Source organism: Ursus arctos, unplaced genomic scaffold (assembly GCF_023065955.2).
Source record: "Ursus arctos isolate Adak ecotype North America unplaced genomic scaffold, UrsArc2.0 scaffold_2, whole genome shotgun sequence".
Classification (NCBI taxonomy): Eukaryota; Metazoa; Chordata; class Mammalia; order Carnivora; family Ursidae; genus Ursus; species Ursus arctos.
Genome location: NW_026622874.1, coordinates 20,049,545 through 20,337,902, shown reverse-complemented (window position 1 = coordinate 20,337,902; position 288,358 = coordinate 20,049,545). Strand labels below are relative to the sequence as shown.

The window sequence follows — 288,358 nt, the reverse complement described above, 5'->3', positions numbered from 1 at the left end:
GTTAAGATATGGAATGTTACCATCCCCTTAGAAACTTTCCTCATGCCTCTTCCCAGTTAATTTCCACCTCCCACCCTTAGAAGCATCCATTATTCTGATACTTTTCTCCCACAGTTTAGTTTCCCTATTGTCTAAATGGAATTAAACTATGTGCTCTTCTGTATATGACTTTTTTACCCTGAGCATGTTTTGGAGATTCACTCATGTTGTCACATGTATTAATTTCTTCTTTTTTATTACTTTGAGGTTTCCATTATAGGAATATACCAAATTTCTTTAACCATTCTCCTATCAATGCACATCTGCATATTTCCAATTTAGGGACATTATTATTGAGTCAACTATAAAACATTCTTACACAAATCTAGTTAAGGGCATATGTTGTCATTTCTCTTGGCTTTTGTTAATTTTTTTTAAATAATTTTTTTTAAGATTTTATTTATTCATATGAGAGAGAGAGCACAAGTGGGGGAGGGGGGAGAGGCAGAGGGAGAGGAACAAGCAGACTCCCCGACGTGGGGCTCGATCCCAGTACCTGGAGATCATGACCTGAGCTGAGGCACCCAGGCACCCCAGGTTTTGTCAATTTTTATAAATATTCCATTACCACTTGAAAAAGTCATGTTTTATATATATTCTTGTTCTTTAGTCACATTAGATAGTATCTACATATCTTCAGCCTATCATAGATTGGTCAAGTGGTATTGGTTGAATTATACCCCCTATCAAAGGTGTTGACGTTCTGAGTTCCAGTACCTGTGTATTTGACCTTATTTGGAAATCAGATTTTGCAGATGGTGAAGTTAAGAAAAGGCTCTAAATCCAGAATGACTGTCTCCTTACCAAAGAGGGAAATTTAGACACAGAGATTGAGACACAGGGAAAATGCCATTTGAACATTGGAGGTATACTACTACAAGCAAAGAACACCAAAAGATTTCTGGCAAACCACCAGAAATTAGGAGAGAGGCATGGAACAGATTCACCCTTATAGCTAGCTTTAAGGAACAAGCTACTGACACCAGATTTTAGACTTTTAGTCTCTAGAATTCTTAGATGATACATTTCTCTTGTTTAAGTCACTCAGGTTGTGGTGTTTTGTTACAGCAGTCCTAGAAAACTAATACAGTAAGGCAAGTCAAACCTTCTTAACGTTAGGGCGCCTGGGTGGCGCAGTCGTTAAGCGTCTGCCTTCCGCTCAGGGCGTGATCCCAGCGTTCTGGGATCAAGCCCTGTGTCAGGCTCCAGCCCTGTGTCAGGCTCCTCTGCTGGGATCCTGCTTCTTCCTCTCCCACTCCCCCTGCTTGTGTTCCCTCTCTTGATGGCTGTCTCTCTCTCTCAAATAAATAAATAAAATCTTTTAAAAAAAATTCTTAACATGATTTCCTATGTATTGATCCTTGCATTAAATTTATTTTAATTTTGCTCTATAACTTTCAACACTATTTATTTCATGTATAAAGTTTCAAAACAAATGAATCTTCATTTTTACTTGGACTTTGTTATAATGAAGTTTTCTTTCTCTCATTTAATGCTTTCTGTCTTGTATTCAGTTTTGATTGATATTAATACCTTGACCAATTCTTTCTTTTTCTTTGCATTTGCCCACCATGTCACTCTGGTTCTCTTACTTTTAGTCTTCCTTAATTGCTCTTGTAAAAAATATGTGTTTTACATACTTCAAATAGATAGGTTTTGTTCTTATGATCTACCTGAATTTTATACCTCTCACTTAACTTTTAGCTAACAAATGTACTTATCACTGAGAAATTTTGAAATCTCTTTCCAAAATGCTCTTGATCCCACATGACATTTTACAGTTCAGGGAATCTAGGATTCTGTGCATATGTTACTATTACCTGGTAGAGAATTCATTGTCTAATTTGAGAAGTATAATCTGGAGCCTGGCTTTCTATTTTAGTTGGTACCTCTTAGGACCCCCAAATTCCTTTGTTTACAAAAGTTTCACATGCCTCATTAGCCATAAAACATTTTGGAAATTAAATATATGGATATACATATTTAAAGTAATAAAAGAGGCATATATTATGCAAGATGGAGTAAAATAACGTATCAAGTTTGCACGTTTTTGAGACCTCATGATACTTCATCTCTCAGCAGTACAGGTTGCTGTTGATCTTTTTCTCTTTTATTATTTTTTAGATTTACTTATTTATTTGAGAGAGAGAACACATGCACACGCATGTGCTCGCAGTGGTGGTGGGGGGTGCGGAGGGAGATGGAGAGAGAGGGAGAGAGAGAATCTCAAGCAGATTCCCCTCTGAGCGCAGAGTCTGACACGGGCTTGATGTCAGGACACTGGGATCATGACCTGAGCCAAAATCAAGAGTCAGACATTTAACCGACGAAGCCATCCAGGAACTCCCATCTTTTATTCTTTCAAATTGCCCTTTTGAAACGTGGCTTCTCTCCTCCTTCTGGGTTCCTCCTCATTCATCTATTTAAATTCATCCCCCCTTGTCCTAATTTGTACTTCCTCCAAACGTGATCCTACACCCTCCTTTCCCCCTCCTTTGTTCACTCCCTACGCTCAAATATTTACAAATCTCTCAAATATTTACATCTTTGAATCAGACTTCTCTGAGCTCCCAACTTGAATATCTGAAGGCGTACTGATTTCCCTTGAATGTTATGATGCCACCTCCAACTTGGTGTATCCCAAATGGGACTCATGCTTTAGACCTCCTCTGCCCTCTCCCTATCATCAAATCTGCCTGTCTTTGTTCCCCTTGTGAGTGAATTATAGTGTGATCCATCTAGCTAGAAAAGCCTCCTTTTATGATTTTACTTCCTAAATATCTTTTGTGTTTGTGTAATTTTTGTTCGAAATCCACCATCACTATTCTGGCTCAAGGCATAATTTCCTCTCACTTATACCTTCCTTTTGTCTCCTTTGTTTATGTTCCCTTATGCAACCAGAATGATCATTTTCAAATACAAATTTGACAGTTCATCTCCTTAAAACTCTTCAATGTTTGTAGATGGTCTTAGGGTAAGGAAAGAATTCTTCACATAGCTTACAGGTTTGCATAACCTGGTCTCACCTGCTTCCCACATCAGCTTCCTCTCTGTTACTCACACTCACCTTTTTTTAGTTTTTAGTTAGAAATGAGCATTTACACAGACTCTTCTTTTTGGCTGGCATATTATTCCTACCCCTCTTAACTGGTGAATTTTATTGATCCTTTAGATCTCATTTAGTGCCACTTTCTCAGGTAAATCTTCCAATTATAACCGCTTATATTTGTTGGCATTCTCCAAGAAAACAGAACCAGTAGGACACATAGGCCCTCACTGGATTAAATACTCCCACACTGGGGAGAGCCATCTGCTTTACTCCATGCACCAATTCAAAATCCAATCTCTTCCAGAAACAACTTCATATCATACACAGTAATTGTATTTAATTGAATATCTGAGCATCCTGTGGCCCAGTCAAGTTGACACATGAAATTCACCATCATACCCTTCATGTACTCTATACCTTTTCTTTATGGAACTACAAAGTTGGATTTTAACATGTATTTGTATGATTATTTGAGTAAGAACCATCCCTCCACCTAGACTGGAAGCTTCATAAGGAGGACCTTGATGGTTTTAGTCATCGTTATATTCTTAATATAATATGTATACTCCATCTAATGATGACATAAATAATTGAATGAATGATAAATGACTATGCTATTCTAGATAAGTGAGTTCTATCCACGTAGACATTAAACTATCATGTTCAAATTTAACATCAGAAATATCTCATTGTAAGTTACACTTTCTACAAAAATTGGTGAATACTCTGCAACATGAAGTATATGTAAATTACTACACATTTTTGTGATTGTGTGGGTAAGCTGTCTCTGCCTATAAGATATGATTTTATTGAAAAGGGTTAAGTTGTTGAAGCTTCTACTTGAAAATTACATCTATACTAAATATCATTAGAAGAGATGATTCACTTCAGGCAGATGATCTATATTCAGAAGACCAATCTTGAGAAATAAGTAAACAACCATGGTCCTTAAAAAGAAAATCTAACGATTTACACAATGCTGTATATTTCCACTCTATTCACCTCATGTGGCATTAATCAGAATCAACAATTTTATGGTTCAAAAGTACGTCATTGTTATAATCACATTAACTTTTGAGAGCAGTTTCAGCGACAACATGTGTTATAACTGCAGCCAACATGAATATGTAGAAACATGATATGTGGAGTGAAAATATGTAGACAGACTTAAGTTCTAGTTTTGGCTTCACTATTTATAAATTCACGAAGTGTCAGTTTACTTTAATTTGGGAAAAATAATTTCTATCTCATTGTGTTGCTGTGATAAATTCCTGTCAAGTACTTGGTCTGGTTTCTGTCTTATAGGAGCTATTTAATTCTCTATCTTCTAGCAACATTTCAATGCCAAAACAAGAATAAAAAGACAAGTTTATATTCTCTGAATTAATCAAGGATTTCCAAGTCTGGCTGTTCATCACAATCACCTAAGAAGTCTTGTAAAAAGACAGATTCCCAGGCTCTATCTATGGAGATTCAGGTCCTACAGGTTTGGGTTGGGGCCCAGAGATCTATGGTCTTCCAAAGCTCTCCTGCAGATTCTGATGATGAGCCAGACTTTCCACCTCTGCTGGGGTATTTAGCTCTTTTTACAACTGCCATTTAGTAATTGATGAGCCAGGTACCTTACTACTCACAATAATTCCATGAAATTTCTGTGATACAGAAAAGTTGAATAATTTGTCCAAGGTCCCAGAACTGGCAAGTCTAGGAGATAGGATGTGCATCAAGTGTTGATAAAGTTCAAAGCTCATTTTCTTTACTATACTATGTATCATCTTCTCTCTCACTCATTTAAAAACATATTCTTGAGGCACCTGGGTGGCTTAGCCTGTTAAGCATCTGCCTTCAGCTCAGGTCATGATCCCAGGGGCCTGGGATTGAGCCCCACATCTGGTCCCTGCTCATCGGTGAGCCTGCTTCACCCTCTGCCCCTCCCCCTGCACGTGCTCCCTCTCCCTCTCTTTCTCCCTGTCTCTCAAATAAATAAATAAAATCTTAAAAAAAATAAAAACATATTTTGGTAACTTGCTCAAGTTCTGTACCATGTGTAGGTTCTAGGATGATGTCTGAGAAGCTGCTGTTCGCTGGGAACATGAGGCAGCCTTTAGGGACTAAGTAGTACCAGACTCTGGGCAGAAGACCAGGAATGAGTCTCACTCCTGACACTCTAGCTTTGTGGCTTTAGGCAAATCTATTAAGTTGTCTGAGTCTTAGCTTCCTCAGTTGTAAACATAGATAATATATGAGATTACAAAATTTCTCATGAACTTTATTGTGATCATGAGGGATATAATATGAAAGGACACATGAACATAAGGTATATTATTATATGGGTTTGTAAATCTTGCAAAATATATACATGGCTCCCTTCCATTAGCTTGGGAATTAAGGACTAAAGCATTACCATTAAGATAAACTATATGTGCAAAGCAATATGGCTCCTTATTTACATTTTCATTTATTCAGGCATTTTTCTAATATAAAAAGTGTGTGTGTATGTGAGAGAGAGAGAGAGAGAGAGTGCAAATATGTATATGTGTGTGTTTTAATTAGTTGCTGGCAGTTTTAATTCTTTTAATTTCCTCATCAGTAAACATTTCCTAGGACTTTAGAAATAGGCTGGTTAAATGAACATTTAAATACATTTTTACAAATCATCGTATATAATTTATTTTCAGAGAGTTAAATACAAACTTATGGGTGTCCAGGGGTCTTTCTTAAACGTGAAGTGATAACAAAATTCCTGTTGTGCACAAAACTAGTGACAGATGGGGAATGCTTGTGTTCTGGGAATACTAGTTTTGCCCCTGAAATAAACGGAAGCACATCCTTTCTAGATAAAGAATGAGGAAGGAAGTTAACTGGGCGGAGAGGGGGTAACTACACATTTTACATTAGTCGGTGGCAAATATTTAGTAGTAAGTTTATAAGGAATAAAGAGAAGCAAGCCCTTGACTAAAGTTGCCACCGTTTGTGACGTGCTAGAGGTTAGCAGTCATAGATGGTTTTGATTTTTCAGAGGCTTCTTGAAGGCTTCAGGAGTGAAGTCATCTGGTAACCTTAAGCTGTATTAAAGTGTTAAACTAGTATTGTAATTTTTTTTTCAATCGATGGGTATAAGCAATAGAGATTCAAACTTTTGAGCCAGTTACCACCTTCCCTAAGAATCTAACAGCTTTATGTAAAAATTTAGAATGACTGAAACCTTTTGAGAAACTTGGAAATATGATCCTTAATATTTATCTGATTCAGCTGATAGGCACCAATTTCCTGTGATCTAGTGTCTCCTCTTTAGACAACATAATGCAGTAAGCCAGCTGCTTTTCCTTCAAGTATGATCGTTCTAATGGTACATTAATCACAAGATAAAATCATACGTAAAAGTACAATTAATCAGAAATGATGAAACAGAGAGGAAGAGGCTGATAAGGGGAATAAGAGAAAATTTTCTTCATATACTAGAATGCTGATAGATCATTGTTGAAAGATATAACCTCATAATACTGAATAGTAAAGCTGAATATGGACATTTGTCCTGTTATGGTTTAATTTTATATTGAATAAATTATGACAGACTAAAATATTTAGTCTTTCATAATATGTATCAAATGTACTAATCTGGTTTCTAACTTCTTAGAGTTTTCTATGTCTAAGAAAATATATCTTCCTTAAGATTTCTTAGGTGATAGTAATAAAATTAACTTTAAAAATAGCTATTTTCACTGTGTATGAAGTTTAGAATGAGTTTTATTGCAGCGTATGTTAATTATGTGGCAGGGAGACACTGTGCTTATTCTATAAGTATTAATACAAAGTTCAATTTCTTTTTTAAAGATTTTATTTATTTATTTGACAGAGAGAGAGGCAGTGAGAGAGGGAACACAAGCAGGGGGAGTGGGAGAAGGAGAAGCAGGCTTCCCACTGACCAAGGAGCCCGATGCAGGGCTCGATCCCAGGACCCTGGGATCATGACCTGAGCCGAAGGCAGATGCTTAACAACTGAACCACACAGGCACCCCCAAAGTTCAATTTTCAAGCAAGGTATGGTGCCCAAAATATATGGTATCAGAACACAGATTTTCAGGAAAAGAGCAACACAGTTTTAGACACCAGGTCCTAATGCATGAGGAGTGAATAATGAGAGGGAATTCTAAGGCATACTATATCTGAAAACCTTGGCTGCCTGGCAAATTTTTAGTGCAGGAAAATCAGAAAGCAGTAATTTCTAATATATTATTTCCTCCACAAGACTTTGAAGACATTTTTAAGTTAACCTTTATAGTATCTGAATTACTTATTACAAGTAAATACCGAGCATATATTTATTGTATGAATGAATAATAAAGTAGCCCCAACATTGGGAGATGTAGATCCTGGACAGTTATTGCTGTTCGTTGTTTATTCATTATTAAGTAACCACAGTGTGTCAGACACTCCTCTAAGTGTTGGGGATATATCAATGTAATGATATATATGAAATATCATTAAGTGGGGTGCTTGGGTAGCTCAGTCAGTTAAGCATCGGACTCTTGGTTTCAGCTCAGCTCACGATCTTGGGGTCCTGCGATGGAGCCCTGTGCTGGTCTCCACTCTCAGTGGAGAGACTGCTTGAGATTTTCTCCCTCTCCCTTTGCCCTTCCCTCTGCCCTCCCTCTGTGCATTTGTACACACATGCTCTCTCTCTCAAATAAATAAATAAATCTTTTTTTAAAAAAAAAGAAATATTATTAGGATCTCCAGGATGGGATGAATGTCCCTTCATCGTAGGTGCAAATTCATGACAAGAAATTTGGGGAGTGGGTGAAAGCCTGATTTTGAGCATGTCAAGGTGAGAGCAGCTTAGGCTAACATTTTTTGAGAGTGGATCTACTAAGGGACGTAGGAAAATCAAGCCTTCCAGCCTTTTGTATTATACACAAGAACATAACTGATAACTAAGGATTACTATCAATAATAAACAAAGAATTCCTAAATATCAAAAAGAAAAAAATTAACAGCTCAGTAAACATATGGACAAACAGACATTTCACAGAAAGAGTACAAATGATTAATAAATATATGAAAATCTCCATCTCTTATTAGGTATATGCAAATTATAAACCCAATGCTATTCCATTTATACCCATCAGATTGTCAAAAATTTAAGTCAGTGTCTTGAAGGCAAAGAGAGCCCATTTCTCTAATTTTGGTAAAAAACTACTGCAACGTTGAAAGACAACAAATCTTATGCTTGAAAGTCTTATGCTTGAAACAGTTTTGAAAACATCCTGTTTCTGAGACATTATTCGCAAGACTGTTTTTGTCACAAAAACAAAATATAGGTGTGTTTTATGTTTATTTTCACTGCTTTATCCTTAGCATTTGATACAGTCCTTACACATATTGAGAGCTCAATAAATCTTTGTTGAATTATAATTAACAAAAATTAGCTTCAAATGAGAGAAGCCCAACTTTACAGATTTTGAATGAGAATGCATTGTCCCTGTGAAGAGGTTCTTAATGAAACTGTGTTTTTCCATTCTTATTTGAACATGGTAAGAACTTGGAAAGTGGAAAATTCCAAATCCTCAGAGACCATTTTTTTTTACGAATTATTTGATTAATAAAAATGTGTGCTTTTAATGATCTCAAAGATTTATTGCTACCAATATGCTCTAGCAGTTCTTTCATTATAAATAGTGGAGGGAAAATTTAAAGCTTAGCTTCACACAGTGATTGTGGAAAGAAAATGGTTTTAAGGAAGCTCTACAAAATCTTTCCCTTCTGCAATATTTTAATTTATTCAGTCTCTTATGGTGGGACTCAACACTTAATTATATCTCACTTCCTTGCCTCCGCCAGTAAGTCCTGTGTAATTTTCTTTAACTTCTCTGTGCAAGGTAAGACTCCTGTGACCTTTAAGGTCTCTACAAAGGCTAGGAATTGGCTTATCATCAAGGTTGTGCTGGTGGGAGGAAGCTTGTTTACTGTGTGGATCTAACTAGGATTTTTTAAAAGCCAGGTACAATACCATTGCAGCAATCAAAGATGTCCCAAATCATAACCTAAATAAGAGAATTTTATTGATAATGTACCCCATTCCTTCTCAGTACTCCTCTTCTGGCTTTCTACTCCGTTTCAGATCATTTTTATTTTGAAGCCATTGGCCAAGCATTTGAGGGATTTTTCTTTCCTAACTTTTCTTTAAAGTTAAAAAAAAAAAACTCTGTAATGAAAATCTTACTGGAATCAAAATGTAAATTTCCAGTTTATTATTGGTCTATGATACATCCATGATGCATTTATATGACATCACTCAGTGCCCTTTTCCCCTACTCCCAACTAATCCCAATCTATTCATCCTTTAAAGTTCAATTTCAAATGTCACATTCTTCTGAAATACCTGTTTCCTTTTGCTTTCTGTTCTCTTGTTTCTCCTCTGCCATTTTGTCAGATGGCTTCCTTCTTGTCACCGACCCATCAGCTGTCATTGGATTGTTAACCTCAGAAGGGCAGATGCCATACCTTGTTCGCTGTTCAATACCAGATGCACCTTGACATTCAAAATAAGCTCCCAAAATATTGAATGAATGAATAAGTTAATGAATTAGGCACATTAAGTCTTTATTGTCTGAAGAGGTTTTTCTTTGGTATGCTCTCTTTCCAGATACGTACACAGCATGCCCTTTATTTCTACTAGGCCCTATAATGTATACCTATTGGAAAAACAATTCTGCCAAAATTGAAAGGTAAAACTTATGCTCCAGCCCAATATGTTTATTGAATGAATGAATGGATGGTGAACCAATCAATAAAGCCATTTCCTAGATATTTATGAATCCTTTTTAATTTCTTCTGCACTCTGCTTATATTTCTGTTACTCAGTTATAAGCAAATGATGTTGGGTTGAGCATGGTCTGCTCCTAGTACAATGAAAATCGTGAATTTGTTGTGGTAGATAACAAGTATTAATGAATGTTCTGACCTTCAGGGAGAGCTCAGAGAAACATAAGCCTCTGCTAGGTCTAAAGCTTTTGGTGGGGGTAGTAAAGGAATTGTAAAGAAAATTCCCCAAATCTTCTCTTACACTTCTGTGTCGTGTAATTCTTGTGGATTTGTAGGCAGCCTATGGGTAGGTTTCTATTCAGAGTAACCACTTCTGTTCTTGGAAAACTCAGAAGGGACTAGTAGAGCCCAAGAGAAATACTGATTAGATTTGAGGTAGTCCAGGCTAACTGGAACAAAACTACATTAGAGTAGAATGAGATTGGGACTGGAACCCAAGCCTTCAGCTAAAAATTAAGAATAAAATACGTTTTGTTGCTCTTTATTGTATTGTCCTTGCATTTCTAACTGTGGTATCATTCACTTACACAAATAGCTAGTCAAGTTTTAGTGAATTTGGGGCACGTGGGTGGTTCAGTTGGTTAAGCATCTGCCTTCAGCTCAGGTCATGATCTCAGGGTCCTGGGAAAGAGTCCCACATCAGGCTCCCTGCTCAGCTGGGAGCCTGCTTCTCCCTCTCCCTGTCCTAAGTCATGCACTCTTCTCTCTCTCTCTCTCTTTCAAATAAATTTTAAAAAATCTTAAAAAAAAAAAAGAATTAGTGGATTCGTCCTTAATTACCTCTCTCAGGAGATACACCTAATAGTAGGGCATCTCGGTACATTTTTTAGATTAAGGAGTGATATGATGAAAACAGCATGCTACAAAGATTAGTTGTGTAGCAGTGTTCAGGGACAATTGAACGAAGATGATACTGGAACTGCGAAATTAACCAAGAAGTGGTTGCAGAATGTGGTAATGAGCAATCAAACCAATGAGTTCATGGGAATGGAAATGAAAAGTAAATAAAATGGGGCACCATGATTGCATGAACACAGGAAATAAAGACAAAGACAAATACTATTTACTCCATTTGTCCATTATGCAACAGACTATATTGTAGGCAGAAAATTCACTTTTGGCTTAAGGAAAAGTTTGAAGAAGTTTCGAAATATGTGTTATTTCTTAGTCAAATAAAACACATTTTCTTAATTTACCATGTTTCTTAATTTTACATTCTTTCCATATTTATGTCTTAATTCTTTTATCCAACTTTAAGATAGAAATACATACTAATCTAATATGAATTTTCAACCAACTATTAGTGTAGCTTTACAAAGCTGCAAGCAATATATCAGAAAATATGAATGAACTACCTAGAATAGGAACTGGCATAGAGTAAGTGTACAGTAGTAGTCTTTTTTTTTAAGATTTTATTTATTTATTTGACAGAGAGACAGAGAGAGAGGGAACACAAGCAGGGGGAGGGGCAGAGGGAGAAGCAGGCTTCCCGCTGAGCAGGGAGCCCGATGTAGGGGCTTGATCCCAGGACCCTGGGATCATGACCTGAGCTGAAGGCAGACGGTTAATGACTGAGCCATCCAGGCGCCCCCGGACAGTAGTAATCTATAAATGTTAATTCTCCTCATTCATTATGCCTGTAACAGGCACTATTAAATTGGGACTTGATATGTCTACATTTGGGCTAAGACTTCAAGCAATAGGAGTCAACTAATCCCAAATTCCAAAATGAGAAGTTGACTTCTTTTGCCAGACTTCAAAGAAGATGGTATCAAGTAGGTTTGTTTTTCTGAGTTCCTCACCCCCATTCAGATATAAAATGGTGAAAAGTGAAGTGGCTTGGAGTTGCTGGAAATTGAGGGTTTCTCTGAGAACTATTGTGCTATGAGGCCCACCCATGCCAAGGGATAAATGGAAGTTCCTTCCCCTCACTTTAAACACAGTAAGAGAGAATTTGTGAAGATAATTTAAAGAGCTTTCTGTGGATCTTTCGGGTAAAGGGCCATAGAGACTTATCTTTGATTCATTCATGAAAAAAAGGAAGTTCCTAGGATAGAAGCTGGCTAGTACCCTCCATGGCAAAGGAGCTGAGGGGTGTTTGGAAGTGTATGCTCCTGAGAGGGTCAAAGAGTAATGGGTTTTTTTAGAGATCAGATGTGGAATGTGAAATAGGAATTTTAGCCTGGAATTGTTTTGAAAAAGATCTCCCTGCAGCTGCCTTCTTATAAGGAGCCTGGCAACCTCAGCAGAAAATCCTAAAGTAATCTTTTGGATGCAGAAGGGGGTCATACATTATTAGCTGAAGAGTGTTGCCTGAATCAAGGTGCAAGTCCCACTAAAGTGCTCAAGAAGAAAAGAGATCATTTTTAACTCTGGCATCAGACAGACAAAACCAATATCCATCCAATTATATTGGTGTCAGTCTACTGAAACATTTACTACCTCTTACTTCTGGTATCTGTCCACCCCTTCTTCAACCCTGGAGGAATCAGAGGCAACCTAGTGAATGGAAGACGGAAAATGAAAATCCTAGGTGAGATTTCCACTTCCAGTAATGGTGGGACTAGGAAACCAAATCAATCTTCTCACTGACAGCAGTGAGAAAGCATGGTGAAAATATTGTTAAATGATCTGCTTAATAACATGAGAAAGCTGACAAGGCATTGAAGATGTATAGGGGCCAATGTTTGGGAGAAGAAAAAAGCACATAGAGATAAGTCCAGAATTGGGAGCTGCCCTTTTCTTAGAGTTGTCTTCCAATTCCAGAGGAGGCAGCTGAGAGGATAAGAAGATGAAAAATAGATTTGGACAGTCTCTCAGGAAGAGCTAGATCCAGATAGATAGATAGACACATAGAAGACTAGATATATTGATATATATGCCAGCAGAACTTTAAATGGATAGTTCAAGCAGATTCCATAATTTATATGGAAACACAAAAAGCCTAGAATAAGCAAAAAAAGCTTGAAGGAAAACAAAGTTGAGAACTAATATGACCATATTTTCAGACTTACTATAAAGTGATTAGTTTTGGTTTACACATGAAAAAATAGATCAATGAAGCAAAGCAAAGTCCAGAAATAGTCACACGTATACCATCATTGACTTTTTTACAAAATGCCAACATAATTCAATAAATAATGCTAAAGCAACTGAATGCCCTTATGGAACCTCATACCACACATCCTAGACCTAAATGTGAGGGTTAAACCCATGAAGCTCTTGATAAAAACAGAATGTCTTTTTTGACAATAGGATAGAGAAGATTTCTTGTCAGAAGAATTATCCCAGTTCTGAAGACAGAGGTGTAGACAAAATTAAAGCAAAGAAAAGGATAAATGTGGGGTAAATCCAAACGGAAAATGACTGCATGAAACAGCAATGACGACAACAATGAAATGGTTGGTAATGTATAATATATGAGTCAAAATATAACATAATAGTAGCACATAAGCTAAGAGAGGAGCAAATGGAGTTAAGGATTCAGATTTTTTAACATTAATCTTTAATGATATAAGGCTAACTCTAGTTTACCATTGAAACAAAATAAGAGTGTGTAATGTCAAGCTGATAGTGGGGAAAGAAATGAATAATTTTTAAAAATTCATTGTAAAAGAAGACAAGTAGAGAGAAAAAATATATAAAAGAGACTAGACAAGTATAAAACTAGTTTTTAAAAAGGCAGATTTAACACACGTATATCCATAATTACATTAAATGTGAATCCAATTAAAAGACTGAATGTCAGATTGGATAAAAATACAAAACCTAACTATATACTACGCACAGTACAAACACGATACAAATACAGACACAAAGATACAGAAATATTGGAAGTAAAAGGATGAATAAACTACAAAAAGCCAAAAAGGTCATGATAGCTGTAGTAGTAAATTAAGCTGACTCTAACGCAAAAATTTACCGTAGTTGAAGAGGATCAGTTCATCATGATATAAGGCTCCATTCATTAGGGAGATAGAGTAACTCTAAGTTTGAATGCATGTCACAACGTAACTTTAAAACGTATAAAGCAATTGGGGCACCTGGGTGGCTCAGTCCATTTAGTGCCCAACTCTTGATTTCAGCTCAGGTCATGATCTCCAGGTCCTGAGATAGAGTCCCCACTTGTAGTGCCATGCTCCCTGCTCCATGGCAAGTCTGCTTCTCTCCTTCCCCCTCTGCCCCTCCCCCTACAAGTGTGCACTCTGAAATAAATTAATTTAAAAAAACTGTATAAAGCAAAAATTTATGGGGGCATAAGGAGAAATCGGCAAATACACAATTATAGTAAGAGACTTTAACATACCTGTATTAATAATCAAAAGAAGTGGACAAAACTGTAGAAATGATATCAAAGATTTGAACAACGTGATCAAGAAACTCTAATTGACATAGGTAGAACACAGTACCTAACAGTTGTAGAATATATATATTTTTTCTGGTACAGAAAGAACATTTGCAAAAATTGATAGTATCTGGGACCATTAAACAAATTTTCAGGACTAAAATTATTTAGAGAATATTCTCTGAGCACAGTGCAAGTTAAGTCAGAAATCAGTAGCACAAAGATAACCAGAAACACCGGGTAGAGAAAGAGGAAGAAGGGAACCAGCCCCGTCTTCCCTTTTCCTTTCCTACTTTCTGACAGGCTCTTAACCTGAGACCAGGCAAAAGTGAGGGAAGGAACCCGTGCAAACTTTAAATGCTTCTGGCATTTAATTCTGGACATGTTAATTACGAAAACAAAACTATTTTAGATAGCAGAAATGACCCTCATGTTTACACAAAAATAAAGAGAGGCATTGTCGTACCAGCTAGATTTCAACTAATGGGGTAGAGCAAAGGATAGAACAATACATAAAGCAAAAATGGGACAAATAGGGAAAAATGAAATGCTATTTCTTTAACTCAGCACCATTTGAAACCCTCTTGTCCCAACTAACAGCTACATTTTGGCTCTCTATAGCTTTACCAAAAAATATGCTAAATGGGGGGGAAAAAAAGTAAGCAAGATACTTTATATTCCCAGTACCAACAATTTACAGCACTTTGCAAGTAGCCATTTGATTGTTGGGGTTTAATGCTGTAATTGTGGCATTTGGTAATAAATAAACAAAATGAGATAACAAGCCACACTGAGATTTTAGCAAACCCAACTTTAACTCAGACAACAGTATAGTTAAGCGGGTAGTGGTTGAAAGTTGGACTCTTGAGGCAGACTGCCTGTGTTCAGTTCCTGGTTCTGTCACTCACTACATGTGTGACTCAGCAAATTTCTTAACCTTTCTGTATCTCAGTTTCTTAATTTAAAATGAGATAATAGGGCTGCCTGGGTGGCTCCATCGATTAAGTGCCTGCCTTCTGCTCAGACATGATTCAAGGGTCCTGGGACTCAGCCCTTCATCGGGCTCCCTACTCAATGGGGAGCCCACTTCTCCCTCTCCCCTTGCTCGTGTCCTCTCTCTCTGTCGCTCTCTGTCAAATAAATAAATAAAATCTTTTTTAAAAATTAAATAAATAAAATATAATAAAAAGTAAAATGAGATAATAGCAGTAGAATTTGGTTGGGGATTTTAAATAATTCATGGAAAACACTGGCACATGCCGAGCATTCAGTAATTAGTTATTATTAGTATTTGTTACTATATCACCTTGAGGAAATCCCTCTATATCAATTTGGATAGCTCTAAGTCATTATTTTCAATGGCTGCATAATAGACCATTGTATGGATGTACCGTTGTGTGGAACATCCTCTCTTGATGGAAATATTCAGTTATTTGCAGTAAAAAAACGCACTGATCATGAAATGAGTTGCTATGACTCACATACTGCATCACTGAGACGAGTCCTATCATGTAGTTATTACAATGATTTAGAATAATTTTAGTATGAATGTATTCCTGGCAAGAAGAAGGAGACTGATGATAGCCCCTCCCAACCACACCTTCAGCAGCATCTCTTGGGTGATTAGTGACAGTCCCTGTACAATCGTCTACTGCTTTGTAGAATGAAAAGTGGGGGAGGGGTGACAGGTTTATAATTAGCCAATAATGCAGCTGGATATCTTTAAGGCCAAGACACTGTTTACAAAGTGGGAAAATAAAGTTTTTGGCATGAAACCTTACTTATTTTCCTTGATTGAATTTGAAGTCTTTTCTTTCCATTATTATTCATTTTCTCTTGCCTAGACTCAAAATTCTATTACTTAGTATTCAGATAATCAATTCTGCAGCTTAAACCTGTCTTCGAAATCTTCTATCTTAGGTCTTGCCCTTGCCAACCTGGATCACTTTGTCTTTTCCCAGCATGCTCTTTCCTAATTTGGGATATCCCTTCATCGACCTCAGCAGCAGCAAGCTCAAGGGCCAGCTTCTTCAAAGCTTTTTGATCCCTGCTTCATTCTCAGTAGAGATCTCCCTTCTTGCTGACTTTTGTTTTACAATAAATCTCTCTCATGAATTCTTGTATACTCTATTTGGGTTTTGTGGCAATGTGGTTGCATGTGATTGTTTCTGTTAAATTACAAGCTTGTTGAAAACAAAGCATCTCTTACCTTTTAAATTGGATTAGCATAATGTCTTGCACATATTTTTTTCTCGGTAATGTTTAATCAAATGAATGAGCTAAAAATGTAAAATAGTTACACTTTCAGATAAATAAATAAGAACGTAGCTAGGAGGACATCATCACCCTGCCTAATTGACTGTTAATTCATGGCTAATTAGCCATGCTTACTGGTAACTCAGAAAATGTAAATGGTTATTTGAATTTCAGACATACAAAAAAAATCATTCAAATTAATTAACTTAGAAAATAAGACATCAAAATAAATGTATTTGATTTAGATGAATTAATTGAAATACCTTCCTTTAAATTTAAAAGAGTAAAAAAAGAAAATCTTCCAGGAATAGGTTAGAATATTAAGACAATGTGTAGTTGTCTTTAATCTCTTCTGAGAGCATTCTTCTATTGCTTTCTTTGTTGCATATTTTAACTGTTTATTAGACATCTTATATATAAGAGATTTGCCTCAATGTGCACAATTCCCAATGGCTTATACATTTCTTTTTTAAAAAAGAATGTGGGGCACCTGGGTGACTCAGTCGGTTAAGTGACTGCCTTTGGCTCAGGTCATGATCTCAGGGTCCTGGGATCGAGCTCAACATCTGGCTCTCTGCTCAGTGGGGAGCCTGCTGCTCCCTCTCCCTCTGCCCCTCCCTCTGCTTGTGTTCTCTTGTTCTCTCTCTGTCAAATAAATTTTTTAAAATCTTTTTTAAAAAAGGAATGTAAATGTCTTTTGATAAACTATAGGATCATTGAAAGAGGACCACCCTTTTTTTAAAACTGTGTTCTATATTTGCTTTTGTTAAAGTTGCCTTTTATATAAATTTTAAAAGATCAGAAAACTTGGAGAATTTCGGTAACTATACAAGCTCAGAGCAATGAATCTTTTAAGTAGAAATTCACTAAATGGGCACTGTCCAGTTGAAATCATTCACAACTGGATTGTGAGGTACCAGACTGGATCGGGAAGAACTTCGAGACAAAGCTCATATCCCTATTTGTCTGAATTCCCAGTTTCTGGTGTAAAATTGGTGTTCAATGCATGGCTGCTGAATCAACCAGGCATGAGTCAATGAGTAAGTGAATGGATGAACGTTGTGCTTCCTGCCGGCTTCAGAATTGGAAATGACATACGTGTTCGTGGGAGAAAACAATAAGTTTCATCTCCAATTGTGAGAGTCACTTTAAGTCCAGACTAGGTTAGAACCTGTTTCAATTAATTGTCCAATGACTTTTTGTGAAGTATGATGAGGTTTAAATAGGGAGAATTTTTACTTGATGCTCGATCCATCTTTTACTCCATGATCCCTGCTGTTTAGAGGCTATGGCTTCTACTTGTTCATAGTTTGACTTTTGGTCAATGATGATTCAGACGGACACCCTGAGGTGATTCAGAGATATGTGCTGCACCTAGGTGACCTGTCATCTATAGAATACCTCTTCTAGTTCTGACACTGTCCAGTTTTGTCTAGAATGGGAAGCTCACTAAGTCACAGGGGTTATGGCCGCTGGCCAGCAGGAGCTTACTCACTGCACATGTAAAATTTATTCATAAAATTCTAACCTTTATGTGGGAACCCCACAATTGCTTGAAAAATAAGTGGGTGAATAATAGACCTTTCTTCTCTATTCCTTCATGCATGACCCCCCAAAATTATGAAGTCTGTCTTATTTTTACTCTAAAACCATCATTATCACTATCACTCATTGGTTGACATTAGCGACCATCCACTATTTACATAGTCCTGTCTTAGAAACTGACAAAAAGAAATCCTTCCTGTGAGAGGATTCAAATCTAATCAGGAACACGTTGCTCATAATACAAACAAGTGAAAACAGCAATACGTTTATTTTATTAAGTTCTAAAGGAATGTGTCTAAAGAATTATTTGTGATAAGGCAGTCACTGAGATCTTAGGGGCTACATTCCACTAGGATCACTCTTATAACTGCTGTGGGCATTTTTATGAGGGGTCTTAATAGGTTGTCACAATTCTTACTTCTGGGCCATGTCTAGGAAAGGTCCCGCCACCTTGAATTCTGCCATCTGGATGCAAGGGTTATCATTAAATAGGAGCCACTTCAAATTTCTAATATTATACTTACACATTTTTTTTAAGCCTACATATTTTTCGTTTTTTCTCTTTATATCGATGGAAGAGAGAACTACCTGACATTGAGATCCTTCACTTGTACTTAGGTCCCAGTCTCTCCTTCCTTCACTGGCAGCTCGCTTCTCCACCTCCCTTATCCCAGTTCCTTCCCATCAACATTTAGGTATCCTCAAGTCAATTTCTCATCTTTAATAAGAAAATTCCCCTCAACTTTATAGCATCATTTATCTATTGCCCTCTTCTTTCTACTCCACTTTATTTTTTTCTATTTTTTTAAGATTTTATTTATTTATTTAACAGAATGAGAGAGAGAGCATAAGCACAGGCAAGGGGACCAGCAGAAGGAAAGGGAGAATAAGGCTCCCCTCTGAGCAAGGAGCCCGATGTGGGGCTGGATCCCAGGACCCTGGGATCATGACTTAAGCCGAAGACAGATGCTTAACCCAGTGAGCAACCCAGGTGCCCCTCTACTGCACTTTAAAGAATAATTTTATTCTCTTCTCTTCTCAATAAGCATCTCCTGTCCAACATATACTTCTTTTTTTAACAGAATCCCAATTTTTCGCCAAATATGTGGTAACACTGAATTCAAGGAAAGTTATCCCATTTTCTACTACCAGTGATTGATTTAGGAGAGAACACATTACCTAGATCTGCATAATAAGGCAGAAGGAGAACTCTGGTAGAGGGCTATTGGCAAGCCCTCTCCACCCTTGAATGACTTGCTTGAGAAGTGATGCCTAAAGCTGTGATAGTCATCTTAGAAGTAAGAAGGAGAGGCAGTGCAACACAATGGTTGAGAGCAAGAACTCTGGAATCCAGTGTTCGAATTCCAGCTCCTCAGTGTGCTGTCTTATGACTTGGGCAAATTACTTAATCTCTCTGTGCTGATCTTTCCCACCTGTAAACTAGGAATGATGATAATAATTTTAACTACCTGATGCTTAAGTGAGGCTTAAATAAGTTAACTTTTCTGAAACAGGGGGACTGGTAGAGGTTATTTATTAGGTACACCTGAGAACAAAACCCAATAAAGTGAGGAGTAGACAGAGGGAAAACGTCTGGGTTCTGGAGGCCTCATGGAGCCACTGAACTATCTACTTCCAGATAATTTGTCTCAGAGATAATAAATTCCTACTTTTGAAGCTACATTTAGTAAGATATTCTGTTATTTTCAACTAAAAGCATCCTAACTTGTATGTCTCACTCTACTAGTTTTCTTTTATATATATTTTGTTTTTCTTTTGTCCTGTTTGAAGGTGCCACAAGCTTGTCTATCCCTTGGCTTATGAGGGACTTGTAACTGTTCCATTGCTATGCCCACTCCCCAGTCATCAAGTTTTATGGCTTCAATTACTCTATAAGGACTCCCAAATATAAATATATAATACAGATCTCTTGTCTGAGCTCTAAATTCATGTATAAAATGATTATTTTATCTCCATAGATTTATCAGGAGCAACTCAAATTCAACATTTTCAAAACTGTGCTCATTATCTCTCCTCCCATCATCTCCAAAGCAAGTCTTCCATTCATGCTTACTTCCTTGGCAAATGCATCACCACACCCCTGGTGGCCAAAGCCACAAATTTGGGTATTATCCTTAATTCCATGTCTCCTTTACCCATCCATATCCAAATCAACCATTAAGGCTTGTCAAAAAAATTCCCAGCACAGAGACCACTAAAGGGGGCAGAGTGAGCAAAAGAGAGAGACTGGATGGAGATTAGGTCAGGGAAGTAAAGTACAGCCATGTCACAAAGGCCTTCTAGACCTTTGGCTTTCCACTTGATGAAATGGGAAGCCATGGGAAGAAGAGTGGGTTTTAAACAAAGGCATAATATAATCTGCCTTCTTTTTTGATAATAGACTGAAGATTGGCAAGGAAAAAACAGGCAGGCAAATTAAAAGGCTATTAAAATAATGCAGATGAGCAATGAAAGTAGTTTGGGCGAGGGTTTAGATGTTAGTAATAAGTGATTGATTCCATTTTGGACATGTTTTTAAGGAAGAGTCAATATGATTTGTTAACAGATTTATGTGAGATGAAAGAAAATGAGAGGGAGCAAAGATTACATCAAGGTTTTCGTCCTGAGTAGCTGGAAACATGGAGTTATCGTTAACTGAGATTGGGAAAGATTACATGAAGAGCAGATTTGAGGAGGGCGTGTTAGATGTTTATGTTGGAATATGTTGTTTGAGATGTCTATTAGTAATCTACGTGGAGTGTTTGAATAGACTATTCAGTAGACAATTCTGGATTCGGGGCTGGAAATATAAATTTGGAAATCGTTAGCACATAGACAAAATTTAAGATCATGAACTAGATGCATAATTGAGGGATTGAATGTAGAGAAAAGATAAATTGTCTAAGGACTGAGCCCAGGAGTATACCAATATTCCTTAGAGCGTCAAACAAAGGAGACTGGGTAAGGTAAGATAGGAAAGCCAGGAGAATGTGGTATTCTAGAAGCCAAGCAAGGAATGCTGGACAAAGATGTGGAAGTAAACAACTATGTCAAGGTTGCTGAGAGGTCAGATAAGATGAAGATTGACAATTGACCACCAGATTTAGCACCACTGAGGACAACGGTGATCTACTCTAGTTACATTCGACTTACTTACGTATTTATTTTTATTATGTTCAGTTAGCCAACATATAGCACATCATTAGTTTTTGATGTAGTGTTCAACGATTCATTAGTTGCGTATAACATTCTACTGACTTTAATGTCTCATTTAGATTTTTACCTCTTTTGGGAAATCCTCTGTGACCCTGCCAAGCTGAGTTAAGAACCCTTCAATGTGCACCATATCACACCTGTCATTTTATACTTATCCTAAGGTTTTAAAGTTGCCCTTTTACTTATCCATCTTCTCCTCTAAACTACATATGCCTCAAGGGGAAAGACTTGAGTGTGATCACTGTTGTACCTTGCACAGTAACTGGCAAAGAATAAGGATGATATTTGCCAAATAAAATTTAATTGCATTGCCTCTCATTTGTACCAGAAAAGGCCATCCCTGCCAGGTTAAAAAATAAAAGGGTGGATAACAGGGAGTAGCCAGATCTAGTAAGTACCAGTTACTCATCCTTGGATGACAAAGACTAAGGTTTTCACCTCATTTGGTTTACTTCCGATTCGGAGAAGCTTGTTATGACAATCCGAAATGAGCTTCTAATGGAATATTTAGGTGTGCCGGTTACCTGGGGGCAGGAGAACAGCCCAGAGCCAGCTAAGCAAATTAGTGAGCAGCTGTCATTAGTCAGCCATGCCCACCTCAAGGATACCTTATCAATGGATGGATGGCTTGTAATTTTCCTAAAATTTTCATGGAAGAGGGGTTAACTAAGGGAATGAGATGTGCATAGTTCCATTCTGCAATCTACTAGCTGAAAAGTTGGCCAAAGCTTCATTGAAACCAAATGTTTCTGTTGGAATCAAGTATGATGAATTTGTTTCCTTATTATTTCTAGAGATTTATCTATTATTTTTCAAATTTCCCTTTATGTGGAAATATTCCTAAAAATAGGCTGTAGGACTAATATAATAGTGATTAAGTTAGCAATTGCATAATAATGTTATTGATAACCAAGAGATTCAATAGTATTGTAGCAGGTCATTTTGATTTTAAAGAAAGCTAAATGGTATACACTAATAATGAAAACTAGTCTAACTTTAGGTTTTGTTTAGAGGACTTATAGAAGACCGGTTAGGTTAAATTTATTTCTATAGGCAAGAGCAGACTTTAATTTTGCACTTTTATTTTTATTTTTTTTTAAGATTTTATATTTTATTTGTCAGAGAGAGAGAATGTGAGCGCACAAGCAGGGGGAGCGGCAGGCAGAGGCAGAGGAAGCAAGGAGCCTGATGTGGGGCTCCATCCCAGGACCCTGGGATCATGACCTGAGCCAAAGGCAGACGCTTAACGGACTGAGCCACCCAGGTGTCCCTAATTTTGCACTTTTATATAATAAGTGAATTTTTAATGGGCTGCACCTTACTAAGTTACTGTCTTAGAAAAGCATCTTCAGCATACTGAATTCTACATTACATATCTGCCCCATTACACCAATCTCTCTCATATACATAGGAGGTATCTATATATACGACAAGACCTAATATCTATAATATATGTAATATATTATAGTTATATGTAAAATGTAATAATTATATAATATAATACTTTATATATATGACAGATGGTAGATAATTAGGTCTTACCAAGGAATTCCAGGAGCAACACAGAGACCACTGCAGCTGGAGCAGAATGGGGAGACTGGATGAAGTTTTATATATGTATAGACAAATTAAAGTGATAAAACTCTTGCTAGTTTGAGCATAACCATACAGTGTGACATAAATAACAAAATACAAAAGCAAAGTTCTCTAAAAATTCTTAGGAGTGTCTTGTAGAAGAACACGAAGAGTACCTATGAAGTAAGGTGATTCATTTTTAAAAACCAAATGACCAGAAATTGTTTATTTGAATGAATATTGGTCCCTTGACGGAAATAACATCGGTGGCTGTATAGTTTATGCACTCTGTGTTCAACACTTCCAGACCTCTTTGATAATTTTGTGTAGTACAGTATCATTTTAGTAAATTTGTCATATACTAAGGGAATTAATGTTCCAGAAAATACTCATTTGGATGCATTGCAACTAGTGTTAAAAATTCTTTTATCTCTTTATAGTTTTGTAGATTTATTTAAATACCTCTGTAGTGGGGTCCCAGTTTCAGACTACAATCTTTGATCATTTTATTTGCATGAAATTGAGAAACTTTCTGGGCAGAATTCACTTTAGGATCCATACCGCTTACATTGCCCTTCCCTCTTCCCACAACTCCTCTTTCTAGAACTTGTGCTACAGCACAATGAAGTGGAAGAGACAAGGGCAGCAGCCACACACCAAAACACAAACAGACAAACCAAAACGCCAGCGACAACAACGCAAACTCTGACCTTACTATCAGAGTTCAAACCACTCAGCATAAAGTAGCCTCTCCCTACACCCATCCCTGTTCTATCACCTATAGAACCTTTTCCAGACTTTACTCCATCAAAATGATCTCATGTATTTGCTTGTTTGTTATCTCTGTGGTCCTCTTACTTTTCTTTTTCCCCCAAGTACTGTTGCTTTATTAAAACAACAATATTTTCTGAAAATAATGACCTTTTATTGACTGCTCTTTCCTCTGTGTCCAGAATCCTGCTTCATCTACTAAGTGTTCCATAAATATGAGTTGAATGAATGAGGAAATAAATGAAACAAATACTCAAATAATGCTACAGTATTGCTTCTTTCAAAATGCCATTGGCTTCTGCAATAATACTGGAGAGCAATATAATTTTGTAGCCACTTACATAGTAACCTCAAGGATTTTTTTAAATTGAGTATTGATGATTTATTAAACATTTAGTAAAATTTTATTATCTTGAACTGATTGGCCACTTTAAACTCTGTTTTGAAGAAAAGCATGTATTCTTTCACATTTATAACATTTAACAGATATTTTACCAACTTAGTGGCAGATTCTGTGTCAGACATCAGGGATCTGATAATCAAAAGTAATGATCCCCAAAGTCTGGTGATAAAACAAACATGATGAAAGTCTTACAATACAACATGACATCTGCTAAACTAGGCAAACTTCAGTCTTTCTGATCTCATCTTTGTTATTCTTTTCTCTTGCTCACTATACTCTAGCCACATTATCTGAATCACACTCTTCCTATGCCTTAAATGCCCCACAGATTCATGCCGCAGTACCTTTGCACTTTCTTCCAACCCCACATAAGAATGTTCACCTTCCATATTTTCCAGTTGCTGGCTCCATCTCATTACCTAGGTCTTAGCTCAACTGTCAGCTCAAGGAGAACTTCCCTGAAAACCATTCCTTCCACCCTGCCCCCAGCTCTTCTTTGCCACATCATTAAAAAATTTTTCTTTATCTTTAAAAAATAATAAATAATAATTTTATGTTTAAAATTTATTTTTTGTTTGAATATAGTTGTCACACCATGTTACATTAGTTTCAAGAGTACAACTTAGTGATTTGACAAGTTTATGCATTATGCTATGCTCACCACAAATGTGGCTCCCACCTGTCCTATTGCATCGCTATTACAGTATCATTAACTACATGACTTATGTTGTGGCTTCGATTTCCGTGACTTACTTATTCCACAACTGAAAGCCTGTATCTCTCTCTCCCCTTCACCCATTTAAGGATTTTTTTTTTTTAATCAGCTAATACTTACTTTTCTCTACCTCCATTCCCAAATACTTCCCCAATTCCATTTTAAGCACTCCAAGAAAAGCATCTCCAACTTACCTCAACATCTTACATTATTACATAGCTGCGAAATTAAACTAATATCTCAATTTTCTTCCCCTTTCTCTTTCCTCTCTCCCTTCCTGCATTCTAACCTCCTCTTGAATCAATCCGTCTTCTGTAACAGTCAGGAAATTTGTTGTGACAAATGTAATATGGTTATCTAAGAAGTTAATAGGGGAAATTGGATATGTTATATATGGAAATTCCCTTACTATCTTTGTAACTGTTACATACATCTAAAACTATTCTAAAATTTGAAGAAAGATCATGCTAATAAAAACTACTAAATTCGAGCTTTTCGGGCCACCTAGGTGGCTCAGTCAGTTAAGGATCTGCCTTGGGCTCAGGTCATGATACCAAGGTGCTGGGATTGAGCCCCCCCCCCCCCCACCCAAGTCAGGCTCTCTGCTCAGTGGGGATTCTGCTTCTCCCTCTACCCTTCCCCCACTCACGCTTGCACTGTCTCTGTCTCCATCTTTCTCTGAAATAAATAAATAAAATCTTTATAAAAAAATCTATCTTGTTTTCTATAAATTTGCAGAGATATTTGTCAAAATATTACAGCCTTTCTTAACCCTGTTTCTATGGTAATCATAATTTAAAACTGTTTTCTGGTGATATAATAACTAATATAAGAATCTGGTACACATACCTCAGTAAATGTCCATGAATAATCAGCAAATTAAAAAATTCTGCATGGATTGACATTTCTATCATCCCAGGTTTTGCATATTAAGCTGATTGCTGCCCTTTCTCTAGAAACTATGAGAACATTAATAAAATTCTGATTTAATATGCTACTTTAATATCTTTCTGATACTTTGATATGCTAATCCCTAATATGGTTAAGTCAATAAATATATTTATTGACGGAGAGAGAAGGAGAACATTGTTAACTTTCCTTTTTTAAAGATTTTATTTATTTGTTTGACAGAGATAGAGACAGCCAGAGAGAGAGGGAACACAGGCAGGGGGAGTGGGAGAGGAAGAAGCAGGCTCATAGCGGAGGAGCCTGATGTGGGGCTCGATCCCATAACGCCGGGATCACGCCCTGAGCCGAAGGCAGACGCTTTAACCGCTGTGCCACCCAGGTGCCCCTAGCTTTCCTTTTATTCATTTCTCTGTTGTTGGATTTGCTACAAGAACTTGTATACTTTTTCTTTGAAGATTTTATTTATTTATCTGAGAGAGAAAGAAGGCATGAGTGAGCACAAGCAGGAGAAGGGGCAGAGGGAGGGGGAGAAGCAGAATCCCCACTGAGCAGGGAGCTCTATGTGGGGCTCTACGTGGGGAATCACGACCCAAGCCGAAGGCAGACACTCAAACGACTGAGCCACCCAGGTGCCCCCATGAACTTGTATTCTTAATGGAATATTTTAAATTCAAAAAGTAGTAAAGAATGATTACAGAAATATCAATCTGGAAACAATTGACTTATCATTGATGGATATAATACTGTTGATGGACCTTAACTGTAGTTTGTTTTTTAGAGAATTACATAAGGAATAAATACTATAGATGGAAAAAAAGACAATTGCTGAAAACTTACATTTGTGAAGCGCCACCTGTGAATTAACCGAATAGATTTAGATTGTCTTGGGATGGTACAAATTAGTGAGATTTTGAACCTCAGTTTTGGCTTTCGGTCATAAGTAATTTTTTGCTATGATAGCTCTTTTTCATTTATTTTTTTTCCATTAGCAGGAACTTTCAGAGGAACAATTATTTATGGTTTTAAAATTGCTGGCTTGTTACTATTTATATTCATTAACTGCTAAACTCACAGGGAATATGTGCCTCAGGGAACTGGGGTAATGGTCCATGCTAACCAAGTACAGTGATAAAATGTTTGACAAATAAAACTTTCCACTTCTACTTCCCTTGTAGGAAGTTTATTAGCATTTACAACCACCATGATGTTAGGAACCAACACTTATTAGAAACCACTTTGTATAGAAATACTACTGGCTTCATGCCAACTCTTGAGACTGATGGGACCAGTTGGCACTAAAGTACAAATGGACTTTATTCTCATCTACTGGAGTCACCTAGACGTTAATGTAGGAGTGGCTATAGCAGTTACTAGTTCATGAGAGAGCTACGCAGCCAATATTTTCTAAATATTTCAGGGGTGTTTGAAAGTCTTGGTGAAAGACTTTGCTCATCACAAGGTTCTTCAGAAGTGTGGAAGGTGTTGATCATATAATAAAGTGGCCAGGCTTTGATATGAAAGTAAATGGTATTTTGTTGTTGTTGTTATGAAAGAGAAATTAAAACTTGTTACCTTCAAGCATCTATTAAAGCATCTGTTTACATAATAGGTATAAAATTGATTACTATTGAGTTTAGAGATTATGGGTATTTGAGAAAGTCATTATGAATTTCTGAGTCTCCTTTATCTTATCTCTAGTAAATAGGGGAAAACAATAAAATCTCATAGGTCTGGGATGCCTGGGGGGCTCATTTGGTTAAGCACCTACCTTCAGCTCAGGTCATGATCCCAGGGCCCTGGGATGGATTCCCACATCAGGCTCCTTGGTCAGCAGGGAGCCTGCTTCTCCCTCTGCTTATGCTCTCTCTCTGACAAATAAATAAATAAATGAATAAAATCCTTAAGAAAAAAAAAAGAAATTTCATAGGTCACTATAAGGAAAAATTTTTAAAAACAATATATGTTAAAATGCTCTTAAAAATATAAAGCCTACGCTGGGTTTTCTTCATGATATATTATCTAGTAGATCAAGGAGAAGGATGACGAAATTGGTTTTCATCTTTTTTTTTTTAACTACTTTTGCCGCCTAACCCATATGAGTACAATACCAATAAAAAAGATTGCTAAATTGTTTTAATCATGAACAAAACCTCCCATTGTTAGTTTCTTTCAAGAAAACTGAAACAAGTGACTCAGTAGAAACCTCTGTGTTTTCATTATTTTCTTTGGTATATACAAGTTGTGGGTTTGCAAAGACAGCAGGTACTAAATATTTACCTTAATACAAGGCATTTGAATTAGTATTTCCTTTCAAACCGTTCTGCATAATTAGTGCCAAATTAGACTTTTTATTACATATTCATGTCTCCATTTGGATTTCGGAATAAGAACCAAACCCCCTCTTTTGGGTGTGTTTGTGTGTGTCTGTGTCTGTCCATGTGGGTTTGAGTATTTTACAAATACCCCTTTTTTCTTTTTTTGGCAGATTTCTTTTCCAAGCAGATGATCATCAAATACTTCCAGGAATTTGTACTTATCATGATTAAACTAACTTTAAGAACAACATTTACGAATGAAAAACAGGTCTCTTACCGTAAAATTCTTGAAAAATCATAATTTCTTTAGTCCTCATGAGAATTTATAGATTCTATAGAGGTTTATGAAAGCTACCATTTCTGGCATTTATTTAGCAAGAGTTTTAGAGTTAATGCTAATTAACTGTATCATGCAATTATAAATGTCCGAGTTTTTTCCCTCAAGTGCTGAATACTGTCCGTTCATCAGCCACAGACTGACAAAATCCCTGCATTCATTTTGTCTACATTTTGACCATCCAACACAGATAAGGCATGTGCATTTTTCCTGGTTGGGAAAAAAACCTATTTGTTAGATATTTATTTCTAAAAATTTTTTTTTTAAGATTTTATTTATTTATTTAACAGAGATAGAGACAGCCAGCGAGAGAGGGAACACAAGCAGGGGGAGTGGGAGAGGAAGAAGCAGGCTCCCAGCGGAGGAGCCTGATGTGGGGCTCGATCCCAGGACCCCGGGATCACGCCCTGAGCTGAAGGCAGATGCTTAACGACTGCGCCACCCAGGCGCCCCTAGATATTTATTTCTGAACTTGAAAATAGAGAAGAGAAATTTCAAAACATCAGAGTCCTACAAAATATATAGCTGAAATATGTATATAAAATACGGCACTAAAATTGTTCAGGTATTAATAAACATATATCCATAAACTATTAAGTTACCAAGTTCATACTACTCAGCAGCACAGTAATGCTGACTAATAAAAAATCAGCATTTTTAATAAGCATTATGGTATTCTATGATCTGGTCATTAACATCATCAGGTGTTCACATGCCCAAGGTGAGTGCTAATAGGTGCCTCCCAAATTCTTGCTCCACCTTTACTTCTCCTGGGACAATAGGAGTTAAGGGTTAGAAAGAGAGGACAAAAACACAATCTGAATTTTTAATCTCTTTGCCTTGCCCCTTCATAAACTGAAATCAGCCTTTTGATCTTCATTTGACAATTAAGTTGAATTATGCCTTTCGAGGAGCTGGACATCATCAATGTGGTGTTAGACCCAAGCTCTGGTTGAAATCAAAGCTTTTAAACCCAGGAACTGGTTGAGAAAATTAATTGGTTACTACAACACATTGAAAATTTCAACCAATTTATTGATCGCTGAAGTTCTATTGAATAGTATGAGGCGAGTCCGGATCAAGAAACATGATGTTCCAACAAACCCATGTAATTGCCTTTAGTCCCTAGGTTGTGTTAGAATTCAGGCCTAGCACCGTTCTCATCTCTCGCAGGAAGGCAAAGCTATAGAAAATATAAATCCTGCCCTCAAATGCTAGCTTCACAGAGAAAACGTATACATGGATGCAATAAGAAATAATTAAGACTGAAGTCACATATTTCTCTCTTAAGGATAACCAGAATTTAAGAAATTGAAAGATAAATGTGGGAACGCATCAGAAAAAGTTTACTGAAAAAGTTGGAGTTTAAAGGTCTCAAAGAGTGAGTAAATATTAGTCAATGATTCTCAACCCTAGCTGTGCGGTTGAATTGCCTAAGGATCTTTTAAAAAACTACATGGGCCCCACCCTCAAAATGTCTGATTTAACTGGCCGGGGTGTGGCCCAGGAGAGTTTTACAAAGCTCTCAGGTGGTTTTAATGGGCAGGCAGGGTTGAGAACCTTGGAGTAAGACAATGAAGAAGAAAAAAAGGAAGAGGAAAGGAGAAGTTTAAGAACATGTGCCAATCCATTCACCCATTTACTCATTCAATAAAAACATTTATTGAGTGTCTACTCCATGCTAGTCATTGAACTAGGTGGTGGGTCAAAGTAAAATGATTGAGAAATGATGCTTGGAGTTTTCCATCTAGTAAAGAGATTCATGTATAAACGAGTTATTACAATGTACTGTGATACTTCACAGCACATTACAGGACCATGATTATCTTTTGTTTGTTGCTTAGTGCACTGGTTCTCGAACTAGTAGGCAAATCAGAATCGCCTGAGGAGCTTTAAAAGTAATGTTTTCTGGGTCCCACACCCAGAGACTCCGATTTGGTTGGTTTGGTAACCCAAATTTAAAATAAAAACACAAAAACAAAACAAAATACTTCCCTGGGTTATTTCAATACACATTATTGGGTGAGAGGAACTGGCAAGGTAGAAGTAAAAGGTGCATTTGGGAGTCAGGTTAAATCACCAGGCAAAACAAGACTTAGCGAAGCTTTGAATTCAAGGCAGAGGACCTGGAAATCACTTCACCGAAGTTCCAACGACCCAAGGAAAGGGCAATTTGTAGAAGTGTTTTGTGGCAACCAAAGGCAGAATGGAATATGGGATAGAATTCCTGAAGGTGATTTATCATTAGACACAGTAGCCATCGTGCTTAGGATCCCAAGAAAAAAAAAATTTAAGATTTTATTTATTTATTTATTTATTTGATAGAGAGAGCAATCTAGAAGAACAGTGGGAAAGCGACACTTAAGTGACTGAGCCACCCAGATGACCTCCTCCCCCACAAGAAAATGTTTTAATTTACTTTAAAATCAGAAGAAAAAAACTTTTAGGTCAAAGAAAATGTTTTAATATATAATATTAACATATTGGTTTGTTTGTTTTTACTAACATAGTCATAAAGTAAATTTTTTGGTGTTTTTGTTTTGTTTGTTTGTTTGTTTGTTTGGAGGGGGTGGGGAGATTGGGAAGGGAGGCAAAGGTCCTCAAAGATAAAAGTGCTTAGGTCAATGGAAGTCATAATGCAGTCCTGGGTTAAAGGAGAACCTAGTCTCAGCTAATTTTTAATTTCTATGGGATATATGATTTGTACAAACAAGCAAGCATTTGCTTTCCTACTCCTCTAAATTATTTCCATCTTCATTTTGCAGAACCAGAATTTGAGGGCCAAGCCTTTTATCTTATTAGAACGCTTAGTTCCATGCTACAGATCACTGATTGAATGAATCAAAAATTTGGGTTTCAAAGGGCCATATACCTTCAAAAGATACATGGTTTCCCTCTCTCTGGAATGCTTTTACCCCTTTTGTCCAACTGAGGAACCCCTAATTATGCTTCAAAACTTAAGACATTTAAATTCTGTGTGTCATCTTCTCTAGCCTCTCCTGCCACCCAACTAAAATAATCATTATGACTTAGCAATCCATCAATATTCCCTTCATCCACTGGTATTGCATACTCACCATGCACTGACGTTAATTAAGTGTGGGTCAGTATCTTCCAACGTGACCTCAACATCCTGGTTTATTCCCTCCTGTGTTCTCACGCTAGAGTGTCATTCCCAACATACAGTAGGTTCCCCACAATATCTGCCCATTAATGTAGTAGATCAATATATTACTAAATGTCATACTCCACAAATTTGAACCATTCTTTGGAGAAAAGTTAAATAAATGAAGTAAAGTTCTGGATAGCAGCACTGTTTTAATGAAATTAAATTACTTCTTGAGGAATTCACCCTTTCTGTAGGTTAAGATATAGACAAGTAAAAACCTCATGGTTCTTGATAGATCTCAAAGAATTTTTGTGTCTTTATACATTCATAACTGACAGTTCCGAAATATAAAAACCTCAGTAAAAAAACAAAAAAAGCCATCATTTCTTGAACTTTATTTTGAACAAGATTTTGGACATTACAGCATATGCTGCACTTCTCTTTCTGCCAGAATTGGAAGATGTATAAACCCGCATTGGCCACACATCTAAAGAAACTTGAAGAATGTAAACTAATCATTCTAAAATCTATGATAACCTTTTTCATAAACTTTTTTTTAACAGATCCATCTGTTCACATTTAAAATACACTTCCTTTATCTCAAGTATGATCAGACTGAAGATCTGGCTGTCCATTTGTATTTTCCAGGAAGCCCCAAGTTCTAAAGTGCTATTTCAGCTGGGGCACTTGTATAAAACCTGGGTCCATTAAGGAAAGAGGAGTATTTGAATTATTTTTAATCTATGAGCTAGTTATTTTTTATCTAGTCCCCAAAGAGGAAGTATATTCACTGTAAAATGGTCCGCCACACTTGAATCTTAGTATCGATTATGCTAGTTTTGCCTCTCCAGAAAGTATGCTATTGCTTTTGACCATGATAGCTTTGGGTCTAAGATGATCACCCCCAAAGAGTAGTTCCTGAACTGAGATTGAGAAGGAGAATTTGTTCACTTGAGTTGAGAGTTTTACGGGTTGCTCTAGAAAGGTTTGGGGAGGGGAGGGAATAGTAGAAAAATGGAGCAGGCAGAAAGGCAGGATAAGAAAAAGAGATGAAGAAAATAGGGAAGATTTGGATGTCCCCAAAGAACTACACTTGGACACTAAGTGTGGCAGGCATGGGTGTCATCATGGCATTAGAGGAACTTTAGGGTCCAGTGGAAATCTGGTATCACACCAGGTCTGGGTATGAGCATGGCAAGGTTTTTTAGGCATTGCTGGAATGAGGGCTCAAGGGTGTTTTCTTTTTTTTTTTTTTTTTTAAGATTTTATTTATTTATTCGACAGAAATAGAGACAGCCAGCGAGAGAGGGAACACAAGCAGGGGGAGTGGGAGAGGAAGAAGCAGGCTCATAGCGGAGGAGCCTGATGTGGGGCTCGATTCCAGAGCACCGGGATCATGCCCTGAGCCAAAGGCAGACGCTTAACGACTGGGCTACCCAGGCGCCCCTCAAGGGTGTTTTCTGACCTAAACTCCAGAGAAGAGAAAAACAGTCTATGACCACAAGAGGTTCACAGTCTATTGGTAGTGATTGCAGGTAAAAATTATTGTGCAGGATGAGGACTGATTCCAACAGAGGCCGAGAAGAGTAGGGGGCCCGCTGGACTCATCCCCACGGTATTGTGTTATGGAAATTAGGGCATTCTTGAGGTTAAAGGAAATTATTAACCTTCTGTGTAGGGAATGAAACAGACTCAGAGGGGAGACTTAGAGCTAAGTGACCTTGGAGATCATTATGCCAGCCATCTCAGTTTTTAGGTGAAAAAAGCAGCATGGAGCAGTGGTTCAGACATGGGCTCTGGCACTAGAACTACCTGGGTTCGAATTTGATTTCTATCACTTATTATTTAACCTTTGTGTGTCCAGTTTCTTTACTAGTAGAACAGCGGCGATACATAGTGTCTACTTTCTTGCTGTGAGAATTCATTAACACAACTAAAATGCTCAGAACAGCAGCTGGCATGTAATCAGCGCTCAGTAAATGCTAGCTACAAGCATACAGCAGTTGCAGAAACTCGGCGAGGCATTGGCGGTTAGAGACGGACTTACCTCCAGACTTCCAGGCCTTTTCCATTCTGGCCTTGTTGGTGTTTATACATGAGTTAGGTGATAGAACTTTAATGCTGGCTCCTTTTTTTTTTTCCTTTTTGTTTGGTTTGGATGGTCTTTTGGTTACTTGTATAACTTTATCAACTCACTGATTAGAGAAATTAGTCTTTTATTCAAAAGAAAAATCTTTTTCTCTGAAGATTGAAGAAGCTAGTCTATTCGTATCTGTAGCAAAACTGACTGAAGCAACCAACATACTGAGATCCCTGCATGTTGAAAGGCCATGGCTACTAAGCCTTATTTTGGGGACCTCCTAGCAACTGGCAGCGGTAGACCTCCCTGCAAGGGCAGCCTGGGCTCAAAAAACCCTCTGAGCAGAGTCCAGCTCAGAACAGTTGGCCTGTCAGCTCCTACCTGTGGGCTCAGAATCTCCTGCCTTTTAGAAAATGAAATAGTTGAATATTGACTTCAGACCCAGGGCCACACACACACATACGTGCATGCACACACACACACACACACACACACTCCAAAGCACACACATACTCACCCTGACTGACACCTGTGAGCTTAAGTCTATTGGAACTGTCCAATATTTGATATTGGCTGGATATATAATTTATATATATATTTGCTATAATTTGATATTAGCTGGATCCCAGTATAAAAAAAATTGCATAATCGGAGTGAGTAAGGAGAGTTTCAAAAGGGACTGTTTACAAACATGTGGGCCATATTTCAGAAAAGCAAAACATCTGGTGCAGGACTTTGCCTGAAGCTTCCTCCATCTTTAGGCCTGAAGAGAGGGGGAAAGGTTGGAAGGAATTCTGAGGACCAAGGCTGCTCAAGAGAAGCTGTGACCTTTACTAAAGGAACATAGCCATCTTAAGATGCAGAAAGGAAAGCCTAGGATATTGCAGTAGGTTCCCTTTTCTCATGCTCTTCAAATTGTAGATGCAAGGTTGATTCAACATTTGAAAATTAATTAATATAATTCACTAGATTAACAGATTTCTAAAGATTATATGATCATCTCAATAGATGTATAAAGAACATCTGATAAAATCCAACATTCACTCATGATTAAAAAAAAAAAAAACTTCCAGGAAATAGAAAGTGAAATGCCCTATTTAATAAACAGAACCCAGGAAAAACCTACAGCTAACATCATATCTGCTGATGGAAGATTGAATGCTTTTGTTCTAAGATTGGCAACGAACTGTTGGGGAGGATCCTTCTGCCTTTTAGTCTGCTGGACTAAGAACCAAAGTGATATGAGACAGATGAACAGGAGAAAATCAAGTTTAATCTCGTACATATGAGGAATCCACTCAGACATGAAAATCCAGACAGTCACTAACAGGAGGCTCCTATATGACATCATAAGCTAAGGAGAGGTATAGGGGCCTGGTGATACAGAGTGAGGAAGACAATTATCAGGAAGGTGAGAGAAGATGTTTGGAAAACAAAGGTTGGGTAAAGAGGAGTATCTGTTAATAGCTCTCTTCCTGGTATGTGCAGGCAGTTAAGTGGGAGGTAAAGAGATTTTCCTGTATGTGCTGGGTTTTCATTGTTTATTTGTTTTTGTTTTTTTCCAGCCTTTCTTCTGACAGTCTCTAATCTAGATAATTATCCACCTCTGATCTTTGAGTCCTGAATACCTTTCTTAGGCAACATCAGTTGCAAAGAAAACAAAGCTTTTCGTTTTTATCTCGAAATGAGAGGAAAACAGCTTCATTTTTTTATAATAATTTTTTATTATATTATGTTAGTCACCATTCAGTACATCCCTAGTTCTTGATGTAAAGTTCCATGATTCATTACTTGCGTAGAACACCCAGTGCACCATGCAATATGTGCCCTCCTTAATACCCATCACCAGCCTATCCCAATTCCCCACCCCCTCCCTTCTGAAGGCCTCAGTTTGTTTCCCAGAGTCCATGGTCTCTCATGGTTCATTCCCCGTTCTGTTTACCCCCCCTTTCTTCTTCCCTTTCTTCTCCTACCCATCTTCCTAGTTCTTACGTTCCATAGATGAGAGAAATCATATGATAATTGTCTTTCTCTGCTTGAGTTATTTTGCTTAGCATTATCTCCTCCAGTCCCGTCCATGTTGCAGCAAATGTTGAACTCAAAATAATCTTCATGCCAAAGTGGTTCATCTTAGGGTAACCTGCCCTTGGCCCCTACAGTTCCGTCCTCTGAAACTTCCCTGAAGTTTTACCCATTAAAAATTGAGTTGGTAGATTGTTCTGTCTTATTGATTTAGTCTCTTAGCCCCGACAATAGGTCAGTTCAGTTAAAGTCATTTCAGGAGTCAGGAATGTAGGTGTGTTCTCAAAGTTAAGCCTATGATTTAAGTAATCGGGTATTAAATAAGAGGGATTTCTATGGAAACAAAAGAAAAACAATGATTAATAATTGGATCAAATTATAAACCAGTTTCTGAGTTCTGAGAGTAGCCAGTCCAGAAGATTTTTAGATGTCAGGTTCGAAGTGTTTTCAGATACAGTGAGAGTTAGCACTGGCAATCTCGCAGCTTTTCTGTGTTAGAATTCAAATATTTCTGATCTTTTTGAGTGGCTCTTAGACAACGACATTTAGATTATCTATATGTGAGTATTATGGTGATTTCTGTGAAGTTTACATCAAGTTGTTCATATTTTGCTTGGAGGACTTCATGAAAAAGTACAATTTTGGTTCTCAAATGATTCCAAGTCAGAAAGGTGGGAGAAAATTGGAAAATGTGAGTTTGGAGACTTGCACCCAGACACTGGCGAAAACTAGAATAAATGAGGATCTAGTCCAGTTTATAATGAACAATATTAGCATCTATGGGGTGCCTGGGTGGCTCAGTTGATTAAGCGTCTGCCTTTGGTTCAGGTCATGATTCCAGAGTCTTGGGATTGAGTCCTGGATCGGCCTCCCTGCTCAGCAGGGAGTCTGCTTCTCCCTAGCCCTCTGTCCCTCCCCTCCCACTCAGCTCATGCTCGATCTGTCAAATAAATACATAAAATTTAAAAAAAAAAATCTAATATCTGCACAGGTGTGTTATGGAAACATATATTTTTCTCTATATAATCACTCTAATTTCTACAGAAGATAGCTAAATTAATACGAATTTATTTGCAAAGTAAGCCTAGTTTTAAAAATAAGCTGGCCTGATTATTTACATAAGTGCAAGAAGAATAGCAGTTGACCATGCTGGCTCTCTAAAACCTGTTTTGTTGGAAAAATCCTTAACAAAAGGATTAGCAAACTGAATCCAACAATACATTAAAAAATCCTTTACCACAACCAAGTGGGATTTATTCCTGGGATACAAGGGTGGTTCAATATACACAAATCAATCAATGTGATACTGACATCAATAAGAAAAGGGATAATAGCCATATAATCATTTCAGGGACACAGAAGAAGCATTTGACAAAGTATAACATCCATGCATAATAAAAACCCTCAGCAAAGTAGGTTTAGAGGGAACATACCTCAACATAATAAAGGCCATATATGAAAAACCCACATCTAACATCATACTCAATGGTGAGAAACTGAGAGCTTTTCCTCTAAGATCAGGATCCTCATTTCAAAGATGTCCATTCTTACCACTTTTATTCAATATATTGCTGGAAGCCCTAGCCACAGCAATCAGAAAAGAAAAAGAAAAGGCATCCAAATTGGTAAGGAAGAAGTCACACTTTCACTATTTGCAGATGACATGATGCTCTCTATAGAACACCTGAAAAACCACCAAAAAGCTACTAGAACTGATAAACAAATTCAGTAAAGTCACAAGATTCAGAATCAATACACACAAATCTGTTGTATTTCTGTATACTAATGAATTAGCAGAAAGAGAAATTAAGAAAACAATCTTATTTATAATTATACCAAAAATAATAAAATACCTAGGAATAAACTTAACCAAAAAGGTGAAAGACTTGTACTTTGAAAACTATAAAACATTGATGAAAGAAATTGAAGATGACAAAAACAAACGGAAGATATTCCATGCTCATGGATTGAAAGAATAAATACTGTTAAAATGTCCATACTACCCAAAGCAATCTGCAGATTTAATACCATCCCTAGCAAAATATCAATAGCACTTTTCATAGAACTAGAACAAATAATTCTAAAATTTGTATGGAATCACAAAAGACCCCAAATAGCCAAAGCAATCTTGAAAAAGAAGAACAAAACTGAAGGCATCACAATCCCAGATTTCAATATATACTACAAAGCTGTAGTAGTCTAACAGTATGATACTGGCACTAAAAGAGACACATAAATCAATAGAACAGACCACCCAGAAATAAACCCATAATTATAACAAAGGAGGCAAGAATATTCAGTGGGAAAAAGACAGTCTTAGCAAATGGTGCTGGGAAAACTGGACAGCTACATGCCAAAGAAGAAACTGGACCACTTTCTTACACCATACACAAAAATAAACTCAATGGTTTAAAGACCTACATGTGAGACCTGAAACCATAAATATCCTTAAAAAAACATAGGCAGTAGTTTCCTTGACATCAACTGTAGAAACATTTTTCTAGATCTCTCTTCTTTGACAAGGGAAACAAAAGCAAAAATAAACTATTAGGACTACATCAAAATAAAAAGCTTTTGTACAGCAAAGGAAACCATCAGCAAAACAAAAAGACAGTCCACCAAATGGGAGAAAATATTTGCAAAATAATATATCTGATAAGGGTTTAATATCCAAAATATATAAAAAAAACTCATACAACTCGACACCAAAAAAATAAGTAATCCGATTAAAAATGGGTAGAAGACATGAACAGACATTTCTCCAAAGAAGACATACAGATGGTCAATAAACACAAGAAAAGATGCTCAACATCACTAATCATCAGGGAGATGCAAATCAAAATCACAATAAGATATCACCTCACACCTGTCAGAATGGCTAAAATCAAAAACGCAAGACAATAAATGTTGACGAGGATGAGGAGAAAAAGTAACACTTGTGCACTTGACGAGGGAACAGAAGGCAAGCTGAGGACAAAGCAGAAACTGACCCTGCAACCCCCCCCCCACCCCCATGGGATGTATGTGACATTCCTCAGGCACTCCTCCCTGCCCTAAAGGATAAAGAAATAACCTATAGATACCACAGCCCTGCAAGACTTAAGTCTCCCTCAGTTTTACAAATGTCTAGCAGTTTACAAGAATGAAGCATTTCTACCAATAACCTAGCTTCCGGAAGGGAATATAGATACAATTAAATGTCCTTATAATCTGCAGCCTGCAGGAAGTTCCCAGCCATCTTAATGTTAATGCCTTGCTAGAGGGCAAAACCACTTTAACTTGACAATGGCAAGGCCTCTGGTATCTTGTGAGTCTTCTTTAACATGTGAAAGTATTTCCTCAACCTCCCTTTGTCCTTACCTCCCCCAACCCCATGGTATATAATCAGCCACCCCTCACAACCCCGGTGCAGCAGCTCTTTCTGCCCACGGGTCCTGTCCCCATGCTTTAATAAACCACCAGTTTTGCACCAAAGATGCCTCAAGAATTCTTTCTTGGTCGCCGGCTCCGGACTCCACCCCCCTGACCTCATCACACTGTTGGTGAGAATGCAAACTGGTGCAGCCATTCTGGAAAACAGTATGGAGCCTGTTCAAAAAATTAAAAATGAAATTACCGTATGATCTAGTAATTCTACTACTGGGTATTTACCCAAAGAAAATGAAAGCACTAATTTGAAAAGACATAGACACCTTTATGTTTATTGCAGCATTATTTACAATAGGCAAGTACGGAAACAACCCAAGGGTCCATCGGTAGATGAATGGATAAAGGTGTGTGTGTATACACACACACAAACACACACCCCCCTACACACAATGGAATATAACTCAGCCATAATAAAGAATGAAATCTTGTCACTTGCAACAACAAGGATGGAGCTAGAGGGTATAATGCTAAGTGAAACAAGCCAGAGAAAGACAAATACCATATGATTTCATTCATATGTGGACTTTAAGAAACAAAGTAAATGAACAAAGATAAATAAGAGACAAACCAAGAAACAGACTCTTAATTAACTGTAGAGAACAAATTGGTTACTGGAGGGGAGGTGGGTGGGGCGATGGGTGAAATAGGTGAAGGGAATTAAGAGAACGCTTATCTTGATGAGCACTGAGTAATGTATAGAATTGTTGAATCATTATATTGAACACCCGAAACTAATACAACACTGTATGTTAATTATACTTGAATTAGAAAAAGAAATGAAAACAAACCTGTTTTGCTGGAACTTTTCATAAGGAATCTCCAAATTGAACTTTCAGCCTCTCAGATCCAGAAGCCAAACCAAACACTTGCCATCAGACTTCCCCTGCAATACCTGTAGATGTGGGCTAATTCCTCTCTTCTCCAGCTCCCCCAAATATCCTGAGGTTCCTGCACCTGACAAAGTGACCTTCTTTATTCATCTGGTAAGGCTGCTGGCAACTCTGTAAGCAAAGGTATCAGAATGAGCTTTTATTGTTTTTTTCTTCTTTTTCTTTTCCTTTTTTCCTCTGGAATATATTTTCATTGGCTTTATTGGCTCCATAAAGTCAACCTTAGTTCCTTAAAGCTGTCTGGTCATGTGTGAATCTATGCATGTCTTTCTCAAACATGTTGTTTCAGTCAAAGCTTTAGTAATATAACCAATGATTCCAGTTGTGTCCTGTCATAAGGAGAACAAATTCTGATTGGACATGGGCCATTGAACTCACGGGACAAATAAATACATTGCCCTGAATATATAAGCATACTTATGAGTTTTTGAATTCTGAAGGGATTGAGAAAAAGATAACTATTTCATTGGTTTCCGAAGGTATATTTTGTCAAATTGCTGTTAAGTCAGTTAGCTGAAGAGAAAAGATTTCCTTAAATCTGGAAAAACAATACATTTTTAAAGTCAGCAATGTTTCAAATAAAAAGTCATAAAAATGATAATTATCCCTCTCAGTTCATTCAGTCCCATATTATTGGTTCTTTTCTGCTTGAATCCATTTTCACCACTAGTTCAGAAATTCTAACCTAGTTCAGCTTTATGATCTTAAGGTATCAGAAAACTGTACTCAGGAGTTTTTTTGCGTCTCACTGAAGATGAAACAATTCTGCCATCACCTCAGAGTAAAAGGGTAACTTGTAAATGGTAAGACTTAAGAATGACCGTGGTTGAAGATCTGGTCCACATTCATTACAGTGCAACGGATGAGGGAAGTTGATTATTTCTGTGACACACAACACTCCAAGGTAATAACATACCAAGAAATCAGATTTCTAGGGGTTTCATACAATTTTAGAACACTTATTCTAATAACATATCTCTCTGCACAAACATAATCTGAGTGTTTAGCATCCCTTATTTGACACTACTTCCCATGTAACTTAACATACCAAATAAGCCTAATTAGTTTAATTTTTCACAGAAATCTTTGAAACGTTCCAGGGACCTGCTGGAAAATTTCAGTTAGATTGTAGTCAAAAGATTTCATTTTAGAATTTGACTTTTGGAAGTATGCCAAAAATATCCAAAGTATGCCAAAAAAAAATCCAAAGACTTGAACATTTGAAATTAAGTAGGATTAAATAGGATCACAAATCATTACAAAATCACATAAAATACAGTATAATATAAAATAATATAAAACATTTAAGTAGGATTAAATAGGATATTTATTTATTAAATAGGATATTTTGATATTTATTAAATAGGATATTTATAATATATAAATTAATATAAAATATAAAACATTTGATTAGGATTAAATAGGATCACAAATCATTATAAAATAATATTTAATTATTTATTTAACCAAAGTTAAAAAGACGATAAAAGATTTTAAGGGGAAATAAACAAGGCTACATAGTTATGGGCAAACTTTGTCTCTCTCTTTTTTTTTTTTTCCAAGAGAGAAAAGAGAACATATGTCCTCTTGGTTGAGTGTCCCACTCTTGATCTCAGCCCAGGTCTTGATTTCAGGGTCGTAAGAGTCTTAAGCAGGCTCCAGACTTAGTGCACACAGCCTGACGCGGGTCTCAGTCTCACGACCTGGAGACCATGACCTCAGCCAAAATCAAGAGTCAGAGGCTTAACTGACTGAGCCACTCAGGCGCCCCTGGCTCTCCTAACCTTCAGCCTCAGTTTTCTTATGTAATCAAATAATCAAAGACCTGGTAAACATAGGAATTACTTTGGCAAAACACAGAATCTTTATTTTCTAGGCTAATAACTTTAAAGAAAAACTTTGGTTTATAATTTTTTTTATTAAGAGCAGACCCCAATAGTTCAAGAAACCTTTGTCCTGCTATCAAAGAGAAAACAGTATTTAATATTGCATCAGTATATTTTTGATATTAAAACTCATTTACTTGAGTTTATCTGAATCTTAGCCAGCACCAACCACATATAAAACTCCTCTCCAAAGTTTCTTTTTCCATAAAGCTTCTACAACGTTCCTTTTTCCATTCAGATTTTGTCCGAAGTTTTCCCTCTTGAAGTAACCAGTCTCACTTGGGAACAAATCTAGTTTCCTTTCAACAAAAATGTGTTTATTCCTTTGCTTACCCAAACCACACATCTTACTTTCCTTACATACAGAGTTGTTTCCTTTACTTTTTCCAGTAGCCTTAATTACATTTCTTAGAATTCTTAACTCCTAGAAACCTTAATTTCTAGTAAAAACTAAGCAGGAAGCGGTTGTGAGTTGTCTGCTGTACCAGTATTCTTTAGACTGACAAATTTATAAACACAATTCATGTCTAAAAATATGTGCTTTTCCATAGTACAATTTTTAAATAAAGCACAAAACATGCTTACTAACAGACCCAAATTTATCTTTAGTTTTTCTGTAATAAGAAACAATTAGAGGGGAGCCTGGGTGGCTCAGTTTGTTGAGCACCCCACTCTTCATCTCAGTTCAGGTCTTGATCTCAGGATCATGGGTTCAAACTCGGTATTGGGCTCCACGCTGGGCATGGAGCCTACTGAAAGAAAGGAAGAAAAAGAGAAAGAAAGAAAGAAAGAAAGAAAGAAAGAAAGAAAGAAAAGAAAATTAGATAAAAATATTAATGTTTTATTATTTTATCATTTTTAGAAATGATCTAGATTATTTAATGAATTTAACTCATCCTTTAATGAGCAAAACTTTAAAGTTTCAGGTTATGAAACTTTATTTGGAAGTTTATCTACACACCTTTTTATTTTATTTACATCTAATTTACTTGTTTTTAACAATTATATTTAGACCACCCACAAAACTTCGTGAGGCATTAGGCAAAGTCAACCATTCTAAGTTTTTTTCTGATAAATTTTGCAACAAAGATACCTGGAATTTATTTGACTTTTATTAAACACAGGCAGAATAAAAGTCTCATATTTAATGCTGATAACTTTAAAGGCATCTATTTTAATCAAACCAACAACTTTATTTTATTTATTTTTCTGAAGTAGGCTCCATGACCAATGTGGGGCTTAAACTCATGACCTTGAGATCAAGAGTCCCATGCTCTACTGACTGAGCCAGTCAGGTGCTCCTCAAACTAACAACTTTAATTGAACTTTACTAGTGAACATTTTCCCAGATCACATTAACTTAAAAAACATTTGGGTTAGTTTCTAGCTTTCTGAGTTTTAAAAAACTTGCGATAATCAGCCCTTTCATTTTCCCAGTGAATGATTTTGGGGAAGTCTTTTTCATGGGCAATCCCCTGCTGCTGCTTTATCCTTTATCTCTCTCCTCTCTCCGTGGTCAGGGCTCTCTGCCCTCTGCAACACCTGTGATTCTTTTCTCCCCCAAATCATGTCTCCACACCTCCTACCTTCCACAGTGTGGTGTCCTTCCTTCCTCTAGTTGTACAGTTTGTTCTCGCAGTCCTCGGGTCAATTTCCTGTGTGTTTAAAATGATTTGATAATTATCTAGCTGTGTTTGAGGAACGAGGCAATCATAAGGTCCTCTTACTACTCCGCCATCTTAACTCCTCTGTGTAGCTTTCTTTTTTTTTTTTTTTTAAAGATTTTATTTATTTATTCGACAGAGATAGAGACAGCCAGCGAGAGAGGGTACACAAGCAGGGGGAGTGGGAGAGGAAGAAGCAGGCTCACAGTGGAAGAGCCCGATGTGGGGCTCGATCCTGTAACACCAGGATCACGCCCAGAGCCGAAGGCAGACGCTTAACCGCTGTGCCACCCAGGCGCCCCTGTGTAGCTTTCTGAGTGTTAGAACACCTGATCCTTATAAGCACTTGCCTTCATACTAAGTAACGCTCTTTAACAACTTAATTTTAGCAATACCATCCAGAGATATAGACAAAATATCTCACATTTTACAATTTAAATGGACACACATATACAGACAAGATGCAAACAAAAACCTTCTAGCCTTTGTTTTTCTGATATTTGTGGAAAGGACATTAAAGACCTATTTTTTTAAAATACCCCTTTTTCCCTTCCTGATGAAAAAATTTATTCTTGGGTACTTTATTATTTTTGGTACAATTATAAATAGGATTGCTTTCTTAATTTCTCTTTCTGCTACTTCATTAATGTATAGAAATACAACAGATTTGATTTTGAATCCTGTGACTTTACTGAATTTGTTTATCAGTTCCAGAAGTACACCTACACATATATGATCCCATAGGAAAGGAAAACTTTTTCTAACAGATGGTTCTGGATGTCTGTATGGAAAAAACAACAATCAACCTTTAGCTTACCCCTTACACAAAAATTAAATTGAATAAATTCTAGACATAAATGTCAAAGCTGTAACTATGAAATGTAACAATTTCTATATTACTTAAGGATGCTAGAGGCTATAGGAGATAAGCCCTGACATCTCATAGACTTCATGAGTTTGTCTCTTGCTCTTGCAGAGGCTGATCTGCAGTGAGGGTAGGGGTTCTGCTCAACACAATCACTCGCATCCCAAATCTGTTGTGTCCTCTTTCTTCAGTGTGTAGCATCAAGGTCTCTCTGGGCATTGGCATTCTGCTCAATAATGGGGGAAGAATGACATAGGACATCTCTGCCCACATTTCACTACCAGAAACTGAGTCATATGGCAACATGTGACTGCAAAGGTGTCTTAAAAATAAGTCTAACTGTAGATAAAAAAGTTTAGCCATTCTCTATAAAATAATCTCTTGGTCTGGCCCTAAATTAGACATTTGTTATTTAGTGGTGTTCCACCTAAAATGTAGCTATGTAGGATCACGCAGAAGCTAAAGCAAAGTTCGAAAAATGTTATCCTCTGAGATTAAAGTCAGTGAGAATGAAAAGGATGATGAAAGAGCTTTGCTTCCTGCAGGGATGGTTTCAAATATACATTTGAGCCTGGTTTTCTAAATTCAATCAAAGTGAAATCAGGTATCATCAGAAAGATAAAGAATGTGATAAAGATTATACAAAAGACAACGTAACTTAAGTGTATCGTAGTGCATCTCGTGGGTTGATGATTGCTTTCAAAAGGAGATTAAAGAGTAAAAATGTGTCAGGGTTTATATAGTACTAAAAAAAGGCAGTGAGAGGCCAACTATTTCTTGTGAATATGAGTGTTCCAATCACTTAGAAGAAAATGTTTTCTATAGTTAAAAAGGGATGGTTCTCTGCACTTTATCATAATCTGGGGGCAATATTCTTCAGGTCCATTTTGCTGTAACTTTAGTCCCACTAGAATTCTGATTATTAATTTTCATAGATATTTGAACCATGATATACTGAGTCCTACAGTAAGCCAGTTGCTCTTCCACGCTCTTTGAACAAGGTGATTTATTTTTCCAACAACTCTGTTTTCCATTTCACTGATGAAGAAACTGAGTCATACTGATGAAATGACTTGTACAACAGACTATTGGAAACTCAGCTGGCAAGTTGCAGAGTTGGATTTGAGTGTGGGTTTATCTGATGCCCAGACCCTCGATCTCCTCTAATACTCTCCTCTTGTGGGCAATAGATACTGCTATTGGAAAGGGGGAGCTCTGGGATAGTAGAAAGTTATTATCTTCAACGTGAACAGACAGATTTACCCTCTAATTATATATCTCGTATGAGTCTTGATGGTTTTTGTGGTGTACTCTCTGTGGAAGGTTCAGGTGGAAAAAAGAAAATTAAAAACCCTGTATTATGCATTTGTAGTTGGTATGATTTGTAATTGTTAATGATAGGATGCTTAAATGTTTGCCTACTAAATACGAGACATTACTCTTCATTTTGAGTAAGGAACAATCCACAGATAGTTTAATTTTTATGTTGTGGGCTCCCTAGATCTGACATTATGTCGAAAATCACCTGCTGCAAAGGTATTAGGAATCAATCAGTGATCTGGTCTTCAGTATCTTAAGGTGAAATAATTAATTCTATCAGGACCACAAAACACTAGGACAACTTTGAATAAAGCGTACGACATGTACATAAATCTATACTTGCTTTGGTTTTGATCATCTCATCTTACTCATATACAAAATTTCCTATAACCCTAACAAAAGAAATCTCTCTCCCATCCTGATGCTTTCTTGGGGTTGTTCTTGCTGGACCACGTATCAAAATTGGTAGCAGATAATTCTTCATAAACAAATTTCATTACTCCAATATTCAGAAATTTAATGGACAATATGGTCCATTAATGTTCTTTTAAACTATGACTAATACTCTTATGCTGTTTTTACAGAACTCTTACGGTATCTTATTCTGTTTGGATTTGAATATTTGATCAGTGTTGTCTCCCTCTTGCTATGAGATGTGACGTATATCTTGCACATTCTAGGAACTGCTTGAAAATAGACCCTGTATACCAGGGTTTGACATATGTCTCACAATATCCTGTAAAATTATTTGATATGCCAAGAAATATAAGTGGAAGGGTGAAGGCTGAGATATCAGTTAAGTAAATTATTGAAAATTCTGCTCTATTTTATTACTTCCATGTTATAGATTCAAATTTAGAATATCTGTCTGTTAGATCTAGAAACAAAGCCTATTTATTCAACCCGTCTGCCACCAGTAGTCACTGAATTTCCTACTGCTCCAGACTCGTGGTCTAGTGGGGCAACAGAAATATTGTCAAAGGAAATAACTGCAGTGCAGATTGATAACCTTTAATCAGATAATTTTGCTAAAATGACCAATTTTAACCCTTCGCTATTTTTATTCTGTTCTCTCTGCCGAGGGCTTGTGTAGTCAATCATATGTTTGTATTCCTCTTTCGTAAGGTAGGTCACAGGTGGAAAAATTGTGGCACAATATTATACATTCACATTCAATCATATTTAAAACCAATTTAGACTAGCTTGTATATCAAGGAAATTTAGTTATTTATATGATTCCATAGCAACCCAACATTAAGGAAAATATTGAAGTGAGAACCTTGTGCACACAAATAACCTTGCCTCCAAAGTGGAAATCCTACAAAATTCCAGAAACATGAGTTGATATTTTAGTAACTACAACAATGTTATCAAACACAAACATACAAGGCGTTCTTTTCCAAAGTGAGTCTACAAACACTGGGATTTCCTACCTAAGGCTGTTTTCATTGGAGAGAGCTGTAGTAGGGTGAAAAGTTTAAACAGGAGGAAGCAATGCAGAATAGGAGTTTGAAGTCTCAGAATCATATCCCCTGTTTTTCTTTCCTTACTGTGAGTGACTTATTTTATGATTTAGTGACTCATTTGGCCTCTTCATGCCTCAGTTTACAAACCAAACTTATAAGGTCGTACTGCTGCCATTTTGAATTATGCCCTTATTTATTTTTTAGATTCACCCCTGGAGAGTACTAGGATGTAGATTAGTTGTTGTCAGCAAGCTCCATTTATAAGAAATCTTTAGAGGATTTCTTCTGAGAAAGAAGTCTAGAGGATGAGGTGAAAGAAGAAAAAATGGCCAGTTCTCAGGGACTGCTGACATTCAGGGATGTGGCCCCAGAATTCTCTCAGGAGGAGTGGGGATGCCTGCACCACCTTCAGTGGGGATTGTACGGGGATGTGATGTGAGAGCTACAGAAACCTCTTCTTCTTGGGTCTCGTGTCAAAGCCAGACCTGCTTCTCTTTTTGGAGCAAAAGAAGTCTTGGGATGCGAAGAGAAAGGATGTGAAGTACCCAGGTTTTGCAGTCTCTAGGCTGAATTTGGTCACATTCTTTGGAAAAGGAAACAGCCCTGACACGTGGAGAGAAAAAAAGACATTAGCTGCACACCCAGGTGAAGTGACGACCACGATTCTGTCAGGAGTTGAGATCACAAAGTCACAAACCCTTAGTCTCCAAAAAGTGATGAAAGAAGAAAACTCCCAACCAAGGATACTCTACGTGGCATGGTTGTCCTTCAGAATGACGGGAGAGAGTTTCCTGGACAAGCAAAGGCTGAAGGAGTTCATCAAGACTGGCCTGTTAAGAAATGGTGAAGGGACTTCTTCAAGCTGAAATGAAAGGATGCCTTATTAGATTTACACTTTCACACGTTTTCCTGTTACTCACCAGTAAATGAAAATACATAGTGAAATTCACAATACTCAAATGTTGGGCTGGTGCTGGGTAAATCACATAACTCCAGTAAGGAAGTTAAAAGTATTAAAAATAACTATAGCTAAAATAATTTACTAATGGGTACAGAAGGTAAAAATATATAAATTGTGACACCAACACAAAACATGGGTGGCGAGAGTAAAAATGTAAAGTTCTATTATGCACTTAGAGTTGTTTTCTCAGCTTAAAACAGATTAAATAAAATGTCATATTGATATTTTTTAAAAAAAGAAATCCTTAGAAAAGGCAAAACTATGGAGATAGGAGGCACTTTAGTGGTCACCTGGGGCTGGGGTGTGAGTGGAGAGGTACTGCAAAAGAGAAGAAATTTCTGAAGGAAAGGAAGTGTTCTCAGACAGGGTTGTGATGGTTGCACTGCACACCTGCATAAATGAGCTGAAAGCCACTGAACTCTGTACTGACCATGGTATCTAAGTTATACTTCAATAAGAGCTAATTCCCTAGTGACTCCCACTTCCCTTGGAGTAAAGGCAGAGTCTTCACTGTGGCCCCCCAAGGCCTGGCATGAGCTGGCCTCTCCCTGCCTCTCTGCTCTTCTTTTCCCTCACTTCACTTACTCCAACCACATGGACCCCCTCCTGCTTCAGGGCCTTTGCACTGACTGTTCCCTTAACCTCAAACACTCTTCCCCCATGTATCAGTGTGACTCTCTTACACATCCTTCAGGTCCTAGTTCAGGTGTCACTTTCTCAGAGAAGCCTTCCTAGACCACCCTTTCTACCTTGCAACCCCCCTACCCATTGACCTTCACTTCCTATCCTCTTCCTCAACTTTATTTCTTTCTGTGGCACTTATTGCCATCTGACCGCTATTTTCTTATTCATCTTGTTCATAGTTCATCAGCAGCAGGGGTAGGGGTAGGGGTAGGGTGGTGGTAGCAGTGACTAACATGCTGTTCTTGCTTTTGGACCTGCACATCCAATCTCATGTACAATTCCCAGAAACATCGCTTAAGACGTCAGTGAGGGCTGAGAAACCACTGAGACCCTGACAGCTGGGCAGGGGCTAGAAGAATCAAGATGTCACAGCAGAACCTTACCCACTGCTGGCATCTACCATCTGCATCAGGGAATTCCACAGCCTAATCTCTGTTTCAAGATCCCTTCATTCCACAAACACTGAGCTCTTGTTTTACACTTGGCCCTGAGCTGGGTGGTGCTGGGGACACAGTGTGAGGAAGGCTCTGCCCTTCTGGTGCTCCCAGCCTAGTGGGGAAGACAAACTGGTCCCCACACAGTGACAATCCCAAGTGTGCAGAGCTGGAACAGGGGAGCCCAAGGGCTATGGGAGCCCAAAGAGGGTACCTGGCCCAGTCTAAGAGGATCAGAGGAGTTTCTGGGGAAGAGAACTCTGAGATCTACAGCACTACTAAGGATCAACCAAGTTAAGAACGGAGAAAAGGCTGTATGAGGAAAGAGATAGGAAGGTACGTTCCTGGAAATAAAAGAGGTTCAGAGTAGCTGATTCTCCTCTAGTTAGTGGTTCTCAAGCAGGGATGATTTGTGCCCCCAGGGGACATACATTTGGCAATGTCTGGGAACATTTTCGGTTGTCACCACTGGGGAGAGGTATGTACACTATTGATATCTTAGGTGTAGAGGCCAGGGAAGCTACCACACATCCCATGGTACAGAAGCCAGCCCCCACAATGGAGAATTATCCAACTCCAAATGCCAATAGTACCAAAATTGAGAGAAATTTTAGTCTAGTCTGAAGAGTCCAATCAGTCAAGGCCTTGATTTGCTAAAGAATCTGTACTTTATCCTGGAGGCAAAGGATGAGCTTGAAAGGTTTTAAGCAAAGATGAGTGTGTCTAAAAGCTCAGGGCCATCAGGTCAGCCTGACCCCGAGTCTCTCTGACACCCACCACACCCTGCCCCAACACTATGCACACTCAATAGTCAACAGAAACTAGGAGGGGGAAACACCTCTTTCAGCAAGACTGTGAGACCTCCGAAGACAGGGCCAGGCCAGGCCCAGGTTGGGGTGGTGAAAAGATTCAGACTGGGCATGTCGGTTCTATCACACCAATCTCATCCAAGTGTCCTCCCCAGGTGACACTATCTGCCCCTCCTCTTGGCTCCCTCAGTCATTGGCACAGACTTTGCCACCACCCCAATCATCTAGGATTATAACTCTGTTTACACATCAATCTCCTTTTCCACTCCACTGAAGGCAGGGACAAGGCTGGGGCCATCGTTGTGACCCACCCCAGGGCTGTTCCTCTTGGCCAAGCCATCCAGTGACCACTGGAGAAATGAAACCCCAAGGAGAGAAAGAACATGCCCAAAGTCTTGCAGAGAATCAGCTTTATGAAGCAGGACTGTCTGAACTTCCCCGTGCACTTGGCCCCTTCCGCTTAGCTGAGGAGCCAGGGGCTCAGAAGTCATCAGCACTGGATTAATTCCCCCAGAAGACTAGCTCAGGCTCAAAGCATACCCATTCCAGTTTTGACCACCCTGCGTCAGAAATGTCTGGAAACTTCTACATGGGATAGACCTCCAACCTAACCAGGGTGACCTCCTGCAGGCACTTTAGTCTCACTGTTCCTTGACTTCCGTCCATCAGCCTCCACCGCCCGTGCCCTTAACCATGATGATTACCTGAAAACCCCCAGTTAATCATTGCCTACACCTCAGGCACTGCAAGAGAGACTTAAGAATGGTCTTGGAAACTGGAATCTCAGAGTTAAGAACCAGGACCCCTGGGCACAATCTGCGCCCCTCTGGACTACTGTCTTCCAGGCTCAGTAGGTCTCGGGCACGAGTGTGCAGAGGACAGCATGAGCAGCAAGGGCTGGCGGTCAGCACTGTCGGGCCTCCCTGGCTGCCTGGCCCTGCCTGGGCTTAGGATGAAAAGTCTCTCTGGGCAAGGGCCCCCAGTGCACTGGATTCCTCAAAAGGGGACGGGATACGTACCCTGGGAGGCCATGCCCTCTCATCCCTCCCACCCCCAGTAGGGAAGAACCCCACAGGCCCGCTTCTGTCTTGGCACCTGACCAGAGCTACCTCTCTGGCTGCTTCCTGCACCGCCACTGTCTTCTGGACTTTCCAACAGATTACTTTTAATGAATCTGACACCCTCACTGTAACTTGACACATCACAGTGTGGTATGCATTGCTGTTCTAATTTTTCAAATCTCTCAAAATCAGTAGAAAGCCACATGTAAGGCTAAATCTCAGGATAATAACATTAAACATTAACTTTCTTGGTTGGACATTTTTCCATACTATCTACTAAAAACAATCCACATTAAAAATAAAGTTGTTTTGGGGCGCCTGGGTGGCTCAGTCGATTAAGCATCTGCCTTCAGCTTGGGTCATGATTCCAGGGTCCTGGGATCGAGTCCCACATCAGCTCTTTGCTTGGCAGGGAGCCTGCTTCTCCCTCTGCCTGACTTTCCCCCTGCTTGTGCTCTCTCTCTCTCTCTCTCTCTGAAAATAAATAAATAAAATCTTTAAAAAAAAAAGTTTTTTTTTACTAAAATTAAGTTTTTTTACTAAAGTATTTATACTAAAAAAATAAAGTATTTTTACTAAATTTGTTCATTAAAAATGAACTCTAAACTTAGAAGTGACTCCCTGAGTAATAGATTTGGCAATAGACAGCTTTTCAGAAGGTCCCTAGCCAGTGTCCTGGTCTAAAATATGACTTTTCTTTGTTATCTCCTATTAATAAAGCACCTGATAAATCATTCTCATTTGAATCCCACACTGCCCCACAAAAAAATCAGAGTAGACATCATTTTTCTCATCTGAAGAACTGAGAAATTGAGACTATGAAGAAAATGACACATGTTCAATCGAGTCACAATGATGGAGCTGGAAGTGCAATCTAGTCTCCTCACCTTTAGGTGTTAATAAAATAAAATGGATAAGATCTTGAGTTCTGCAGTCAGAAGAAAATGGGATAAGACACTGGTTGTGACATTTACATGCTGGAGGGTACTGAACAAGCTATGTAATCTCTTCATCAGTCATTTTCATTATCTTTAAAACAGGCATAACAATAGTGTCCATGGCAGTATCAGTGGTCTAAGAGTTAAATAATTACCTAAGTAAAGTATTTAACACAGTGCCTGGCTTATAATAAGCACTCAATGTTTGTGAATGTAATTGGCCTTGTCTTTTCTACTTCGTAGAGAGAGCCTCAGTAAAGTGGTAAAAGCTTGGCTTTGGTATGGAACACATGCTACCTGATTTCTGTTTTATCACATGACTTTTATAGGCCTTACTTACCTGTAACCCCTTCTGGCCAGTTTTGTCATATGTAAAGCCTTAAGGAATATTCTGAAGATTAAAGTCCTGACCTACAGAAGGGGACGTTTAATAAATAAATGTTCAATTTCTTTTATTCCACCTTGAAACTTGTGCAAAAAAATTGACTTACTAAGTACTTAGACTTCATACTCTGCATTGGCCTTATGCTTCCATAGGTCATCTTACTGAACAGTGTATCACCAGAGCCCAGCACAGTGCGTGCATCTTAGGCATCCAACGAATACATGTGAACTGTGTCTCATGTAATGGGAGACAGAATTCTCTGCAGCTTAGGATGGCCAGAAGACTTCATGAAGGACATAGGATTTAAGTGGATCTTGAATAATGTTGGGAAAAGATGGTCACTGTATAAGAACTGAGAATGATAGGTGACTTGCTCGTGAGATAAGCAGCCCACAAAACCTAAACTTCAAATATGATGATGATCCTTGTAGAAGTTCTAGAGACATTATCTTTCTTTTCTTTCTTTCTTTTTTTTTAAGATTTATTTATTTAAGAGAGAGACAAAGAGGGGGGTGCTAAGGGGCAGAGAGAGGGAAAGAATCTTAAGCAGACTCCCCCAAGCATGGAGCCTGACATGGGGCTCGATCCCACGACCTTGAGATCATGACCTGAGCTGAAATCAAGAGTTGGATGCTTGTGGTGTCTGGGTGGCTCAGTCAGTTAAGCATCTGCCTTCTGCTCAGGTCATGATCCTAGGGTGCTTGGATAGAGCCCCACATTGAGCCCCAGCCTCTCCCTCTGCCACTCCCCCTGCTTGTGCTCTCTCTCTCTGTCAAATAAATAAATATAATCTTTATTTTAAAAAAAGAGAGAAAGAGTCGGCCACTTAACCTAATGAGCCATCCAGGGGCTTGAAAAACAATATCTTCAAAACTGAAATGGGATATTCAGCATTCCAAGGCAGGAGTGATATCAATCCTAGAAGGAGTACAGGGCAAAGTGGGTACAGCCCGGTAGCTTTGGAATCAGAAGAGACAAGTAGAAGTTATCTTTTCCATCTTTCAAAAGTAGTGGCAGAATGGCTCCTTAGGCTGTGTTCACAATTATGATTTACCAAAATTTCATGAAATCAGTTTCTCCTCCATAGACTTTCCTTTGATTCTGACTTTTCTATTTGATTAGAATCATCCCATTAATGCTAATGAACACTCCACACCTAGTAAAAAGGAGCTCGGGCAACATTGCTGTCTTGGAGCTATGGGTTACAACATCGTCGGGAGGTGAAGTTTTGTTTTACTAATAGGAAAAGATGCCAAGGCATTGGTGCTCCCAGCTGAGATGGGGCAAAAACAGCTGCAGAAAGTTCACTGAGCTTTCTTCTGCAAGGCACCCTTGACTCCGGACGCTCGTACCTCGCTGCTAGAGGAAGGCTGTGCTAGGCAGGAGTTCAAAGTGCTAAGGACGTGGAAACTATGGAAACTGTAGCACCAGAGGTTTTTGAGAGGTATAGGGACACGTGTCTTGGTTTTGAAGTTTCCTTTTGAGGCAAACTGTGTCAGAGGACAATCACCGATTTCTCTGTTGATTCTCGTGTTGAACTAGAACAGACTGAGGTTGGAGGTTCGTGCTCCTTGTTCCCTTTCTGAGTCTCCCGAACACACGCTACTCCATCTGTATCTGTATCTGCTCTTTCTATAGCTTCAATAAACTCTGCTTTCACAAAAAAAAAAAAAAAAAAAAAAACCCAGAATGAAGTAGATCTGAGAACTTCAGATTTCATTTTGACTACTTAAAAGACCTTTAGCTATTCATAAGCTTGTTCGCTTTTGAAGATTTTATTTATTTATTTGAGAGAGAGAGTAAGAGAAAGAGAGATTGAGAGAATGAGTGGGGCAGAGGCAGAGGAAGAAGCAGACTCCCTACTGAGCAGGGAGCCCGACGTGGGACTCGATCCCAGGACCATGGAATCGTGATCTGAGCTGAAGACAGATGCTTAGCTGGCTGAGCCACCCAGGTGCCCAGCTTGTTCACTTCTTTCTTTTGTTTGTGAAACCATTTCATTCCCATTCCCAGTGACCATACTCTGGAGCTTGTCGCCACGTGGAGCTGCTATCCTTAAAGTCTTCAGCTTAGTCATCCTACTCCCTGGCCATGTAGTTAACACCCTCACCATCTGTTCGAGGAAGTCCTGACAACTTGTAATTCCGGGTCCTTTTCCTTTATCTTCACCTATCAGTTTTTTCAGTAACTCACAGCATTCCCCTCCAGCCATGATTCCATGGTTCACATTCTAACCTCTCCTCTCACCAATCATCTAGATTCCAATCTGTTGCCACCACTGCCTCATAAAAAAGCAAACATAGAAGAATCCAGTGTTTCCAGCACTACACCAACAAAGTAAACTTCGACCCAGGGCTTCCCCAGCTTCTCCCTTATTCTTAAAACACCAAAATAGTTAGTCATTAGGGAAAACGTAGTTATCAGATAAAAGCCCTCTCCACATCTGTCTCTCAGTCTAAAGATTCACCTGCTTCCAAACTCACTATTCTCTTATTTCTTCTCTTTTAAAAGAAGTGGTGTTCCTCCTCTTAATTTCCACCTGGGCTCTCTGCCTTTCTATCTCAGCCACTTTCTCAAAGACTTGACCTATTAATGAACCCATCTCCCCCCTATATTCTCAAATCCACATTCTTTCTCCTTTTTCTCCTTCCCAGCAGCATTAAGCTTCCTTAAATCTCTCTTCTCTTAAGAACAACAAAAACGTCCCTTGACCCCACATTGGCCTCCATCTACCATCATCTTCCTTTCCCATGAAGGACACCTCTTCGAATGGGTTATCCACTCTCAGTTCACCACTTCCCAACAACCCCTCACTCTTCATACTTTTCTATATGGTTTCTGCCTTTACAAGTCTATTACAGTAGACTTGTTCACACTAATGATTACAGTGATTTCCTAGAGTTAAATCCAATGAATCATTATTAGTCCTTGTAACTGTAGCACTTAACATCATACTTTCATTCCTTTCTCCCAGAATCTTTCTTTCCTTGGCCCCTGTGATGCCACACTCTTCTTCTTTCTTTTGATTCTTTATTTTTCCTTGCTAATCCCTTCTAATTTTTCTTGCTAGCTTGTCTTCCTTTGTCTATTTCTCAAATGTTGATGTCTCTATGGGCTTGATTCATTCTCAGCCCTCTTCTCTTTGTTACAGACACTCTTGCCAGTCAATCTCATTAAGTTCCACGGTTGAAATTTCTATCCATAGGCTGTTGACTCCCAAATGTATATTTCCACTCTAGTGGCTCTTCTGAGTAACAGATTTATATTTGCATTTCCTTTCGGACTTCCAACGAGTATGTCTGCTTTAGTTTGCAAAGCTATTGCAAACTATTTTGTAGTTGTTATGGTGGCAGTAGAAAGGGACTGTGGAGATCATGGCGCTAGTGTGGTAATCTGTAATTGAGAACATCTGGTATATTAGAGCTTACAAGCTAATGTGCCCTAGTTCAATTGCTATGATGTGAGTTACATACATATTTAAATCTTGATCCCCTACCCCTGGAGGGGGTTAGGTGTGATCTCAGGTGAATTTCTCCAGACATAACAAAATACTGAAGACTGGGTGGTTTAAGCTGTAGAACTTATTTTCTCATAGTTGTGGAGGCTAGCAGTAACGGAGGCTAGAGATCAGAGTGCCAGGTGGGTTGGGTTCTGGTGAGGCCCTCTTGCTGACTTGTGGGCCTCATGTGACAGTGGGCTGGGGTTGGGGGGGAGAGAAAGGTTTTCTTCTTCCTCTTCCTATAAGGCCACAATCCTATCAGATAGGGCCCTACCCTTATGATTTCATTTAAATATCTTCACAAAAGCTCTGTCTCCAGAGACAGTCACGTTGGAGGTTAGAGCTTCTACAGATAAATTATAGGGACATAATTCAGTCCGAGGTTGAACTCATCAACTTCATACTAAAACCAACTCCATTTTCTGTGTTCCCAATTTCAGGGAATAGCACCTGAGACGGTATAATGCACCTGAGTAGTAGTAAAGCACCAGTAGTAAAGGAAACAGGTGCTGGAGCCAATCTTCTTGGGCTCCATTCCACGTTCTAATCTCTCACTAACAATTTGTCCTTGGGCTCCTGCTTTGTCATCTGTAAATGGGTTTATTATATAGTATCTATCTCATAGGAATGTTGTTAGAATGAAATGAGCTGACACAATTCTTGAGACAGTGGCAGGCACATAGATAAGATTATTAAAACAGTGTTTCATAAACATCAGCTATTCCTATTACTATCCACCTAATTGATTAAACCGAATGCCTGCACGTCATCCTTGGTCCTTACCTTTTGCCCTCCTCCGGTTATTTACTTAATTTCCAGGTTCCACAGTTTCTCCATCCCCTTAGCTTTGTTCCCAGGCTGTAACCATAATTCTGCGCTGCGACAATATGTTAACTAGTCTCCCTTGCTGCTTGGTTGACTTCCTTGCAATCTACTCTGTCACCCCATCTAGAATGGTTTTCCAAAGATTTGAATTTCTTCGTGTCTGTTCTATGTCTAAATCCATTCAGTGGCTTCCCAAAATCTTTATAATGGTTTAAAGGCCCTTCGTGATCTTTCCATGCTCACCTTTATATCCTCATTTTCCTCCCTCACCAATTTCCACTCAGTGTGGTAGCCACACCAACCCTTTAAGGCGGTGCTTTCCAAGAAACTTTACTACACAACACACACAAAATCATAATACGTGCATGACACACCAGGATAAATCAACAAGTTTGCTTGTGTTAACGAAAACTCACCTGAGTAAATATGAAGCTCTAATTGCCTTTATGAAGCAATTCATGAATCAGGCAGGATTTCATCTAGAGGGGAGCTCCAAGGAGTTGTAAAATGGAAGGTTTTTGTAGGAAGGAGGTTGGGGCAAGAAAGTTATTAGCCAAAAAAGCCAGGTCACCTTCCCTTAGGGGGAAGAGCAAGGGATCTTATTGGGTGGATTACCTCATCTTCCTTTGGGGAATAGAGAGGGCCCCTATGACAGATTACTTTACTGGTGCTGATCAGAAACTTCCTGACTGCCTGGTTAAGTCATATCTCTGGGGAAGCTTGGAAGGCAATTAGGTTAGGCATTAAGTTCTGGTTTGGTGACTTGGCCCAAGAATGCCATTTTGGGCCTGTGGTTTTCTTTTTAACATTGTGTCTAGGGGCAATCCGCCTAGGATCACACCCAGCCCCCTCCCCCACCAAAGGTAGGGAAATCAAGATTCAAATATATCTGTACCTCTTTCACATTATGGCAATGTAACTAGGGCACATTAGCTTGAAAGCTCCGTCTAATATACCAGATGTTCTCGATTACCAATTACCACACCAGTCCCATGATCTCTACTGCCCATTTCTACAGTCACCATAACCTCTACCAAAGCTCCTCTAAAATGCAAGCCTATCCTTCACACCCCGGTTTATAGATCACTTAGTCTAGAAGATGTCATGTAATTACTCTTCGTGTCCAGGTCAGGTGTTTTTCTTCTGTGTTCCAAATAGCAGCTTGTAACTCCCCGTTGTAGCTGACATAAAATATGCTCCTGGGGAACATTGTGCCTCTATCGATAGTATGATAATAGATAAAGGCCTAGGATCTAGTGGGGGCATAAAGAAATCTGCAGAGAGCTTTTAAGAATCCAGTGTTAATGTAAGGTTAACTCTCAATAGTGCTTAAAAATTCCGAGCAGTGTTGTTACTACCTGTACTTAATTAGGCACATTCTTCGTTGACAAACTTAAACTCTTTTTACATAGTAAACCAACTTCCTTTTTAGCTATTTAGCTAATGCCATTGCCTGCCCTATGTACCAGTATAAACTAGCAAGATAATTGCTTTCTTTTAATAATAAGGAAGATGTCGCTTTGGGTATGTGTGGCTTTTGGCAGCAGCATCAGAGAAAATCTAATTAAATGGTAGGTATTTACCTGTGGGTTCGTTTTGGGGGGAAAGATCTTTAAATGCTCTCAGGCATCAGAATCTCCACATATAAATGGTAATTCCACTAAAACTTCCAGAAACAATGTGTATTAAATGCATGATTAATTTACCCTTTTGGATTCTTGACTCAAGTCTGTTTCCAACTGTGTGAATAATTGAGAATTAACTTGACCTTTTCACATCTCTATTCTTGGAAATAACAATGGTTCCTCTAATTCCACAGTGCTTATTAAAGATAAGGTCAGTTTATTTCACGTGTATACCCTGCTGACATCTTTGGGGCTGGTTATATATACGCAAACATAAACTAATCCCTGTTCTTCCCCTCAGCTAACTTATCTGATTTTGAATTACCACATACTGTTAAGCAAAACTTTTACATAAGAACATAACAGATACGAGAAAAGTGGTTAGGAGTTTTGGGGTTTTCAACAAATCAAAACCATATCATTAAGTGACCTACTCATTACACAAATAATGCAAAGAGAAATTTAGGAAAATTTATTAGGAAAGAAATTAAAGCCAGCTGACTAGTTAACAAAATAGCTTTGAAACCTATTATTATGTTGGTTTGTTTGTTATCCTTAAAAGAAGAGAGGATTGACCACATGGCACTTTGAAGTTCTCCTCCTTTCATCTCCCTTCAGCAGCCTTCTCCATCCACCTCTCCTCCAGTCCACTATACTTGCCTCCCTTTTGACGCTTTCCCCTTTCGTTGCTAACACATTCATAGAACCCAATCGTCAAGTAAAAACAATATCCCTTGGCTCTACTTCCTTCTCTGGCCCCAGCCCATTTCCTTTTTCTCCTCAGCCAACCTTATTTAAATGCCGACATTTCCTTTCTTTGTATATTTCCTCAGCTGCTCTTTACTCTTCCACATTGAAGTCTGCTTTCCGCTTACCTTTCTGCGGAAACTGTGTTCGGTGATGTAACTGATAACCTTTTTACTAGGACCTCAACCTCTGTATGCTCTCAACAGTATTTGATACTACTGACATTTCTTCTCCTTCGCTCCTTTATAGAAAAAAAATTTTTTTAATTTACTTACGAGAGAGAGGGAGAGGGGGGTGGGGGAGAGAGCAAGCACGAGCAGGGGGAGGGGCAGAGGGAGAAGCAGGCTCCCCGCTGAGCGCAGAGCCGCATGCTGGGCTCCATCCCCGGACCCTGGGATCATGACCTGACCCGAAGGCGGACGTTTAACTGACTGAGCCACCCAGGCACCCTTGTCCTTTGCTCTTTTGCTCGTGAAATGGTAAAACCAAGCCAGCATATCTGGGTTCAGGCACGTCCAAGGACAGTGGGATGAACAGCTGCTGGGCAGCACACTGGAGCAGACCTCAGACTTCAGGGTGGGCTGTTGTCCGTGCAGCTGTGGCAGCCACAGCCATCATCTCTTTCTCCAACTGATCTCGAGTTCCCAAACAGCTGAGAAAAAAGAAAGGAGGTCAACCTGCCAGAGGGGAAGGACTTGAGAAAACTGAGCACCTGTGTGTGATTCGTGAGGTCGTTCTCTGTTCTAAGACTAGACCGCAAGCCGAGGGTATGCTCCTGCATCTCTACAATGCCACCAGGCCACAGTAGGAGCCCCCATGGTAGCCATCACAAAATCATGGGCACCATCTAGAAGTTATACTACGTACGGCTGAAAACATCTATCATTTTAAGGGCTCCAGAAGCAGTAATGAAACTAGATCCAGGAAGAGCCTGGAAAAGATTGAAAGAGTATCAGGACTTCGGCAACTCTCAGGTATCCATAATTAACCTTTATCTTGTTTGGTCTCTCTTCAAGAGAACTCTCCCCCCCCCCCCCATCTACATGGTGTTTCCAATCTTAATGTTGCAATAGTGTATACTTGCTTTCCCTCCAGTATGATATCGTTCATAGATAGCTTGGGCATATAAGTATTTTCTTATTTTATCTCATTTTATTTTAATTCCAATATCGTTCATGTTAAGTGTTATATTAGTTTCAGGTGTACAATATAGTGATTCAACAATTCCCTACAACACCCAGCTGCTCATTATAAGTGTACTCCTTAATCCCCATCACCTGTTTCACCCATTCCCCATCCAGCTCCCCCATCAGTTCCCAATAGTTAAGAATCTGTTTCTTGGTTTCTCTCACTCGCTCTTTTTTTTCCTTTGCTCATTTGTTTTATTTCTTAAGTTCCACATATGGTAAGTCCACAATGCCATGAGAAAGGTGGTATAGAGTCCAATTCTGGACCCATGACACTGGGTTCAAACCCCAGCTCTGCCTTTTATTGTCTGTGTGTCCTTAGGCAAGTTACTCAAATTCTCTGTGCTTTAGTTTCCTCATCTGTTTAAAGTTAGCACCATAGAGGGGTGCCTCCGTGGCTGAGTTGGGTGAGCATCTGACTCTTTTTTTTTTTTTTAAGATTTTATTTATTTATTTGACAGAGAGAGAGACAGCCAGCAAGAGAAGGAACACAGCAGGGGGAGTGGGAGAGGGAGAAGCAGGCTCCCAGCGGAGAAGGGAGCCTGATATGGGGCTTGATCCCAGGACTCTGGGATCACGACCTGAGCTGAAGGCAGACGCTTAAGGACTGAGCCACCCAGGCGCCCCGAGCATCTGACTCTTGATCTCAGGGTCATGAGTTGAAGCCCCCTGTTGGACTCCATGTTGGGCATGGAGCCTATTTGAAAATAAAGAACTAAAATTGGGACCATAGAATTGGGGTGTAGAAGAAATAAGCTAATGCTTAGAGAACACCAGTAGAGATGCTGATCAAAAATTGCTCCCTGTTATGGGAGACTCTTCAGATTTTTTCCCAGTGTTGAATACTGAGCATAGTTAAGCCTGACTAATTTTGTTGTTTTCTTCATAGTTGGCAAGTTGATATGTGTGCATGTAAGTAAACCCCAATGTTTCCAAATAAATTTATCATTTTTATTGTTGGAATTTATTAAACTCCAATTAAAGTTATCAAACTTACTCTAAGCAAAGAGAAGCAGCAGAAGGAAACCACTTAATGATTAAACTAGCATTGCACGTGTATCCACTCACCCACTCACTAGGAGGCGAGTCTTGCTTCTAGCAACTGACATTTTCCTCTTCTTGACATTGATATTTTGGTCTTTGGGGAATTGGATACATGTAGGTTCCTGCATCCCAGTTTCATTCAAACTGTTCCAGATCTGGTGGTTTTGTTGCTTTACAATCTCCTCCAGCGTGCCAGGTAGGTGAACAGGTGTCTGTTGCCTTGAGGGATTAAACATAGATGGATAGATGATAGATAGATAGATAGATAGATAGATAGATAGATAGATAGATTTTCAACTCTATTATTGAACTAAGCTATTTATGACATTTAAATGCACTTCCCCTTCCCCCTTTCCCACATAGCTTTCCAACCTAAAATATAAATTTAAAATTTTTATTTGATCCAATGTTACATTTATCTGGAGTACTGGAACCCTATAGAACATGTCTACTTCTGTACAAATGCTACATTGGGGATAGTGATCCTTATGGAGATTTAGGTCAATATAAATTACATTTTAAGTATGTAAATTACTTTTTTTTAGATTTTATTTACTTGAGAGAGAGGGAGAGAGAGAGAGAGCGCCACGAGCAGGGGGAGGGGCAGAGGGAGAAGCAGACTCCCCACTGAAGTGGGGAGCCCAATGCAGGGCTCGAACCCTTGACTCCAGGATTATGACCTGGGAGGAAGGCACACTCTTAACCTACTGAGCCACCCAGGCACCCCTGTAAATTACTTTTGAAACAAAATCTCTTCTATTCTTTTTCTTCCCTCTTTTCCGTCTCTTTTCCCCTCCCTGCTTCCCTCTTCCTCCACTCCAGTCACACTGGCCTCTTTTCTATTCCTGGACTACACCAGACATGCCCCTTAGATGTCTGTTTGGCTAGCTCCCTCCACTCTTAAATCTTCATTCAGATCCTTATGATTAAGTTTACTGGAGATTACCCCAAAGATCACTTTTTGGATCATGCCCCCCCCCCCACATCACACTCTAGATCTCCCTTATCCCACTCAGTTGTATACTATTTTCCCCATAGCAAATTATCTTCTAACATACTAAAAAAAAAAAAAAAAAATCTGTGGTTATTGTGTATCTTTCTCCACTCAAATCCAAGCTTCACAAGAGTGAGGATCTTTGTTTTGCTCACTGCTCTGTCCCAAGCCACAAGAACGGTGTCTGGCACATAGTAACCACTCAAAATACTTGTGGCATAAATCGGTAGAGTAAAGCACGTAAAGAGAAGGCAACGTCCTGTTAGTCTCAGGTCGTGAAAGGCTGTCAGTATGTTCACAAACGAATTGTACGAAATTACTGTGCTTTCTTGTAAAGTACTGAAGTACGTATATGTATCATTATTTTTTTTTTCTATTCTAAAAGAAGTGTCATTTCAGATCAGGGAAGCTAAAATCTGTTATGATGCTGTTACCTTTTTAAAAAATAGATACACAGAGGAACTTTCATCAAATGTATTACATTCTTAGTTATAAAGTAGGTACTATCAAAAGTAAAAAATTATATTTATAAGCCAGGTGAAATTTTTTTTTTTTTAAAGGGTGTTAGGGGTGGAGTCTGGTATTTCTTGTGCCACTTCATTTCTTGGCAACTTGCTCTAACTTTGCGTCTCTGTTGCAGTCTGGGCCTCTCCAGGCAGAGCTGAAACCTTGTAAATGCTCAATGCCGTCCTTCTTGCAGGCAAGTCCAATGATTGGCCTGCACGTCTCCAACTCAGCAGCAAGTCACCCTTTCCACTGGTGTTACTCTTGCCCCTTGCTGCCCGTGCTCCCTCATGGGCTTCGACATACTTGCTGTAAGCCGGCCGCAATGTATTTCCCAATTCTGACAACTTCCCGAGTATTGAAATCACTCTGCGGCCAAGAAGCTGCTTTGTTCTTTCCAGTTCTGCCTGGACTGGTGCCTTTCGTCTGAATCTGACAAAGTAAATACAGTGCATCAGTCTCCCTCCCTGAACGTCCAGGTTGAGTCACCCTGTGGATATCCAGCTCTGTCAGATACTGAAATCACAGCCTTTTCTCCCAGAAATGATGCTGTATTCTGTCCTCCTAATGCTTCCCTTTCAATGGCCTCTGATTTTCTCTTGCCATATATTTCAGTATTATTTTCTGTCTATATAGGTGGACTTCCTGCCTGCTGCCTGCCTCTCCGGTATGTGGGCAGAACGACAGTTCCCAGCCATCCCAAGAACGCTGCATCCCGATACAGTTATCTATACTGTAGCTGGCCACATTGCAAGGTATGAGTCATAAGTATTTAAAAAGTCCGAATAGACTAGATAATTTCCAGTCTTTTTCTGTTCTATCAGTGTTTATTATGTGAATGTGTAAAAATCAGCAGCCAAGCATGGCACAGACTTCTTTATTGAAATGCACAGAGGCTTCGAGCAGGGACTCAGCCAAGCATAAGTATGAACCAGGGACACAAGCACCGTTGTCCTGATTTGAGTGATACACGGAGTCAAACAGCTTCCATCCCCAAGGTTTCTCTTCTTTGAAAACCCTTCATTACGTCATTCAGTATCAGTAGAAACTATAGGTGTTGGAAAATTATTATTGTAATACATGGAAGTTTGAACTAAACATATCTAGGAGAAACCAAGAACTTTGGGCAGCACATTTGGAAAAGCAGAAGGAAATATTTCCTTGTTGAAGAACCAAAGCAATGAAAATGTCTCTGTCTTGGGAGTGGATCCTGCTTTCACAACGTCCAGGGCAGAAATTCTCTTGAGGCCCACTGTTCACTGGGTGGATCCCACCCCTCGGACTTCTGTGTCATCTCTTCTTGCTGGGTGGACGTTGCCGTGGCTAGCCCCTGTACGTAAGTACAGGCAGAGTTTCTGGGAGTCATTTGGGAGTGCAGTGAAGACCTCACCTGACATGTGAGAGGTGTGGACGAGGTGATCCATTGTCATTTCCATTTATGATGATCTCTGATTTAACATATGTGCATCAGTTCATTTAAGGCCCACAGTAGGTGCTTTCGTTCAAGCTTCTTAATGTGTTTTAGAACACAGCACTTTAATATCTATTTTATAATGGCCTTACGAATCCAAAAATATGTTATTTACATTACAGTCTCATAGGAGAATTGCCACAACACACATAACCAAAAATAGAATAGAGGCTACGTGATGACAATGCCTTTACGTGAAGAAGGGATTGCGTGCTAACCAATGTCATTTGGAACATGGAGAGGCAGCCAGAAGTTGGTAGTTAGGTATTTCTTGCTGATGACTTAAGGCTGGTTGCAGCCAGCACTCTGACCTGACCGACTGCATCTTGTCCTGTCTTGCTTTTCATGGTTGTGGATAAACATTCTATCCCAAAGACTTAGAAACCACATAACATGCTGGAAAGCAGGCTGTGCTTTCAAGGTAGAGACAGACACAGTAAGGTCCTACATTTTGGAGCTAGAAAGGAATCTTACAGGTCATTTGATCAAAGTTCCCATTTTTTCAGATACAGAAACTGAGATCCAGAGAAGATGAAGAGTGGCCTAAGAAAGTGTGTAGCCAGCCAGGGACTAGAGGCCTGCTTTCTTCCCTGGAAGCTAGAACTTCTCCCACTCTGCCATTTTTCTTCCCCCATCCTCTGTAAGGATTCATCAGCTGGCTTCACAATTTGGGGAGGCTGAGCTCTGGGATCAGCAGTCGGGAAATTCAGATTTGTAGCCAGGCTGGCGGAGTATAAGCTGCATGGGTTCTAGAGTAAATTCCAGCGCTGCTTATCAGCTGCATGACCTTTGCTAAATAACTCTATCATGTTGGGTTTAGTTTCATCACATATCAACCACAAACACCAGAGAGTTACTATATTATATCCAGCACTGATTACTCAGTGTATCTTTTGGCTCCTTCCCTCCCCTTGTTTCCCTCCAAAGGTTCCATGTCTTTGTTACAGCGTCGAGGGAGGGAGGGAGGGAGGGAGGGAGGGAGGGGAAGGAAGGAAGGAAGGAAGGAAGGAAGGAAGGAAGGAAGGAAGGAAGGAAGGAAGGAAGGAAGGAGGAAGGAGAGAAGGGAGGAAGGAAGGGAGGGAGGGAGGAAGGGAGGGAAGAAAGAAAAGAAGGAAGGAAGGGAGGAAGGGAGGGAAGAAGGAAAAGGAAGGAAGGAAGATAGATTGATTCTCTAAGAATTATGAATACATTATTTTAAATGGTTACCCTTGGGTGTAAATCTAAGGAGAATTACTTATAATAATTATTTAATAATTAATACCCATTGCCATTTTAGGCTAGCAGGGCTGAAAGAAAGTATTTCTGCTTTATCTTTTACTCGAGATTATAGTATTAGTAACCCTGAGTCTATTTACAAAAGGCCACTGGAATGGTGCAATTATTCAGATAAGAAACCAAGATAAAGACTAACTTTTTTCCTAATTCTCTTAACTAGGGCCTTTCTTTTGGAAGACCCTGTTTCTTTCTCAGAAAAAAAAGCAAACATTAAGCAGGTTGAAACTAGTCTTGCCTGCCTCTCACTTGCAAGCACCAAGCAGCGGTTTTAAATTTTCTCACTTTGAAAGGAACTTCCAGAATGCAACCTTTACCTTTTCCTGCCCAGTTTCTGCTTTTTACAAGCCCAACCCACTGCCTGTGCCCTTGAGGCCTTCCTCTCTCTTGCTCAAGGAACTGACCTTTCTGTTTTCATCTTCTTTCTTGTCTTTCACCCATAAACATGTTAATCTTTCAATCTAAAAATAAAATAAAATAAGACCCTGCCTTTTCAGTCACACATACTTTATACATTATCCTTCTCATGTCCTTCACAGCCAATTCAAACAAATGACTTGCTTCTCCCCCTCTGAAGTCCATTATACTCCAACTTCAGCTTCAAATCCTCTACTGAAGCTATTCTGGTTAAAGATACAGGAGACATTACTATTGCCCAAGTCAGTGATTCTCCCCAATCCAAAGATAACTTGGTTTCTCTTTATGCATTTGACGCTGTTCCCTTTTCCTTAATATTTTTAAAAAGCTTTAAAAAAGAAAACAGAAATAGACTCTCATTTTGGAAAATTAGCAAATACAAAGGAGCAAAAAGAAACAGAAATCACAACATTTCATTACCTACGAGAAACTACCAGAAACAGCTGAGTGTGTCTATTTACACCACTAGGTATGCTTGCTATGCACACACACACACACACACACACGCACACGCTGCCCCCCAAGAATATGCTGCTTATTGTATTTGATGCTCTTCTTGTTCATTAATGTGAACTTTGTTCCATGTCAAAAGGCATTTTGTCAATGTTTAGAATTTATTTTTAACTTAACTCAATAACTCTAAGGAATCTTTCCTTTTTTTTTTTTAAGATTTTATTTACTTATTTGAGAGAAAGAGAGAGAGAGTGCATGAGCAGGGGGAGGGGCAAAGGGGGAGGCAGAAGCAGACTTCCCCCTGAGCAGGGAGCCCAATTCGGAGCTCAATCCAGGACCCTGGTCTCATGACCTGAGTAGAAGCAGCCACTTAACCAACTGAGCCACCCAGGCACCTCTCTGAGGAATATTTCTTACAAATATTTTCTAACCAGTTGAGTATTATGCAAACAACAAACAAAATAAAGCACATGTAGCTACATTAACATCACGATAGATACAAATTTAAGCAAAAACATTACTAAGAGATTAAAGAACTTCATTTTATAATGATTACAGTGAAGTTCCTGGTTTAATTCACCAGAAAAACTTAACAATTCTTTATTTGCATGCAAGTGAAATTATAGCCTTAAAATAGTTATAGCAAGCACTTCCAACTCCCAAGACCGGGACGTTTGATTTGGTTCTCCAAAGTTGAAATATTTCCTTCCTCTTTTCCAAATGTGCTCCCCAAAGTTTCCAGGTTTCTCCAAATATGTTTAGTTTAAATGTCCATGTATCACAATAATAATTTCTAACATCTATATTTGCTACTGATATCAAATAATATAATTAAAAATTTTCAAGTCCTTTATTACACCAGCAGAGGTAAATTTCAAAAGTAAGGCTCTTTAATCCGTGTGTGTGTGTGTGTGTGTGTGTGTGCGTGCGCACATGTTTGATTGCTTTTATATTTGTAGTATTTAGAATTTCACCTAAATATGAAATTCACACACACACACACACACACAGGCACCTCTCAAATAAAAGAGAAACAATCTCCTTTTAAAGACATGTGGCAAGATAGCTTTAAGTTCCTTCTTACAGCTCAAAGACCCGTTGCCATCACCCAGAGCTAGAGTTCTTAGTTGCAGAAGTAGGGGTCTTTGTAATACAGGAAAGGAGAAAATCAAAAGAAAAAAAAATAGAAAGTATCATTTTAATGTTACACAAATTCTTTCAGATAATATAATAGAGGTAATGTTTCCCAGCTGATTTTGTGAAGTCTGTATAATCTTGGTATCAAGAGAGCTGGAGACATTGAAAGAAAGAAAGAAAGAAAGAAAGAAAGAAAGAAAGAAAGAAAGAAAGAAAGAAAGGAAGGAAGAAAGGAAGGAAGAAAGGAAGGAAGGAAGGAAGGAAGGAAGGAAGGAAGGAAGGAAGGAAGGAAGGAAGGAAGGAAGAAAGAAAGAAAAAGAAAGAAAGAAAGAAAGAAAGAAAGAAAGAAAGATTATAAATTAATATTCCTTATAAAGGTGCATATAAAAATCCTTAACAAGATATAACAACATAGAAAAAGCATAATACATTGTTGTTTTAACACAAAAGTTCAACAGTGTGATTTAAATATTAAAGAGAAAAGTTATATGATAATTCCAGAGGCCTAGAAAATGCAGTTATCAAATTTAAGCTCCAAATCATGATCAAACACTCTGCAAAACACGAACGGAAGGGAAAATTCCCCGTCTAATGAAAGGCATCTATAAAAATTTGAGAGTTGATATCATTCTTACTAGTGAAACGCTGAATACTCTTCCTCAAAGATACAGAAAAGGCATGGATGTCCACATCTTTAAATAGATTTACTTTTATTTTTTTTAAAGATTTATTTATTTATTTATGTGACAGAGAGACAGCCAGCGAGAGAGGGAACACAAGCAGGGGGAGTGGGAGAGGAAGAAGCAGGCTCCCAGCGGAGCAGGGAGCCTGATGCGGGGCTGGATCTCATGACTCCGGGATCACGCCCTGAGCCAAAGGCAGATGCTTAACAACTGCGCCACCCAGGTGCCCCAATAGATTTACTTTTAAGAAGAGTTTTAGGGGTACAGGAGCATTGAGAGGAAAGTAGAGTTCCCATACATCCCCAGCTCTCACATACACAGCTTCTCCTTAGCAACAAAAGGTGGTACATTTGTTACAATCCGTGAACTTACATGGACGTATCATCATCACCCAAGTCCAAAGTCGACATTAGGGTTCATTCTTGGTATTGTACCTTCTATGGATTGTGACAAAAGTATAATGACATGTATCCATGATCATAGCATTGTCCAGAATAGTTCCATTGCCCTAAAATCCTTTGTGTTCTACCTATTCATCCCTCTCCCCCACACCAACCTCTGGCAGCCACTGGTCCTTTTATTGTTTATATAGTCTTGCTCTTTCCAGAATGTCATGTAGTTGGAATCATAAAGTATGTAGTATCTTCAGATTGGCTTCTTTTACTTAATAATATGCACCTGAGGTTTTTCCATGTCTTTTCATGTTTTGATAGCTTATTTCTTTTTTGCACCAAATAGTATCCATTTCCCTGGAAGTACTACAGTTTATTTACTTATGCATCTACCAACGGATATTTTGGTTGCTTCCAAGTTTTGGCAATAATGAATAAAGCTGCTGTAAACATTCTTGTGCCGATTTTCATGTGGACATAAGTTTTCGATTATTTTGGTAAATACCAAAGAGTGTGATTGCTGGATCATATTCTTTTTTTAACAACCTCCCAAACCATCTTCTGAAGTGGTTGTACCATTTTGCATTTCCACCAGCAATGAATGACAGTTCCTCTTATTCCACATTCTCATAAACATTTGGAGTTAACAGTGTTTTGTATTTTGGCCATTCTAATAGGTATATAGTGCTATCTCATCATTTTAATTTGCAGTTCCCTAATGACATTTGATGTCGAACATCTTTTTATATGCTTATTTTCTATCTGTGTATCTTATTTGGTGAGATGTCTGTTCGAGTCTTTTGCCCATTTTTAAATCAGGTTGTTTATTTTCTTTTTGAGTTTTAAGAGTTCTTTGCATATTTTGGATAACAGTCCTTTATCAGATATGTCCTCTGCAAATATTTTCTCCCAGTCTGTGGCTTATCTCCTCGTTCTCCAATAGGATGTCCACTTTTACAGCTTCTATTCAGAATTGTACTAGAGATCCTATCTAGCACAATACAGCAAGAAAAAGAAATAAGAGGGGGCACCTGGGTGGCTCAGCCAGTTAAGCATCTGACTCTTGGTTTCAGCTCAGGTCATGGTCTCAGGTCCTGAGATCGAGCCCCACCTCGTCAGGCTCCATGTTGTGTGTGTGTGGGGGGTCTGTTGAAGATTCTCTCCCTCATTCTCCCTCTGTCCCTCCCGCCACTCAATTACGCTCTCTCTCTAAAATATATAAATAAATCTAAAAAAAAGACATACAGATAAAAAAGGAAACAATAATACTGCCTTTCTTTGCAGATGACATAATTATAGTTGTAGAAATTCCTAAGTAATCAATATAAAATCTACTAGAACTTATAGGTAAGTTTAGCCATGTTATAGTATTAAAGCCAATTTGCAAAAATAAATTGCGTTTTTATTTCCCCAAATTGGAATATAAAATTAAAAGTAGCATTTATAATAACACCCAAAACATAAAATACTTAGGAATAAATTTAATAGATTTGTGTTAAAACTGTACATTTAAAAATATTAAATATTATGAAAGAAATTAAAGAAGACCTTTACTATGTGGCAAGACATATCATATTTGTGAATTACGACTCAGCATTGTTAAATGTTCTATTGTCCCAAAATTGGGCTATTGATTCTCTGCAATCATAATCCTAGCAGACGTTTTAAAAGTAAAAGTTGACAAGATAATTGTAAAATTTATATAGAAATTCAAAGAACCTAAAGGAGCAAATGATTTTTTTAAGTAAATTTTCCCCCATAAATGGTGCTAGACCAATAGAAATCCATATGGAAAATAAAAAGACCCTGAACTCTACCTCAAGTCATACACAAGTACTGATTTGAGAAGAATAATACACCTAAATTCAAAAACCAAAACTATAAAGTTTCTAGAAGAAAATATAGGAGACTACATTTGCAAGTTTGTGCCGAAATGTTTCTTAGAAATGACACAGAAATAAAGGCAAACTGAAAAAAACAATAAATTGAATGTTAAAATTTAAAACTGCTCATCAAGAGACATTACTAAGAAAATGAATACACAGCCATAGATGGAGAAAAACACTTGTAACACAGAAATTTGAGACTAGGAGTGCTATTCAAAATACAGGAACAATTCCTACATTTCAATAATAAAAAGATAACCAGCCCAATATAAAAATAGATAAAAAACTTGAACGGATACTTCGCAAAAAAGATATATGCACGGCCAACAGGCATATGAAACTGTGCTCAATGTTCTTTATTTCTTTTTTTAAGATTTACTTGTTTATTTGATAGAGAGAGAGCACAAGTGGGAGGCACAGAAGGAGAGGGAGGGAATCTCACGCAGCCTGCACTGAGCTCGGAGCCCGACATGGGGCTCCATCTCACAACCCCGAGATCAGGGCCTGAGTGACAACCAAGAGACAGCGCTTAACCAACTAGACCAGCCAGGCGCCCCTCAGTGTTCTTAATCATTAGAAGAATGCAAATTAAAACTACGATGCAAGATAACTACACAGCTACTAGAAAGGCTGAAATAAAAGTATAATCATATGTTGAAGGTGTAATGCGAAAAGAACTCTCATACATTGTTGGTGGGTGTGTAAAATGTTACATCTGTTTTGTAAAACTTGAAAATTTAATTGTATTTCTACCCTGTAACTCAGTAAGTCCATTTTTAGGTTTTTATTGAAGAGAAATGAAAATATATATAAAAAATAACTTTTACAGGAACGTTCACAAGCAGCTTTACTTATAGTAGACTGAACCTGGAAACAGTCTGGGTTTCCATTAATGGAAGAATAAATAAAAAAAATATACAGTGGAATGACATTCAGCTATAAAATGGAATAAATTACAGATGCATACAACAGCACTATACAGAGTGAAAGGATCCTGACATAAAGAAATACATGTTTAGGGGCGCCTGCGTGGCACAGCGGTTAAGCGTCTGCCTTCGGCTCAGGGCATGATCCCGGCGTTCTGGGATCGAGCCCCACATCAGGCTCCTCCGCTGGGAGCCTGCTTCTTCCTCTCCCACTCCCCCTGCTTGTGTTCCCTCTCTCGCTGGCTGTCTCTCTGTCAAATAAATAAATAAAATCTTTTAAAAAAAAGAAATACATGTTTATATATGAAGTCATAGAACAAGAAAACCTAATTTATGATGGTGATGAAAATCAGAACATAGCTATTTCTGGGTGGGTAGAGACTGACAAAAAGAAGCATAAGGGAATTTTCTGGGCCATAAAAATGCACTATATCTTAATAGGGTATAGGTTATACATTCGTTTGTCAAAACTGATGATACCATACCTTTAGGGTCTATCTACTTAACTGCAGTAAAATCGACTTCCGTAAAATTCTTTTAAATGGCACAAAGCAAATATTGTTGGGAAATTAAAATTCACAATACAAGATACTTAATTTTCTGTAGATACTCTACCAGGGAGGCAGACTGCTATAAAGGCCTCCTCTTGCCCCTCCGCACCCCAAACCCTTCAGGATCTTGTTTTCCTGTTGTCTCATTCAACAGATCTGCGTAGAGTAGAGAATGACAGAGACACACGCCGGAGGTCAAGATATGGTCTACCTTAGTGAGTCAGTGGAAATGTGGGGACCTCCTTCTTTGTGCATGTCCTTCCTGATTCTAATAGTCTACTATTATAAGTTAACCTTGACTCTGACTCAGTACACTTCTATTATATTACAAAATATGATTTCCCAATATGATCCAGGGATTGGTCACTCTGTCTGCTAAGATACATTTCTTCCTGGTCCATAGATTGCTATTCTTTTCTGGGCACAGTGGTCTTTGACATGACATTTTTTCTCCCAGAATCTTAAGATCCTAAGACTAGTGTATAATTTGTGGTGCAGGTTTTTGCAATTCATCCTTGTCACGTTCTCTTTGATTCTGGAGAAATGACCGACAAGCTTTTAGTTTCCTAGGTTACAGTAAAAATTCTACTTTGTGTCCTATTGTGTTTTGCAAGCTATTGTTTACTCATGGGGTGAGCTTGACGAAATAGTACTAATCAGTAACCAGTAGTACCATGAAAACTATGCCTGACGCTAATGGGGTAGAGGAATTCTGAGATGTGCAGTCTAAAACATTTTTCTTCACTTTATGCAGATCTAGCCTATAAGAGAAAATAAAGAATTTGCAAATTTCTTGTTATAATTTCTGAGTCTATGCATTGATGAAAGAGACTTTTTTTTTCTATTAATATGGTAACAAAGTGCTGACAACAATCTCCAGAAGTCACTTCCTGTCTTCAGTGTGCTGCTTAATATTGTTTAGGTTTTGGGTATGTGAGCAAATATTTGGTGACCTGAATTGTTTTGGTTACACAGTGAACAACCAGAGAAGTGATGTGGATTCTAATGCCTACTCATTCGACATCCTGTGAGAATGAAATGTTTGGGGGGGTTCTTGTCTCCTGGCAATTCTTGTACTTATGAGTCTTTGAAGAGAGAGAAAAATACGTCATTGAATAAACTCAGGTGTAGCCAAACTGCAATCACGACCTCTATTAGTGATCTGGCTGTGTAGATTGGATTTGCCTGAAGCTTAATCTCTTGGGATTTATGTGCTTGAGCATTCTGGAACACATTTTCCATTCAAAACTAACTGCAATTATTATTCTTTAATATTTATGTATCTGGGCAGCCCAAGCCTGATGGAACTGACCCCCAGTGTGTTGACAGGGAAGGTTGGGTGAAAGACAAGTAATTCACAGATTTACCATCATCTCACGTATGAAACCTTCTTTGTTCCACTCCTTTCCCCCCAGTCCGTGCCCCCCTTACATTTTGTGCCTGTGATTGGATTTATACTTACTGATACATTATATTTATTTTTTAAACAGTTCATTGAGACATAATTCACATACCATAAAAGTCACTCCTTTAATGGGTACACATGGGTGGATTTTAATATATCCCCAGAGATGTGCGACCCTTGTTACAATCTAATTTTAGAACATTTTAAACACCCCTGAAAGAAAACCCCTATCCATTAGTAATTGGTCTCCATTTTCCCCCCTCACCCCAGCCTTTAGAACCACAGCTAATGTTGGTGTCTATGGATTTGCCTATTCTGGACATTTCTTATAAATGAAACCAAACAATATGTGGTCTTATGTGGTTGGCTTCTTTCATGTAACATAGGTTTTTTAAGATTCGTCCATGTTGTAGCACGTGTCAGCACTGCATTCCTTTTTATGATCAAATAATATTATTTTATTAATATTCTACATTTTGTTTATCCGTTCACCAGCTGATGGACATTTGGGTTGTTTTCCTTTTGACAACCTCGACAAACCTATGCCACGTCACGTCATAGTGCAATTCGCCAATATTAGATCCAAGGATACAGTATTGAAAGCGGCCAGGGCAAAGAAATTTCTCACGTATCAGAATTACGTCAGACCTGTCTACACAGACCTGGAATGAGAGAAAGGGTTGGGGGGCATTTTTAAAGCTCTTTCAGAGAAAAACATGCAGCCAAGGATCCTTTATCCAGCAAGGCTTTCATTCAGAATTGATGGAGAAATAAAGACCTTCCAGAATCGCCAGTCATTGACCATTTTCCTAACCATGAAACCAGCACTACAGGAGATATTAAGGGGGGTTCTATAAAGGTAAAAAGGCCCCAAGAGTGATACAGAACAGAAAGTCACAATTGATAGAAACAAAGACTTTACTGGCAACATGGCATCATTAAAATCATATCTCTCAATAATCAGTCTCAATGTAAATGGCCTAAATGCTCCCATAAATGCCACAGGATTGCAGATTGGATAAAAAGACATGACCCATCCATTTGCTGTCTACAAGAGACTCATTTTGAACCTAAAGATACATTCAGACTGAAAGTAAAGGGATGGAATACCGTCTTTCACGCCAATGGACCTCAAAAGAAAGCTCAAAAGGGTAGCAATTCTCATGTCAGACAGATTGGATTTTAAACTAAAGACTATAGTTAGAGACAAAGAAGGGCACTATATTATTCTTAAAGGATGTATCCCACAAGTGGATATGAGAATTATAAATATATATGCCCCCAACAGGGGAGCAGCAAGATACACAAGCCAACTCTTAACCACAATAAAGAGACATATAGATAAAAATACGTTAATACTAGGGGACCTCAACACTCCACTCTCAGAAATAGACACAACACCCATGCAAAAAATCGACAAAGAAACAAGGGCTTTGAATGCCATACTCGACGAGTTGGACCTCATAGATATATATAGAGAGCACTACACCCCAGAACCAAAGAATACTCATTCTATTCTAATGCCCATGGAACGTTCTCAAGAATAGACCATGTTCTGGGACACAAAACAGATCTCAACCGATACCAAAAGACTGAAATTATTCCCTGCATATTCTCAGACCACAACGCTTTGAAATTGGAACTCAAACACAAGGAAAAATTTGGAAGAAACTCAAACACTTAGAGGCTAAGAACCATCCTGCTCAGGAATGATTCAATAAATCAGGAAATCAAAAATCAATTTAAACAATTTATGGAGACCCAGGAGAATGAAAATACAACAGTCCAAAACCTATGGGATACTGCAAAGGCAGTCCTAAGTGGGAAATACATAGCCATCCAAGCCTCACTCAAAAGAATAGAAAAATCTAAAATGCAGTTTTTATATTCTTACCTCAAGAAGCTGAAACAGCAACAGAGGGACAGACCTAATCCACTCACGAGGAAGCAGTTGACCAAGATTAGAGCAGAAATCAATGAATTAGAAACCAGGAGTACAGTAGAGCAGATCAACAGAACTAGAAGCTGGTTCTTTGAGAGAATCAATAAAATTGACAGACCGCTGCAAGACTTATCCAAAAGAATAGAGAAAGGACCCAAATTAATAAAATTATGAATGAAAAAGGAGAGGTCACAACCAACACCAATGAAATTGGAAGGATTATTAGGAACTTTTATCAACAGCTTTATGCCAATAAATTAAGCAATCTGGAAGAGATGGAGGCCTTCCTGGAAACCTATAAACTACCAAGACTGAAACAGGAAGAAATTGATTTTTTAAACAGGCCAATTAATTATGAAGAGATTGAGTCAGTGATAAACAACCTTCCAAATAACAAAACTCCAGGCCCAGATGGTTTTCCTGGGGAATTCTACCAAACATTCAAAGAAGAAATAATACCTGTTCTCTTAAAGCTATTTCAAAAAATAGAAACAGAAGGAAAGCTACCAAACTCATTCTATGAGGCCAATATTACCTTGATCCCCAAACCAGGCAAAGACCCCATCAAAAAGGAGAATTACAGACCGATTTCCCTAATGAATATGGATGCCAAAATCCTCAACAAGATCCTGGCTAATAGAATCCAAAAGTACATTAAAAGGATTATCCATCATGACCAAGTGTGATTCATCCCTGGGATACAAGGGTGGTTCATTATTTGCAAATCGATTGGGGTCTTAGATTTTATTCAGAAAGAAAAATTCAGAAATCATATGATTCTCTCAATAGATGCAGAAAAAGCATTTGACAAAATACAGCATCCTTTCCTGATTAAAACCCTCAGAGTGTAGGGATAGAGGGTACATTTCCCTTAAGATCAGGAACACGACCAGGATGCCCACTCTCGCCACTATTATTCAACATAGTACTAGAAGTCCTTGCAATAGCAATCAGACAACAAAAAGGGATAAATGGTATCCAAATCGGCAAAGAAGTCAAAATGTCTCTCTTCGCAGATGACATTATACTCTATATGGAAAACCCAAAAGAATCCACTCCCCCACTACTAGAAGTTATAGAGCAATTCAGTAATGTGGCGGGATACAAAATCGATGCTCAGAAATCAGTTGCATTTCTATACACGAATAATGAGACTGAAGAAAGAGAAATTAGGGAATCCATCCCATTTACAATAGCACCAAAAACCATACGTTACCTTGGAATTAACTTAACCAGAGACATAAAGGATCTATATTCTAGAAACTATAAATCACCCTTGAAAGACATTGAGGAAGACACAAAAAGATGGAAAAATATTCCATGCTCATGGATCAGAAGAATTAACATAGTTAAAATGTCCATGCTACCCAGAGCAATCTACACTTTCAATGCTATCCCGATCAAAATACCAATGACATTTTTCAAAGAACTGGAACAAATAGTCCTTAAATTTGTATAGAACCAGAGAAGGCCCTGAATCGCCAAGGAACTGTTGAAAAGGAAAAACAAAGCTGGGGGCATCACAATGCCAGATTTCGAGCTGTACTACAAAGCTGTGATCACAAAGACAGCATGGTACTGGCACAAAAACAGACACACAGACCAATGGAACAGAATAGAGAACCCAGAAATGGACCTTCGGCTTTTTGGGCAACTAATCTTTGATAAAGCAGGAAAAAACATCCGGTGGAAAAAAGACAGTCTCTTCAATAAATGGTGCTGGGAAAATTGGACAGCTACATGCAAAAGAATGAAACTTGACCACTCTCTCACACCATACAGAAAGATAAACTCCAAGTGGACGAAAGACCTCGATGTGAGACAGGAATCCATCAAAATCCTAGAGGGGAACATAGGCAGCAACCTCTACGACAATGGCCAAAGCAACCTTTTTCATGACACATCTCCAAAGGCAAGAGAAACAAAAGATAAAATGAACTTGTGGGACTTCATCCAGATGAAAAGCTTCTGTACAGCCAAGGAAACAGTCAAAAAAACTAAGAGGCAGCCCACGGAATGGGAGAATATATTTGCAAATGATGCTACAGATAAAAGACTGGTATCCAAGATCTACAAAGAACTTCTCAAACTCAATATGCAAGAAACAAATAAACAAATCATAAAATGGGCAGAAGATATGAACAGACACTTTTCCAATGATGACATACAATGGCTAACAGACACATGAAAAAATGTTCAAAATCATTAGCCATCAGGGAAATTCAAATCAAAACCACACTAAGATACCACCTTATGCCAGTTAGAATGGCAAAAATTGACAGGGCAAGAAACAATTGCTGGAGAGGATGTGGAGAAAAGGGATCCCTCCTACACTGTTGGTGGGAATGCAAGTTGGTACAGCCACTCTGGAAAACAGTGTAGAAGTCCCTAAAAAGTTAAAAATTGAGCTACCCTATGACCCAGCCATTGCACTACTGGGTATTTACCCCAAAGATACAGACATAGTGAAGAGAAGGGCCATATGCACCCCAATGTTCATAGCAGCATTGTCCACAATAGCTAAATCATGGAAGGAACCGAGATGCCCTTCAACAGATGACTGGATTAAGAAGCTGTGGTCCATATATACAATGGAATATTACTCAGCTATCAGAAAGAACGAGTTCTCAACATTTGCTACAACATGGACGGCACTGGAGGAGATAATGCTAAGTGAAATAAATCAAGCAGAGAAAGACAATTATCATATGATTTCTCTCATCTATGGAACATAAGAACTAGGATGATCGGTAGGGGAAGAAAGGGATAAAGAAAGGGGGGGTAATCAGAAGGGGGAATGAAGCATGAGAGACTATGGACTCTGAGAAACAAACGGAGGGCTTCAGAGGGGAGGGGGGTGGGGGAATGGGATAGACTGGTGATGGGTAGTAAGGAGGGCACGTATTGCATGGTGCACTGGGTGTTATACACAACTAATGAATTATCGAACTTCACATCAGAAACCAGGGATGTACGTATGGTGACTAACATAATATAATAAAAAAACATTACAAAAAAAAAAAAAAGGGTAACTACCTTCAACATTTTGAGGAACTGCCAAGCTATTCTCCAAAGCCCCTGCCTCATTTGGGGTTTCTACCAGCCGTGCATGAGGTGTGGATTTCTCCACATCCTTGTCCACTCCTGTTATTGTCTGTCATTTTGGTTAGAGCCATCCTACTGGGAGTGAAGTGGTCTGTCATTGTCGTTTTGATTTGCCTTTCCCTAATGACTAAAGATTTTGAGCACCTTTACATGAGCCTCTTGTCCACTTGTCCATCTTCTCTGGAGACATGTTTGTTCAAATCCTTTGCCCATTTTTAAACTGCGTTATTTGACTTTTTGTTATTGAATTCAAATACATACACTGCCACAGAACCATACCATGGAGGAAAAATAAATGCCCCCAAAAGAGGATGCCCTCTTTAGAAAGGGGAACAAATTCCAAATAGCAAAAGTAACTGTAAATATGCTCTGTGTTACTCACTTCCTAGTCTCTATAGCATTGTATCAAATGCCATTCTCTCAGGCTCTCTCTTCCTGAGAAATGATAAAAAGCTACAATAAATTGGTTTAATGACTAGGTATTTGACATCTGATGATAGTGATCTTTCAGTCATCCATCCATTCATCCATCCATCAATTCAGTCATTCACACATTCATTCATTCCACAATACATTGAGAACCCAGTACTTGCTGATTGCTGGGCTGAGTGAAAACAGACATGGTCCCTGCCTCATGAAGCTCATCATGTGGGAGATAGAGTGATCATCTAAGTAGACAAATCAAGTATAGTGATAAGTGAGGGCGCCTGGGTGGCTCAGTCAGTTAAGTGTCTGGCTCTTGATTTCAGCTCAGGTCATGATCTCAGGGTCATGAGATCGAGTCCTATGACAAAGCTTTATGCTGGGCATGGAGCCTGTGGAAAATTCTCTTTCTCTCTCTCCCTCTGGCCCTCCTGCCCCACTCTAAAAAAATAAAAAACAGTGATAAGTGCCATGAAAGACGTAGGGATCTGATCCAATTTGTCAAGTCAGAGTAGGATTTCCTGAGGAAGAGATAATTGGATAATTTAGAGATAAAGCAAAAGTCATTAAGTGAAAGTGCGTGTGAGGGGTGTTTCAGGCAGATGGAACAGTAAATGGAATGCCCCTGCAGTGAGGAGGAGGGTACATTCAGAATTGGAAAGAAGCCAGGAAGTTTAAATAGAGTGAGGAGGCAAGCAGCAGTCAAGGAGGCTGGGGCTGAGGTGATCGGGGGTTTGAGCAGTCAGACCACCATAGGAGCTTCTTCTTTATCTTAAGAGCACTGTTACCTTTGAAGGGTTTTAAGAAGAAAGAGAACACGACAAGACTTATATTTTAGTCAGCTCACACAGTCTCCTGTGTGGGAGAATCAACTGCAGAGAGCAAGGGTTGTACAGGAAAACCAGATCCAGAGGTTACTGTGAAGACCTTGTTATTCGAATTAGGAGTGGTGACAATGGGAGAAAGAGATGTGCATAGATTCAAAGATATTTTAAAGGTGATATCAATGGACCTGATGATGGGCCTCTATCCTTATAAAGGGATAAGATGTCAAGGATGACAATGACGTGTATATGCTATTCACAGAAAGAGGTGACACCAGGAGAACCAGGTATGAGACAAAGGTTATGGTTTTAGGTGTTAGTCATATTGAGTTTGAGGTCTCTTTAAGACATCTAGGTGAAGATGACAGACAGAGAGATGGACGCGTATGTCTAGAGCTTTGAATTTTAGGTAACTTGAAAAGTTAATGAGGAGAAAGACTTTAAGCATACTACATCTCATAAAGAAAAAGAAAAATCTGTTTATTGCAATAGGTAATTATCAATGTTAAATACAAGATTGACTATAATCGTTTACATATAGTGAATTTTCTGGACTTTCCTATAAAAATGAAAGAATTACATAATATCCTGAGTTGGTATCCACCGCCTTCACGAAGCCTGGTCAGACCTGTCCCTCTGCTCAGTCCTTTGTGGCACTGCAGCAAAGAGTTCTCTCAGCTTCTGTTCCACACCTACTAATCCTTTCCTTTTCTGATCACAAGACCTTTTTATGATGCACTTCACAGCGTTAGTTATTCACGAGTTTATACTTGGGTCGGATGTGTTCCTATGTTTTTGTGTTTTTCTACACTTTTTCCTTATGAACTTTTTATAGAGTAGCAAAGGTTATCGTTATTTACTAAAGAAATGGCATCATCACAAATAGATAACAAACCCCTGAGTAAAAAAATTAGAGTTCTTCAAGCAAAGTAAAACAAGCAAACAAAATCCAATAAGTCATGTATCTCAAAAACCTTCATAGTCCCGTTACTGTCAATATGCTCGTGCTAGTCCGCCCACTCCCTAGGCTGTTTGTTTTCTGGTTTCCAAAACATCAGTAAATATTTACTTGTCTTATTCATCTTTGTTAGGTTGTAAATCCCTTGGGAAGAGGAATAGTCCCCTTCAAGCGATTCTTTATCGGCCCAGAGCCCCTGTGGGAGTTTGAACAGGAAATCATTTTAAATGATGACATCTGGATTTGCAAATGGAACTCTTGACAGAGTTCGGCAGTAGGGAATTTTACAAAGCTAGTCTCAGAAGCCAGAATTTTAATTCAAGTAAGAGTCACAAGCAGAGTGTTGTGGGGAACTTCGCTATTTGCTGTTTTGGAAGGAGGCTTTCGTTTTGTTACTGCATACTCTACCTCAGTTTCTACAGGCTTCTTTTGTTTTTGTTGACACAGAAGAACTCACAGGTGCTATGGGAGTGAAGTAATGAATGATCTGGTCTGCGTCATACAAATAAGGGGAGACAAGCTAGACGTGTATGTCGGGTGTCCTCACTCTTAATCCAAAGCTCCTTGCACAGCACCGTGCAGTTGGGTTCGATCGTGAGGAAGAACGTGGTGTAAGGACTAGGGGCTCCGCAAGCATGCGTTAGTTGTAATCTCCACGCAGTGCATCGGGACACCCCACTTACTTCGAATCCTCTCTTCCCCTCTGCCCCTGCCTCTCCCTGCTGCCAGGACTTTTCCCAAACGGCGCTGAAATTTCACCATTAATATTTCATTTCTTTCTGTTAAAGCTTATATTTCCTGATGTGAATACTTCTAGGAATTGTAATTAATAAAATATAATCCCTCAGATACACTTTAGTGAGATTCTGTGAATCAGATAATTTCCTAATAGGCGTGTTTGACCACTAGATGGTAAAAAGGGGTCTACTGGGGTGGTAAGGAGGCCAGATCAGAGAAGGCACCAGAGAAAAAGGAATAAGGAAAAAGAGGCTCCCGGCGACCTCAGGCAAGCTTTATAGCTGATAAAAGCTTCATAGCAAACCAGACGTTTGCTTTCTCATACAGAACACTCCTCATGGGGTGCCTGGGGGGCTCATTCGGTTAAGCGTTTGCCTTCAGCTCAGGTCGTGATCCTAGGGGTCCTGGAATCGAACCCCCCTTCTCTGCTCAGTGGGGAGCCTGCTTCTCCCACTCCGTGCCCCTCTCCCTGCCACTCTGCCTGCTTCTGTGCTCCCTCTTTCTGTCAAATAAATAAATAAATAAGTCTTAAAAAAAAAAAAGCGCTCCTCGCAAGTGTTTTCATCATTTTTTTCACTTATGGATTCCAGTATTCTGGAACCTTCAATTTAAGATCAGTGTCACTGATAACTCAATTGCTAAATAAATGCAGATACACTCTGTGCAAACATTTCTCAATATGACCTTGCAGATAATTCAGGATGAAACATGTTTTGCATTTTAAAAATACAGGACATTTTGAACAGATTGTTTATTATGAGGGGAAATCATAGTCAGAGAACCCGAGTTCTTATCCTTTGTTCTGTTTCCGTAACTGATTTGATAATGGTAGAAATGTCTTCTAAGCTAGGGAGATTTTGTACGTTTGCACCGTGATTTAGCTCCGCTTCCGTGATGTGACAAACACGTTCAATTGTTAGAGAAGAAGGATGAAATAGAATAGAAAGTGGAACAAATTAAAAGTATTAATCTGGAGTCATTAATTATATTACTTTTAAATAACTAAAATAGTGTCAAATGATACCAGTAATTACTGAGCTGGGAAACTCAGTAGTTGCCTAATTCCTTTTCAACACCCAAAGTTTACCGTAGTCATTGGGTAAGTAACACATTTTTGTTTATTCATAGGGCTGTAAGGTTAATGACGCTGTAATTTATAGTATTATAAAGTTACTGCCCTTTTTAAATGATCCTTGAGTGTCTCTGGATCGTTTTATTCTTCTTTTCCTTACTTCTCTTCTCTTCCCTTTCCTTTACCTCTCTCCCTCCTGCCCTCCTTTCCTGAACTAATTTACAATCACCATATAAGTCATTTGTCTACTCATAGACTCTCATTCAGGTTTTCTGCCTACATTTTCCCTTCCCATACCTAGAAAATATTGTTATGTGAAAGATATTAAAATAAAGAGAATTTTTTTTTGTATTCCAGCTTTTTCCTTTATAAAAAAAAAATCACAAATATTCTTATTTGGTGTATCTTCATGTTATGATGCAAGCAAGGATATTATCACCTAATGAGCTTATCATCCTTTAGCATAACCCATACATTTATATGTATTTTATAAATAGTATGTGATTGATGAAGAATATACATATTTTTAATTACAGGACTATTGTGATTGCAGTATTATATAATATTGCATGGTAGGTAGAGCGTAGCAATGTACATCGTCATGCTAGACGGACCTGCCAACCTTTGTCACATATCAAAGCATGACAAAGGCTGTTTCATTGCAATTGGTGCCACTATTAACAAGTTACTGCTTTGAGGACAATTAGACTGGAGGAAAAGTGTAGAAATGCTTTGTGCATATGAGATAGCATTGTTGTGTTGCCCTAATCCTCCTTCATATCCTGGAGCTCTCCTTCATGCTGGTTTTAGGATTGCAGACATCCACATTCCTGATTCACACCCTTGCCTCCAAACTGATCTGTCTGAAAATGTTATCACAGTTATTGTGTTCAGTTAAACCATATATTTTTTTAAAGATTTTATTTATTTACTTGACCGGAGAGAGAGAGAGAGAGTACATGAGCAGAGGGGAGGGGCAGAGGAAGAGGAAGAAGGGGAAACAGACTCCCTGCTGAGCAGAGAGCCCCATGTTCACTGGATCCCAAGACCCTGGGATCATGACCTGAGCTGAAAGCAGATGCTTAACTGACTGAGCCACCTGGGCACCCCTAACCCATATTTTTAAAAACAATATGTCTCATGTTTTTCTGGCTCCCGCCAGACAAGATTTTATTACTCGCTGACGTTTAACTTGTACTTTGTTGACTGATGGTATTTTGATGGGGGTACTAGATGCACAGCTTTAATGTGGCGGACTTGCAACAAGATGTTCTGTCCTACCTTCCTCTGCTTTACAAACCCCTTTCCTCCTCAACTCCGGCTGAAAGCAGACACTATCTGTTTCAGGGTAGGATTAGAAACTGACAGCAAAGAATGAACTCCTAAGATCACAGTTTGCGTTATCTTTGGTCTTTTAGATATTTGGAAAGATATTTGATTTTCGAATTAGTTGCCAGAATACTCCAGACCTTGAAGATTATTGCATTAACTTTATTTCATTATTATTTTAAAATGTATCATTTTCATAAGATGTAAGGTGATTGTCTTAAACTCTACAAAAATCACAAGTATTTAAATATTATAGTATACAAACACATAAGTATGTGTTTACATAGATATGTAATAAATATGTATCAGATACTTGCATCTGAGATAACCAAAGCAAAATTTGGGATAAAAAGAAATACCAGTGTAACATTTTAATATAAAAATTAATATACTATAAAACATTAAAATTATTTATTGGAACTTATTCTTTCGTCGCCTTTCTGGAGTTTGACCAAGCCCACTGTTGAACATCATAAAATACAAAAGAATATAAATAAGTGAGAAAATTTTTGATTAATAATTTCCAAAGTTAAAGTTAATTAAAAACATATCAGTGATCAATGAGGTTGGAGCCACATTGTCAATCAATTTGTTTTCTTCCTTTCACTGTGCTACTCATAGAATAAGAAATTTGGATGGAGAAGTTACTATCGGCAAAACATGGAGACACACACAAGAAGTGCCGAAATCAAGTAACTTCATGACTTTGATTTCAAAATGCCAAAAGATACTGATGACGTCTTTTCTTTTGATTCTTTACTTGGCCTAGTAGACCAAAAGAAAACTTGCGACGTGTTCTAAACTTGCCTTTTAGTGCAATATTTGCTGAAAGATCAGGAGAGACTCCCATCTCTGTATTGAAACTAAGGGAATTTATTTGCTTTTTTAAGGTGACAAAATATTAAAAACATCAAGAAAAAGGGGCGCCTGGGTAGCGCAGTCGTTAAGCGTCTGCCTTCGGCTCAGGGCTTGATCCCGGCTTTCCGGGATCGAGTCCCACATCGGGCTCCTCCGCTGGGAGCCTGCTTCTTCCTCTCCCACTCCCCCTGCTTGTGTTCCCTCTCTCGCTGGCTGTCTCTCTGTCACATAAGTAAATAAAATCTTAAAAAAAAAATTAAGAAAAAGATATCGAGCACCAATATTTTTCACCATGGTCTCTTTTATAATTTACTCCATATAAAATTAAGAATAATTATCAAACATCACCCCCACCGATTCCTTAGCTCCCTGCCTGTGAGGCTGCTTTCTTTGTTGGAAAGGTTCTTTCTTTTCCAACCAGTTGTCACCAGTTGTAACTCCTTTCTCTTTTGGGGTTTCGGCAGGCAGGCTCCTGCTTTTCTCCAATAGAAACATGAGAGTCACCAGTGGCAATGCATAGCTCCTCTTCTTCCATAGGAAAGTAGAATTGAGATAGAGCAAATGGCCAGGACCGTTGTTACTCATCTGCCAGATGGAATTTTCTAATGGTCTTCAGGAATATCTCCCAGTTGAGAAATGTGGAGATTAGATATTCCTAATCCCCAGTGCTGGGGAGTATCTCTTCTGTTGGGTTTTAGCTTCTGTTTACATTGCCTCCAGCTGCCCGCCCCCAAGAGGTTTTCAAAGTAACATTTCTATCTCTCTGTGTGACCTCTCCTCACCCTTAGGGAGAAGCTGCTATTCTGAGTGCCTAACGAGCACTGGTTGGTTCTCGGCAACATTTTTCCGATAAGCGGCAGCCTACTGTTTAAGTCAGGTGTCCTGTATTAGCCATTTATTTGTATTGCTACCACCTGGACCAGCTCCTAACAAGTTTTCATGTGGAAAACTGTAATATTCTGTAAATCAGCAAGGATGATTATTCAGGGACACACAGATCAGGGGTGGGAGTGTTTTGAAATGAGAGCACATTTTTGGATTTCTGTAGTCTGAAGTTCTCCGTGCAGAAGATAGCAGGGGTAGATAGAGAAGAGGAATGAGTTGTCCCAGACAAAACTTCTATGCAGTCTTGGACCTCTTTCAACCCAGGTCTCTTGCATTCTGCTTTTACTCGCCTACAATTACTTCCAAAGAATGGGCTGTCTGTATATTAAACTGGTTACTCTTAGAAGTTAAGAGGATGGTGTGAATGAGGGTTTGTCTTTATTTACTTATTTTCGGGGCTATGTTGGAGTGATGGGAATAGAAAATGTGGTCCCAGTGGGCCTCAGAAGGAAGAGTGGATGCTGTTGAAAAAGGGGATAATGATGAAGGAGAGGTTGGAGATCCTTAAAACAAACATCTGTGCTTCAAATTTGACAATTCTGCTTGTTTTGCTGTTCACTATTGTTTCCTGGAGAAAAGATCAGTTTCTGTCTGGCTCTTTTGTGACATATGGCTTCAACCATAGCATGAAGTCTAAGTAGCAGAACTCGCTGATATCTTGGTGCATTACAAAATGTACTAGAAACTAACAAGCCATGTTTTTTTCAAAATGGTCTGTAAGTTGAAGTACTTGTGAAAGTGCACCAGAGACCCCACTCAGAACAATGCAGCTGCACGCACCGCAATTATTCTGAGTGAGCGAGGCTTTAATATTCAGTATGTGTGTCAGAGGCCTGGGTCTCCGTAACAGGATATTGCAATTTGGTAATTCCCTTGGGGAAAGGGAAATAATCATGTTGTTACTCTTTAACCATGGACAAGCTTTGAAATGATTGAATAGGGTATTCAGAAACCTAATGAACTATGATGTTTCGAGGCAGGACACGGTTATTACGCATTTTCTGAAGGGCATACAAGGTTATTCATACTACTGCCTCTTGGTTACCTACTCCCCTTAACCCCCAAATGTTGTTTTTAACCAGTATCCACATCGAGCACACGTAACAGGGGAAATTTTTAGTGCAATACAAATGCTTTGGAATAACTATGTTCCAGCAATGTGGACATCAATGGCTTACTCTTGGAGCCTTCTCTGACAACATATAATGAATCAACTCACTATTGAAATGTCACCAAGCACCTAATATTTAGACTTCACTGTCTTTCAGGTCTTGTTATCTATGTTAAATAGGTAGAAAATATATATTACTTATGTAGGTCGTATGCATATAGGTGAATGATTGGATGCAGAGTTAGGTTAAACAAACAGAAACCCCACTTTTTCCACATTTAGATTCCTTTCCTTTAGAAACATTGACCTTTACTCAAAAGTTTATGAACTGTCCTAATCTGTCACCTAGATCCAGATTGCCTGACCCACTTGAGGACTAAAATCACCAAGCTGATGAAAACTACTTCCATGGTCATGAATGGGTCAGACCTATGTTTTTTGTGTTTTTAAAGATGTTATTTATTTATTTATTTATTTATTTATTTATTTATTTATTTGTCAGAGAGAGAGACAGAGAGAGAACACAAGCAGGGAGACCAGCAGGCTCCCTGCCGAGCAAGGAGCAAGGAGCAAGACTCGGGACTCAATCCCAGGACCCGGGATCATGACCTGAGCCAATGGCAGATGCTTAACCAACTGAGCCACCCAGGTGTCCTACGTCAGACCCGTGTTTATCTATTAATGCAAAAGACATTATGTAGCGAGTTTACATTCTACAACCTCTTAAACACACGAATTGCTAACATCAATTGAGTTGCAATCATTAGGGAGTCGGTAGTAGGTGAGAACAAGTAGCTAGATCCTAGGTATGACAATGTAGGGCGCTAAGCCCAGCTTCCTGGTTTCCAACAGTATACACGTGGAATGAGAAGAATGTAGGCTTTCCCTCTCTTATTTTCCCCCAAATAGTGTTGGTTTGTTCGTTTGTTTTCCTCCACAGCAGTAGTCCTTCATTCATCAGTGGTTTCTCTTTTCAGGTTTTAAATACCTGGGTCAATGGTCTAGAAGCAGGAGAGTCTCCTTCTGATGTATAATCAGAAGGTCAACAGTAGCCTAAGGCTACATCACAAAACTTGTCATTCACCTCACTTCATCCCATCACCTAGGCATTTTATCATCTCATCCCATCACAAGAAGGGTGAGTACAGTACAATGAGATAATTTGGGAGAGACCACATTCACATAACTTTTATTACAATGTATTGTTATAATTGTGCTATTTTATTATTATTTATCAATAATAGTTCATTTCTTACTGTGCTTCATTTATAAATTAAACTGTATCATAGGCATGTATGTATAAGAAAAACACAGTCTGTAGAGGGCTTGGTACTGTCCACAGTTTCAGGCATCCACTGGGGGTCTTGGAACGTATCCCTCATGAGTAAGTGGGGACTACTGTAATTTTTTCAGGTTTAAAAAAAAAAAAAGTGCAGGGATGTCTGCGTGGCTCAGCCAGTTAAGCGTCTGCCATTGGCTCAGGTCGTGATCCTGGGGTCCTGGGATGGAGCCCCACATCGGACTCCCTGCTCAGCAGGGAGCCTGCTTCTCCCTCTGCCTGCTGCTCCCCCTGCTTGTGCTCTCTCTCTCTCTGACAAATAAATAAATAAAATATTTTTTTTTAATTTTTAAAAGCTAATTAAAAAAAACAAACTGCAAACTGTTTCCTCTTATATTTGTCTCCAGTTAAGCATTTTATTTTTTTTAAAGATTTTATTTATTTATTTATTTATTTGAGAGAGAGAGAGAGACAGCCCAAGCAGGGGGAGTGGCAGGCAGACGGAGAGGGAAAAGCAGGCTCCCCGCAGAGCAGGGAGCCTGATGTGGGGCTCCAGCCCAGGACCCCAGGATCATGACCTGAGCTGAAGGCAAACACTTAACCAACTGAGCCACGCAGGTGCCCCCCAGCTAAGCATTTTATATTTGTTCTTAATTTTGTTTTACAATTAAAATGAAAAAATTTCCTACAGCCTCAGTTTCTCAATCTTACCTCACCACTCCTCTGTTGTCTCCTTGCGCCGGATCGTCTTGGTATCCTCGCCCTGATTGTATGAGCCTTTACCAGCTTTCCATATGTCATGCCAAGATGCAACTGTGGGGTATCAATTGTACTTCTTAGTATGTGATTTGAATTTCATAGAGAAAACGCTGCCTATTGGTTAGTAATATAACCACTTTTCTCAAAGTTCTTGTATCATTACACTCTGCAGTGCTCTTCATTACATGAGTAATTCTATAGTTTTTCCTGAGCTGATTTTTTTGTTTATCTGTTTCTTTGGAAAAGCATGAGAAACTATTCAATCATATTTTTAAATGAGTTGATTTTTCTGATGGTGATAAACAAATAAGGATGTCTGTAAAATGTAAGTTAAGAATTTTTGATATATTTATTACAATATTGTGCTTTATAAGAAATATATAGGGGCACCTGGGTGGCTCAGTTGGTTAAGTGCTTGCCTTCAGCTCAGGTCATGATCTCAGGGTCCTGGGATCAAGCCCCATGTAGGCCTCCCGGCTCAGCAGGGAGTCTGCTTCTCCCTCTCTTTCTGCCCCTCTGCATCCCCCCTTTCTCTCTCTCACTCTCTCTCAAATAAATAATAAAATCTATTAAAAATATAATATATATATATATACACACACATATATATAGTTGGTCTCTCAAATAAACACATAAAATCTATTAAAAATATTATGTATATATATATGTATATAGTTGGTCTGCATCACAGCTCATAGCTCCCCAAACTCTTAGAATTTTCTGAGCAATAAGAGCAGTGGAAGCACCTTTTGTCACAATATTTGGTCTCTTGTCCTTCTTGTCCTCAGTTGCTTCAGAGCCATAAGGGTAAAATGAGTGTCTTGTTATTCATGACAAGTTCTTTCCACCAAAACAGTGTTTATGTTAATGAAGGTGACTTTTGCAAAGCACCTAAGGTTGGAGGCTAGTTGCCAATAGAACCAACTAGAAATGGAGGTTTCGAACTTCTAGTCCTACCTTCTGATTTCTGGGAGGCAAGGGAGGCTGGAGGTTGACTCAATGGCCAATGAGTTAATTAGTCATGCCTACCATAATGAAGCCTCCATTAAAAACCCAAAAGGATGAGATTGGGGTGGAGGGTTTCCATGTTGGGATACCAGAATGCTTCCATATGCCACCATGCTGGGCCCCAAGCTCCATGAGGGCAGAGGCTCCTTTGTTCTAGACCTCAATGTATCTCTTCATCTGGCTGTTGATTTGTATCCTTTAATATCCTTTGAAATAAATCAGTAATCTAATGAATAAATGGGTTTTCCTGAGTTCTGTGAGCAATTTTAGCAAATTAATCAAACCCCAGGAGGGGTTGTTGGAACCTTCAATTTGTAGCTTGTAGGTCTGAAGCACAGGTAACAACTTACTTAGTGTTGGGGGGCAATCTTGTGGGACTGGGTTTTTTACAAGTAGAATCTGATTCTATCTCCAGGAGTTGAATTCTTGGATACCCTGCTAGTGTCCAAGAACTGCTTGTTGGTGTGGGGAAGCCTCCACACACACGTCGGAATTGGGTCCAGGAAACTAATTTATTCATGTGGCAATGTATCCATTTTCTTTTTTTTTTTTTAAAGATTTTATTTTTTTATTTGACAGAGAGAGAGAGAGACAGCCAGAGAGAGAGGGAACACAAGCAGGGGGAGTGGGAGAGGAAGAAGCAGGCTCCCAGCGTAGGAGCCTGATGTGGGGCTCAATCCCAGAAGGCCAGGATCACGCCCTGAGCCCAAAGCAGACACTTAACGACTGAGCCACCCAGGCGCCCCAATGTATCCATTTTCTACACATTTCTAGGAAAGTAGTTCCGAAAATCAAAACAAAAGATTAAAAAAAAATGGAAGGAAATGAAGTAAGAGTTGCAGCCGTCATGGATGAATATCATTTGAATGCTTTGTCCATTGAAACATTTCTTCTGCAACTGCCGGAGTTTACCATTAGAGCAAGAAGTTTGGTGGCCTGACACCCCCTACTGACCTGTGAGAGAATGCTGTGTCCTTACCTTTCAACATTTACCGGCAGGACACATTTCCAGGCCTTTTTCCATCAGTCATGATGATAACCGATGACACATTCTATTCCTTCAGCCCAGAGTACAGTGAAGACTGGTAATCTTAGAAATTGGTTTGAGACCCTTGCACACTCTCATCCTTTGCTTTTAGATTTTATGACACCAAAACTGTCCTGTAAATTAACTAGTTCTAGCCATGAGCATGCTATCTTGGAGTTCTACCATATTGCTAGCTCTGGATAATCCTAAATTATTAAGCCAATTTTATCAGATCAATTTTACAGATATGAAAACTAAGTTTAGTAAACAAGACAGGTAAGATAATATAGTGCTAAGTCTAGGGAAACTAGAGTTTCATTTGTTGGGTTTTGGTTCATTGGTTAGACCATCCAGATTAGTGTGATTGGTGCACACAGATGTCTCCATAATGTCTAAAGGTTTTTTCTATATTCCAATGCCTATAACTTGGTACCAAAGGCCCACTTACTAGCCACTTCCTTGGAGGGAATGTCTAACCCAACAGCTCTTCTAAATAGCTCTTGGCTTAGAATTTGAGTCGGATCTAGATTTTCTTTTAATGGACACAGACCTGAGGTCATTTCGTGCACTTTAAAATTCAGCTTTTAATTCTCTAAAGCCCCCAAAAGTTAGTGGTTTATATAATGCAGTAAACACTTAAAGAAAATAGCAAACGTGGAAGTGGAATTTGATTCTAAGCTTGTATAAGCTTCTTGAAGATAGAAACTAGATCCTCCTAAAATTGCTATACCACTAAATAGGCATAATTTTCTCTAAGACTTTTGGTTAATTCCTTGCCAATTGGAGAAATTAGTGTTAAGAATTGGGGAAATTGGGGTGCCTGGGTGGCTCAGTTAAGCGTCTGCCTTTGGCTCGGGTCATGATCTCGGGGTCCTGGGATCGAACCCCGTGTTGGACTCCCTGCTCAGAGGGGAGTCTGCTTCTCCCTCTCCCTCTGTGCTCTCTCTCTCCCAAGCAAATAGATAAAATCTTTAAAAAAGAAAAAGAATTGGGGAAATCTTATTCTATTTGCAGTCCCATAAAAACGTTGACTTTTTCATAGTCATACTGCCTGTCATTTAAAATACAACACAGTTGACCTTTGAACAACACAGGTTTGAACCATACAGATCCACTTAATATGTGAATTTTTTCAATAAATACAGTGTAGTACTATAAGTGTATTTTCTCTTTCCTATGACTTACCTTGATAACATTTTTTCTCTAGCTTACTTTATTATAAGAATACAGTATGTAATACATATAACTTATAAAATTGGTGTTAATTGACTATTGTTATCATTAAGCCTTCCAGTCAACAGTAGGCTATTAGAGGTTAAGTTTTTGGGGAGTCAAAAGTTATACATGGCCAGAGTTAAAAAGTGCTGCATCCAACCTGCCCCACTTGGCAGGAGTCCCTCCAAAACAGTGCTTGATGTGCTTTATTCTGCAACAGTGGACAGCACCACTCCAAAGTTACTCTTGTACTGCACGCAGAAAGGGCAGGTAACCATACACACAAGTTAGACTACAGCTCCAGCAGTGGGTTGGGGAGCAGACATCTAATCTGACTGCTAGCCCCACCTGCCATCAAAAACCTCACAGGGGGCAGCAAAGAGAAAGAGTCCCGTAGTTCAGGATCACTGCAACCAAAAGACAGACTGCGGACAGACATCTGGTCTGACTGACAGCCCTGCCCATGAAAGCTTCTTAGCAGACAATGCAGGGTGAGCACCCTACAGTTTGGTGCCACCATAGTTCCAGCAAACAGGCTGAAGGTAGGCATCTGGTCTGACCCAAAGTGGCCCCAGAATGGGACAGCACAGGGACCAAAACCTGCCCACAACAGGCAAAGAGGGCCATTGTAGCTGAATGGACTAAAGGCATGTGTGGTTCAGCCACAACAGTAGGGGGCACACAATACACGTAGGGGACACTACTGAAGCTCCAGGTTCTAGTAAACAGGGGACATTGCGCTACAAGGCATTATAGGACCTCTTCTTCATAAGGCCACTACTTCCAAGATCAAGAGACAAAGCTGCCTAACACAGAGAAACAGACATATACAGAGAGTTAGACAAAATGAGGAGACAGAGGAATATGTCCCAAATATGCCCCAAATGAAAGAGCAGGACAAAATCACAGCTAAAGAGCTAAATGAAACTGATATGAGCAATATGTCTGATAGAGAATTCAAAGTAATGGTCATAAAGATACTCACTGTACTTGAGAAAAGAGTGGGGGATCTCAGTAAGACCTTCAGTAAAGAGATAGAAAATATAAAGAAGAACTAATCAGAGATGAAGAACTCGTTAAACAAAATTAAAAATACACAAGAGGGTGGGGCACCTGGGTGGCTCAGTCGGTTAAGCCTCTGACTTTAGCTCAGGTCATGATCTTAGGGTCCTGGGATCGAACCCTGAGTCGGGCTCCCTGCTCAATGGGAAGTCTGCTCTTCCCTCTCCCTCTGTCCCCCTTCCCCCACTCATATTCTCTTTCTCTCTCTCTCTCTCAAATAAACAAATAAAATCTTTAAAAAAAAAAAGAAAGAAAGAAAGTGAAGAGGTAGAGAAACATTTATCACGCAAACAGATGTCAAAAAGAAAGTCAGAGTAGCAATATTTATATCAAACAAACTAGACTTTTTTGTTCTTGTATTGTTTTTGTCCTGTTTCAGTATCAGGGTAGTACTGACCTCATGGAATGATTTCAAATATGTTCCCTCTATTCTATTATTTGTAAGATTTTGATAAAGGTGGTCGTTATTATTATTTTTTTAATGTTTGATAGAATTCGCCAATGAAACCATATGGTCTTGAGCTTTTCTGTGCTGGAAGATTTTTGATTCCTAATTTAACTTCCATTTTTGTTATTGGTCTAAAGAGATTTCTTATTTCTTGGAATCAACATTCATGATCAATCTTGGTAACTTGTGCATTTTTAGGAATTATCTGGTTTTTTTCTAAGTTATCTGATTTGTTAGTGTGTAGTTGTTTAGAGTAATCTGTTATCACACTGTATTTCTGTGGTTATCTATTGTATTGTCTTCTCTTCTGTTTCTCATTTTGGTCGTTGAGTCTTCTCTCTCTTTATTCTCAGTTAATGTAGTTATAGCACTACCAATTTTGTGTATTTTTTTGGAAAAGCTGGTCATTACTTTCAATGTTATGTTATTGTTTTTTCTGGGCTCTATTTTATTTATTTATTGTTTTTCTTTGTTATTTCCTTCCTCTATTAAATTCCAACTATGTTTCTTCTTTTTCTAGTTCCTTGTGATGTAATGTTAAGCTGTTTATTTGAACTTTTTTCTTAATATAAACATTTATAGCATAAATTTCACTCTAACATCTGCTTTTGCTACATCCCATAGGTTTTAGAATATTGTGTTTTTCTTTTCTTTTGCAACATATTTTGATTTGCTGTTTGATTTCTTATTTGGCCCATTGCTTGTGCAGTACGTATTATTTAATATTTATATATTAAGTATTTAATATTTACATTGTAGATTTTTCCAGCTCTGTTTTATTGTTCATTTTTAAAATTTGTAGCACTGTGGTTGGAAAATGTATTTGGCATAATTTCAGTCCTCTTAAACTTGTAACGTGTGTGTGTGTGTGTAATCTTTTTATAATACATATATTATCTTTTTATGTGACTTAACCAGGGGATTCTTCTGTGTGTACTTAAAGAAAATGTGTATTCTATTTTTATTGGATGGAATGTTTTATATATATCTTTTAGAACCATGTATTCCGAAGAATGCATCAAGTAAAAAACGTTCTTGTTTTAAAAAAAATGACTTTAACTGAGGGTACTTATTTAACATAAAACATATCAAAGGGGAGGTGGGTGTGGGGTTGGGTGAAATAGGTGAAGGGGATTAAGAGTACACTTATGATGAGCACTACTTGAGTAATGGATAGAGTTGTTGAATCACTACACTGTACACCTGAAACTAATATAACACTGTATGTTAACTATACTGGAATCAAAATTTAAAAACTTAATAAAAAATAAAGAAGGGTTAATACTTATTCTTTTCAAACTGTTCCAAAAAATGGAAGAGGAATGAAAGCTTCCAAATTTATTCTACAGGACCAGCATTATTCTGATACCGCAACCAGATGAAGACACTACAGAAACAGAGAACTGCAGGCCAATATTCTTGATGAACATAAAGGCAAAATTCCTCAACAATATATTAGCAAACCAAATCCAACAATACATCAAAACAATCATTCACCACGATCAGGTGGGATTTATTACAGGAACGCAAGGGTGGTACAATATTTGCTAATCAATCAATGTGATGCCTCACATTAAAAAAGAAAGCTACACACAGATTTTCAACTATGGGGGGGGGGAGTTAGCACCCCAGCCCCTTCATTGTTTAAGGGTAAACTGTACTTTATTTATTAATTTAGATTTTATTTATTTATTTAAGAGAGAGAGGGAGGTAGTGAGGGAGAGGGAGAGAAAGAGGGAGAAGCAGACTCCCCACTGAGCAGAGAGCCCGATGTGGGACTTGATTCCAAGACCCTGAGATCATGACCTGATCCAAAGGCAGATGCTTAACCAACTGAGCCATCTAGGCGTCCTCAACTGTACTTTCGATCCCAAGTTACTTAGAGCATTTACTCAGCATGTTCTGTTGAAAAGTATCACATTATAGTCTACCTCTTCTTCCACTCTGGCACATTTACATTTCTCATTAAAGTAAAAAAGATGCTAAATTCAGATTTTATTTTATTTATTAATATTTTATTATGTTCAGTTAACCACTGTATAGTACATCATTAGTTTTTGATGTAGTGTTCAGTTATTCATTAGTTGTGTATAACACCCAGTGCTCATCACAACACATGCCCTCCTCAATACCCATCACCCAGCTCCCTATCCCCCTACCCCCTTCCCCTCTGAAACCCTCAGTTAGTTTCCCGGAGTCCATAGTCTCTTATGGTTTATCTCCCTCTCTGATTTCTCCCCCTTCAGTTTTCCCTCCCTTCCCCTAGGGTCCTCCATACTATTCCTTATGTTCCACATATGAGTGAAACCATATGATAATTGTTTTTCTCTGCTTGACTTATTTCACTCAGCATAATCCCCTCTGGTTCCATCCATGTCAATACAAATGGTGGGTATTCATCCTTTCTGTTGGCTGAGTAATATTCCATCATATATATGTACCACAGCTTCTCAATCCATTCAAAAATTAATGAAGCAGGAAATAACAACTATTGGTGAGGATGTGGAGAAAGGGGAACCTTTTTACACTGTTGGTGGGAATGTAAGCTGGTACAGCCACTCTGGAAAACAGTATGGAGGTTCCTCAAGGTGTTAAAAATAGAGCTACCCTACAACCAGCAATTACACTACTAGGTATTTACCCCCAAAATACAGACGTAGTGAAAAGAAGGGGCACATGCACCCCAATGTTCATAGCAGCAATGTCCATAATAGCCAAACTGTGGAAGGAGTTGAGATTCCCTTCAACAGATGAATTCAGATTTTAAATAATTCAGTATTTAGAATAGGATCTGGGACATAGGAAGATACTATAAGCATTAGCTTTAACAGAATGCTCTGGAGCAACAGTAGCTGGAATGTTACACATGGATACCCATGGGTCCCTAAAATCATGTCAGGAGGTCAACAAGACAAAACATACTCATAATAGTACTGAGATATTATTTTATATTATTTATGTAGTCATTACTATAAGTCATTGTACTCTTCACTATTAGTACTAACACTTGTGCTATTGTCATTGAATATTTTACCACCATGCAATCTCAGCTAAAAAAAAAAAAGTCAGTGTCACTAAAGAATGGCCTTTATGAAGTATTGAAACATAGTAATTTTATTAAATCTCAACTCTCAGGTGCCTGGGAGGCTTACTCGGTTAAATGTCTGCCTTTGGCTCAGGTCATGATCCCAGGGACCTGGGATTGAGTCCCACATAAGGGTCTCTGCCCAGCAGGGAGTCTGCTTCTCCCTCTGCCTCTGCCTTTACCCCCTGCTCATGCTCTCTCTCTCTCTCTCTCAAATAAATGAATAAAGTCTTTAAAAAAATAAGTAAATCTCAACTCTTGAGTATATATCTTTTTATTATTTTGCGTGATGCAAAGAGAAGAATACATAAAACACTTCTACACCCTGAAGTATGACAGTGTTGAGAAAAATCACACATGCAATTATTTGAGTTGTGAGTTAAACTATCCAAATTTTCCATGAAATAGCATTTTTAATCGAAAGACCAAATTACAGACAAATTATGGTTATTTAGACTTTAATATTCGACATTTATTTTCTCAAAAATGAATGGAGTGAGCCTGTCACTTCAGGGAAAATAACTGTTTGTTGCCATAGTAGCATTTGAAGTTTCATAGGAAAATTAGGATTTTGGAAAACTTATATCCAGCACCGCAAGCTTGAGAGCTTCCAAATACTTAAAGACTTTTCTAATGAGATTGGTAGTAATAGTAACAAATGCAGTGTTTTATTTTCTATAATGAAATATGTTGGCATTTTAAACTGCATAATCTCAATGAACTTATATTTTCCAAATGACGAACATCCCAAAATCCTGCATGGCTAAAAGATCTGGGTAAGATAGACCAATGGATTTATCTGAAGATGGAAGAATAAGTTTATTGATATTTGGTTTCAGCTTTCACATTTCAGCTCACCTTTAAGAAATTACCACTTGTTATCAATACCATGTTTGGTATCAAAGGTAATTTTTAAGAAGATTATTAAAATACCCCCCTTTTCTAGTAGCATATCTGTGTGTGGTTGGATTTTCTTCATAGACTTGAACTGAAGTGATATATTTCAATAGACTTACTATAGAAGCATTATGAGAATCCAGCTACTTCTCTTCAGCCAGACATTGAAGAAATCTGCAAAAGTGTCCAATAATGTCCCTCTTCTTCCTAAAATTTTTTGGTTGAGAAATGTTATTTTTCATTTAAATATATATTTACATTAATTTATAATGAATTTATTATTACTTAATTTTTAAAAAAGATTTCACCTATTTATTTTAAGAGAGAGAGTGCAGGAGGGGCAGAAGGAGAGGGAGAGAGAATCCCAAGCAGACTCTGCCCTGACTAGAGGCTCAATCTCACAACCCTGAGATCACCACCTGAGCCAAAATCAAGAGTTGGATGCTTAACCAACTGTGCCACCCTGGAGCGCCTATTATTATTATTTAAAAATGAATATATAGATAATTGTTTCAAACATTTCTGTTTTTATTTCAAATGCAGTAGATATCAGTAGCTAAAAGCCATATAATCAAAACTTTCTTGGGCCCTCAATAATTTTTAAGAATGTTAAGGGTTCCTGAGACCAAAAAGTTTAAGAACCACTGGTATAGAATAAATGTCTATTGGGTAGCTCCTTCACACCATATAATCCCTTCAGTCTAAGACTCCAGAAGATAGAATGAGGACTGTAATTCTGTACATAAAATAAACTAGAATAAAGCAATAATGTGGTAACCAGACATGATTCTAGAAATTGCTTTAAGCTAAGGAGAATGGAACACTTTGTTGTGACTAAAGGTGTATGATAATTAATGAATAAAATGTTTTCAAGAAGTTATTTATGAATTGAGAGATTTATGAATTGATTTCAATTGGAAAGTTGTCAAACTGCCATTTACTCTACTTGTCAATACCAGAATAGTTATAATCCTACAAAATGCCCAAGATAATATTCTTATTACCTGTTGATTTAGAGATATTGATAGAGGGATAATAGATTTCAGTAGGTTTTGTTGTTTTTGTTTTTCTTTTAAGATTTTATTTGTGAGAGAGAGAGAGAGCAAGAGCACAAGCAGGGAGAGAGGCAGGCAGAGGGAGAAGCAGGCTCCCCACTGGGCAAGGAGCCCGATGCGGGACTCAAACCCAGGACTCTGGGATCATGACCTGAGCTAAAGGCAGACATTTAACTGACTGAACAACCCAGGCATCCCCTGATTTCAGTAAGTTTGAACTTTTTTTTTAATGTGCTTGAGAACATTCCTATTTCCTCTAGCTTATCATTTCTTAGATTTCTTTCTTCACTCTACAAGCCAGAGTGCCTTCGCTTTAGTCTTTCTGTGCTCTTATTAGAGCCTTTACCCAGGCTTGAAGCCTCAGTGAAGTCTTTGACTCTTTTTTCTACTTTATTTCTAAGCAGCTGCCAAATTGTAATGTCTCTTCTTTTCAGATTTGTTTCACATTTATTCCTTTCTTCTCCATCCGCAGGCCTCCTCTAGCCCCGATGACCATCACCAAAACCTGGGTTTTTAGAGCAGGGTCTTAGATGAACTCTCTGCTGCTAAGTGCATTAAATAACTGACTAAAGCGGTGATTTATTTGATCTTGTCACTTTTGAACATAAAACCCTCCGGAGGCTCTTGATTGCCTATAAAATAGTTCTTCAGCCCAGCATTCAGGGGCATTCGATGCTATTATTTGTCCCCAGACTTTGTATTCAGAACATTTTTCACTACGGCTCATCAAGTGAGGAAGCTTTCCCAATGTCCTACATAAGAATGCCTATTATTGAAACTAGAGCTCTTTTGTAACCCTGCAGACTGGGATGTCCCCTCCCTCTTCCAGTTACAGGTCCCATTGGCCAGGGTCCAAGTCCCAACTTTTCCTTGAAACATTCTTCCCTTTCTTATAAAATTTAGAAATAAAAATATTAATAATACAAGTAGAGTGCTTCCTCTGTGCCTCAAATCCTAATGCTATGTGATATGGGTGACTTGAGGCAGAGAATAATGTACTATTTTTTCATCATTTAGGGGCAGTGTGGAAGCAATAGTCTTTGGCGTTAGAAGATCAGTTTCAAACTCTGGTTAATATCTATTTTACAGGGTCATTATAGGATCAAATAAGGGAATGTCTGTTGAAAATGGCAAAGCTCCATAAAGTTTATTATTACTATTACTCTTACCACTATTATGATTATTGTTATTATTATTGCTATTATTGTTTTTTTTTTCAGGTGTGTATGTATTTTCCTTATTTTTAAAAAGATTTTATTTATTTGAGAGAGAGAGAGAAAGAAAGAGCGGGGAGAGGGACAGAGGAGGAGGGAGAGGGACAAGCAGACTCCAGGCTGAGCACAGAACCCCACTTGGGGCTCGAGCTCATGACCCTGAGATCACAACCTGAGCCAAAACCAAGAGTCAGGGGCTTAACTGACTGAGCCATCCAGGCACCCCTCATGTGTGTATGTATTTTCATGCCCTTAATTAGGATATAAGGTTTTGAAAGGAAAGTGTTGGTCATTCTTTACTTTTTAATTCCCCCTTGTTAACGAAAGATCCGAATATAAGAATGAATGTTTACAAAAAGAGAAGTTAGAAGAGTTGTGGTAACCCACAAATAAATGTTTGTTTTGTTAAGAAAAAAAATATGGAGTGGAAGATTAGCAACACAAAGCTTAACTCTGCTGTTATTGGGGGGTTGTCTCATAGTGACGAGAATAGTCTTACTACTGAAAAATTTCGAACCGCAGGAATTTTTAAAAGATTCCAAGATAAATAATTTATAGCTCCTCAAGGGAGAATGAGGGTAAAATTCTGTAGGGAAGGAATGAACCAAAAGAGTGGAGACTTCAGTATGAATCAACATGAAAAATAAAACTATGATAGAAAATAAGGTTTGCTAAATTCTGGGAAGGTGGCTTACCTCTTACACAAAACAACTTATTACAGAGATTAAAGCTTAAGTCATCTGTATAGTTAAATGGCTAATGTTCAATCAACTGAAGGGTTGGTAGCTTATATCATCGATTATGGTGTTACAAGGAAACCAATGTAAAATTAATAAATTTTCAGTGCTTCCAGAATCATAAGAAATGCTATTAAACTTTTAATAACTACATGCTGACTTGAGTTACTTCATACTATAACTAAAATTAAATCCTGAGCGAGTAAGAATGTTCAAGGTTAGAATAGTTGGTAAGAAGAGGGTCGTAGCACCACACATGTGCATGTATGAGCGAATAGCCTCGTAAACAGAGGGATCAATGAGTATGAGACACTAGGGGGGCGAGTAGGGGATAATGTCCTGCCTGTCTTCTGCTCCCTGCTTTTCTCCAACCTTTATACCTGGACCTACTTGACCCCTATGTGCAGTTCTCAGCTGTGTTTCAGACTCTGGAACCAAATCAAGGGAGACTTAATGAACCCTAGTGAATCGTTTGCAGGCTCGGCCTCAAATAAAAGTGTTATTGATCCCTCTCTGACTTTGAGACTTACCTAGTTCTCACCTTCTGCCTCTTATATGATCAAAGAAAGTCCCTCCTTTGCTTCTTTTGTTCCTAAGCCCTGGTTAATTTGGCATCTATTCAGTAACACACTACTTTTCACCACTTCTCTTTGTCACAAACGTCAATGGCTTCTTCTAAGTCTGGGGCCCTTTTTGACTTCCACACGATACAGGCAAATCAATTTTCTTTTCTTTTTTTTTTTAAGATTTTATTTATGTATTTATTTGAGAGACAGCAAGAGAGAGGGGGAGAGGGAATCAGGCTCCCCGCTGAGCAGGGAGCCTGACACAGGGCTCGATTCCTGGACCCCGGGACCGTGACCTGATCCAAAGGCAGACACCTCACCGACTGAGCCATCCAGGTGCCCTCAATTTTCAAACTATAAACCAGATACATTGAAGAAGCACCTATGATAAATCTAATTTTCTTTCCATTGAGGAAAGAATGGACTTTCCATAGTAACAAGTAAAAGAAAGCTAAGAGTAAAAGAAGTTAACAAGTAGAAGAAGGTTACTTGTTGGTACTGAAGCACAGACCCCACCGACACAGCCATCTGTGCTCGACCCATCAAGCAAGTGCAGTCAGACTTTGTGATGGTTCTGCAGAAGCCAAAGCAGCACGACCAGCATTTCAGGGTCACGTTCTGAGTTGCTGGTGGAGTGAAGGATCTAAATGATGCATCACAACAACCTTTGGAAACATGAGTTTTTTCTTTTGGTCACCAGCAAAGTTTTCTTGAACTATCCTATGCCAAACGATGTGCTGGCTATTAGGGGTTCATAGATGAAGGAGACTGGTTTCTGCCCTGAGGGAGCTCACTGTCCTGGTAGATGAGGAGAGAGGTTGTGATACATTAAAAAAAAAAAAAATTGAGGTGAGAAAATTTGGGATTTGGTGAAATTGAGCCACTCTGAAGAGTCACCACAACAAGCAAATTGTGTCTTGTCAGTAATAATTAGGATACAACTTTATTTGAAATTCCTTACTTTTTATCTCCTGAGGAGAAATCAAGAAACTGTGATGGGAGACACAGTTTTTTTTAAAAAGAGAGGTAAGTGATAACTAGTTTAAAATACTTGGAGTGTAGCAAGGGAAAAACAAATATATATGTTCAGTGATATAAAAAGTTAAAATCAATACTAAAAATTACAACATGGTACAGCTTGAATAAACTAATAAAGGACATGATTACAGGGTGATCTCATTTGAAGGGGATTGGAGAAGACTTTGAGAGTAGTTCTTTAAAAAAAAAAAGATTTATTTATTTGTTTGAAAGAGAGAAACAGAGAGAGTGAGCAGAGGAAGAGGGAGAGAGTAGACTCTGTGCTGAGTGCAGAGCCCAACACAGGGCTTGATCCCAGGACCCTAAGATCATGACTTTAGCTAAAAGCAAGAGTCGGGTGCTTAACTGACTGAGCCACCCAGGCACCCCCTTTAACGGTAGTTTTTAACCAGAATCTGAAGGTAATGATAGAAACTCTTACTCCATAGCTAAGTTTAGGTAATGACTTGTCTCAAGGCACAAAGACAAATATTAGTAAGCTTGGTTGAAGGAGGACAATGAAATGTTGTTGGTCAAGGTAGAGGGTTCAAATTGCCAATTAATAAAATATGAGTTAAGGGTTGGGCTGGGGAAGATAATGGGTGACCTTGAATTACAGACTCATGTGGACACATGTGGATTCATGTGGGTCTATAAGATCATAAGAGTCTAGAACTAGGAATCTGCTGAAAACAGGAATCTAGTGGCTCTGAGAGTTTAGGGAGCAGGAATTTGATCAACTGGCAGAGCAGAGATATTCATTCCTTCATTCATTTACTCATTCATTAATCTAATGTTTATTGACAGCTTACTATGTTCCAAGAAATGTTCTAAGCACTTGGATAAGCCCTGAAACCTTATAAAACTTACATACTCACGGTAGAAGTCAGAAACAAACAGATAAACAAATGAAAATATTGCCCGATAGTAATTGCAATGCAGAAATTAAAGGGAATCATATGGACAAGAGACCGATTGTTCTTTTATATTTGGGGGTGGGGAAGGGATGGTAGTAGGGGAGGGCTCTTTGAAGATGTGACATTTAAACAAAGACCTGAAGTCAAGCAGGAGTCACACGCATATACCCAGGGAAGTGTGGCTGGGATGAGCAGAGTCTGATGGAGCAATTCCCCGCAGACAGACTAAATCCAAAGCCCTGGGAGGCCAATGTGGTCAAGAAGGAGTAGGCAAGAAACAAATGGCTTAAGTAAGCAAGCTGGGTAAGGGCCGATGAGGATCCTATGAGGAAGGATCTCAGGAACTTAAACCACAATTCTGAGGTATGTAGAAGTCGAGAGCTAGCTCAAAGAGGAGGGGTCCAAGGGCTGGCTGTGGGCATGCGTGTGATTCAGTCATGGATAAGCTGAGCAATGTTAGAATTCAGTACAGTTGGGGTGCCTAGGTGGCTCAGTCAGTGAAGCGTCTGACTCTTGATTTTGGCTCAGGTCATGATCTCAAGGTCCTGGGACTGAGCCCAGCACGGGGCTCTGCACTCGGCGTGGAATCTGCTTCTCCCTCTCCCTTTGTTCCTCCCCCACTTACGTTCTCTCCTCTCAAATAAATAAATAAAATCTTAAAAACAACAACAACAACAAAGAATTCAGTACAGCTTGCTGTAAGTAAAGAACCAGAGTTAGCTTGGATCTGACGCAGTGTTTTCTGGTGTAGGACTTTACAATAATAATAACCATAATAATTGATCTAGTGATCTACCACCTACCTGTGACAGCCTTGTTTCCTCTGTGCCTTCATAACTTTTACTCATCTTCGCTTGTTGGTTGAAATCAGATGTCCCATCCTCTTTGACCTAACTCCCAAGTCTTGGTAGAGTTTAGGAGTCCTTACTCGGGGATCCCCAAATACACTATTCCTATTCCAATACAGTCACATTGCTTTATGTTGGTATTTTTATTTCTGCTACTATATGAGGGTTTTTCAGGGTGAGCGATCGTATCTTATTCTTCTTTATATCCCATGTTGCTAATATAGCGTCTGCACCAGGATGTGTTCAGTATACATTTTTTGATTGACTAAATGAATGAAAGAATGAGTAGATGATAACTTATCAAATCCTTTGTGAAATTAGGCAGGGCAAGTATATAAAACAAGAGTAAAGTGTGTGAGTATGTCTGATATACGCCAGGTTCTTTACTTCAACCATATCTGTTAATTCTCCCAGCAAGTCAGTGCGGTGGGGAGTGAAATCATCTATCTTTTAGAGACAAATAAACTACAGTTCAGAATCCATAAAGACCAGCAACAAGGTGATAAACCTAGTGATGGGCAAGGCTGGGAAACGGTGCTGGGTTCTTTCCGGTTTGCCTAGGATCGCAGATTGGATGGTGTTGAACTCACAGGCATGTGTACAAGAAGGAAAATTTCCTGCCAGGGAGCACACAGTTCCTGATTGCTGTGAACTTTTTTGACTCATTAGGGTGAGAGAGAACCATTTACGTTTCTGAGTGGTAGGATAAAATGTATTGTGCTATGATAAACATGGCCTTTGAGATAATTATTCTCACCACTCTGGCTACTCTGTACAGGCTGAATTACAGAAAGACAAGTTAGGAGTTGATTATAGTCCACCAGCTGCGGAGTTGTGAAGAATTACAGTGGTGTGTGCCCCTGGAACTAGAAAAGAAAGAAAAAATGATCTAGGAGAAATTGAGTAGGAAAAAAATGACAGAACTTAAAAAGTCTCACTAGAGGTGAGAGAACAAGGAGAGAGTTCATTCAAGTATAACTAGGGTTTCAAGTCCACAGATCTTAAGAGCATCTGGGAGTTTGGGACGGCACCTAATTTAAGGCATATGCCAAATGCTGCTTAAAATTGATTACACTTTTTAGACATCCTAATAGTCCACCACAAAAATCACGGAGTGGGTGAATGCAGATCAGTACGCAATTCATATCTCAGTTCCTCATCTAGAAACTAGTAAGAGCTTTCTTAGATGATTTTCAGGGTCAATGTCCTCTCTAAATTTACAAAATTCTTGAATTGGAGCAGTTTCTTTCCTTTATATGCCCCCACCTTTTCCTTCCCTCTTCTTATTTCAAAATGACAACCCTGAAAGTGGTCATTATCTGGAAGTACAAATGTGTTTGAAACAAGTGCATAATTAGAAATCTTTCCCAGGTTCTGCACACACAAAGTGCATTTTTTGGTTTGCCAGTCCTGGAAATGTTTGTGACGGCTTCTTGGCTTTTAGTAAGCATTGCTCAGCACAACCACCTGCTTTCTTTCTTTTCTTTTTTAATTGCTTGGGATGGGGCTGTTCTCTATCATGGATTTTTCCATTTGATAAAACTCTTCTTCTGTTTACCTTACTTTCAATCATTTCACTGTAGCACACCCCCAGAAATGGCTAAAAAAACCCTGCCATCATCAATCTTCTAGTTAAAGTATGTTGCAGAGTCTTAAACATTCATTCTAGAATCTCAATATGGGCAGTAGCAGCATGCCATTTTGTGTTAATCATGCCCCAGGATTCACTGCACCTTATTTAAAACAAAAAAAAACAAAAAACAAAAGTTCAACCAGAATTTGAGAAGCATGATTTGGTAGCACAAAGGAGAAATATTATAGGAAAAATACATTATTATCATATATTAAATATATATATATTATAATATATTATATATATTTAAATGTTATCATATATTAAATCCAGAGCAGTGAAGTCTTGGAAATGGGAATATTGATTTGTAAACTGTCTTTTGAAATAATTAAACTGTGTTGTTGAAACTACTGTCCAGAATAAAAAAAGTAACGAGAGGGAAGGACTCAGAAGGCAAAGCAGAGGGAATTCATTAATTTGAAAATATTTATCAAATACCAGTTATTAAGATATGGAGGCCTAAAGTAGGACGTTGGTCATATAGCAGAACATAAAACAGTCCCTGCCTTTCCAGAGCTCACAGCGTAGAGTGCGACGCTATAGGGAATGTAGGTATTGCATAAATGATTAGAAGTTTTAAAATGGAGAACTGCAAGTGAAACAGAAGGAAAAGGAACTTGACTTTGGGCAGAGGAAGGGGGCTATAGTTGGCCTGGTAAGATCTTTTAGGAAAAAGTAATCTTGAAGTTGAAAATTAAAGGTTAGATGGATGTTAGTTAGCAAGGCGGAGATGTCGGGAAAGGAATGGGATGGGATAAGTATGAAGTAATTAGTCAGGTGTTGAGATAGTCTTGGAATTGAAAGAAGTCCATTTCTTCCTTCAGGCACAGATGAGACCTAGTCAAGATATTTTGAGACCATATCAAAGAGAATGGGTAACATCCCAAAGGAAGTAGGGAGCCAAAGAAGATTTGTGCACTGAAGCGATCATGATCATGTTAACCGTTGCTGGAAGGGGAAGAGTGGAAGTGGGAAGTGTGTGTGTGTACATGCAGGCTCACAGAAAATAATGTCTACTTGCTCTAAATCTGGGTGGTGAGGACACGCGCTCTGGGAGATTGCACTAACTGAAGAAAGAGCAAGGAGAAGCTTAGGATAATGGTTTATCACATTATTAGGCAGCCTGGTGAAGTTTTCCTCCTTGATGCTGACCCTTGCTACGAGATGACAAACATTTGTAAGCTGGAAGGGCTTCAAGGGCAAGGCTCCCTAGCCTTTCTGAAAAAGGTTCTAAAAAACCATGGTTCCCAAACTTGAATATCAGGTACAGGAAATCATTCTCTCCTAAAACAAAAACAAAAATAAAACCCAACAAGTCCAATAACCTAAATAAAAATGTGGAATGCCATTTTAACATCATAATGTAAGAAGAATATAATTTCACAGTAAATGGTAAGCCTTCTAATTCCCCTGTAAGGACAGTTAACGTTTTTGTGCATATGATTTTCCTTAGTTTTCTTGTTTGTTCACAAAGCTATAACCTTTTGTCACATCCACAATGTCCCAGAGACTGAATTTTGTAAACCTTAGCTCTACCTATCGCAGAGACATGGATAAAAACTGGTACGGCCGTTACCCATGAACTAATTATATCCAAGGTCATTTAAGAGTTGAAATACACTTTCATTCCACAGCTATGACTTTTAGGATAGACCAGAAGGAGACTTAACCTCTCTTACTGACAAAGCATGATTAGTTGCTTATTCATTGAAGGAGGGCAAATGTTTCTCAGAATATTCCTTTTGCTTGATGGCTACTAGCTTTGTAAATATACCTCTGGAAGAAACAACACATTTCTGATGAGTCATCATGCTTTCATATAAGGATGCTAAAAAGTAACCTCAGAATAGGAATAGAAACTGAAAACCTAATTTAAGACTTCCCTGATTTGAGACAATGTTTTAAGGAGCATACACATGAAATAAATTCACTGCATATATATTAATTCAAATTGAAAATATTTAGAAAGGGATGCCTGGATGGCTCAGTTGGGTAAGCGTCTGCCTTTGGCTCAGGTCATGATCTCAGGGTCCTGGGATCGAGCCCCATGTCAGGGAGCCTGCTTCTCTTTCTCCCTCTGCTCTTCTCCCCGCTTCTCTCTCTTTCACTCTCTCTCTCACTCTCTCAAATAAATAAAATCTTTTAAAAAAAGAAAATATTTAGGAAATAAAGATCCAGTGAGTATCTCTGAAAATGTTTCTATATCATAGACATTATGATTTTAGTTTCACATTTAAGGGGGTGAAGTAATAGGGTGGTAAGAAACACTGATGAGTAATGGCTTCTTTTTCATTTTATTCTTAATTATAATAGGTCCTATGGTGGAAGAGAGCTTAGGTAAGAGGAAAATGTAATTTCTATCTCTATATAAAGCAGGCATAAGAAAGTTTGTGAGTTTAGTCTTAACCGGGAGAGGAGTAACACCAGCACGCCTACTAGCGTACCAAGAAGAGTTTTTCCAAAATAAACAAATGGGAATACATCCAATTAAAAGCTCCACAACAAAAGGAATGAGAAATTTATTTGCAATCACATTATCTGCTAAGGGCTTAATATCCAAAATAAAGAATTCATATAACTTGATAGCAAAAAAAAAAAAATCTAATTAAGAAATAGACCAAGGACCTGAATAGACGAAGAAGGCATGCAAATGGCCAATAGGTGGATGAAAAAGTGCTGAGCGTCACTAATCATTACAGAAATGCAAGTCAGAACCACGAGATGTCACCTCACATTTGTTAGAATGGCTATCGCCAAATAGACACGCAATAACAAATGTTGGCGAGAATGTGAAGAAAAGAGAACCCTTGTGCACTGTTAGTGGGATTATAAAGTGGTCCAGCCACTGTGGAAAACAGCATGGAAGTTCCTGAAAAGAATTAAAAATAGAACTACCAGATGATCCAGTGAATTCTAATTCTGGGTATTTATCTGAAGGAAACAGAAATACCATGTCAAAGAGATATCTGCACTCCCATGTCTGAAGCAACATGATTCACAATAGTCCAGACATAGAAACAACCTAACTTGTCTATCAACAGATGAATGGATAAATGAGTTGTGAGTCATATATATATAAAATGGAATATGGTTCAATTATAAAAAAGGAAACCATGCCATTTGGGACTACATGGATGGAACTTGAGAGCATTATGCTAAGTGAAATAAGTCAGAGAAAGACAAATACTGTATGTTCTCACTTATATGTGAAATCAAAAAAAAAAAAAAAACCAAAAAAAAAACCCCAAGCCCAAATTCATAGAAAGAGAGATCAGATTTATGGTTACCAGAGGCAGGGAGTGAAGGGTGGGGGGAATTGCATGAAAGGGGTCAAAAGGTACAAAATTCCAGCTAGAAGATAAATAAGTACTGGGGATGGAAAGTACAACCTGATGACTGTAGTTAACATTGCTGTATGGTGTATGTGAAAGCTGCTAAGAGAGTAAATCCTAAAAGTTCTCATCATAAGGAAAAAAAAACATTTTAATCTGGTTTGTTTCATATCTGTATGAGGTTACGGATGTTTAACTAAATTTACTGTGGTGATAATTTCACAATTTATGAAAGTCAAGCCGTGATGCTATACACTTAAGCTTATACAGTGCTGCGTGTCCGGTATCGCCCCATAGAACTAGAAAACAAACAAACAAAAAGAAAACAAAAAAGACGTTTCTCCAAAAACTCGAGCTCCTTGCTTCCTTTATGATTCCTTACAGATTTTAGAGTAGAATAAATGCTATTAGCATTAGGAGGTCCTGCTGTGCAAAACAGTCATGTTGGCCAAACTTATTTTAAATTATATATGACAAAAAACCAAACAAACCTGAAAAAAAACCCAAAACCATGGTCTTTAAATTCAGGAAGACTTGAGTTTGGATCTCTGCTCTAACACTTAGTAATTTACATGGGCAATTTAATCATATGCCTTAGTTTCCCATCTATCACGTGTGGATAATACCCTTTTATAGTGCAGCTGAAAATTAAATGAAATTGTGTAAGTATTTTGGGGACCCTCGATAAATGGTTGCTGTTCTCCCACGTTTATTCTTCCAAGCTAGTATCCAGTCTTCCCTGTCTACTTATGTCCCCTTGAAGGAGGATATTTTCCATCCATCTACTTGATTCAGACTGTTTTCCACAAGGAAACATACAAATGCTGTTTCCCACTACTTTTCATATCAAAACTTGCCACCTCAATTCATTGTAAATTTGAGCCAAGATTTAGTTACAAAAATGTTTATCAAAGTTTTGTTTATAATAGTGAAGAAGTTGGAAACAGCATAATATCTTGAAATGTTATCCTTTAATAATAAATTATAGTGTCTCCATACATTGTAATACTATACGACCATTAAAATATCTTATTGGCATGGAAAAATATTTCTTTTTTTTATTTTAATGATTTTTTTATTATATTATGTTAGTCACCATACAGTACATCCCCGGTTTCCGATGTAAGGCTCGATGATTCATTAGTTGTGTATAACACCCAGTGCACCATGCAATACGTGCCCTCCTTACTACCCATCACCAGTCTATCCCATTCCCCCACCCCCCGAAAAATATTTCTAACATGCTTCAATAAGTAAAAATAAAGATTACAAAACAGTTATATTACGAAGGTATTAAAAAATTACATGTACATGTATAGAATAAAAAACAATGATATACACAAAATTTTTAGCCAGTGTTATTTCTAGATGGTGAGATGTGTGATTTTTATTCTCTTTCTTCTATAGAACTAGGTATGGTGGCTAAGACTTCTGTAACACAGGATCTAAGAGGCAACATTTATATTCCTAAGTCAAACTTGAACTGTTCCCAGCCCCTCTCTGGCTAGAAAATTTTATTTCAAGCATTGTTGAAATTTCTTTGCACTTAAAATTGTCTAAGTTTGTGCAGGTGTCCTGTGGATCTTGTAAAGTTCCAGACATTTAAATAGAATCCTCTGATTTTGATATATTCTGATCACCAATGATAAGGCCATGCCCAAGCCTCATCATGCCTTGAAATTTAAGAGCTGTTTTCCTGCCTGGGCACCAAGCTTGAGTCCTGGGAACTCAAGCAGATAGAGTCCAATGTCACCATGGGCACCGTGCATTTTGTAATCCCAAACCTCTTCTTTCTTCTTCTTCGAACGGTTTTTCAAATTTTCATATAGCAAAACTGTTTCCTACTAAGAATAAACTGGTTTTCTTTTTCATGTATTAATTCTTGAAGTAAATGGCAATTTGAAGATTAAATCTTATTAAGTATTCTTAAATACTTAATATGTATCTCCATGTATTACTTATGTATTACTACGTAGTAATAGGTATTACATACTATATAGAAGGCACGAAAGTCCCTAATTCTATTTTATTTTTTTTAAAGATTTTATTTATTTTTGCAAGGGGGGGCGGCGCACAAGCAGGGGGAGTGGTAGGCAGAGGGAGAAGCAGACCCCCTGCTGAGCAGGGAGTCTGATGTAGGACTTGATCCCAGGACTCTGGGATCATGACCTGAGCTGAAGGCAGTTGCTTAACCGCCTGAGCTGCCCAGGCACACAAAAGTCCCTAATTTTAAATGGAATTTCTGAATTATCAATCTTTTTTTAATGCATTTAGCAACTTTTTAAAAAACTGAAGTATAGTTGTCACACAAGGTTGCATTCACCTCAGGTTTACAACATAGTGATATGAAACTCTTTATGTTATGCTCTGCTCGCCACGAGTGTCACTACCATCTGTCACTATACAACACGATTACAGTAGCACTGACAACATTCCCAATGCTGTACCATTTATCCCCGGACTTAGTCATCCCATAACTAGAAGCGCATACCTCCCACTCCTCTTCACCCATTTTGCCCATCTCCCCACCACTCTCCCCTCTGGCAACACCAGTTTATTCTATTTATGGGTCTGTTCTGGGTTTTGTTGTTGTTTATTTATTTATTTTGTTTTTTTAGATTCCACATGTAAGTGAAATTATACAGTATTTGTCTTTTGTCTGACTTCTTTCGCTTAGCATAATGCCCTCTAGGTCCATCCATGTTGTCACAAATGGCAAGATCCCATTCCTTTTTTGCAGCTGAGTAATATTCCATTGTGTAGGTTTATCGCATCTTCTTTATCCATTCATCTATCAGTGGACACTTGGGTTGCTTCCATATCTTATCTATTGTAAATAATGCTGCAATCAACATAGGGGTACATATACCTTTTTTGAGTTAGTGTTTTAATTTTCTTTGGACAAATACACAGTAGTGGAGTTACTAGATTGTTTGAATCATCAATCTTATACAAATTATCTTCTACCCTATAGTCATGTAGCCATTCCCTGAAAGTCTTGCCACCTGCTCTTGATCTAAGAGATGGGGTTACCAATACTCTGTAAATACACAAATCACCTGGATCCCTTCTACCTTGTCTCCATGTTTGCTTCCTCTCATAATTCCCTTTAAGAATTTGGACTTTGCAGGGACATCTGGGTGGCTCACTCAGTTGAGTCTCCGACTTTTGATTTCAGCTTGGGTCATGATCTTAGGATCATGGATTTGAGCCCCACATCGGGCTCTGCACTCAATATGGGGTCTGGTTGTCCCTCTCCCTCAACTCCTTCCCCCCTTAAATAAATAAATAAAATCTTTAAAAAAAAGAATTTGGGCTTTGCAAACATAATTGGGAGGGGAGATGGAGGGAGGTAAGGAATTGAGGTTAGTAATCTTCTCCATGCTTTGTACTGGCTGCTTTAGTAGTCCTACAACTTAAAAAATTCTTTGTCAATGGAACAGAAAGTCATGATTTGGAATGGAGAAGGAAAAAGTACGCACACCCAGGAGAACTAAATACAATAAGATGACATGTACATTTTCAAAATGTTTAACAATGAGCTTGTTACCCATCTAATATGAATTAAAAAAAATAATATAGCAGGAAAGAAAACAAAGCATGTGTATATAAAATCTCCAAACTTTCTCATTTCCTATTTACTTGGGAGCTTTTTCTTTTGAATTCTCAGGTTCAATTAATTTATCTGTGAATAGGCAATGGGAAATGGCTATATTTTGAGGTCAAAGGTTTGGCTTAAACTCTGACTTTGAGGTTCAATCTTGGGTAAATCACCCACTCTCTGAGAGTCCATGGTGTTCTATTCTTCCATTGGAATGATAACAAGGTAGGCTGGGGCAATTCTGTCAGGACCCCAGTTCATCCCAAAAGTCAATTGCAGCTCCCATATGCTGGGAAGACTTTCTTCCTTAAGCACTCATGTCTGCCTCTCTGCGGACTTAGAAGCAAGAGACACATTTTGTAATCCCAAATCTCCTTGTTTCCTAAATTGTTTTTCACAACTTTCAGGTGGCAAAACTGATTCCAACTAGGAATAAACTGATTTGTTCAGATGTAAGTTCATGAGGTAAGCAGCAACTTGAAGATGAAGTCTTAAATCTCAGTGTGACATTATTAAATACATACTATGTAAAAAACATTAAGTCTCTAATTTTGAATGGCATCTCTGAATCATCCATCTTCTACAAATGGTCTTCCCCTACCATGTGGTGTGGTCTGGTTTATTCATGCAGTTGACTTTTGTCAAATTTTTTCAACCCTCCACTTCCATCCTTTCCATCCCGACAGGCCTCCTCTTCTTCAGGGAGTACACCACATCTTCCTGACCCAGTAATCACTCTGGCTTCCCCGTCCCCGCATCACCATCTCTACTCTTCAGTCTGTCCTGCTGTCTTCCAGAATACTAGTTTAACAGTGTGATTCCTCTGCTAAGATCCAGAAGAATCAACATCCATCTGTGACAAAGAATCAACTACCAAAATTAAAACAGGGCAACTAACCACTACCATCTTTGATACCTAGGAAGTTTCTTATTCACTGCACAAAAATGTCTAAATGTCTGAATTTCTCCATTACTAAAGAATTTTTAAAGCCTGACCCCCAATGTACATTTCTAAGTTTACCTCCTACTGTTCTCCCCACAAACTCTCCTCATCTAGAATTGCCTTTGTACTTCTTACCAGTCATGAATGCTGGCCTTTACCTTTTCTACTTAAACGAATAACAATCCATCAAATTCCAATCCTAGTTTCATGCCCCATTTGGATTTTCAGATTTAATTTAGTGCTCCCTTGTCTCACTTTCCTCCCTCTGGCACTTCTTGTTCAAGACACTTTTAATGGTTTTCAGTCATACATATCTTTCATATTTCATGCTTCAATACAGGTTTCTGAACTTGTACGTTTCTCCTACACTCCGTTTTCATGGCTCATTGGCTTATTTTCATCTTTCAAATCTCAGTTGACATGTATCCTCAGAGAGGCCTTTCCTGGACACGTTGAATTTTTTTTTTTAAGTCATTATCCTATTTATTTTGTTCTTTGCCTCCCCTGTCTACTAGGATATAAGCTCCATGAAAATATGAACCTTGTCTACCCAGTTTGTTCTCTCTCTAGTCCCTAACAATATGCTAGGCAGGTGCTAAGTAGGCCAGACTGCAGGGGAATGGCTACGTAAGCCCTTGGTAAAGTTGGATTATGTTTTCAGGTCTTCCCAGGAACCAATCTTATCACAAAAGCAACAAATAAGCTTCTTACTTTCAAAGGATGAAGTGGCTTGGCCAATGGGTTTATCAGTAGTAACCTGTGCTTACTGAATTTAATTTTTGCCTCCCCAAGTAAATTACGGATTTTTAAAAGGATCTTCCAGTATAGATATTTAAAAATCATTGTAAATGAGTGATCAAATGAATGAATCATATTACTAAGTGAATGGATGCTATTTATTAAATATATATGATATCCAAAGAGAATGCTGTGTAAGTGTTGGTAGAACATTCCAAAACAAATAACCATATATAATTTAAACCGTGAATTTATTACCAATATCAGAATGGGTGTTAAGGAAAATAGAAATATCTAGAGAACCAAATGAAAGGGAAATTGTTTTTCTAGAACTACTATTTGGAGTAAAATAGTCATACCCTTTTCTTTCTTTCTATTTTAGTGATAAATCAAAATATTATTTGATATTGCAGTGCTTTCTTTAACTGTAGCAAATTATAAACAAGAATGGACATACAATTGGTTAGGATACTAGTTTTGTGTTTTTTTTTTTTTTTTAATTCAGTTTTTGAACCAGTCTGCTATTTTCAGGACAGTAAAACTATCTCAGTAGGATATTAATTAAGAAATATTTGGGGCACCTGGGTGGCTTAGTTGGTTAAGCATCTGCCTTCAGCTCAGGTCATGATCCCAGGGTCCTGGCATCTAGTCCCACATGGGGCTCCTTGCTTAGTGGGGAGCCTGCTTATCCCTCTCCCTCTGCTGCTCCCCCTGCTTGTGCGCGCTCTCTCTTTCTCTCTCTATCAAATAAATAAATAAATATTTTTAAAAAAAGAAATATTTGTGTGTGTCAGCAATGTTTTCCTCAATGGTCCTATCTATATAAATAAAACAGTTGGATCACTTTGCTAATTTGGAATGGATTTGATTATGATGAGTGTTTTGTTCTTTCATAGCAGTTTTGGGAATTTTGTTGTAGTTGTTGTGAATTATCCTAAATTTCACTTTACCTTAAAAAACAGATTTGGGACAAACTGAGATTAAAGGCTAGATTACATGTAATGAAATTAAATTCTAGTATGTGACCATCTTTGCTAGTTGGGTGAAGATTAAGAGTTACTTGCTTTTCTTTGCTGTGTTTTCAACCAGAGAAAAATGACATATATATACTGGGAATGAAGAAAGACAGATTTTCCAAAGAGAAATTGCTGGGCCTGGCAACATATCTGGACAGTCATATAGCAAAAGTGCTTTTGAAGATGTTTAGTCATTGGTTTTATAGACATAAATACAGGCATGGTGTTACTATCTTAGTCCTCTTATGAAAACACTACTGACATCTATCAGAGCTCAGTTACTGAAGAACTCTGGACACTCACTTAGCAGTAATTCTTTCTACTTAGGATTACCTTCAAAGCAAAGGACACCGGCTCAGATTCTGTCATGGTCATCAGCAGATCTAAATTCCAAGAGTACAAATATTTTAAAAATTCTGTCAGGTGCCGGCAAGTCAGTTTCTGAGCTGTGTCATTGGGCTGGTGCCCATTCTGACAGAATTACTAAAACTAGACCTGCACTTGCTTTACCAAATTTAGAGGGATCTTGGAGACCAGAAAACAACTTGCTAAATTATTTCTGCTGTAGGTAAAATGAATGAGGACAACTCAGCTTTGTCAAAAGTTCCCAAACATGGTTTATCTACAGTCAAAATTTTCTACTGTGTATTAAGTCATATTAATTGTTGACTCTATGACCCATTCCATTTGTACAATATAAATTTGCAATTTGTGATAAAATTTGGGGGATTCCAATTTGATTTTCACTTCTACTTTATTTACAAAAGAAAAAAATATTTTTAAGGTATAGGAATATAAGTTTGTAGGCGGTGGAGAGGACTGCGTAGTATGAGTCTGACAGTAAAATGATCTGACTTGTAGGAAAGTTTTTCTGGGAATGAAATCTAGGATGATTTTTTTTTAGAGTCCTTATTTATTTATTTGAGAGAGAGCAAGAGAGAGCATGAGTGGGGAGGAAAAGGAGAAGCAGGCTCCCCACGAGCAGGGAGCCCAACACAGGGCTTGATTCCAGGACCTTGGGATCATGACCTGAGCCAAAGGCAGATGCTTAACCAACTGAGCCACCAAGACACCCCAAGTCTAGGATGATTTTAAGAGGGGAAAGGAGATGCAAAATGAATCCCATATGATAGTATATGTAATAGCAATACAATAGTATAATTTAATGTTTTCACAGCAAAATGAAAAGGAAAATGTAGATATAAAAATTTTGAATATAGAAACCCAAAGATGAATGAAGGAGTTGGGGTGGGAAAGATAGGCAAGAGAGTAATCATGGCTGATGAGGAAGAGAATAGTGGAAGGTTCTAGCCTCGGCACTTAGAGGTTTCATTTTCTGCCAATGGCTCCACCACCACTGTCAGAGATTTGATTGGCTTGGGACAAAGCTGAAGAGATGGTCAAATAACACTTGCTCTGAGATGGTATGATATACTGGAAAAATTGTGGGGTTTGGAGTTGGACAGACTTGGATTGAAGTCCTGGCTTCACCACTAATTTTCTGTCCTTACGTAATGTTAGGATTCTAAATAACGATAATAATGCCTAATTTCATGATTTAGTGATTAATGATATCGTAAATGTAGTAATAATACAAACTACCTGGTTCCTTATAGACTCTATTTAATGACAAGGATATTACCAGTGCTTTATTTGTTATAGTCCTCTTCCTATATTAAAAAAAAAAAGACGTTAAGAAGGAAAACATTTTGAAGAAGTAATATCTACCTAACATGTTCAATTAGAAAGCAGTAATTAAGAGAAAATTATTGTTTCGACTTTTCAGGTCAAAGTGTTGATGTGAATGTATGGCTGTAGTAAATGTACATGAGAGTACAGGTGATTACTAGTAGATATTTAACTATTAAAATATGGTTCTTATTCATAAATACTCTCTAGATCTGTGCTTTCACCATGACATTTACTTTTTTAAATGCATTATAAATATATCTTTTTTTTTTAAGATTTGAATTATTTATTTATTTATTTATTTATTTATTTATTTATTTTATTTATTTGAAGAGAGAGAGCATGTGAGTGGGGGAGAAGAGCCCAGGGAGAAAGAATCGCAAGCAGACTACCCGCGAGCGCAGAGCCGCACCCCCCCCCCCCCCTGCCTCAGTCTCAAGACTCTGAGATCATGACCTGAGTCTAAACCAAGAATCCAATGTTCAACCAACTGAGCCACCCGGGCGCCCCTCATAAATATATCTTAATTAGAGTTCATTCCACCCCTAATCTCTGAGTAGCTTCGTATTACCAGGAATTTTATAGTGTGGAGAAGGGGAATAGAAAAACTAAACTTTCTCTTCTTTAATAGGGATGAAAATAGCAGCCCCAAGTGCAGTGTTATCTGGATGTCAGGTTTAAGGTGTGTTTGAAAACAAGCTCTCCTACATGAATACGTCAATCTTTAAAAACACTGGTCCATTCTTGTGGCATTTGGATAAATTTAAACAGCACACCTTCTTTATTACAATGATATGGGGTATTTGAATTCGTATTGCCAATTTGTAATTCAACGTGATTTGCTCTTTCCCTCCTTACCTCTAAATATGCATTACGGCCTTTGGTATGTCTTTAGTCTTAAATTTACAAACACTGGGTTAGCAGGTGTTTTGAGTTTGGGGGAGGAAATATTTGAATAGATTAGATTTTTTGATGTGCTCTTATATCGTTCATCTTCAGAATGTACACATCTGATATTTTGGGTTTGTTATAAACTTTGCTTTTTTAAAGACTGCAAAAATGCTCTAGGTTATTCATCTTTTCAATTTTGTTCTTACTTGTTTGGCGGGGGGGTGGGGCGGAGAGGAAGCAGTGACTGCTTAAGGGCAAGACGTGCTTCCACACACAAACGCGCGGACACACCCAGGAGCATCCATGTGATTTACCCCGGTTAATTTCCAGATTATTTTACGCACGTTTTGTGATTTCAGACTGATAAGTAAACATTTACGTTTAAGATACCCGCTTCTTCGAGAACACTGGTTCCCTCCCTTCCTCTTTCATTCCACCTTAAAAACAGCTGCGAAGTCTAAAGGAAACCAGCCCACATTTTAGCCCCTCCTACCAAGGATTAGACTTGAACTTCTGTGTAGTCCGGGCTGAAAAAAGGATCCTGACAGAAAGCTAGAGGCAAAAAGCAGCCAGACGAATCTCATGTAACTCTGGGCACAGTAAGCAAGATATTTACTCTTGCCCCGCTCCCCTCCCCTCATCCTCCTGAGCTTTTAAGTTTGTATCTTCCTTGGCAGGGAGAGAGGACGGAGGCAAACCTGGGATTCTCTCCGCTTGACCAAGTCTGCGTCTCCTCTGCCTTTTGGAAACGAGACACAGGTCAGGGAATTTAATTTCTTTCTAACAAATGCAGCTTGCTTTCCGGGGTCTGAAGGTGCAGGGGAGTGGGGCGATCAGGTGTTTCTCTTACTTAGAGCCCCGAAAGAAAGCGAGCGTTCCTGTGAGGTGGCTCCTGTTAGAGCTCCACGTGATGCCGCCCCGCGGTGACCCATCCCAGACTTGAGCAGCGTGCTGTGTGACAGTCCCAGAGCCTCGTTAGCGATGGAGTTTGTGGGCTCGGCAACGTTTTAATTAAAAAAAAAAAAAAAAAAAAAAAGCATTAGGATTACTTATGCAAAGCATTCCTGGGTTTTTCATATGCTGCGGTGTTGGGCGAAAAGAAAGACAATAGTGAAAAGAGAATTGTACTGGTATGCTGATTCGCCCTGCCCTAAGTTTATTTGATGTGCTGGGAGAACAGAGCTCAAAACTAGATGCTAAGAAAGTAATATGAGCAAGTAATAAAGTGAAGTTTTGAGTGTGGATGCTATTTTGGTCATTTCGTTTTAGTAAAAGAAGTTTCAAAGGGCATTTGGATTTGAAATGAGTGGCTTCACGTATCTAAAGCTCCTAGACTTATATTCATGGTAGCTTTAAAAAGAATGATTTTCATCTCAAAAATTAGAACAAGAAATGCTCTTCACAATGGTTGAGGATGTGAGCATTTATTCAGCTAAGGTGGTTGAAGAGTTTACTAGAGACATCTCATTTGGGTGGGTATGATATTTGCATATATAACCTTTGACTTCAAGGAGAATTTGTGTTTTCTGTTTCTGTTTGTTGCAGAAATTTGGAATCGTAGCCTAAGAGATTATATGCAGGGAACAGTAGTGAAACAAACCCTGATAAGAATTTTTAAATTTTATTCCAGAGGTCCCTAGACCTTGACAGTCAAGTCTGATGTTGGGATAAGAAAGGAGTATTTGCTTCTTTCATTGAGCCGAGGAAGAGTTAAATTTTAAATTAAGCAATAATTGTGAAATGGACAGAGAAGTGTGTATTCTGCATTTGTTCAAAGCAGCTTTACAAACTTCCTGAAAGGGTAGCACACTTCATGAGACAAGAAACTGAGACACATAATTACTAATTTTCCTTTTTCTACTTGTTAAACATGAATGCAAAATATCCCGGTAGTGACTTTCAATGTTAAAAAGATGCGTACTTTGGACGTATTGTTGCATTTGCATTTTGCATTTGTGTTTAATTAGGAAAAGGAAAATTACTAAAAAAATTTCCTGGGACCTGATAAAGTTCATTCTGTAGAGATAATTTGGCCTGTGTTTTTAACCCATCAGTATCTTTCCTGGTGTCACTACTTAGAAAGCAAAATCATGAAACCAAATCATTTGCATATTAAAACATATGTTCCAGGAATAAAAAAGAGGAAGACAGAGTTAGCTGTGGTTCCCTTTCCTCTGTAAGCCTTTTACTTACCTTCAGTTTGTTTCCCTCCTCTTGCTTGCAGACTTCATAGCTTTAGTTATTCTCAACTTTTTCTTAAATCACAAACCCTTTCACAAATCTTATGAAAAATATCAACCCCTCCGCAGAATAATTCATGCATACTGCTCCAACGGGCACGAATTTGGAAACACCATTAGGAAGATCACAAACCCTCCGAAACAATTCATGTCACACCAACATGTCGTACTTTTTAGAACTTGGGAGTTTTCCGCTAATATCAAGTAATGAGCAAATCATTTTGCTTATAAGAACTGTTGAACAGTGAATATTGCAGTGCCCATACTGTCATTTATTCGTTAGTTTTCTGGAACTCTAAGCAATTTGGTGTAATGGAAAAAACTACTTGCCTGAAAACCAAGTGACCTAGATTCTTGACTCAACCCCTATAATAACTAACTGCACAATATTAAGCTTGCCTTTTTCTGTAACATCTGATATTTTTTATTGCTGAATGCAGTAAGTAAAACAAATAGGAAAATAAGATACAAGTTATATTTTATTGGATTAGGGGATGTCTGTATTTCCTGCTTTTATTACAAAATTCCTGATAATATTTCCCAGCAGGATTGTTTTATAATATTCTTGTTATTACAAAGATAATTCCTGCTCACTGTTTAAATTACCTTAGATATAGAAAATCGCAAAGGAAGAAGGGAAAAAATGACCTGTAATCCCCTCAAGGGATAACTGTTTTTAAAATGTCATTCATTCATTCATTCAGTCAACAAATATTTATTGAGTAACTATTATGCATCAGTACAGAGACAAAGAGACACAATTTCACGTATATACATCTGTTTATATTTCTAGACATTTTTCTATACATACACGTATCACATGTAGATATTACAAAACTGTGATTACATTCGTTAAAAGGTAAACTGAGGCATATCAAAAATTTTAAGAGTTTATTTGAATAAAACTCGATTGGAATGGGACAGAGCCAAACGGAAGTGGATAGAAGCGCTTCCCCGGCAGGATCTCCAAGGAGAGACTTTTGTAAAGAAAGAATGGAGTCGACATAACGAAATTATTGTCTATAGTTTAAAGCCTAGTTGGCTGTCTATGATTGGCTGTCCTTACATTTCAATTTTGTAAGTTTAGTTTTCAGACCGGCTTAGATTTTGGTTTGCTTACATAGGCTACTGAGTCACCTTGTCTAATGGCTTCCTTGTTTTCATTAGTTTAACACACTATTCTTTGCTATTTTATAACATGCTTACTCCTCAGTCATGAAATTTTCTGTTAAAACATGATTTTTTATACTCGTGTATAATTTTGTATTCATTCATATCTGAGACAAATATTATTGAGTCCCTACTCTGTGTCAGGTATAGTGCAAGTAATGGCAGTCTATCCGTGAGCAAGTTGGTTCTCATCATGATGTGATTTGTAGTCTGTGGAAATGTTATATTGGCTGGTTATAAACTGTTGGATATTTAGGTGGGTTAGTTTTCTATTATAAATAATGTTTCAAGCTAGGACCCTTTCTATAAGGGTTTGTACTTCCTTTGTATGGATGCTTAAGTCTGCCCAGGCTTTAATAAAAGCTCCACTACTTAAAAGTTGTGAGATCATAAGCCAGTTGTTTATCAAAACATTCTTCTCTCAACTGTAAAATAGGAGTAATAATAATAATAATTGAGTATTTGGAGCGTTCTCAAAAACATTTAACAGAATGTCATGGAATTATTTTTGCCATTTTGCTCTTGAGAAAAATTGTATCCATTTATAAGCCGTAGAGGAGAGTAGAATTTCCCTCCGCTAACACTGTGTAATCACTCAAACAGGACAAACAGCAACAGATCCAGAAACTTAGTCAATTGTTGTATAAAATGGTATCTTGTTTAAATTTACACTTTTTTTGGAAATAAGGTTGGGCAATTTTATAGTGGCCACTCATGTGTCTATGTTTATGAATTGCCTCTTTCGATGTGATTTTTAAATATTTTATTTTTCAGATTTAATTTCTAATATGGTATATATCAGTATAAATAACACATAATCCAAGTCCCTTTAAGGTCCTCAATAATTTTGAAGTGCTTGGGGTCTTACCATCAAAGGCTAAATGTTCAACTGGAAGTAAAAATTCTATAGATACTGCTTTTCTCAATTTTGGAAGATTATTCTTATTTTGCCCGAAACCTGTTCTTTAAAACTGGGTGAGATGCATAGAAAAATTACAGCAAGTCATTTTTGTTCTCATAGACTGTCACAGTCTACAAAATCAGAGACACTGAAGAGGGTTCAGAGAAGAGGGCCGAAACCCTTGGAGAAGGTCCCATAGTTCCAGGAACATCCAGACTGGTGACATGTAGAGAAGACAGATAGGACTAAGGGTTACATGATTCCTCATAAAGGTTTTGTAAGAAAAATAATGTCCGTTTTTGTCAAGAACTGCCTCAGAGGAAATGCATTTAATTATCAGCGTCTCTTCATCTCCTACTCCTTGACAAGTAGGGCAGTGACAGGTGGGGGAACCCAAAGGTTTGTTGGTTCTGGAGCCCTTTCTGAAGAAGACAGAAAATAGAGCAGATCCTGTTCTGATCTTTTGATACCTTCACCTGCCTGAGAAAAAAAGAGATGCTTAGTCCGCCCTTACAACATTCTTTGAAAATACAGTTTATCTCCCCTTTGTACAAATATAAAATAAGCTGAAATAATTGAGGGCTCACATTAAGCAGATTTGGAAGGCTGCACTACCAGTCTAATGACTTATTTAATGAATTCAAATGACTTGAGAGAAAACTCAGCAAGCTGGTAAGTGATTCTTATCCGCGTTTGACAGCCCTGCGTTAGAGAGGAGAGGCTGGACCCAGTTTTTGTGTTTATTCTCTTCTCAGCGCATGCAGTAGTGAAGACCTGATCCCCTTCCTTAATCTTCTTCCCCATTTTCTTGACTTCTGGAGTGTGTAGGGAAATTTAGGCATTTTAGGTAACAGGAGGTTTTGAATTAGAAAGCAAATATCCATCATATGGGTAATTTCATGATCTTATAACACATGAAACTCACATATATATGACTTAGCTTGTCTGGCTTAGGATTTGATTTTACTATTTAATTTACAATTTGTTTTTTGATTACTCAGTTGGAAAACATAACAGCAGGCCAAAAATTAATTTTTCTTTCTTTCTTTCTTTCTTTCTTTCTTTCTTTCTTTCTTTCTTTCTTTCTTTCCTTCTTTCTGATTTTATCTATCTATCTATCTATCTATCTATCATCTATCTATCTATTTGAGAGAGAGAGACCAAGCGAGCACGAGCAGGAGGAGGGACAGAGGCAGAGGGAGAAAAAGGCTCCTCACTGAGCAAGGAGCCCGAAAAGGGGCTCCATCCCAGGACCCTGGGATCATGACCTGAGCCGAAGGCAGATGCCTAACTGACTGAACAACCCAGGTGCCCCCCAAAATACCTTTCCTTTTCATAGTGTTTTGTGGTTTATAAAGAGGTTGCTTAAGAACTTCATTCCCACAATAACCATGTAAGTTAGCAGACCAGGTATTTATATTTTACAGATGTGAAAAGGGAGATATTGAAAAGTGAAAAGGTCTGTTTAATGTCCAAGTCTTAAACAATTTCCGTTCTCATGCATTTTGTATGCTTCCAGTGATTAACTGATTGAGTTGTATTTTCAGTGTTGATGCATGCTATTAAGGCTGTCTGCTTATTCTGATTTTTATTAACATCAGAAAAGTTATAGGGGAAGAACCAGAAAATACACATCCCTATTCCATATTAATTCAATTGTTCTGCTCTCATAACTGGGCTACTGATTAACATAATAGAGGAAGTTGCACAAACATTTAAAAAATGTCTGGAAAAGTAGTGTATGATTTAGAATTTCTTGTCTTGGAACTACGTAGCATTTTATATGGATATACGTCACTTCAAGAAAATAAAAGAGTATGAAGTTTTAGCCAAAAATATAAAATAGACATATTATGAGTTATATAGATACTAATTTTACCAAAGGTTTTACTTCCATTTGGTAGTGGAGCGTTCTTTTAGAATATTCTAAGTATAACCTACGGAGCCTATTGCTCTTTTTCGTTCTTATTAATCCTGGAAGTTGGCCTAAAGTGTTTGTATCAAAATGGTCACTGTGACCTTGGATTATAGCTTCTGCATTTCAGTCAGTAAATTGATACACTTCCAATTTGCTCCACACTTGAATGCCCCCAGCTTTAACACAATGAGCAGGTTGAGTGCAGTACAGAGACAATAAACTGGGATGGTAGACCCCTTATGGAAGGAGGTATTCTTGCTGACTTCTGGATCCTAATTACAGAAGAGATCATGTCTGCCTGGGATAGGCTGGAGGCAGATAGATTAATGGTATCTTTAGTTTTCTTCAGGTTCTCATTTTTAATTTCTTGAAACAAAAGGTAATCCATTTTGTAGACATTTTACATGTATTTGGTTGAATATTATGAAAGTATTGAGAAAAGTAATTTATAGCAATTTTGTAAGAATTTATAGAAAAGCAATTTGGAGAAAAGTGCCTAAAGGGCATGCTCTGTAGACGTCTGCACCTGTAATTAAGATTTCTTAATACCCATCAGCCCCTTGTCATATATACCACAACCCTCAAACACGTATTGAATTCCTTTCCATTCAACCGTCATGAAGAAAAGGCAGATGAATTTAAAATTTGATGCCACGAACTTAGATCTTACAGACATAACACTATAGTATTTCCGTAGTTCATGGCACAGTCTTCTAAATTACTACTTTCAATATATAATGGGAATTCATGTTCAGGTAATGACTTCAAAGTATTGTTAGGTCCTTGATCCTTAGAAGAAGATGCTAGTAACATACTTCAGGAAGATTCCACATAGTAAAAATTCTAATTTAAAGAGGTTTCTCGGTTAGTTAAAAACTTAATTGGACTCTCTTAAGATGGTTACTTATAATCTACTACTTGATACTTTTTTTTTAAGATATTTATTTATTTATTTATTTATTTATTTATTTATTTATTTATTTAGAGAGTGTGTGTGTGAGCAGGGGGAGGGGCGGAGATCGATCCCAAGCTGACTGTGTGCAGAGCCGGACACAGGGCTCAATCCCATGACCCTGATATCATGACCTCAGCTGAAATGAAGAGTCAGAGTCGGAGGCTTAACTGACTGAGCCACCCAGGTGCCCCTACTTGGGTTGGGTTTTTTTTTTGCTTTTGGTTTTTTTGTTTTCGGTTTTGTTTTGTTTTGTTTGTTTGTTTGTTTTGAGGTGATGACCACCCAAATATAAATATGAGGATTTATATTTAAAATACATAGAAGTTCACAATAGTTACATGGGATTTTTTCCTTATCCTCATCAATGATGCCCCTGCTTTTGAAAAGCAAAAAAAAAAAAAAATCCATTTTGTGAGACTCCTTCAGTTTTTGCAAAAATTCTTAGGGTTTAAATTATGTTTTAGAGGGACAGATTGGTTTGGTTGAGTAACAACACCTAATGAACTATTGGCAGAGTGAAAAGAACACTCGTGTAAATTACAATTTTGTGTGAGGAAAAAATACTTTCCAGCTTTTTATTAATATAGTATATAACGTGCCTAGGAACGTAGTAGGAAAAATGTATCTTTTTAATACTTAGAAAAAGAACAGGGATTAAAGGAAACAGTTTAGAAAATCTGTGCTCTTTCACTTAAGAATTTTACCCGTTGGGTTTAAAAAAAAATCCAGATGCTCATATCAACCAGGAATTGTTACTCACTGGGCTAGGTGCATTTATTCCTTCACCAATTCAGGAAGTTTCATTCATACTGACGATTTGCTAGGCGCTGTGCGACCTTTAGGGCATACCTGGGTGAATAAAGCAGGGATGGTTCATTCCCTCGGGGAGGAGAGAGGCAATAATCAAGCAAACAATAAACAGATAATAAAGGAAGCTACCCGGTTTCAACAGTTGGGAATAACCTGGGGAGGGGAAGGATGCAAAGGCTTGGCTGAGATGAACCGTGAGCGGAGCTGGGAGGTGACTGGAGTGAGCTGGGTGTGGCTCAGGCTGGGGGGCGGAGGGGGGGATGCTCCGGGAAGGGCCTTTGTACCCCGAGCCTGCAAAAGCGCCACCGAGGGAGCTGGATGGAAAACCAGGGATTAGGGCAATGTCATGGGTGCAGAGGAGGGAGAGTGGTTCCAGGCAAACCGAGGAGAGAAAAGTGACTTTGTCTGAAAACTCAGAGGTCATTAGTGATCTTGATGAGGAGCGGTTTCAGTGGAGGGCGGGGGACAGAGCGTGAAGGAAGCGGAAGCAGGTGGCAGGTGGATGGGAGGTGAGGACTCTGGGGACGTGCATACAGAGTGAGCAACGGACCCCCAGAGAGATCTGTCGGTAAACTCGAAACATGGAGGCATGGAGGGAAAGGAATATGGAGCAGAGGGACTCTGACAGGCTCGCCAGTCAGGTCATCGAGAAGTTCTTTCGTGCAGAAAAGAAAGGCACGACTATCAGGTACTTGGAGAAGAGAGAGGAATTTTGTGTCCAAAAGAGCCACATGGGCAGGGACAGGTCTCTAATAGGAAGAGGAATTGCCTCCTTTGTGACAGGAGGAGAACCCAAAAGTACAGGGAGTTTGCTGATTTGGTGGTGGGAAGATAAGAAATTTCCCTCTGGGGCTGTTTTCTCAGTGAAGGAGATGAGGTCACCTGCTCAGGAAGGGGGTGGGGGATGGTGAGAGATGGTGAGAGATGAGCGGAGAAGAAAACCATTTTCTGGAATGGGAATGGAAATTCACAGAGAAACTGAGAAAGATGCTGTGTCCCATCCAGGGCGTCTCTGAGTCTTGAGAACATGAACCGAAAATAAAACCAGTCTGCCAGGCTCCGTGGTTGCTCTCCAGCTAAATTCTAGGAGCAAACTCAGAGGAGCGAGAGTGGCTGAGTTCTTCTAGAGTGGGAGTTTTGAAAGCAAGCGAGCAAGCGAGCAAATCTGGAAATGCTTAAGATGAACAACCAATACCCTGAGCAAACACAGGAAACAGAGGCAAAGCACCTAGAACAAAAATGCATAGAGATTCATGAGCTTCTATCTAAGGTCATTATGAACGAGCAGGGAGTGGTTACAAGTTGGCTTGATTTCCAGCATGTAGTCGGCCCGGATTGAGTCCTACTGCTTTCGCTCCTGTTGAATTCATACTGTACCAGTTGCTGGAACCTGCTCCAGGAGCCATCACGCTGGGTTTGTTTTTCTTCTTGTCCTAGTTGCTAGAATTGTTGTTGTCATTTTAAATTTGGATTAACAGTTAGTGTGCCTGCGTTTGTGGGGTGCCTAGCTAAGTCCTGTGTCTGCCTTATATAACCCCCTCTGCTTTCCTCACTGTTTGCTTACTTCTCCAGGCTCCTGGAAGCCATCAGTGCTCCCTCAAGATAATGCTTGATAGGATTGGAACCATTATAGCTCCGTAGTATAAAGATGGCTAAAACATAATAGTAATCGACCATCAGAAAAGAACGTTTTTCTTTTACAGGCTCGCTATTGGGGTGTTCTTTCTTTAACCTGACATAAACCCTTCATTTTGCAACTAAAAGTCATTTCCTTTTCTTTTTCAATCCTTAGAGCTTTGGAGAACAGCTGGTTACTATAATCAAAATGTTTTTTTCAGGAATGAAAATAATATTATTGAATTATTGACTCTTACACTTCTTCAGAGTGTAAAAGAAAATCTTGTTCTTTTTTGATTATTTTTCATAAATCCTCTTTTAAAAAAATATATTTATTTGAGAGAGAGCACAAGCAAGGGAGAGGAGGGGCAGAGGGAGAAGGAGAAGCAGACTCCTTGCTAAGCAGGGAGCCTGATGTAGGACTCCACCCCAGGACCCTGGGATCATGACCTAAGCGGAAGGCAGATGCTTAAACGACTGAGCCACTGAGTCACCTTGTAAATCCTCTTCACATTAGGGGGGTCAGGCACTTCATGAATGGAAGCAGTGAGTCTGTGTGGGTCAAGCAGGGCAGTACGGTGAGGAGGGGAAGCTCCTTGTGGCCAAATGCACTTACGTTTGCTTCTGGCTCCAACCTTTCCCAAATGCACTGCGGGACACTCAAGGTTCTTCCCTATCCTCCTTTCCTGCTATCTCAGTGAGACATGCCATGAATTGGAAAGTTATTCAGTACTTTATTCCTGATTCTGCCCTTATCTCTTGAACTATGGCTTAGATATAGTTATCTATCTTCTTCCTGTCCAAAATGAAGGGACATCTGCAAACTAAGGGGAGAGTCTAGTACTGTTTTCGTTAATGTCCTATTTTTACAAACCCACTGGGGCATTTTATGTCACCAGCAGAACACAACGGAGACATTCTTATAGTTTATTAATGTCCTTGGTACTGTTCTCCAGCTTGTTGATCAAAGGTTGAAAAATGTTAATTTCATATTTGGAAGCAAATGACAGTGTTTCTAATTTATTCCAACCTGTGTTTATTATATGTAACATCTAAATGTTCATGTTAGAATTACACGTTTATTATGGTGGTAGCAGAGGTAGATAGTACAAAAAAGAACTTAGTTTTGTGTCATTTTACCCTTTATTGTGCTGTTAGTTCTTCTGTCTTCAAAAATTTTATATTGAACTTTAAAACTGTATAGATACACTCTGCAGATGTGGGAGGAGAGTGTGCTGCAAGGCTCTAAAGCATACGTAAAATACTGTATAAAGGGTCTACTAGACAGCACGAGCTCCATGTATTTCAATATAATTGGTTTTCTTTGTAACCCAGTGTTTTTATTTCATGAGTTTTATGATGTCATACTGTATCAAGGGGTCCCTCGGCTTTCCCAGACCGCCAGAGTGGTCCAGGGCATAAAAAAGATGAAGACCTCCTGAGGATATTCCTTTCAAGTGCACATTTACACAGCTCTTACTCCTGTAAACAACTGGGTTTCCTGTTTATTTCCAAAGTGAATTGCCATTCACGGTATCCGGAAGCACATTTCTAAAGCTTCTTACCACCTGAGAAAAGAACAGTGAATTTGAACTCCTATTGTGTGTAACAGAATCCAGGACATGTAGAATGTTCATCGCCAGTTTAGTGATTTTAACTTCCCAGTAATGCCTGGGGGGGGGGGGGGGGTACAGCGCCTCTGATCTTCCACCATCCTGCTGTATTTATTTGTCGTCTTTTTCCGCTTTAAAATCATAGTCAGCATCTGTATTTTAACTGCAAGGTCAACCTCACTAGCTTCCTGAAATAGTTATTGGGTTAGCTGAAAAGTAAAACAAACCCAAAATGTTGATAACTTCATTCAGTAATAAAATCGTTCTCATGAAATGTTTAAGTCATTATGACGATTTTCCTGGGGGTTTTCCCTGGCCGGTTTCCTTTAGAAGAAAAGATATAGCTTTCCCTCCTGTGGCAATCTTGAGTACGTCATGAAAAAAAGGCAGCAATTAAGAAGGGAGTGGAACCCTCAACAAAACACAGATACTCCCGGGGGGGGGGGGGGGGGGGGGGGGGCGGGGGGGGGCATTTTTGCAAACTGTCTGGTCTGGAGAGAGAAAGCTGTACAAGTAAATATGCTTCTCAAAACACTCTATTTTTTTCTAGCGTTTTGTGTCACATCATTAGGTATATTTAAAAGTGGTAAAGGCGCCTGGGTGGCTCAGTGGGTTAAGTATATGCCTTCGGCTCAGGTCATGATCACAGGGGCCTGGGATGGAGTCTCACGTCCTGCTCCCTACTCAGTGGGGAGTCTGCTTCTCCCTCTCCCTCAACCCCACCTCCCTGCTCATGCTCTCTCTGTCTCTCAAGTAAATAAATTAAATGTTAAAAAAAAGTGGTAACACCAAGTGCATCATTGTTACCCATTTCTTTTAAGTAAAAGATAGAACATTTTTCTACATTTTCTGAAAATGAACATAATATAGTTAACACTTGTCAATGTGGTATTATTCCATAAACACCTATGTGGGAAGAGGAATTTTTAAAACAGTGTATCTAGTATTTGCAAGTAAATATCTTATAACTATAATTCAAATCTAGGAAAGTGTAAAAGATGAAAATGACTCTTTTAAAGTTTTATTTGACCAAACATCAATTTGATTTTTCATTTCTCTCTAATTTATATCTTGAGTCTACTCTGCACCACTGAACAATAACTTCACAACTTCAAATTTTGGTCAAACTAAAATGTGTATATATATTATATATATTATATATATATATATATATAATATATATAATATAAAATGTGTGTATATATAATATAAAAAATATATATCCTTTTTATTTTGGCTGTATTTCCTTTTTAGCCTGAGTGTGTGAGGGGCAGGGGAGAGGAAGAAGTGTGGTAGGGTATAAAGAGTACCTGGTTGAGACTGAAGGGCGGTGCTCATCTCTTTATCCTGCTGGGTGAACTTGACTAGTGTAAGAGAGGAAAAATTTCTTTCTACCCTTCAAAGTTCCTCCAGCTGGTCTAAGAATTAAATTGGCATGAGGCAGATTAACAGGAGGAAAAACCCAAGTTTGACTATGTGTGCATAGAAGCAACACCTAAAGAAATGACCAAGACAGCCAGTTTTTATACTTTTTAGATAGAGACAATAAGTCTGTAAGGAATTGACAGGACAAAGAAACTTCTTTTAGGTGCTTCAGTTAGTAAGGACTCCTAAACTAATTTGGGCTGGGGTACTAAGTTAGTACCAGTAACAAGGATTGTTCATACAGCCTTTCCAGCTTTGAATTCCCTATCTTTGGTGATGAGGATGTCTCTTTACCTCCTGGTACAGGGAGGGTACTTTTCACATGGGAGATTTATTTCCTGCTTTCTGGAGACAAAGGTGGGAACGGGAGGGTGGGATGTGGGCATCAGCGTGTTCTTTTTGCTTGGCTGTTTCTTAAGTAACTTTTATTTAAACTAATCAACATGCCAGGGCAGCACATTTTGGAGCTGTCTGCCCAGGCCCTGCACTAGGTTTGTTTACCTCTTTAGGCCTCAGCTTATATATTTGCACATGGAAGTTCTGCCTGCGTGGGGGTTATGAATATTTCTTCCAGTTTTGTGAACTTAAAATATGGTGAGAATGGTGGCCTGGTTTTGGCCATCAAGAGGTGAAACAATAGAAAATAATGGCAAATCAGATCGTCAAGGAAAGAAAAGTAAATAACTGGCTCAGGGGTGAAGAGACATTCTTGCTTTGTTTGTAATGCAGCGTGTGAAACTGGGCCAGCCAGTTTCCTAGCCCTTAAAATAGACAGGTTCACCTGGATTAGCACTTCCCAATTGTGAAGGGGTAGAACACGCTGTTACGTATTGTGTTTCAGTTAGTGTGTGTCGGCACGCGCACGCGTGCTCTTCTTAAATGACCAGATGAGGGAGGCTGGTCCATCTAAAAGATGCTGGTCTTTCCTCTTTCTCACATCCACAACTCTAGGTGCACTTCCTATCACATCTGACCTCTCTGGCTGGCTGTGTCCCTTCCTCCTCAAGCACCACTTCTGCCCGTTAACAATCGTGTGCCTCTTTATTTAACTGCTATGTTTAGATTATCGGTGTGTTTTATTTTTTTTAAGATTTTATTTATTTATTTGTCAGAGAGAGAAACAGAGAGCACAAGCAGGGGGAGTAGCAGGCAGAGGGAGAAGCAGGTTCCCCATTGAGCAGGGAGCCCCATGGGGGACTCGATCCCAGGTCCCTGGAATCATGACCTGAGCCAAAGGCAGATGCTTAACCAAATGAGCCACCCAGGCATCCCAATGTCATTGGTGTGTTTTAGACAGAGTTGTGCTCCCCCTGCATTGATAATGTTGAAGCTCTAACCTCCATATCTCAGAATGCGTCTCATTCAGAAATAGGGCCATTAAAGAGGCGATAAAGCTAAAATGATGCCCTTAGGATGGCTCTTAATCCAATCTGACTGCGTTCCTTATGAGAAGAAGAGATTTGGACACACACAGAGACGCCAGGGACGTTTGGGCACAGAGGAAAAATTGTGTGAGGACACAGGGAGAAGGTGGCCATTGGTAAGCCAATGAGAGAGGCCTCAGAAAAAAGCAAACCTGCCAATACATCTGTCTTAGACTTCCAGCCTCTAGAACTGTGAGAAAATAAGTTTCTGTTTGTTTAAGCCACCTACTCTGTGGCATTTCATCACAGTAGTCCCAGAAAACTAATACAAAGTGTCCCTTCCATCATGCCATCTCTCTGCTGAGATGCTCTCATAGGCTGTTGCTTATTGTATAATGTCTCCGAATCTCTACCTGTCCTTCAGGGTCTTTTATAGAGTGGCAGAATGGTCTAGAAAGAAAGAATTTGGTAGGAGGCAGAGGGTCAGAATTCCAGGGTCAGCTCAGCCCCCGTGAACCCAGATGACCTGGGAACGTTTCTTAGTCTTCCTGGAAGGCAGTGTTCTCTTGTAGAGCATGGTGAGGGAGACTGCCCACCTTCGTCTGCAGTGTGAACCTTTCTAAAGGTTACGTTTTGTTTTATTTTAGTCTCTAAAATGGTGCTAATAACCCCTCTCTTGTTATGAAGATGAAATGAGGCAGTGTATATAAATCACTTAGCACAGTATCTGGCCCCTAAGAAATGTTGAATGAATGTGAACTTTAAAATTAAGTAAGCAAATTTGCAATTGCTAAGATATCTTTCAGTTTGTCATCCTACGGTCTATAAATAGGCTTTGCTTCCCCTTGATTATTTCCCAACGCAAGACCTCATCTGTGGTTTTCTCCCCCCTTCACCATACAAATTCCCAAGTTTGTTCATTCATCTTTTCACTTCATAGTAATTGAGTGATCATCTGGGCTCCAACAGGAATACAGGGAGAAGGAGATAGTTGTGCGCAGTGAGGGGAGGCATACTCTGTATAATGGAAATGTCTCGTATAACAGTGTGGTGAGAGATACCAAGAGGAAATACAGGGTTCCTAACCTGGGAGATAAAGAGATGGTTTATGTCAGAGAGTAAGTTTAAGGCAGGACCCTGAAGGACAGGCAGAGACTATCCTGTAGTGAAGCTGTGAGGACCGGGGAATGGCACCAGGGGAGCCTGAGGTCAGGCAGGGCATCTCCAACATGGGTGCGGCTCACCATTCGTGTCCTTTTCCTAGAGGAAGTGTTTCTATTTCCCCTTTCTATACATCGAAGCTTGATCATGAGTTCAAATATCAGCTTAGTTATTTCCCCTTTTCTATCAAGCCTTTTTTTCTATTTGAAACCACCTGACTCTTTTCCTTCTCCGAAACTCTAGTCGATATTCCATATGTACTTGTCTGTGGAAATAACGAACTTTCAATAGTAGAAATTTGAGAGAGAAAGAAGCAGTTCCAGAGACCTAGGAATAAAAACAGCAGAAAAAGTCAATTCAAAAGGAAAAGCATGGACATTAGCCACAGGGACTGGGTGTCTCTCTGTCGGATATAGAAGGCAAGTTCCATACCATTGGGTTCCTGGCTTAGGAAACAGATGTAGTTGATTAATCTGCGTCCTTGTATCTGGTGGCATGCTTTTAGATTTCCTTGGGAATAGGGAAATTCTCTTAACAGGTTTTCCATACTAAACTGAGAATATGGCTTGAGACATTTCTAATACAAAGTAGCTCATTTACCTATCTTCATTCCTGTTGTTTATTTCTCTGTGCCTGTTGATGATAGCCAACTCTTTGCTTAGCGCAAGTTTTTAAAAAGTTGCAGCAAAATGATCCAAGAATTTAAACCTTTAGTCATGCCATTGTGACCATGTATCTATACAAGGATGAAGATGGTGGGAACAATAGTGCACTGCTCTTTTTGCCTTTGGAACCTCTTTCTATCTCCAGCATGATGGAGAAAGCTTTGAGTTTGGAAGCAGACAAGTAAGTGGCTCAGTATTTTTTTATTTTTAAAATTTTAACAGATCAGAAACAGGAGTATTTCTTAATCTCTATTAAAACTCATTGTTGAGGGGCGCCTGGGTGGCTCAGTCAGTTAAGCATCTGCCTTCAGCTCAGGTCATGATCCCAGGGTGCCCCGCGTTGGGCTCCCTGCTCAGCAGGGGGCCTGCTTCTCCCTCTCCCTCTGCCTGCCACTTCCCCGCTTGTGCTCTTTCTGTCTCTGTCAAATAAATAAATAAAATCTTTAAAAAAAAAAAAGAAAATAAAAATAAAACTCATTGAGTATGAAAAAGTACATAGTCTTTATAAGAGGTGCTTAACAAATTTGCCTACTTGAATTTCTTAGAAATTTCCGAAGAGCCAAATAAATCTTAGGAAATTGGAGCAATTTGGAGGAAAAGCACCAGTTTCATAAGTAACAACAATAAAAACAAAATGATAATTTGGTGTATTTATGGCTCACTGTGCTTATTGATTGACAGACATCCTTTCATTTGATCATCCGGCCACCTCTGTGAGATGTGCGGGCCGTTCCCCCCTTGTACAGACAAGGAGACTGAGGATCAGAATCCTACAGTCAGAGAAAGGAGACAAGCTTGAACTTGCACCAGTCTGGCTCCAGCAGGGAAGCCTGCTCCCACTTTTGTGCTGAGCCCCTTCTTACCTTCTCTGCTCTGTTACACAATGAAATGAAAAGAAAGAGAAGAGGATCCTTTGCTTTTCTATCCTTCTTTCCTCCAGGTGCCACAGACCTAGTAATAGCGCCTTGTCTTCCTGTTGTCCTACCGCTCTATGCGGGAAAGAGAACTGACGAAGCACTCCAGTCTGTGCTTCTGGTTCTTGCTCACTCTTTTCCCAGAGAAGCCCGTCTTGCCCTGACAACATGACTAAAAGGGTTTTGGACAGACCACACACTATTAAGCATTCATGGAAAGCCAAAAGTTGCATTGCACAGGCAAGTATGTTAAAAAGCACATCCAAATTTCCCTCTCATTAGTGTTCCAGAAAGTTTTTAATGACAGGGCAGCCAGAAAAAAAAAAAAAGGTAAAGAAAGAAATTAAAGAAAACATGAGTTTTCTGTCTCTCGCTTCAGACTTAAAAGACTGTGTATACTCACCAAGGCTGGTCATTCAGCTTAGTTATAAAAAACAAAACACCCCCCCCCAACTTCTGTTTTATGAGCATTCATGATAGTGGTTGCACAACCTAGTTGCAAGAAGATTTCCAGGACTGAGCCAGTTGTGGGGAAAAAAATATTTTCCCAGTGTTTAATGTGGCTAGCTGCACAGAATGCCTTAATTTCACAAAAACCTAAAATATCTACTACTACTACGAGGGGGAAAAAAGGATGAAAGGATGCCTATTTGTAACTGGAATTCAAAATGCTGTCACTGTCTTAACAATAATGACCAGTAATTTTGCCCTGAAGAAAGCAAACTTTCGACAGTTTTCCCATATGACTGTTTTGTTACTTCTTTAGAACTTAACTTTGGAATGAAAATTGCACATATAAATTAGATCCAGCCACATGTATTGGATTTTTAAGTAACTTTTTAATTTTGAAATAATTTAAGGTAAGAAATTGCAAAAATATCACAGAGTTCCCATATACCCTTTAGCTAGATTTCCCCAGTGTAGCATTTTACATAATCATAGTACGTTACCAAAATCAGGAAACTGACATCACCATGAGGCTATTAACTAAATTACAAATCTTATTTCAATTTCATTGTTCTTTTGTATGTATTAGATTTTTTTTTTTAAAAGATCTTATTTATTCGACAGAGATAGAGACAGCCAGCGAGCAAGAAAGGGAACACAAGCAGGGGGAGTGGGAGAGGAAGAAGCAGGCTCATAGCGGAAGAGCCTGATGTGGGGCTCGATCCCATAACGCCGGGATCACGCCCTGAGCCGAAGGCAGACGCTCAACCACTGTGCCACCCAGGCGCCCCTGTATGTATTAGATTTCATCCAGTCTGACAGCTCCAGCTTTTGATTGGAGTGTTAGGTCCACTCACATTTAATGTTGCTGTAGTCATGGTTGCATTTCCATCTGCCATTTTGCTTTCACTTTTCTCTATGTCTCATTTTGTTGTTGTTCCTGTATTTCCTTGTGTTAAGTAAATAGTTTCCAGTGGACCATTTCAGTTCCTTTGTTGATGTGTTAATTATATTTTTCATTGATTTTTGTAGTGCTTTCTCTCTAGTAATTATTTCTAGATGCACCTTAATTTATTATAATCTACTTTATGCAAATAATAACTTAATTCAAGTCAAATATAGAAACTTTGCTCTACTCTAGTTCCAGTCCTCCTTTATGCAGTTATCATACATATGAAGTCTGTATATGTTATAAGCGCAATAATACAGTGTTGTGACTGCTTTATACATTCAGTGTCCTTTAAAGAAGCTTAGAGAAAAACTACATAGAATATTTTATATCAATTCCCATCTGGTATAGTATCCTTACTCCATTGTAGCCGCATATCTTCCCCCATCTTTTGGACTATTATTTGCATATATATGACATCTTTTTTTTAATTTTTAAAAATGTTTTAAAGATTTTGTGTATTTATTTGTCAGAGAGAAAGACAGGACACAAGCAGGGGAATAGGAGGCAGAGGGAGAAGCAGGCTCTCCATTGAGCAAGGAAGCCAATGCAGGACTCGTTCCCAGGACCCTGGGATCATGACGTGAGCCAAAGGCAGATGCTTAACCGACTGAGCCACCCAGGTGCCCCTGTATATGACATCTGTTAATAAGCCCAACAATACAATTTTATAATTATTATTTTAATGCAATTGACTTCTAAATCAGTAAGAGAAGAAAACAGAGTGCTGTGTTTTCACTATCTTGTCAAATTGTTTATATGATTTACAGGCTCTCAGTTTCTTTGTGTGGATTTGAGTTACTGTCTGGTGCCACTTCTTTCCAACCTAAGTTTTCCTCACTATTTCCGTGAATGCTTCTCTCCCAGCAAAAAATTCAGGCTTTACTGATGTGGGAGTGTCTTTATTTCTCTTCACTTTGTTGGATATAGTATTCTTGGTTAATAGTTTTGTCCTTTCAGCCTTTCGAATATGTCCTCACGCTGCCTTCAAGCCTCCGTTCTGATGAGAGGTCAGATTTTAATTTTATTGTGGTTACCTTAGACACGATGAACCTTTTTCTCTTGCGACTTCCAAGATTTTGTCTCGGAATCTCCACAGATTGACTTTGTTATGTAAAGGTTTGAATCTCTTTGTATTTATCCAACTTGAAATTGGTTGAGCTTTTTGATATGGTTTTAATCAAAATTGGGGAATTTTCAGCCGTTATTTCTTCAAATATTTTTTCTTCTCTTTTTTTCCTCTCTTCTCCGCTGAGATTCCATTTACATTACAGATTAGTATACTTGATGTTGTCCCCCAGGCTTTAAGGCTTTGTTCATTTTTCTTCCTTCTTTTTCTTTTTCTTTCTGTTCGTCAGATTGAAAAATCTCTCTTCGTGCGTCTTTAAATCCGCTGATCTTTCTGAAAGCTTAAATGGGCTGTTGATCCTGTGTAGTCAATATTTCATTTCAATATGTTTTAACACCATAATTTCCACTTGGTTGTTTTTTCTGATGTCTATACCTCTTTACTGCTATGTTACGGTGTCCTACTTTCCTTTCATTCTTTCTGGTTTCCTTCAGTCCCGTGAGCATGTGTATTACAGATGCTGTGAACTATTGGTCTGTTAGGTTCATAATCTGGAGTCCCCAAGAGATAGTTATTATTGGTTGCTTTTTTCCCCTGTGTCTGGCTTATATTTTCCTGGGTCTGTTTGTTTTGTTTCTATTGTTGAAAACTGAACCTTTCAGATTAGATATTGTAGCAACTACACGATCTCATCCTTCCTCCGGGAAGGTTAGTGTTGCTGTTTCTTTTACTGACTTCTTCAGCTTGTTCTATGGAGTCTTCCCCTCCAGTGTTCAGACTCTGACACTCTAATGTGTCAGCTCAGTTTTCACTTTTCCTTTTTATTTTTTAAAGATTTTATTTATTTATTCGACAGAGAGACAGCCAGCGAGAAAGGGAACACAAGCAGGGGGAGTGGGAGAGGAAGAAGCAGGCTCATAGCGGAGGAGCCTGATGTGGGGCTCGATCCCATAACGCCGGGATCACGCCCTGAGCCGAAGGCAGACGCTCAACCGCTGTGCCACCCAGGCGCCCCACTTTTCCTTTTTCTTTTTAAGCCTGGTTTCCTAAGCGCTGCTCCTGGGCCAGCGTAGTTTTGCTCTCGGCCAGCGGTAGCCAAAGGTTTACTTAGACCTCTTGAACAAGTAAATCTACCTTTTGCTGTTTAATCATCGTGTGGCCTGGGGAATACTGGCAAATACAGGGAAATTAGGAGTTCTCCCTGGTTGTTACTTTCTGCATGTGCAAGTCCTCACTTTTAGGGAGTATCTTGCTAAGTCCTCTCTGCTTTCTTCGTAGGAGGTACAGCCTTGTGGGTACACACAGCCTTCCAGGCCAGCAATAAGTGGGCCTGAGCAAGGTGCTCTTTGCTTATCTCCTCCAAATCTTGTTACGAGATTTCCGAATGGTCTGCAGTTTTGTTGCCTGCCCAACCAGCATGGCCTGATGCTAGCATTAAACGTCCCACGTTGTTTGCTACTGTATCTCTGTTGTTTTTGACAACATCTCTGGGCATGGAACTTTCCATGCCTTGTTCCAAATGCAGTTACCTCCTCTCTCCCCCAGACAGAAAGGCAACAGAGCTATAAATCCGCAGGACTGCCCTATCTTCCCAGCTAGAACTTCTGTATACTGAGGAACTGGAGGATGGTAGGAGCAACTTCTTGCTAAAATGTCACAGATTCTCATTGCTCTTACCAAGATTTAATCAGTTTTTTAAAAAAACTGAAGTGTAGTTGATCCACAATGTTACATTAGTTTCAGGCATACAACATAGTGATTCAACAAGCCTGTATGTTATGCGGGGCTCCCCACGAGTGTAGCTACCAGCTGTCACCGTAGAATGCTATTACAATACCATGGACTAGAGATTTACTAGATTTTTAAAAAATAAGGGCTTTTCATGTATTCTGTGTCCTCTGGTTAGTTTCCAGAGCTGTTATTCGTAACTCTGACCAGTTTGATCCGCTTCTTAAAAGTTTCCCAAGTTCCTCATTCTGCCATTTTGGAAGTTGGCACACCTATGTATTAAACTTTAAAGTGAAACTAAAGTGGAGCTTTGGTCAAGGCTCTAAGACGTAAGACCTAAGAGATCAAATACTAAAATAGGTTGTAATACAGCCTGTCCTTTTACGTTTTGAAAACAGCAGGTGGATAAGAACAGTATTTAACTCTAAAATAGCATACTGCCTTCTTCACCGGGATTAAAGCTGAGGAGAGCAGAGATGTGGGGAGGACTCAGAGAGAGTTTTGTGTTGTTTGTTTGTTTGTTTGTTTGTTTGTTTGTTTTGGAGAGAACTGCTTGGAGTAGAATCCTTTAGAATCCTTCCTTTGGTGATGAGATCTGGGAGGGATATACTTCCTAACCCGCAAGCAAGAGAGGGGCCTTTAAAGAGACTACTCAGTGGGGCGCCTGGGTGGTTCAGTCGTTAAGCGTCTGCCTTCAGCTCAGGGCCTGATCCCAGGGTCCTGGGATCGAGCCCCGCATCGGGCTCCTTACTCCGCTGGGAGCCTGCTTCTTCCTCTCCCACTCCCCTGCTTGTGTTCCCTCTCTCGCTGGCTGTCTCTCTCTCTGCCAAATTAATAAATAAAATCTTTAAAAAATAAAAAATAAAAATAAATCAAGAGACTGCTCAGAAAGTTTATCAGAGAGTTTAATGTGTGTCTCCTCTATAGGCTGTGTCTAGTCAGACTTGAGAAACATAAAGGGGCAAAGGTAGCAGAATAGTGAGTTTCGTTTGGCAACCAGTTGCATTCTCAGTCTCTTGAAGAAAGGAAACAGTTATGAGTATTCTCTGTGGACTGAAGAGAACCATGGGAAAGGATCTTAAATCCTATACAGGGGTTTTGCCTGGTAGGATGAATGAACCTCAGAAGAAGACTTGTGGACGTACACCACAGGGTGCGTGGGGGCTTAGAAGAAAGTGCAAGTCTCCAGCTACAATGGAGATGCATTGCTACATGCCAGAAAATACAAGGAAGACATCTTGAAAGCAGAGTATCAGAAGAATTCACAAAAGCATCTATTTATGAGAAAAGGAATCAGCTTTAACATATACCACACCCAGAGATCACAAAGCCTGCTTATGATAGTACAATGATGTAGTAAGTTTTTTGCTCCTGTATCTTTGCCAGCCTTCTCCTGCCGTGAGGGGTTAAAAACCAGAGTTCACGAGTTAGAAGGGTTAGACTGTAGACAGAGGTGGAAAGAAGGCAACGGCCTCATCTTTCTCTATAGGCTGTAGTTTAGGGAGGAGAAAAACTTCAACTCTAAATCAAGTTTAATTTTGGATGAATACATGGGCCTAGCATTTTAATTTCTAAGTATAAATATTTAGAAATTATATATATCAGTTTTTAATAGAAACATTCGGAGGCTGACCAAAGTTTCACCAAGGTAGGAGAAGGCATAGCCTTGAATGGGTATAAAGTGCAAAAGAATCTTGCTCTAAGATTAAATGCCATGAGTTATGTTTTACTATCTATTTACCTTTTAATTTCTAAACCTAATAGACATGGACAAGTAGCTATCATACACGCATTTCCTGCTTTGGGTTTTAATATTGGGGGCGCCTCTATCCGGATCTTGCTGCAGGATACAGTAGTAACAGTGGTGGGGAGTACTTAGGAGTTAGGTGGCGAGCACAGTGATTATGAATGGAGTTGCTGGAAATGAGAAGAGGAAGTAAAGTTGCTGACACCAAACTTAGGGCACCAGCAACACGTTTCCTTTAAACATTTTGAGTACTAATCTCTTCTCTTCTGAAATACCAGTTCTGCTTTTTGTAAAAAAGAGAGAGAGAGAGAGAGAGAGCATTTCACTTTTGCCTCTCCAGACACTGGAATAGTGCTTGACACACAGGAGTTATGCCTTAAATATTTGTTGAATAAATAGAGAGATATGGTAGTTCACACCCCTGAGTGGACAAGAGTATGACACCATTGAAGAAAAGAAAGAAAACAGTGTGGACATAGCATAGAAAGAACAGGGGAGGGTGGGGGGATAAGACAGAGGAAGTTAATGGAAATCATCTCGACGTCATTAGACCACTAATTTCAAACTTCCATTAGTAGGTCATGAAATCAATTTGGTGGGCTGCTATCAGATTTAAATACATGAAATAGAATGAAGTTTAGGATATACCGTTCTTTGTAAAACTGTCAAATCAAATTTACTTCTATATTTTATTTATATATGTGTGTGTATACATTTGTGTATTGTGATATCAAAAGCCTACTTTGGTTTGTCATAAATAGGTATGAAAGCCACATAATAGGTATGGAATAGATAGAAAGATTTCTAACTTTAGAATAAAGGAATAGGAAACCACTGGAAATATTTTTATAGAGGCGTGAGTTTCAAGATTCCTTTCCAACTCTAGACATTAACTATAGAGAGTGTTGTTGCTTTTTTTTTTTTTTTAAGATTTTATTTATTTATTTGACAGAGATAGAGACAGCTAGCAGGAGAGGGAACACAAGCAGGGGGAGTGGGAGAGGAAGAAGCAGGCTCATAGCGGAGGAGCCTGACGTGGGGCTCGATCCCATAACGCCGGGATCACGCCCTGAGCCGAAGGCAGACGCTTAACGACTGCGCCACCCAGGCGCCCCTCCATGTATCTTTTCTGACCACAGCATGGATGAAACTAGAAAACAACCACAAGAAAAAGTCTGAAAAGGCTACAAATACATGGAGGTTAAATAACATGCTACTAAACAATGAATGGCTCAACCAGGAAACAAAAGAAGAAATTCAAAACGTACATGGAAACAAATGAAAATGAAAACACAATGATCCAAAACCTTTGGGATGCAGCAAAAGTGGGTCTAACAACCAATACAGGCCTACCTCAGGAAGCAAGAAAAATCTCAAACAACCTTACGTTGCACCTAAAGAAGCTAGAAAAAGAATGACAAACATTACCTAAAACCAACAGAAAGAAAGACTTAATAAAGATTAGAGCAGAGATAAATGATGTAGAATCTAAAAAAGCAATAGAACAGATCTGTGAAACCAGGAGCTGGTTCTCTGAAAGAATCAATAAAATTGATAAACCTCTAGCCAGACTTATCAAGGAAAAAAAGAGAAAGGAGTCAAATAAATAAGAGAGGAGAAATAGCCAACACCACAGAAATATAAACAATTATAAGAGACGATCATGAGAAACTATATGCCAACAAATTGGACTACCTAGAAGAAGTGGATAAGTTCCTAGAAACATATTAATTACCAAAACTGAACCAGGAAGAAATAGAAAATTTGAAAAGACTGATAACCAGCAAGGAACTGAATCAGTAATCAGAAATCTCCCAGCAAACAAAAGTCTAGGATCAGATGGCTTCAAAGGCAAATTTTACTGAATTTTTTACCAAACTTTTAAAGAAGAGTTAATACCTATTCTCAAACTTTTCCAAAAAATAGAAAAGGAAGGGAAACTTCCAAATTCGTTCTATGAGGCCAACATTATCCTGATACCAAAACCAGATAGATACCACTTTTTTAATACAGGGAAATATCCCTGATGAGCATAGATGCAAAAATCCTCAACAAAACACTAACAACTGAATCCAACAGTACATTAAAAAAATCATTTACCACATCAAGTGGGATTCATTCCTGGGTTGCAACGTGGTTCAATATTCTCAAATCAATCAATGATTGGTCACATCAATAAGAGAAAGGATAAGAACCATATGATCTTTTCAATAGACAAAGAAAATATACTTGACAAAGTACAACATCCATTCATGATAAAAACTCTCAACAAAGTAGGTTTAGAGGGAGCATATCTCAACATAATAAAGTCCATATATGAAAAACCCACAGCTAACATCATCCCTAATGGGGAAAAACTAAGAGGTTTGTTGTTGCTGTTGTTGTTTTTAAGAGCTTTTCCCCAAAAGTCAAGAACAACAGGATGTCCGCTCTCACCAGTTTTATTCAACATAGCACTGGAAGTCCTAGCCTCACCAATCAGACTACAAAAAGAAATGCATCCAAATCAGTAAGGAAGAAGTCAAACTTTCACTATTTGCAGATGACATGATACTTTATATACAAAACCTAAAAGACTCGCCCAACTGCTAGAACTGATAAATGAACTCAGTAAAGTCACAAGATACAAAATCAATGTGTAGAAATCTGTTGCAGTTCTATACACCAATAATGAAGGAGCATAAAGAGAGATCAAGAAATCAATCCCATTTACAATTGCACCAAAAACCATAAGATAGCTAGGAATAAACCTGTCTAAAGAGTTGAAAGGTCTGTACTCTGAAAACAATAAAACACTGATGAAAGGAATTGAAGATGATACAAAGCAATGGAGAGACATTCCATGCTCATGGATTATTAGAAGAACAAATATTCTTAAAATGTCTATGCTACCCAGAACAATCTACACATTTAATGCAATCTTTATCAAAATACCAACAGCATTTTTCACAAAACTAGAACAAACAATTCTAAAATGTATATGGAACCCAAATAGCCAAAGCAACCTTGAAAAAGAAAAGAAGAGCTGAAGGCATCACAATTCCAGACTTCAAGTTTTATTACAAAGCTGTAGTGATCAAAACAGTATGGTACGGGCACAAAACACACACAGACCAATGAAACAGAGTAGAAAACCCACAACTATATGAAATAAACCTACAACTATATGGTCAGTCCTTGACAAAGCAGGAAAGAATATCTCATGGGAAAAGGACAGTTTTTTCAACAAATGGTGTTGGAAAAACTGGACAGCTATATAAAAAAGAATGAAACTGGACCACCTTCTTACACCAGACACAAAAATAAATTCAAAATGGATTAAGGACCTAAATGTGAGAACCTGAAACCATAAAAGTCCTAGAGAAGAACACAAGCAGTAACCTCTTTGACCTCAGCTGTAACAACTTCTTTCTAGATATGTCTCCCGAGGCAAGGGAAACAAAAGCGAAAATAAATTCTTAGGACTACGTCAAAATAAAACCTTCTGCACAGCTAAGCAAACAACCAACAAAACTAAAAAGCAACCTACAGAATGAGAGAAGATATGTGCAAATGACATATCCTATAAAGGGTTAGTATCCAAAATATATAAAGAACTTCTTGGGGTGCCTGGGTGGCTCAATTGGTTAAGCATCTGACTCTTGATTTGGGTTCAAGTCATGATCTCAGTGTCATGAGATGGAGCCCCACTTTGGGCTCTGCTCTGTGCGTGGAGCCTGCTTAAGATTCTCTTTCTCCCTGTCCCTCTGCTCCCTACCCCCATCCTGCTCCCACTCTCTCTCTAAAAAATAAAGAACTTCTAAAAATCAGCACCCAAAAAACAATCCGATTTTAAAATGGGCAGAAGACATGAACAGGCATTTCTCCAAAGAAGGCATCCAGATGCCAAGAGACACTTGAAAAGATGTCCTTCATCTCTTACCATCAGGGAAACGCAAATCAAAACTACAATGAGATATCATCTCATACCCGTCAAAATGGCTAAGATAACCACAAGAAACAACAGGTGTTGGCGAGGATGTGGAGAAAAAGCAACCTTCTTGAACTGTTCATGGGAATGCAGACTGGGGCAGCAACTGTGAAAAACAGTATGGAGTTTCCTCAAAAAGTTAGAAATAGAACTACCCTGTGATCCAGCAATGGCACTACAAGGTATTTACCCAGAAGATACAAAAACACTAATTCGGAGGGATGTATGCACCCCTATGTTTATTGCAGCATTATTTACAATAGCCAAGATTTGGAAGCAGTCCAAGTGTCTATCAATTGATGAATGGATAAAGAAGGTATGATATATATATGATATATATATATATGTATATATGTATACATACATTCAGTATATGTATACAAAATGAAGTGTTATTCAGCCATAAAAAGAATAAAATCTTGCCATTTGCAACAACATGGATGGAACTAGAGGGTATAATGCTAATAAGTGAAATAAGTCAGTCAGAGAAGAAAAATACCATATGATTTCACTCATATATGGAATTTAAGAAACAAAACAAATGAGTAAAGGGGAGAGAGAGAGAGAAACAAACCAAGAAACACTCTTAACTATAGAAAACAAACTGATGGTCACCAGAGGGGGGGGCATGAAAGAGGTGCTGGGGATTAAGGAGGCACTTGTCATTATGAGGACTGGGTCATGTATGGAATTGTTGAATCACTCTATTGTAAACCCGAAACTAATAAAATACTGCATGTTAACTAACTGGAATTAAAATAAAACTTAAATTTTTTTTTTTAAAAGGAAGCTTGCATGCATTGAGTATTTACTATGTGATAGGCACCTTTCACCATGATTAATTCATTAGTCCTCACTACAACATTAAAGGTAGTACTATTTCCATTTATGGTAGAATACACTGGGTCTTAAAATGTGAAACTGGAGTTTGAATCAAGGTCTTTCTAATCCCTTATCCAGTGTTGTTTTTACCAAATTATGCTGCTTCAATGAAGAAAATAATATGATTTTTCCCTTAGGCATTGAATCCCTGATAGTAGTACCCTCCTGGCATTGCTGTGCAACTGTATGGACTTTTCAGCTTCTAGAAAAGGAACATAATTCTCAGGGAGTACCATTGCTGCAGCAACATAAAGCCTTCGTGTTCTTGGGTCCAGGAGCTTCACGTGGCCTATCATGTACTCGAAAGAAGAATCCTATTAAGAAATGGCTTCACTAAGTGGTGCCTGGGTGGCTCAGTTGGCTGAGTGTCTGCCTTCAGCTCAGGTCATGATCTCAGGGTCTCAGGATCGAGTTCCACATCGGGCTCCTTGCTCAGTGGGGAGTCTGCTTCTCCCTCTGCCTTGCTCATGGTCTCTCTCTCTCTCTATCTCCCTCTCTCTCAAATAAATAAATTTGTTTTAAAATTAAAAAAAAGAAATTGCTTCATTTCTAAGGGGTAATGATGTAGAGGAAATATAGATTGTTTCATCTTGATGAAAATGTACTGTTTGAAGATAGAAATCAACTTCCAGGAGCTTACAAAGTGATTGAAATAAATAGATGTTGTATTTTAAAAAGTTTTTTTCTCTGGTAAAAATAATGAGTCTTGATGAACCAGGACAAGGAAGAAAGGAGATTTTCATTTTATATAATTCTTAAATAGGGGACTATGAGCGATTTTTATCTTTCTTATAATATTGGTTCATATTTTTCACATTACAAAGTAATGAAGTGTAAAATATTTGCAAGAGACACATCCGAAAAAGGACCGTTAATCCGAAATATACAAAGAACTCCTAAAACTTAACAATAAAAAAAAAAACCCACCTGCTTTTTTAAATGAGCGAAGGACCTTAACAGAACCTTCACCAAAGAAGATATCTGGATGGCAAGCAAACATATGAAAAGAAGTTCACATCTTATGTCATCAGGGAAATGAAAACTAAAACAACAGGGAGGCAGCACTGTACAGCTGTTAGAATGGCCCAAATCTACAACACTGACAACATGCAGTGTGGGTGAAGATGTGAGCAACACAAGTGTTAAATATTGCCAGTGGGAATGCAAAATGGTACAGCAACTTTGGAAGATAGTTTGGTGGTTTCTTTTCAACCTAAACATATTCTTACTGTATGATCCAGCATTCATGCCCCTTGATATTTACCCAAAGGAAATGAGATCTTATGCCCACACAAAAAGGTGTACATAGATGTTTATAGCAGCTTCATTCACAATTGCTAAAATTTGGAAGCATCCAAGATGCCCTTCAGTAGGTGAATGGATAAATCAGCTGTGGTCCATCCGGGCCAGGTAATAGTATGTAGGTCTAAAAAGAAATGAGTTCTCAAGCCAAGAAAAGACATGGAGAAAACTTACTAAATGCATATTACTAAGTTAAAGAAGCTCATCTGAAAATGCTATGTACTATATGATTTCCAACTATGTGACGTTCTGTAAAAGGCAAAACCATGGAGACAGTAGAAAGATAGGTGGTTGCCAGGGGTTGAGACATAGGGAGAGATGAATAGGCAAAACAAAGAGGATTTTTAAGGTGTGAAAATATTCTTATGATAGCATAATAATGGGTACATGTCATTATACATTTGTCAAAACCCATAGAATATAGAACATGAAGAGTGAACCCTAAGGTAGACTATGGTCTCTGGATGATGATGATGTGTCAATGTCGGTTTATCAATTGTAACAAATGTCCCACTGTGGTAGGGGATGTGGGAATGAGGGGAGAGGCACTCTGCATGTGTGAGGATAGAGAGTATGTGGGGAAATCTCTGTTTACCCTTTCCCTACCTTCTCAGTTTTGCTAGGAACTTAAAACTCCTCTAAAAAAATCAAGTCTTTGAAAATAAATAAAATGAATGAATGAATAAATAAATAAATACTATTCTTTTTGCTAAAAAAATGACAAAGGAAGTGAGTTTAAAAATTCAAGGGTACCTCGTGAGATCCCATTTGTGTCAAAAAATTCAAATCCTTTCTTTTCCTTTTTACTCTAAATATATGACTATGCATTGGATAGTCCGGAAGGATACACATCGAAATAAAATCGTGATTACGCTTTATTCTTTATTCGCTTCTGTAGTTCATATTTCTAAAATTGAGCGTGAATTATTTTTTGTAATTTTTAAAATGTGATGCTTAAAAAAAAACTTTAAAATTTTTATATTTTATTCTGAAATAAAAACATATTTTAGACTTTACATATTAATCATAAATAATAAAGGTATTTGAGAAGATGTTCCAAATTATATGTGACATATAGAATACTAATATATAAGTATATGTTGTTTACAGTCTCGAGGGGAAAAAAATCTATGATAGAGGAAGAGATGTTCATTGAATAGTTTATTTGATTTTAAATAACATGGAGTAATTATAAGAAAGCAAAGTATAGAACGTATTTTTTCATTATCATATTTTTCATTCATTTTTATTTAACTGCTTCCAAATTAAACTGGTATTTTAGAATGAATAAACTTTTTTTTTAATACCCGCACTGAAGTTGAAATTAAACATGAACATATCTTTAAAGTTTTTAAGAAATAGCTAAGGTAAAAAAATGTTACTTTCTTATCATGAACTTGTGTAACACTAGCCCAATTGAGAAAACAAAACAGTGGCGTGTGGCTTTTTAATTATAAACAGTACAAACATAGTTTTAATTTTTCGTAAGTTCAATGACCTTCTCATAAGATACTTGGCAAATGCAAACAAAAAAAAAAATTCTGGAGTTTCCTAATAATTACTGACAGAATAAATTTGAACAAATAAATATGGAAATTAAACAGTACTATCAAAATATGTTTACCCTTTCCCTAAGTTATACGTGTACCCTCGGTCTTATAAACAACTGGAAACTCAGTCTATCTGGTCCCCTTGGGTGGACTTTGACTTCCTAAGGTTCGTATTCATCATGATTTAAATCTTGGAACTGCATCCAAGAGGAAGCTTAACAATAGCAATTGTTTATTTTGTAGGTTTTAAAGAAGCTAGAGTGCCAGAGAAGACCTTTGAAGTGTGAAGAGATTTCCTGTAATTGAAACCAAAATGTCATTTATAGATCCGTATCAGCACATTATAGTAAGTCATTTACTGTTTATGTATCCTTTCTGGGAGGGCAACAGATACATTTGTGTGCATGAGTCTTGTTGGCATTGGCTAATAAAGTAAAAGTTTATGACAAATCCAGAACAGAGGTACTTGGAGGGGGAAAAAATACCAAAACATGTGTAACAGTACAGAACTTTCATGGAACAATAAAAAATGTAGTTGCCACTTAGCAATTAGCAGTCTGTGTAAGTTCTACCGCTCACATGAATTGGTGGAGAGAAGGCAAAAGAATTCTTAAATTGAAGGCTATGTTTGGGTATGGGTCGCCAGGGTAAAGCATTCTGTAAACTTGCCCTTCGGTGTGCTCAAACCAATTCTTCTACAGGTGGTTCATTTATAGTAGAGTGATCCCAAATTTTCGTATGTATTTTTCCAAACTCAGGTGGAAGCATACACCCTCTCTTCTGATTGAAAAAAACAGGATTTCTTTGCTGAATTCCACACCTGAGATCCAGTTAGGTTTATATGGACTAGAAATCGTTTTTATGGACACTAAGGAATAATCCAGAGCCTTATTGTTACTTAAAATGAAACACTTGTTCCCTTACCCTACATCCTTCTCTAGCTACCATCCTCGCTCTTTCCCTGCCTGGAGAGCAAGGATTAACACATTACAAGTGTTTTCTAGTGCCTTCTTCCCCTCTATTCACAACTCGAATCATTAAAACTTGGACTCAGCTTTCCCACTTCACAAAAAAGCCTCTCAAGGGCTTCTTTTGGTGCTGAATTCAATCAACTCTTCAGTAGCCCTCATCCTCCCCCAACCCCACTGGTCTTTCTCTTCTTAAAACTCTTCTTGATGGGGTGCCTGGGTGGCTCAGTTGGGGTGCCTGGGTGGCTCAATTGGTTAAGCGGCTGCCTTCAGCCTAGGTCATGATCCGAGAGTCCCTGCTCGTATGGGAGCCTTCTTCTCCCTCTCCCCCTGCCCCCCGCTTTTGCTCTCTGTCTCTCAAATAAATAAATAAACTCTTAAAAAAAAAAAAACTCTTCTCGATTTTTCTGTGGTTCTGTTTCAGATTTCTCTGTTCTGTTTCATATTTTCTTGCAATTGGCTCCTTCTCAGTTTTCTTCGCAAGCTGCTCTTCCTGCTGGACTCTTTTTTTTTTTTGTCTTTAATCGAGGTATAGCATATATAAAGTGCATAAATCTTAATCGTTCAGCTTGATGGATATTAACCTATGTTTTCCTCTCATGAAACCGTCATCCAAATAAAAATACACAGCATTAAAAGTATTGCAGAAGAGTTGCTCCTGTCATTTCCGGTCAATAAACTCCACAAAGGTAACCAACATTTGACTTCTATTACTGTAGGTAAATGTGGCCTGTTCTTGACCTTCGTATAGATACCTGCCTTCAGCATTACATCTGTGAGATTCATTCATGTTGTTGTAAAGCAGCAGAATTGCACACTTTTACACTGCCATGTAGCATTCCCTTATCTGAATATACTACGAACTCTCTAGTCCCCCGATAACTCTCCTCTCACTGAATGGCAATGGCACCTCTACCGTAAAGCCTTATGTGTGTGGTTGATTTGCATGCTCTTCTATTGGTCTGTTAGGCTTTGTTGTATAATGCCAGTTGTACGTCTATCTTAATTTCTTTTTTTTTTTTTTAAGATTTATTTATATTTGTCAGGGAGAGAGAGCGCACAAGCAGGGGGAGCAGCAGGCAGAGGGAGAAGCAGGCACCCCGCTGAGCAAGGAGCCCGATGCGGGACTGTCCCCACCTGAGCCAAAGGCAGATGCTTAACCAACTGAACCACCCAGGTGTCCCATCTTAATTTCTGTAGCTTTGAAATGTATCTTATGTATGGTAGTGTAAAATCCTCCAGCTTTTTCTTCTTCAAGATTGTCTTGACTGTTTTCAGTCTTCTGCATTTCCATATAAATTTTGCAATCAGTTTGTCAATTTGCACAAACACACATATACATAAAACTGCTGGAATTTTTATTGGCTCTGTAATGATTTTATAGACCAATTAAGGAAGAGATGATATGATAATGATATTGAATCTTCCCACCCATTAATAACCCATTTATTTAGATTATCTTTAATTCTCTCAGGAGTGTATTATTGACTTCAATAAGAAATCTTTTATAGTATTCCCCCCTTACCTGTGGTTTCAGTGACCTGTGGTGACTTTAGACAGAAGCAGATGATCCTCCTTCTGATGTATCATCAGAAGGACAGTAGTAACCTAATGCTACGTCACTAAGCCTGTGTCGTTCATTCACTTCATCTCATCACCTAGGCATTTTATCATTTCATATCATCACAAGAAGGAGGGTGAGTACAATACAAGATACTTTGAGAGAGAGAGCACATTCACATAACTTTTATTGTAGTGTATTGTTATAGTTGTTCTATTTTATTATTAGTTATTGTTAATATCTTACTGTGTCTAATCCATAAACTAAACTTTATCAAAGGTATGTATGTACAGGAAAAAATAGCATATAGGGAGTTCGTACTATCCACGGTTTCAGGCATCCATGGTAGGGCAGCTGGGAGGTTGCTTGGAATGTAGCCCCTGCGGCTAAAGAGGGATTACTATACATCTTTTCTTAGATGTATTTCTTGATAGTTGATATTTTAGTGTCATTATTTGTAAATTTTATTTTCCAATTAGTTTTTGCATTTAGATCAAGATACAATTGATCTTTGTATATTTAGTAAACTTACTGAATTTCTTTATTAATTTTAACAGTTTGTAGGTTCTTTTGGATTTTCAGCTTACACATTCATGTATCTGTGAATAATGCCAATTTTACTTCCTCCTTTTAAATTTTTAAATATTTATCCTTAGAGCTTTATTAATTGTAGACCATCTACTTTAGATAAAGCACATAGGTTTGGAAATGTCACATTTTCATAATTGCTCAATGAAAAATATTTTCTAACTTTTTCTAATTCAGTCCCTGAACTGAGCTTTGACTCATGGGTACTTAGACATGTGTATATTAATTTTCAAACAGTTGTCTTTGTCTTTGATTTCTAATCTAATTCTACTATGTTCAGAGAACATACTCTGCATGATTTTTTGTTTTTTGCAATATGTTTATACATGATTATGGGCAAGCATATTTTCTATTTTGGTAAATGTTGCATATACAACAGTATGTTTCCATTTTCAACTTTTGCTTTATGAATTTTGAAGAAATGTTATTAGTGCATATAACTTCTGGATGTATATATTTCTCTAATTGATGTTTTGTCACTGTAAGTCCTTTTTAAATCTCTAATAATAACTTTGTTCTAAATTTTACTTTGTCTTTTATTAATTTGACCTCTTCTAGTTTCTTTGATTAGTGTATGTGTCGTTTTATGTTCAATTTATGTTTTTCCTTATATTTAAAGTGTGTTTTTTGTGAAAAGCATATAATCAGGGGTGCCTGGGTGGCTCAGTCAGTTAAGTGTGTGCCTTCAGCTCAGGTCATGATGGGATCGAGCCCAGCACTGGGCTCCTTGCTCAGCAGGAGTCTGCTTCTCCCTCTTCCAACCCCCTCCCCCGCTCATGCTTGTGCTTTCTCTCTCTCAAATAAATAAACTAAAAAATCTTAAAAAAAAAAAAAAAAAAAAAAGGCAGGGGCGCCTGGGTGGCTCAGTCAAACGTCTGCCTTCGGCTGAGGTCATGATCCCAGAGTCCTGGGATGAGCCCCACATGGGGCTCCCTGCTTGTCAGGGAGCCTGCTTCTTCTTCTCCCTCTGCTGCTCCCCTGCTTGTATTTACTCTCTCTCTCTCTGTCAAATAAATAAATAAAATCTTTTTTTAAAAAGCATATAATCAGGGTTGAAAATTAGATATCTTTGTTTTCTTTTTTTTTTTTAATTTTATTTATTTGACAGAGAGAGAGACAGGCAGCGAGAGAGGGAACACAAGCAGGGGGAGTGAGAGAGGAAGAAGCAGGCTCCCAGCAGAGGAGCCTGATGTGGGACTCGATCCCAGAACGCCGGGATCATGCCCTGAGCCGAAGGCAGACGCTTAACGAATGTGCCACCCAGGCGCCCCAAGATATCTTTGTTTTCTGAAACAATATCCTACTTTCCACAATTATGGTTTTCTATAGATGCATTTAAACAATGAAAATATTGTTTTTTCATATTAATGAAGTTTCTGTATATATGTGCAGATTAATTTTTTCTCACCCCACCAGTAATTCCTATAACTCTCAGAGAATTTAATCAAAGTGTTCATTCGTAAACTTTTACATGAAATTTGGCACTGGGAACTGAAAAGGGAAGATAAGGTAAAGGTCTATACCCCTGAGCTTAAGACAAAGACCAACAATAATTCTGAGCACTAACGTTTGGACTTTCATTCTACTTTTAAACCTATTTTAATTTTCTTTTTTCTGAGCACTTATCATTATTTATTGAATGCCCATTTGTACCACTCCCTGTAGGTTGTCAGTAGGTACTCAGGATGCAAAAGTGAATCAGACAGAGTCCCTGCACTGAGTTTATGCTTAGCAGACAAACGATTTATTCACACACTAATAACCATAATGTTTAGAAAGAGCTCTGGTATGAGACAATGAAGATTACTCTGGGAATATACAACATGAATAACTAATGATAGGAATCCTCCTGACATTCCTAGAGGGAGTGACATGTAAGCACAGACTTGAAGGTTTAGCACAAGGAAAGTGAAGAAGGAGAAAATTACTTTTCTGGATTGGAAAAAAACAAATGTGAGGTAATCTGGAGATGAGAAAGTTCATTTAAGGGAATGAAGAAGTTCAGTATGATTGGAGTGTAATACATTTCAAAGTACATGATTATTCCAAATACCCTTCCCTCTCCTACCTCAATCTGACCAAGCCTTCTTACTGACCATTGTATAGTCCCCACATGTCTCTTGTCAGATGACCTTGTGAGCTGGCCATGTAGTTTCTTCTCTTAACATGACAGAGTATGTTTAAAAATCAAACTGCACTCTGGATATTTTAAAACTCATTGCTGTCACCTTTTCTCGCAAATTTTAACTACAGCTAAATAGTGAGGACATAGTAATTGCCTATGCGGCATCTGAACATGATGAAGCCTGCAAACCGCCTAACCGTGTCACGGTTTTCCTTACCTTGCCCAGCGTCAGAGCGGGACATTTAATTTGCATTCCGATGTGTAGCACTTTCAAATGAGGATCCCTAAGAGCTTTATAGTTTTGTTCTTCTTGTTCTTTCTGTATGTATGAAAAAGACTGTGTGTATGTCTGTGTAAATTGTTTTAGTGACAAAATTCCCTGCTCTAGTTTTCACAGAAAGATACTTTTCAAAATATATACGTGAGCATACTCAGCACAGAACAATTTTAGTAAAGAGGAAAGATGGGGAAAAGTAAGTCAGCTGACTTGTCACAAGTTGTGCCAGACGGGCCAACACCGTTTTGTCTGCCTCAAGGCACAGAAGATTGGCCTTATTTTCCCCACACCTGTGATGCTGTGACATGTTGGGGAACCCCGTGGGCTGATACAGCAGTTCACAGCCAGCAAGTTCTCGTGCTTCCCGCAGTGCTGGCTTTTAAGAACCTGATAGAAAATGGCAGAATTCAGTGTCCATATGTTTAGAGTCCTCGTGAGGTACTTTCTCACCTGAAGGATGTTTGTGTCTCCAGAATTTATTGAAATTTTGGGGGGCCAATTTTACAAGGATAGGTCAAGTATAAATTATTTATAAAAATTTCCATCTTTTTACTCTGAAAATGAGTCACTTCCCTGGAGTGAAAAAGAATCCACACCTCTTCCAACCTGACTTATGCCACTGTCCCACATCCACAGAACCCAAGGTTGTCTTCACATTAGACACAGTCAACCACACGGGTGTGCTAGCGTGACTGCCTGCTAAAATACACGGACCTTTGAAAAACGTCATTGTGGGGTGACTGGAAATTTTACCGGGAAAGTAGAAAGATATTATTCTAGATTATTATGGTAACATGGAGGGGGGAGTGCAACACAGGGTAAGGAATCAAAGAGCTAGTATTCTAGTGGTGGTTCCCGTCTTCAGTTACGTGCTCCTGAGCACTGAAGCTGAGTTTTAGCTGCCTCATGTGGAAAAACAGGGTATGAATAGTACCTGCTGTGTCTGCTTCACAAGACTTTTATAAATAATAAAGTGCTATGTGTATAAAGGTATTCCCTAGACACAGTAAAGGAAGGTATTTCTAACCAAGGGACATCAGAAGGTGAGACACTGCTATTGAGAAATCAAAAATATAAAGGTGGCAAAACGCTGTGGCAAAGCCTAGCACTGTGCAAAACTAACAGTGAGTTTTATGGCCAATAGCACATTCGTTGCTGTTATTGTTCTAGAAAAGTGAAGAAGAGGATAAGCTTCTCACCTTTCCCTGACACCAGTCATTCCTTATAGTGCAGTCTATGGAATTTTCAACTTAAAACAGGGAGGCTGGTTTACTAGGGTGCTAATCCTTAGAAGACTCTCACTCTCTCAAGGCTACTTAGTCTCAGCCTCCTCGTCTCTGGATCAGCAAAAACGGTGCTTACCACTCTGGTTCTTCCGTGCTCTCTTTGATTTTTGATCTCTTTCCTGGTAGTTAAGGCCTTTTTATTTTGTTCTTTGTTACTATATTAGTCTGTGTTCTCCAGAGAAACAGAATCAATAGGAGATAAGGAGATGATAGATAGATAGATAGATAGATAGATAGATAGATAGATAGATAGATAGAGTCTTAATTTAGCTTATAAACAACAGAAATTTATTACTCAGAGTTCTGGAGGCTGGGAAGTCCAAGATCAAGTCACCAGTATGATTGCATTCAGTGAAGGCCTTCTTCCCTGGTTTGTCGCCACTCTGTCCTCATGAGGTGGAAGAGACAAGGAATCTGTCTAGATTCTCGTCTATATAGGCGCTAATCCACTCACGAGAGTTCCTTACAGCTCCCAAAGCTCTCATCCCGTAATCTTTGAAGTGTTAGGATTCCAACATGAATTTGGGGTGGGGGGGAACACAAATACTCAGACCATAGCAGTTAGATCTAGATACGGAGATTTATTTTGAAGAATTGTCACATGTGGTTATGGAGGTTGCGAAGTCACACATTCTGCCATCTGCAGAGTGGAGAGTCAGGAAAGACAGGGGTATAATTCAGTCTACTTCTGGGGGCTAATGGTATACATAGCAGGCCAAGGTCAGGAGAAGATTTCAGGACATGAGGAGTTTCAACTCAAGCAGTAGGACTGGAAGAAAAGAGGCAAAGTCCTCCTTTTGTTCTATTCAGGCCCTCAACAGATGAGATGATGGCAGCCCACACTGGGGAAGGCAACGTACTTTCCTGAGTCACTGATTCAAAAGATACTCTCATTTGGAAAGACCCTCACAGATAGAGCTGGAGTAATATTTAATCTGAGCACCCCGAGGTCAGTCACAGTTACGTTTTGGAAAATCTTTACTTATTTTGTAAAGCCTTATTCGGTTTTTAGTTATTCTCTGTGGGAAATGTTTATGTGGGAAGTGTCTAATGATGATTTAACCTACCATTATCACAAGCGGAGTTCCCCCATTGCGTTTACTCTAAGTCAATAGTGCCTCTAGATAATCCCCAGAAGATAGATTAAAAAAAAAAAGTCTCATCTTAAAAGATTTCCACAGATGGTAAAATTATCCCCCAAACCTGACATTCAGTATAGATCTATGTGAAATTATAATGTTGGAGTCTGGGTTGGTTTCACGGAATCCTTGACAAATCCCATGTCATTAGCGATATAATTGCCATTTTACAGATGCGGAAACCAAGGGAGAAAAACTGAGTTGAAATATCAGGCAATCTATTATAAATATCCTGATTTATGTCCATGTCTTTTAGTTATAAATCTCACTTACTGCTTAATGACAAAGATGAACTAAGACCAAGAGAAGGTTTTTAAGAAGTTCCTTAAAATAAAGATAAATTACCCCTTAAAATAAGGATAAATTTTTAAGAAGTTCCTTAAAATAAAGATAAATTAAATCTGTTGGATCTACTAGACTTAACTGTACATCTGAAAATCATCATTGCAAAGACATCTTAAATGGGAATGAACACGACATATCAGCTAGGTCGGTAATTCTAACCTAAATAAGTATTTCTGCCACCCAAAGCATCTTTAAGAATGTGTGGGGAAAAAGGTTCAAGTGTGCATGGTGCTTCATGTGTTCTAATGAGCCCCTCCAGGAGAATGAAAGTGTACCTCTCTCCCTCCAGGTCCTTAGTTCAGCCATAATTACTCCAAGGAAAATATAGATTTCTTCAGGAGTGTTGAAGTAGGAAAAAAGCTGATGTTCAAAAAAAATTGTGTGTGTGGTACTATGGCTACTCAATTACCATTGGACCAGAATCTATATCTCAATTAAAGGTTAGGTACTAAAAATTTGGGTAACTTGAATTTTAGGTATCTTGATGTTATGTTCACTATAAATTTATGGTGAGTATGTCATTAAACGAGTATTTTAGACACAAGCTGTCACCATCAAATATTTCTTTTTTGTACTGGTTTTCTGCCAGAGCAGTCTCAGTAATCCCGATTAAAATAGGACTTAAAATCTTTTAACGTCAGTGAAAATTAACTCTATTTTAATTTTTAAAGATATATACATATTTATTATGATATATATTGTTACTGTATTTGATATATGTTTATTGTGTAAATGGGGAAAACTTCTTGTTCATGAGAGAAGAAACTCAAGTCAGATTTTTGATTATGCTTTTCTTTTAATAAAGAAAAATCTAGCTCTGCTAGAGCCAACAGATTTTGTCGACAAATTAGGTGTTTGGGACATTAGGGTAATTTATGCATATGGCAGTCCATGACTAAAGTTCTTTTTTTTTAAAGGATTTTTTTTTTTAAGATTTTATTTATTTATTTGTCAGAGAGAGACCGCAAGAGAGAGAACACAAGCAATGGGAGTGGGAAAGGGAGAAGTAGGCTTCCTGCCAAGCAGGGAGCCTGATGTGGGGCTTGATCCCAGGACCCTGGGATCATGACCTGAGTTGAAGGCAGACGCTTAACAGCCGAGCCACCTAGGCACACCAACATTACTAGAATTCTTACAGCAAGTTTAGATTGTAAATAGATAAGCTGGCCGTTTATAAAAAATGTGAGAGAATAGTAACACAATGCCTGTGCCTCTCGAAGGATTAGAATAAAACTCCATGCCAGGAGGTGAAAGTAAAAATAGGTATCTTATCTAAAAAACTGTCCTAACTCCTAGATGACATCAGTGCAGAAATTCTTTTGAAACATTTCTGAGATCTGTTTGAAATTGCCTCTTGCTGATTGTGATGCTCACAGTCTCCGGGTTCAGTAATGAGATTCTCCAGGCTTTATCACACTAACAGTCTTTGGTTTTAGTTTGAGTTAAAATTAGGCAATGGCAGTTAAGTAGAGAAGGAGAGATACTTGCGTGCAGAATCCACCTTCGCTTCCATCGGATTTGTTTTATGATTGTTTTTTCAGTTCTTCTTTGTAACAGTAGAACTTTCAACAGATTAGAATCATCAAATTGATTTTGTACAGGCTGACTAGTTCTGTTTTCCAATACCCAGTCATTTTAGTTGCACATGGTAATGTAATTCTCCAGAATGAATTTAATACAGTAACTATTTTCCTAATGACTGGAGGATTGTAATTGCGAAAAGAAAAAGGGTTGTGATTTTCACTATGGAAAAGATGAGGGATGAAAAAAGACAGTCGAAGTAAGGTAATCCAAGGGCTGAGGGCAGAGCTTAATCTTGTGGCTGAGTCAGTGTACTGAGCTTGTATTTGACATCTCAATTGAAAAATGGCACCTCTTTCTGCCAGCTACCAACTAGCATTGTGCTGAGTCATTAGTTCCTCCAGAGAACACTGATTATGGATTCAATAATATCATTTCCACTGGTACTACCCCTGAGACATAACCAAAAGTCTCCCATCCAAATTGGAAGCTGGCCTAGTCCATACTAGTTTGAATTTATATGTGATACTGGCCCGAGGAAACAAAGAAAAGAGTTAATCTAAACTTATTTGGATAGTTGTTGATTGACACTAAACGTTTTTCTCCAAGAATTTGTACTTACTTAATAGATACTATAATCTTTACAGCCCTAAGAAAGAGATGGGCATGATTTTGACACTCCTCTTCTGAAAATAATTTACAGGTAATCTGAAGATTTCTGATGTTTCCAAAATTAACTTAAAAAAAAAACAAAAATGTGGTTGATTTGCCCCTTATTTCCTGTGAAGAGTAGGCAAGTATTTCATTCATTATAGTCAAGAAAGAGTTGAGGCTAATGGAAATAAAAGCAGATTAAAATAGAGCTGAATGATAGAGGAAATGACACAGTTAATAGAGGAACTTCAGATCAGTAACAGATATAATAGACTAGATTATAACTATACCACTTTAATAAGTGGAAACAGCCTTTTTCACTATTAAGGTATTGGTATTTGGTATTATTCTCTGTGTAAGTAAAGGAACGTACAGAGAGTGAAGACATTGGGGGTAGCAAGAATAGATTCTAATTCAAATTTAACTTTTACTATCTATGAGATACTGAGAAATTATTTAACTTCTCAGAATCTCACTTTAGTCATATATAAATAATACCTATTTTATAGGGTTGTTGCAAAAATTAAATGAGAATTCACATCTAGAAGAATATGTAACATATGGTTCATACTCAATGAATCCTTATAACATTATCATCTCTATATATGTGTCATTTTTTTAATAATGTTGAGCTATTTTTTTAAGATTTTATTTTAAGTAATCTCTACACCCCATGTGGGGCTTGAACTCACAATCCCAGAGATGGAGTGAAATGCTGAGAGGCTAAATAAGCCTTGCATTCCTAGGGTAAATCATACTTGGTTGTGATTATACTTCCTTTTATATATTATCAGATTCTTTTTTTTTTTTTAAGATTTTATTTATTTATTTGACAGAGAGAGAGACAGGCAGCGAGAGAGGGAACACAAGCAGGGGGAGTGGAAGAGGAAGAAGCAGGCTCCCAGCAGAGGAGCCCGATGTGGGCCTTGATCCCAGAACGCCGGGATCATGCCCTGAGCCAAAGGCAGACACTTAACGACTGCGCCACCCAGGCGCCCCTATATTATCAGATTCTATTTGCTATGATTTGTTGAGAACTTCTTCATCTATGTCTATGATAGATATTGGTCAGTGGTGTTTTTTATTTTTATTTTTTTCCTTGTAATTTCTCTGTCTGCTTTTGTTATCAGGGTAATGCTGGCTTCATAAAATGAGTTGGGTACTATTGCTTCTGCTTCTCTCTTCTGGAAGGGATTGGAGGGTATTGGTGTCATTTCTTCCTTAAGTGTTTGGTAGAATTTGCCAGTGAACCCATCTGGGCCTGGTGCTTCTGTTTCAGAAGTTTCTTTATAGGCCTATTCAGATTGTCTGTTTCTACTTCTGTGAGTTTTGGTAGGTTATGTCTTTCAAGGAATTGGTACATTTCATCTAGATTATTAAATTGTGGGCTTAGAGTTGTTCATACTATTACTTTATTATTATTTTGATGTCCATAGAATTGGGAGTGAACTTCCCTTATTTATTTATTGTATTTGTAATTTGTGCTCTCTTTTTTTCTTATTTAGCCTGACTAGATGCTTATCAATTTTGTTGCTCTTTTCAAAGAACCAATTTTTAGTGTCATTGATTTTCTCTATTGATTTTCCATTTTCAGTTTTATACATTCCTGCTCTATTTTTTACTATTTTTCTTCTGCTTACTTTGGATTTAACTTGCTTTTCTTTTTCTAGTAGACACTTAGATGATTGATTTTAGATCTTTCTTCTTTTCATATATGCATATCATAAAATAATATATGAAATATATGTATGTATGAAATAATATGTATGTCAATATACATATTATTTTCCATCTAAGCACTCCTTTCACTGCATCCCCATAATTTTGCTAAGTTGTAGTTTCATTTTCATTTAGTTCCAGACATTTAAAAATTTCTTCTGAGACTTCTTCATTGACATATGTGTTATTTAAAAGTGTATTATTTAATCTCCAAGTACTTTGTGATTTTCCAGCTATTATTCTATTTTGGTTTCCAGTTTTGTGGTCTGAGAGTACACATTGTATGATTGTTCCACATGATCTTAAGAAGAATGTATGTTCTGCTCTTTGACAAAGTAGTCCATAGATGTCAATTATATCTAGTTGACTGATGGTGCTGTTTAGTTCAACTGTCTTCTTACTAATTTTCTGCCTGATAGATCTATTTCTTTTTTTTTAATACTTCTTTTATTTGTCAGAGGAAGAGAGAGGAAGCACAAGCAGGGGGAGCGGCAGGCAGAGGGAGAAGCAGGCTCCCTGCTGAGCAAGGAGCTCCATGTAGAACTCAATTTCGGGACCCTGGGATCATGACTTGAGCTGAAGGCAGACGCTTAACTGACTGAGCCACCCAGGCGTCCCAGATCTGTCTATTTCTGATAGGGGGGTGTTGAAGTCTTCAACTATGATAGTGGGGTTTTTTGTGTGGTTTTTTTTGGTGGGGGCCATGTGTGTGATTTTGGGTTCTATGAAGCTGAGTAAGGGGCAGGCGGGGCTAGGTGGGGAGAGATGGAGAAGGGGCTAGGTGCTCAGGCTCACAGAAATCCTAAAAGTGTGGAGGTGTGGGGAGACCAGAGAAAAGGGGACAAACCAGACCACCCTGCTCTAGGCATGTGACCAGGGTGTCTTTTTTATGATAATCACCTGTGACCAACAAAGAGTAACCAGACCCTAAAAAGGAAGTAAGCCTTTGAAGGTGTTATGACTAGTCCTTGCTCAATGGTGGTATCATTAGAGATGTTGAAAGGATTTCAGTTCCCTGGTTAGCTTTCTATAAAAGACCAGCCTTAAAAGCCTCAGTGGCAACCCTGTGGGGACCCCTCTCACTCTTGGGAGCTTTCTCTTTATCTTCATTTAATAAACTTCTATTGCTTTACTCATTCTTCTTTGTCCACGAGATTCATTCTTCGAATCAGTGAGACAAGAATGTAGCTCTTGCTTCAAAGCAACACACTTTTTTTGTAAGCATTCATTTCATTTAGAATTGATTGCTTTACTTATGTGGAGTAAAACTTCAGCTACTCAGAGCACCTCTAGACATAGAAGGTATTTTTCTTCAACAATAAATTTGAATATTATCTTGAAACATTTTACATGCTTCTCTGCCTTTTTAAGCCAAGTATGCTCGTCATTAATTTTACCACTTCCCTGACTCTGTGTTATAAATCTGACCATAAATTATTCTATTGATAGAGTGGTACCTTCAGAAACTGTTGAACGCTGTTAACTGTTGATCCTGTATCTCGCTACTGCTGGTCCTTAAGAATCTGTTTTTATTATTTTTTCCAGCCCCCTTAATTTTAGACTGTCATTATTCATTTATCAGTATTGCCAGTATCTTAGCTTTTTAAAATCAATTATGGACTTCTTAATCAGTGAAACAAGTCTATTAAAGTTAGGAAAGATAAGAGTAGCTTGTAAATGTGGGCCTCTTCTAAGATTAAACAGGCTTGAGCTTTAGATAAGTACTTCTGCAATTTTCAGTTGCTCAGAGAACTTTGTGAGTTCCTGCTTCTTTATTCTGCTTTGGTTGATAGAGTTGTTTGGTAACTACTTTCTAGGTAGGTGAAGTATTTAGTAAAATCTTGTAGAAACTTTTAACATGGTTGCATATGGTTTATAACAAATGCATTAACATTACTATAAGTAGTTCACTGGTTATGGCCTTAGGTCCAAAGGGTTTTCAATACTGCTCTGGAAATGGCTTGCCAAAAACACTTTCACTGAACAGTAGCAATAAAAACAAACAAATCTGAATAATGCAAACGTCTTGCTCAGACTTTGCCTTTCTAAGCCAAGGCTTCCTTGTCATTCCACACAAAGCCTCATTGTCTTCCTAGAAGGCTTCCAGTTCTCATTTACATTTTCCCTCAAGCTTGGTAAACCTGACAGCAAAAAAGTTCCAGTAGTCAAGTTGTTGTAGTGACATTTTAAAGCGTGATCTAAACTTCTCAATAATTCTGTGGTGGGAGAGAAGAGAGGCTCAAATAAGAAACAGCCCTGGGATCAAAGGATGTTTCTGGTATGAATGTTACTTCCCTTCAACCTGAATATTTTCAACTAGTCTCGAGGAAACAATGAGAACAGTTTGCTTGGATTCTATGTTGGAAGCTTGCTTTTAATTTACTCTTATTTATTTCCAGGTGGAGCACCAGTACTCCCACAAGTTCACGGTCGTGGTGTTACGTGCCACCAGAGTGACCAAGGGGGCCTTCGGTGACATGCGTAAGTGTCCTCGTTTGCTTTTCTGTTGAAAATGAATAATTGCGGTTCACTCTTTAGTTGCTCTAGTTCTCTGATAAGGGGGGGCTGTCCCTCTTTCCAATGTGGTGATCTTTGTCTAGATCTTTAAATGATAGCATTTTGAAAAGTTCTCTGATGCCCTGTTCTCTGTCAGAATATCGTTTTATCTAGACTTTACATTAATTGAGAGTACTTGGAGTCAGCCAAAATGACTGTCTTAGGACATGCAGATTTTTGGAGTTAAAGTAAATTCTGTTTAATTCTATTTTGTTGAGTCAAGAGTCACACGAGCTGCCTCTGAGGCATGGTGCCTACAGGATTAAAAAATGCAGTTTCTCTAGTTCTTATGCCTTTGAGTGTGTTTATTATGTGTGGAAATAGCTATAGAAACTGGGGGTAGAGCAGCTGGAAACAACCTGACCACACAGCCTGAGGACACTGCTGAATTAGCTTGCTGGCTGTACCCTTCTCCATGCTGTGGAAAGCAGTTTTCCCAGTTAATCTCCCCACTCAAATGGCTGGGGGTCATGGAGGTAGGACTCGAAAGAAAGATAAGGATTATGATGATGAATTTGGCAAAGTTTTAGATGATTGCTAAAATATGAGAATGGGCAATTGAGCCCTCAGAAAGAACAGAGGTGGCAGTTAATGGGTCTGGGAAACAGGGAAGTCTGCCCTGCCCAATGACATTGCAACCGAAGAGAATTGTAGTGGTGAGAGTGAGAAGTCCCAGGCTGAGCGAACAGCATGTTCAAAAGCGAGAGAAGAGCAGAGTGCTTGTGAGGACCTAGAACAGGTCCAGTGTTACTAGCAGAGGGGAAGGGGGACGAGCACTGATAGCACAAAGCCCAAGATTGCGATTTCATCAGAAATGCGATGGGGAAAAATGTAATGGCGTTTGAGTCACAAGTCATACGATCGGATCTTCATTTTAAAAAAATGTGTGTTCTGGCCATTTTATGTTAAATAGATTGGAAGCAAATGCAGAATATACTTTTTAAGAATACAAATAATAATACAAGAATAAAAATAATAATGAATATAAGAATAAAAATGAGCTTGTTGAAATCATGCTGAAAATGGGCCAATGGAGAAAAGTTAAATACTAAGAAAAGAAAAAGCAAGCTCAGTGCTCAAGCCTTCAGTGCATGAAAAAAGAGTGTCGGGGAGTGGGTGGAAGTTAGAAGTAAAATGGGAAACAGGACGTAGAACCTAAGGGTAAGAGTTTTGGATGAGCAGAGGTTTTCATGAGAGGTGAGGGAACAAAGACAATTTCTTCAACTCTCATCTGGACCAGGGGTTTATATTCTAAATTTTATCTCCTACTTCTGTCCAACCCATTTAATCACTCTCTCCTCAGAGTTCTTCAAAGTGATTCTTATTTTGCTTTTTATAATCCTTTGCATTTTCATCATTTAAATGAGAGTTCACTGGAAGAAAGGGAAGTCACATCAGAAGCCATATTTAAAAACTGGTAGAGCCCCCAAGGCCTGGAGAAAAGGGACCGGCTTTATAACTCAAGAGGTCAACTGTTAGAAAAGCTGTTCTTAATTCACCAGAAGCCTGTGTCAGGAACTTGCCAGGCATGCAAGTTACTGACCCAGTTTGACTTTTAGAAAACTATAGTTGTGTCTTATACAAAGCAGCAGCAACTCCTTCCCTTAGTGCAGGACTCTGGTGGGCAGAGACAATGGGCTTTACACTATGTTGAAGCTGAGCCCAACGGCAGTTCAAGCTCTCTGCTCTGAGTCACCTTCAGCTGGTATGTATCTGATTTCCTAGCTGCTCGCCCCATAGGCTCAGGCAGGGGAGACAGTGGTGCAGCAAATGTCATTTTAAACCTAGATGAGTGACATTGATAATAATACTTACAAATTAACATGAGATATTAACTCATCTCATGAAACACGGAACAGGTACATTTGGATCCCCCACTGCGTACATAGCACAGCGTAGGCCCATGGTCTCTAGAAGTTTCCTCTTGAAAATGAAAGACCCATGGAAGGAATAGCCACGGGCGATTAGTTACCATAGGAGAAAGGGCGGTGTTATGACATTCTGCTAAAATCTTAATTCAGGGTTTGTAATTTGATTGTATTTCACTTGAGTTATTACATAATTTTTTTGGAGGAAGGGAGAGGATTGTCGTCAAGACTTTATATCACCTTATTGAATTTATAGAAAGTCAGGAGGCGGTAAGAAGGAAGAACAACAGAAAGTCTCAGAGAAATGAATTCATTGAGAAGGTTAGCATGAAAAAGTGAAGGGATGGTATACAGCGCCAAGCCCTTTGTTTTTGAGAAGTTGTAGGAGATGATTACAGTGAGGAAAGGAATTGGCATTAGCTGTCACTTTTCTAAGAGGAGTTTTGATCATATTGTTTGGTCAGGTTGATCAATACAAATTACCAAGTAACTGGAATTTAGGATCTTTGTATACAGTTCTTTCAATATGGACAAGGATAAAGCTACAAAATGTCCTAAAGTCTGTGAAGGCCATGAAAACAGAAACCGACACGCTCTTTTGTGCATGTCTGCATTTATTTGGAAAGGCAAATTTCCATAAAGTTTTACATATTGGTAAAGAAGAATAACAGATTACTGTCGGGTTTTTGGTTTGTCTGTACATGTGGGGGCTTTCTCAAGGGTGCCACACAAATCAAATGGCTGCTTCCTGGTAAAATGCCTCGATCTGCCTTTTTCTTTTCTTTTCTTTTTTTTTTTTTTTTTTTTTGAGATAATTCTAAGATTATATCAATTTTTTATTTTGTCCCTTGGTAAGTCATCCTGTTCTAATTATCTCCACTTAAAAATACTGAATTGAATTGCTAAAACATCATAATGAAATTAGCACCCCGTGAACTGTCTTTTGAGAGATCAGAGCTGACATTTTAATCATAACATCTCACTCATTTCCTTGTTTTTGCCCGAGGGCCCTGGGCCAGCCAAGAACAGGGCAGCCCCTTCCTAGACCTGGTTGCTAGTGGCAGTGCTCTCAGCTATGTCATTTATACCCGTATCCCAGTGCCAACCCTTCCTTGCCTGCTTATGCTCAGGTCCTGGAAAGAGGTACTTTGAAGTTCATATTTGCACCTGACTCACCATAGACATATTTTTAAAACAAGTACTTTGCATTAATTTGGCAGTATTAACATAACTCTCACTTTTAAAGGTATGGGAAGGTGTAGTTAGGTCTAACATGTAGCCAGGGGCATATTAACGTTGGGCCAGGTGCAAGGGTTGGATGGATGGATGGATATTAAACTTTGTATTCCTTATTGTTCCTTTCCTCTTCTAACAGAAGGTACCTATTTGCAGAATGACTGCAGTAACCATAAAATTTCAGTCGGCGATAGTTTCCTTTGTACATATGTGAAACAAAAAACACACATCCCTGGCCACAAACCTGATTGTAAAACAGAATGAAATAGCTGGCAAAAAATGTTTTAGCTACCTCACTGAGTGTCTGCTCCTTTTAAAAAGTGTTGGGGAAAACACAGATCATATATGATGATGGAGGCTAGTCTCGGAATTCACAACTAGATAGAGTCATGTTTCATTCCCTAAGATGAAATCAGAAAATGGATTCCATAGTGTTTTTAATCTATGTTTTAAAGATTTATTTATTGATTTTAGACAGATTGAGAGAGAGAGAGAGAGCCAGGGATGGGGGTGGGTTGGGCAGAGGGAGAGGAAGAGAGAGAATCTCAAGCAGACTCCCGGCTGAGCGAAGAGCCCAACCTGGGGCTTGATCCCACGACCCCAAGATTATGACCTGAGCCAAAATCAAGAGTCGGACACTCAACTGACTGACCCACCCAGGGACCCCACCAGTGTTAGCTATTTTTACTATCTGCATTAAGCACATCTACTAAGGATTCTTGTCTGGTCTTAATGGACTCTGAACTCTTTCTCCTTACAGAATTATCATCATCATCATTAGGGTTTTCAAGGACAATTGTAGGATTGCAGCTAGATCTTTCCTTAAGCATTCAGGGGAACGCAGAGCTTAATCCCAACATTTAAACTTCAAGAAAAAATAAATATACTTGGGAGAATTATGAACTCACTGCATTGAAACCAGTTTTTATGAAATTGTATTGCTTAATATCTTAAGGTACTCTTTTAAGGTTTTCTTAAGAAGCTCAAGCTTTTATTTTTCATAATGTTTCTGTCTGTGGGTAAATGATGTTTTATTGCAGGTAAACTCATAGCAAGATCTTGACCAAGTTCCTAATTTTTAAACAGCTGTGCCATTTGCCCGTCCAAAGCTGACCTCATCTCCCCAAGTAGTGATTTTCAAACATTAATGTCCGTATGAATCACCACGGATTCTTGGTCAGAGTGCAGATTCTGATTTAGTAGGTCTAGGAACAGTCTCCCTCTTTCTTCCAGTCTTGCTCTCCCAGGCAGCAGCCTCAATCCCCTCACCTCTAGGAACACCGAGAGGATTTAGCGTCTCCAAAGGACATGACTCTCAACACATACTGTTAGTGATTCCGTGGGAAAGGAGCTTAGAACTCAACCTTCCTATTGTAAATGTTTGCACGAGAGGCAGGGCGTTGGTTGTGAATGTGCAGAAACATTATCTATTTAATATTTTGAGAACCTTCATCAGCAGCAAGAGCAATGTAGAAATTTACTTTCTGGCAGACCTCCTTGAACATCACAGTGATCAAATCTCTAGGGAGGAGGCAGAGCATATTTATGAAAGAATGTGGTCTCCAGAGGCAAAACACTAGTCCTGTGTCCTTGAGCAAATTTCCTCTGTCTTCTTTTTTCACCATAGAGACGTTAGGAGAATTCAAGGAGTTCACTGATGTGAAGCACTCACAGGCCTGACCCGTAGTACACTCTCAATAAGTAAGACCTATTATTGTTAAAATTATTTCAGATATCAACATCAGAAGATATTTATTTCTCAAATATAAATTTGTGTGAGCTAAAGAATATTCTTTGGGGGTAGTCTGTGCACTGGGATAATTTTCACTTTTTCATCTGGGAGATAAGAAATTTCCATGGTGAATGTGTTGAGCAAATTGCTGGATCCTTCTTTTATCAGCTTGAAAGAAAGAAATGGTGGAATGGCACTTCCATTGTCTTTTCTGATAAACCAGGGCACAGTTCACGCCTGTGCTCCTCTGACAGTGGTCCAGACTTCTGTTTCACACTTGTTGCGTGGACATCTAATCAAGCATTTGTAAAACTGTGGCCTGTGTCTTACTCACTTCTTAGAGAATTGGTGCTTAGCCTTGAGTCTGGCCGAGTAGTTAGATCTCAGAGAATTTTGGATTAATGAATAGAATACACAAACGTGTGTAATTATACCTTTCACCTTGAATATTGCTTTCTTTTTGCCTCACTAAAGAGAGAATTTTAAAAATAATTTTAGGGGTACCTTTGTGGCTTAGTCGATTGAGCATGTGACTCTTGATTTTGGCTCAGGTTATAATCTCAGGATCATGAGATCCAGCCCCTTGTCAGGCTCTGCGCTGGGCGTGCAGCCCGCTTGGTATTCTCTCTCTCCCTTTGCCCCTTCCCCCATTCCACTCTCTAAAAAAAAATAATAATAATAATTTTATACTCCATCTTTTTCTTTCTTTTTTTTTTAAGATTATTTATTTGTTGGAGAGAGAGAACACAAACAGGGGGAGGGCAGGCAGAGGGAGAAGCAGGCTCCCCACTGAGAAAGGAGCCCAGTGTGGGACTCGATCCCAGGACCCTGGGATCAAGATCTGAGCCGAAGGCAGAGGCTTAACCAACTCAGTCACACAGGCGTCCCTATGCTCCATCTTTTTTGTAAATTATAAATACTGCTGTTATTTCTATCCATAACTATCTAGAATCTTCCTGGGTTTCAACGTACAGAAACTTTATAACACCTTTGGATTAATAGAAGCAATCTTTTCTTTGATTAATTATGGTGTTTCAAATATATATATGTGTGTGTGTGTGTGTGTGTGTGTGTGTGTGTGTGTATAAATGGCACTGCTGTTGGCCTATAGCCGCCTGCTACCCTTAAGTATATTTTTCTGAAATCAGACATTTCCCCAGCATTAGCCCTAAAGTTAATGATGAACATGAGTTTTGGTTTACTAATATTTTTGGAATGTTTTTGAGTACCCACCCAAGGTTTTAAAAATTCTATGTATAATGAAACTGTTTCCCAGTGGGATTTTTATGGGAGATAATTTCAAGATGAATAAAATGTTCCAGAACATGCCTGTCTCTGATCTCTTATCTTGTATTTTCTGTAAAGTTGAGAAATAGATTGTGTTAGGAGGGCACTACTGTTCTTCTTTCACTTAGAATGTCACGTAGTTTATTAAATGGCCAAATGTTTTATGAGTACAGTTAGTCCTTTTGGTCTTTAAATGTCATAGATTTCGTGTGTGTGTGTGGCTTATATGTATATGTTTGTGTATCTAAGTCTGACGAGTACATTAAATACTGTCCCATGAGTTTTGATAATATCATTCGGTCCTTGGGTGGATTTTCACCCCATTTATTCAATAAGATTAACAGCTGTATTCCAGTTGTATATTTGATAGCAATGCTTTTGAGAGATAATAAAAGCAGGTCCCCATCAAAATGAAGAGTGTGTTACCAGTATTAATAGGGACACAATCCACATCTTCCCTCTCTTTTTTTTAGGACCTATCACGGATGGAGCCTACATATTTAGTTTTGTTTTTTTTTTTAATCATATATGCCATACTTGAGCTTCTGTGTCTTAAAATACTTTTTTATGTTTTTCACATGTATACTTTAACATGTTAAGGTTCTACCAAGTGAAGGGGAACCTTCATTCTAAAAACTTTTTAAAAACTGACTGGGGGCGCCTGGGTGACTGGGGTGCCTGGGTGGCGCAGTCGTTAAGCGTCTGCCTTCGGTTCAGAGCGTGATCCCAGCGTTCTGGGATCGAGCCCCGCATCCGGCTCCTCCGCTATGAGCCTGCTTCTTCCTCTCCCACTCCCCCTGCCTATGTTCCCTCTCTCGCTGGCTGTCTCTCTTTTTGTCAAATAAATAAATGAAATCTTTAAAAATAAATAAATAAATAAATAAATAAATAAATAAATAAATAAATAAAAACTGACTGATATGCTTCTTTTCATATGTTAAGTGTATTCTCTTTGTCAAAAATCATATGCCACTTCTGTATTGAAAAGATGTGATTAATATCTCATGGAATTGAATTTAAAAATAGTTAAATGGTTTTTAAACTTCCTCAGAAAAGTATGACTCTTAAACTTTTTATGTCAAAGAGAATACCTCTCCTGCTCTAAAAGTTTAAACATTTGTGTGAAAATATTTATCATATATGTTCTTTTAGTATATTTCCATATTTTAAAATTTTTCTTAAAATTAAAAAGTATATAACATAGAGATTGAAATGACTAGTTAATGAAATGACTAATGAAACTTAGCCAAGCGATAGTCTGGGGATTTTTGTAAATGTTACTGACTCATTAGAAGTATTCTTCCACTGTTACTCTTCCCAATGCATCAATATGTTTTTTATGAAATATTTTAGATAAAATTCTAGACAAAATTATTTGAAGTCGGTGTACAAGGTTAATCCAAGTCTGCAGATGCAAAATGAGATAACAGCTTTGAACTTTTAACTTTGCAAAAGAAATGTTGAAGAAATATATAACCCAGTATTAATGTCCATTATTAAGGTCCATTATGAACATCCGTTATTAACATCCTCATGAGTAAATGCTGAGCATCTGCTGTTCATACCTTGTACTCACCCAGTGCCTTGAGAAACACAAAAGAAATAAACATAGCTCGTGTGGTAGAGAACTTTATTGAGTGCCTGTCCCATACCCAAGAGGAGGCATGACTTAGAGATCAGAGCAAGGACTCCGGAACTGGCTTGCTTGGATTCAAATCTCCCTGCTATTTATTAACCCCATGATTTGGGGTAAGTTACTTAGCTTTTCTAGGCCTCAATTTCCTTAGTGGTTAAATGGGGGTAATAGTTATACCTTCCTCATAGGTTTTTTTTTTTTATAAGGATTAAAAAGATTATAAAGTGTTTAGAAAGGTGCTTGATGAATAGTGTATACAATACGTGTTAAATAAACAAAAATGCTAAGTAGAGTTCTTAGAACTTAACATCATACTTCATTTTTTCAGTTTAGTAACACGAGAAGATATGTGCTGTTTTAATTTTACAGATACAAACATTTTTAAAAAAACATTAAGTAAATAATCTAAAATCACACAACTGTTAGGTTTTGTGGCTAGAACTTAAACCTGTCTCAGTCTGATGCTTACTTTGCAGCAGCTTTGCCTTTGAGCGGTTGTGGTCTAGATGAAAAGATGAAATAGGTATGAATAACTCTGGGAAACCAACCCAAGAAGGTATGCACTCAGTAACTGTGTGTTTAGGCTACATGATGTTACTGATTTTTGAAAAGTGTTGGCAGTAAGCTTCCCAGAAGACTTCACAGCTTGAATGGAGGATGAGGTAGGATTCATGACTGAGTAGTATGTGTACTATCCATCATTAGGGAATCTGGCCATGTTGTAATGGTTTATGCTAGTGAATAAATGTCAGGTAGCAAGGATAATGCCTTGTTTGAGTAGAGTGGTTCAAACCTGAGTGGGGGGTCGATTTGGCTGCACAGGGTACACTGGGCAATAATATCTAGAGACATTTTTAATTGTCACAATTGGGGGATCCTGCTGGCATCTATTGTGTTGAGGCCAGGGACGGCATCCCAGAGCAAAGAATGATCTGACCCAAAATGTCAGTCTTATCAAGGCTGAGAACTCCTTTTTTAATGAAAAATAAGAATTTGGGGTGCCTGGGTGGCTCAGTCGTTAAGCGTCTGCCTTCGGCTCACGGCGTGATCCCAGAGTCCTGGGATCGAGCCCCACATCTGGCTCCTGTGCTGGGAGCCTGCTTCTTCCTCTCCCACTCCCCCTGCTTGTGTTCCCTCTCTTGTTGGCTGTCTCTTTCTCTCTGTCAAATAAATAAATAAAATCTTTAAAAAAAAAGAAAAAAGAAAAAAGAATTAGTCTTGTGTAGGGTAGAATGCATATCTACAGCTAAATCCATGTAGCTAGCATTAACAATATAAAGACATTGTTTTTTTTGTTTTGTTTTTTTTTAAGGGGAAAATTCTATTTTTTTTTTATTTTAATGATTTTTTATTATATTATGTTAGTCACCATACAGTACATCCCTGGTTTCCGATGTAAGGCTCGATGATTCATTAGTTGTGTATAACACCCAGTGCACCATGCAATACGTGCCCTCCTTACTACCCATCACCAGCCTATCCCATTTCCCCACCCCCCTCCCCTCTGAGGCCCTCAGTTTGTTTCTCATAGTCCATAGTCTCTCATGTTTCATTCCCCCTTCTGATTACCCCCCCTTTCTTTATCCCTTTCTTCCCCTACCAATCCTCCTAGTTCTTATGTTCCATAGATGAGAGAAATCATATGATAGTTGTCTTTCTCTGCTTGACTTATTTCACTTAGCATTATCTCCTCCAGTGCTGTCCATGTTGTAGCAAATGTTGAGAACTCGTTCTTTCTGATAGCTGAGTAATATTCCATTGTATATATGGACCACAACTTCTTAATCCAGTCATCTGTTGAAGGGCATCTCGGCTCCTTCCACGATTTAGCTATTGTGGACATTGCTGCTATGAACATTGGGGTGCATATGGCCCTTCTCTTCACTACGTCTGTATCTTTGGGGTAAATACCCAGTAGTGCAATGGCTGGATCATAGGGTAGCTCAATTTTTAACTTTTTAAGGGACCTCCACACTGTTTTCCAGAGTGGCTGTACCAACTTGCATTCCCACCAACAATGTAGGAGGGATCCCCTTTCTCCACATCCTCTCCAACAATTGTTGTTTCTTGCCTTGATAAAGACATTGTTTTATAATACTACATAAGAATTTGTGCAGAACTACTCTTTCTCTCCAACCGAAGTAGATGCCAGGAAACATTCCTAGATTCTAAACTTTTAAAAACATTCTATCATAGATACTGATAACAAAGGTATTTTTGTTTCCTTCCAAAAAGGCATCACAGAGATTTAAGTCAAGAGGCAACGCAAGTAGCAACAAAAATTTCAGTTCTGTTCTAGATTGACATTTTACTTGCTTTGGGTTTTTTGAATTGATCTTTCTCTGTTTTCTCATGAGTATCAACATTCTTTACAGTAAGTTTTTTTTTTGGTTTTTGGTTTTTTTACCATGTACCCACTTCATTAATGTACTGAGTCAATCGTTAGTCAAGCTGTACGAAGTCAGTTGTGCGTAGATGCTACTGGGCTTTCTTCCTGACATCCATCTGGCTGATGCTACATTCTGATAGTTTTGTGTCCCTTTACAAAAGGAAACATGTGACCTGAGAAAGTGCTTTTATAGATCTGAGGCTGTGAGAAAAAAAAAATGAAAAAATAGGGAGAGTTCAAATTGGAGACTATGCCTGATCAAGGGATTCAAAAATAATGTTAATAGAACTGCTTTGTAATTTCAAATGAGGGAAAGGTATTCTGTGATGATTTGAGTTCCTAGACAATGCTGCTGCTGTTGTAAGGGCTTTGCTCTTCTCTCTTCGGTGTATCCAGAATCCCTGCCGAAGTTCCGTTTTACGAAACCACACTGAATTCTTCACTAACTTGTCTAGCTTCTGCATTTCCAGCAATTTGCAGGGACTGCCCTCTAGCATCTATAGCTGTAACAATTCCAACTCCGAGCCTGTTCCGGAGCAAGCAGGGGCTGCTAGGTATAAACGAGTCCCTTGATGCTCTATCCTGTTCTTTGGAGTTATTAAGGGAGGCAAGATGGGATTCAAAGGTTTATTATTATATTTGCATTTAGAACCTGAAAATAAAGGTTAAATGCAAATGCACTTGGAAGAAATGACTGGCACTGACTTACATTAAAATACAAATGAGTGGGGTGGGACAGAGCTCTAGGAAGGTTGAGACATACTAGGCAAGAGTAGAGACGAGTTAGAGAGGGAAGATCGTTGGGCCTAAAGTAAAGGTCCCCTTTTCTGCAGTATTGCTCAGGGCTAGTCCATCATCATTACTTCAGTAATATTTATATGTTCCTATAATATTTCAGACATTATGCTAGACTCTTAGACATAGTAGTGAATAGGAAGGATGTGGTTCCTGCCATCATGGAGCTTATGGTTAAATAGAGGCAAAAACAGGTAAGAGTTATTAGTGTTGGTATATTTGAAAGGGCAAGGAATTTGGCTTCAGAAAGACTAGGTTAAAATCCGGTCTCTGAATGATCTTGCTCAACTTACTAAATGCCTCTGAGTCTCTGCTTCCTCACCTGCATGATGGGAATAATAAAACCTAAATCAGCAAGTTGAAGGTTGACGTGAAATTATTTTTATTTTATGCAGATGTATGGAGATGTGGCCTCTAGGGAACATGCTTCATAGTGGCCAATTTTACCTGATAAGAAAACAGAACAACCAGTTGACGAGGGAAGTGTGAACAGGATAAGGGAAAAATAGAGACTACTCCTCATTCCACTCATCCTTTATGTGTACAGTATTTGGACCCTTGAAAATTCTTAGGACAAGGACACAACTTAATAATGTTTAGTTATCGGCTAAAATGTCGAAAGAAAGCATAAGGATATGCACAAGTAAAAGAGAAGCCATGTTTTCTTACTCAGAACGGATGCTTCCGCCATCAGGGTGACTGTATGGAATGTTCAAAATGTGTGGATTCCAGAGATGCCTCAGGGCCTAACTGTTGACTCGTGAGGGTGATGCTGCTGTGCGTAGTGGAGGGTCACTGACTGGAAGGAGAACCTGGGGTCCAGTGGGGGGGCCCTGTAGCCCTTTCTCACCACACTTAGGCTGGCCCTCCCAGTCCTACTCAGTGAAGGGCAAAAGTGTGTTTCACAAAGACAATCGTGGCTTTGTAGTGGAGGCATTACAAAGAGCGGTTTGAATGTGGGGAAAATAAGCGACTACGAGATTATGTGAAGAGTCCAGGTGAGAGGTATTGCTTAGTTGAACTGGGGCGGTGGTACTCTGAGCTTGAGGAAGCAGGAGTGATAGCCACATGAGAGGTGGAATAGGTGAGACAGATCGGATACAGGGGCTGTGAGGAAAAGAGAACAGATCTCATGTTTCCAGCTCCGATGCCTGGGAGTGATGGCTCCCTGAAGTAAAATAGGAAAGTCAGGGAAAATAACAAGGTTTTACTTTGAGGGTTTTGGTTTGTTTTGCTTTGTTTTTCTTTTGTCTTGCAGGTAAGGAAAGAAAGATGGAAAGAAAATAAATCTGTTTTGTACATGTTGAGTTTGAGGTATTTGCAAGGCATTCAAGAACAAGATTCAAAATCTCAGAGTAGAAAGGGGCTCAGAGATGTAGATCAGGGAGACAGTCCTATTTATGTGTAAACTAGAGCCAGGAGAGGATTAGAGGGCTTCCAGAATTGATTCAGAATGGCTAAAAAAAGATGGAAGCCTATAAAAATGTATTAGTCTGCAGTAGGATATATATGGATGTGTGATCAAGAATCTCATATTTGTCATGTTTATACCACCCCCTCCTCGCAGCCTTGAGGGAGTGAATGGATGCATCATGACTGCCATTTAACCTTGAAGATGATCAGCTTTAAAGGACCTGAGATTAATCAAACTGCAGGATTCATGTGTGCCATGTGATCTGAGGGGTACATATTGAGTGTGTTTGTTAAGACTATGTAAATAACGGATAATTCCTTTACAAGTTGGTTTTGACTGCATGAGGGTTCATTTTTTTTAAGGGGGTCGCTTCATCTTGAAGGACTCTTTTGAAGGATTTGTAAGAGATGTGACATGAAAGCCCACAAGTTAGTGGTGAGCTGAGGGGGGAAATGTTAGAGAAAGATATACTGAGGGAACATTTACAGAACGAGGTAGGAAATCACAAATAATGATATCTTTTATTTGCACAAAGGGTATTGCATTGAGAGAAAGTTCTTTGAGTTCTATATTGAAGCTATGATAGGGGCATGATGATTGCCAGGAGCTGGGGGAATAAAGTGATGTCAGTCGAAGGATACAAACTTCCAGTTGTAAGATGAGCAAGTTCTAGAGATCTAATTACAGCACGGTGATTATAGTTATCAATACTGTATTATGTATTTGGAAGTTGCTACGAAAGTAGATCGTCCATGTTTTCATCACCAAAAGAAATGGTATTTATATGAGATGATAGAGGTGCTAACTAACCCTACTGTGATAATCACTTGGCAATATGTGTATCAGATCATCATGTTGTACACCTCACATCTCAATAAAGCTGAGAAAAAAGTTACAGTAGAGAGAATTGCTGATTATGTGATAGAACAAGGTGGAGCACAATAGGTTGGAATTTTACAAGATGATGGGATTAGAAGTAGTAAGTATAGACTACATTTTTAAAGAATATTTACTTATTTATTTGAGAGAGAGAACGAGAGCATAGCAGGACGGGGAGAGGGAGAGAGAGAATCTCAAGCAGACTCCCCGCTGAGCGCAGAGCCTGATGTGGGAGTCAGTCTCAGGATCTTGAGATCATGACCTGAGCTGAAACCAAGAGTCGGACGCTTATCTGACGGCAGCACCCAGGTGCAACCCGTATGGACTACATTTACTTTTCTAAACTCTTTGCCGAGGATAGGAAAGATCTTGAGGAATTGGCAAAATTAATGAAATTTTGTTAATTTTTTTATTGATCAATATTTGTTTACAGGTTGAGAAGATGTGGCCAAGGCAAAGCAAATATTTACAGATTAATTTGGGGCAAGGGATGAATGAGAAATAGAAGAGGTGGAATAGTATGAAACTGAGAGAAGCGGGTATGGAGACTTTTTCTTCTAAGACCTGAAGGAGGAACTTAAGTAGGAATAAATACATTTTCTAATTATAAATATAGCTTTACGGTTGTGAGGTACGTGGAAGGGAAATTGAATGAGTACATCTACTCCTCTCCTTTCGTTTGCTCAGTGAAGTATGAGTCTGAGTTGTGTCCTCAGATGAGGAGTAGTGGATATAGATAGAGTAGGTGACTTGAGAAATGCAGTAAATTTCTGGACAGTCATGTGAGAGTGGAAATAAGAGGAATAGGGATTAGTAAATGTTTGGTCAAGCTAATGACTCGGTGGTCATAGGGCTATGCTGAAATAACTAACAGCAGAATATTCATTTTCCCTAAGTGCAACTTAGAAAACACAGATTAATTTTAAAAATGTCTGAAGGATTGAAAAGCCACTGAGCCAACTGGGATTTGAAGGACCAATATCCCAGAGAAGAGGATTCACTGAAGTAGGCCCAGGATTCTGCAAGCCATTTCCCCCCTCCATCCACTGCTGGATCTAGGTGGGTTTGGAGGGTAACAGGGAGACAGGGATGTGGGAAGTACCCAAGCAGTGAGGAGCTTTGGCAACCTCGGAGAACATGGGGACACCAAAACTGCATTTCAGAACTCAGCCAGTTAGAATGTGAGGGGCAGGATCCCTGAGAGAAGGGAAGCCTAGAGAAGCTGAAAGACCATGCCTTCACCCTGTGCACTGGCCAGAGTCTTAATCTGTGCAGGACAACAGGCTGAGAGGCAAACATAAAATCCCCCCGAAACAAAGCAGAGATATTGGCAGCCTCACGGTGCTAAGGGAGAAAAAACATATTGGAGATCAGAACTATCGAATGTAAGCCTACAACACAGTGGGAATGAACAAGAGGTAGGCTGACCCTTACAAAGGTTTGAGTCAATCTCAGATTTGAGATTTGGGATTAAATTGAGGGGATGCATTCTATTCTCACCACCTGCTAGGAGGTAAGGTGGGCCCTCTGTGGAGGTAGATCTTGCTGCCTCGGAAGTTTTCATAAAAAGGTCTGGCATTCAGCTGAGAACTGCCAGGTGTACCAAGAACAAGATCAAGACAAATAAATAGATCGCCCCATAATATTTAAAATAACTGAGATTCATATGTTCAAGAAAATAGGGGACAAGATGGAGAATTTTACCAGGGAACCAGATATATAAGAAAGAATCAAATGGCAAAATTACAACTAAAAACACAGTAAGTAAAATTAAAAACTCAGTAGATGGATGTAATGTAGTTTAGATGCAGTTGAAGACGGGGAATTAATTAACCGAATAGGTTAGTAGAAAATATCCAGACTGAAACACAAAGAACAAAAAGGGAAATAAACGATAGAATAAAAACATGAGGAATATCTAGGGCGTGGTTAAAAAAAAAAAAAAAGCACTGAGAATGAGAAAGTGTGTGTGTGTGTGTGTGTGTGTGTGTTATGAACCCGAGGATAAATACAAAGAACACCAATCCTAGGCATATTGCAATAAAATTGCTGGAAACTAAAGAGAAAGAAAAAAATTCGAAAGGCATCCAGAGGGGCGGAAAGAAAAGACATTAAAAAAAGCAAAGACTGAGAGTGGATTCCTCAATAGAAGACATAGAAACCACAAGATAATAGAATGACATCTTTAAATTGTTAAAATAAAATGTCTGAGAAAATAACCATGAAGAAGTTGAAGAAAGAGGATTTATACTACCTGACATCAAGATTTATTACAACATATGATAATTAAGACTGTGGCATTAGTGTGAGTTTCAGTGAATAGACTAACGGACTGGTAGACCAGTAAAAGTCCAGAAACAGACTTGCATTTATATGACCACTTGATTAGTACAAAAGTTATATTGCAATGCAAGGATTAAAGGTGGTATTTCGGGATGCCTGGGTGGCTCAGTCAGTTAAGCATCTGCTTTCGTCTCAGGACATGATCCCAGGGTTCTGGGATCCAGCCCCGCTTTGGGTTCCCTGCTTGGCGGGGAGCCTGCTTCTCCCTCTGCCTCTGTCCCTCTTTCTGCTCATGATCTCTCTTTCCCTTTTTCTCAAATAGGTAAATAAGATCTTTAAAAAAATAAAGGTGGGATTTCCAGTAAACGATGCTGACACCATTGGTTAAAAATATGTAAAATAATCATAATACCCCCCCCACACACACCATACACAGAAATTAATTCTAGGGGTGCCTGGCTGGCTTAGTTGGTTAAGCATCTGCCTTCAGCTCAGGCCATGATCCTGGGGTCCTGGGATCGAGTCCTGCATCAGGCTCCTTGCTCAGTGGGGAACCTGCTTCTCCCTCTGCCTCTGCCTGCTGCTCTGCCTGCTGGTGCTCACGTGCTCTCTCCCTCTCTCTCTCTCTCTGACAAATAAATAAATAAAGTCTTTAAAAAAAACTTTATTAAAAAAGTAATTCTAGTAATTGGATTTTAGATCTAAAAAGTAAAACAAATGAGATTTTTGAAGATATTAGTACAAACTATTTTATGACACTGGAATAACTGAAGTTTTCTTAAAAGACAAAAAGTATGAATTATAACAAAATAAATGGACACACTGGACTATACTAAAGTTAGTCATTTATTTTGATCAAAAGACTTCATTAAAGTAGTGAAAAGATAAACCCTAAGTTAGTAAAATATATTTGCAATATATGTATGTCTGTCAAGGACTCATATCTAGGATATGTAAGGTACTCCATAAATCAATATAAAAAACAGGCAACCCAGCAGGAAAAAAAAAATGGACAAAGGATTTGAGTATGCCCTTCACTCAAGAGAATATCCAGTTGACCAATAAAAACATATGAATAAATCCTCAAGCGCATAGTCATCAAAGATGTGTGAAATAAATCCACACTGAGATAGCATTACACACACCCCCATGTTTAAAAGTACAAGACTGACAACATTAAGTATTGGAAGGCTGTGCTGCCGTGTGACTGTTAACATCAGGGGTGTGTACCATGGCGTAACAATTTCAGACCTAAGTAACCCCATTCGTAGGAATCTTGTGGCAGAAACGTACATATATATGCAAACATGTATGCCACAAAAGCCATGTCCAAGGATGTTCATGGCAGCACCGTTGGTAATATCCCAAACTGGAAACAATCCAAATGTCCACTAACAGTGAAATGGATACAAATTTTATGGAATATTCGTTTATACAGTGGAACAATTTACATCGATAATAATGAGCACATGACACATGTCAGTGTGGATGGATCTCACAAACTTCCTGGTGAACAAAAGAAGCCAGACCCAGTAGTACATATTGTGCTATTGATTCTATTTATATAAAGATAAAAAGCAGGTAAAATTACTCTCTGGTGATAGAAGGCCGGTAGTAGTCACCCTTCTGGAGGGAGTTGAGGGAGGCTTCCAGAACGCTGGTAATGTTCTAGAACTCAATCTGAAAACTCAACAGACTACAGCTATGGTCTCCTAACTCTTAAGCCCATGTAGTATCCTTCAACAAAAACTGTACATTAAAAAAAGAACTGAACTGCTGTTGAAATTTGGACATGTATCGTGAGGGTAACAATCCCTTTCCTGGCCAGCCACTCGGCCAGTGTCGTAGAACAGGGAACGTGAAAAGGTTGGCCACCACAAACCCTTTACGTTTTTAAACGTTTAAGTCAAAAGCTTTAAGTTCTCCATGTAATTAGCATTATCACGAAATCATAAATATTTCAAAGGAGGGACGACATTCGAAGACAATATTCAGAGGCATTTATTTCAAGAAATTATTATTTAATTTTTGGCCTTACTATGGTTTTCCTATTTTGGTGGGGACAGAGACAGAATATCAGTCTGTCACCTTATATAGATTGCCAACTAACACACCCCATGTACTTTATTCTTGGATTTGTTTTCATGTGGCCACTTGGAAATGTCTTTAATGGCTGGAAAGAAACGGAAGTGAATTACTGGATTGTGCTTAATTTAGTCTATGGGCAGAATAACTCCGTGACAGGCCAGTAAGCCTGTTGACTTCTCAATGCCAAAATGTTTCTACTTTTCTGTGGGTGTTATTTATATCGTTGTTTAGTCGATTCTAATAATATATACTTTAAACCATGTTTTTCAAACTTGCGTACTTAAGAATCACCTGGTCAAGTTGTTAAAGATGCAGATTTCTAAGCCTGTGCTCTGACCGAAGATGCAAGGTGTTTGCATTTTTGACACTCCCGATGATTCTGTGAAGATATTTTAGAGGAATGCATTTTGAGAAACCCACTTTAAGTTCGCCATCAGCAGTAGTAGCTATTTGGAAAGTGATGTTTTGACTGTGAATTGGGGAGATCTATTCCTTTGGGGATTTTTGTAGTTGTCGTTGCTGTTTATTACAAGAATTGTAACCGGTTACAGGTCATCCTTATTTAACGCGGAGGGTTTAAGTGGCTGAGCAAAGTGGATATGAGAAAGCAAATGGAGGACATTTAAAATAGAACTTAGAATTGAAGCTGCCATTAGCCCCTATCATGAGTCACATAATATTTTGCTCAGACAAAGCTGAAAGGACAGGTGAGCCTGTTATTAATTTAGGTAGGCACTCCTTAAACTACTAAAGTTTATGAGAGGTTTTACAACCCAAAGCTCCTGAAGCTATTTCTGGTACATGTGGTTTCATGTCATCTTTATGGGAGCAAAAAAAAGATCTGTATCCCACACCCGCAACATTTTTGTTTGTCAAGATTTAGACAAAAGGATGAGAGGTAAGAACGCTTTTGCCCACACGTTGCTTCTTTGCTTTACCACCTGTTTGGCTGGAACGAATCAAGGTGAAGCCGAATCAGTGATTCAATATCCAGTTACCCTATAGGCACGAATTCACAAAACCCTGAAATAAGTAGACAGGAGAAAAAAACCCCGAACAGTTCTTTTCCTGCATTTGCCTTTTTCTTCCTCCCTTGCTGTGTATCTCTAAAGCCCTGGGCTTAGCTTTGCTGTCAAAATGGACTGCTTTCCCTTTTCGGAGCTTCCACGAAGCTTTCCTTCCCTTTCCGAAGCCAACGAAGATTATAGATGATGCAGAGAAAGTGAGCTATGTGATTATTGTCATCCGATTTTAAGCTCGTGTCCTAACACTCTTTTCCATCCTGCAGCGGCTGCCACTGCTACAGATGTTTCTCAGCTCGCAGACATCAGCCGTGATGCCCTTTGAGGTGTCAGAGTTTGCAGCTGTCCGTGGTTTTCCACTGCCCCGCACCCTTTGACATCTGAACGTTGAGGTCTCTTGCTCATGACCCAAGGGGAGAAGCTCACACAGCTACCACTCTTGACCAGAGTTGTAGAATCTTTGTTGTATTTAAAAGTGAAAAGAAGAATCCAAAGTGACAGTTGAACAGGATTCTCATTTGCTTTTAAAAAAGGTCTGTCCAATCAAGCTCTCCATTGATTTGACAAAATTGATAATTGGGGATCTTATCTAAGGGATGCGATCATAATTAGGGACCTAATACTTGTTTTATGTTCATCCTTTCGCATGTGCTGATACATGTACCGTTTGCTGCCCGTCATGACCCCCCCGGAGCTATCCTCGGGCCCCTGGTCTGACCCCTGGATAGATTCTGCCACACAGCCCACCACCCCATTTCAGCAGGAAGCAGCCAGAGTGGTCATTGTCCCATTCCCTAGCGGCTGTTAGGGTTACTATTCCAGGGGGAGGAATGAGTAGGGGACAGGCGGGGCTAGGCGGGGAGACGTAGATAGGGGGCTAGGTTGATCAGGCTCACAGAAATCCCTAAAATGTGGAGGTGTGGGGAAACCAGAGATAAGGGGACAAACCAGAACATTCTGCCCTAGGCATGTGGGGTGGGTGTCTTTTTTATGATAATCACCTGTGACCAACAAAGAGTAACCAGACCTTAAAAAGGAAGTAAGCCTTTGAAGGTATTATGACTAGTCCTTGCTCAATGGTGGTATCATTAGAGATGTGAAAAGGATTTCAGTTCCCTGGTTAGCTTTCTATAAAAGACCAGCCCTAAAGGCCTCAGTGGCAACCCTGTGGGGACCCCTCTCACTCTTGGGAGCTTTTTCTGAATGTTCACTTAATAAACTTCTATTGCTTTACTCACACACACACACACACACACACACACACACACGTCTGCATTGACGTTTTAATACAAAAGTGTAGTGTTGGCGTCTTGTTGTATGCTCTTTTCTTTATCATTTTGTCAGAGTTAGAATTCGCTGAGGCATATGATCGGGACAGAGCATCCAGAATAGCTTAGAAGATGCTTATCTCCCTGATTGACTTACGCTCCCTCAGTTTGCTGCATTCTTTCCCCACGTGGTTTCTCACAGGAACTTAACTTTCTGCTTTCTCCTTCTTTTTTGGCCTGAGAACACCTCTCCCTCTTCTCCTCAGATTCAAATGAAGACCAAGCCTCAAAGGCAATTTCTCCGCCTACGATTTGACTTTATTTCTGTGTAATAATCTGAGTGACTGAGTTACTAGTCACTGGCGTAGTGTATCTGCTTGTCTCCCATTTACTCCTGCCTCTAAAATTAGGCTGTTAGCATTTGACTCACTTCCATCGTTCAGATCTGCAGTGTCGTGTTCAGCTGCCTGTTAAAGCCCAACTGCTTCTTGACAGGTAGCTCCCGGCACAGAGCAGGCACCCAAATATTTGTCGAACGAATGAGTGATGTTTACTGTTTGCCTGCCTCCTCCTCCCAGACACTTCTTGTTTTCTAGATTGGTTTTTTTGCTTGGTTTTGGGTTTTCTTGTGTTTCGGGGAAACAGATGGAAAAGACCATGAGGCTGTGGGATGAAGAAGGCTACAGTTTTGTACATTTAATGTGAAATCCCAATGGAATCTTCCTTTAAATCATGTGCTGCCTTCTACCCAAAAGAGGAAAGATATTTTTCTTGATGGTCTACCACCTGCTGCTCTAAATCTGTCATTTTATTTCTGACTTGCAACCCTGAGCTCTGGCCCCACGGCAGAAACATGGGTAAGGAAAAGGAGCGTCTGCTGGTTGAGGAGGTGGGAAGAGTCACCTTGTAGCACGCCCTTCTCTTTGGCCCATTTCCCCTTGCCTTGCTTCCTCCTCAGTCTTTTTTGTTTTCTAGTTTGTCTTCCATGGTCCTCTCAAGAGATAGAAGCATTGGGTTAGGAATTGCAATATGTAAGCGTATCAGACCAACACATTGGGTGCCTTACACTCATGCAATATTATATGCCAGTTACAGCTCCATAAAAATAAATAATAAATAAATAAAATTCCAATAACTGCCGATTTCCTTTTCCCTAAAACAGGGTATCAAAAGTGTGAACAGGAGATGACCTATCTGTGTCAGCTAGAATGTTTGTTTAGGAATGCTGAGTCCTCGGCCGTCTGCAGCTCTACGGATCATAGGTCTTAGGGGATGAGGGTCAAAGGTCTACGTTTTTAACCAGAACCCTAGGCATTTATATTGTACTCTGTTGAGACTCAGCTGTCCTCGACCAACGATGCATTAAGTCCAAGTGAGAAAATGAAATAAAAGACAATTCCAAATGCATATATCTCGTTTGCAGATCTTTCCACTTTACAATAAAAAGGCACACTTGAAAAAATGTGATCACCGCATAGAACTATGAACAGTGTTTAAAAATTAAGTGAAGGGTGTTGGTTTAATTGTTTGACCATAACTATCGTTGAAAGGTGAAGTATATTTTTAAAAATTTTTTTCTTTGAAAAGCAATCATTTGAGAACTATTATTTTTGCTTTTCCTTTGTTTTCAGTTTTTATATCTTTCTGTGTGGATCTCTGCACCACCTCTCTCTCTCTCTCCCTCTCCCCCCTCTCACCCCTTACATTCCTTCCTGTCTCCCTCTCTTCCTCCCCGCCCCCGCCTTACCTGCTCCTTCTATCCTTCCCCCACCTTTTCCATATCTCTAAATCCAGCTCCTCTTTCGATAGCAATGCCTACCTTATGATCTTGTCTTTAGCATTAAGGAGCATGATGTCATTAAAAGAATGATTGTTGCAGCCAGATCTTCCTCTGAGACTTACTAACTGGATGATATTAGACAGATTGCTCAACATCTCTCGGTTCCTGTTGCCTCAACACTAAAACAGAGCATTTACCTTGTAGCGCCTTTGGGAGATTTGAACCGGACTAATGGGTGTAAAGTGCTTAACAGAGATCCTAGCAGTCATTACTCAGCTGTTGGTTTTTATGGTTATGAATTACAATGATTACATGGGAAAGGATGTGTTAAAGAGCAAAGTTGAGTCCTTAAGTTAGGAGATTTTTAAGTATTGTGATAGTTGTTAGGTTCTGAAGAGATAAAAATGAGTAAGACTTGATTGCTGCCCTCAAGTTGTTGAGTCTTGTAGGAAAAGACAGATAAATGTATAATTACATCCATAAAATATAGTGTGTGCAATGTTGTAGGATGGTGAAGGAGTCAATGGAACCACTGAGGAGGGAGTGATGCGTGTTTCCACTGCTTAGTGTCAGTTGCCTTGTTGCTCTGTGTATGTATAATGGGAAGAAATTTAAATAGTTCCTTTATTTGCCATTGTTTCTTTCTATTTAAAATGGCACCCACACCATGCCCTGACTCCAGCAGGCCTTTAAGTACAAGAGAAAAAGCTGTCACTTCCTTGAGAAACTCACTTCCATCTGATTGAATACTGCTATAATAAACACAGAAATATACGTTGATCACTAATATAAATGCCAGCCCCTAAGAGTTGTTCAGTGTACAACATGTACAGCTATACAAGGCAACCTTATAACTATAAACAACATTTATCTCATACTGACTTTCATTATTTTGTTTGGCAAGTAAAGTAATTTGGATCATTTTTCTAAAGTAGACAAGCACCATGATCCTGAACCCCATGATCTTGTCACCATCATTGTCCTGGGGTGAAGGTTATACTGTAGTTAGTTGGGTGAGATTGTTCTCATTTAGCAGTTCCCCTGAGGTGTTGGCTGAACATGTCCTTTAGGCGGATAGAAGAATTCTGAGTAAAGCACCTCATAAACGATTCCTTCTCACAGGACTGTTACGATGGGCAGGAACATCATATGTAAGAAGTATCTAACCTATGATGTTCTTCCATTATAGAGTATGTTATTTTGGACCCTTTAAATATGCTCCTGCAGATTCATTAAAAATAATCTGACAACACATATTAATAAAAACAAATTAGGAATTATGAATCACATTTTTGCATCCTTCTCGCTTGTGTTTCCTGCCTACAGTTGACACTCCAGACCCGTACGTGGAACTTTTCATCTCCTCCACCCCTGACAGCAGGAAGAGAACAAGACACTTCAATAATGACATAAACCCTGTGTGGAATGAGACCTTCGAGTTTATTTTGGATCCTAACCAGGAAAATGTTTTGGAGGTCAGTGACTCATTTGCGGACCGTTAGATGGTCATCATTCATGTTGAAGTTGGTGTTTGAGCTTGTCCCTTTCGTGCCGTCTTTCTCCCCGGGCAGGTGTAATTGGGGGCCAGCTGTGCAGCCTGCAGCCCTGGGCTCCAGGTGGTGCACATCAAGTGACGTGAGTGCCCAGTGGCAAACGCAAGCTAGGTAGGGCTGGGAAGAATCTCTTATCCTCCTGGTGTGCTTTGGAGAAAACAGATTTTCTGTTACAAAGAGGAAGGTCCAAGTACAACAGAAAAACAATATCGTCAATGGATTCTGACTTTAAAATAAGTTAATTTTATTAACGTTACTTTTCTAACTGAAAATAATTAACCTGAAAATAAGTTAAAATAGATCTTTCCTAAAATGGTTACATGGATTTTCTACATTAATTTATTTCTCATACTCCAAAATAGCATTTCCCCTGCGGGAGTGGGGGTAAGGTTCCATTTTTGAAAACACGATAATGACTAAGTCAATCAGGAAGAAGAAAAAGTTAATGATTGTCTTAGTAGCAAATGCGTCAGGAAGAAAAGACAAAGTATTATAACCAGTTCAATATTGAGGGCCTCACATGACTATTAAATATCATTTGAGAACTTGCATTTTTTAAGTGTGGTGGAAATTTTAGATATAATTTCCAGAGATCCAAGAGAAATTGTATTCCTGTACCCTACTTTTTAATCTCTACAGGTCACGTTAATGGATGCCAATTATGTTATGGATGAAACTCTAGGGACAGCAACGTTCCCCATTTCCTCTATGAAAGTGGGAGAGAAGAAAGAGGTTCCTTTTATTTTCAACCAAGTAAGTGACACAACAGGATTACTTTTCAACCTTATGTCAGATAAAAATCTATTTATTCTGGAATCTTATTTATTTGTTTGTTTGAATGTTTATTTTTAAAAGGGAAAATTTTGTGTTCCCTTTTACTTTTTGTCCAAACCTTTTTATTGTTCTGATACTTATAAGCTTTGATTGAAGTAGTACACTGAATAATAGAGACATTAATCTCTGTTGTTGCTCTAAGTGAGACAATGGCTTTGGACCCCCCCCCCCCAGGAGGCCAAACAAAACTTTTGGGAGGATAAAGGAAGATGAAAATCTGAGAGGAATGGCAGAGAGAGAGAGAGAGTGAGAATGAGTGAGTGAACTCAAAAAGAATACTGTTGGGGGGCACCTGGCTGGCTCAGTCAGTTAAGCATCTGACTCTTGATTTCGGGGCTCAGGTCATGATCTCAGGGTCATGGGATCAAGACCCACATCAGGCTCCTCACTCAGCGGGGAGTCTGCTTGGGATTCTCTCTCTCTCACTCCCTCTACCTCTCCCCCCCAGAGCACACTTGCTCGCTTTCTCTCTCAAATAAATAAATAACTCTTTTTTTTTTTTTTTTACGAAAACTGTTGGAACATCCAGACTGTTCCAAAATTACATGTTTAGCAATAAATTAAGCCTCCGTGGAGGGATATTTCTGTCTCAAATAATCCTCAAATAATTAGGGGGGCAGCAGGAAAGGTCAGCAGGAACAGTCTTGGGATTTTGTTTTCTTTACATTGCTAGGTTTGCTGCATTTCTGAAATTTCAATAACTTAGGGATCACAAGGCCCTAGAAAGATTATTAATACAGAGCAAACACTGGATTTTGAATTTTATAAGAAACTAATTTAGACATTTCCAGTGAGAAATGTGAACAGCTGATGAACCAGTATCCAGAAGGCTGGTCCATGTATTCATTTCTTGTTGGAAGAGTCTCTGTGGTTTTGCTCGTCCTTGGAGTGACTTCAAACTGCTGTCTTCACCCAAACCTGCCTTTTCCTTAACTCTCACCTCTTTTCTGTTACTATCCAAGTGACCTCCTCCTCCTCTGAAGCCCTAAGGTAATGACCTATGGTACTCACTGGGTCTGAGTCATTTAAATTGTTTGATTTCTCGTCTCCCTTCCTCTCCCCCTCAACTAAAATCCTATAGGACAGGAATACTGGTTATGCATGCCTAATTAAGAGTCAGTACATAGTTTATATTTACCGAATGAATATATACCTAGCTAGAAACCAACTTAAGCCCAAAGGGCTGCCTGACCAGTTCATACAAGCTGGGCAGCCCGGGTGCCTTGAGGACGCTCCAGCCCCACATGCCCTGCTGACTCCTCCAGCTGCTCCAGGACACGTGTCTTCTAGATGCATGTCTTACTCCAGTGCCAAGGGATACACTGCCCATGGTTCTGCTGACTTTTTTGTTAAAGTTCTTGCATTCATCCCTCTTGCCAATGTTTGTTGAAGTCCGCTGTGTACCAGCCATGGTGCTTCGTGCAAGGAATATAAAGAAGAACAAGACACAGAAGGCTCTTCCCTCAGTTACCTCTGTGTGGGGTAGAGGTGAGGTAGGGGGTGGGATAGGAAGTGGGCAGAGGAGCCAGAAACATGTGAGAAGTGAAACCACCCTACGGTGAGATAAGCATCAATCAGGAATGTGTGGTAGGAAGACAGAAAAAAGACTGTTGTCAGAGGAAGCCCGCCGGCGCTGAATATGAGTAGGTGACTTTGACTAGGTGGAACAGTGCACATAGTGGTTAATGCTTTGGAAGCTGGGTTACTTGTGTTTAAATACCAGCTCCGTCCCTTATTATCTGTTTCATCCTGGCCAAACCACTTAGCTCTTCCATGCCTTGATTTACTCATTTGTAAAATGGAGATAATATCTCATAGGAGAGTTTATGATAACTCATTTATGATTAAATGACTTAATTTTACTTATATATAATATATCCATATAATAACATATAGTATAATTATATTACATATACCTATATTTTAAATACATTTAGATGTAATTATTTAATTATACTTTTATATAGTATATTATATAAGAGAGATTATATGTTACTTAGTTGATATATTTATTAAGTATAAACTTTATTATATATGAAATATATGGGAGGTGCCTGGATGGCTCAGTCGGTTAAGCATCTGCCTTCAGTTCAGGTCATGATCCCGGGGTCCTGAGATTGAACCCCGCTTTGGGCTCCCTGCTTAGTGGGGAGTCTGCTTCTGCCCCTGCCCCTGCTCATGCTCTCTCTCTCTTTCTCTCTCAAATAAATAAATAAAATCTTACCAAAAAATATAATAATCCTCCGTTATAGAAATACATATCAATACATACATAATTCCTGTGTATGCACAGTTGGTCTCTACGCAGAGACTGCTAGGGTTTCTCTCTCCCTCTCCATCTGCTCCTCCCCGCTCTTTCTCTCTCTCTCAAATTAATAAATAAATCCTAAAAAAAATACTGTGCGCACATGGATGCATCATACAAAATTATACTTTTCTGTAGTATTACATAAGATATGTGTTGCTAAGTTTATGTATTTATTAAGTATATAATTACATATTAAATATATAATGATGCTTGCTTATAGACATATATCACTACTGTATGCACGTGGATATATCCACACGTATTAAGCATTATATAAATGAAAAGGCATGGAGTCTTAAAAGAAGAAAGCAAGCTGGGGCCTGGCAAGTTACAAGGCCGTGCAGGTACATGTCGATGCACGGTGGGGTAAAGTTTAGAGATGGTCAGAGGCTAACATCCCGCAACCTTCGTAAGACGTGTCGCTGGGACTGGTTCTCAGTACACGTTTGTTGAGACCTTTGTAAGCATGGATTGGCTTTTCCAAAGTGTTTTCCCCCCTCTTCAGTCTGATTATGGGAGAAGGTATTGCAGGGAAACATGCATTTCCTGTCCTCCTGTCATTTCCTATGGTTAGCTGTGTAACCTCCGGGCTAAAAAAGACTTTCTACATTCCTGAATTTAAAGTAGCTTACATAATTAGTTTCTTTAGTGCGCCTGAGAAAACAGTTGGCCAAACAGCTTTTCTTCATCACTCTGTTCTTAAGAGTCCTTTGAAGTTTGTATCTAAAGGACAGTTGTTTGCGTTGCTGACCTGTGATGGTAGAGGGGAGAAAGGTAAATGCATACGGCTGCGTGGAGAACCCCTGGCATTCCCCCGATCACGTGGCGCGCCCTGTGCACGCTCTCCAGCCTCGCCTCACCTCTGCACCCCATCTTTCAGAGGAGCACAGAGTTCACCGAGGTGAGAGACTGAGGGAATAATGTGGGAAAAGATGTTTTTAAACAATTCTTTTATAGCAGTTTGAAACAGTAAAAAAAGCACTTGGATTTGGCAAAGAGAGAACACAGGTTTCCTGCCAAGACATTATTAACAGAAACTTCTTCAAAATTTTGTCATCCAAAAGTCAATACTGAGTCAACATAGAGTGATTTCTGTGGCCAGCAGCCAGCTAGAGAAAGAACGGGGTCTCCAAATGGAGATTGCCAGATTCCCACGGGTTTCCACTACCCACTCAGGGAATCGGGAGATCTATCCTCTCATTTTGTCTTGGTCACTAATCTCCCTCTAGAATGTTTGATTTGTCACTCTTTTTTTCTGTCTTATTTTCTTCATCTCCAAAATAGAAGTTTTGATTAACTTATTTCTAAGATCCTTTCTAATTTATAAAGTTCTGTGATCTAGAAAGAATACTTTTTCTTATATGACCATTTTCATTCAAGAATTTTTGATTCTTTCCATTTGACAGATATGGAAACAAAACAATAATAATGCAATAATAAAAATCTTTCATTTTGTGTCCACCCAGGGATGCCACAAAAAAAAATCTTTATTATGTGATTTTAAAATACTGACCTATCAGATTATTTTTTTAAAGATTTTATTTATCTGAGAGAGAGAGAATGAGAGAGAGAGTGAGTGTGAGCAGGGGGAGGGGCAGAGGGAGACCAGACTCCCCGCTGAGCCCGCTGAGCAAGGAGCCCGATGCAGAGCTCCATCTCAGGACTCCGGGATCATGATCCGAGCCAAAGGCAGACACTTAACCAAATGAGCCACCCAGGCGTCCAGTAGACTATTTTTTAATATGAGAATTTGAGCAGCTTAAATTTTGCAGCTTTGCTAATTTCTTAATTTAGCTTTGCTAAATGTTAAGAAAACTACAAAAAGTTCATTTTCCAGCAACTAATACTCCGTTTGGAAAGGAATAGACATTCATGTGTAAACTGATAAGTAATACAGTAAGCAGTGTCGTGAGGCATCTATTCATTAATTTACTCACTCTGTTGGGTAAATTAGGGCTGTACGCTCAGCAGGGAGTCTTGAGATTCTTTCCCTCTGCTGCTCCCACCGCTCGTGCACTTTTTCTCTAAATAAACAAATAAAATCTTAAAAAAAAAAATTACAGACACTATGCTTCACCCCTAAACACATTAGCATATCATTAGAGTTTAGTATTTATATAGTATCATTTTAAGTGCCAAATAAATAGTGTAGATAATATATACAATGCGAGTTATAAGAAGGAATTATTCATTCATTCATTTCACAGATAGCTATTAAACACGTGCTGTGTGGCAGACAGTCTTCAGGCACTACCTGTTCAGCAGTGAACAAAACAAGAAGAATCCCTCCCCTCATGGAACTTACATTCTACTTAGTAAGAGAGACAACAAACAAGATAAAAAAGTAAAAGTCACTTGTGTTAGGTAGCGATCACAGTACCCGCTAGATAAACCAGGGAAGGAGGAAGGAGGTGTTTATCTATGAATGTGAAGGGGTTTGCAAATGCGGTTCCAAAAATGTGGCTAAGAGCATCTCTGATGATATTGGCGGGGGGGGGGGGGGGGGGGGGCGGAAGTTACTCCGAGTAGAAAAGTCCTGCAATGGAACTTGGCCCGGCGTGCTAACAGCACTGAAGAGACTATGGCTGGAACACACACAGAGTAGTAGGGATTGTGGTAGGAGATGAGGACGGGGAGGTGAAGGGGGGTAGGGTTTCAGCAAGTTACAGTGGATATCAATAGTTTAGGCTTGTCCTTAAAGAAAGGATGGGGTTGGATCACGAACGGGGTAGAAGGCTGTTCTGGTGAAGAGGCCATCCTGAGCCTTTGCTCATAGTCGTGGGACTTGGAAGGACAAGTATGTTCAGGAAACAGTGTCTAGACCAGTGTGATGGGAGCAGAGCACTGGTGCATAAAGGAAGAAGAGGTACACAGGGGTCGAATTTGAGATGTTAGAATTTGGATGTTTCCTTACCAACAGCAGTGAGTTTTGGAAGCTTTTTGACCAGGTAATGGGGAATTTCGAGCAAACAGGATTTGGCTTCTTCCTGAGATGTGTCAGTAAGCAGCGGGTTAGTAGGTAAAGAGCCAGAGAGTGTTTCCTAGTGAAAACAAGAAGGTTGACGCAGCTTTAGCAGACTTCTTCTGTGGCTGGAACAAGTACGAAGAGTGCAGGGTCACTGAGCTACGTAGGTACAGCTCAGCTTTCCCGGGTCTGCCAGAGCCGGATGGAATGATCGCTGGAGACAGTGAGGGGCAGCCGGAGCCACAGGGTGCAAAGTTACAGGGGATCCGGCTCTTCCCAAGACTCAGTCACTCGATTTTTGAACTTTTTTTGTTGTTTATTATTATTTGTTATTTTTAAGAGAAAGCCAGTCTTAGGGGTGGGTCCACATTTTTGTTTTGTTTCGTTTTGTTTCTCGGGGCATTTAGGGTTAGGCTGTGTTTATTGGAGTCACAGAGTGAGAGAACATCAGAGTTGTCATTTCAAAGAAATGGGCAGGACCTGCTGTTTCCGACCCCGGGCTCAGCGTCAGCCAGCCGCTGCCTGGGTTGGAATCATGATTCTGCTACTTACTGCCTATGTGATGTTAAACACGTTATTTTTGTTTTGTTTTATTTTTTTCTCTTTGCCATGCATCCTCATCTGTGAAACAGGGCTGTATATAGTACCTACCTCTTAAGGTTGTGGTTAGGGTTAAATTAGTTAATACGTGGAAAGTTTTAGAACAGTGCCTGGTCCAGTAAGCACTAAATAATATTAGGTAGTCTCATTATCACTGGCCAGATTTAACTATCTGTCGTGTGCTTCATGAAACTGACTTACCTATTAAACGTATTTGTTTGAACTTGCCGAAATGAATATATATACATATGTGTGTGTGTGTGCGTGTGTGTGTGTGTGTATATATATATATATATATATATATATATATATATATATATATATAGCCTGTAAGTTTAGTGATCATTTGCTTTAGTGATCATTTAACACAGTTCAAAAATGCTCCGGTCACCCAGTACTGAATATATCACGTGCGGCTGTGGGTTGCAGAATCCCATTTTAAAGTGGAAAAGATATAACATGTTCAGAATTTGCTGTGTTTTGTGTAAACAGAGTAGCCCACTTCAAGAGAATCTTAAAAATGCTGAGGTTTTGAAGTACGGTAGAGAAAGATTACACTTCTTTATTCTCTAGATGGAATTAGTTTGTTTTGGCCAATACCTTGAGGAAGACAGCCTCTCAAGTTTATGCGGTCTGGTGTTTTCATTTGCCATCTTTATTTAGATGTTAGTGGTATTGTTTAAAAATAGCCATGTCTCATGGCTTCTGTGGCATCTGATTCTGACTGATTGCTTACTTTGGTTGTTGCTTATTCATGATTGCAAACTTGAAAATGAATGGGGTAGTTCTACAGACGAGAGAGTGGCAAAGCTTTAAAAAGGCGTAGGTTTGATGCGGAGTTCAGAATGTGAAGTTAGTGTCAGGATGATTTCTTTGGAAAACTATGTGTTGATGTGTGAAGACTAAGACTACGTTTAGCTACGTGAAAGAGACGAAGCAGAGTTTGGAGGGGAAACAAGAGGACTATATTCTTTTATGAGAAGTCTGGGGGATCTTTGGCTAGGATGTGAATGCCATCAGATGGATGCAGGTCAGAGTTCAGACATAGGTCAAACAATTCCTGGCTTTAAGGGAGAACACATTTTTATTTGGGGATGCTAGCAATGGAAACTTAAGTGAGTCTTTTTTTGACACTTTCACAATTTACGACTTGTAAATTATAGGGCATTTTAGAATGTTCTGGTCTCCTTGGATCTTCCACTGGACCTAAATTCCATCAAGGAGTAGAATACATTCAGCTTAGTTATGACTGCATACCTATCCTGATAAGCATTAGGTGCTTGAGTCATTTTTGGATGAATGGATAAATGAATGCACTTACGAGAATACAGAAAATCTGGGAAGTGCTCACCAAGAATAATGAAAGTAAATTAAGTTCAAAAGGAGAAACTAGAGTCTGAGAGAGTCCCATTTGGAGGAAAAGAGGTAGCATTTTGGTTTGGTAATACTGCTCTAGGAAATCTGGTTTAGAATTTCCAATGTCTACATAAGGAAAGGGGACCTTAAATCAAGGAAAGAGAGATCACCCTCAAATGTAAGGAGGAACCCTGCATGATACAGTGGAACATGACTGTAAGGGAAATAGAGTGTTTTTTAATCTTTCAAATCTTTTAAGAGCATTTGGGATATTTGGGGGGGAGCACACAATTATCCTGAATTCTTGGGTGAATGGATTAGATCATTCCTGGTAGTAAATGAGAATTTTATTTTATTAAGAAATCATATATGTGAACTAGACTTACTGTGATGATCATTTTACAATATATAAAAATGTTAAATCATTTTTATGTTATATACCTGAAACTAAAATAATATTAAATGTCACATCTCAATTAAAAAAATAAACAAGCATCATATATATTTTAAAAACTGACTTTAGCATATATCATTCAATTTTAAACTCACAAAATTTACCTAGACGTGATCTGGCTTGTGTTGGTGGAATCGCTCATTTCTGCTCTACACTTGAATTGCCTCATGTTAGAGCCACATCCGCTTCCTTCTTCGCTGGATAGGGTTACAGCATATGGAAACATGATTTTTAATAAAAGTGGCCCTTATTTTTTAAATATAATTTTTTTACCTTGTACGGGTCAGGTGTATACAGATAAAGCAGAAAATATTCTGTTATTCTCTCAAAAGATGTAAATGATTATTGAATCTGCCTGGTGATCAGTTGCTGTTTTATTTTCCTGGGGGTGGGGGGTGGAGAAGAGTGCATTGACTCAGGGGGGACCAGAATTCAAAGTAATGTTTTATTGAAAGTTAAAGTTGTAAATGCTGGAGTATATTAATAAGAAAAGGCATAGCATATTTGAAGAGCTCTTTTCTAATAGGATAGATTCTCAAGTGTAAAATCATTTGTATGCATCTTTTTGTAATAATAATTTTAAATGACCCCCTTAATGCCAGGCACTATGCCTGTTGCATTAGCTTTATCATTTCAAAGTGACCCTGGAAAGTTTGCAAGCAAATTAGCGGGATAGGTACTTTAAAAAATTATTTTTAAGGGGGCTCCTGGGTGGCTCGGTTGGTTAAACATCTGCCTTCAGCTCAGGTCATGATCTTGGGGTCCTGAGATCAAGTCTCATATCGGGCTCTCTGCTCAGTGGGGAGTCTGCTTCTCTCTCTCCATCTGTGCTCTCTCTCAAATAAATAAATAAGATCTTGTAAAAAAATGAATTATTTTTAGATCTAAAATGGCTTCTTTATATAGTTTCTCTCCTCTAGGTCCTCACCTTCTCCCCCCAGGTGAACATCTCCCATTGTAAGCATCTAAAATTGCTTTCCACTGTGGAATTCAAAGATGAGATTGTGGTTTTCCACAAGAACGTTCAATAAGTACAGTCTACTTACATTTATAATTCCTAGAAGAGGTGGAGTTCTCATTTGTCTGGCTTCTGGCGAGGCGTTATGGGGTTGGGGGAGTCAGAGAGACTCGGTCACCTTTCCTTCAAATTTCTTGGAGACTGCAAGCAGTGTGGAAGACCGTGATGTGGTGTGTGGGAAGGAATTTACAATACTTGTTTAATGCCTCACAGGAAGTACATGTTTTTGTGGCTAGTGCATCTGAATGACATGTTACATGTTAAAAGGTGTGGGGAGATTGTAAATGTCAGTCTTCATAGCATGTCTGAGCGTAGCGCGTCAAGTGGGAGAGTTGAAAATTTCCTCCAGTTCGTAAGTGATCCATTGGGCAACATGTGGAAGTGAGGATCCCAAGCCATGTGACAAGTCCACCACAACACATTCTGTATTACTCTACATGGCGGGAAGATCCTGTGTCTTCCCTTCTCTCATCCCGTCTTCATTTAAGAAGTCTTATCAGCCAGTCTAGAATTATGAATGTCTTAGTCAAGAAGTGCTGTGGGTGGCTATAGAAGGGACATTCTATGGAGAAGACAAACATGACCGTGAACACAGCACAATTGATTTTCCTTTTATTTATTAAGTTGTCAAGACAAGTAGGCATTAGATAGAGCCAGGCATTGAATATCTTAACATCTAAATTGCTTAGGAACCTGCCAGTCAGGGAGCCATCTTTTTTCTCAAGTCTGTCATCACGTGGCACATTGGATTAGGAAGCCCATTCCAGCTTCGAGTCTTTCCATTGGTTCGAAAACCACAAAGAGTTGTAATGTCATTCTTTGAGTTTCCATTCTTCTGTGGTGTTTTTGCCCTCTGGAGATGAAAATAGTAAATCTAGTCTCATTTTAATACCAGCTTTCGTATATTTTGGGGGGGGAAAGCCAGACCATGTTTTATCCATGTCTTGTTTTTCTCACTAAATATCCAAAGCAACTTCATTCACTATAAAGTTTCCCAACCCTTTTTTGGGAAAGACTCCATTTGAAATTTAGGAACAGGGAACAGACATGATGTGTTGGGATGTGTGGTCTGAGCAGAGCTACCATTAGTAGAACAGACAGCAGTTACATCAATTGTTTATAAGCCTTTTTGACTTATAAGTGAACTCTGATTCATCTGGGCATGTGTAATTCCATTTGTATTGGGATTCTTGATTATTTTGTTAACTTCAAAGTAATTTGATATGCTGCCTTGATGAATAAAGGTCATAGGATTTCAGAGGAACTGCTTTGTGACCAGCCCATGATTTTATGTTTAGCAGCGATGAAATGTTTCTTGACAAGGACAGATCGCCTCATGTTCTCCCCTCACACACACATGCACAGCAATTCAATGGGTATCTATTGATTATGTGTTGAATACCAAATACTGTGTAATGAACTAGTAATAGAGATCTATATAACATAAAGCTTACAGTTTAGTGGAAGAGGCAAATTCTTGTACAGATGATTTCAGTACCTTTTTCTTACTCACAGAATGCAGTCCTGAGAAATAGCCATGAACTTACTTTAACCTTTTGGAAAGCTCCATCTAACTTGTTTTTTTCCATCCTCTGAAACCAAAAAGAAAACAAAGCTGATAATCTATAGCATTTTGTGTTGCTTCCAAACACACCCTCTTCACCTTTGAAGAGGCATATCTAAGTTCTGTTCTGTCTGAAGGTATTGGGCGGGTTCACTCTAACTCTATTCTATGGTAACTGATATAAGAAAAATAATAGCACCATTTTACAATTATGCAGCAACCTTCAGAACATTTTCTCATTTGGTTCTCATAACAATCTAAAATTACATTATTCATAACTAATGGCAGGGGAGTACAGAGAGGTCTTGCCATACAACAGATGTATAGTCTCTGGGAAGACACATTTTAATACCCCTTCTTCTCTGTGGATATTTTCCACGAAACCACAGTTGGCCCATTGGCAGGACGGGGTCCTCCCATAAACTTGGTTGCCTCACACAGTGTTGAAAAAATGAAAACCTGAGCCCCACCTCCCATCTGTAGATGTTTCCTGAGCTGACCATAGCTGGCTGGCCCCTGGTCCTGCTGCCACCATGGATGGGTGTTCTGTCTCCAGTTTATGACAGCCCACACCTGTCACAAATGCACTTGTGTGCATTTTCACCCATGCTTTCTTGGCCCAGGGATAGTTCCTGAATAATAGGCACAACATCTTCATAGTTTTTAGAGCTCAGGCAATTTTTAGGTTTCATGCATAATGACTGTAGAACTCAACTACTTCATTTTAGTGAAGGAGGAAAACAACTACGCAGAGGCAACTCTTATGTTTACTAAAATGGCTGATTAAATAGACTTACATCATGAAAGACTTATATCATGGAAAAAAGTATATATATATATATATATATATATATATATATATATATATATACATACATATATTTTTTTTTTGAAATATATCCATAATGCAGGGTCTTCATGAAGCTACATTACTTTTATTTTTAGGATTCTTTTAGGTTAAAAATACTCTGGCACTTAAAAATTGTTTTGACCTTGTTTGCATTATATGTAACACACAGCCATTTTATGACCTAATCTGATTAATACATCTGTTCTAGGTCACTGAAATGTTTCTGGAAATGTCTCTTGAAGTTTGGTAAGTGCATTTATTTCATCGGGTGGAAAATATTGTGAGGGATCCACTGACTTATTCTAATTGTTAAAGGGTAAACTTTAAAAATATGAAATAATTCTGACAGCTTTGAACATAAAAAACATGTTAGACTTTTCTTTAGCTCTTCCCTAATAGCTACTGCATTAAGAAAGAAGAAATTTAATATTTTTCCTTAATTTTCCTGTAGTTTGGTCTTTCAATAATAGTCTAGGACTTACAAGGTCAATAATAAGAGCTTTCAGAGAGTCCTCTCTAAGGTTCATTTCCCATAGAAATGAACAAATACAGTTATTTAAGTCTACTTTTCATTGTTGATTCAGGTAGATATTCAAAAACACGAAAGTAAACATAACAGGAAACTCTAAAAATGAAGAACTGAAAATTGAGACTGTTTTTGTTCACGGAGATCAGCAGGACTCTAAGCAGTCAAGTTCCATGAAGCATGTTGCTCTTTCAAAGCGGTCTCCAAAAAAAGTGTTGGAAAATCATTTATTTATTTTCAAATGGTGCATCTTAGAGGAGTCAGGCCTACCTGGAGAATTAGCTGGATCTCACGCTGAGTTCACTACCTCCCACCTCCCTCAAAACTCTCTGTATCTCCTTGAACTTCTCCGTTGAAGTGGGTTTTACCAAAGTAACTAGTATACATTTAATTTACCCAAACACCACATATATTACTGTAACATTCTCCTATCACCTGATTTGCTACATGAATGAGGATGGATACATTGACATTGGGTTAGGTATTTCTTTCTCTTATTTTGGTTTGCGTAACACGTTGATTCAACTTAGTAAATTATTACATAAATCACCACTGTCCCTCAAACTATGTCAGTAAGTATCAAAGGACAGTCCAAGTAACTGAGTTGTGTTATTCTGCGTTGTGTTAATTCTTGCTTAAAAGTAGTATATATTAACATGAGACTAGAAAAAGTTTTGTTATTTGACAAGAAGTTCATGCTGTTTGTCTTAATGGGAAATGATCTTCACTGGTATAATTAGACCTATATTATGTAAAAGAAATTCACTTTAACAAAGGAGAGTTATCAATAATATAGGAAAAAAACTCAGCTAAATAAGGTACATATGTCCAGAAGCAATTTACTATATGTTTATAATGAACGTTAATCAAACTCTATTTTTATATGCTCATTTGTCTTGACTCTGAAATGGAAATGTTTTTTAAAGAAGAAGTCAACTTTCCATGGAATGTCTTCCATTAGATATAAAATAAAATCAAGAAAGAAAATTAGAGTTAAAGATAATACATAAGGGGCGCCTGGGTGGCTCAGTAGGTTAGGTGTCTGCCTTTGGCTCAAGTCATGATCCCAGGGTCCTGGGATTGAGCCCTTCATTGGGCTCCCTGCTCTGCCTGGAGCCTGCTCTTCCCTCTCCCTCTGCTGCTCTCCCTGCTTGTGCTCTCTCACTCTCTTTCTGTCAAAAAAATAAAATCTTAAAAAAAATAAAAAGAAAGATAATGCATGAAAGAGGAACTAAATGAACCAAACTTCTCTTACTATATTTACTATATTTATAAAATCACTCAACATTCTGAATTTTCTTTTACATGTTTACACTAATATCTTCTAAACATCCATGTTCATTGCTCTGTTCATAGATTGTTTTTTTTAAAAAATCATACTCCTTGTGCTTAATGTAAGATAGTGATCAGCATAGTGTATTATAAGGAACATGAGTTCCAGAGTGAGAACTTCTAGTTTTAAATCTGCCTCTTACTAATTATGTGAACAGTTGAAAGATTTTTAATAACTTTTTTATCATTTGTAAAATAAGAAAACAGTGCATTATAAGCGTATTTTGATGATGTAATGAGATGTTCTTTAGAAAAAGCATATATTGTTTTATATTAATATAAAATAGAAAAGTTTTCCACATGTGCACCACATGTTCATAGTAAAACTGTAATCATTTACAGAAATTAGAAGCAACCTCAATGTTCATGGATAAATAAATTATACTCTAATCATATAATGGAAAAATTCCATAATAGTAAAAATGTTTGAATTATTTCTATTATATATCTATTTATGTGAATTTCAGAAACAAAATGTTCCATGGAGAAGAAATTGCAGAATACATACAATTGATAGCATTTATTTAAAAAATTAAAAACCCATAAAATGACCCGATATATCATTTAGAGATATAAATATATACTGTACAATTATAAATTAATACATTGGAATAATAGAGAGAAAGTCTAAGGTAATGGTTACTCTAAAGAGCAGAAAAGGAAACACAATTGAGGTGGATTTGCAGAGATAACAGTGCAGGTGAGATTTTTGTTTCTTAAAATGGTAGAAGGTACTCAGCCTAATATATTATAATAAATAATAACAACAGAGAGTTACCCTAAGACTTGACTTAAAAAATGCTCATTCAGTCCGATCTCTTTTCCTCCTTGTTACCTAAGCCTCATAATAATCAAATTTAATAACTATGTAATCCATGTTTTAATATACTATACTGACCATTTTTTATATTGGAAAACATGGTTAAATTATCTTTTTAAAATTTACAATTAATTTTCTTAAAGTAAATGTCCAAAAATAGAATTACTCAAAGGGAATACACATTTTAATTATTTTTGGTGCTCATCGCTTAATAACTTTCAAAAAAAAAGTGTTTTGCAAATTTTTATTCCCAAAATAAATATATAATAACAGTGTTACTTTGCCTTTCCCAAGTACTGGAAAATAGATACTTCAAATATTTCTTAAAAATTATTAATAATAGCAGTATTTCTAATATTTGCTACTGACACTAAATATTCTTGTTTTTCATTTTTAATCGTATATGCTCTTTTGTGAGTTATCCATATTTGTCCTTTGGGAAGTAGTAATTAAAATATTATTTGCAATGATCAAATATCATTACAGAGAACACAGCCCGGAGGCTACGGAGTGTCTTCTTTTGGTCTATATTTTACGAGGAAGAAATACACTGAATTAACAGAAATTAATTCATTCTGAAGGGAAGGACTTACTTTTATGAATAGTAAAGAAACAATATTTGATTAGCGAAGTTCTTGATTTCTACATTTGTATTTCTTCACATCATGACATAGATTTCTAGGTTTTCTTATTCTGTTTTTTTGGTTTGTTTTTTTTTTTCTTTTTTGTTTTGTTTTGTTTTAATTCAGTAGCTGGTTTTAGAATTCAGTATTGGACCTGTCTCATTTGTGAGGGATTGTTGCATTGTGGAAAATACATCACATATTTGCTCTGTGATCCTAACCTCTCAAAACTTCAGTGTTTCTGAACTGTGATATGGAGTTATAAAAATAATATATTGTATAATAATGTGAAGATTTACACCCATTATTTCTGCAGTGACACATACCTATATTTCTGGCATAGTATAGCTATCTGAGAAGTTGCAGCTGTCATTATTAGAAAGGAAGGGTGTACAATGTAACGGTCCCAAAATCCAGCCATAAACTTACTTGCGGTTGTCTAAAGTTCTACCATTAGAAGTTCCTTTTTTTTTGTCACAGGGGTACATCTCTTAGACAAGGCAATTCATTAAAAATAGTATTTCTACAGGTGTGCTTCTCAGAACACAGACTCTTTGGAATGTTAGTGTTACATCATGGAGAAGTGGGGCATGGGGGGCCAGGGGATGGCATTCTTGATCACGTAAACGCAGGAAATACTGTGCCAAACAGATCTAAACAGGTTTATTCTCTGAAGCGCTTCCCGAAGTCCTCACTATGATGAGATGAATTTATTAGGGGCTGTTTGTTTGCTTGTTTTTGTTTTAAAAGAATCTCCTACTCCTTATTTTCTGGAAACATGCCTTGGAACACGCAGCTCTAAGACAACCATCATCTTATAGCCTTGTGTCAGGTCCCCTGCTAGGAGGTGGCTTGAGGGGAGCCGTGAGCATGTATCAGCATAGCTACCGGGGACTGGCTCATTTATAACAAGGCTTACTGGGGACATTGGCTCATGACTCTCCGTTTTATATACAGTTCATCCCCAGACCTCCGATTCAGTATGGCTCTGTGTGATCAGGAGAAAACTTTCAGACAACAGAGAAAAGAAAACATAAAGGAAAACATGAAGAAACTCCTGGGTCCGGAGAATAGTGAAGGCTTGTATTCTACACGCGATGTGAGTTGGAAATGTTTCAAATGTTATTGCAATTTAATAGTCATGCTGTTTGTACGGTCTCCCAAATTGTACCCAAATATGGAAATATTGAGATTTATTGAGCATTCTATCTTCAGCTTTTTAAGATAAGGTAAGTGTTTAGTAAATACAAATTCTTTGAGGAAGATCATCACAAATGCTGCCCATATTTAGTAATATTGATCAGATAGAGTTTTAAAAAGATGCATAGACATACGTATGCACAAACAAGATGTCTATTAGTAAGAAAAGTTTAGCCTCAGATGTAAAAGAGTCATTGAATTTATTTTATTTTTATTGTTTCTTAATTGAAGTGTAGTGGACATACAATGTTACGTTAGTTTCAGTTCTGCAGCATCCTGATCCAACAAGCCTATTGGTTATGCTGGGTTCACCACATATTAGCTACTATGTTTCCATACAATGCTATTTCAGTACCACTGATGTATTCCTCGTGCTGTACCTTTCATTTCCGTGATTTATTCATTCCATAACATGAAGCCTGTACCTCCCACCCCCTTCACCCCTTTTGCCCTTCCCTCCAACCCCCTCCCCTCTGGCATCATTGAAATAACTTTTTTTTAAAGATTTTATTTATTTATTTGAGAGAGAGAGAGCGAGAGAGTGAGCATGAGCGGGGTGAGGGGCAGAGGAAGAAGCAGACTCCCTGCTGAGCAGCGAGCCCGATGCAGGGCTTGATCCCAGGACTCTGGGACCTGATCACGACCTGAGCTGGACACAGACACTTAACCGACTGAGCCACCCAGGCATCCCTGTAACTATTTCTTTGGGTATTCATTTCCTTATGAAGGTTCCCATGTCACATAAAACTTACCTTAAATAAATCCGTATGCCCTTCTGTTAATCTCTCTTGTCAGTTTAATTTTCAGACCCAGCCAGGGACTTTAAGAGAGTCGAGGAAAACCTTTCCCTTCCCTACAATGGCAGGTCCTCCTGGAATTGAAGACTTAGTTGGTCAGGCCTCAGGGAAGGAATGAGTTTGTTAGGGGAAAAAAAAGCAGGAAATGGATACTTTTGTTAATTCCTGGCCGTCAATTTCATTTGCAAGACCCTGTCTTGCAATCTGTGTTTGCCTGCCTCACTGCTTTCCAGTTATTTGCAACAATTATTGTTTTCACTCCCAGCTGCTGACCTACCCTCTGTTCCCCTCACAAACTGATAGACTGGCCTCTTGATCAGAGAGAGGTCCAACAGGCATCAGATGACTAAGCCTTCCTTTCTTGCCAGAGGGTTGCCATAATCCATAAATTATGCTATCCTTTGCTGCTTCCCTCTTGAATTCCATGGAGGAAACAGCTCCTTTTCTTTCAGATGCAGATCAATGTCAGATATGGATTACCAGCCCCAACCAGGAGCCCCAATATATCAATTGCCTTAATTGTCCAGTCTCCCCAGACCACTCCCCGGTGCAAATGACACATGTCTCCCTACTTAGTGCAACATTCTCTACCCTTCACCTACTGCCTCCTCTTTGTTTTCATCATGCCTCTTTGGTGCCCTGTAGCAGATCTTCCCCTGTGCATTCTTTAAATATAAGAGTTCTTTGCCTTAGGCTCTCTTTCTCCCCATTCTGCGTTCTTCTTAAGAGTTTTCTCTCCAGGAGCATCTGGGTGGCTCAGCCAGTTACGCATCTGCCTCAGGTCATGATCCCGGGGTCCTGGGATCGAGTCCCATATCGGGCTCCCTGTTCAGCAGGGAGTCTGTTTCTCCCTCTCCTGCTCCCCCTGCTTGTGCTCTCTCGCTCGTGTGCCCTTTCTCTCTTTCTCTAATAAATAAAAAAAGTCTTAAAAAAATTTTTTTTTCGCTCTCTTCCACAATGTCAGCCCGCACCTGTGTCCAAAGAACTTAAAACCTCCCTTCTGAGCTTCAGACCTGAACATCTATGCACCTGCTTGATTTCTTCACTGGTATCCCTCACATCTCAAACTCAGCACATCTAAAGCTCAACACAGCGCCTCTCTTTTCTGTAGTTCCACCTATGCTTGTCCTCCCTCTGCCCCCCTTCTGTTCGCTCTCAAACCAGAGCTGAAAAATCCTTCCACCGCTGTCAGGATTGGCCTCCCAGCATCTCTCCAACTCCCGTTTTTGCCAGTTCGCACCACACTCCTTCACTGGGTGCCTTTTAGCTCCACGTCTCCTCAGAACCCTTCCCCAGTTGGTGCGATTCCAGACACTGTTCCTTACCCCTGTAGCGTGCTTCCCCTGTACCCGCCCTCTCCCCTCCCCACCAGCTTTTCAGGTGCTAGCACCCTCCTTCCTGTTCTTGAATCAGTACATATGTAGCTTCTTCTGAGGCTGTCCCTCACCAACAGCCTCCCTCCTGAGACTGTCGCCCTCACCAGTGACCCCCTCCTTCCCTCCATGTCCCTTAGGTCTCAGTTATATTCTCTGTGGCATAAATATACACCTTATCTTCTCAGCATTGACGACACTCGGACTTAAAACATACTTGGAGAGATATTCCTTTCATGTCTGTTTCCTCCAGCAGAATGAAAGCTTCGTGAAGATCAGGACAGTGTGTGTGTGATTTACCTTCATGTTCCCAGTAGCTGGCGAAGCTCGTAGCACATGGTAGACGCTCGGTAAATGTCGTGGGAGTCAGGGCACAGATTCGGGCAGTGGCTTGGCGCTGCACGCAGGGGTGAATTAGCTAGGGAGAGGGATCAGGGACTCAGAACTGGGGAACACAGCATTGGGTTGTTAGGGAGGAGACACATACTGAGGAGAGGTTTTGGACGAAAAGATCTCCATTAGCAATGCACGTGGGATGCATTGGCGCAGTTGTCCCGTTGGCCTTTGTCCTTAGGTTTTCCTTTTGCAAAGGGCAAATTGCTGCTACAACCCTCTCTATGGACTCCTTGTTTTGTGGGAAAAAGGGTTTTCCTGGGAAAATGAAACTTGGCCTAATATTCATACAAATTGGCTTTCTGCAATGGGTGGAGAATGAAGTAATTATGTTTCTCTCTGGAATAGTCTTCAAAAATATTAAATTCATGTTTTTGGAAGTCATTCTTGGAATTTAAATTTTTACTGTAGTTGTTTTCATTTGGTCTAGAGTTTTTTTCTCTTGTCCAAAATAATTAGTTTAGATATATTCAGAACCACCCATTCTCACAACACATGGGATAGTTTCCTGTTTTTATGTTAGTCCTTGGTCAGGGGTCCCTTAAGCTCCCAATTCCCTTGCTCTCTGATGAGACTTCACTTTCTCGTCGGTTCTGGCTAATAGCCTCCTTACAGTATGTAGGACAGGTTGTCACGGCAGCTCGACAAAGAACAGTCCTACATAATTCTCGGTGCAGAGACTGTGCTTGTCTCGTTCCCAGTGTTCAACAAACAGCATCCAGTTTAGGACCTTAGTGTCAAATTAAAATCCTGAATAAATTGGGGCACGATAAACTTGGACACATTCCTTCCTTTCTGTGCTTCACTTGTAAAATGGAGACTGTCTCTAATTAGGTGAAAGGAAAAGTACTACTGCTTATAGGGTTCCAGCACAATCTGTAAGGGCACGTAGTAGTTGTTCAATAAAATAGCAGCTATACCGCTTGAGTATTGCTGTTCTGCTGCATAATGCCCGAGGGCAATCTTTGTCAAATTTAATAAAATCTTAGCTCTTCTGTCTAATATAATGAATTAGTCAAAAAGTTAAGCTGCCTCATAACCCAAGAGTTTATTCTCTTAAGTACTAAGACTTAAAAAATGTATTCTCAGGAGACCTGGGTGGCTGGGTTGGTTAAGCATCTGCCTTTGGCTCAGGTCATGACCCCAGGGTCCTGGAATGGAGCCGAATCAAGCTCCTTGCTCAGCGGGGAGCCTGCTTCTCCCTCTTCCTCTGCCCTTCCCCCCACCCGCTGGTGCTTTCTCTCACTCTCTCTCTCTCTCAAATAAATAAATAAAATCTTTTAAAAAATGTATTCTCAATAATAAAAAAAAAGTTTTAAAAATTTATCAATTTGAATCATTTGGAGGGAAGTATTTCTAAAATATGCCATTCCTTGCCGGGATTGAACTGATGTGAATGTTCTCATGTCTGTTTCATTTGTAATCAGCTGCCATTTCTCCATGCTTTCTGTGCTTCCTTGAAGTAATTTCTTCAAACCACTCCTTTCTCTTTCAGCTTTATTGTTGTGGAATTCAAATCTGATAAGCAAGCTTGTTGTTAGCACAGTGTCTCTGATTAGTGTAATTTCTCTGTGAATAGAGGCCTGGAATCTTTCCTATGAGTAAGAGCTGTAAGACCGTGTGCATGCGGATTTTCGGCATAGTTGGATTGTTCAGAGGCCATTCTTATAAATTTTCTTGTCTGAAAATAGCTTTTGGTCAGATGAAGTTTCCAGATTACAGTCTTATGGGAAGGGAAATGCCACTCTATAGTTTTTGTTCTCTAGTAACTGACCGTAGGAAGCCAAGCTGGTTGGGGGACTAAAGTCTGGAATTGGAATAGTAGGGAAGCGAGAGAAGGGAATTCCACTTAAACCTTCATCAGAGAATAAAAGAAAGTGTTTCAAGGCAGAATATATGAAATAACTTCAGTTTAAACAGATAGATGGCTTCGGGTGAAGTATCAAGTAGACCTTAAATAATATATTTTGCAAGTGCTATTCTGTACTTGTTTGCCATATAAATTAAGTGAAAGACTAGAGAAAAGAGAGCCCATCTGGTGACAGAGGAGGAGGCGAAGCAAAACCATTCCTGAAGGAGGTGATAGAAGTCAGGCTTGAGTAGTTCATGAGAATTTGTATTCCTTGTATATGTTGTTTCCGTCTTCCAGAATATTCTCCCTCTTAATTCCTACCTTTATTGTGATGACAGAACTTCGTACTATCAATTCTTTTTTTTAAGATTTTATTTTATTTGTTTGACAGAGAGGGAGGGAGGAGGAGCAGGGGGAGGGGCAGAGGGAGAGGGAGAAGGCCCCCTGCTGAGCAAGGAGCCTGATGCAGGACTTGATTCCAGGACCCTGGAATCATGACCTGAGCTGAAGGCAGACGCTTAACCAACTGAGCCACCCAGGCACCCTGTACTATCCATTCTTATTTCCCTCTTAGATTGCAAATATTGCAAGGCAGACAGTGTGGAATTCCTAATAGTGGGGGACAGGGAGGTGCGCTGAGCGGGTATGGGCTTCCAAGGGTCAAGTTTCAGGATTCTCAAGGTAGACTTGGAGTTTTTCTATCTGAGGTAGTGGTAGGATGTGAACAGCCAAGGAATAAGAGAGCTGGAGTTGGTCTAGAAAGTAGATGTCCAAGAGGCCCAGACTTTACCCAGTAGGGTTGTCCACTGTAAGGCAGGTGACGACTGAAGACTACAGAGCTCTCAGAGAAACAGGCTCAGGGGGAGGCGGGCGGGATCACACGTGTCCAAGCAAGCAGGGAGGAGGCAGATGCGGACAGGTGCTGGATTTGTTGCAGGTTTAAATTCGTTTTATAAATCAAATGGACATTATGTGAGGGAGCTTACTGGGTTGAAAGGGCCAGGGGCCAGATGAAAACAAAATGCTAGTAACAATAATATATTTTAATTTCATGTAAACTCACTTTTTAAATTTTGCATGTGCAATTATGCACTGCGCTAGGAAAAATCGTAAATAGGTTGAAACGAGATAATATGTACTACTTTCTGTACGTTTCGTGAAGCAAACCAAGTCAGTGTGTTCCTTCCCTTTGTGTACAAAGAAGTTGCCTAAGTTCCTGACCAGAAATGGACCGGACAGCACCTTGGGAGGACCGGTACTGGGCACAGGTTGGTGGGGAGGCAAGCCCACCGTAGGGATTACCACTTTCCCAGTCGGGCAGCCATGTCCGTTCCTACCATTGCCGATACTGTGGAGATGCACTGGCAAACTCAGTTATCGTCATCTTTGCTTCTATCCGCTAATCAAAAAAATAATAATCATAAATAATAATTATTACTACGAGTGAAGACCTAGGATGCACAAACAAGCAGTCTAAAGCCTAAACTGTTTTAATATTGGGATAATCACTATGATATGTTCATTCAGTCTTTAAAAAAAAAATCAGTGCTACTTTTTGGTTCTCCTTTATACTTACAGGGTTGGTGCTCTCCTTCTCAATACAGCTTCTCTGACCCCTTTTCGAGGTTGGTGGGGAGTGACCAGTTGAGGGTTGCAAAACTAGGTCTTGGCTACCTCCTTGGATGTATGTTCAGGTGTTTTGACTTGTGCTTTGGGGCATTGGGGCTGGGGGCTGGTTGGCACTTTGGAAAACTGGCTTTCAGTAAAAACAGAGGAAAAAAGTGTTCTGATTTGACCGTATTTTTCTCCAAACTGGCAAGAACAGAGAGATGATTTGGGGCAAATTAAAGGGCATAGAAATCAATTTCAGTAATGTGGAGTTTGTGACATCTTCATTCTTAAGTTGCCTGCTTTATTCACAAAAAGAGAAAAAGGAATAATTTCTAAGTGATAATTGCTAACAAAATCCAAGCCCAAACACATAACAATTCAAATGATTATAACCATCTGATCTATGATACGAGCAAGGAACTGGCATAGAAAATACTAATACTTAACTTTTTTGACTTATAGTCCTCTTTCATAGTAGTCAATAAAATGATAAACTTTCTTAGAAATTAAAAAATGTATTTAATCAACTGGACTAGGTGTCTTAAAAAGTACTATAAGTAAAATATTTTAACTATATTTAAGTATATTTTAAGTATATTTAATATTTAAAGTATAAATACCTTATAATGAAGTGAATTTTCATATGTCACTAAAGTTATATATTAAAAACACTTTTGTCCCACTTACAAATGAAAAGCGTTTGTTAAATGAATAATTTCCCAAGGAAAAATATTTCCCTTTGTGTTTTTCATAATTTTGAGCATCGTTTTTAAGACTTGATCATTTGGCCCAGAGGTAGTTACGTACTTTTCTCTCGCCTCTTTAAAACCTGAAATGGGGTGATTGTAGGTGAGATTAACATTCAGATCAGTAAATGCCAACCGTAATGTGCGTGGGCCCTGTCCAATCATTTGAAGCCTGAGTACAACAAAAAGATAAGCCTCTCTGAGCAAGAAGGAATTTTCCAGCAGACTGCCTTTCTCTTCACCTGCACCATTGGCTCTCCTGGTTCTCTGCCTGCTGGCCTTCAGACTAGAACCACATTATTGACTCTCCTAGTTCTGGAGCCTGCTGGCCCATACTGCAGATTTGGACTTGCCATTTCATCCTAATTTCACAAGCCAATTCTATATAATGAATCTCTTTGTAGATGGGTAGGTAGCTAGATACATCTTGTTGATTCTGTGTCTCTGGAGAACCCTGACTAATACAGGAGCCAAGGAAGCAAAAGTCTTTATATAATTTTCAGACCTTAAAAATCTATGAGAAAGTAAAAAAAAAAAAAAAATCGTTAAGCACTTGAGAATTTTCTTTTGCAATGGAGGAAATTAATAATATCCATAAGCCCATGCATCAAGGTAATGTAATCAAGACCACAGGATTTTTGGTAAATGAAAATTCATTTCCTGTTATCATACGAGAGAAGTATGAGAAATATTCATTGATATCATTTATGCACAAATACTGAGGCTTTTAGGTCTAAATATAAGCTAAAACCTGTCAACAACATTTATTTCTTTGATTCTTTCAGATTTTGAGCCAGGACTAACAGCTGCTTCTTATAACTCCTCAGTTACTTCTTTGAAAGTTATTTCAGAATGACCAAGGCTATTAAAACATCCAAATTTAGCCTCCGCTTATTACGTAAAATTGGGCTGATATCATCCAAAGTGATCCACGAATCTGAAATATAAATTACCTAAATATCAAATGGTTTCTTTCAGCAAAGATTACTCTTTCTTTCTCAACAGTGAGTAAAAGGAAAGAGTGAATTACGGTGTCGGTGACACCTTCGCTCACGTCACAGTAGCTACGTCCCTGTGTGGACAAGGTATTCTGTGCATTGAATACCTCAGCATCTGAAAAATGGAAACGATGATCTCCTTTCGAGGGCTGGGAAAATCAGATGAAATAAATTGAATAGAAGTGCCCATGCTTGTGCTAGACACACAGTATTTTCTTGATAAGTCGAACCTCCCTTTTTAATGTTAACAAAAATGGATACTTTTATAGTTTTATAATTCATATTCTGCATGAGTTATAGAATCTGGAGTGTGACCAGGAGCTAAAGGGCTCAAGGTTGTTAATTCTACCCAATATTTCTACATGTAAGGTAACTGAGTCCAAGGAGGATTTTCTTTGCCTCAGGTCACGAAGTTAGTTGTTGGGAAAAGCTTTCAGAGATCATGGAGCGGAGTGAATTAAAACTTTGGAGGCTGACAGATCCAGCTTTGTGTCCACAGGACCTTACTTTCTAGCTTTGTGATATGGAAAAATTAACTCCTTTGTGTTTCAGTTATTTTATCTTTAAAATGTAAGTCATGATAAATATATACCTCACAGCGTTGTAAAAATTAAATGATACACATAAAACAGATTAATTCATGTGTAGTAAATACAGATGAGATTTGTAATCTCAATAGTCATTCAAATATTTGACTATTCAATTTTATGTACAAGTAGCTGACATGTCTTTCACCTGATAACAGCTCAGATATCTGACTTTAAAATCTTCCCTGAGGGGCGCCTGGGTGGCTCAGTCGTTAAGCGTCTGCCTTCGGCTCAGGGTGTGACCTGGGATCAAGCCCCGCATCCCACTCCATGCTCCGCTGGAAGCCTGCTTCTTCCTCTCCCACTCCCCCTGCTTGTGTTCCCTCTCTCACTGGCTGTCTCTCTCTCTGTCAAATAAATAAATAAAAGCTTTAAAAAATAAATAAATAAAATAAAATCTTCCCCGAAAACTCTATTTAAGAATTTACTATAAAGCAATAATGAAAATAATGGGTTATATAAATTACAAATTCCAGCTTAATAAGCAGCTATCTCCAGAAAATTCCTAACAACATAGACATTCATAAGTATGGGTTGGGCTAGTGGCTTATGAAGAAGGACATCTGGGGAGCTGTTTTCTCAGGATTAGAGAAAGCCTTATGTTCAATTTTCCAAATTTTTTATTAAATCTGACTCTGAACAACAGTGCAGGTGGTGTGTTATGTGTTGAACAGTGTAATTTGTTACTAAGAATTTTCTTACTATAAACTGTCTGATTTACATTGGGTTTAATGTTATTTTCAATAATGCAATGTTACAAGTAACCAGATCAACAGGCTCAAATGCCCCTGAATGATTTTTGAATATAAGCAATCTTCTTCCTTCTATGATATCAACCCTAATACTTTTTTTCCCTTAAAGCCCTTCTTAATCTTATTTTTCTAACTCCCTAGTATATTCCTGCTGCAATAAGAAGACTGATCTTTTGGCCCCCAAATCACATGCCCTTTTTTGCTCATGACTGTCTTTCTTGGCCTGACCTTAGGCTCAGTGCTTGGCACATGACAACAGGAAATGTTCACTATTATAATTATTACATTGCCCATAAACTCAACTCCTTTTTCAAGGCCTAATTCACACTCCTCCTCCTTCTCACTTCTCTGGCCTGCTTACAACTACTGTGATAGCTAATACTGCCATGTGCCCCATTCCCTTGCTGTATAACCCACTTCTATTTCCTGTCTTAGCTATCTTTCCCCTCCAGACAAGTTTTTAAGAACTTGGGTATTTTACTTTATTTACAATTTCAACATTTATATTTGAAAGCATTCTGTACATCTAAACATGTACAGGTTCAAAGCCATTTAAATTGCTCCATTGCAGTGAATGCGGGAGTGTGTTTTCATGAATGAGGTCTCCAACCTGCGGCCCGGCTCTTTCAGTTAGGGGCCACTCGGTATTAGAGAAGAACCCCCGTGCCCTGGGGTTCTTCTGGGTAATGACAGCATCATCTGCGGAGAGCAAAGCTAGAAACCCTAACGGTCTGACCACCCTCCTTCCTCTTTTATGCCTAACAGTGGATCGGTCACCAAATTCTCCTTGTAAATATGCCTTGATTCTATTCTTCTCCTCCTAAGCTTCACTCTAGGGGTAGAAGAAAGAAGGAATTGTTGTCTCCCATTCGTGCCTCAGAAGAAAAGAAAACCATGACTATTAGAGATAAGATAGCACTGTCAAAAGTGGGGGCCCCCAGGTGGCTCAGTTGGTTGAGCATCTGACTCTTGATCTCAGGGTCTTAAGTTCAAGCCCCATGTCGGGCATGGAGCCCACTTTAAAAAAAAAAAAAAAAAAAACTGGCAAAAGTACTTGAGCTCATCTCTGCACGTGCACTCTGTGATTTGTACGTTTATTCTGCAAATGAGACTTTGTCACAAATATAGAAAATAAAACCAGGTAACAATATGACAATTTTGATTTCACTCCAGTCTGTACTCCAGTTAGAACATCATCCCCACTCACTCCAGCTTCCGCTCTTCCATCCATGGTGATTTCTTTCTTCAGTTTGTTTCTTATAAAACTTTGAATTCCTTCGTGATCTAATGTCTTGGCTCCATCTTTGCTCAGTCTTCTATCTCATATTTTCTTTTTTTTTTTTTTTAAGATTTTATTTATTTATTCGACAGAGATAGAGACAGCCAGCGAGAGAGGGAACACAAGCAGGGGGAGTGGGAGAGGAAGAAGCAGGCTCATAGCAGAAGAGCCTGATGTGGGGCTCGATCCCAGATCGCCGGGATCACGCCCTGAGCCAAAGGCAGACACGTAACCGCTGTGCCACCCAGGCGCCCCTATCTCATATTTTCTTTTGCTAATAGTTATTATTGGGAAACACATCAAACAAATGATGCCCTTTCTCCCCGGCAAGCTGACCATTCTTCCCCATCAGCCTCTGTCTGTCCAGTAAGTAGTTCCATCCATCCACTCCTTACTCCCTTGTTTGTCTCCCCCTGCCTTATCCTCAACAGCCTCAGAATTTTCCTGAAAGGTTGATTGTACTCACCACATGCCTGATATTCTGGAGCAGTGGTTATAAATTTTGGTTTCAGAAATCCATTATACTCAAAAAATATTAACAACTTTTAAGAGATTTCATTTATATGGGTTATATCTATGAATATCTACCATATGAAAAATGAAAACTGAGAAAACTTACTAAAATGTGTATTTATTTTAAGTAAGTCCTTGTCATGTTCATATCAATGACATTTTATGAAAATAACCATATTTTCAAGAACCAAAAAAAGTGAGAAGGGCAGCCCTGTTTTACATTTTTACGAGTATCTTTATTGTTTGACTTAACAGAAGGCAGCTAGATTCTTGTATCTGCTTTTGAATTCAATCTCTTGCTATATCGCACATCCTATAATTTCTAGAAAACTCCGTCATAGACTCATGAAGGAATGAGAATGAATAAAGGCAAACAACTTACTTTTTTCATGAAAATAGTTTCGACCTTTGGACACCCAGACAGCTGTGTACACTTTGAGAGTTGTGCCCTAGGGTATAGACAAACCACCAGCTCTCTTGAGCAATCATGGTTCAGGACCACAAAGAAAATGACAATCTCTCCCTCTCCAAACAAACACTTGTATTTTAGTCACGTTGCAGACAGCCTTTCTTCTCTCCTGCAAAAACTCTTGGTTGACTCATGTTGCTTCCATTTCCAGAACGGCCTCCTTCCCCGCCCTCGTCCCTCCCTATTGAATAACTGTGCATCTTTAAAATTAAACTCAGATTTCTTTTTTATTTATGAAGCTTTCTCTACACTTCCAATTTCTCTGATTGGAACTGACCACACCTTCTGGACCTCCTGTACTCCTAGCCCGTAGCCCTTTATTTTAGGAAGGCATATGAGCAGGAGCCTGGATATAGAAGCTTGGGGTTTAACTCCTGACTGCTATTTACTGGTTGCATGACCCTGAACAAGTCTTCAGGGCCTTGCTTCCAAGTGCCTTGGTTCCTCACCTATAAAATACGCGCTTCATAGAGATTTTGTGAAGATTCAATGAGACAATTTCTGAGGCGCTTGGGTGGCTCTGTCGGTTAAGCGTCTGCCTTTGGCTCAGGTCATGATCTCAGGGTCCTGGGATTGAGCCCCACATCGGGCTCCCTGCTCAATGGGGAGTCTACTTCTATCTCTCCCTCTGCCCCTCCCCCCACTTGTGCGCCATCTCTCAAAAAAATAAATAAAATCTTTAAAAAATAAAATTAAGTAAATAAATGAGACAATTTCTGTGAAGTGCTAAGAACATTTCCTACCAGGTAGTAAGAGCTCAACAAATGTCATCTATCCCTATTTTTATTATTGTCGTGATTATTATTTTTTTAAGATTTTATTTATTTGAGAGAGAAAGAGGGATAACGGGAGAGGGAGAAGCAGACTCCACACTGAGCAGGGAACCCGACCTAGGACTTGATCCCAGGACTCTGGGATTATGACCTGAGCTGAAGGCAGACACTTAATCAACTGAGCCACCAAGTGCCCATATTGTCATAATTATTATTACATTTCTGCCTCACTTAAATAAACTATATTCCCCGGATCTATCTGTGATGCCTGAAAGATAGAGATCACTCAGTCAAATTTATGTAATAGATTAAAGAATAAATAGATTTTGGAGATCTTATCTCTTTTAATCGTTTGAATAATAGTGTACATTTTGAAATGAGTCAGCATAAAGGAGCAGTAAGAATTCTGGGCCAGGAAGGCACGGTGCTTACCTAACTCCAGACTACCAGCACATAGATCTTTCACAAGTAATATCAGCATTTTAGAACTTATGTCTACAAAATGAGCAAAGACATTTTTGCTCACTTTACAAGATTTTTGAGTGAATCCCCCCGAAAAAGTGCACCCAGAAGTAAGCCAAACCCTGCAAAGGGTCAAGCAAATACAGAGTTATGGTTGTTTTTATTTCTAAGTAGAGTTAGCTGGTATTTTAGTAACATCTGCTTTCTAATAGACATTAATTCTTAATTTTCTTATATGAAACATTTAAAAAAAATTAGATATCATCAAGGTAGGAGTGAACTTACAATTCTTTATTACCAAATGTGGAACAGATAACATGAAAACTAAGAGGGGAATATATTTTATGACATTACAAATGATCTCTGTGTTTCTCACTCCAGGTGCCTGTGGTGGCCATCCTGGGCTCCGGTGGAGGGTTCCGAGCCATGGTCGGATTCTCAGGTGTGATCAAGGCGCTGTATGAAGCGGGAATTTTAGATTGTGCTACCTACATTGCTGGGCTTTCTGGCTCCACATGGTTAGTCCACACTGTAAACCTTAGTTATATCATGCTAAAGATTTAGCATTTATCTACCTGGAACCTTAGAAAAGCAAGGAGGATTTAGAAAATTGAACCTTGGGGACTAACATAGCATAATAAAAAAAAATTTTTTTTTAAAGAATTCTTTATATAATCTGGAAAAAAAATTGAACCTTAACTTCAAATTACTGAAGTGTTTCAGCTTGATACAATAATTTGCTTCTTAAAAAAAATGTTTTTTTAAGATTTTATTTATTTGTTTGACAGAGACAGACAGCCAGCGAGAGAGAGAACACAAGCAGGGGGAGTGGGAGAGGAAGAAGCAGGCTCCCAACGGAGGAGCCTGATGTGGGGCTTGATCCCGGATCGCTGGGATCATGCCCTGAGCCAAAGGCAGACACTTAAGGACTGCGCCACCCAGGCGCCCCTTTAAAAATGTTTTTTAAGGCAAATTCATTCTTAATGATACTCTTGTCAAATTTACTCCCGCTAAGCCTATCTGTAACTTAAAATGTAGTTAAACCTAAAATTAAAAAATAGATCAATTGAAATCCTATATAAATATCACAGAGGTGAAATAACATGCTCCACCCATAATTAATTTAATCTTCCTATAATTTGCTGATTTGTAATCTTTCAGCAATCGTGTCTAAGTCTACATGATTCACTAGGTATTCATTTTCTTCTCTAGGGCAAATAGAATGAAATGCAAGATACCTTAGTATGTAGAAGAAGAAAAACAACTTTTCGAACGCAGAGATGGAATAAGTCTCACTGATTCTCATCTAATTATGAAATTAATCCTTTTTATGCATTTAAGCATAGCTAAATTGGATAGAGACGTAAAACTTCGTACATAAAATATTTGTCCACTGTAGATTTGCCTTTTCACAAACATTTGTGAAACACGTTCAGAGAATCTACTATGTACTTTTTAGTTTGCCTAACCCACAGAAGCACACTGATAATCAAATATTAGCTCTTCCTCAGATGTCTCTCAACCATGAGTGTCACCTTATTACAAAATGTCTGACTTTGACTTACAAGTCTTTTTAATCAGTCAGCCATAGTAAAGTTCATCTATCATAATACTGTATTATAGATGTCTAGCATTTGAAGATTTCTGTACCTTCTCATCCTGTGAGACAGATCTGAGTTTTTTCATTTTTCAACTAAAGAAACTATGACTCAGAAGCCAAGGGATTTGTCCAAGATCACTAGCAGAACCAGCACGTGAAGTCGGGCTTTTGATCCCCTCGTCTAGGATTCTTGGAACTAAACCATAACCTTCTCTTGGACAGCCACGTGTTCTACATAGAGATTCACATATAAAGAATCTATAGTTTCTTAACTGTTTGGAATCAGATTCTTTAAGAAACAAAAACTTGGGATGATGGTTACCACCTTCTTTGTACATACCCTCAAAATGATTTATCTCTTTTGAAAGAAGGGTGTAGCCCATCATTATTCTTTCCCTTGAAGGAAAGAGCAGGCACCTGCCTGTTGAATGAGTAATATGATGGAAAAACTTGGACCCTTAGATTAATTTGGCTACTCAAGCATTTTGTTATTACTCTTCGAGTGGTTTTCTTGCTCTGAATTCACTATTTGTTAGATTCCTGTGGTCCATCACTGACTAATACTTTGTAAGAAGCTTACTTTTTAAAGTCATCTAATAAAGACAGAGCAGGTGTGAATTCGGGGGCTGATTTGAGGGTATAATAGTGTGTGTTTAGGCTTAATTAGAGCTGCAGTCATTGCTTTGGTTATGGGTTTGGGGCAGCATCTTATATTCTCCTGTCAGGGTTCCAAAAACAAGTCCTGCAAAATGCAAGTCAGAGAATTTTAAATGTTACAGGCTAATTATTTAAATATCACAGGCCACACATTTATATGTACATAAACTTCTGCTCTTTCATTGTCTAATTCCCTCAAGATTAACCTTCTCTTACTTATTCCATTTCCTTCAAGGCCATTCACTCCTAAAATCCTTACAATTGATTTTCACTCAGAACCACCTAATTTCCAAATAGAATGGTGTCTTTTGAAGTTCTTTTCCTCCTTGATTCTTTGGTGGAGTCCAGGAGGATGAGGTTGGGAGTTGAGACATTTCACCTGTAACTGTCCCTCTTTCAAATCCCTCCTCCTCTGCCTTTTGGTTTTTATTTCATCCTCTCTGATTGCTCTGTCCTCCATACTGTCTTTTCTATTTTCATTGCTTTGCTCCTTAACGTGAGCTTTCCTCCAGGGCCTCCCTTTTGCTCTGTTACATCACGCACTGCCCCCTTGGCAATTTCACCAACTTCTACCGCTTCAGTTATTACCACCAGTAATTTAGTTCATGGAACTCTAGAACATCCCAAAAGTTAATGGACCAAAAAAGGAAAGACATCCCTACTGGACAATACAAAGTAGCTGTCGGAGAGGAGAATCAAGTAAAAGATGACCCAGAGGTCAAGGGTGGAGAGTATTTCAAGAAGTAGTGGGTCTTTTAATAGAACAAAATGTCTGTGAACAGCTTAGCTTAGAACTGGATTTGGAAATCTTTAGTGGTTTTAGCAAGAATCACTGAAGTAAATAAAGAGCACTTTTGATCATGAAATTGCAAATAAGAAGTGACTAGAAGATGAAAGGGAGAAAGGTGGGTAGGTAAACCTACTAGCATCTGTTTGTTCTTTCAAGAAAGGGAATATAGGACTCAGGGAAGCATCTTGGTTTGGTTTTGTTTTCAGAATTTAAGAAACTTGGACATTTGTGTAGAAGTCTGAGGTAAAGAAAACTGTAGAAAGATAGATGGAAGATAAAGAAATAGATGGTTCATGGATAGAAAAAGATTCAGACCAAGACAGGACAGGACAAGATAAAAAGCACCAGTGAAAGCTGTTCATCGTGGAGAGAAGAGATACTTCCTGAGACAGAAGAAAAGTTGGTCAGGATGATTCATGTGCGTTTTCTCTTGAAAAGTATAGGTGAGAAGGTAAGAAAGTTCAAAGGAAGGAATTCGGAAAGACTTGGATAAACAAATTACACTCTTGTGTTGTGTAAGTTTTTATATTCTGCTGACACATGACCATTACTTGGCACAAATGAGGTAATACGGAAATATTTGGAGAAGCCCTGGACCTCCCAAAAAGTTTTCTGTGATCACAAAAGAGAATTTTATGTAGGACAAAGGCTTCCCTTGTAACTGTCACTACCTTTAGTGTGATTATTTCTGAAATTATTTTTGGATGATACTTGTTATTCATTGCGTGTAAGTATTAGCCAACCAGTCAGCACAGCTCTCTTCCCCACCACAGCTTCATGTAGAATCCTGAGGGGTTATGGGCTCTTGACTGCCATGTTTGTATGGCAGTACCATCTAAAGAGAAATGAGAGCAGCTCTACATCTATAACAACGGGGCTCAATTCATTAAACTGACTAAAATGGAATTCAAGAAAGAGGACTTTCAGTTCCACAGTCTGAAGAATTCCTGCCATGCTGAAAAACGAAACAATTTTAGGAGACGTTGCCACATAAGAAGTGATAGACTAAAAGATCAAGATGTAAGTTAGAAAAAATATGTTGTTTGGGGCAGGGGACTGTGCTTGTCTTGTTCGCTAGTGGGTCTCTCCAACTTACAACATATTTAATGACTAAACGAAGGAAGATTTGCCTAAGTAACTGTGTTTTGAGGGGGAAATGAATCTAGAGATTTCTTTAGAGTTTTAGGCTATTCACTTCACAAGGGTCAGGGTCTTTTCAAGTTACTCCAAATTTTCGTTGCTTTTGAGACTTGCTTTTGACACTTTTTTAAGCATAGAAATTGTATATCTATCCGTGAAGATGCTGATTTGGCAAGTCCTTGGAGGCCAGGCACTGATATTTTAAAACATGGCCTATGTGTTTGGAAGAAGGGATTGCACTGATAATTCCTTGTGGAATTTTTTTTTAAAGATTTTATTTATTTATTTATTTATTTATTTATTTATTTATTTATGTATGTATTTGAGAGAGAGCCCACGTGCCCACGCATGTGAGCACTTGCACGCATGGGAGGGGGTTGGGGGAAGATGGGGACGGAGAGGGAGAAGCAGACTCCAAACTAAGCATGGAGCCCACAAGGGCCTCAGTCTCATGGTCCTGAGCTCATGACCTGAACCAAAACCATGAGTGGGACAGTTGTTCAACCATCTGAGCCATCCAGGCACCCCTCCTTGTGGACTTTTGACATGATTTAGCTGTTAAAATTTCACACTTAGCCTAAATGCATTCATATAGAGAGAATAATGTGTCCGATTGTATAAATATGTTGAAAAATTAGAGGCAGATATTTTCAGATTTATAGAGAAATAAGCTGAGGATCCTTTCATTCATTCATTAACTATTTATAGAGGCCCTGCTATGTCTAAGACACTTAGTTTGAAACTTGATTGGCATAATTAAGAGTAATGCATTGGTAAAGAGATGAAAATTAAGGCTAACAATGGAGTTGCAAATTGGAGTGAAATAAAGCTTAACTATGGAGTTGCAAGCTATGGAGCGATAGCTTGCACGTCCGCAGAAACTAGTAATAGCTGAAGCTACTTAAAGAAAACTGGCCATTACCTATCACTCCATCCTTCACTTCACCAAAGCAAAAACTCAGGTTTTAGATGTCACCACAATGACATCACGAACGGTCTGTCCAAGTCAAACTCGCGAATTCTAAGGAATATGGTGTCATAAATGCTGAACAAGTGGAGAACATTATCCCGGTGCCAGTGGTTGAGGTATTCTAGGTCTCTGACTTGTATCCTCAAGCCAATTGCTTCACGATAGGGAAAGAATGAGAGAGGAAAAACGGGAGAGAGAGATTCCCCCAAGTGAGTGAGGTTTACTTCAACCTTCAGAGGGCAGAAATGGCCTGCAACCATTCTACATGGAACAAAAAGAGAGAATTGGGCTGACATCCATATATATTTTGACCACTGGAAAAAATCTACCTCTGAAGCTGTGGCACAAGTCCTAGCTTTGAGCAATCCTCCAACCCCAGAGGGAGGATTTGCTCGATCTAAAGCCAATGGTCAACATTGGGAAGAAGGGAAGAGAAGACAAGGGTCTTCGGATCTTGCTGGAGGCAGTTCATGGGGCAGAGGTACTTATTACAATCATAAGTTGGTTCATTTAAAGACCAGCTAAATATAGATGAGAAGGGACGTCTTAAATAATGTCTATGAGCTTTGAGTAATTAAATTATTCTGCTGAACATTTGGAAATGACAACGTCCAACAGCAGAATGGTCATATTATTTCCTTCTTACCTACCTTTTTAAAAAATCATTTTGCAGCCAAATTGATTTCTACTGACATTAAGTGTTTGGTTCTTTTCCTTATTTTTACCCAGCTTCATTAAGGAAAGGATTTAATATATCTCATTATAAAGTAAAACTGGATTGCATTCAATAAAGATAGAAGTGAAAATAAGTAAATATGTAACTAGAAATTCAATTAAAAATTCATGCTATAACCCAGAGCTCTGAGAAGCATGAAACACAGGGTTGGGTTTAAGCTTTTTAAAATCCAAGGAAAGGGGCACCTACATGTCTCGGTCAGTGAAGCATCTGCCTTCGGCTCAGGTCATGATCCCAGGGTCCTGGGATCGAGCCCCGCATTGGGCTCCCTGCTTGGGGAGCCTGCTTCTCCCTCTCCCTCTGCCCTTTGCTCCCCCTGCTGTGCTCTCTCTATCTGTCAAATAAATAAACAAAATATTAAGAAAAAATAAAAAATAAATAAAATCCAAGGTAAAATCCAAACTATGTATAGTGACATAATATAATTTTTAATAAGTTAAGGGCAAGCCAATGGTCCATGGAGGTAGAAATTATTCTTGTTAGTAAGACCAGTAAAGAACTGCTTAGTGTTCTCAAAAGAATGGAATATATCCTGAATAGTTCCAGAGCCAACCACTCAGAGGCTCAAAAAGATGTTTTGTTTTCCTATTTTTTTATGTTCTTGAATGTAAACCAATACATTCCATCAGTGTGTGCAATTATTGAAAAGAATGATGAGGTCCAGAAAGTCAGGTCCTTGTTGATGTGAATGAATCATGTGCTAGACGTTGGAATAACTACAGGAATGGATGGACCCTGTATCTCTCAAAGAATCAAAGCTGTATTTTTTATAAATATTTGGTAATTATACCAGGCTTGAGTTCAGAGTAAAATCTTTTTTATTTATCTTTATCACAAGTTTTGGGGAAATATTAGGAATCCAATTTATGTAATAAAGATCTTTTAAGAACTTTCATTTAAAAAAATTTTTTTTTTCAGAGCATGTGTTCCATTTTAGGTCTCTAATCAGTCTCCATTTGTTGACTTATAATTATTCTCAGTTTGTCTCCAAAGAACTCTGAATCCAATAAAAAAAATTCGAATTTAATGTAAAGTTGAAATAGTTTGGTCTCTAAGAACTGAAATCTTAGATAAAAGATTAAAAAAAAAACAATAAAACCTATCAGGGGAGAGGACACATTTTAAATTCTAGTTCTGTTATTACTGGGGAACTTTGAACATTTGTTTAAACTCATCAATCCTCTCTTAGAAGATTTGGAAGGTATTGCAAGTCTTCAAGGCAACAGCTTATGCTCGGTTAACCAGCACAGGCCTAGAGCATGGCAGGGACCCATTAAAGGTTAGTTTTTTCCTCTCCCTAAAGGAAGGATAAATCATTATAATAGGCATTTTTATCTGAATGTCAAGGAAACAGGAGATTAAACTATGTGCTATTTTATACACTCTTTGGTACGATGACGTGGTGGGTATTTATTTCTTTTATTATTTTGTTCTCTCGGTTCAATAGTTCAAAAAACTGTGCTTTCCACATGACATGCATTTGCTAGTCATTGAGGCTAGAGAGGATGAATAAGCCAAGTTTTCCCTGCAGGAGGTCATAATTTAGTAAGGGAGACAGATACGTAAAGTCATGCTTCATATTCAGCATGGAGAGCTACAATACTGGAGATATTGGCGCACAGGAAGGAGGGTGGTAACTGAATGTTTATTGTCTAAATATCAAACACCAAGGTAGTATTTACCGATTTCCAGTTTCGTTCGAAGTGGTCACATGGCTAGTGGCCAAGAATCTCCACAAGAGAGCATTTCCCTTAAAGACTTCTCTCTCTCCAGGATTTCACCATCAGATTTGGATGCGCAGAAATTCTGAGACCTACAATTGGCAAGATTTAGGATTCTGCCCAGTTTACAATGGACAATAGAAACAAAAAAACCACATTTGTCAGGGAAATTAGGCATTCGGAATAGGTTAGTTAGCACATTTCCCACCTGTAGATAATCATTATGGGAAGTGAAATTATCAGATTACTTGACTAGTATTACATCCAGACAAGTCAGTTTATTTACATGACTCAAACGTGTTGTGTTCATCGATCTCTGATAGTCTAATAGGGATTACCCATTCCCGGAGGCTAGACAGGGCACCGTAAGTCTGGTCGGGCAGCCTCCTCTCTGGCTTCCGCATGAGAAATCCACTGTTTTTCTGAGACCTCTTTTTGACTTTGCCTCCATTGTAAACCAGGTCCTTTCTGATCGATACATTCTTTCCTTCAATGGATTAATATCTTCAATCAGATAATTAAGTTAACCAACTATTTCTACCTTTTTTTTTTTTTTTTTTTATGGCAGAGTCCCTGCCTTCTTTGGAGACTACCAGGTAATGCTCTTTCTCTTCACTAATCATCTTTCGTTTTCTTTACAGGTACATGTCAACCCTATATTCTCACCCTGATTTTCCAGAGAAAGGGCCAGAGGAGATTAATGAAGAGCTAATGAAAAATGTCAGCCACAACCCCCTTTTACTTCTCACACCACAGAAAGTTAAAAGATATGTTGAGTCTCTGTGGAAGAAGAAAAGCTCTGGACAACCTGTCACCTTTACCGATATCTTTGGGATGCTAATAGGAGAAACACTAATTCACAATGTAAGCTGTGACTCAGCCTACAGTCCTTTTAATGCAAGTAGACCTTGTCTATCATAATGTTTTAATAAAACAAAATGATATATTTTCTACAAGTCCCTTGACTCAACTGATGTGTACCGAGCACATACTCCCTGCCAGACATAACACTACATTGCCAGTTATCGCTTACTCATTCTGCGTAATAGTTTTGATAGTAGTGAAGTACTTTTGTATTCTTCTTCTTTGGAAAAATACACATTTTAACCCTCAACTGCCCACTCCCCCACCCCGCGCCCCAATGGCTGTCTTTTTAAATCAGGAGATGAGTTCAAGTAATATTTTAATGGTAGGGGAAATATGGAAGTTGCCTAAAAGAGAGTCAGAAAAGGGAGTGAGTCACATGGAAAAAGCCCATTTGACACATGACTACAGTGTGACCTTTCATCGGAAGATAAAGTCGGGGAGATAGAGTTGGTGCCAGGGAATCCGGGCCCCAAGTTCTTTCTTCATATTTTCATAGCTGCCAAGTTGGTCTTCAGCTCCAGTGTAGATGTAGCCTTTAGGGTTGTGGTTGTTTTTAGAATTGAAGAAAATTACCTCCCAGGAGCTTACTTTTGTTATTTATTAGGACCCAGAGATTTCTGGAAAAAATAAGACTTATTTTTAGTATAAACATTTTAAGTGTCTTGATTGGAAGTCCTAATTTAAATAGCTTTCTATCTGTGTTTGTTTCTATATTTAAAACCATTTCTTTATTTCTTCTGTGGACAGAGAATGAACACTACCTTGAGTAGTTTGAAGGAAAAAGTCAGTTCCGGTCAATGTCCTTTACCTCTCTTCACCTGTCTCCATGTCAAACCTGATGTTTCAGAGCTAATGTTTGCAGGTATGTAATTTCCTCTTTCGAAACATTTCCACGAACCTTTGAGCCACGGTTTCTCATGATTTTCATTAGAGGAGGTTCCTAAGCAATTTTAGTTGTCTGTTTTCATGTATTTTCTGTAACATGAAAACATTCGAAGATACAAGAAATATTAAGCTAGATGATTTTCTGGTTGTAGAGAATATTCCATGAAAGTAGTTACTAATATATCTTCATTTAAATTAGTGAAATAGAAACTATAAAAAAGTCATGACTATTATCTCCTCAACTTTAGTTACTCATTTCTCAAGGACTTTTAGCAAAACAGTGTGCCTGGTGCTTCTAGGCAATGCATATTCTTTTGCTTACTGCTTATATTTTCATTAAATTAGATAACACAATATACATTTATCATTCCAAGCACTGTTGTAATTTTTCTAATACAGCACTTAGAAACTACTAGTCTGTACTTGTGGCAGCTGGTGAACAAAATGCCTCATTTTGTTAAATCTCAAACGTAAATATCTGTTTCTTCTGCAGCTTTGCTTCTTGCTGGGCGCTCTCAGAACGTGTGATCTCATGCCTCTGGGGGCCTTTGGCAGTCCTAATCTGCAGTGTGGAAACATGTCTCACTATTAGCTGGTAGGGTTCACTGTAATTTTAGGAAAAGGACCTTAGTGAAATCAGTCACACCATGGGCTTAAAAAAAAAAGTCATTGTGAATGGCATGTAAATTAACAGATCTATATCCAGAATCCTTTTGTAATTTTACAAAGTCTCATTTTTTTTCAACTGACTACTCTCAGGCAAGAATTTTGAATTATTTATAAAAAGCAGTACACCTGCAATTCGTCCATTCAAATGCTTACCAGTTATATTGACTAAAATGTTCATCGTGCTGATGGTTCAGAAATCACTTACCATATTTATTATCTTATTCAACTTTTACTACAACTCAGGAAGTGAGGTATTTTTAGCTCTGTTTCATAGAAGAAAAAAAAAACCCCAAAACCTCAGAAAGATTAAATGATTTGCACATTGCCACACAGAAGGTAAGTAGCAGAGCTGAGACTTGTTCTTGAAAATCCTTTGTTTTATAAGAATGTTGGCTTCTCTGGTTACCGACTATGTAGAATGTAGTAAGCCAGGTGCTGAGCATGAACTCCCCTCCCCCACCACAGTATATTGTCCCCATTCTATCAGACCGTATAATCTGGGAAATTTACAATCATTATTAAAGAAGTTAAGGCGAAAGAAATGACTATGCATTGTTCCTTGACCAAGTGACATCTTTTAGTCTGTTTCTATATCCGTTAAATAAGAATGAGCCTGTCATATGTTTCTCTAAAAAAAATGATAGAAAGTACGCAACTTACATAAAACAGTGGCAGGCCCAACTTAATTTAAGGAAATCTTCAAAATTTAGTGCTGTCTGAAAGCTGTATGAGAAATCAGGGTCTGGATCTTAGCTATCAATAGGTTTATATATGAAAGGCAAATTTAGTTACTGGATAGGGAGAAGGCATACGTTAGGGATGTGGAGTAACCATGCGTGCTCTGCAGAAATAAGGAGCAAGGTCTCGATTGTAATGAAGTTCATAGGGAGAATTGAAATTTATTCATATAAGAAAAGTAAGTGCCATGATGAGACTGGTTTTGGTTTTTTGCTTTCCTATAGCTATTGTTTTGTGAGGTCTTGGAACGTTTGCAGATAGGTTGATAAATCCTACTAGTATGCTAGTCGAATCTGTGCCTAGCCAAATAAGCCATTTTACCCCAAAACCATTATGATATGGTCAAACAAGCACTAGACTAATTTGGAAGCCTTGTCTTATTTCTAAGCTGAAATACCTTAGGCGGGTCATTTATCTCTCTGATTCCGATTTTCCTCATTATTAAAAAAAAAAGGATATTAATAAACATCAGGTGTATCTTACGGAGCTATTAAGACAATCACATGAGGTAGGCAGAAGATGGAACATCATAAAGAGACATAAAATATAGTGTCGTTACTATTGTTATGATTGTTATGACATTTTAAGAGTCATCTTTTTATATTCTGAACTTTGAAGCAGTAGCCATTCTCAGTGGAAAAATCCGACCACAATCATTAAAGAGCAAGTGAATGTTTTGGGTTCAGCTAGAGTGGGAAAGGCTGGTCTATGTACCTTTTGACCTTGATGTGTCTGATTTGGGCCATCTGCCTCACTGCGATGCTGTTACGGGGATGAGAGAGACACCGTTAACCTTCATTGTTAAGCTGTTACGATAAGAAGGTTCAAAGCTGTCTCTTCCAACAGAGCTGGACAAAGCCATCCAGCATTAGTTATTTGGATCTTGCACCCAGATAAGAGATTCAAAGGTGTTATGTTACGAAGCTTCAAGTGGCTTGGGTTATTGAAGGGGGGAAAAAAAGAGATATGTCTATACTTAATTCCTTTAAAGTTTGCTTAGATTAAAAATGGATATTCGGGGGGCGGGGAGTTGAAAAATTATCTGAATAATATTTTTAAAAGTCAAAGAACCAAATTATCTTAGCTTACAGAAGTTTTTATCAACTTTATTTCCACAATATCAGAGAATGTTTTTCTTCCCTTTAGAGTAGTTTTAAACATTTTCCTCTTTTGAAGATTTTAAACAAATAAACAATAGTTGTTTAAACTGTTAAATATTTTTTGACTCCTTCACTTCACTACAGTGCTTTCATTTTTACATTTCCGTTGGTCAGTAAATCGCATTTATTGAGCACAACTTATGGACTCAGCGTCATGTTAAATTCTTTGACAGATACTGTAAGAGTAAATACATAGTATTATTCTTCAGAAAAGTTACAATCCCATTAACAAGACAAAAATAGGGGCGCCTGGGTGGCGCAGTCATTAAGCGTCTGCCTTCCGCTCAGGTCATGATTCCAAGGTCCTGGGATCGAGCGCCCCGCCTCGGGCTCCCTGCTCAGAGGGAAGCCTGCTTCTCCCTCTCCCACTCCCCCTGCTTGTGTTCCCTCTCTTGCTGTATCTCTCTGTCAAATAAATAAATAAAAATCTTTAAAAAAAATTTTAAAAAGAACAAGAAAAACTTAAAAAAAAAGACAAAAATAAAACATGGAAAACGAGTGAGCCATACACATACAATATTATGATCTCTTAAAGTGTGTAGAACTGACATAGAGTAAGATATCATAGAGATTTAGTACAGTCATAAGAAAGACTTCATGTGGGTGACAGAGTCAGTCTTCAGTTGAACATGGAAAGGACTGTCAGGGGAGGTAAATAGTCCTCTTTGTGTGAAATAGCATGAGAAAATTTTCAGAAGGGAAGCCGAAAGTAGGTTTTGGAGAGCAGTAAAAGGAAACTAGCCTTAGTATGAGTTGGTGAAGGTAGGTGGTACATTTGGGAAAACTCTTAGTGTCAAGTTATAGAAAGATTTGAATTCCAGACAGAAATCTTTTTATTCAATTATGATGATAATGGGAAATATTTGGTGTTTTGGGGCAGCGCCATAAAATTGTTTAAGTAGTGTGTTTGGGGGAAAAAAGTATTTTGGTGATTCATGTGGGTGTAGATTAGCAAGGAAAGAAACGGGAAGCAGCCTATCACTGTGCTTTTGTAATAAGGTCCTGGAACCAGGGAGATCCTGATAAGAAGAGATGAAGGTGGATATAAAAAGCCCAAAGGTTACCAGCGAGAGGTGGTAACGAATGGGTTTGATATGAGTGAGTAAAAGAGGGGTTTCAGTTTTTTAAACTGAATTATTTAAAATTCCTTTTTGGGGCTATAAGAGCGTGGTTTACGGAAACAGGTAAGCTAGACTGGGAGGAAGGATGATGAGTTCCTTTCCAGGTAAACACAGTGGGATGTGATGACAGTGTGTCTGAGTGTAAATGCGCAAGAGGAAGTTGGAAACGAGCAGATGGGGGTACAAGAGAAAGGCTCAATTTGAAATGTGTGAGTCAACAGCAAAAAGAATAATAGTCACATACTGCTATGGTGAGTCCTTCAGTAAGGACTAGAGAGCAAGCTTACCTTGAGAATGTAATTCCTGTGTGCACACCAGAGCATGAATAAAGAAGACATTACTCGAGAAATCATTGTGTTTCAGTACCCAAGATAAGGGGATGAAATTCAGAGATGGGAAATTACTTGTAGTGATACAGAATTTTCCTAGCAACCTGTGATTCATTGCTAGTCATATCTCGCTAACTGCATGTAAATCATTATAAAACACACCACTTTCTGATGAAAGGTGTATGCACCACTTGGCTTTGATTGGAAATGAATTATAATGTGTTCTCATCCCAACCGTGATTTCATAACTTCCTTGACAAAAGTAGAGCGTTACGATCTGCCACTGAGGTAAACAATAAATATACATCCACGGTCCCTTTTCTAAAACTTTGGGGATAGATGTCTTGGAATTCAGAGTATTTTAGATTTTAAAGTTAAAAAAATACTTACATTGTATGTTACATAATATCGCCCTCAGATCTCATAGTCAAAAAGAGTGATTAATAGGATGTGTCAATATTCGTATTTAGTGAGATAAATAAAAATTAAACCTCACATCATTTCAAGACTTTTCTCTGCTGAATGAATTCAGGTCAGACTTTACCACCAAATGAACAGCAGAAAAGTTTGTGGATTTTTGGGTTCCTTGGATTTTGGATTGTTTGGATAGGCATGGAATGATTTCAGAAGGGAGGGGGGTTAAAGAAGAGCAGAGGGTTACAGGTTAAGCAAGGGTGGATGGTTGTGGGACTTTACAGAAAGTGGCCAATGAAATTGGACCTTGAACTAAAGGTTAAGAAGGAGCAAGCCTTGTAATTGCATAAGGCAATAGCAAGCATAAAGGCACTGAGGTGTCATGGAGCTTTCTCTTTGAGGAACATTAAGAAGACTTGTGTGGCTGAAGCAGAAAGAACAAGACTAACATAATGGGAGATTGGTTAGGACATGAGGTCAGGGAGCACCAGCAAGACCATCATGAAGCCTTGTTGACCACAGTTTTATGTTCAGTGTAAAGGGAAGCTGTTGGAAAGTTTTCAGCTGTCATTAGTGTGCTGGGATTTCTGTTTTTAAAAATTCGTTCTTGCTACAAGTATCAAAAAGAAAGCAGGGGAATAGAGAAGAGATGTTTTACAAGACTATTGTGGAGATCCAGGAAAGAGAGTATGGCAGCTTGTACCAGTAGGGTATAAATGGATGGTGGCCCATGGTGGACAAATAGATAAGCAGCCTGTTTCTAACCATATCCGATAAGAGAGCCTACAGAACTTGAGTTTTTGTATGTAAGATATAAACGGAAAAGAACTGTTAAGGATAAAGTATGAATAGTGGTATGAATATCTGCAAAGTAGTACCATTTACCAGGAAGTGGAGGAACGAGGGTAGCAAGTGTGGGAAGCAGGAATCAGAAACCAGGAATTCTTTTTGGATGCATCATTAGACACAGTGATAGTCATGGATATATATGAAATCTAATAGTGGCTACCATTTGTAGAGTGATTGAAATGTGCTATGCCCTCTTCTAAGTTCTTTACATTTCTATACCCATTAGATTTTCACAACAATTCTACAATCTCCTGATTTTATTCATGTTCTATAGATTAAGGAACTAAAACACAAAGAACACAAGTAATCTGCCAAAGCTTGAATAGTTGGTGAGGAGCAAAATGAATTTGAACCCAGGGGTCTGGCTCCATAGCCTCAACTCCCAGAAAGTATGCTCTCTTGACCCTATTACCATGTATTTCTTAAGACACTCAACGTAAAACTTTGCATTATAATTTTGAGTCACAAGAATGATTAATAAACAAAATTAAAGAAAGAGGAAGAAAAGGCAAATGTTAGAAAATACTTTCTTCCATTTCATAATCTGCTTGTGTTATCAGAGTTTAATTTCTTCTATCTCCTTCATGGATTTTACATCTGAGTTTGCAGTTTTCTGTTTTCCATTCTTTAGGATTAAGATGGACTTCATAAAAGATGTCTGAGCTTTTAAATGCAAAAGATACTCAGTTTGTACAAATTGGAAGGGATCCTTTTGTGTTTTCATCTCAATAAGCTGTTTTCCCCCAACTTCTATACAGTGCTATATACATAATAGGCATTCGGTTAATTTTTTAAAAATATTTTAAATAAATGAAAATGATCAAGGCATTGTTGGAAGCGATCTTTGTGCACATTTCTGTAGTATTTTCCTTTAACGGATTGCACTTTTTTAAAATGCTTTCAGATTGGGTTGAATTTAGCCCATATGAGATTGGCATGGCTAAATATGGTACTTTTATGGCTCCTGACTTATTTGGAAGCAAATTTTTTATGGGAACAGTTGTGAAGAAATACGAAGAAAACCCCTTGCATTTCTTAATGGGTAAGTGATCAAAATCTACCATTTGTTTCCTTGACTGTTTTAAATCTCAGTGCATTCTAAGTTATTCTCCATTTCTGCTTTATTGTAGGTGTCTGGGGCAGTGCCTTTTCTATATTGTTCAACAGAGTCTTGGGAGTTTCTGGCTCACAAAATAAAGGTTCTACAATGGAGGAAGAATTAGGTATTATTAAAACATGTTTCTGTTGATCATACTGTGCTAAATTGATAAATTTTAACACACCTATATAGACAATTAAATCACCGTTAAGATTGTAGTTGTTCTAAAGTTACCAATAACTTAGTTAAATCAACCTAAGTATTTCCCAAGAATCATCTGTATATTACTTCTTAGGACTCTGACACTGAGGTTTTGAAATTCGTAAGAACTATTGATTCCTAAGAATAAGTTTTAACTGGAGCGTCTTCATTCCTCTTAGTCATTATATATCTAAACATACTGCTCACATTAGAGAATACTCCTTTTATCAATAGGGTTTGCTTTTCAGAGATTGGATTCGTCAGCAGTTGAACACAGTGTGATACTTAAATTCATGCTTGCCGGCTCGCCTACCTCTTAATGACTAACTCACTAGTCTGTTAGCTTCCTATAGCTAAGTCATACGAAAACGGAGGAAATGATATTTCAAATTACATCTAATAAATTAACACTAATGATTTTCTTTAAATCTAACGCCATGACCCATAATAAATTATAATATTTACAAAACTTGAAAAAGGAGACTCAACTGAGGACCCGTGGTTTTCCTTGGTTATAAGGTTAATGACAGGAGCTTTGGTTTTCGCCGATGAGTAAGTTTGACTCAAAGCAAACAAAATGAAACATACATCCAGCGTCCCCCAACCCCCTTGCCCCTGTTCCCTTATGGCTATTTAGACTGGTTGTGGGAAGCAGCAGTGAATGTGCTAAATCTGATTGTGGGGCCAGCCCGGCGGGGACTGGGGAGGACGGTCCTGCCGATTATCAGCATACTAACTACCTACTACCTCTTCTCTGACCGTGAAGTATCACACAACTATGTTCACAGAAGAACATAAATGACTTTTTCAACAATCAATTCATTTGAAGAATACTTGCATGTACAAAACTTAATGTAGGATTTTTTTTTTTTTTTTTTGACAAGCTGCCCTTAGTTTTTCCAGGCAGTGACAGTTGATTTAATTAAGCTTTATATGCAACGCCCCCCACAGTTGTAACATTAATTAATACACTACAGATTGGCTTCTAAGTAGTGTTATCATTCCTCCTGCAAAATCGATTTTAGCTATTTGATATTGATATTAAGGGCACAGCAATTTTCCAAGTCCTTGACATTTTCTTCTATATATCATTTGTATTTTTGGGTAGTTCTTCATAAGTCATGGAGAAGTGATCTTATGATTGCACTAGCACCAACGATGTTAAAATAAAAATAAAAACAATAAAGGAAGCACTTTGTGCTTGAACCTGCTCCTGTCCTCTGAGCAGCACTCAGTTAGCAAGCAGCCAAGCTAGCTGGAACTTTGGAGCCTGCTCCAGCCTTAACTACAGAGCCCCATTCTCTCAAGAGTAACCACGAGGCCAAGTGTCTATTGCTGAAATGCTCTGACTTGACTTTTTTTTAAGGAACATTATACCCCACATGGATAAATAGCCTGTTCATGACTCTAATTTTATGGAAATAACTAACTCTTCTCAAAATTTTATGAAGATTTCAGAAGAAAAGAGAAAAAGGACAGATGGAGCACATGTTATGAGGCTTCCTTTTCTGTTGAATAATCTAGATAAACCTAGGACTTGTTATTTTCTTCTCCTATGGCAGGAAGAGAATAGGACTGAAATAACAGATCTGAGGTGGGTGAGACAATGGCTGAAGGCCAAGGAAAAGGAGAGTGTTTACACTAAGTAGTCTTCAGAATATTCTTTATTGTGAGATGTTTCCTTTGGGGCCAGTGGTTTGGCAGCCTATTTACTTGTCCTGTGTGTCAGACTGAGGGGGAATATTGTGTACTTGAGATCCACCGGCCAGCAGGATGCGTGTTACCTCAGATTAGGTAAGGGTTTCCAGAAATGAGACCAGAGAGGTGACTGAGGGGAATCCGAAGACGCCTGGTGACTCTTTCATCCACCAGTTGACCAAAGTCTACCTCTTCATGGGGTGCTCAGAGATGGTTTCTGTGTTTGCTTCCTCCCTTCTGAAGAAAGACATTATGGTAAATTGGACCATAATCTGATAACTCTAAATGAAATTCTTTACATTCTCAAGGAATTTTGAATGTAAGCAACCTGTGCTTTTGGACAGATGGAGCTATGTTATACTGTAGTGATGGAAAATAGATACATTCAAATATTTAGCTATTCATCTCTTGAAAATATCTTTACAAAAAAGATAGTGTTTTGGTGAACCTTTTTTTTTTTTGGTGAACCGTTTTCTTAAGTGAGAGTATATAATATGACCCAAAAAAGAGAAAGAGAAAGAAAGAAAGAAAGAAAGAAAGAAAGAAAGAAAGAAAGAAAGAAAGAAAGAAAGAAAAGGAGAAGAGAGAAAAGAAAAGAAAAGAAATGCTTACAGGAAGAAAATTTTGTTCTGCTAAAATACATGCCTACACCTAGAGCAGATCATTTCTTAACACCCCCTCTTCTATACAACAAAACTACTTTCTATAATAGTTATGAAATGAAATAAATAATATTAGCCCACGAACATTATCTTTTATTGAATTTCATATGTGTAATCATGCCGGTAAAATAAATCTAAAAATTAAAGTCAGCCTACCTCAAGCATTTAAAAGCCTTCCATTATATACCCCCAGTCGTTCACGTATATGACATTTATGTAGGTATAATAAACATATGCAGAGTAATAAGGGGAAACTAAATGTTATACATAGACTTCTCCAAGTTTAAAGGCCCCAAATGATTCTATCACTGAAAATTATAAATTTAGAGTCTGTTTCTCTGAGTTTAAAGCCTTAAAATGATTCTATCAGTGAAAATTATAAATTCAGAGTCATGTTTTTTAAAATAAAAAAATTCTGACTGGGAGAAGAAAAAAGTCACTATATAGAAAGTGGTTTCATGTCAGTGTCCAAAGAAAGTTTGATTTTTCTACAAATGCTGATGATAAGAATGGCCTGTGTACTCCATAGTTTAGGTAATTTTTACTTGGGAAAAAAAAGAACTAGTTATTATGTGGATTTTACTCCCGTCTTTGTTTTAAGGGTTAAGGATTTATGGTTTCTATTTCAGTTTTTATAACTGCCCTCTTAATAATTCTTGACACCAAATTCTTGACACCAAAAGACACCTTTCAACAATTTTCAGTATTATTGAAAATCAAAAGATACCTTATGTTAGTAGTTTTCATTCATTTTGAAGGAATTGTTCTGTGGTCCCCTGTGGATTTTGGTTTTACCCTACATTTACCCTCCTAAACACTACTTAAAAATATTTCATTGCAGAAAAATATACCTTTTTGGTATAACAAGGAGCTACAACCAAGTTATTCTTTCTGTCAGGTTTAAGACAAACAAATAAAATTCTCTCCTTTAAATCATGAATGAGTAGTTTTAAACTAATTTTTCCTGTCCTGGGAAATGTTGTGGTCCAATGAGAAATTTTAAAATACTAGTAAAACTAATAAATTTCAGTACTAGATTGATCTAAGTTTACACTAGTAAACTCGGTAGCTCTCACTTGGTGGTTTTCCTGAGATTTCTTCCTTACAGTAAATTTAATTGTGAGTCTTGACACCTGAGATCCTTCAACTGTTCTGGTTTTTTCCCCGCAGAAAATATTACAGCAGAGCATATTGTGAGTAATGACAGCTCAGATAGCGATGATGAATCACAAGAACCCAAAGGTAAGAGAATCTTCTCTGGCAGGGGTCCATTAGGAAAGGAACTACGTGTTGTGTCCGATTCCTCGCTCAAGATGCTAATGGTGGTCTCTGCTTAAGCCACGGAGTGATAGAGAGTATGGTCGCTTTTGGTTCACAGAGATAATTGATGCTGTGTATATAATAAAATATGCCAATATAAATATCCCTTATGCTTTTCTTTTTAATACCTCAAAATAGTATCCATGGAACAAATGGAGAATAAACTGGGATGATTGAAATACCAAATTCCAAGTCCGATTAGAGCACCAGGCTTCTTGGCATGAAAATTGTGATATGGGAACATTTTTCCGTGGCTTTAAAAAATTAAAATTTCATCTGTAAAAATTTTGTTATTAATAAAGTATCATGTGAACAATTATTCTCAGTCCATTCCTGAGCCTTATCCCATGGTCAGCAATCCACCTCTTAGGAAGAGATTGGTGACGAAGTGGGGTAGAATTATCAAGAACTTTTTATCGTTGATGTTATTTCTAAGTGTAAATGAGTTCTTTCACATTCTGACAAGGCAGTTTTCAGCTTGGTGTGGATCACGGGGCAGGGATAAGGTGAGGATCGGGGGTATTTGTTGCAAGTGTTATGTGGGAAAGTGGAGTGATTCTACATTTTATAATAACTGGGTAAACATCCTACAATCGTGTGAATGCGACCATCTAAATTTCAGAAGGTATTAAATGCTTTTTTTGCTCTAAATTCATGAATTCCTCCCGCCACGGTGTAGATATTGGAAGAGCCTGTTTTATCCTTGCTGAATCAACATTAAAATTAAAATTAAAATTCTCTTTTCACTGCGGGGCCGTGACCTCCTCGTAAGATGGGTTTGTATAAACTAGAGGAAGGGTAGCTTCTCTGAGAAATGCAGCTACACAAGCCCACAGTTTGGCTGGCCTGTAGTTTCTTGTAAAATTTAAAAAATTAACCCTTCCCTGGGCAGACAAAACTTTCGACCAGGCGCGAGGTTTAGCCGCTGCTCCCAGTCTCCTCTTCAGTCCCTATTTGCCCACTGTCCTGCTGCTTCAGGAAGCCTGTGATTGGCCCAATTCCTATATTAGGCAGGAACCATGAAAGAACCCTGGCCTGGAAAGAACTCAGTCCTCATTCTGTCTCCTTCCTGTTTTTAACTTTAATTTTTTTAGTTGTTTGGGTCTTTTTTTTTTTTTTTAATTTTGAATTTCCTTTTAATGAAGGGTGCTGGCCATTACAAAGGGAATAGACAGTATATGCCTAACATTTTTAGAATTAGTGTGTATTAATAGAGGGACTGTCAGGTAGGTGTAATAATGGCTTGTTAATTATTAAGGAAATTGCTATAGATGGTTGGTACATTTGATCACCTCTGGTTATCTTAAGGCTGAGAAGTTCAAAGGCCCTTTGTACATGCCTACTTTTGTTTTAGTACCAACCTAGATGGGAGAATGAGATTCAGGATGTTCTTAGGGATTTCTTACTAGTTCTTAATATTCATTTTTTCCTTTTAAATAAAATTTTTGGAGTAATTTTAGATTCACAACAAAATTGAGCAGAAAGAACAGAGAGTTCCCATATATTTCTTGCACCCCACACACAGAGCCTCCCCCACTATCAACATCTATATCAGAGTGGTATATTTATTACAATCTATGAAACCACATTGACACATCCTTATCACCCAAAGTCCAAACTTAAGGGTTTACTCTTGATATCGTATATTCTAGAGGCTTTCGCAAATGTAGACTGACATGTGCCTACCATTATAGCTTCATACAGAGTAGTTTCACTGCCCGAAGCACCCCTCTGTGCAGTTTATTTCTTCCTCTGTCCCCCACCCCAACGTCTGACAACCGCTTTCTTTCTACTGTCTCCACGGCTTCGCCTTTTCTAGTACGTCAGATTGTTGGGATCATACAGTATGCAGCCTTTTCAGATTGGCTTCTTTCGCTTAGTAATGTGCATTTGAGTTTCCTCCGTGTCTTTTCATGGCTTCATAGCTCTTTTTTTTTTTCTTAAGCACTGAATAACATTCCATGGTCTGAATGTACCAGTTTATTTATCCATTCACCTATTGAAGGACATCTTAGTTGCTTCCAAGTTTTGGCCATTATTAAAACTGCTATAAACATTCATGTTCAGGGGCGCCTGGGTGGCTCAGTTGTTAAGCATCTGCCTTCAGCTCAGGGCGTGATCCCGGCGTTCTGGGATCGAGTCCCACATCGGGCTCCTCCGCTGGGAGCCTGCTTCTTCCTCTCCCACTCCCCCTGCTTGTGTTCCCTCTCTTGCTGGCTGTCTCTATCTCTGTCAAATAAGTAAATAAAATCTTTAAAAAAAAAAATCCATGTTCAGATTTTTGTGTGGAAATGTTTTCATTTCCTTTGGGTGAAAACCAAGAAACATGATTGCTGGATCATGTGCTGGGGGTCTAATTTAGTTTGTAAAAAACTTCCAAAGTGGCTGTCCTGTTTTGTGTTCCCATGAGCATGTGTGAGTGTTCCTGTTGCTTCACATCCTCACCAGCATTCAGTGATGTCAATGTTTAGGATTGTGGGGTTTCTAGTAGGTGTGTAGTGTTATCTCATTGATGTTCTAATCATTATTTCCCTGGTGACATCATGTGGACCATCTCTTCATATGTTTACTCGCCATTTCTATGTCCTCCTTGGTGTGGTGTCTGTAAGTTCCTTTGCCCATTTTTTAATTGGGATATTTGTTTTCTTATTGTTGAATTCTGAGGGTTCTTTGTCAGATAAACAGTCCTTTATCAGATGTGTTTTTTGCAAATATTTTCTCCCAGTCTGTGGCTTGTCTCCTCATTCTCTTGAGGCTTCTTCATTTTTCCTCAGATGATTTTGAGCAAGGTCTTTAGGAATTTTCAACTTTAGTTTCTTCAAATCTATACTGGCATCATTTTACCTGCTCTCACAGAATTGTTACAATTATCAAATTGCAAATACATATAAAGGGTGTTAAGTTGTAAAAGGCTATGCAAATAGAAATTTATTTAGTATTGTAACTAAAAAGCAGTCGATTATCATTTATCTGTTGACTGCTGGGTTTGTCCCACAAATGATGCCATTTCCAAATATCTCTTAAGGAAAGTAGATCTTCTTTTGGTATGGAAGTGAGGTTTATTTAATAATAATGACAATAATGATGATGATGATGATGTAATTATGATGGAAGGAAAAGGAGGAGGAGGAGGAGGAAGAAGAAGGAAAAGGAGGAGAAGGAAGTGGAGGAGTGGGAGGAAGCTCCAAATTTTTGGAAAATAATTGGTATCTTCTTCGGATCCTATGTAACCAGAAAATATAAACCATTCAGTTTAATTTTTTTTAAAGATTTATTTATTTGAGAGAAAGAGCATGAACTCGGGGGGGAAGGGCAGAGGGAGAGGGAAAATGAGTCCCAATTAGACTCCAAGTTAAGCATGGAACCTGACGTGGGGCTCAATCTCATGACCCTGAAATCACGACCTGAGCTGAAACCAAGAGTCGGTCACTTAACTGACTGAGCCACCCAGGTGCCCCTAAATCGATTCACTTGAAAACCCAGTTTGTTCTTGTGAAAGATTTTTTTGTCATATATGGCTTTGGAGAAGTGTGGGAGTAGAAAAATATATATATTTTTTGTGAGTATGTAGTCATCTGAATTGGCTCCTGAAAGATCCATTCATTTAGTCAGCTCGGTTAAGCTAATCTTTATGTAGATAAAAACAAGTATTTATTATGGTTTTATGTATGTCTAGTTAACATTTCTTAGAAATTATGAAGTTTGGACATAGACTTTTTCTTTTTTCTCATATACGTACACATACAGTTTAATGTATGCATGTCTATTTATGTAGAGTCCCCAGAAATCTGAACAGAGGGATGCAGGCCGGTGGAATTATGCTCTACCGCACAGCATTCCTGGACTTGGATTATCAATGAATAATATTGATGATAATGATGACGCAGCGGCCACTGTCACCTCTTGTCTCTACTACTAACTAGTGTTGATTACGAATTTATGATGATACATGACAGGCCAAGCATTTTTCTAAGAGACGCGCATGAATGCACTATCTCAGTTTATCTTCACACCAGTCCTGCGAGGTGTCCTGATGAGGAGACGAAGGCTGAGAAGAGGTACCTCACTAGTAAGCTGTGGAGAGAGGATTGCAATCCAGACAGGCTGATTCTGAAGCCAGTGTTCTAAGCAGCTCCACGATGTGGCTTCCCAGCAGGGGTGAGGTGTGCACAGGTTTTAAGGACAAAGTCGTTTAAAACTGCTGCTTTCAGAAGATTGCGGAATTTTAAGACATGTTAAGGCATGTGTTTAAATTACATGGTTTTAAATTCCGAACTTTATAAGCCAGGATGAAATGACTGTTCCTAGAGTGTTTACTGAGCAGGAAATATGTGTGTTGAGTCCTTCAGCTGTCTCTCAGTTTGCATGATTCCTGGATGTTTACTAAACAGGATAGGGAAGGAAACTTAGTGATGGAGAGGAGAGGATTAGCTCCTGTGGAATTTCCCTGTGTGTGTGTGTGGCTAGACACAAGGAAGGAAAGGACTGGGGAAGGCCAGAAAGGCGAGAATAGAAGTTTGCCTGGAAATGTAAGAACAGACCACGTAACGCATCAAGAACACGATCTGCAGACTGACTGTAGGTAAAGAGTAAAGTAAGAACAGCTTAAGAACAAAAAGGATTACTGAAATATTTACTGTAAGTTAGACAAATAAATGTCCAATCAAAAGCCATAGAGCTTCACTATTAATCTTACCATTCAATTGCCAAAGGTATTTTACAAATTTTCTTTAAAACCAATTTAATTAACATATAGTATATTATTAGTTTCAGGGGTTGAATTTAGTGATTCATCAGTTGCGTATAACACCCAGTGCTCATTACATCACGATGCCCTCCTTAATGCCCATCACCCAGTTACCCCATCCCCCTACCATCTCCCTTCCAGCAACCCTCAGTTCGTTTCCTATGGTTAAGGGTGTCTTATGGTTTGTCTCCTCTGTTTTTATCTTATTTTTCCTTCCCTTCCCCTATGTTCATGTTTTTGTTTCTAAAATTCCACGTATGAGTGAAATCATATGGTATTTGTCTTTCTCTGACTGACATTTCTCTTAGCATAATATGCTCTAGTTCCATCCATGCCATTGCAAATGGCAAGAGTTCATTCTTTTTGATGGCTGAGTAATATTCCATTTCATATATATATATACACACACACACACACACACACACACACACGCCCCACATCTTCTTTATCCATTCATCTGTTGATGGACATCTGGGCTTTCTCCATAGTTTGGCTATTGTGGACATTGCTGCTATAAACACTGAGGTGCCTGTGCCCCTTCAAATGGCCAACAGACACATGAAAAAATTCCTCAACATCACTTAGCATCAAGGGAAATACAAATCAAAACCACGGTGAGGGGCGCCTGGGTGGCTCAGTCATTAAGCGTCTGCCTTCGGCTCAGGGCGTGATCCCGGCGTTCTGGGATTGAGCCCCACATCAGGCTCCTCCACTATGAGCCTGCTTCTTCCTCTCCCACTCCCCCTGCTTGTGTTCCCTCTCTTGCTGGCTGTCTCTCTCTGTGTCAAATAAATAAATAAATCTTAAAAAAAAAAAAAAAAAAACCACGGTGAGATACCACCTCACACCAGTCAGAATAGCAAAAATTAACAAATCAGGAAACCACAGGTGTTGGTGAGGATGTGGAGAAAGAGGAATCCTTACACTGTTGGTGGGAATGCAAACTGGTGCAGCCACTCTGGAAAACAATATGGAGGTTCCTCAAAAAACTTAAAAATAGAGCTACCCTACAATCCAGCAATTGTGCTACTAGGTATTTATCCAAAGTTTTTCTTAAGGGACGTGGGAATCTATATAATGTTCTGGCTCTTTTTCCTTAGGCACTGAAAATGAAGATGCTGAAAGGGAGTATCACAATGACAATCAAGCAAGTTGGGTCCATCGTATGATAATGGCTTTGGTGAGTGATTCAACTTTATTCAATACCAGAGAAGGACGTGCTGGGAAGGTGCACAACTTCATGTTGGGCTTGAATCTCAATACATCCTATCCAATGTCTCCTCTGAAAGACTTTATGACGCAGGAATCATTGGATGAAGACGAACTGGATGCAGCCGTAGCAGGTAAGCACACAAAACGTAATCCATGGAAGCTAATCCAGGAGATCTTTATTCCTTTCTAGGGAGAAGCCTTTTGATCATTGTCAATACCTATCCATTTATGCTCAATTACAGCAACATCCATTTAATTCAAACTTCTGTTTTTTTGGAAGAAACATATTCATTGGACAGGAAGTGGCATAGATACGTCAGCGTAGAAAATTTTCACTCAAACACTGAGGAGGGACCTTAGATCCTCTCTGTATTGGACAAGGTTCACTCAGAAAATAGGAAACCGTCTCCCTTGTTTAACTGAGAGGGGTTTAAAGTAGGGAATTAGGTGTTTACAAAGTTGTTCGAAGGCTTGGAAGAGAAAGCTCCAGGCTGAGCTTCCAGGAATGATTCCAAAAACGCTTCAGAATCACCCCCACAAACGCCCCACAACCGTGCTTGGCAGTGGAAGTGGCAGAAGTGTAGCCTCTGTCTCATTTCCTCCTTTGAATCCCGTGTGGGTATTTTCCTTGGCAAAGGGCAGGTCTCAGCAGAACCGGCACAAATGGGACTCTGGTTAACGTGGTCCTTAGCCCAACTGTGTGCACAGGAGGGCCTGCAACCCAGGGTTCCGAGTGGAGTTGACTTCACCGGTCTCAGTGTCTGTGAGGCACCTGGGCCTGTCCCTCCAGTTCTCAGAAATGTTAGCTAACTTTCTTAAGGCCAGCTGGTAAGATCCCACTCACTGTCTTGTTTGTTACTTTGTCAAATTCCAAGGAATAATAATTCCCTTTATTCTTCAGTTCCATGCATGTTTCAAATTAAAAGTTAAATTTGCCTTCGTGACTAATCAATACATAATAATCTTTCTTATAATGATCCTGTCATCTAAAATCTTCCTACGTCATCAGACCATCATTTTTCCGTTAACTGCCCAGATGTCGTTTCTCAGTCATTTCTGCTTACGGGCACCAACAGGATGCTGTAGAAACGTAGGTGGAGTATTTGCAAAACCCTTTCTTCTGCTCTCTGGTTAAGCATCATGCCTATAAAATATTTGTGAAAATTAGGACATGGCTTTAGGTTTGGTGGTGTTTCTGGTGGTGCTGTTTCCACTTGTTGCTTGAGCCGAAAGGAAATTGCAAAAGCAAAGTTTTCCCTTGTTTTTTAAACAAGAAGACTAGAAACTCACTATACTTTACATTATGTTATGGCATCGAAGTCTAGGATGTGAGGTATGGCATGCAATCCGTACCCTTTCATATTAACAACGATAAAAGTCTGTTTGTGATAGAGTCAATATCTATTTTAAAATTCATCCAAAATTAAAAAAAAAAAAACAACCCTTGCCCATTAATCAGTGACCTCATTTGTCTTGTGGCCCATGATTATACTTATTGCCATTATCATACCCATTAAATGTGTCTTCCTTAGAAACTTAGGCTTTATGGATGAATGATGACAGCCGTTAAAAAACTTAGTCTCAAAGGTCATTTAGAGCTAGAAAGAATCTTTAGAGCTATTTTACTCTAAAGAAAAGAAAGATCAAAGAAAGTCATTCTCATTGCCTACAGTTTTCTCAGCTGACCTAGCATGGGGTCACAGACCTCAGCGTTGCTCAGAAGCTTTTCCTTTCTGCTAGACTCCCTTCCCCTCAGCCCTTGTTTTTGTTAGTCATTGTTTTGCTGATGTCAAATGGAAGTTTCCTTTCTGTGTACTACATTACATCTGTTTTATGTTATTAGTTTGATAGGGCTACCCAGAATAGCTCCTGTGGTTTGCATAGCATGCATTCTGCACTCCACATTTTAACAACTCCCTGGTGGTTTTGCAATATTTTATGTAGATTCAGAGGTCTTCGGCTTCCTAGATCAAATGCAGCAGGCCTCGTTAAATTTGAATTCCAAGCCATATATATATGTATATATACGTGGTGTAAGTGTGGCCCTTGCAACATTTAGGACTTACTTGTACTAAAACATTATTTGTCGTGTGTCTGAAATTCAAATTTAACAGCATCTTGTATTTTTAGTAGATAAATTTGGCAACCTTAAGAAATGTGTCTTTCATTATTTTCACCTGTTTTCAAATTGTTCTCCATTTTCATCTTCCTTGTTTCTTTTGTTTATTCGTGCATTCACACAGTATTTACAGAGCACTTGCAACGTGTTTGGTACTAGGAAGCCAGTCGTCCGTGAGACACTGTAATCCTCGCCCTCATAAAAGTTGAAATTAGTTTTTGACCTTTCCCTGAAGTTTTGATTCATGGAAAGATTTATGTATTTTAGTTAAGAATAATAGAAAAGTAGAGAAAAACTGACACCCAGCACCGCTGATTCTGATGGAACTGTGGGTCAATGAAGACACAGTCCTTACTTCTCTCTGTGGTGCTTGGAGAATATCATTGTATGTCACCTAATCTGACTCCTTTCTTTACTGGGTGCCCTTTGAAAGAAGACTCACGGACAGTTCTCATAAAGTAAAAGGAGGAAGTAGAAAATTTAATCATCTCAAAATATGGTGTAACATCAACTAAACATTCTTTTGTTGACGTATTTTGGAATGTGTTAACCAAAAACTGTTTTCAATTAATGCTATTTGCAAAGAACTTTAAATTTTATTTTGTAATGTTGTATCTCATAAAGATTCTATTTCACTCACTCTGTATTTATCCAGCTGGAAAAAAAAGATGTGTATGGCATATAGATTTTAGTCAAGAATCTAGTCAGGTCAGTGATGAGTTCATTCAAATTCATAATTTACAGACTAACGCTGTTAAAAATGACTGCGTGTTAGATTGGTTTTATTAAATCGATTAGTGCTCTCTCAGACAGGTCCTTACTAAAGTACACCCTGTCTGTCTCCGATTATTTCCAAGTTTTAGACTAGCCACGTGTGTGGAGCTAAAAATTAAAACATTTATCATAAACTGTAATCATCTTGGTTCATAAAGTCTTCATTAGAACTTCTGTTTATTATACAGGGGCACCTGAGCCAGGTCATGATCTCAGGGTCGTGGGGTCAAACCCCACGGCAGGTTCTGCAATCAGTGGGGAGTCTGCTTCTCTCCCTCTCCTCCTGCTCCTCCCTCCGCTCATGCTCACTCTCTCTCCCCCCAATAAATAAATAAATAAATAAATAAATAAATAAATAAATAATGTTTTTTAAAAACCCTACTTATTATACAGTTAAAAATACCATAATTTTATTAAAACATTAAAGTTATTTCTCTCATTTTTGTACTCTCCCCATGCAAAAAAGAAATAGAGATTTTTATGTTATCTAGATATTAGGAAAATCTTCCATTTTAGTGTAGGAAAATCTTACATTTTAGTTTACCCTATGATGATTTTGTTTGTACGGATTAAAATTTGAGTCTCTTAGAATTAAAACAATCTCTCAACCTCAGATGAGAAAAAAATAGTGCCATTTTGTGCCTGTTACTTCACCTTGTAGACAATCTTTTGAAAATAAGAGAAATAATAAGATGAGGGAATGCCTCTCATTTGTTTACTTCAAAATAGTTGTATACCTTTAAAAACTAATTTCGGAGAAGCTGTCCATTATTTATGTGACTTCTTTCCTGTTTACTTTTCTGTTTATGTTACTTACTGTGACACATACCATCTGGAATAAAAAATCGAGGCGTGTGTTAATTTAGGCCAGAGTTCAGTACACAAGCATCCAAACATTTTTGTACATCATAAATTGAATTCGTGTAAGGTATTTATAAAATGACCATTGCAGGGGCGCCTGGGTGGCTCAGTCAGTTAAGCATCTGCCTTTGGCTCAGGTCATGATCCCAGAGTCCTGAATGGAGCCCCGCATCGGGCTCCCTGCTCAGCGGGGAACCTGTTCTCCCTCTCCCACTCCCCCTGCTTGTGCTCTCGCTCTCTCTCTCTCTGTCAACTAAATAAACAAATCTTTTTTTAAAAAATGAGCATCTCAATTATCCATAGCTGAACTGCTTTAAGGAGATGGTACATAATTATAAAACACGGCATATTTCCATACCTCACAAAGAACCTGCTTAACTCATTTACAGGTTTAGAAACCAAGTATGTTTTAAACTGTGGGAGGATATTGCCATAGTGGGATTTATCAAACTCTCGGACATTCTAGTAGGTATTGTACAATAAATTGGGTTCAAATTCAAATAAATTTGGAAAAACTAATTCTATCCCCCTCTTCACGATGTGATGGGCTGCTCTAATGAATTTAAGCAGCCCTACTTACGGTGCCCCAAGACAGTACTTGAAAAGCAGTCTGGCTTACATTTGAATCCTGGCCAGGCCATTTATTAGCAGGACGGTCTTGAGCAGTTACTTAGTATAAACCTCAGTTAAAACAATGATAGAAAAACAGCCAACCTAAAAACCAACACCCCTGAGCCCGATGGAACCTGGAACCATAGGGCAGCGAGTTTGCAACAGTCTTCACTATTTACTCCAAGGTTACTTACCAAATAGAAATAATAGTGGTACCTATCTTACAGACTTCGTGTGAAAATTAAGTGGCATTTTTTTTTAAGTAGCATCTTCATTAAAAAGGGCAGTTAGCCCAAGGCATAGTAAGGGGACAGGAAACACACAATATAATTAGCCGTTACTTTAAGCTGTTGACCTTCTATTTCTCAAACCTATTTGATCATGAAACTCTTATTTTGTGTATAGAACATCTGTTAATATCTTGCAAAACTATGTTGTTTGCAACACAATTAAGAAACACTACTTCCTGTCAGTTTATTTGGAAGGGTGGAACCATGGTGTTTAGCTGCGTGCCAGAGCTGGAAATTGGTCACGTCATGGTATATCTCTCAGATGTTATCTTGGATGTAAAAGAGAAAGAAAGGAGACTACCAGTTTCATGATGAGAAGGAACATATCAAACAGAATAAGAGAGAAGTGGTCTGTTTCAGTAAATCTTTTAGCTAAAATTTAAAAAAAGCACTAAGTGTTGGAAGCCAAAGAAAAATATTTGTGAACTGTCATTATACTTTATTATATTAGGGAAAATCACTGCATTGTGAAAAATATTGCCACTAATGTGTTTTTAAGATGTTTGTGTTTACTTGTGATTAAAGACACATATTAATGTGGTTTTGACGATCGATAGCTGCGTGGGTAGTTAATCTCTCTACATTGTAATCACTGCTTTTTAAGTTAGCCATTTGAAACCTTTTCCATTCTGTGGCCCCCACCACTTAGTGAAGTAACACAGACACACGGTACAGACGGCTCAGGCCCGGGCCTGGCTTGGAATCCTGACTATCACTGTGTGAAACTGGACCTCTTTTTTTTTTTTTTTAAGATTTTACTTATTTATTTGACAGAGAGAGAGAGACAGGCAGTGAGAGAGGGAACACAAGCAGGGGGAGTGGGAGAGGAAGAAGCAGGCTCCCAGCAGAGGAGCCTGATGTGGGGCTCGATCCCAGAACGCCGGGATCACACCCTGAGCCGAAGGCAGACGCTTAAGGACTGAGCCACCCAGACGCCGCTTCCTTACCTTTAAAATGACACTAATAATACCTCTTTTTTAAGAGTCTTCGAAGGATGATCAATCTCGTAGATGAAATTTCTAATACATGCGAGACACTCAAAATAAATGAAACTGCTTTTAGGAGAAATAAAAGTACCCAAATAATGAATGTCCAGCTTCTTAGTAAAATATTTAAAAACTAATATAAGACAAAGGCCCACAATTGTTCACCTTTCAAAAGTTTACACAGGTAATTTTTTATTTTTTTAAACTTTTTTTTTACATATGTAATTTTTAAACAATAAACGTTTCAGAGGAATAAATATTAAAATCGTGTTTGATAATATATCTGTATTTCAATGTTATAATTCTTAGGTTCGAGTTTCTGTGATAGATGGAAATTTAGAATCTTGGCTGGTAGCAAAGTACTTTGTCACTACAATCCACACATGCTTGATAAGAAAAGAAAGGAGAGTTAACCTGGAGATGATTATTTACCAAATAATTTCTCTTTTCTCTTCTTTTTGGCCTACGCATTCACCTCAGATATAGCAAGACTTTTTTTTTTTTAACTTGGCCTATCTTTTCATTCAGTCATATGTTCAATCATATGACCTTATTCTTGTCTAAACCACTCCCTGCCGTAGCTGGGGGGGGGGGGGTGTGGTTTTGTTTTTGTTTTAGCATATTTGGGTTTTTTTGTTTAAGACCATTCAGTCACACCTTTTCTCATTCACCAGTTCTGGGTAGTACAGATCACCTCAGCTGTAAACTCTTTTCCTCTTCATTCCTAAACACACTAGTCTATGTTTGTAGCATTCACTTGTTATTCAGTATTCTAGGGATGAGAAATTGTACTAAACAGGAGAGAAAAAAAAAAACACATGATTCCCTGTTAACTGTAGAAACTGAAAGGATAATAACATTTTAAGTAACTAAGCCCAAATCTAGAACTGTTTCGATTCACATTGAATAAATGTCAAGCCTAATTGTTTCATTGGTGCTTTTCCAATTTTAATAAGGAGGAGTATGGGTTTAATGGGACACGAAGAATTTAAAGATTTGCCTTTCTTTGGGATCCCTTGCTCTTAAAACGTAATGATAAAATTCACCATGAGAGGATTATAATCAGTATCATTCTTATTTAGAAATATATGGAGGAAACAGGGCATCTGGGTGGCTCAGTCGTTAAACATCTGCCTTTGGCTCAGGGTGTGATCCCGGAGTCCTGGGATCGAGCCCCACATCAGGCTCCTACGCTGGGAGCCTGCTTCTTCCTCTCCCCCCCACCCCCCGCCTATGTTCCCTCTCTCGCTGGCTGTCTCTCTTTCTGTCAAATAAATAAATACAATCTTTAAAAAAAAAAAAAAAAAGAAATATATGGAGGAAACGAATACGCTGTGGGTTCTCACCATATGCTGAACGTTTTCCTGGAAAATAGGTATTAACTATCTTATAGTTAATATAGGGGGTTCTATGAACACAAGTCAGTCTGACCCTCTAGTTTTTATTACTGCCTCTGTGAAAAGGCTTGCCAAATAGAAGTTACTAGCTTTCTCAGAGATCATCATGCATGTCTAGTATGAACATCTTCACTCTGTTCTTGAACTTTCCAGCCTTCTTCTTAATGGAACATGTGTGAGGACAAGGAGACAGACCAAAACAATTGCATGTTATTTCATTCAGCTCAAAACAGTTCCATTCTGATCACATCTCTCTTTCCTGGGAAGTGAATGAGGGGCACCACACATAAATGTGAAGAGGAGCATGTTACTATTTTGTATTAAAACATAAATGACTTCTAGACCCTGCTTTCTCTCAGATCCCCTTTTCCCCTCATTCTACTCTCCTCCAATACTGGAACCACACTGGGCTTCTTGCTGTTTCTCAGACATACCAAGTCTGATTCTGCCTCAGGGCCTTTGCTCTGGCTCTTTCCTCTCCCTGGAAAAAAATATCCCCCCAAATCTTTGGTTAGCCAGTTCTATATTATTACTCTGGTCTCAGCTCAAGGTCTTCTTCTCAAAAAGGTCTCTCCTGATTATCCAGCTGAAGTTACTCTCTATTACATGGCCCTCTATCATTTTCTACAATGCATTTAATACTGCCTGAACCATGTGTTTACTGATTTGCCAGTCATGTGCTCTGTTAGAGCAGAGTTTACATCTTGTTCAGCATCTAGAATAGAGCCCAAATAGTAGCAGACAATACACGTCTGCTGAAGTGTTGGCTGAGTATTTCCTTGGACTCCCATCACCTCGGGAGATGCAGTGTGGGATCCATTCAGACTCCTCCACTCCCCAGTTCTGTCACCATAGAGATGAATTTATTTCATCCTTCATTTATAGATATCATCTACCTCACATGTCTGTTACAACTTAAAACAAAATAATGAGGAAATGTTTTTAAGCCAGTAAAGACCTAGGTAAAGTGAAGTAATACGGCTAAACAAATCCAAATCGCAGCTTAGAGTTAATGTCGGGGCCTGATCTAAGTATTTTCCATGCGTTGTCCCACTTAATCCTCATAGCACCCTTTCTTGATCTTTTACCCTGAAAGTACAGATGTGGAAACTATGAGTTAAAGACAATAATTCATTCGCCATTGCTAAAGCAGGACTCATGCCCAGTTATGTTTGTCTTCACAGCCTGAGGGCCTAACCATATGAAATTCTACTCACAAATTTACATTAAAAATATTTTTATGTTCTAAATAATGTTAAATGGTCACTGAATTCATTCTTTTGTTTCTTTCCTTTTTAAAGATCCTGACGAGTTTGAGCAAATATATGAGCCTCTGGATGTCAAAAGTAAAAAGATTCATGTCGTGGACAGTGGCCTCACGTTTAACCTGCCGTACCCCTTGATCCTGAGACCTCAGAGGGGAGTTGATCTCATTATCTCCTTTGACTTTTCTGCACGTCCAAGTGACTCTAGTCCTCCATTCAAGGTAAGGAGAATTTATATAGCATTCCATTATCTAGCATGTTCTTTTGCACGCCTTGTAGATATCTCAGTCTTCTTCCCTCCAATTTCTTATCTCTTGAGCCTATTTTTCTACATTACTGTGAGTCATATTTTAAAAACACAGATGTGATTCAATCCCTCCCCTTCTTAAAGAAACTCGTAAAAAGAAAAAGAGAAAAAAAGAGAAAGAGGAAACTTGTAAATGATTCCCCATGGCCTACATTAAAGCTCACAGTCTTAAGCAGAACAAGAATTATGCAACCTATCTGAAGTTCAAGGAAATTAGGCGAGATTTGGATGTTAGCAAGTAAAAGATAATTAAAACCATGCATGGGAAGTTATACTCAGAGAAGAGGACATGAAATACTATTTTGAAGATTTGACAGCAATTATCAGGGGAAAATAACAAAAATCAAGGAAGTATACAGTGTTGTGAAAACCAGTTGAAGATACTTAACAACAAGGAAGTCTATGGTGAATGGGACAAAGGCAGTTTCAATAACATTGTGAGGGCAGAAATCATATTGCGGTGATTTGAAGGAGTGGAAGATAAGAAAATGGAGATAATCCTGTAGACTGTCCAGGGAAGAAGGAGATGCGCTATATCTGCAAGAGGTGGGAAGCAGGAAAACTATGTATATGGAGAGGTGGTTTGTTAATAAAAGAGACTTGAATGTGTTTAAATGCTGATGGCTGGGAGTCATTAATGAAGATGTTATTGGAGAACGGAGAGATGACATATGTGATAGGGTCACAGCCCTCGGAAGGTTCCATGGGTAAGGAGTGCAAAGGAGATACAAAAATACAGGTGGAGAGTGATATAGAAACGTCGATATTGGGGCAAGAGGGGAGGGAGAAGATAATGGCTATGGATGGAAGGTCACTGTTAGGCATGGAGAGGGGAAGTTAAGAAAGTACTCATCTGATGACTTCTCACTTTTGTAGGAATTAGAATTCAGTGGTATCTCTTAAGGGTGAGAGGGTGGAGGTGGTAGAGCCAGGATCCCGGGGAGAATAAAAGTCTGCCTCTGAAGAAATGAGAAAAAGTTCTGAACAGGCAACATATATTGCTTAGCAGCACTGTGGCCTCACCCAAGTGAGACCATGAACGTTACTCTTCCTTCCACCTGGAACACCTCAAAATTTCTTTAGACACATCTCAAGTGTTATCTTTCTTGACCTTCGCAGATAGAGTTTCAGTACAAAGGACTTAGTAGATTCTTCTAAATATGGCAGTTTTCATGGTGTAGTGTCCGTATTTGTTTACAATACATATATCTTCCACTGTCTGTGAACTCCTTGGGAACTAGGACACAATTTTGAATGTATGTTTTGTTTTAATCATTTGGTTCTAATTGTATTATAAGTGCCGGCCAAAGTGTGAGTAGGTCATTTTTTGTGAGTCAATGAATGAAATTCTGTGAGAGTGATGGAGTTATTATCCCCATTTCATCGATTAAGACATGGAAATTCATAGAGTTAAGTGACATAGTCCATGATCTCCCAACCAGGAAGAGTCAGTGATAACCAGGTTGACCAGGAAGTCAGTGATAACCCAGGTCAACCAGGAAGGGCCAGTGATAACCCAGGTCAACCAGGAAGTCAGTAATAACCCAGGTCCTCTGACATTTGCTTTCCTTCCCGTCATGCTATGATGAAACTGCTCTCAAGACTAACAGTGGCTATCATAACAACTCTTTGATATATATAAAGTCTCACTTTTTAAAAACGCTTTCACATTTGATTTTTTTTTTTTTTTGAGGCAGTTACTGGTATTCTGACAAGAAAACAAGGGTTGGTGAGATGAGCAATTTCATCACATCAACAAATTAAATAAGATAACAGGTGAACAGAACATAGTCCAGGACCTGGCTGGGAAAGTGCTAGTTAAGTAGTGGTCAAGCTGGACCAGATTCCAAGGCTCCAGAATGACAATCTAATGATCTTTCCCCTTTACTAGATGCCTCCTTTGAACGTGTTGTACATGTATTTTTTTCTGTGTGTGCACTATGTGCAGCAGTTAATGATAAACCATGGTTCTTGATCTCCAGAACATTTTAGCTTTCTTGGGGAAAAGACTTTTATTCACAAGAGTCATTGGAAGGAAAATGAGCAACTTACTGTTAGTTATTTGGCTTTATATAAGCATGTGTGTTATGGGAGATCCATATAAGACTAGATTGGTGTGTCCTGGAGTAGATGAGCAGGGAAATAAATAGAACAGGATGAAAATGGCACAGAGATGGCAGTGAGCACATCGGAGGAGATGGAGTGATCTGATTAGAAGTGATAAATATTAAGCTCCCTTTAGGAGGGCTTTAGGCCTGGATGATGGGAAATAGAGAATCAGTGAAGAGTTTGCAGCTGACAAACGACTTCATGAAATTGGAATTTTAGGATGATTAATTCCATGGTAGAAAGTAGGATGAATTGGAGATGAAGAGCAAAAGATTCAAATTAAGAGGAATTTACTACAGGGCACCTGGGTGGCTCAGTCAGTTAAGTGTCCGACTCTTGATCTCAGCTCAGGTTCTCATTTCTAGGTCGTGAGTTCAAGCCCCGCAATTTTTTTTTAAATGAAGACATTTTTTTAAAAAGAGGGATTTACTGTAATCCAAGCATAGGATAATGAAGTACTGTATAGAATGGGTGATTGAGAAAGCCAAGAGCAGGATTTGATGACCCGTGAGCCGCAGTGGGGAGGTGAGCTCCGATGGATGACTCTACGATGATAGCTTAGAAGCTAGTTCTGGAGGTGGAAGACACTGGATTATTCATTTCACCAATGGGAGTATAAAGGTCAAAGCCGTCCTTCTACATATGAATCACAGCTCTACTACCTCATGAGTTAATGTTGGGAAGGTTTGAGGATATCACTCTGTACCTCTAAAAAGAACCATTGTACTTTGTTGTAGTTGGACTTGGATTCATTATTTCTAATTAAGAAGAATATACACTTACTGTAAAAAATTTGGACATTTAGAATATATATCATTTCTGTTATTCATAGACAATAGCTGCTATTTTACTGTTTTCCTTTAGTCTTTTTTCTGTGTGTGTGTGTGTGCGTGTGTGTGTGTGTGTGTGTGTGTGTGTGTACACCAGGATCATATTGCTTTGCATTCTACTTCTTTCTACTTAAAATTATATCATGAGCATTTTCCCATGCTGTTAAATATTTTTTTAAACATAATTATAAACACAGCATGGTATCTCTGTATGTGAATATGCAAGGATTTTTTAACAATGCTCTGTTTTCCACTTTCAGATTATTGCTATCTTGTCACTTTCTCTCTAGTGATTATCCTGGCACATGAATCTTTAATCGCACATTTTATTAATTGCCGAGGTTGGCTTCTTAGATATGTATTAGTTTAAGACTTTTAATAAATATTTTCAGATTTCTTTCTCAGAAAGTCACACCAATTTACATTACTATATCAGATTGTATATGCTAGTCCTTGTTTTACATGGCTTTGTTGGCTGAAAAATATTAAAAACAAAGTTAAGGGGCACCTGGGTGGCTCAGTTGGTTAAGCGTCTGCCTTCGGCTGAGGTTATGATCTCAGGGTCCTGGGATCGAGCCCTGCATCAAAGCAGAGAGCCCGCTTCTCTCCCTCCCTCCCCCCCCCCCCCGACTTGTGCTCTCTGTCTCTCTCTCAAATAAATAAATAAAATCATCCCCCAAAAAAAGTTAAAAAAATTTACAATATGACAGAAAGAAGGAGAAGCATGTTTTGCTTCAATTTTTTCCCTTTGTTTGTGAGAGTAAATAGTTTGTCATGGTTAGCGTATACTGATGTTTTTAAACTACTTTTAATTGGATTTTTAGTATTGCTGCCGTTCATTAAGTGTTATTTTATATCTTAAGGATATTAAAGTTTGTCTTATTTTTGCGAATATGATCTAATGAGTCATTTGTATTGGCATTTTTATTTCTGATGACTTTAACATTTTCAGTATTTATGTAGATACTTCTTTCACTGGTTTTATTCTTAAAATTCATATTTAACAAGATCAGTTGCATACAGATTGATATTTTCCTTTTTATGATACTTTAAAATAGTCTAACTCATTAATATTTTTCAATGTATTGGGTGTATAATAACATAATCCCTCAAAGACTTTTTAAACATTATTTGTGATGCTTCCTTTATCCCGTTACTATATTCCTAGTGTAGAATGCCTGGATCTGTTTTGTGTTTAATCTGCTGTATTCCATTGCTTCATCTGACAATCTGACAATTCTTTTCTCAATACCACACTGTATTTTAATAGCTATAGCTTTATTATATGTTGACCATCTTAGAGTCTACAATCACTCCATATATAGAGAGTTACAAATTCTGTAGACATTTCTGCTATGCATTCTCATAGATGTGCTTTAGAATTACTTAGTCAGTTCCTTTCATCTCACCCCTCTCCCCCATATGTATATATTTCCTTTTATTATTGGTTTAGGATCACATAAAACCCATCACTCTGGCAACAGTATTTTCAGAGACTGATATAAAGGAAATTGCAATATATTATATATTACTTTTTTCCCCCAAAAAATGAACGTCAAGGGGCGCCTGGGTGGCACAGCGGTTAAGCATCTGCCTTCGGCTCAGAGCGTGATCCCGGCGTTCTGGGATCGAGCCCCACATCAGGCTCCTCCGCTGAGAGCCTGTTTCTTCCTCTCCCACTCCCCCTGCTTGTGTTCCCTCTCTCGCTGGCTGTCTCTATCTCTGTCAAATAAATAAATAAAATCTTTAAAAAAAAAAAAATGAATGTCAGGAGATTCAAAGTGAACAAAATGAATTTTTCAGGCTCTTTTGGAACATTGAAAATGATTTTAACTAGCGAGTGTTACGATTGTCATTATAAAATATGTATTTCTTTATGGATCTAAAAGATTACCCAAATATAATTTTTTTTTTCTAGAGAGAGAGAGAAGGGGCAGAGGGACAGAGAGGGACAGAGACAGAGAGAATCTTAAGCAGGCTCCATGCCCAGCACGGAGCTGGACGTGGGGTTCGATCTCACAACCCTAAGACCATGACCTGAGCCGAAATCAAGAGTTGGACATTTAACCGACTGAGCCACCCAGGTGCCCAGGCACCCCCTAAATATAGTTTTTAAATTGATAAAAAAAAAAATACTAATGTTGAAGTGGGACACTTATTTTAATTTTTCTTTGTTTTTAGGATACTAATTTTAGATATAATATAGCAAGTTTTAAAAATTGATGAGGAATCTACATGAAGCTTTTCGATAGGAGAGGAGAAGCTCCAGTGTAATAACAGGATTTTACTAAGTCGATTAACTAGTGAATAACTTTGTGTTTTTGAAACTGAAATATGAATGCCATTGGTAATAAAAGAACAGAGCAAAAATGCTGGACGAAAAAATAAAACCATAAATTTTATTCCATAATTATTGATCTAAGCATTTCATAAGAATAATTACATCTCAGATTTTGTCAGGGAGATATGAATGATAGATATCACGGCTTTTGATAGCGGCAATCACAGTTTTTAATATATCTTGTTGTAACTGGTCTTGGAAACTGATGATGTCACTGTCAGTAATACCGGAGGGGTTTTTTGTTTTGTTTTGTTTGCTTTTTTGATATGGGGTTTTTTTTTAGGTTTGTAGGCACACACCTTATAGTAGTCTGGATATAAAGAGCCTCATGATTCTAAATAATATTCTTTTTAATTGATTTAAGAAAAGCAGCTCTATGTTTCATTTTGTCAGGTTTCTTCTTATTAACCCTTTAATCGCTTAGGTATATGCCATGCAAATTTATTTCGCCATTAGAGTCCATCCAAGGAGAATTCTAATAGCATTTGTCTTTAATGTTGGTCATGAAAATAAGCCAGGGTCTTCCTATTCAAGTCTGCAAAAGAAACAGACTGTGATTTTAGAAAAAAACATTTTTAAGAAAGCTTTGGCTCCGGTGAGGAGCAAGCAAGGAGTATAGGAAAATTCAGAGTTTACCACTGGAGTTTTGGGGTTTGTTTGTTGGCCTTACTAAATTTTATAGAGAGTACTAGATTAGAGTTATTATGCCATAAATAATGTTATTTTATATTATGTTGCCATATATTGGACATAAATCTAACTCAGTTTTTCAGTGCCCTTTTAAATGCTTAATGAGCAGAAACCAGAACAATGGGTTCATTTTCTTCAAAAGAAAAGGAAGGAGAAAAGGAGAGAAGGAGGCACGGAGGGAAGGCAAAGAAGAGGAGGGAAGGAAGGAAAATTGGAGATGAGTCAATCTTCATAAATGATGGAAATAATGTATTTAAATTGACTTCATCTTTCAGTTTTTCTCTCAAGGCCAAAATTCTGTCAAACACACACACACACACACACACCAGAAAAAAAATTGTATTTTCCCACACTAACCTGATTTATTTGTTAACATTATGGCATGATCCTTGTGTTAGAGCCTCTGCTGTATGATTTACTTCTGACTTGTATTTCGATTCGTCGCACCATCATGGCCGAACTGGTCCAAGTGTTAGCTTTCCGGGCAGTGATCCACTATGGCTGATAAAGGGAACTGCCTGTTAAATGTAGCATTTATAGATTTACCTCAAATATTAGTTTCCAAGGGCTGCCATCACAAATTACCACAAATGGGGTGGCTTAAAACAACAGAAATGGATTCTCTCATAGTTCTGGAGGCCAGAAATTGAAATCAAGGCTTCCTCTGGGCCACATTCCCTGCGAAGGCTCTGTCCTCGCCTTTTCCAGCTTCTGGCAGCTCCGGGCTTTCCTTGGCTTGTGGCTACAAACTCCAGTGTCAGCCTCTGGCTCCATATGGCCTCTCCTCTGTGCATGTGTCTTCTTATGTGGACAGTTGTCATTGGATTTATGGCCCACCCAGATAACCCATGACAATCTCATCTTCAGACCCTCAGCTTAATTACATTTGCAAAAACCCCTCTTCCAGATGAGGTCTCATTCATATGTCCTTGGACTGGGTAGGGGGGTAAGAGCATGGACTTATCTTTTTGAGAGCCCCCACTGAACCCGCTACGTGTGTATTGGTCATTAAGGATCAGATGCCTTCTGATGAGTAGATATACCCAACATTAAGTTCTCTACATATTTTTGTGAAGGTATAGTAACATCTTAGTGAAGAACTAACGAGAAATATAAAGTGCTATGTAAATTCTACACATTATTAAATATACAAAATTATTTTCACCCCTGTTGCATTATAAAGTTCTTGGATCCTAATACCAGCATGCTTTTTATTGGAAGGGCTGATGACCATACCCACAAAATATTGAATTCTAAATTGTAGTTTCTAGCCATTGTGTCTTCTATTACTTGCTTCAATCACTTAAGATTCAATTTATTTACATATTTATATGCATATTTATACTTCTACCTCTTCCCAATCCAAAAATAGATTTTAAATATTGAGAAACATCATAGAAAGCACATATCCTAGGTGTGTGCAGAGAAAAAGTTCATTTCCTCTTGAGAAAAGCTAGTTTATTATATATAAGTATTTATATATTTAAAAACATATAAATATATATTTATCCATATATAAAAATAAATAAAATGGCATATATATGCCACTTACACTATAGTTTGAATATATTTCTGTGTTATTTAGACTGTTTTTCTTATCCTTCACAGTGTCTTAGTACTCAAAAATGAGTATATCTTACAAAGTATTGCTTTGAAGGGTACTATCAAATTTTTATTTCCACAGAAAATCATTTTAGTACTATGTAAATTTACCATGAATTAGTCTATGGAAATCTGAAGTATATGAGGTGTCCAACAACCAAAATGGATACTTATGATAGAAAATAGTTCTGGCATATTGCCATACTTTACGAAGCAGCAATGTTCTTGCTCATGGCATTCTTCTAAAATACCCCTTTCCAACTCGTCTGCTCTAGTCATAGTCTGGGTCATTGTTTCTCAGTCTTTACAAACAGAGAAACGAGACATCAGAAAGGAGGTCGTTTTTTCCATCCTGTAATCACCGTCTCTATAGTCATCCATTTTTAACCTTTTCCACAGAAGGATCATATCAGGAAAGGGAAAGTTTCAATCGCTTCCTGATTCCAGCATGAAATATCTATCTAAAAATAGCTTGGTCTTTTACCTCACGAAGTTCCCTTTTCCTCTTTCTCCACACATCCACACATCGTTAGTCATCCTGAGTCATGTTTGTAAACACTAGAAAGCTCTTTTTTTGCTTCATTCTCACGCAATTGATCCACAGTATGAACTTTTGGTTTTATTTTGGTGTTGAATAATCTTGAATGAATAATTGTGAAAGTGCCAGACAAGAAATAAACTGAATAATTCAACTGACCAGGGGGTAAAAAAGGAGCTAGTGATAAAAGTTTCCTCAAATTTCAAACTAGAATTTATATATATATGGAATTTTCAGTAAAATATCATATTTTGCCTATTAGTTTATGGAACAAGTGCTTTAATATACCTTAAATCCTTTGTTCTCCCAGATTTTTCTTTTCAGTGGCATTGAGAATTGATCAACTTAAAATTCACAACATTCCAGAAGCATCAAGAACAGTGAAAGTTCAATGTATATTTTTCTTTAAGTTTAAGGTGCTATCTTAAATATAAATACAAATATTTAACATATAAATTATATGTTAAATATATTTAACATAAATTATATTGTTGAATATAAATTACTGAATTTTTAAAAATACGTTATCTCATTTAATCCCCATAGCAATCCTGAGGAAGATAATGGTGTTAACTTTACATACAGTGATAGAAGATGAGTTGCTGAAAATAAGAAACAGGTGGAATGTAGGTGAAATGGGGTTGGGAGCCTACTATTTCAGGGATAGTGAACAACCTGGTCCCTGTTTGGTTAGTTGGTTGGTTGACTGGCTCTTATGATTCCCATGGTGCCATTAGGGGAATATCACTACATACACACCACAAAATTTCTTCCCTGTTGACTTGTGGTGGCTACGCAGTGTGTCTCAGACCACCCAGCTAGCAAATCAAGGTGTCTGTGTTTGAGGTGGGCCTTTCAGACTGCATAGGCCAGGCATGAACCGTCTATCACATCCTCTGCCTCTACTGTACTATAATATCTATTATTTATCTTTCCCGTCGATTTACGATCTTCAAGGATTCAAAGACAGCCGAGTTATGCCTAGAACATACCAGGTGTTCAATAATAATTGTTGAATGAATTAATGCACACTCTGAGGAAACAGTCCACATACACTGCAAATCTCATGGTGAATACTTTTTGCATAGCATTTACTATGGCTTTAAGCCTAAGGAGTTTTTTGATTATTATCTCTCACTCACCAGGCTATAAATCCCATAATGACAAGAGTTTCACTCACTGTGAACTCCCCATCTCCTAGCACGGAGCTTTGATTTGCAGCTAATGGTTATCATTGAATAAATCAACGTGATGACAAAGAGTAGTTAAAATAACAAGATTGTATAAAACCTCATCTCTTTGGGAATTTCTCTGTACCTGTTTCTCTTCCTTTTTCCTTTTCTTTCCTTACTTTTCCCCTTCCACCTCTTTTCCTCTCTTTATTGACATTTATTTATCCAACTTCTGTATAGCAAGTGATAGGCGTCCTGCACCATTCTAAATACTGTACAGGCATTTTGTTATTCTAATGGCAGTCATGAGATATATATTATTATTATCATACTCACTTTACAGTTGAGGCTATTGAGTGTGGAGACATTAGGAAACATGCCCGTGGTCCCACAGCTTGCATTTGAACTCAGGCAATCAGGCCCTGGAGTCTGCTTTTTTACCACTGAGAGTCTGCTTCTTATTTTTCCTACTACCCCTTAAGCTATATAATAAATAAAAATAAGCTGTATTTACAGCACCTCTCCATATTGACTTATGCTTTCTTGTTTAAATCTAATACTGCGTGTGTGTGCTTACCCACTGCATTAGTCAGCCTTGATGCAGAAACAAACCTAAAATCTCCGTGGCCAACAACAAATGTGTATTTCTTGATCACGTTTCACATCAGCAGCTACAAATCACCTGCCGTCGTTCTGTCTAGGTGTCTTCTCATTCTGGTGGGGATGTATAATTCTCTTACCAGGAAGGGAGCCCATATGTGGAAACCATCACACAATCTGCCATGCCCATTTACTAAACTCTTGGTTTCCCTGTCTGGCCCATTCCTGGCCACTACACATATAACATTCTGAGTCCAGAAGTTAAATTCTTTTTATAAACAGAAGCAAAAAAAAACACAAAAAACAAAAAAACAGGGTAACTCAAATATGTTTGTATGCATAAAATTTACTAATTTTAATTGGTCGTGTTAAGAAGGTACAGGTGAAAATTCAGTACTGGAGTATTCCTCATTTTGTTTCATCATTCTTTGACTCTGAAGGGTTAAAAAATGTTCACATGGCTTATAAATAACCAAAGCCCTAATGTTTTTTTTTCCCTATAACAATTATATCACTATAATTTCATTCAGTTCAGTTCATCAGTAAATTTTCACATGCCTCCTATGCCAAGATTTAACATAATAGTGAGTTTGTTTATAGGGTGCTTTTATAAATTTTTTTAAGATTAATGAGCTTCTGGAGAACAGGGTCATTATTCATCTTAGCAAGGAGCACATTGCTAGCACACAGTTAACACCTGATGAATATTGAATGATGGCCAAACCAACTGAATAAATGAAAACTGAAAATTCCCAAATGCCTCTTTGCCTCTCCTCCATAGGAACTTCTACTTGCAGAAAAGTGGGCCAAGATGAACAAGCTCCCGTTTCCAAAGATTGATCCTCAAGTGTTTGATCGAGAAGGACTGAAGGAGTGCTATGTCTTTAAACCCAAGAATCCTGATACGGAGAAAGATTGCCCAACTATCATCCACTTTGTTCTGGCCAATATCAACTTCAGAAAGTACAAGGCTCCAGGTACGTGGGGAATAAATTATATTCTGTAAAGTAGAAATCTGGTAAAGGAGCAAGACTGATATTAAGTGGGTTTATAACAGCACTTGCTGTACTAGCTACTACAGTTTTGAATGCTTCCCTTACCTTGATAAATAGCTACTGTCCTGAGACCTCGAGCACTTCCCCTCTTTCTTACTCCAAGATTCCCTGAGTTCTCCATAATTCAGAAACTGATGCATGAGCAACTAACTCAATAAAAATCTCTGGGGCTTTACTCCAAAACCTGGGCTTATGTTTGCTCTGATTGATTGGAGCCCTTGTCATAGGGATTATTAAATATTCTGAAAATTACCCTTGCAAGGGAGCCCTTGTTTCAGAACAAATCGTGCAAAAACTCTAGGAACTTTAAGTGACCACAAGATTAATATAATCCAGCAGTACAGCATAGATAATAATTTCAGGTTGCTTTGTTATGTTTCATAGAAAAAGAGAATCAAGTTCAAGGCACAGGTGTCCTGTTTGACTACATCCAGAGTCTATAGACTATTCAATATCCTGGATTAACAAAAGGAGATCTAGAGATTGACAGGCAGGATGCTCAAGCCCTAAAAATCATATTATCCTTGGACCAGAAAGTGCAGTTATGATAGGAAAGATATAAAAGATAGTCATGGAAGATTTGACATGGGATGATGGAGAAGAAAGTGATCTTCCAGATGAGGAAGAAGACAAAGACAGGGTCAGTAGGGAGGGAGGTTATTTCAAGTCATACGTCAAAAAAAGGGAAGGAAGAATTTGCTGGCATTTTTAGTTATAGAACAGTAGAGTACATGAAACCTGGAGAATTTTCTATCCCTGTTAATTCTCAAGGAGAGACTCCACAGGGGATTCCTGCAGCATGAACACAGTTAGATAATGTTTTGGTTTGGATTCCCCCAGAAGTGATAAAGGAAGGTAGACAACAAAAGATGTGTTAGTAAGTCAACTTCCATGAGGAGGACTTGATCCTGTTGGGAAAGTCTGGGAAATGGAATAGAACCTATGCTCCAGAAACATCCTTCCTAATCATACCACAAAAGACAAGGGAACTGGGATATTTATATCCTAACTTCCTAGAGTCTTTGGTTGACTGATGCCTGGGGCAGAGTGTTATTTACCAGAATTTACATCCTGCTGCTAGGGAGCAAAGCAGCCTCTCCCTGTTGCAGGATGGGGTAGAAAGATGCAGATGCGGCAGTTGCAAGTTGCCCAGGCAGAACACCTGGATATCCCAACCCAGGGCATATGGGCGGGAGCATAGCAGTGTGTATTACAGATCCCATGACCCCAGTGGGGGCACCCAATGTTATGTTTACAGCTATTTGTATGTTTTCTTTCTTGGGTTTTAGAGATACTCTACTGTTTTCAAAATCACACCATTTGAGACTCTTCCAATATTTAGGTGTTCCAAGAGAAACTAAAGAAGAGAAAGAAATAGCTGATTTTGATATTTTTGATGACCCCGAATCACCATTTTCGACCTTCAATTTTCAATATCCAAATCAAGCTTTCAAAAGGCTGCATGACCTCATGCACTTCAATACCCTGAACAACATTGATGTAAGTATCTCGTGCCAGCGTTGACAATGTCACATATTTCCGTTTCACATGAACATAGCTAATGCATTAAAAATAAAAATAAGGCTTATGAATGATACCACCCAAATTGTACCATTTTATTTTTTTTGTACACTATTTTATTACTCTCCAGAAGAGCCCTATAAAATTCACAAATAAGAAAAACTAATCCCTCTAAATTGGCGGAGCCCATATTTTATACAATCATTTGATTGAAGGATTGGTTCATACTCAGCTTCTTTTCCCAAAGTATCTAATGTATTCCTCATCTGATAAAATAAATTATAAGTAGGAAGAAAAGTGATAAAAAGGAAATATAAGAGCAAGAGAGTGAATGTAAGCGGAAGTGTAGTTAATCTGCTAAAATATCATGAGTTTTCATAGATATACTCATGCTTTGAAATGTCCATTTTTGTAGATCTTGGGAATGTTGCCAAAAGTAGCAGCGTTCCCATTTTTAGTCCATGAGATACCAAGTACGCTTTGCGTTAGGAACTTCAGAGACAAGTCATTCTCTTCGCTTAGGTCATCCCTAACCCCAGTATATCTGCTGCTAAGTTTCCGTGATTATGTGAAATTCTGTAATCTCTAACTCACCATTTAAGAACACTGTTGTGTAACTGGAATCATGTTGGCTTGTAGTTCCAAATCATAGGGTCTGACAAATTATTATCCATTGTGAAAGCCCAAGTTCACTAGCCTCGCTGGATTTTACACATTAAAAAAAAAAAGTGAAAAAGAAAAAGAAATTAATTGGAGAGGGAAGGGTGTTGTATCTAATTTGCCAATCTTTTTGGATACCTTGGGAATGGTGCCAAAGAAATCACAGTATGTAGATGAGGGCTCTGCGTATATGGGATTCGTTTTCTAAATATATTTTCCTTTTTTCTTTTATCTTACAATCAGTGGTCATCTGAAACCCATATGCTATGCTGAAAATTTAAAGAATATTAAGAGAAAATCAGTATTTTAATCTATGATTCGTAGGGAGTGGGACAGACATTCTCAAGATAGAGTTGTGTTTTATAAAACCCCATGCTGTCAAAAGAGAAGAGAACTAAGGGGTAATATCAGAACAATCCTATTTCTAGTATGAAACTAATAAACTCAAAACAATGTATTCCTTGGGATGAAATGTATTAAACTTGATCAGTTGTCCTCAAATGGAAAAAAAAATAGACTGTAGGAATATATAAGTACCCTCTTGGACTTGGGAAAATAAAAGGATGCACATACATACATATACATATTTATAAGCATATCTGTATATGTACATATCTGTATTATATTATAGATGAATGCAAGTGGATAGATATCTGTATCTGTAACTTACACAACTACATTTTTCTCATTGTTTTTCAGTTCTGGTTTATATAAAATGTGCTAAGCTGTTTGCTATAAAGCATGATATAGTTCTATTTATAGATTCTTCAAAGTAGTTTGTTTGACACATAGATGAGAAAGTAAAAGCCTAAGCAAAAATGGACTGAATTCCAAAATAACTTTCCTGACATACTACTTATCAAACATTATTTAATTAAGCAGGATTTAATTACTTCCAAGAACTTCTCTGGCATAGTGTGTAGAAGCAAGGTCATGGGCTTTATATCTGGTTTAGATCTCAGATGGGCCACCTGTGTGACTTTGAATAAGCTCCTTAAACTTCTTGGGCCTCAGTTTCCTCATCTCTAAAACAGGTGTAACAGCACCTATCATAGTAGCAATAGTGAGCATCAGGTGACATATGAAGAGTCAGAAGCTGCTCGATAAATAGGAACCCTACCTATGTGTGTCTGCATCCTATACCAGGATGGATACACCCCAAGACCTTTGCAAATGCCCAGAATTAATAATACAGATCAGTCTATACAGATAATAGCAGCCTAGGCAGGAAATTTTGGGGCACAGGGGTGGCACGAATGAACATAAGCTTCCTCTTCAATTACATGACCATTGAGACTTGTGTTGAAGTGATTCATGTGTGTGTGGGTGTAGGTGTGTATGTGTGTCTGTGCACGTGTGTACATTTTATACCCAGGTAGGAATTCCAGCGCTCACCGACATTTTGTCTCTTTTTTGATTACCCTCCCGACCCCTCACTTTTAACCAAGAAAACATATTTTAGCAGAATCCAGGCTTCTTGATAAGTGATGATAAATGAAGACCCACAAAACTGCCGAGGGAGAGCGCTGGAGAGCTCGTTCGGCTCAGGCACTAGCTCAGTCACTCATTGCCACACCATCTGAATAGAGTAGTTTACCAACTCACACTTCAGCAAGGCAGCCCGTCATTACTTGCCACGGGCTGTCAGAGCTGCCTGCAAATTGTGGACCCTGGGAATATAAACCCTTCTAGTGCAGACCCCTGGCCGCCAACTCCAGAGAAAACAGTTTTCAAGTTTGTGGCCATGACCACTCTGGCTTAAGGCAAATGTTCATCTTCAGTTAACATTCTGGCTTAACTTTTTATTCTGAAAAGGCCACCCTGTCTCCGACAGCTGTATGCTTCTGTCAGTTTCTTTTCCCCAGAGATCCTAGCTGTCCTGTTTGGCCGAACCGAAATTCTCGTGCATCTTTAGAGAACTTTCGCTCTGTTTCTGCTCCCGTCATGACAGCAGCCTGGGTTTCTCATTAGCATCAGGTTTCTGCACTTACTCAATCCTCCCAAATTCCTTCTCGCTGAACATTGCCTCAGTGCTTTTACAATGGCTGTATTTAATGGGGGGAGGGGCTGGCTGGTGGGTTGTTTTTTTTTTTTTTTTAAGAAACTTAACATAGAAACACAGAGTGACTTACACCAATAGACATGTGGTATGCGGGAAATGCACAGGCTTTGGAGTCAGACCAAATTGGGTGTTCCAAGCCTTGCTTGCTCGCTCTTGGCTGAGTGATCTTGGACACGTTGGCTAACTTTTCCAAATTTTCCTGTCCTCATTTGTAAGGGGAAACAGTGATGCCTATCTTATAGGACCAGGGTGAGGATTAGGTAAAATAACATAATTTAAGGGCTTGGCACGTAAGAAACACTCAACAAATGGAAGCAGCTAATATGATAATGATAATAATTATTATTAGTGTTCATATTGCCTTCTGCTTCTACTTGTAAATTTTAAACCCTTTAAAAACAATAACTTGCCTTATTTACCTTTTATATCCTCCAGAGACACTCATCACAATGCCTGGCACCTAAAATAAATATGCAATAAATTTTTTGTGAGTGATTTTTAAAATGCCATTGACTTATTGGCTAAAATTGTTGAAGAGTTCAACATGATAGGAAGAAGGAAGAGCAGGCGTTAGGATGCAGGTCTGTTGGTTGGAGGCAGAATTTCTGACCACATAGAATCTCTACGCCGTGTATCCCTGCGCGTGTGGTGTGGCTACGTGCTCTCCTCATCAACCACCAGTTTGATCTGGAGGGAATGTGGCTCTGAGAGTTCCTTTCCCAGGACCTTGTTGGTTCAGAGCTCACGGGAAAACACACTGTTAGGCAGTCTCACTCATTCAGTTTATTAAATCAGCAGACATATTCTAAGAGCAGGTTATGTGTCAATTTATTCAATATATGCCAATGGTACATAATAATGAGCTTTTAAAATTCTTTCTCGAACAGTCCTATAAAGTATTAAATACTAGATGCTAACCAAAATGAGGAAAAGTGGGGCACCTGGGTGGCTCAGTTGGTTAAGCATCCGACTCATGATTTCAGATCAGGTCGTAGTCTCAGGGTCCTGAGAGGGAGCCCCATGGCAGGCTCCATGCTGGGCGTGGAGACCGCTTAAGATTCTCTCTCTTCCTCTTCCTCTGCCCTTCCCCCACCCCTGCTCGTGCTCTCTTTCCCTCTGAAAAAAATTAGTTAATTAATTAAATGAGGAGAAGTATATATCCAGAAGTACTGGTACTTAATTCTTAATTTATTGATATTTCATCATCATGATAGCATTTAGGTACGAGTTAAAGTTTTTATCTTTTAAAAGTAATTTAGAAGCTTGTTATATATCATGGCCTAATATGTGAGGCCCAAATTCATATCCCTTTAATGCTGCCTATAATCCTTTGCGTCTTATTTATTCATTAATTCAACACATATTTATTGAGTATCTCCTGTGTCAGGCACTGTTTTAGTAATTAAGGGTATAACCGTGCACAAAAGAAAAAGAATGAAAAAAGTTTTGGGTGTTTAACATAAGCTAGATATTTTCCCCTCAACTATTTAAGACTCAAAACTAGCCTCTGTGGTAGGTATCTTTATTTATATGTGAAGAAACTGAGTCGGGGTAATGGAGGCGGATTGCTGGAGGTCACACAGTCATGCGGGGAGCCGAGATGGGGTCACTGGTTTTTTTCCTCACTCTTTCCCACTTTCAAACCAGCTGTTTCTCAAGCAGCTTTATTTCCTACTATTTGCCAAACACAGTCTCCCTTCCGGCCGGGCCAGTTCCCAGATGCTTCCTACACGTGCCATGATCTCCCGCCTTCAGCCTTATTACAGGATCATCTTTCTACTGAGAATGCCCCGTCCATCCACAGAGCTTACAGTCTGCCTGTCCTTCCATGCATCTCATCGTCTCCATGACTTGAACTTTGTTGAACTCAACCTTCCGTGCATTCATTACTTTTACAAATATTTACGGTTCCCCTTCCGTGTTCTAAATGCTACAATCAAAACTGACAAGCCTGCTTTCATGACACTTCAGTTTTTATTGGAAAGGCAGACATTGGCTGGCAGATTCGTAGCAATTTAGACCAGAATATCTTCTTGTATTCTTCTGTATCTGTAATTTTTATTCTCTTTCAAAATATACAGTAACTTCCTCGTTGGGATCATTTTTTCATTTTCTGTTGTGGGAATTCAGTATTTGCTTGTGGGCTGCTTCTAATCTCATGTCTCTAAATTTGTTCCTTTTTAGGAGAAGATCACATTTTACATGTTTCCTTTTCTTATTCTCTGTCTTTCTCGCCGTAGATTTAAAGAGTCTGGATCAACGAGTAGGAGGCTATTCAAAGGGCACCCGAGAAGGATGACATGGGTCAGTCATACTTAGGGAGGGGCAGGGGGGATGGAGAGGTTTGAGAGAGGAGAGCTCTTGCAGGATACCATGGAAGGGGAGAATTTAGAATGTCAATGAATTTCAGGGGGCAATGAAAGAAGAAATTAGATATAAACACTATTGAAGATTACACCTAATATCATTTAAAAAATAGGAAGATTCAAAGATGGCGTATTGCTCCTTTGGGTACATGGAACTGTACCATGTATCATGCCAGGAGGTTTGGATTTAGCACTGATGTCGGATTGAGTTCCGCCTCTTCTGTTTATATCATAGAATTAATAAATCACAACCAATGTCTACGTTCTGCAGCAATCTGAAAATTCAGGGCAGTGGTTTCATAGTGTGGATATGCCATCTAGTGGTTCAACTTGCACATTCTAATTGCATAGGATTTGGGTTTTCCTGTTAATAAATGTAAATATTCATTTTCCTTCATAAGAATGGCATGTTTACTAGAAACACCTGCCAAGGTCCACTTATCGTAAATCCACTAGTTCATGATATTGCTGATTTTTTTGTGCTTATGAATTCATTATAAAGGAATTGACAGCAGTCATTATTAATATAATTTCCCTGTGTTTTTTAAATATTTTATTAAATATTATATTTATTAAAATATTTTATTTTTAATATTTTAAAGCTTTTTTAGGCATTTGGAAAATAAAGAGTTGATTTTTATTTGACTTGGGTATTTCTGTACAATGAGGGTTCCTGTGTCTTGTGCTGGTAGGGTGAAGGCGAAACCAACTGAAAACTTGCTGACATATCTAGAGAGCAGGGAGATTATTAAAAGATGTAGTAGGGGGGAGCCTGGGTGGCTCAGTTGTTTAAGTGTCTGACTTTGTCTCAGGTCGTGATTCCAGGGTCCTGGGATCCAGCCCTGCTCACTTGCTTGCTCGCTGTCTCTCTCAAATAAATAAATAAAATATTAAAAAGAAAGAAAAAGGAAGAAGATGTAGCAAAACACATTTGATAGCAGAATTGATTTGCTGACTTTTACTATATAATAAGCCCATAAATGGATATACATTGTGTGTTTATTTCTAGTAAACTTTATAGCCTCCTATCCAAATTAAAGCTCCTGACATTTTCACACATATGGTCAGTTTAAAAAGAATAACAATAAATAGTTATGGAATTTTTCCTAGATGCTGAGTATTGTGCAAAGTACTTTATATAAATGGTCTCTGATCCCCACAAAAACCAAGATTAGTGTTATTATTCCCACTTTCAAGAAGAGGAAAGAAGTTCAAGGATTTCAGCTAATTCCCCTTGATCTCACATAGCCAAGAAGTGATTGTACCTGGAGGTCGTTGGTCAAGGTCTCCTTCATAGGTCTGAAGCCTCTTCTGTCACCATAGAATTCATTGTTTCCCTTACTCATGGGAGAAATGGGCTCAGCAAATACCTGCCGTACTTAAATTCAGTTAACATTCGAGCCCATAAGACAACTATATATACATTCATGTGTGATACTATGTTTTATTATATATATTCTCTCTATATAATTTAAAAATCATAAAGCAAATAAAGGTGTCACATTTCTGTGGTAAATCCCTCTCTCCAGAATGCAACTGTTCGTTATTTAAAGTTACTGTTAGAGAATTAGCTGGGCCTACCCATTTTGTCCAACATAAAGTCACAGAATATTAGTTGCATGTTAGCACTACCCAGGTCACGTATCTCTCTCCTCCAGACATTGAATCCAGCTTGCCTAGTGATACTGGATGTAGACAGGGGAAAACCCCTCCACACATTTCCAAGACCAAGTGGGCCACTCTAGCTCTACGTGAAAGGCGGCCATGGGTCCTAAGCTGCTCCGGCTTGCCAAGTATGGCAGGGGACTGAAACACATGCAGATGATACCTTAATGTTGTTTAACAATCCCTGGGGTAGAGAATAAAGGGAATTGTAAAACAGTCCCCGTGATTTTCTTCCGTGCTCCAAACTTCTAGCTCATTGATTAAGATGAAATCCTATAGTCCTGTTCTAGGGGATGGAGTCTTCCTGATTTGAAGGGTTCCAAATAAGCAACAGAGCCAAGATTAACATACAGGCCTCTCTTCCAAAGCCCATTCCCATTGCTCTGCAACAACTGCCTCAACCAAATTCCAAATCTTGTCTTCCTTCCAGAAGTTCTTAACTAGGTTAACTTCATACCAGAAGAGAATATAATTGGAATAGCAATTCTTAGAGGCTGTAGTCACCATTAATTTGAGTCTATATGAAAATTATTCTGAATAAAAAAGTCATCAATAAAATTACAAGGTATGGTATTTTCTAGATAGAGGACATCCATGTTTTATAACTATATTTGTTTAGCTGAGAAAGAAGGGCAATTCTCAAGCAATACCTTCTTTTCTCATTAGGCTTAAAGGAAGTCTTTTACTCCCTCATTTGGGAGTAATGGTCCCTCATTTCTGCTTGTCCACTAACTGGAAAGTTCTACATTTAGTAGTTACTTATTTCTTCCCTCTTATCACCTCCCCATTGAAAACGAGAATAAAGATAAATTTACCGGGTTACAAACATTTTCTTTCCAATTTTATCAGCACAAAATCTGGAACACTCCCAGAATAGTTCTTTCTCTGGTTGGGGAAGGAAGACCATCTGGATACGAGCTTAACAAGAGTATAATGGTCGGGTGTTGGATTCAAATATACACATATGTGACTCAATTCAAAAAGAAAACTATGATAAAAAGATCAACTAGACTTTTGTTTTGACCAAACAAACGTTTACATGAGTTTAGAACAAGACTAATTATACATCTTTTCCCTCTATTTGCAGGTGATAAAGAAAGCCATAGTTGAAAGCATTGAATACAGAAGACAGAATCCGTCTCGCTGCTCTGTTTCCCTTAGTAATGTTGAGGCAAGACGATTCTTCAACAAAGAGTTTCTAAGCAAACCCACAGCATAGTTTGTGTTGTGGAAAGGGCAGCAATTTCTGATGCTGAGGCAGTTTGAAATTCCATTACAACTGGATTTAAAAGCATAGTACAAATATTAGTACAGATCACAAGAGACTGGCTGATACTCGAAGCTGCAGTTACATAGCTGCGCGGGAATAATACTGTTATAAATTTGTTAGGTTGACAGATGATGTGATTGTTTAAAAATATACTCAGCTACATTTTCTGTCAGTATGGATTTCCTAATGCAAATGTAGGGACAAATCCTGTAATTTTAGACATTCCTCACCAACTATCTTATGTGTCCTCTTTTATAAAAAAAAAATGTTTTCTTTTTAGAATATTTAACAGTTCAGTCTCAATAAGTATGACTTTGCATTGTGTGTAAATGTTATTCACTGACTGGATTTTTTCATACCATGAGACAACACTATTTTTTATTTATATATACATGTATACATCTATGAAATAAATACATCAATATGCAATTAGCATGAGATAACTGAGCTTTTGTTTATTTTTAATGGAGTATTGCACTGTAGCTACAAAAGATTCTCAGATTCATAGATTTCAAACACAAAATTTGTTAATCCTAAATTGTAATGTGAAACTTATCATTTTAAACCATGGTTATTTTTCTTAAAGGAGAAAGCATGTATAATTTCTTGAACAAACCCTATATCTTTATTCAGCAAGTAGGAAAGTAACCTCTTCTCGTTTAACATTTGACTTTGAGATTATGTTGGACTGTTTATCCGCCAGAGAGCAGTTGACCTCAGAGAAAAATCCAGAAGTTTAGCAAGGGCTGTATCTGCAAGACGTGTCTTAGGGACAGTCTGTACTGTATGACTGTGGTTTCGATTACCGTTGAACTGCTAAGGTTCAGGGTTGGTGTAAACATAAGGAGAAACTAACATAGTAAAGGAAACTTATTCATCCTGTCTATTGTTGGTCACCTCCACTGGAATGTAAGGTCCTTGAGGGCAGGTCTTTTTGTCACTTTGTCCACTGCTGCACCCCAGATCCTGCGGCATGTCTGATAGCCTGTAGTGGGTGCTAATTTGTTGTATTCATAAATCAACCAAGGGAAGAAGGAACTTTCAAGTGTTCCCTTCTTTATTATTATTTGTTATCTTTCCTCATAGGTATAAACGTGAATAAAAGGGGGGAAGAAAAAAGACACATGAATAGAGAGGTTAAAAAGAGGTAATTCAAAGAAAGAAGAATGAATATCCAATTTTCTTAGCACCATTTATTGAAGAGACTGTCTTTTCTCCTTTGAGTATTCTTGGCCGTGTCAAATATTAATTGATGGTATATGCTTGGGTTTATTTCTGGGCTCTCAATTCTGTTCCATTGGTCTATTTGTCAGTTTTTGTACCAGTACCATACTGTATTGATGACGATAGCTTTATAATATAGCTTGAAAGCAGGAAGCATGATGCCTCCTGCTTTGTTCTTTGGATTTCTTTGGCTATGGAGTCTATCGTGGTTCCAAAGACATTTTAGGAGTGTGTTTTCTACTTCTGGAGTCTTGATGGGGATTGCTTGAATCTATAGATGGCAGATTTTGGTTGTATTGACATATATGTATGTATTTATATATGTCAAAACTTTATTTATAGCTCTGATTTTTTTCATCAATGTCTTATAGTTTTCAGAGTAGAAAATTTTCACCTCAATTTATTTATAAGTATTTTATTGTTTGATACTATTGTAAATGGGATCGATTACTTTATTTCTTCTTCAGAAAATTTGTTATTAGTGTATGAAAACACTACTGATTTTTGTATATTTATTTTGTATTCTGAAACTATTTTGTATACTGCAGTGGAATTCACTGATTAGAGCTTTTTTTTTTTTTTAGTTGAGTCTTTCGGATTTTCTACATATAAAAGCATGTCATCTTCAAAAAGAGACAATTTTACTTTTTTCTTTCCAATTCTGATACCTTTTATTTCTTTTTCTTGCCTGATTGCTCTAGCTAAAACTTCTAGTAGTATGTTGAGTAGCAGTGGTGAGAGTAGACACATTCGTCTTGTTCCTGATCTTAGAGGAGAAGCTTTCGACCTTTTACCATTGAGTATGTTAGCTCTGAGTGTATCATATATGGCCTTTATTATATTGATATATCTTCCTTCTATGCCTAATTTGTTAGGAGTTTTTATCATGAATGAATGTTGAGTTTGGCCAATGCTTTCTGTGTCTATTGAGATGATCATATGATTCTTTTCTTTACTTCTATTAACATGCTATATCACATTGATTGATTTGAATATGTTCAACCATCCTTGCATCCCAGGGATAAATTCCATTTGATCATGGTGAATGATCCTTTGCATGTGATGCTAAGTCCCGCTTGCTGGTATTTTATTAAGAATGTTTGCATTTATATTCATCAGGATATTGGTCTGTAGTTTTCTTTTCTAGTAGTGTTCTTTTCTGGTTTGGTATCAAGATAGTGCTGGCCTCAGAAAATGAGTTTGGGAGTGTTCCTTCTTCTTTGATTTTTTTGAAAGAGTTTGAGAAGAATTGGAACTAATCGTTCTTTGGTGTTTGGTAAAATTCACCAGTGATGCCATCTGGTCCTGGGCTTTTCTTCATTGGGAGATTTTGGATCACCGATTCAATCGCTTTACTAGTAACTGGTCTATTCAGCTTTTCTCTTTCTTCCTGATTCAGTATTGGTATGTTGTATGTTTCTAAGAATTTTTCCACTTTTTCTCGGATGTCCAGTATGTTGGCCTCTTATGATCATTTGAATCTCTGTGTTATCGTTTGCGATGTCTCCTTTTTCATTTATAATTTTATTGATTTGGGCCCTTTCTTTTTTTTCCCTTGGTTAGTCTAGCTAAATTTTGTTTATCTTTTCAAAGAACTAACTCCTACTTTGGTTAATCTTTCCAATTGTTTTCTGTTCTGTGTTTCATGTATGGCTGCTCTAATCTTTATTATTTCCTTTCTTCTGCTAACTTGGGGCTCAGTTTGCTGTTCTTTTTCTAGTTCCGCCGACAGTAGAGTTAGGATGTTTGAGATCTTTTTTGTTTCATACTGTGTTTATTGCTATAAACTTCCCTTTTAGTACTGCTTTTGCTGCATCCCACTAATTCAAGTATGTTGTTTCCATTTGCATTTGTTTCAGTCTTTTCTTTTTATTTGCCCCTTTCATTACATCTTTGATCCATTGGTTGTCAGTAGAGTGTTGTTTAATTTCCACATGTTCATGAATTTCCAGTTTTCTTATTGTTGATTTCTAGTTTCATGCCATTGTACTCAGAGAAGATACCTAGTATGATTTCAATCTTCTTGAACTTATAAAGACTTGTTTTGTGGCCTAACATATGGTATATCCTAGAAAATATTCCATGTCCACTTGAGAAGAATGTGTATTCTGCTGTTGTTCAATAGAATATCCTGTATATGTCTGTTAGGTCCATTTGGCCCATAGTGTTATTCAAATCTGCTGTTTCTTTATTGATTCTCTGTCGGGGTGATCTATCCATTATTGAAAGTAAGGTATTAAAATCTCTAACGATTATTTTATTACTGTTTGTTTCTCCTTTTAGCTCTGTTAGTTTTTGCTTTATATGTCTAAGTGCTCCAATGTTCTTTTTCTTTTTTTTTTTAACTTCTTAACTAGAGTCTTAAGTGAATTATGCACCACTATTACCATATTGCAGAATCTAACTATGACTTTATATTTACCATTACCAGTGAGATTTACACTACCTTTTTATGATGTTAATTAACATTCTTTTCCTTCCACTCAAAGAACTCCCTTCAGGATTTCTTCTAAGATAGGTCTGGTGGTGATAAACTCCCTTAGCTTTTTTTGGTTGGGAAAGTCTTTATTCCTTTTTTGTTTCACTGGGTATAGAATTCTTGGTTGACGATTATTCTCTTTCAATATTTGAATAGCCTATTCTCTTGGCTCCACAGATTCCCCTGTAATCCCTGTGGTGTAAAGTCAGAGTAGGGGCTCCTGCAAAGCAGCTCACAATGGTTGGGCGTAGGGGGCTGGTTGTCTCCAGGTTCTCTTTTCCCACGAAAAGAACCAGAAGCTCAGAAAAGACTTTATGCATAGTGCTGCACTGGTCTGGGGAAGGGGCAATTCAGTCCATGTGTAGCTGCTTCTCTTACCCTACTAATGTGATCTGAGTCTCTGTGGTGCAGGGTGAAGGGGGGTGGTTAGCACTACCCCCATGTTCTAGGATTCTCAGTGGTGTCTTGTTCTTAAATAGTTGTTAGTCGTACTTGTGAGGAGGAGCAAAGTTGGGAGCAACCTATGTTGCCATCTTGGTGATATCACTCAATCTTGGCCTTTAAATCCTATTATTTGCAAAAACACATCTAGGCTTTTTGGAGAGGTGGCTGATTTCAGGGCTGGGACAAGAAAAGTGTAAAATAATCTTAGACCATTTTATTTTGCCAGAAAGCAAGGAAGAGCTCAAGGAATAATAGGACATGTCAAAAAGACACAGAACCCAGCTTGAAGGGATACCCACTGGCTCTATTTGGGAAAATTGAGCATTACAATAAATAATAATGGTAACAGACCATAATCTGTTGGCTATGCAGCAGATCATAATCCCATTGAATACTATAGGAAACCATTACTCTGTCTTGATGAATAGATAAATATGTTTATAGCTAAATAAATCATTTCAAAGTATGCCATTTTATAAAATGCTTATTAATTACAAAGGGGGGAAAGTAATGTTACAGTGGAAAAACCTTACAGAATAATCAAAGTTATCATCAGTAATTGGACAAATTGAAATCTTGCATACCTAATAGAATGCAATGGCAAGGGTGCAGCATTGCTCTTGTGATAAGTTTCACAAAGATGCATCACCTGAATCTGTTTATGATTCCAAGTGGAATTGAGGGAAATTCCAAGCCCAAATTGAGGGAAATTCCAAGCTTAATTGTCTGTAATAGTCAAAATTATTAAGGTCAGGAAAATCAAGGAAAGACTAAGGAGCTGTTCTGGACTGAAGAAGACTAAAGAGACATGACAGCTGGAGACAATGTGTGACTCTGACCTGAATTCTTATTGTTATAGAGGATGTCATCAGGACAATTACCGGAACTTGAATGGGTTCTGAGAATTTGATCATAGTAATGTATCAGTGTTAATATCCTGGTTTTGATTGTTGTACTGTGATTATATAGCAGATTATCCTTATTTCTAGTAAATACACATTAAAATTTTCATCGTAGTAAGACAGTATGTTGGCAACATACTTTCAAATGGCTCACAAAAGAAAAAAATCTCTTCAAATTCTACCTACAACTTTTCTGTAATCTTGACAATGCTTCAAATAGTTAACATTACCTAAAGCTTTGGCAGTAGGATCTCAGAAGTTTCTCATATAATTAAAGAGGTTTACATGTTGGGGGCACTTGGGTGGCTCAGTCAGTTGAGTGTCTGCCTTAGGCTCAGGTCATGATCCCAGGGTCCTGGGATCAAGCCCCGGATCCAGCTCCCTGCTCAGCAGAGAGTCTGTTTCTCCCTCTCTTTCTGCCCCACCCCCAGCTCATGCTATCTCTCTCACTAAACAGCAGCCAAACAGAACAGTTTTGTGGGATAGAAAAGTTGTTCTTTTGGTTGAACAGCTTAAAAGTGCAGATCAGTAGACATATATCATGTCCCAGTGTGTGTAAGATGCCATGCTTGGTTCTGCAGAGAAACTGTAGCGGTCACTGTTGGTGGCCCAGATCCCCTTTGCCGGCTGGGGGCACCCATCCCCCAGCTGCTGTGAGTATTGGCTTCTAAAAGCCCATAGCTTGCAGCCTTCTGAGAACTGCCTTCAGCTGAGGGGATGTGCTTGCGCTGTTAGGACTTCCTCCTGGAGGAAGGCTACAACCACTGACTGTAGGACTACAAAAGTCTACCTTACCTCAAGATGGACTGATTCTCTGATGCTTTTCCTACCCGAAGTTCTTCCCGGGATCAGGCTGAGGTAAGACTACAGTTAAATCCACTTTTTTGTCTAGCTTCTCTTCTTCATTGTTCATCTAAGAGTACTCCTTCAACCTCTTATGTAAGAACCTTCATCTCAGTCTCTTTTTCTAGAGAACCTGACCTAAGATGGATAGGATTGTTTCAGAGTTTACAAACTAGTAAGAAAGAAAGAAAATAACACCCGTAAAATGCCAAAAATAATGTATATACAAATCGCTGTGAGGGTGATTCGTTAAAAGTGGGAAATGGGGTAATTAGGGAAATTTTCAAGAATTGACGTTTAGATGAATTCTTAAGAGATAAGTAGAATTTTAAATAGGATTTAGGAGACAAGTGATTTCTCTACTGGAATAAGCTAAATACCTCCTTGTGGATTCTGTATCCCTCAGTACTTTTTTTTTTTTTAAGATTTATTTATTTATGGGGCACCTGGGGGGTTCAGTTAGTTAAACGTCTGCCTTCGGCTCAGGTCGTGATCCTGGGGTCCTGGGATCGAGCCTGCTCAGCAGGAAGCCTGCTTCTCCCTCTCCCTCTGCCATCTCCCTATCTGTGCTCTCTCATTCTCTCATGCTCACTCTCTTGTGTCCTCTCTCTCAAATAAATAAGTAAATCTTTTTTTAAAGAAAGATTTTATTTATTTGAGAGAGAGAGCACACAGGTGTGGGGGGCAGAGGGAGAGGGGAGAGAGAATCCCAAGCAGACTCCGTACTGAGTGCACAGCCTGACAGTGGGGCTCAATCCCAGGACCCTGATATCATGACCTGAGCTGAAACCAACAGTCAGCCACTTAACTGACTAACTACATCACCCAGGCACTCCTCCCTCAATAGATTTTTATACCACTTTAGGATTTGTTTTGACATCAATCCACTGACTTGTATTAAGTTTATGAAACCCTAAATCCTTAGACTATTTTGACAAGTAAATTTTTTTATATGTTGCAACAAGTTAAATCTAATCAAATGACATTTAATGGAAATGAATGGAGAACCCTGTACTGAAATCCAATAAACCAATAGTGCAGTGGAAAAAGGAGAAATACCACATCAAGGTTTTAGGGTAGACGTTATCTAGAATATCAAGGAAAAATGACTTTAGAGCAAGGGGGTGCAGGGAGGTGGTTAGGAACCATGTCTTGAATCCACTGATAAGGCATGTATTCAGAATCTTCTATACACTAGGTGTTTATTTGGGAACCACTTAACACACAGGCAGTAGAACTGTTTAAACCTATTGGCTTCCAATAATCTCAGTTTGGAATGAAAATATAAATCCTGTACATTGCCTCTCCCTTCCAGGATACCTAACAGAGCTTTTGAACCATGCTTCTTCCTGATGAATCTGGAGGGAGTTTGAGATTCCTGTGGGGTCCTGCCCTGGGTCAGTCACACCAGTTGATTGGGATTGGCGTAGGAGTTGAAAACCACACTACTCGGTTTCTTCTGGAAAAGAAATGAGATACTGTGCAGCCGCAGAGAGGGACAAAATTTCTACCAATGATATTGTTCAAAAAAATGGAATAAAATTCATGTTGTGAATAAATTCCTTGTCACTGGAGTTATTCACATATTCACAGAACATGAATCCAAGAGATTCATTTGCTCTGTGTCTAGTGGGGGACAGTCTAGATGGTGCTTTCCAACTCAGAGTATGTAATTCTGTAGCTCTGTTTGCATTTGAATTAGGTTGCTTATTCATCTCTGAAAAGAAATCTAGATGCTGAAATTTTAGGCCAGGTTACTGGCTGGAGAGAGAGATGTTAGGCCGAGTTCTAACCACTACCATGTGCTGAAACCCATCGTGTACGTTATCGTCTACACCTCCTAACATAGCAACTTTAGTAACAGTCCCTTTCCCTGATGTTTTAGCCTGCGCTCATTTCCTCTATTCCTTCACACTACGCTGAGTGAAGATACAAAGCAGATGGTAAATATGATGACTCGGTATTTAAAATACTATTGAAAAAAGAAGCTAAATGTAGTGTGGCTTACGAGGCTCTTCAATCCATAGCCACACAGACTTTTAGCCTGATTGCCCACCTCCCACCCCTTCCCGAGTTCCTGCCGAACTTCAGAGGTGCTTTCTCACACGCTGATCATTATTCACATTTTTCTCATTAACAATTCCTTTGTACAACTTTTTTCTTCTGGATTTTTCTTCTAGATCCAGCAGAAATATTCTTTTCAGTGAAGCCTCCAACTCCCCTTTGCAGAGTTAAGCACGACCCTCCCTGCTCCCACCACTGTGTCTCTAGAACATTATGGTCTATGTTTCCACCAAAGAAACAGCAAACCCACCTCAGGCTGAGTTTCTGATTTTCATCAGCTAAGCTCTTGTTTAATTAATTTGTGCTTTAGGTATTAGCATTTATGTTCTGCTTACTAAAGGCAAAGTGCTATGCTAAACATTGTAAAGCATCAAGGGAAATGGTGATGACATTAATCAGCTCTTGGAAATCATAATGGAATAAAGTTAATAGAACAATCATATACTAAACAAAAGCACCCCTAGAAAAGAAGGAAAAGTCTCTAAGAGAAGCCACATGAGAATAGTCTCGGTTGACTAGAGCACAGGAGGCCAGAGGCTCAGTGTCCTTGCAAGTCTCTCTGAAGCAAGTTTCATCATCCCCCAATCCAGCCTTCATAGTGATATCAGAGCCTCCTTTAAAAATGCAAATGCAAATGTGATTGTCATTCTGCCACTGAAAATTGTTCAGCGCTTCCTCATTCAACCGAGGAACGTAGTCAAAACACTAAAGAGACACCTAGAACTTGGGGCTGTCTGGTTTCTACCTAGTATTTAGCCTTACCTCCCCGTCTCCTCTCCCATCGCACTCCTATCCTTCCTGCAGTCTGCATTCAGCTCCCCAGTCTGCGTTATTCTGTCTCACAACTCCTTTATATTTGCGTTTATATTTACCAGTCACTCCATCAGCAATGCCCTCCTCATGCCTGTCCTATTGACCATAAAACATCTCTTCCATGGGAGTCCTAGAACATCACCTTCTCTGTTATGTACCTTCCTCACTTCTTGAGTCAGATTGAGGAGTTCATTCCTCTGTATTATTTTCATTATACCGTAATTATAACTTTTATTACGATACATTCCCTATACTCCTAGAAACAGACCTGGCACACAATTGGTAATAATTCTTTTTGAGAAGAGTTTGAAAGAGTGTTTTAAATTAGTGACATGATTTGGGCAGGAAAATAGAGCATTCTAGCTTCAGTCTGTTCCCATAGTATCGGAGGGTATGAATGAGTAAGCCTAATAGCTTTTGTCACTACCATGGACTCTTGGGGGGAAAACAGGCCTCTCGCAGTGTCCGAGCCTGCACCTACACAAAGGACCTTATCACTCTGAACACACATATTGGCACTTAAAACTTCATTTGGTGGGACGGGGGGAACCGCAATGAGAGACACCTGGGACCCCTGGCTCCTGGAAGAAACCGGGTACCCATAAGGCAGCAAGTGCCAGTGGGACCCACTGTCACCAAATCTGAGCTGCTGCCTCAGGGTAATCTTGCAGGTGTGAGCTTCCTCCACAGATGCAATGTAGGTGGTTGGGTCTGGACCGTAGGTACACGGGTCAGGAGGGGCCACGCTGCCCAAGGCATCTGAAGAGGTATAGACAGCATGCTCCTGCCAGCACTTAGGGGTAGCGAGAGATCTGGAACAGGACCTAAGTCTGCAAAGACCTGTTCAGAGGAGCAGCTCTTCGGGGGACAAGACCTATACCTAACTGCATGTCCTAACCTACTAAATCGGGAGTATGCCCACTGAAGGCAGAGCTCCAGGTGACTCTGCCTTGCCAGGGAGCGGCTAGAAGGACGGGCTAAATGCTCTAATAAGAGACACCCGGGAGCGCTGGTGGTTGGCGAATCCCGGGACCCCCTCAAGCAGCAACTCACTACGGGGGCTATCTGTCCCCAGTGTGCAGCAGCCTCCTAGAGCTACTTGGGGAGGGGGATCTCTCCACCCTCCAGGCTCTGCAGGGTGTTGAGGCCTGGCACAGGACACCCACAACCTGGGGGAGGGATGCGTGCTGCCCATGTGCGTGCGGAGCAGTTCAGGGTCGCCAGGGACTTGGATAAGGGAGGCCAGAGCAAGCGACAGGAAGGGCCAGGTCCCAGGACCAGGACCATACACTCAATTCCAAGCCCCAACCTCCACAAATGCCCATGTTCCATGAAGGCAGAGCTCAGAGAAGCCCAGATTGCTTGGCAAGGGGTGGGCCAGGCAGACTGGGTGGGACAGCCTCTAAGAAAGTGTCTGGACACCATGGTAGGTGCAAAGCCAGGCGCCTGTCAGGCAAGGTCACATGGGGGCTCACAGGGGCTCCCGTGGAGCTGCGGCCTCAGGTGATTTGGGGCATGGGCGCCCTGGCACTGGAGCCTATGAGGGTTGTTAGGGACGGGCCCTCGCTGCCCCAAGCTGGCTGACTAGCTGTGAACCACACTGTGCTTGCAACACAGTAGGGAAACCAACAATCCAAACCAGGGCACTGGTCTTTAGAAGCTGGCTCACAGGACGAGGATCTTGGGGACACAAGGCACCCCTTTCCAAGCACTAATCTACACAAACGCACATATTCCCCCTGAAGGCAGAACTGGGGGTTACTGGCTAGCCTTGTCAGCCAGGGCCAGACTGGCCAGGGTATCTATCACCTAATAAGAGAAGCCTGGGAGTCTTGGTTGCTGGAAAAACCCAGAACTTCTATAGGCAGCTAGTCCGAATAGGGAGCGACTGTCGCCAATGCGCGGCTGTGGCCTCATGGCGATTTTCGGGGGTGGGATCCCCCCATACTGGACCTACTGCAGGTCACATGGGACTGGCTCTGGCTACACAGGCCTGGCTGAAGGGGATGAACAGCACACGAGCCTGCAGCACGGTTCAGGGTAGCAGGGACCTCCAGCAGCATGAGCATTCTGAAAGGCTGGGTTTGTGACAGGGTTCTTGGAGACAAGGCGTCGGTGTACTTGCAACCACTAACCACTAAATGGAAAATATGCCCCCTAAATGCAGACCTTGAAGTTCCTCAACAGCCTGGTCAGGGGTGGGCTGGGAGGCCGCCGTGGTATCCACCTCTGAGGGACCGAGCCTTGTTTGCTGGAGACGCCCAGCACCATGTCGGGCAGCCAGTCCAAATGGGAACTAACTGATACCTGTTTAAGCTGCTGTCTCAAAATGATTTTGCAGGACAGGGCACTCTCCAGTTTGAAGGCTGTGTTTGAAGGTTTTGGGGACTGGGTGTCTTAATAAAACACACCTGGAAGCCTTGATTGCCCAGGAACCCCAACACTGAGGCAGTTCAAATGGGGACTGATTGTCAGCAGTTCAAGCTGCCACCTCAAAGATTTTCAGGAGTGGGATCCCTCCACTCAGGAGGCCACGCGGGTCGTTGGAGACAGGCGAGAACTGCACAAGCCTCGAGGGGCACGGGCTGCCTTCAGAGGGCTGCCAGGGTGCATACTCTGCACTTGCAAGCTGCATGGATCAGAATAGCTGGGACCTGGAACCGGGCCAGGGTCTGGAGACACCGTGTCCTGGAAGCAAGCCATAGGGATATGAAAGCATCTGCCTGAGTTCAAGCCCAAAGCCACACAAACGCACATATTCTTTCTAAAATTTCGCTGGAGGAGTCCAGACTGCCCTACCAGGACAGGGCCTGGTGGGCTGCTGGGGTGTTCTTCACTAAGAGACACCCAGAAGCCTTGATTACTGGTGTACCCAGAACCTCATCTGGCAGCCACTCCAAATGGGGATTGGCCGCTGCCGGTTTAAAGCTGCCGCCTCAGAAAGATTTTTAATAGGTGGGCTCAGTCTGCAGGTGGTTGGGCAATGGCCCCATCTCCACAGGCCCCGAGGGCTCCCACTGCACTTGGTGGGCAGAGTGGATGTGAGAGCCGTGCAGGACAGGGTAGCGGGGCAGGTGTGTGGAGAAGCCCGGTCCTGGAGCAGGCTGTTGGCGGTACAAGGTACATGGTAATTCCAATGCTAACCTACATAAATGTGCATATGCCCCCGAGTGCAGAGCGGGAGGAATCTGGACCACCTAGCCGGGGTGGGGCCACAGGAAATGGTTGGAGTACCCTCCAGTGAGAGACATCTGGGAGCCTTGATGGCTGGAGAAGCCCAGGATACCATTAGGCAGCCCAGTCCAAATGGGGACTCACAGTCTCCAGTTTCAAATGGAGCCTCAAAAATATTTTCAGGGTGTGGGTTCTCTATACCCTGTGGCCAAGACAGTGGCTGGTGTCCTGCAGGAGCTCAGCGGGTCTGGAGCGCCCCCTGTAGGCCAAGGCCTGCTAACAGGGTTTGGACTGCGCATGTGGAGACTGTGCAGGTCAGGGTAGCAGGATTCTGGAACGGGATCATGTAGGTCCAGGTTGGTTCAGAGGAGTGGGCTCTTGCGGGTCGCTGGCATTTGCCTAATTCCAAGCCTTAAACTATACAAATGCACATATTTCCCCTGAAGGCCGAGCTGGAGAAATCCAGACTGCCTTGCCGGGGCAGGGCAACTTGGAAAATTAGGGGACTGTCCCATAGAGACACCTATGAGCCTTGATTGTGGTAAATTGGAAAAGCCCATCAGACAGCCAGTCCAGAGGAGACTGACCCTTGTCAGTTTAAGGTGGAGCCACAGACAGATTTTTGAAGGGTGGGTTCTCTCCACCCTGGAGGCCAGCAGGCGATTTGGGAATGGCCTGAGCTCCACAGACCTGGAGGGCCCTGGAAGTCCAGGAGTGAGCTGTCAGGGAGCGGACTCTGTGTGCGTGGGTGGCACAAGTCAGGGTAGCCAGGGCCCTGGCGTCACGTAAGGGACGATACCTACTACTGTAGAATATGTCCCACCAAGGGCAGAGCTGGAGGTTTCTTAAGCTGCCTTCCAGGGAAGGGCCGGTCTTATAGGATAGCCTTCATTTGGAGACACCTGGGAGTTCTGGTTCCTAGAGAATCCCAGTTGCCCCTTAAGGCAGCAAGTCCACATAAAGACTGATGTCACCCATTTGCAGCTGTTGGCTCAGAACTATATTCCGAAGGTGTGATTCTCTCCACGCCTGAGGCTATGCAGGTGTTCGGGGCCTGGCCAGAGTTTCACAGGGAGCCTTGATCACTCCTGTAGTCTGGGACCCCAGCAGGCAGGGGGACTGTTGCCAACTTTGGCTGATGCCTCAGCGATTCTGGGGGGATTGGGTGTACCCTTGAGGCAAGGTGGTACTGTTTTGGCCCCAGCTCCTCAGGCCTGTAGGGCCCTGGCTGCCAAGGGCAACTGACAGGCTATGTATAGTTTATGCAAACTGCCCAGGTCAGGCCAGCGAGGTCCTGAAACAGGACAAGTGTGACCAGAGGCTGGTTCTGAGGAGTGGACTGTTGGGGGTACAAAATGCCAGCCAAATTGCGAGGACAAACTGCCCATTTGGATTATTTCCCCGAGAGAGCTGCAGGTTTCTCACTTGCCTTGCCAGGGAGGGGCCAGGTGGCAGGAAAGCGTATCCTCCATGAGGAGACACCTGGGAGTCCTGGTTCCTAGAGAAGCCCCAGACCCAACAAACAGCGAGTCCACATGGGGGTGTTGCCCATTCGCAGCTGCCGCCTCAGAGGGAGTTCTGGAAGGTGGTCTTCCTCCACACTGGAGGTTATGCAGGTGGTTGGGGCCTGTGGCCAGAGCGGCTGAGGCTTGGAGGGCCCATCTTCTCAAGGGTGTGTACTGGCTCTCAGTGCACGTACGCGAGCCTTCTAAGTCTGGGAAGCCAGGCACCTGGAGCAGGACAACGCCGGGCAAGGATGGGTCACAGGAAGGGGCTCTTGGGGGCACCTGGCATCTGCCTGATTCCAAACATTAGTCTCTACAAATGTGCATATTCCCCCTGAAGGCGGAGCTAGAGGAGTCTGGACTGTCTTGCCCGGGCTGGATCCAGAGAGCTGGTCCGGGTGTTCATTACTAATAGGCACCTGGGAGCCTTGATTACTGGTAAACTCAGGACCCGAGCAAGCAGCCCGTCCAAATGGGAACTGATTGTTGCAAGTTGAAAGCTGTTATTTCACAGTGATGGGGGTGGGGGGAGGGGTGGAGATTGGGCCCTCTCTGTGCTCTGGAGGCTATGCATTTGGTTGGGGGCTCATCTGAGCTCCATAGCCCTGGAGTATCCAGGCAACCAAGAATGGATGATGGGGTGCCTACTGCCCATGTGTGAGCTGTAGCAGGTCTGGGAAATCAGGGACCTGACCTGGGTCATGTCTGGAGAATCTAGGTCTCCTGAGTCATTTCTTGGGGGACCACGGCATCTGCTTTTTTCCAAGCTCTAACCTACACAAATGTGCATGTGGGGACAAAGAGTAGGCTGCCCCAAATTATGCCGCTTTGGCATACTTATTTTGAATTAAGATTAAGGAACAGCTCGTGCAAGGACAACCAGATTTCCCTTTGCCTCCTGAAAGCAGGAAATAAATCACCCATGTCAATGGTACCCTGCTTGTAATCAGGAAGTAGAGATATCTTCATGATCAGAGAGAGTGTTGGTTTGTAGCCCTCCTGAGATCTTCCCAGGTATAATTTTGGAAACTGCCCCCATCCACAGACAACAGGGAGAGACCAAAGAAAGAGGCAGGCCACTCCAGGTAGGTAGGTGGCTGTTTTAATAAGCAAAGAACACTTACATATGAGGCTTATCTTGAGTAGCAGCAAGAGGAAAGGATCCTCACACTTGCCCCCCAAATCGTAAAAGTTTATAAAGAGGCCTTAATTGGGTTCAGTCAACATATACAGTGCAGGTGTTCTGAACACCACATCACTATCTCAGGGTTCTGTTCCTGGAGCAGCTCTGGCAGTGGGAAAGGCAAGTGGAACCCACATTCCAAGGACAGAAGAGGGGGTGAGGAACCTCCAAGAGCCCAGTTCAGCTTATAGGTTAATCAGCAGTCATGTCTTTTTGAAGACATTCCTCCGCAGACAGGTAATCCAAGGCTGAAGAAGCTTATACAAAAAAAAAAAAAAACCTTGTTCCTTTTTTTTTTTTTTAACGATTTGAGAAAGAGAATGGGGGGAGGGGAAGAGGGAGAGAGAGAATCTTTTTTTTTTTTTTAAGATTTTATTTATTTATTTGACAGAGAGACAGTGAGAGAGGGAACACCAGCAGGAGGAGTGGGAGAGGGAGAAGCAGGCTTCCTGCTGAGCAGGGAGCCCGATGCGGGGCTCGATCCCAGGACCCTGGGATCACGCCCTGAGCGTGAAGGCAGACGCTTAACAACTGAGCCACCCAGGTACCCCAGAGAGAGAGAATCTTAAGCAGACTCCTCTCTGAGTGCCCACCTGATGATGCAAGGTTTGACCCCATGACCTTGAGATCATGATCTCAGATAAAATTAAGAGTCGAATGCTTAACGACTGAGTCACCCAGGCACCCCAAAAACCTTGTTACTTTTACTAATTTGCTATTCCAGCCTAAATTCTGTTTAGAAATCCTTACTAATTAAAGTTCCCAAACATAAGTTTTCTTACTGTCTTTCTACTGTCAGTTCTACTTTCTTTCTACAGTCAATTCTTCACAGGTTTATTATTTCTTTGTCTAAGAAGTATAAGGGCTGCCTATCTTTGCCATTTCTTTGGGTCTCAATTTTAATATTGGGCCTCTGTCCACAGTTAATTTAACTTGGTTTTTTCTTCTGTTAATCTGTCTCATGTCAATTTAATTCTTAGACCAGCTGGAAGAACCTTGAAATGTAGGGAAATATTTTTTCTCTCCAGAAGTTGCTATAGTTGGCAAGATAAACTTCCCTGGCTGGACACTGCTGCAGCTGAGAGAGACCTTGGGATATCTGACAAAGCCAGCAGAAGGTAGGAATCCTTATTATGTCAGCAATCCCCCCCACCCCCACCCGCTCTCTTCCCGTAGAATCTAATGGAACAAGAGTGGGGAGAGTCGTTTTTCTCTCTAAATTTAGATCATATATTCGAGAAAAATATTCATGGAACTAGTTCCTTGGGCTTGGCGACTTTCGTAAATTGGGTAAAGTACTCTTGCTTTGAATGATTCATTTCTTCCCAGAGATGGTCAGTGTTTGTCTTTTGTGTCATTTGTCATAAAAAGGAATTGCCATGGGGAAAGAACACAGACATAGACCTCAATAGCCTGCTGTTCCAGCCAGCCTCACAGACTGATGAGTTCAAGGTTCTCATCAGACTAGCATCTGTTTAAACAAACTTTGCTGGGGGTCCTCTATGTAAAATCTGGATGAGGTTTTCCTTTAATTTTGTTCTATGTCCTAAGAGCTTGGCTTTATTAGCAGGGAGAATATTCTCTGGTCTTCACCATCCACAGGGTACACGTACCTGGGGGCAACTTGGTCAGATCGCCTGGGGTTACAACATGTGCACTTACTAGCTGCACTCCCTTTGCCCAGACACACCAGCTCTCAAGGGGATTTGTTATAAGAGGTCCCAGCCCATAAGGGACCTTTGTCATCTTAACCTTCATTGCTTGTTAGTGCTGGAAAAGTCCCATTGCAGGAGTGCCTGCCTGGTGTCACAGATTAGCAGGTCTGTGACTAGACGCAGCTTATATTTTCGTGGGAAACTAGAGATACTGTTTTCACCACATCCTCCTTACTACCTGTCTGATGAAGGCCTTTGCCTTAATAAGATTCCATTTGTCAGTGGCTCAGTGGTGGATCCTTTAAAGTGGCCAAATAAAGAAAAAAGCAGCTCACCATAGACAGTACTCAATTGTCTTATTAATAGAAACGCTACTAATGAGGAAAGTAAAATTTCATCCAGTTTTTACATATGAGACCCACAGCAAGGATTGTCTAAACAGATGCCAGTTTGACAAGAATCAGGAACGTGCCAGTCTGCGAGGCTGGCTTGAACCGCAGTCTGATAGGGCCTATGCCTGCATTCTTTCCCCATAACAATTCCTTTACTAATATAAATGCTACACTTAGGGACTCCTATAGCAACGTGAAAGAACAGATTAAACCTAAGACAAAAATTAACATAAAAAAAAGACAAACACTAATGTCCGCCTCCACCGTAAAATCCCCTTCTCACAATCCAGCACCATTTGCTCATTTTCACTTTCCTTTCCCTACAAGATTTACACAGAGCAAACTTGAGTTCTTTCTCTTTGCCTTAATGTTATAAATCTAATCATGTCTTTGAACTATAAACACAGCCCACAGTCAACCTGAGACGGAAGAAAAAAAGGAAAGAGACCGTTTTTAAAAATCAAACTGCTAAAAGGCCTGTGGTGCCCCAACTCTAGCACAGCCTCCTTAAGGTTACTTCCAGGGACAGACGCAAATCTTAGAAGTCCTCCACAAATAGTGAAAGACTTCAGTCATCTGAGCAAGTAAACTTAATTTATTCCAACTGTTATTTATAAACTAGTGCGTTTTATATTGTTTTAAAACGGCTTCCCACGGCTGGCAAACTAGGTGGGTACTGAGTATGCATGGCCATATAGGTCAGGCTAGGTAGAGACCTGCGACAGAGCAAGTTGGGAGATGCTTGGTCATGGGAATAGGCTCTTAGGGAGTTCATGGCATCTGCTTAATTCTAAGCCCTACAGACCTAAATGTACATATTCCCTCTGAAGATCGTGCTGGAGGATTCTGGACTGTCTTGTGAGGACTTGGCCAGGCAGGCTGGCTAGGGTATCCTCCATTAAGAGACACGTGGGGGACTCAATTGCGGCAGAAGCTTGGGACCTCATCAGGCAGTCATTCTACGTGGGGTTGCACTGTTGCTCATTCAGCCGATGGCTCAGAGCCATTTTGGGGGTTGGGCTTCCTCTATCCTTCAGGCAGTGCAGGGTTGGGGGGTGAGCCCTATCTCCATAGCTTAGAGGGCCCCAGCTGCCCAAGAGCAGCTGAATGGGTGCATACTGTTCATGTGTGAGCCATGCGGGTGAGGGTAGTTAGGGACCTAGAACGGGGCAAATGTGAGGAGAGGGGTGGGGCACAGGAGTGGCTCTTGGGTGTATAAAACATCAGCCAAATAGCAAGGCCTTCTCACCCATTGTGGAATATTCCCCCTGAAGGAAGTGGTGTAGGTTTACAACTGCTTTTCCAAGGAAAAGCAAAGAAGACAGAGTGTCCTCCATCAGGAAATGCTTGGGAGTCCTGTTTCCTAGAGAAGTCCTGGGCCCATCAGATAGCAAGCACACGTGGAGCCACTGTTGTCCATTTGTAGCTGTCAGCTGAGATTGATTTTTGGAAGGTGAGGTCCCTCCATGCTGGAGGCTATGCAGGTAGTTTGTGTCTGGTTGGAGCTCCACGGGCTTGGAGCGCTGGGTCGGCACAAGGCTGGCTTCTGGGTGATGTGTCCTGCCCATGTGCAGGCCATGCAGAACAGGGTAGACGGTGAACCGAACAGAGTAAGCATCAAAGGCAGAGTCCTAAAGTGCTCTATTGTGGTTACCTGGCATCTGCCTAATTTGAAGTCTTACTCCACACAAATGGGCGTATTCCCCCTGATGGCAAACTAGGAATAATTGCACTGTCTTGCCAGGGTGGGGCAAGGTGGGATGGCCGGGGCACCCTTCAGTAACAAACACCTGTGAGCCTTGATTGCTAGAGAAGTTCTGGACAGTTTGTCAAGGTTTTTTTTTTTTTAAGATTTTATTTATTTATTCGACAGAGATAGAGACACCCAGAGAGAGAGGGAACACAAGCAGGGGGAGTGGGAGAGGAAGAAGCAGGCTCATAGCGGCGGAGCCTGATGTGGGGCTCGATCCCATAACACCGGGATCACGCCCAGAGCCGAAGGCAGACGCTTAACCGCTGTGCCACCCAGGCGCCCCTGT

General features: G+C 38.9%; 1 protein-coding gene across 5 annotated transcripts; it reads left to right on the top strand.

Annotated features, from left to right (window-relative positions):
* Positions 1–118,022: 118,022 nt before the first annotated feature.
* On the top strand, positions 118,023–270,073 carry PLA2G4A (phospholipase A2 group IVA). 5 transcript variants are annotated; one of them, XM_026509247.4, is made up of 19 exons: positions 118,023–118,142; positions 118,221–118,302; positions 148,184–148,286; positions 162,523–162,604; positions 185,683–185,831; positions 186,549–186,662; positions 198,067–198,104; positions 202,117–202,258; positions 215,346–215,482; positions 223,220–223,442; positions 224,193–224,307; positions 230,515–230,652; positions 230,741–230,833; positions 234,441–234,512; positions 240,438–240,680; positions 248,890–249,074; positions 259,824–260,019; positions 261,440–261,597; positions 269,459–270,073. In XM_026509247.4, the coding sequence occupies exons 3-19, from the start codon at positions 148,254–148,256 to the stop codon at positions 269,588–269,590; spliced, it is 2,250 nt and encodes a 749-aa protein (XP_026365032.2). In that variant the 5' UTR covers positions 118,023–118,142; positions 118,221–118,302; positions 148,184–148,253; the 3' UTR covers positions 269,591–270,073. The 5 variants fall into 5 exon arrangements, with proteins under 5 accessions (XP_026365032.2, XP_057171135.1, XP_026365029.2 ...); XM_057315152.1 differs by having other exon boundaries at positions 118,036–118,302; XM_026509244.4 differs by lacking the exon at positions 118,221–118,302 and having other exon boundaries at positions 118,045–118,142.
* The last annotated feature ends 18,285 nt before the right edge of the window (positions 270,074–288,358 follow it).

Coding starts and splice junctions, on each gene's coding strand:
- PLA2G4A (XM_026509247.4), top strand. CDS start 148,254: ATGTCATTTATAGATCCGTATCAGCACATTATA. Junction 148,287..162,522: donor ATCCGTATCAGCACATTATA/GTAAGTCATTTA, acceptor ATTTATTTCCAG/GTGGAGCACCAGTACTCCCA. Junction 249,075..259,823: donor ACTCTAGTCCTCCATTCAAG/GTAAGGAGAATT, acceptor TCTCCTCCATAG/GAACTTCTACTTGCAGAAAA.